Source organism: Schistocerca piceifrons, chromosome 2, assembly GCF_021461385.2.
Source record: "Schistocerca piceifrons isolate TAMUIC-IGC-003096 chromosome 2, iqSchPice1.1, whole genome shotgun sequence".
NCBI lineage: Eukaryota > Metazoa > Arthropoda > Insecta > Orthoptera > Acrididae > Schistocerca > Schistocerca piceifrons.
The window spans coordinates 99536385-99824742 of NC_060139.1; the positions used below are offsets into that span (position 1 = coordinate 99536385).

At 41.7% G+C, this 288358-nt stretch overlaps 2 protein-coding genes across 4 annotated transcripts; one reads left to right on the forward strand and one right to left on the reverse strand.

The window, feature by feature from the left end:
• Positions 1 to 53797: 53797 nt before the first annotated feature.
• LOC124774092 (ubiquitin-like modifier-activating enzyme ATG7) lies at positions 53798 to 161090 on the forward strand. The gene is made up of 13 exons (XM_047249454.1): positions 53798 to 54233; positions 54342 to 54537; positions 54727 to 54840; positions 66380 to 66633; positions 76392 to 76619; positions 80487 to 80631; positions 85708 to 85866; positions 94473 to 94661; positions 105290 to 105433; positions 139257 to 139372; positions 150436 to 150604; positions 160476 to 160595; positions 160906 to 161090. The coding sequence occupies exons 1-13, from the start codon at positions 54031 to 54033 to the stop codon at positions 160939 to 160941; spliced, it is 2073 nt and encodes a 690-aa protein (XP_047105410.1). The 5' UTR covers positions 53798 to 54030; the 3' UTR covers positions 160942 to 161090.
• A 672-nt stretch (positions 161091 to 161762) lies between these two features.
• On the reverse strand, positions 161763 to 186404 carry LOC124774066 (nitric oxide-associated protein 1). 3 transcript variants are annotated; one of them, XR_007015066.1, is made up of 3 exons: positions 184097 to 186404; positions 173638 to 173747; positions 161763 to 162323 (listed from the first exon to the last, which is right to left on the reverse strand). XR_007015066.1 is itself a non-coding variant. In XM_047249453.1 (2 exons), the coding sequence occupies exon 1, from the start codon at positions 186318 to 186320 to the stop codon at positions 184122 to 184124; it is 2199 nt and encodes a 732-aa protein (XP_047105409.1). In that variant the 5' UTR covers positions 186321 to 186404; the 3' UTR covers positions 177988 to 178271; positions 184097 to 184121. The 3 variants fall into 3 exon arrangements, 1 of the variants encoding a protein (XP_047105409.1); XR_007015072.1 differs by having other exon boundaries at positions 173634 to 173747; XM_047249453.1 differs by lacking the exons at positions 161763 to 162323; positions 173638 to 173747 and adding an exon at positions 177988 to 178271.
• Positions 186405 to 288358: the final 101954 nt, after the last annotated feature.

Here is a 288358-nt window from a genome sequence, read left to right on the forward strand (position 1 = left end):
AGAAGGTGCTTAAAACATCAATGTAGGCCTGTGCTGTGATGGAGCCACGCAAAAGTATAAGGGGTGCAAGCCCCTCCTTGAAAAACACGATCACACCATACCACCGCCTGTTGGCACTACACACGCTGGCAGATGATGTTCACCGAGCATTCGCCATACTCATACCCTGCCATCGGATCGCCACAGTGTGTACCGTGATTCGTCACTCCACACAACGTTTTCCCACTGTTCAGTCGTTCAATGTTTACGCTCCTTACACCAAGCGAGGCGTCGTTTGGCATTTACTGGCGTGATGTGTGGCTTATGAGCAGCCACTCAACCATGAAATCCAATTTTTCTCACCTCCCGCTTGACTGTCATAGTACTTGCAGTGGGTCCTGATGCAGTTTGGAATTCCTGTATGATGGTCTGGCTAGATGTCTGCCTATTACACATTACAACCCTCTTCAACTATCGGCGGTCTCTGTCAGTCAACAGACGAGGTCGGCCTACACGTTTTGGTACTGTACATGTCCCTTCACGTTTCCACTTCACTATCACACTGGAACCAGTGGACATAGGGATGTTTAGGAGTGTGGAAATCTGGCGTACAGACGTATGACACAAGTGACACCCAATCACCTGACCACGTTCGAAGTTCAACCACGCCTAGAGGGTCAATACCGCAGTTAGATCGCGTCCGCATTGTTACTTTGTCCCAGGAAGAGCTCTCAACAAGCGAAGTGTTCAGGCGTCTCGGAGTGAACCAAAGCGATGTTGTTCGGACATGGATGAGATACAGAGCGACAGGAACTGTCGATTACATGCCTCGCTCAGGTCGCCCAAGGACTAATACTACAGTGGATGACCGCTACCTACGGATCATGGCTCGGAGGGACCCTGACAGCAACGCCATCATGTTAAATAATGCTTTTCGTGCAGCAACAGGAAGTCGTGTTACGACTCAAACTGTGCGGAATAGGCTGCATGATGCGCAACTTCACTCCCGACGTCCATGGCGAGGTTCATCTTTGCAACCACGACACCATGCAGCGCGGTAGAAATGGGCCCAACAACATGCCGAATGGCATGTGCATCACGTGCTTTTGGCCTTCAACCACATAATCGTCCGAGACGTGTTTGGAGGCAACCCGGTCAGGCTGAATGCCTAAGACACACTATTCAGCGAGTGCAGCAAGGTGGAGGATGCCTGATGTTTTGAGGTGGCATTATGTGGGGTCGACGTACGCCGCTGGTGGTCATGGAAGGCGCCGCAACGGCTGTACGATACGTGAATACTATCCTCCGACCGATAGTGCAGCCATATCGGCAGCATATTGGCGAGGCATTCGTCTTCATGGACGACGATTAACGCCCCCATCGTGCACATCTTGTGAATGACATCCTTTAGGATAACGACAACGCTCGACTAAAGTGGCCAGCATGTTCTCCAGACATGAACCCTATCGAATATGCCTGGGACAGATTGAAAAAGGCTATTTATGGACGACGTGACCCACCAACCACTCTGAGGGATCTACGCCGAATCGTCGTAGAGGAGTGGGACAATCTGGACCAACAGTGCCTTGATGAACTTGTGGATAGGCTGCCACAGTGAATATAGGCATGCCTCAATGCAAGAGGACGTGCTACTGGGTATTAGAGGTACCGGTGTGTACAGCAATCTAGACCACCGCCTCTGAAGGTCTCGCTGTATGGAAGTACAACATGCAATGTGCGGTTTTCATGATCAATAAAAATGCGGAAATGATGTTTTCCTTGATCTGTATTCCAGTTTTCTGTACAGGTTCCGAAACTCTCGGAACCGAGGTGATGTAAAACTTTTTTTGATGTGTGTATTTTAAACATCACGAATAATGACACATTGAACATTAAAATAAAAGTACATAACCTGAAGCAGTTCAAAACCCCAATAATTTAAAATATGCAATCAAATCTCAACTTTATGAGAATAACCAAATTGAGGCTATTATGTTTTCATACGAGCTACACGCTCCTCAAATCGCCTGACCACGCACAGGAACAGGACACAACAACAGCAGCAGGCTGAACCAAGTCCAACATAGAAGCAGCAAGACACAAACATGCGCAGGAATGAACCAGTCACAATTATCACACTGGGGAGCAAGACCAGTCTTTATGAATGCCGCTTGGTTTCGGCACCAAAGCAATGAACTAAAAGTAGCTCACTGGGCACCCAAAGGCACTGTGTGGTGACAAACGGTGGAAAAGCTTGATACCGCAAGGAGACGTGTGGATGACTATGACACAACGCCTGCACCTCACCCTGGTCGGCCAAAGGAATAACGTGTCCACTCCCCTTTCCGGTGCACGTCCCTTTTGTCCAGAAGATGCTCAGCCAGACAAACTTGGAAGTCACATGCGAGGTGGAACAAACAGCCAGCCTGTTGCCCCTGCACTGTCCGTGCTACTTCACTCACGGCCTCTCTTACAAAACGACCTCATTGCCACTCGCGGCAAACATTCCCACCCCCTCCACGCCAAAGATCGTGTTCTAGGAGACGTAGTGTGAGCTATCGAATGTGCAATAGTTCAGTTGTGGCTGTTTGGAGTCTCATTAATAAAAGCAAGGACCAATGATGCGATTCTTGAGAAGTTGTTGACAGGCCAAGATGTTTGTTTACCCACTTTTCTCAACCAGCGTGGATTTCCGACTGACCAGTAGTGCATATTGTGAGGACTGATTTGTCCATGGTCTATAAACGATTCTTCATCCATAAGTAAAATCTTGCATAGAAATGCCAACCTACTTTGTTGTTTTAATTAGACACCACACAGATAACGGTGACCGAGTTCGAAAGTCATTTCCATAAACTGGTTTCTAAGCAAATAGTGGAAAGGATTATATGCGTTGGAATTCAGTTCAGCATTTGCAAGACACACTCACTGATTCCATTTGCACATTCAAGTTGCCTCATAATGATATTAGGATTATGTGTTACCAAAGCAAATATGTTGGTTGAATTTCTTTCATCTGTTACTGTTCTATTTCCTTGAATGGTGCAGGATGTGGGTGGAGACAGGTTTGACTTGCGGTTGTGCGAGCATTAATTTGTTTTAAATATATTTTTATAAACAATTGTACATCATAACATGGAGGTACTGCGACAAAGCCAATCCTGGTGCACTTTTGCTATGAAATTGATATGCTAATTAAATAAACTACTCAATGGCTATGAAATTGATATTCTAATTAAACTACCTTCCCTCTCCCCTCCCTTAACCTATTGTTCTGCTAATTGAATTATGACTCCCTGGGGGCTGATTTATGATCCCCTGGGAATAATTCCTCCTTCTGAGAAGCTCCATCCCTCCCCCCCCTCCTCCTCCTCCTCCTCCTCCTCCTCCTCCCATCACTCTGGGAAAAGGAACACTTCTTTTGTCACCCTCTCCCCAGCTCAGTTTGAGCCTCTTTTCGCCTTCCTGGAAAATGCCCCAGAACTCTCTCACCTCCCCATTTCCCTCCCCCTCTCCCATCCGCAAATTGGCGGCAAAAAGACTCAGTTTGTGCTGGAAAAGCAGGACCTCATGACATGAAATTCAAATTAGTGTCAATAACATATTCTTCAATTCAATCTACATATTCTTTATTTAATCAGTATGTGGGAGACAGGGCTCCTTCATTTCCACCCTTTTCCATCGCACTTCCTCCGGTCACGTGTATATATATATACAAGGTGTTACAAAAAGGTACGGCCAAACTTTCAGGAAACATTCCTCACACACAAATAAAGAAAAGATGTTACGTGGACATGTGTCCAGAAACGCTTAATTTCCATGTTAGAGCTCATTTTAGTTTCGTCAGTATGCACTGTACTTCCTCGATTCACCGCCAGTTGGCCCAATTGAAGGAAGGTAATGTTGACTTCGGTGCTTGTGTTGACACGCGACTCATTGCTCTACAGTACTAGCATCAAGCACATCAGTACGTAGCATCAACAGGTTAGTGTTCATCACGAACGTGGTTTTGCAGTCAGTGCAATGTTTACAAATGTGGAGTTGGCAGATGCCCATTTGATATATGGATTAGCACGGGGCAATAGCCGTGGCGCGGTACGTTTGTATCGAGACAGATTTCCAGAACGAAGGTGTCCCGACAGGAAGACGTTCGAAGCAATTGATCGGCGTCTTAGGGAGCACGGAACATTCCAGCCTATGACTCGCGACTGGGGAAGACCTAGAACGACGAGGACACCTGCAATGGACGAGGCAATTCTTCGTGCAGTTGACGATAACCCTAATGTCAGCGTCAGAGAAGTTGCTGCTGTACAAGGTAACGTCGACCACGTCACTGTATGGAGAGTGCTACGGGAGAACCAGTTGTTTGCGTACCATGTACAGCGTGTGCAGGCACTATCTGCAGCTGGTTGGCCTCCACGGGTAAACTTCTGCGAATGGTTCATCCAACAATGTGTCAATCCTCATTTCAGTGCAAATGTCCTCTTTACGGATGAGGCTTCATTCCAACGTGATCAAATTGTAAATTTTCACAATCAACATGTGTGGGCTGACGAGAATCAGCAATTGTGCAATGACGTCATCAACTCAGATTTTCTGTGAACGTTTGGGCAGGCATTGTTGGTGATGTCTTGATTGGGCCCCATGTTCTTCCACCTACGCTCAATGGAGCACGTTATCATGATTTCATATGGGATACTCTACCTGTGCTGCTAGAACATGTGCCTTTACAAGTACGACACACCATGTGGTTCATGCACGATGGAGCTCCTGCACATTTCAGTCAAAGTGTTCGTACGCTTCTCAACAACAGATTCGGTGACCGATGGATTGGTAGAGGCGGACCAATTCCATGACCTCCACGCTCTCCTGACCTCAACCCTCTTGACTTTCATTTATGGGGGCATTTGAAAGCTCTCGTCTACGCAACCCCGGTACCAATTGTAGAGACTCTTCGTGTTCGTATTGTGGACGGCTGTGATACAATACGCCATTCTCCAGGGCTGCATCAGCGCATCAGGGATTCCATGCGACGGAGGGTGGATGCATGTATCCTCGGTAACGGAGGACATTTTGAACATTTCCTGTAACAAAGTGTTTGAAGTCACGCTGGTACGTTCTGTTGCTGTGTGTTTCCATTCCATAATTAATGTGATTTGAAGAGAAGTAATAAAATGAGCTCAAACATGGAAAGTTAAGTATATATATATGCTTCAAAGTTTGAAGACCGACTGAGGTTGCTCGAAGCTGGCCTACGGCCACCACCATCTACCTCCTTCCATCCCCCCCCCCCCCCCCCCGCCCCGCTTTCCGCTGTCCCTCGCCCACAGTTTTTCCGATCGCGAGTGTATTTGTTCATGTTCATCCTGCTGTGTGTCCTAGTCCACAGAATCACACGACATTGGCAGGACTTCATTAAAACAATAACTGAAACAATCCTATAAACTGGTCTACACGTCGAAAAATACTTTGTGAATTGTCTGATCATAACTACAAACCGTGAAAGAAACTGTGAACTACACAAAGAGAAATTGTGAAGAAGACGAAAGCGCTTGTTCTTGGTGGGAAATAGTCCATTTGCACTACCCTACCAAATTAATTGTTTAACAATTTACAGGAGTCAATTACATCACTTAAAACAGTCACCACCACCTTGCGATGATTCTTCTTCGTAATAAAAGATATTTTCAACGTTTGAGAATCACACACATGCATTTCACGAAGCAATTAATTAAATTTCCGCTACAAATAGATCGTAACACTAAATGTATGTGAGGTCTTATATGCATTGACATTTGAGAACACAAGCACCCTCCTCCACCACAACGTTTCCACTTTACACTAAAAATATCTGACGAAAGAGCCTTCTGATCGCACAAACTCTTGACCTGAGAATGCCTCTAAATTGGCATGGATCTGCTTTAAAGGATGATAAAAAGGAGGTGGAATAATCGGTTGAGAAGGGTTGTAATAAGGTAGGTTTAATGGTAGACTGATGATCCATTCTAGAGAGAGGGGGATGTTGAGACAGGTCGTTTATCACACATTTAACCCTTTTTTCCGTCGTTCTCTCAGGCTGTGTCAGTTGTGTGGTACAACCTGTGTTCGACTTGTACACAACTGCATGTTCTACGTGTGACTTAGAGTGCTATCTACCTGCAAACCTTCTCATACCACTCTCAGCAGAGGACTTCCAATGCCTGTGTGATAAATGATGTCCACCAAACCGATGGTAAACCTATTTGGTACCCTCTTCTACATGAATGAAGATGTATGCAATGTACACCATTTTCCTACCACATCTTGGACATAAATCGAGTCTTTAACAACTGCAGCAGTTCTAAGTCAGTGATGTAATGCAAACCGTGTGTATACCTTTATTTGACAGATGTGGAAGAGACTGTGTTCTTTTCAGGGAGTTACTGCTGCGTGGCGTGTAACTTCACATGTCAAACATCGCTGCTATGTATTTGTCTATTTCCTCATAAGATCTCGTTGTTTCATGCATATTCCGTTGCTGATGATCATTTTACAGGACTGATGCGAGCATGTCATTTAAAGTTTCTCACCGTAGTTAGTGGGATAGAAAACTTGCAGGTGTTGGAAATATATTTCCTGCATTCCATGCGAATAGTATACCAGAAACCACACTCCTTTAACAGTATAGCATGTTTATGTGCAGAACCATGTAGCTTAGGAGTGTGTGCTTATGTTCTACAATCTTTTCTCTCTTTCCAGTACCTTCTTGATATGGAATCCAGACACTACAGCAATTGATAGCAGAACTGATAGCACAAGTGATTTATGTGAAATGTTTCAAACTCCTTCCATCTGGAGCTCCATAATGCATGAAGCATACGTTTCCTCTTCTTTTCAGTCGTCTGTTATATCACCACAACACTCTCAATGCATCAGGCTCATATTATACACCAATAAGGAGTGCTAAACTGCTCAGCATGCATGCGTCTAGGGAGATCACATGTAACTGGATAGGTGACGTGAGTAAGGTTGGTATGGAACGATCCTTGCACAATGTCAGTTGCAATATTGGAATGAGAATGCTGGTCAATATCACTAGCGTCAGTCGGTTGCACAAGTTTGGAACATATGTTATACTCTCTTCAAAAGCAAAATATCGCAGTGTATTGATCACGTGGCACCCAACTCATTCTGTTCCTTCATGAGACGTCGCATGTAGCGGGTATAGTACCCTCCTGCTTCTGGTCAGTTCCAAATTAAATTCGGTTGCACAAGTTTGGAACGTATGTTATACTCTCTTCAAAAGCAAAATATCACAGTGTATTGATCACGTGGCACTCAACTCATTCTGTTCCTTCATGAGACGTCGCATGTAGCGGGTATAGTACCCTCCTGCTTCTGGTCAGTTCCAAATTAAATTGGAGACAATGTTGCTGGGAGAGTTGGTTAACGACACCGGAAGTGTTAGGAGATGCTTAGAAAGAGAGCGAGACGATCTAAAGTTTTGTCAGGATCCTTAGCTGATAGGTTCAAAGGAGAGGAAGCCCATTTCGAAATAGAGGACAGATTGCTCCTATGAATATGATTCGTTTTTTGGGGGTGGTAATCATCAGAGGTGTTTGTGAGATCTTTCAGTCTTCGACTTTATACCATTCACATATGGGGGGATGGTGAGTCGTAATAAAATCTTATCGAATTTATTAAGCATTTCGGCTAAGGAACGTAGTTTTTTCACCTCCTCTATGCTACAGTCTATTTCCCACACTACAAAACAGTAGTGTCATGCGATGTAGGCAGCGTAACAAGGTTCACGATATGTCCACAGGTATGTAGCACTAGCGAAGTATTGGAGGTGGTGGTTTAGCAATGATGCAGAAATTGAGAACCAAGCTGTAATGTCATTGGCTGACGGCATCACGAGATTGGCGCGATGAGACGTTTCTTGATGTGTGAATTAGTCGAAAGCAGTGGTTTTCAACTCGAGTAATTGGGTAAAATGAGTTGAAATTACGGAAAAACCTAACAAAATTGCTAAATTGTGGAAAATACGCAAAATTGAGGAAAAATACGACAAAACGATTGTTACTGAGTTCCGATCTCAGCAGTTTGCTCATTCGTCATAGACAACAGCATCATAGAGCGAGTTCGTAGTTGTTCTCAATTGGACATTAAGAAATAATGAAGAAGGAGGTATGCGAGTTGTAGATTGCTATTTGGTGTAAAAACTACTGTGTTTTTTTTTCGACTTGTGAATAGATGGTGTGAAAGCCGCTGTTCTGTATTGGTACCCTAAGGGCCATTAAAATTGCCACACCACGAAGATGACGTGCTACAGACGCGAAATTTAACCGACAGGAAGAAGATGATGTGATATGCAAACGATTAGCTTTTCAGAGCATTCACACAAGGTTGGCGCCGGTGGCGACACCTACAACGCGATGGTGTACTCAACGACGAACCTGGGTGCACGAATGGCAAAACGTCATTTTTTCGGATGAATCCAGGTTCTGTTTACAGCATCATGATGGTCTCATCCGTGTTTGGAGACATTGCGGTGAACGCACATTGGAAGCGTGTATTCGTCATCGTCATACTGGCGTATCACCCGGCATGATGGTATGGGGTGCCATTGGTTACACGTCTCGGTCACCGCTTGTTCGCATTGACGGCACTATGAACAGTGGACGCTACATTTCAGATGTGTTACGACCCGTGGCTCTACCCTTCATTCGATCCCTGCGAAACCCTACATTTCAGCAGGATAATGCACGACCGTAGGTTGCTGGTCCTGTACGGGCCTTTCTGGATACAGAAAATGTTCGACTGCTGCCCTGGCCAGCACATTCTCCAGATCTCTCAACAATTGAAAACGTCTGGTCAGTGGTGGCCGAGCAACTGGCTCGTCACAATACGCCAGTTACTACTTTTGATGAACTGTGGTATCGTGTTGAAGCTGCATGGGCACCCGTATCTGTACACGCTATCCAAGCTCTGTTTGACTCAATGCTCAGGCGTATCAAGGCCGTTATTACTGCCAGAGGTGGTTGTTCTGGGTACTGATTTCTCAGGATCTATGCACCCAAACTGCGTGAAAATGTAATCACATGTCAGTTCTAGTATAATATATTTGTCCAATGAATACTCGTTTATCATCTGCATTTCTTCTAGGTGTAGCAATTTTAATGGCCATTAGTGTATTTTTTTAAGTCTTTTACTCACCATAGTGTGAGGAACTTGCAAGCTAAATGTGTGTTTAAGAACTGCTAGATGATGTTAAGAGTTTATTTTGCAGTCTATGCAGTGCAAGATTCAATGTTCTCATTTCAACAATCATTGTAGCAAGCATAAGTTCACACCACATGGTGACTTTACACCTATTTACCAGAAGATTTCATTGATTTTAGTATCATATCAGCTATTAGTCATGTTGGCGCCACAGTACTCATTTTAAAAACGTAAGACTACTCACTTGTCAGCCCCCGATAGCTGAGTGATAGCCAGCACGGTAGCTCAGCTTGTTCGGTCAGAGGGCTGCTCGCCCTCTGAAATAAAAAAACTGAGTAAAGGAATCAACGATCACCTTGAACGGATGTCTTGTGACGTTCGGCCAGACCAAACGCAACGAACAATACCGAACAAAATGAAGAAAAAAGAAGTGGTCAGCGCGACAGAATGTCAATCATAAGGGCCCGGGTTCGATTTCCGGTTGGGTAGGATATTTTCTCCGCTCAGGGACTGGGTGTTGCGTTGTCCTAATCATCACCATTTCATCCCCAGCGACGCGCAAGTCGCCGAAGGGGCGTCAAATCGAAAGGCTTGCACCAGGCGATCGGTCAACCCGGCAGGAGGCCATGGTCACACGACATTTACATTTTATTTTTCCTACTCCCTTTACACGATGTGAGATGATGTCTCTCAGAACAATATTCGTTGTAGCTAGCATAAGAATCATACCTGGAGAATACGCAAAAGTACTTCACGCAGAAAATAAGAGTTCGTGTTTATTCAGTGACTTTTTTAAACAAATGAGCTGACATTACAGCAGCTGAGCTGCAAAGAACGGCGACACTTTTGGCAGGCTGAGAAAATTAAGGGCTATCACGAGGATTTTTACCGAGAGACAACTAGCAGCAAAAGTTCCGTCTTTTGTTTTCTCGATAAATATGAGACAACTTTCTTCTGTGAGTTTTGTGTGCCTATGAATGGGTGGAGTGATATCTTTATAGATAGACAAAATTTACATTTAAATCTATATGCTTACTTCACAAACCACTGTACAGTGTGTGATGGAGGGTACCCTGTCTCACTTCTAATCCCAAAAAATGGTCAAATGGCTCTGAGCACTATGCGACTTTACTTCTGAGGTCATCAGTCGCCTAGAACTTAAAACTAATTAAACCTAACTAACCTAAAGACATCACATACATCCGTGCCCGAGGCAGGATTCGAACCTGCGACCGTAGCAGCCGCGTGGTTTCGGACTGAAGAGCCTAGAATCGCTCGGCCACCGCGGCCGGCGTTTCCTATTCCACTAGCAAATAGAGCGATGGCAAAAGACTATCTATACGCCTCCATATGAGCGCTAATTTCTCGTATCTTATCTTCCTGATCCCCATGCGAAATGTATGTTTGTAGTGGCAGTAGAGACCTTCTGCAGTCAGCTTCAAATATTGGTTCTCTAAATTTTCTCAACAGTGTCCCTCGAAAAGAACATCATCTTGCCTCCAGTGGTTCCCATCTGAACTACCTGGCGAGTGTAGTCCCACTGCAGGAAAAAAGGGATTCTCATGAACAGTTCAATTAATTAGTCAATCAATTTCATACCGATGGCGTGCCGGCAGGTGCCTGGGGGCGAGGGCTAGAGTACCACGGATACGATTCGTGAGCTGCAGCGGTAATCAGGTGTCTTTTTCGCTGCAGCGAGATCTTTTAACAAAATTTCGATCTCCCACCTACACATGAAGAGATGACCATCGTAATAAAATCAGCTATATTAGCAAACTTACAAAGTGATACGTAGTATAAACTTGATATTTGCGACGCCTCTGTACTGTGACTTTAAGGAACTTGATAGATGATGAGGCATTTGATTACTTTAAGAGAGTTCAAAAGTGAGGAGGCATCCTGTGACAGAGGAAGAACATGATTTTATCACTCCATCACAGGCCAAAAATGAGTTTAATATTCTAGTCCTGTGTTGCAAGACGTAACAGACCTTAAGCTGATGAGAACAGGTTCCTTTTTTTTTATTTGATGAGAGAATACGTACAGGAAACTTAGCCTATATCAGACTGTTGTACAGGATTTTCACAAGTAACGATATTTTAGCGATGTGAAAACGTGTGTATGCTTCGATTTCTTCTGTCTTCGAAAATATCTCGTACAAAAGGGAGGAATCTACATTTTGCGTGAGAAATTCGGAGGTGTATAGACAACTGGAGAAGAAATAAAAACTTTGAGGTTCGCCGATGACATTGTAATTCTGTCTGGAAGAGCAGTTGAACGGAATGGACAGTGTCTTGAAAGGAAGATATAAGATGAACATCAACAAAAGCAAAGCGAGGATAATGGAATGTAGTCGAATTAAGTCGGGTGGTGCTGAGGGAATTAGATTAGGAAATGAGACACTTAAAGTAGTAAAGGAGTTTTGCTATTTGGGGAGCAAAATAACTGATGATGGTCAAGTAGAGAGGATATAAAATGTAGACTGGCAATGGCAAGGAAAGCGTTTCTGAAGAAGAGAAATTTGTTAACATCGAGTATTGATTTAAATGTCAGGAAGTCGTTTCTGAAAGTATTTGTATGGGGTGTAGCCATGTATGGAAGTGAAACGTGGACGATAAATTATTTAGACAAGAAGAGAATAGAAGCTTTCGAAATGTGGTGCTACAGAAGAATGCTGAAGATTAGATGGGTAGATCACATAAATAATGAGGAGGTATTGAATAGAATTGGGGAGAAGAGAAGTTTGTGGCACAACTTGACTAGAAGAAGGGATCGGTTGGTAGGACATGTTCTGAGGCATCAAGGGATCACCAATTTAGTACTCGAGGGCAGGGTGGAGGGTAAAAATCGTAGAGGGAGACCAAGAGATGAATACACTAAGCAGATTCAGAAGGATGTAGGCTGCAGTAGGTACTGGGAGATGAAGAAGCTTGCACAGGATAGAGTAGCATGGAGAGCTGCATCAAACCAGTCTCAGGACTGAAGACCACAACAACAACAACATCGACAACTGCCCTTCTCGGATTGCGTAAAGCGGATTTTTGAAACTGGGGAGAGTCTCTGTCGGATTGGAATTGCAGTTAGAACTATACGTCCAAACCCCGCAACTGCCTGTCTCTCAGTGTGCCGCAGTCAGCAGCAGGAACAGTCATGGGAGGGGTGGGGGGGAGGGAGGGGGGGACCTTGGCCATCTGGAAGGCGCGGCTTAGCCTGCGACAATCGGTTAGTTACAAAGAATGCTCCAACCTGTCAGCTCTTGTCTGTAGCTGGGGGACAGGTCTTGGCAGCGCCGCTCTCTCGATTGCTGAATAGCGAAGTAACTGTTATGTTGGTTGACCAGCGACAGAAGCAGTCTTGTGTGTCGCATGAGAAGATTCAATATGGCGTGTGATTGCGTTGGACGATTATCCTCCCCCACGGCATCTACATCTACATCTACATGGTTACTCTGCAATTCACACTTAAGTGCCTGGCAGAGGATTTATCGAACCATTTTCATACTGCTTCTCTACCATTCCATCCTCGAATGGCGCGTGGGAAAGAGGAACACCTAAATCTTTCCGTTCGAGCTCTGATTTCTCTTATTTTATTATGATGATCATTTCTCCCTACGTAGGTGGGTGTCAACAAAATACACTCCTGGAAATGGAAAAAAGAACACATTGACACCGGTGTGTCAGACCCACCATACTTGCTCCGGACACTGCGAGAGGGCTGTACAAGCAATGATCACACGCACGGCACAGCGGACACACCAGGAACCGCGGTGTTGGCCGTCGAATGGCGCTAGCTGCGCAGCATTTGTGCACCGCCGCCGTCAGTGTCAGCCAGTTTGCCGTGGCATACGGAGCTCCATCGCAGTCTTTAACACTGGTAGCATGCCGCGACAGCGTGGACGTGAACCGTATGTGCAGTTGACGGACTTTGAGCGAGGGCGTATAGTGGGCATGCGGGAGGCCGGGTGGACGTACCGCCGAATTGCTCAACACGTGGGGCGTGAGGTCTCCACAGTACATCGATGTTGTCGCCAGTGGTCGGCGGAAGGTGCACGTGCCCGTCGACCTGGGACCGGACCGCAGCGACACACGGATGCACGCCAAGACCGTAGGATCCTACCCAGTGCCGTAGGGGACCGCACCGCCACTTCCCAGCAAATTAGGGACACTGTTGCTCCTGGGGTATCGGCGAGGACCATTCGCAACCGTCTCCATGAAGCTGGGCTACGGTCCCGCACACCGTTAGGCCGTCTTCCGCTCACGCCCCAACATCGTGCAGCCCGCCTCCAGTGGTGTTGCGACAGGCGTGAATGGAGGGGCGAATGGAGACGTGTCGTCTTCAGCGATGAGAGTCGCTTCTGCCTTGGTGCCAATGATGGTCGTATGCGTGTTTGGCGCCGTGCAGGTGAGCGCCACAATCAGGACTGCATACGACCGAGGCACACAGGGCCAACACCCGGCATCATGGTGTGGGGAGCGATCTCCTACACTGGCCGTACACCACTGGTGATCGTTGAGGGGACACTGAATAGTGCACGGTACATCCAAACCGTCATCGAACCCATCGTTCTACCATTCCTAGACCGGCAAGGGAGCTTGCTGTTCCAACAGGACAATGCACGTCCGCATGTATCCCGTGCCACCCAACGTGCTCTAGAAGGTGTAAGTCAACTACCCTGGCCAGCAAGATCTCCGGATCTGTCCCCCATTGAGCATGTTTGGGACTGGATGAAGCGTCGCCTCACGCAGTCTGCACGTCCAGCACAAACGCTGGTCCAACTGAGGCGCCAGTTGGAAATGGCATGGCAAGCCGTTCCACAGGACTACATTCAGCATCTCTACGATCGTCTCCATGGGAGAATAGCAGCCTGCATTGCTGCGAAAGGTGGATATACACTGTACTAGTGCCGACATTGTGCATGCTCTGTTGCCTGTGTCTATGTGCCTGTGGTTCTGTCAGTGTGATCATGTGATGTATCTGACCCCAGGAATGTGTCAATAAAGTTTCCCCTTCCTGGGACAATGAATTCACGGTGTTCTTATTTCAATTTCCAGGAGTGTATTTATGCATTCGGAAGAGAAAGTTGGTGATTGAAATTTCGTAAACATATCTCGCCGCAAAGAAAACCGCCTTTGTTTCAGTGACTGCCACCCCAGCTCTCGTATCATATCAGTGACACTCTCACCCCTATTGGGCGATAACACGAAACGAGCTGCCCTTCTTTGCACTTTTTCGACGTCCTTCGTCAATCCTACCTGATAAGGATTCCATACCACGCAGCAATATTCCAGCAGAGGACGGACAAGTGTAATGTAGGCTGTCTCTTTAGTGGGTTTGTCGCATCTTCTAAGCGTTCTGCCAACAAAACGGTCTTTGTTTCGCCTTCCCCACAATATTATCTATGGGGTCTTTCCAATTTAAGTTGCTTGTAATTGTAATTCCTAGGTATTTAGTCGAATTGACAGTCCTTACATTTGAGCGATTTATCGTATACCCAAAATTTATCGGATTTCTTTTAGTACCCATATGGATGACCTCACACTTTTCTTTGTTTAGTGCTAATTGCCACTTTTCACACAATACATAAATTCTCTCTAGATCGTTTTGTAATTGGAATTGATCGTCTGATGATTTTACCAGACGGTAAATTACAGCGTCATCTGCAAACAATGGAAGGGGGGCTGCTCAGATTATCACCTAGATCATTTATCTAAATCAGGAACAGCAGAGGGCCTTTGACATATCCTTGCGGAAAGCCAGATATCACTTCTGTTCTACTCGATGATTTACCGTCTATCACTACAAACTATGACCTCTCTCAGAGGAAATCACGAATCCAGTCACACAACTGAGACGATACTCGATATGCACCCAATTTGATTAATAGTCGCTTGTGAGGAACGGTATCAAAAGCCTTCTGGAAATCTAGGAATGTGGAATCGATCTGACATCCCTTGTCGACAGCACTCATTACTTCATGTTGCACAAGAACGATATTTTTTGAATCCGTGTTGGTTATGTATCAATAAGTCATTTTGTTCAAGGTGATTCATTATGTTCTAGTACAGTATATGCTCCAAAATTCTACTGCAAATTGCGGTCAGTGATATGGGTCTGTAATTCAATGCGTTACTCCTATTTCCCTTCTTGAATATTGGTGTGACCTGTGCTACTTTCCAGTCTTTACGAACGGACCCTTCGTCAAGTGAGCGGTTGTATACGATTGCTAAGAAAGGCGCTATTGTGTCTGCATCCTCTGAGAGGTATACCATCTGGACCAGAAGACTTGCCTTTCTTAAGTGATTTGAGTTGTTTCGCAATACCTAAGATATCTACTTTCATGTCACTCATGCTAACAGCTGTTCTGGTTTCGAATTCTGGAATATTTACTTCGTCTTCTTTCGCGAAGGAATTACGGAAAACTGTATTTAGTAACTCCGCTTTAGTGGCACTATCGTCGGCAACATTTCCATCGCTATCGCGCAGCGACGATATTGACTGTTTTTTGCCACTGGTGTACTTTACATACGACCAGAATCTCTACCATATTTTGAGACAATATTTCATTGTGGAAACAATTAAAAGCATCTCGCATTGACGTCCGCACTAAATTTCGAGCTTTTATGAAACTTAGCCAGTCTTAGAGATTTTGCGTTCTTCTGAATTTGGCATGCTTTTTTCGTTGCTTCTGCAACAGTGTTCTGACGTGTTTTGTGTACCATAGTGGAACAGTCACGTCTCTTATTAACTTATGCGGTATGAGTGTATGTATTGCTGTCGATCTTTGAGCCATATCCGGTCTACACTCAAAAAAAAAAAAAAATGTTCCAATGTGTGTGAAATCTTATGGGACTTAACTGCTAAGGTCATCAGTCCCTAAGCTGACACACTACTTAACGTAAAGTACCCTAAGGAGAAACACACACACCCATACCCGAGGGAGGACTCGAACCTCCACCGGGACCAGCCGCACAGTCCATGACTGCAGCGCCCCCTATCATCGGCAACATTTCCATCGCTATCGCGCAGCGACGGTATTGACTGTTTTTTGCCACTGGTGTACTTTACATACGACCAGAATCTCTACCATATTTTGAGACAATATTTCGTTGTGGAAACTATTAAAAGCATCTCGCATTGATGTCCGCACTAAATTTCGAGCTTTTATGAAACTTAGCCAGTCTTAGAGATTTTGCGTTCTTCTGAATTTGGCATGCTTTTTTCGTTGCTTCTGCGACAGTGTTCTGACGTGTTTTGTGTACCATAGTGGAACAGTCACGTCTCTTACTAACTTATGCGATATGAGTGTATGTATTGCTGTCGATCTTTGAGCCATATCCGGTCTACACTAAAAAAAAAAAAAATGTTCCGATTTGTGTGAAATCTAATGGGACTTAACTGCTAAGGTCATCAGTCCCTAAGCTGACACACTACTTAACGTAAATTACCCTAAGGAGAAACACACACACCCATACCCGAGGGAGGACTCGAACCTCCGTCGGGACCAGCCGCACAGTCCATGACTGCAGCGCCCCCTATCATCGGCAACATTTCCATCGCTATCGCGCAGCGACGGTATTGACTGTTTTTTGCCACTGGTGTACTTTACATACGACCAGAATCTCTACCATATTTTGAGACAATATTTCATTGTGGAAACTATTAAAAGCATCTCGCATTGATGTCCGCACTAAATTTCGAGCTTTTATGAAACTTAGCCAGTCTTAGAGATTTTGCGTTCTTCTGAATTTGGCATGCTTTTTTCGTTGCTTCTGCGACAGTGTTCTGACGTGTTTTGTGTACCATAGTGGAACAGTCACGTCTCTTACTAACTTATGCGATATGAGTGTATGTATTGCTGTCGATCTTTGAGCCATATCCGGTCTACGCTAAAAAAAAAAAAAAATGTTCCAACGTGTGTGAAATCTAATGGGACTTAACTGCTAAGGTCATCAGTCCCTAAGCTGACACACTACTTAACGTAAATTACCCTAAGGAGAAACACACACACCCATACCCGAGGGAGGACTCGAACCTCCGCCGGCACCAGCTGCACAGTCCATGACTGCAGGGCCCCCTAGACCGCTCGGCTAATCCCGCGCTGCGTCTACACTCACATAATTAGCTTGGAAGGAATGGAGACTCTCTCTCAGGAGGGCATCAAGCGAATTTTTATCTGCTGTTTTAAATAGATAAATATATTTTGCGTTTATTTTTAGTGGTTTTGGTTGATATGGTTTTGAGCCTCGCTACAATGACCTGGTGTTCACTAATCCCTGTATCCGTCATGACGCTCTCTATTAGATCAGTATTATTTGTGGTTAAGAGGTCAAGTGTGTTTTCGCAACTATTTACAATTCGTATGAGCTCATGAAGTAATTGTTCAACGTAATTCTCAGAGAAAGAAAATTGAACGGTTTACTCCTTGGTGCTCACAGTGACAGTCTCACCGGCCTCTGGGCGTCTGGTACCTTTGGAAATGAGCGTGCAACTGCTGGGGTGGCCGATGCGTGTACGCAGCTCTCCCGAACGGCGTGGCCGCATCTACCCGGTAGTCGGCGGACGCCGCGCTCTCCGCAGATGGCAGGTGTACACGATCGGAAGGTTGTTCCGCTAGATATTTTTAGTGTAAGGTGGAATCATTATGGTGGAGTAGCAAACTTGCGTTCTCAAACGTCGGTAGATACGAGCCTCAGATATACCGGGTGATCAAAAAGTCAGTATAAATTTGAAAACTGAATAAATCGCGGAATAATGTAGATAGAAAGGTACAAATTGACACACATGCTTGGAATGACATGGGGTTTTATTAGAACCAAAAAAGTACAAAAGTTCAAAAAATGTCCGACAGATGGCACTTCATCTAATCTGAATAGCAATAATTAGCATAACAAAGTAAGACAAAGCAAAGATGATGTTCTTTACAGGAAATGCTCAATATGTCCACCATCATTCCTCAACAATAGCTGTAGTCGAGGAATAATGTTGTGAACAGCACTGTAAAGCATTTCCGGAGTTATGGTGAGGCATTGGCGTCGAATGTTGTCTTTCAGCATCCCTAGAGATGTCGGTCGATCACAATACACTTGCGACTTCAGGTAACCTCAAAGCCAATAATCGCACGGACTGAGGTCAGGGGACCTGGGAGGCCAAGCATGACGAAAGTGGCGGCTGAGCACACGATCATCACCAAACGACGCGCTCAAGAGATATTTCACGCGTCTAGCAATATGGGGTGGAGCGCCATCCTGCATAAACATCGTACGTTCCAGCAAGTGTTTATCAGCCAGGCTGGGGATGATGCAATTTTGTAACATATTGGCGTACGTCTCACCCGTCACGGTAGCAGTTACAAAACCAGAATCACGCATTTCCTCGAAGAAAAAAGGCCCGAAAACGGTAGATGTGGTAAATCCAACCCATACCGTGGCTTTATCGTCGTGCAATGGAGTTTCCACGACAGTTCTAGGATTTTCAGTAGTTCTGCAGTTGTGGGCTTTGACAGACCCTCGGAGCGTGAAATGAGCTTCGTCGGTCCACAACACGTTGCTCAACCAATCGTCATCTTCCGCCATCTTTTGAAACACCCACACCGCAAATGCCCTCCGCTTCACTAAATCGCCAGGTAACACTTCAAGATGCCGATGGATTTTGTACAGATAGCATCGGAGGGTACGCCTAAGTGCCAACCGAACAGTAGTGTATGGAATGCCGGTGCGACGTGCGACTGCACGAGCGCTGACTTCCCCGTACATAGACGAACCCGCTACAGTCTCCATTTCTTCCTGACCTGTCTCAGCAGCATTACGCCTTGTGCTCGGTCAGCCACTATGGGGTCTAGCGTCTAAACATACCGTGGCTTCAAACTTCGAAATCATTCTCACCACAGCTGCATTTGTCAACGGACCTTTACCCGTTTGAATCCCCTTCCTACGGTGATAGGACCGTAACGCTGAACTAGCACATTCTCCATTCTGATAATACAGCGCCTTTTCAGGTAACGTCAACATGCTGCGACTGCTGGCGCATCTGATTCTCTCTCTCATTACAGCACCTTTTATACACGATTGTCATGCGCAGTCACTGACGTTTTGCTGTCCAGCGCCATTTTGTGAACTTTGTTTTTTTTCTGTTCTAATAAAAACCCATGTCATTCCAAGCATGTGTGTCAATTTTTACCTCTCTATCTACATTATTCCGTGGTTTATTAAGTTTTCAAATTTATACTGACTTTTTGATCACCCAGTATTTAGCGCTACGATCTATTTGCGTCGGAAATTTAATTACTTGATTTGCTAAATGTATGTGTGTGATTCTCAAGCGGCGAAAATATCTTTCATTACGAAGAAGAATCGTCGTAATGTGGTGGTGAGTGTTTTAAGCTATCTACACTGAAGCGCCGAAGAAACTGGTATAGGCATATGTATTCAAATACAGAGATATATCAACAGGCAGAATACGGAGCTGCGGTCGGCAATGGCTGTATAAGACATCAAGTATCTGGCGCAGCTACAATGGCTGGTGATCAAGATTTAAGTGAGTTTGAGCGTGGTGTTAAAGCCGGCGGGCGAGCGATGGAACACAGCATCTCCGAGGTAGCGATGAAGTGGGGATTTTCCCGTACGACCATTTCAGTAGCGTACCGTGAATATCAGGAATTCGGTAAAACATCAAATCTCCGACATCGCTGCGGCCGAGAAAACATCCTGTAAGAATGGGACCAAGGACGACTGAACAGAATCGTTCAACGTGACAGAAGTGCAACCTTCCCGCAAACTGCTGCAGATTTCATTGATGGGCCATCAACAAGTGCCAGTGTGCGAACCACTTAACTAAACATAATCCATATGGGTTTTCGGAGCCTAAGGCCCACTCATGTACCTTTGATGACCGTACAACACAAAGCTTTAGGCCTCGCCTGGACCCGTCAACACCGACATTGGACTGTTGATGACTGGAAACATGTTGCCTGGTCTAGTATCAAATTGTATCGAGCGGATGGACGTGTATGAGTATGGAGACAACCTCATGAATCCATGGACCCTGCATGTCATCAGGAGAGTGTTCAAGCTGGTGGAGGCTCTATAATGGTGTGGGACTTGTGCAGTTGGAGTGATATGGGACCCGTGATACGTTGCGATACGACTCTGGCAGGTGACACGTATATAACCATCCTGTCTGATTAGCTGCATCCATTCATGTCCATTGCCGGCCGGAGTGGCCGTGCGGTTCTAGGCGCTACAGTCTGGAACCGAGCGACCGCTACGGTCGCAGGTTCGAATCCTGCCTCGGGCATGGATGTGTGTGATGTCCTTAGGTTAGTTAGGTTTAATTAGTTCTAAGTTCTAGGCGACTGATGATCTCAGAAGTCAAGTCGCATAGTGCTCAGAGCCATTTGAACCATTTTAACAACCCACATGTCCAGAATTGCTACAGAGTGACTCCAGGAACACTCTGCTGAGTTTAAACACTTCCGCTTGCCACCACACTCCCCATACATGAACATTATTGACCATATCTGGGATGCCTTGCTACTTGCGGTTCAGGATAGATCTCCACTCCCTTGTACTCTTACGGATTTACGGACAATACTGAAGGAACCTTCGTGTCAATTCCCTCCAGCACTACTTCAGACATTAGTCGAGTCCATGGCACGTCGTGTTGCGGCACTTCTGCGTGCTCGCGGGGACCCTACAACGATATTAGACAGGTCTACCAGTTTCTTTGGCTCTTCAGTGTATTTGACTTCTGCAGATAGTTTAACAATTAATTTGATACGGTGGTGCAAATGGACTGCATCCCGCCAAGAACAAGTGGTTTCTTCTTCTTCGAAATTTTGCTGTGTGTAGTTCAAAGTTTCTTTCGCTGTATGCAGTTATGATTACACAATTTACAAAGTGTTTTTCGATGTGCAGACAGTTTATAGGTTTCAGTTATCGTTTTAACAATATCCTGCCAATTTTGAGTGGTGTTGTCGACTAGAATACACAGCAGGATGAACATATTTGTACATAGCCGATCGGAAAAACTGCGCGCAGGGGCCGGCGGAAAGGGGGGGGGGGGGCGCGTGATGGCGGCTGTCGCACAGTTTCGAGCACCCACTACTGGCGATATTGTTGACTAGAGCAGTCGGTCTCCAGTCTTCGATACAAACATATACACAGACACGACTGGAAAAAGTGGGGTGGCAGGCGGCAGACACTGGGTACAGGGACGTGAACTCTGCCAAAGTAGGGAAGCCGTATCTCCCACAAACTAATTAAATAAAGAATATGCAAATTAAATTGATAAATATATTATTGACATTCATTAATCAACCCCAGGGGGGTCATGAATCAATTCGCCGAACAATAGGTTAAGGGAGGGGAAGAGAAGGAATGGTTTTTTGGTCAAATTACTTAATTAGCAAATCAATTTGAAATCGAAAGTGCTCCGGATCGGCTTTGTTCCAATGTTTACATAAGCACATACACTTGTAACTCTTGCACTTGATCGCAAAAATATCTTTAAACTAATAATAGTAAATAATATTTCGTCTGTAATCAGACACATTAAATATTCTTATTTAAAATAGGCACAGTAAAATAATAACATAAGAAACTTATTCTAAACAGATCCACGTATTTCTTAGAGAATAATCTAAATCAGTCTAGGGCCCCAGCAAACGAAAATTAGTATTAGTCGGCAATAACTTTACAACTTCGAATATTTTCTTCATGAATCACAAGGAAATCACTTGAAAAAGATTAGGAGATACAGGAAGGTTTCAGTTACATTACATCATGGTCAGGCAGAGATTCCGAAATCAGATATTGGATTGTAAGGTGTACCCAGGAGCAGACCACGATTTGGTAACGATAAAGAGTAGTCTGAAGTTTAAGAGACTAGTCAGGAAGAATCAATGTGCATAGAATGGGACACGGAAGTACTAAGGAATGAAGAAATACGCTTGAGGTTCTCTGAGGCTGTAGATACTGCGATAAGAAATAGCTCAGTAGGCACTACAGTTGAAAAGGAATGGACATCTCTAGAAAGGGACTCACAGGAGTTGAAAAGAAAAATATAGGTACAAAGTAGGTAACTGCGAAGGGACCATGGGTAACAGAAAAAATGAAAGATGTTCATGGAAATTCAAGAACACAGAAATACAAGTCACTTACAAATGAAATAAATCAGAAGTGCAGGAAGCTAGGGTGAAATGGCTGCATGAAAAAGAAAAGACTCTCAGAAAATCGAAAAAGAAAAGATTGTCAGAAGGACTGACAGAGCATTCATAAAAGTCAAAACAGCCTTCGGTGAAATTATAAGCAAGGGTGGTAACATTAAGAGTACAATGGGAATTTCAGTGTTAAAAGCAGAGGAGAGGGAGGATATGTGGAAAAAGTACATTGAAACCTCTATGAGGGGAAGACTTGTCTGATGACGTGATAGAAGAAGAAACAGGAGTCAATATACGAGAGACAGGGGATCTAGTATTAGATCATGATTTAAAACCGCTTTGGAAGACTTAAAATTAAATAAAGCAGCACGGGTACATAACATTCCACCAGAATTTCTAAAAATCATTTGGCAACGAAGCAACTACTCACGTTGGTGTGTAGAATGTACGAGTCTGGTAATACGCTATCTGACTTTCGGAATAACATCATCCACACAATTCCGAAAACTGCAAGAGCCGACAAGTGCGATAATTAGTAAACAATCAGTTTAATAGTTCCTGACAAGAATAATATGCAGAAGAGTGGAAAAGAAAGTTAAGGGTATATTAGATGACGGTCAGTTTGACTTTAGCAAAGATAAAGACACCAGAGAGACGGTTCTGATGTTGCAGCTGATAATGGAAGCAAGCCTAAGCATTCGACAATGTAAAATGGTGCAAGATGTTCGAAAGTCTGAGAGAAATAGGGGTAATCTATAGGGAGAGACAGATAATATCCAATATGTAGAAGAACCAAGAGGGAACAATAAGAGTGGAAGACTAAGAACGAAATACTCCTATCAGAAAGTGTATAAGACGGGGATGTAGTCTTTCGCCCCTGCTGTTCAATCTACACATCGAAGAAGTAATAGCGGAAATAAAAGAAAGGCTCATTAGTGGATTTAAAATTCAAGGTGAAAGGATATCAACGATAAGATTCACTGATTACATTGCTATCCTCAGTGAAACTGAAGAAGAGTTACAGGATCTGCTGAATATCATGAACACTCTAATGAATACAGAATATGGATTGAGAATAAATTTAAGAAAGACGAGAGTAATGAGAAGTATTATAAATGAGAACAGCGAGAAACTTAACATCATGATTGGTGGTCACAAAGTAGATGAAGTTAAGAAATTCTGCTACCTAGCCAGCAAAATAATCCAAGACAGACGGAGCTAGGATAACATAAAAAGTACACTATCACTGGCGAAAAGGGCATTCCTGGCGGAGGGAAGTCCACTAGCATCAAATATGGACCTTACTTTGAGGAAGAAATTTCTGGTAATGTGCGTTTGAAGCATTGCGTTGTGTGGTAGTGAAACATGGACAGTGGGAAAACCAGTACTGAAGAGAATCGAAGCATTTGAGATTTGATGTTACAGAAAAATGTTGAAAATTAGGTAGACTGATAATATAAGGAATTAGGAGGTTCTCTGCAGTATCGATGAGGAAAGGAGCAGATGGAAAACACTGACAAGCAGAAGGGACAGGGTGGTAGAACATCCATTAACACATCAGTGAATAACTTACATGATACTAGAGGGAGCTGTAGAGGGTAAAAACTGTAGAGGAAGACAGAAATGGAAATACATCCAACAAATAACTGAGGACATAGGTTGCAAGTGCTACTCTGAGATGAAGAGGTTGGCACAGGAGAGGAATTCATGGCAGGCTGCACCAAATCAGTCATAGGACTGATGACTCAAAAACAAAAAAAATTACAAATGGGCACGTAGGATGACACTGAATAACTCAAACAAGCAACTGCCTCTGAAATATCTTACCTCTACTACCAGCGACCTTCACCCTCTATGCTAACTGTCAGGGGTACTTTGGCTCCTGCTGCATCCTGCAATTTCAGCCTCCATAGGTCTACTCCTTTGTATACCTTGAATCCATTCAAGTCAAGATCTTCCTCTGTGCCTTCTGTTACCTGGTCTGTTTGCAAATATATTCTTGGTATTCATTCTTTTCCTATTCTCATTAAGTGTACAAACCAGGAAAAATGCTGTGCTCTACTTTATCCAATATGGTATGTTTCGTGTGTAATATTTCGTATATCTTCATTTGTTGTATGTCCCAACAGGAGGTCCTCTATGCTCGTCTTAGAAATTCTTCAGCTTTGATCTTCTTGCAGCTCTTCTCCCTACTCCATCCACAGACGGTAATTGCCTCAATAATGGCTTTATGTGTGTTAAGTTTTGTTTTCAATCTGATTTTTGTGGAACATAAAATGTTCAGTTCTGATTTTGTTCTCCTTCCAGAGCTCAGTCTGTTTCTCAAGTCATCTTCACTTGTTCCAGTTTTATTGATTATACTCCCTAGGTATTTATATATTTCACAGTTACTAACACCCCCCTGCGGATTCAGGGGTAAGAATAGGCCCGCAGTATTCCTGCCTGTTGTAAGAGGCGACTAAAAAGGAGTCTTACACGTTTCGGCCTTTGTGTGATGGTCCCCTCTCAGGTTTGACCTCCATATTTCAAAATTATTCCGAAGAGCGAGCCGATTTGGGAAGGGCACCTTACTTGGTGCATTGTGTCCATCGTGCGTTGAGACCTTTCGCCAGCTTCTTCGTCGTTGCATTGCAGTCCTGTCCGCTCTCCATCTCTTGGGCACTGATTCGTTCCTAGGTGCACTTTCCGCCGTGCAATGTGCAGTGTCGCTTTCTGCAGTACGAGGACCATGGACTACTTGTCACCTAATATCCAGCATGGTAGCCAGTCTGTTGTGGTGGGGCCGCCATGCACCCTGTTAGTTGTAGCCCCCTGACAACACAGGGATCGCTCTACTGCTTTCTGCAGTACGAGGACCATGGACTACTTGTCACCTAATATCCAGCATGGTAGCCAGTCTGTTGTGGTGGGGCCGCCATGCACCCTGTTAGTTGTAGCCCCCTGACAACACAGGGATCGCTTTACTGATGCCTGTGCCGTTAACTCCCCACGTATGCCAAGGAGTAGATGCCCATCTCTCTGGGGCATCAGGACTCCTGGCAATGGCCATCCTGACAGGTGGCCCTTCCTGTGGCTGGGTGGAGCCCATGGGGAGGGCCCTTGGTCAGAGGGGGTGGCATCAGGGTGGATGACACGCAATGAAGCGTGGCACATCTTCTCTTGCTGGTGGTCAACCACCAGCAGTCTCTAAGTGTTCAAGGGCTCACTTTAATGTTAACATGTATGACTCCTAAATCGTTCCCGTCTCTGGCCACACCATGGGAGGAACGAAAGCCTATGAATGACAGTGAAACGTATTCGTCCCGGTATCTAGTGTGTACCAGAGCTGATGGGGAATCCTTTGTGTCTATGAAGCCTCAGTTCTTTGTAGAGCATTTAGAGGAGAAGTTCGGGGAGGTGGAGGGCTTTCGTCCGGCGCGTCCACCATCGCGTCTGAGGGATAATCAGGTTGCTACCAGTGCCTTCATATCCGTCCCCCAATGCGGTGCTTCAAGTGTTGCAAGTTCGGCCATATGTCTTCCTGCTGTGCTTCCAGCCTCATACGTGGCGATTGTGGTCGTCAGTCCCATCCTGATACTCCATGTGCCCCGCCAGCTGCGGAGAGCACCATCCCCCTTGCTCACCGGACTGTAAGATTCTACAGAAGGAAAGGAAAATAATGGAATACAAGTCCCTGGACCGACTGACCTACACTGAGGCCAAATGGAAATATGAATGGCTTCATCCTGTGCACATGATATCTTATGCTACCACCGTCACTACTGTTACAGCTCCATCAGCTGCACCACATACGGTCAGCTCTCAGAGCCGAAGGACCATACCTGCCCCCTTGATGATGGGGGGGGGGGGGGCACTACCATCCTTGTTGCTCCCACACCACCTGCCTCGGGAGCAGCACCCCCCCCCCCAACCACTGGGAACACCAGTCCCCACTTCTAAGCTGGAGAAGCGTAAGTCTTCTTCGGCTTCTCTCGCTAGCAAGGGATCCCTTGGGTCACTCCCTTCCCAGGCTTCTACCAGTGGCACAGCAGGCACCCGCTAGTGGCTGAAGAAGCCACAGGTCGCTGGTTGTAGAGCTTCACGATCCTCTTCAGTCCCAGAGACTGAATCAAAGAAGCCCTCCCAGCAAGGGCAACCAAAGTAACAGCATGAGAAATCGAAATTCAAGACCCCTAAGGCCAAGGAACCTGCCGTGGCACCCACTCCATCGCTACCTACAAGCTCTGCATCTGAGGATGAGGTGCAGATTCTGGCGTCCGCTGAGGACCTAGATCCAGCTGGTCCCTCAGACATGATGGATATCCCTCCTGTCAGTACTCAACCGGTGGCAGTAGGTGACCCAGTGGCGTAATTTGCCTCCTTGGTCCCTTCACGCCTTTCTGAGCCATGGACAGTGTCATCCTCCAGTGGAACTGCAGCGGTTTTTTCCACCATCTTGCTGGGCTCCGACAGCTTCTCAGCTTTCACTCTTTCCTCTGCATTGCTCTTCAGGAAACTTGGTTTCTGGCGATGCGAACCCCCGCCCTCCGTGGCTACCGGGGTTATTATAGGAACCAGGCAGCTTATGAGAGTGTATTAGGTGGCGTCTGCATCTATGTCCTTCACTCCCTTTACAAAGGGTCTGTCCCTCTACAAACACCTTTAAAGGCTGTCGCTGTTCGGGTGTGGATGCCTCAGGCTGTTACTGTCTGCAGTCTCTACCTCCCACTGGATGGTGATGTCCCACAGCATGTCCTGGCTGCGCTGATAGCCCAATTGCAACCACCTTTTCTGTTACTGGGCTACTTCAACGCCTATAACCCTCTTTTAAATACTGGTGCTTTCACACACTTCAGTGTGGCGCATGGCACGTACTCAGCCATCGACCTTTCGATCTGCAGCCCTGGCCTATTACCATATATCCAATGGAGTGTGCATGATGACTTGTGCAGTAGTGACAACTTTCCAGTCTTTCTGTCATTACCACAGCGTCACTCTTCTGGGCGCCCCTGCAGCTGGGCTATGAATAAGGCTGACTGGAACTTGTTCACCCCCATTGCCACTATTGAGCGTTTTTCCAATGACGCCATTGATGTGGTGGTTCAATCGGTCACCACCGGCATCGCTACTGCTGTAGCATTTGCCATTCCGTGTTCGTCCGGGTCCCCTTGGCGGAGGACTGTGCCTTGGTGGTCGCCCAAGATCACTGACACGATTAAAGATCGCAGGCAGGCACTCCAGCGTCACAAGCGACATCCCTCATTGGAACACCTCATTGCCTTTAAACGGCTCCATGCGCGAGCCCACTGTCTCATTCGCCATCGCAAGCAGGAGTGCTGGGAAAGATATGTCTCCACCATTGACCTCCGTACCTCTCCATCACAGGTTTGGGCCAAGATTAGGCACCTCTATGGCTATTGGACCCCTGTCAGTGTACCTGCGTTTTCACTGAATGGAGCAGTCTGTACTGACTCCAACACAATTGCAAACCGCTTACCAGAGCATTTTGCTCAGAGTGCTGCTTCTGCAAACTACCCACTGGCCTTCGGCTCCCTGAAAGAGCGATTGGAACATCGGAGCCTTTCATTTCACATGCGCCACCCTGAATTGTACAATGTTCCGTTCAGTGAGTGGGAATTCCAAAGTGCCCTCGCCACTTGCCCTGATATGGATCATGGGCCAGATCGCATCCACTGTCAGATGCTCAAACACCTCTAGGTGTACTGCCAGCGACGCCTCCTCGACCTTTACAACTGTATCTGAGTTGAGGGTGAGTTCCCATCGCAATGGCGGGAAAGCGTCGTAATCCCCATGTTGAAACCTGGCAAGAACCCACTGGAGATGGACAGCTACCGCCCCATTAGCCTCACCAACGTTCTTTGCAAGTTGCACGAATCCATGGTGAGCCAGAGATTGAGTTGGCTACTTGAGTCTCAGGGCCTTCTGGCTCCATCTCAGGGTGGGTTCCGTAAGGGCCGCTCTGCCACTGATAATCTTGTGTGCCTAGAGTCTGCCATCCATACGGCCTTTGCCGGCCGTCAGCATCTGGTCGCCATCTTTCTTGACATGCGGAAGGCATATGATACAACATGGCAACATCACATCCTCTCTACACTTCATGGTTGGGGTCTTTGGGGTCCGCTCCCGATTTTCATACAAAATTTTCTGTCGCTTCATTCCTTCTGTGTGCAAGCTGCAGCCTGCAATAGTTCCTCCCGAGTTCAGGAGAATGGGGTAGCACAAGGATCTGTCTTAAGTGTCTGCCTCTTTTTGACTGCAATTAATGGGCTCGCTGCGGCAGTGGGAACGTCTGTCTCATCTTTCTTATATGCTGACGATTTCTGCCTATACTATAGATCCACTGGCATTGCAGCTGCTGAACGGCAACTGCAGGGCGCTATCCACAAGGTGCAGTCTTGGGCTGTAGCGCATGGCTTCCAGTTTTCGGCTGCCAAGACCTGCGTTATGCATTTCTGCCAGCGACGCACTGTTCATCCTGAGCCATGGCTTTATCTTGACGGCGAACCTCTTGCTGTGGTGGAGATACATCGGTTTTTGGGACTGGTTTTTGATACCTGGTTGACTTGGCTCCCTCATATTCGGCACCTTAAACAGACATATTGGCGGCATCTTAACGCTCTTCATTGCTTGAGTCACACCAGCTGAGATGCCGATTGGTCTACCCTCCTACGGCTCTACCAGGTACCAGGCGTTAATTCAGTCCCATCTAGATTATGGGAGCCTGGATTACGGTTCAGCATCCCCTTCCACATTGCGGTTGCTGGACCCCATCCTTCACAGTGGGATCTAACTTGCCACTGGAGCTTTCCGGACAAGCCCTGTCAACAGCATACTTGTGGAGGCAGGTGTCCCTCCACTGCGGTTCCGGCGCCAACGATTACTGGCCGCTTATGCTACACATGTTTGTAGCTTGCCCGGGCATCCCAATTATCGTCTCCTGTTCCCTCAGTCTGTCATCCATCTTCCAGAATGGCGGCCCCGGTCGGGTTGTACGATCACAGTTCGCATCAGAGCTCTTCTCTCTGGGCTTGAGGTTTTCCTTCTTCCACCTCTTTTCCAGGCCCCTCTGCGTACACCCCCGTGGTGTGTGCCCCACTCGATTTGGCACAGGGCCCAAAGGACTCTGTCCCTTCTGAGGCCCTCCACCGCCACTTTCTTTCAATCCTTTCCGCGTTTCAAGACTCTGACGTTGTCTATACTGACGGTTCGATGGTTGCTGGTCATGTCGGTTATGCTCTCACTCTAGGGGATCATTATGAACAACACTCATTGCCGGCTGGCTGCAGCGTTTTCACTGCTGAGCTGGTCGCCATCTCTCGCGCCCTAAAGTATATCCACTCGTGCTCAGGTGGGTCTTTTATTATCTGTAGTGACTCCCTGAGCAGTTTACGAGCTATCAACCTGTGATCCTCTCACTCTCACCTGGCGATGGCTATCCAGGAGTCCCTTCATACTCTTGCCCGTTGCAGAAGCTCTGTGGTCTTTGTGTGGACTCCGGGTGATGTCAGCATCCCAGGAAATGAACGTGTTGACTTGCTGGCCAAACAGGCTATCAGTGCACCAGCCTTGGCGATTGGCCTTTCGGAGAGTGACCTCAGGTCAGTTTTGTGGCAGAAGGTACTTCACACCTGGGGTGAAGAATGGCGCACCCTTCCTTTACCCAATAAACTTCGGGCCATCAAGGACGCTACTGGTACGTGGCGCTCCTCCTTACGGGTCTCTCGCAAGGATCTGTTGTTCTCTGCCAGCTGCACATTGGCCGCACCCACATGACGCACAGCTATTTATTGCGCCGTGAGGACCCACCTCTATGTCGCTGTGGGTCAGCTTTGACAGTGGTACTCATTTTGTTGGCCTGCCCCTTTTAATTGTGCTCAGGAAGACGTTTGCGATGCCTGATATGCTGCCTGCACTTTTAACACATGGCACTGCCATGGCAGGCTTAGTTTTGCGTTTTATTCGGGCAGGGGGCTTTTGTCACTTGATCTAATTGTTTGTCCTTTTTTTTGTTACGTCTGGCCTTTGGCCTACGATTTTAGACTGGGTTTTTTAGTGTGTTTCTTAGTGGTTGGCTTTTCCTTTTTTGGTCTCTATGGTTGGCCAACCACTGTCACCCTGTGTAGTTTTAATTCCTTTTGTCTGGTCTCTGTCTGAGTCGTTTTTGTTCAGTGTCGTCTCTTGTGATCTCCATCGCATGTTTTTATTCTTTGTGGGTGTTTAAAGTTCGTGGAAAAAGGGACCGATGGCCCTAGCAGTTTGGTCCCTTCAATCCCACATACCAACCAACCAGTTACTAACAGCTACAGTGTCTGATATTTCAATATCTACTGATTGCGTTCCCATGGTTAAATGTTCTGTCTTCTTGATGTTCATCTTCAGTACCATTTGTTGTTTTCTTCTGTTAATTTTGTTACCATATACGAGATATCTTCTTCATCAATAGCAAACAACACTTGGTCATGTGCGAATAAAGTGGGCTACTCACAGTGGCCTTCTAACTGACTTTCTGTTTTACTACTTTTACTTCTCCAGTTCTCCGAGGTGATTTGTAGATATATGTATATTGAAAGATGTTGGAGGTAAACAACGACCTTGTCTCAATCGTTTGTTTATCTTAAACAATTTATGAATGACAGATCCAGTCATTTTTCCGTGCACATCTTTATATAAGTTACATATACACTGTCCAAAAAAATTAGTGGATCAGGTGAGATATCATACACAATAGACATGTGGTAAGGTGATTTATTCAGATATCGGTTACAATTGTAATTTGTGTGTGATACAGTACAATATTTTGCTGTCTCAACTCTTTACTTGAGGCTTACATGGCGTTTAAGTAGAGTGGAGCACCATGGGGCTACCATAATAGTGAAACACTCATTCTCATCGCCCTCTAATATGGTGTGTGATCATCTCGGATGGCCAGTACAGTTGCGCACCTGCATGGCATGGACTGTATGAGGTTATCAATAAGTTCTTGAGGGATATTTGGTCATTCTCCAACGAGTGCAGTATCCAGCTCTTCAACCGTTGTAGAAAGTGCTGGTCTGGCTGCAGTGCATCTGCCAAGTGCATCCCAGACAGGCTCAATCGGGTTAAGTCCAGTGAACAAGCTGACCACTCCATTCGTTCAGTTACCTCAGCTTGAAGCATGTTGTCCACCAGTGCAGCCCTGTGTGGATGAGCGTTAACGTCCACCAGAAGGAACCCATCTCCTATGGCACCAACGTAGGGCACAACTAAAGGTCGAAGGATCTCCATACCTCTCAGCAGTCAAAGCGCCATTCTGAACGGCATGGAGATCCATACGTCCGCCAATAGTGACTCCTGCCCACACGATTCGTCCACCACCATGATATGGTGATGTTTCCTGCAAATAAGCAGGATTGTTCCGAGTTCCATTTCTTTCCAGATGAGGGAACGACGATTGTCCAGCTGAACATAAAATCTTGACTCATCTGTGAATAGCAACCGGCGCCATTCGTTATGACTCCAATCCTAATGTTCCTTCGCCCAGTTTCTGCAGGCTAAACAGTGTCGTGGTTTTAATGGGACACACAGTATAGGCCTCTGTGCATAGAGGCCACATTCCAGAAGGCGATTTCGGACTGTTTGTGTTGATATTGCACATCCTGTTGCTGCCTGGAGGATGCGTTGCAGCTGAGTTGCATTCAGCCTACTGCCTCGACTGGCTGTTAATCGGAGATAACTGTCATCTCTTGCTGATGTTACTCATGGACAACCTTGGCCTTGACTTCTTTTAACGGTTCCTGGTGTCTAAAGTCGCGTCCAGATCCTGGAAATTACACTTTGGGACACTTCAATAGCTGCAGTCAACTCCCTCTGTGTCTGTCCCCTTCCAACCATCCTATGGCTGTCCATGCCATAGCTTCGAGTAAGTCACATTGACGTTGCATTGCATTACCTGCTCACTACACTATCTGAACCCAGCTGCTTGTGTAATTCGTTTGGTAAACACAACTCAACACCAACCCTCTCTGCAGAAAATTTCCGCTATTACCACTATCTCAGTGACCATAATGTTGTCTCCACTCCATAGAACTGACAGAAAGGCGTCGAACCATTTTAGTTCATTCTGCCGATGACAATATTTCAGAATCTAGATACCTCAACTGATCCTCTAATTTTTTTTGACCAGTGTACTTATTATGTGTAACATATCAATGCTATAAAGTTTTCATGCTTCAGACAGCTTGGCTAGTGGGACACTGTTACGAGTCGTCGCCATTGTTGACTGGTGGCCAATGCTAAATACGAGGGTCACTCCAAAAGAAATGCACACTATTTTTTTTAAATCCAACTTTTATTCTACATGTTTGAAAGTTTTACAGTGTGTAGATTCATTCTTTAGGAACAATATTTCCATTTCTCCACATAATTTCCATCCATCTCAACTGCCTTACGCTGTTTTGGAACCAGCGTCTGTATACCCGCACGGTAAAATTCTGGACCAACCTGTTGGAGCCATTGTTTGGCAGCGTGCACAAAGGAGTCATCATCTTCAAACCTTGTTTCACGAAGAGAGTCTTTCAGTTTCCCAAAGAGATGATAGTCACATGGAGCCAGGTCAGGACTGTGAGGCGGGTGTTTCAGTGTTGTCCACCCGAGTTTTGTGATCGCTTCCATGGTTTTTTGACGGACATGTGGCCGTGCATTGTCGTGCAACAGCAAAACATCCTGCTTTTGCCAATGTGGTCGAACACGACTCAGTCGAGCTTGCAGTTTCTTCAGTGTCGTCACATATGCATCAGAATTTATGGTGGTTCCACTTGGTATGATGTCCACAAGCAAGAGTCCTTCGTAATCGAAAACACCGTAACCATAACTTTTCCAGCAGAAGGTGTCGTTTTGAATTTTTTTTTCTTGGGTGAATTTGCATGATGCCACTCCATTGATTGCATCTTCGTCTCTGGTGAAAAATTCACAATTCTTCCAAGAAATTCATCTCCACAATTCTTGTACTGTTCCAAAAGTTCGCTGCATACCGTTTTTCTTGTTTCCTTGTGAGCCACTGTTCTGGGAACCCAACTGGCACAAACCTTTTTTAACGCCAACACTTTCAGTATTTTGCAAACACTTCCTTCCCCTATCCCAACATAGCGTGACAATTCGTTCACTGTGATGTATCTGTCAACAGTCACCAATTCGTTAACTCTCTGCACATTGTCTGGAGTGTGTGCAGTATGAGGCCTTCTGCTGCGAGGACAATCCTCAAAATTGCCATGCCCACTTTCATCACATAACCCGCTTGCCCACCAATTAACTGTACTGCGATCGACAGCAGCATCTCTATACACCTTTTTCAACCTCTTGTGGATGTTTCCCACTGTCTCGTTTTCACAGCACAGGAATTCTATGACAGTAAGTTGTTTCTGACGAACGTCAAGTGTAGCAGCCATCTTGAAGACATGCAGTGACGGCGCCACTCATGGGAACAGGTTGAACTAAGTTTGAAAACAAGTGGGAAGGATGTATCTACATACTGTAAAACTTTCACACATGCAGAATAAAAACTGTATTTTTACAAAAATAGTGTGCATTTCATTTGGAGTGACCCTTGTAGAAACATATAAATCATAGCAGGTTTGTAAGAAACGTCGATAAGGTGTTGGTACATTGGTCTGGATCTGCAAAGAGTAAAATAATTAGAAGTCTTTGGCAAAAATGGTTGTACAGGATTCTTCTTGGCTGCATATATATAATTATAAACAGATAGCTATTGAGACCTTAGACTTAAGGGGGGAGGCACCGCCATAAATGGTAAAATACCGGTGGTTACAGGTGTTGGAGCAGCACCTTTTTTAGGCTAGGTAAGATAGAGAGATTTCAAGTTCTACGAGGAGTCAGGATTGAAACAAATCTTCAGTTTAGGAAAGAAATTAAACAGCACAATTCTAGCACATTGGATCACCAATCACAGCCGTCAATTATAAATTTTCACCAATCACAAGAAATTTTGTCTCCACCAAGTTGTGTCTCAGTCCTAGGTTATTGCATTGATGAATTAAAGTCACCCAACCCAGTTGACATAATCTGCCTCTCTGAACACCATGTGACCACTGGTATAGGAACTAGGCCTAAGCACAATGAGAAACTCAGACAGGAGAGTACTACAAATGTTAGAATAAGCAAAGGTTCTCATAAAAGTATAATTAAAAATAATGTAAGTATATTTCATCAAAATATTGGGAGTTTAAAGAATAAAATAGATGAGCTTTTGGTTTGTTTAGAAGATTTAGAAGCTGAGGATGAAATAGATATACTATACCTGTCTGAGCATCACATTGTTACTGATATGGATAAGGTAAATGTAAGTGGATATAAGCTCTCTGCACATGTTATTAGAGAAAATATGGAGGAAGGAGGAGTTGCCATATATGTCAAAAGTTATCATTGTGCAAAAAATATAGAAACAAAAAAGTTTTGTGTAGAGAAACATATAGAAGCATGTGCCTGTGAGCTTAAATTAAATAAAGGCACATTTATAATTGTAACTGTATATAGGTCCCCATCAGGAAATTTTCATCTATTTCTGAAAAATTTGGACTCCTTGTTGTGCTATCTGTCAGACATGGGGAAGCAAATCATTATTTGTGGGGACTTCAATGTAGATTCTCTGAAAGAGGGTAATAGGAAAAGGACCTTGGAGTATTACTCGGTTCTTTCAATTTGACATTCGTTATAGATTTTCCTACTTGGGTGGTAAACGATAGCAGCTCACTGATAGATAACTTCTTTATAGACCAAGATAGGTTTAACCAGATAAATGCTCAGCCTGTTGAGAATGGTCTTTCTGATCATGGTGCACAGCTAGATACAATATATGACATAGCTCCGTTCAGCAGTACTAAACAGTCCTCCAAAGTAGTACGTTCAGTCAACGATTTAATAATTGCAAATTTCAGGGAAAGCCTACACCAGTTAGACTGGGATGAGGTGTACCATGAACCTGATGCCAATTTAAAATATAATTTATTTCATGACACTTTTGTAAATGCATTTTAAAACTGCTTCCTCAAGAAAATAGTTAAATATACTCGTAAGAAACCATGTAACAAACCATGGCTTACTAAGGGAATAAAAATATCTTGTAACCGGAAAGGGAAATGTTTCTGACAGCAACAAAGAGTAGTGGCCCAGAAACTATCAAACATTATAAAAACTAGTGTGCTATATTAAGAAAAGTTATTAAAAAATCCAGAAGTATGTGTATCATGTCTGAAATCAGCAACTCTGATAATAAAATTAAAACAATTTGGAATATTATTAAAAGAGAAACAGGTCAACCAAGAGCACATGAAGATAGTTTTACCATCAAATTGAATGAAAACTTTACGAACAAAAAGTCAGAAGCTGAAAATATTTTTAATAATCATTTTCTAAATGTTGTGGATATAATGGGATCCAGGTGTTCATTAGAAGATGCTAGGCTGTTAATGGAAGAGGCCATACCTATGCAATTTGATACAATTGAAAGCTCACCCACTTCTCCCTCTGAAATTAGGAAAATAATAAACTTGCTTAAAAGCAAAAACTCACATGGAATTGATGGCATTTCCAGCAAAAAAATTCTAAAAGCTTGTTTTCAACAGATAAGTAAGATTCTCAGCCACCTGTGTAATAGCTCTCTGGAACAGGGCATTTTCCCTGATAGACTGAAATATGCTATTGTTATACCTTTGCATAAAAAAGGGGATAGATCTGATGTCAACAATTACCATCCAATCTCCCTTCTAACAGCTTTATCCAAAATTTTTGAGAAAGTAATGTATTCAAGAGTAGCTTCACATATCTGTAAAAATGAAGTACTAACAAAATGTCAGTTTGGTTTCCAGAAAGGTTTTTCAACAGAAAATGCCATATATGCTTTCACCAATCAAATTTTGAATGATCTGAATAACCGAACACCACCCATTGGGATTTTTTGTGATCTCTCAAAGGCTTTTGATTGTGTAAATCATGAAATTCTGCTAGACAAGCTCAAGTATTGTGGCATGAGTGAGACAGTGCATAAATGGTTTAATTCATACCTGACTGGAAGAGTGCAGAAAGTTGAAATAAGCAATTCTCACAATATGCAAAGATTAGCACATTCCTCAAGCTGAGGAACTATCAAGAATGGGGTTCCACAAGGGTCAGTCTTGGGTCCTTTGTTGTTCATAATATATATTAATGACTTGCCATTCTATATTCATAAAGAGGCAAAGTTAGTTCTCTTTGCTGGTGATACAAGTACAGTAATCACACCTGACAAACAAGAATTAACTGATGAAATTGTAAATAATGTCTTTCAGAAAATTACCAAGTGGTTCCTTGTAAATGGACTCTCATTGAATTTTGATAAGACACAGTACATACAGTTCCGTACAGTAAATGGTATGACGCCATTAATAAATATAGACCTTAATCAGAAGCATATAGCTAAAGTAGAATATTCAAAATTTTTAGGTGTGTCCATTGATGAGAGATTAAATTGGAAGAAACACATTGATGATCTGCTGAAACGTTTGAGTTCAGCTACTTATGCAATAAGGGTCATTGCAAATTTTGGTGATTAACATCTTAGTAAATTAGCTTACTACGCCTATTTTCTCTCATTGCTTGGATATGGCATCATATTTTGGGGTAATTTATCACTGAGGAATAAAGTATTTATTGCACAAAAGCGTGTAATCAGAATAATAGCTGGAGTCCACCCAAGATCATCCTGCAGACATTTATGTAAGGATGTAGGGATATTCACAGTAGCTTCTCAGTATATATTCTCTCTTATGCAATTTGTTATTAACAACCAAACTCAATTCAAAAGTAATAGCAGAGTGCATAACTACAATACTAGGAGAAAGGATGATCTTCACCATTCAAGATCTAACTTTGGCACAGAAAGGGGTGAATTATACTGCCACTAAAGTCTTTGGTCACTTACCAAATAGTATCAAAAGTCTGACAGATAACCAACAAGTATTTAAGAAGAAATTAAAAGAATTTCTGAATGACAACTCCTTCTACTCCACAGAGGAATTTATAGATATAAATTTTAAAAAAGGAAAAAAAAATTATTTAAAAAATTTAAAAAACAACAAAAATAAAAAGTTGTTATATTAACTTAATTATGTTGTTAAATTAATTATGTCATGTATTGGAAAATTTGACTCGTTCCACATCGTTACGAAATATCGTATTCATGATCCATGGAACTAGTATTAATCCATTCTAATCTAATCTCTAATCTTAGGCCATACGTTACTAAGTGCCTTGTTAGAGGTTGCTTCCTATCAGCTGAAGGCTGTGCTAATTTACTACTGGACGTTCCGAGCAAGAGTGGACAAGAGCTCACTAGAAACTTGATACAAGCTGTGGAGCAGGGATAGCAGCGCTGGTCGCGACTCGCGGGTCCAATGGTACTTATACAGACCGCGGTCGATAATTGCAACCCCTAACAAGTGTGGTATCTAACGTTGATACCAAACTTCCGACTGCATCTATATTTGGTGCTAACAAATTTCTCTTTCAAGAACCGTTGCCAGTCTCTATTCTATATCCTCTCTACTTGAGTCATCATCAGTTATTTTGCTGCCCACATAACAAAACTCGTTTACTACTTTCAGTCTCATTTCCTAATCTTTCCCTTAGCATCACCTGATTTAATTCGACTACATTCCGTTATCCATGTTTCGCTTTTGTTGGCATTCATCTTATATCCTCCTTTTGACACACTGTTCATTCTGTTCAACTACTCCTCTAAGACCAGCAGAATTACAGTGTCATTAGCAAAACTAAAAGTGTTTATTTCTTCTCCATGAACATTAGTTCCTATTCCAGATTTTTCTTTTGTTTCCTTTACTACTTGCTCATTGTACAAATTGAATAACATCAGCAATAGGCTACGACCCTGTCTCACTCCCGTGTCAACCCCTTCTTCACTTTAATGCCACTCAACTCTTATAAGTGCTGTTTGGCTTCTGCACAAGTTGTAAATAGTCTTTAGCTTCCTGTATTTTATCCCTGCCACCTTCTGAATTTCGAAGCCAACATTGGCAAAAGCTTTCTCCAAGTCTACAAACGCTGTAAACGTAAGTTTGCCTTTTCTTACCCTATCATCGAAGATAATTCGTAAGGTCGGTATAGCCTCATTTCTCCAGAATCTAAACTGATCTTCCCCAAGGTCGGCTTCCAGCAGTTTTCCATTCTTCTGTGAAGAATTCATGTTAGTATTTTGCAACCATGATTTATTAAACTGGTAGTTCGGTAATGTTTACACCTGTCAGCACCTGCTTTCTTTGGAATTGGAATTATTGTACCTTCTTGAAATTTAAGGGCATTTCCCCCATTTCACACATTGTCCTCACCAGATGGAAGAGTTCGGTCATGGCTGGCTCCTCCAATGGTATCAGTAGTTCTCATAGAATGTCATCTACTCCCAGGGTCTTGTTTCAACGTAGATCTTTCAGAGCTCTGTCACATTCTTCTCACAGCATCATATCTCCCATTTCACCTTCATCTACATCCTTTTCCATCTCTACAATATTGTCTTTAAATTCATCTCCCTTGCAAAACCTTCTATATACCTACTCCACCTTTCAGCTTTCCCTTCTTTACTTAGAAGTGGTTTTCCATCTGAGCTCTTGATTTTCATACAGTTGCTCCCCTTTTCTCCAAACGCCTCTTTATTTTTCCCCATGTGTGGTATCTATCTTTTCCCTGGCAATATATACTTCTAACTCCCTGCATTTATCCTCTAGCCATTTTGCACTTCCTGTCATTCTCAGTATTTAAATGTTCGTGTTCCTTTTTGCCTACTTCACTTGGTGCATTTTTATATTTTCTCTTTTCATCAGTTAAATGCCATATCTCTTGTGATATCCAAAGGTTTCTTAAAGGCCTTGTCTTTTTACCTATTTGGTTCTCTGCTGCCTTCACTATTTCATCTCTCAAATCTACTCATTCATCTTCTTCTCTATTCCTTTCGCCTGTTCTAGTCAATTGTTGCCTAATGCCCCTCTGAAACTCTCAAAAACCTCTGGTTCTTTCAACTTATCCATTTGTCATCTCCTTAATTTCAGTTTGTTCAATTTTAATCTACATTTTCTAACCAATAAATTGTAGTCAGAGTCTCCGCATGGCACTCAGAATGTCTTACAGTTCATAATCAAGTTCCAAACTCTCTCTCTCTTGCCATTAAATAATCAATCTGAAGCCTTCTGGTGTCTCCAGATCACTTCTGTGTATACAAGCTCTTGTATGATTCTTAAACCAAGAGTTAGTGATGATTAAATTGTGCTCTGTGCTAAATTCTGCCAGGCAGCTCCCTATTTTACTCCTTTCTTCCAGCCTATATTCACCTACTATTTTTCCCTCTCTTCCTTTTCCTACTGGCAAACTCATAGCCCCCATCACAGTTAAATTTTGTCTCTCCTTTAACTATCTGAATAATTTATTTTATGTTATACACTTTTTCAATCTCTTCATCATCTGCAGAGCTAGTTGACATACACTCTTGGAAATTGAAATAAGAACACCGTGAATTCATTGTCCCAGGAAGGGGAAACTTTATTGACACATTCCTGGGGTCAGATACATCACATGATCACACTGACAGAACCACAGGCACATAGACACAGGCAACAGAGCATGCACAATGTCGGCACTAGTACAGTGTATATCCACCTTTCGCAGCAATGCAGGCTGCTATTCTCCCATGGAGACGATCGTAGAGATGCTGGATGCAGTCCTGTGGAACGGCTTGCCATGCCATTTCCACCTCGCGCCTCAGTTGGACCAGCGTTCGTGCTGGACGTGCAGACCGCGTGAGACGACGCTTCATCCAGTCCCAAACATGCTCAATGGGGGACAGATCCGGAGATCTTGCTGGCCAGGGTAGTTGACTTACACCTTCTAGAGCACGTTGGGTGGCACGGGATACATGCGGACGTGCATTGTCCTGTTGGAACAGCAAGTTCCCTTGCCGGTCTAGGAATGGTAGAACGATGGGTTCGATGACGGTTTGGATGTACCGTGCACTATTCAGTGTCCCCTCGACGATCACCAGTGGTGTACGGCCAGTGTAGGAGATCGCTCCCCACACCATGATGCCGGGTGTTGGCCCTGTGTGCCTCGGTCGTATGCAGTCCTGATTGTGGCGCTCACCTGCACGGCGCCAAACACGCATACGACCATCATTGGCACCAAGGCAGAAGCGACTCTCATCGCTGAAGACGTCACGTCTCCATTCGTCCCTCCATTCACGCCTGTCGCGACACCACTGGAGGCGGGCTGCACGATGTTGGGGCGTGAGCGGAAGACGGCCTAACGGTGTGCGGGACCGTAGCCCAGCTTCATGGAGACGGTTGCGAATGGTCCTCGCCGATACCCCAGGAGCAACAGTGTCCCTAATTTGCTGGGAAGTGGCGGTGCGGTCCCCTACGGCACTGCGTAGGATCCTACAGTCTTGGCGTGCATCCGTGCGTCGCTGCGTTCCGGTCCCAGGTCGACGGGCACGTGCACCTTCCGCCGACCACTGGCGACAACATCGATGTACTGTGGAGACCTCACGCCCCACGTGTTGAGCAATTCGGCGGTACGTCCACCCGGCCTCCCGCATGCCCACTATACGCCCTCGCTCAAAGTCCGTCAACTGCACATACGGTTCACGTCCACGCTGTCGCGGCATGCTACCAGTGTTAAAGACTGCGATGGAGCTCCGTATGCCACGGCAAACTGGCTGACACTGACGGCGGCGGTGCACAAATGCTGCGCAGCTAGCGCCATTCGATGGCCAACACCGCGGTTCCTGGTGTGTCCGCTGTGCCGTGCGTGTGATCATTGCTTGTACAGCCCTCTCGCAGTGTCCGGAGCAAGTATGGTGGGTCTGACACACCGGTGTCAATGTGTTCTTTTTTCCATTTCCAGGAGTGTATAAACTTGTATTACTGTGATACAATAAAGCCTGTTTTGCAGCCAAGATTTTTGTATCTCCACAGAACAATATGTTTCATTGTGCAGCGCTATAGAGCACACTATGTAAGGCCAGTGCTGGACAGATACCCCATACCTCATGTAACAGACTTCATTAATATAACACGTGAACGCCGAGATATTTACCGTCATTGATTGTGAGAAAGAGTACTCACAGATACTGCTCACCCCAGAAGATGTGAAAGAAACAGCCATCATTACCCTGTTTGGTCTGTTTGAGTATCAATACATCCCTTACAGTTCAAAGAACACAGTGTAAACCTGACAACTGTTCATTCAGTGCTTTAGTAGGACCTGTACTTACCAGCACTCAGTACCAGTAGTTATAGGGTTGACCATATAGAGTACCAGAAGTACTAATACCTGCAACTCTATGGCAATACCAGTCCTACAATTCTTTAAAAATTCTATGAATTTTCTGAGTTGGTCAGTTAACAGAAAATAATCTCATATGCTATATCTAATAATGAGTGAGACATTAATATTAAAGACAGATATTATCGTTTGCAGTACATTACAAAGGACTACAAAGAAAAATGTGCTTCAGCAATGACATTAACCATCATCGACCGCTTATACCAAACCAAGTTAAATGTTAATCAGTAATAGTCAATACAATACCTCAATGTTTAGCTTTCAGACAAAGATCTAATCTATGTTTTATCTTAAAGAGACCCATTATGTCTAGAGTTTGTTTACATTTGAAAGAGAATCTCTATTCCAGTAGCATTTGGTACGGTGACTTATTAGGAACCAGTAGTTATGTATCTGGGCATCAAATAAGAAGCAAATGAGTTTACTAAAGAGATTAAAACAAAATAAATGTGCCGAAACCGGTGAAGGTGAAAATAATATTGCAAATATTTTGAATAAAGATAGTGACAGTGCTGAAAGTGCAGCGAAAAGGCCCATTTCAGTGGAGAGTGTAGTAGGTGCCTCTGAAAGCTCTTCAAGAAACTGTTTAACATGGTCATTCAATGACACTACTCTTTTGCCTCACTGTTGTATCTCAGATCAATGGGGTTATTTTAATGCTGAGAATCCATGAATAATTATTAATAAATATAACTTAGGATGTAAGATATGTTCAGAAGTAAATTTTATTCCTAACAAGCCGCAGGGACTTCATATTTCACTGTGTAACTTAGCAAATATCTTAGTTACAGCACTGTGAACCAGTTTTTGTGCTAAAAACAAGACAATGTGGAATAACGAATGTCTTTTTTTGCTGGTATTGTAATTATTTACATCATTGTTCCTTCTGAAGTGCAATTAATGTTTTACAACAATCTTCATAAGGGAATAAATGTACTGTGAAGCAGTAGTTAGAATGTCCAACTTCCTAAACAGATGTCTACAAGATGATCTTGGATGAGCACACATATTATTCTTACAGAGTGCTTTTGAGCAATCAAGACTTTCTTTTTTAAAGATGGGTTCCCACAGAACGTTATTCCAAGTGACATCTCTGAATGAAAATATGCAAAATATGTCTACTTGCTGATTTCTCTGTCCCCAAGATTTGCAATGTGACTGAACTAAGTTGTTTTAGGAGTTTCAAAGTGTGCTTTTTCCACTTTAAATTCTCATCAATATGGACACCTAAGGATTTTGAGGTGTCAACAGTATTTATTATTTCTTCACAATGTGTTATGCTTGTCATTGGTTTAGTAAACCCTGTCATCTGCAAAAACAACTAATTCTGCATGTTGTATACCAACAACCAATGAAATTCAGTTTAAGAGAAGCCTAAAGGATTTATTGGTGGCCAACTCCATCTACTCCATTGATGAATTTCTCAGTAGAACCAACTGATTTCTGTGTGTGTATATATATATATATAAAGTACAATATAACTTCTGTGCAATTTCAGTGCAGTAATGTATTCATTGTAAATAAGTGTGTGTGTGTGTGTGTGTGTGTGTGTGTGTGTGTGTGTGTGTGTGTGTGTGTGTGTGTGTGTTAAAAAGTGTTAAAAAGTGTTAAAAAGTCAACAACTGCGTTTGAGGAAAAATATTCGTGAACATAAATTAAGTAAATCATACATATTTGCATCCGAAATGGTAGAATTAACGAAAAAGCAATAGTTAGAACCAGGAGCTATAAAAATGCAACAAGAAGAAGATAAAACTACTGCTCGTGTTTTTTGTACAGCTTAAAAAATTGCAAAATATCAAAGACGTTATAGTGATATGACAGTTGATGTAGATATCCACTCTCTTTAACAGGCTCGATATGAAGTGAATAAATAATATAAATTTCTCTTGCACTAATATCGTATCTCATATCGCTAAAAGACTGCGTGAAAGGATCATGAAATGTGCTGTAAAAAACAAATAGAAAATAAATGTATTAATAGAGGAACCTACCACACTATAGATATGGTTGAACTATACAGTGGAACAGCTTCTAGTGTTACTACTGCTCTTTTAAAAAAAATTCAGCTTCTTTGGAATGAGTAAGGAATATTGAAAAGAATGTGTTATATGTTTTTTTATGTGATGGTGCCTAAACAATGATGAACATAAACAATGGTGTAGGGGCACAACTTAAAAATTTGTATTGTATACTGGCATTTTAGCAACCACTGACTGGCTCCATCATAGAAGTCCATGGAATAAATTACATTCCGATGTTTGTAGAAAACCTGTATGTGCTAAACAATCAGTTTCCTAAGAACCAAAGGGAACTAAACCCCTGTGTCAAAGCTTAAGGGCAGTGAATGTTGCATATTGGTGAAATTTTTGCAGTTCCATGGTTTTCATTGTGAAAAAGATCTCTACAAGCTGTATAGATGAACTTACATATTGTTTGACACATTCAGAAAACAATTTGGAATAATTTATTGGAAAGCTTTGACAGTTTATATTCGTATTTCTACAAGGCTGTGAATGAAGTTTCAAGACATCAGAAAGAAAGAGGCAAATATTCTGGTTTACAGAAATATTTTGTAGGTGCTGAGTTTGTATAAAATGTTGGAACAATTTGGATGCATTGATAGAATAGGTGACCTACATGTGAGCTTCAAAAGATGGAAATGAGACTCCTAACAGCAGACAAACTGATATAAAGAAGTGTTAGAGTATTTCAGTCATTACAGCAAAATCCTGGTCATTATGTCAACGTAGATAACAGTATGACTAAATTAAGAGAATTCAGATCTGTGCCTCTGTCAGGAGCCAATAAAAAGCAAATCATTCATGTGGGAAAGTTTTACAGGACTCTTCCTGCCAATTTAGAATCAGTATTGTTAACTACTCAGTACTCTTACACTGGAATGTCTCAGGGTTTGCAAAATAGTAGTAGTTATTATCTCCTCTGTCATGTAACTGTGTTAAGTACATGTGAATGGATCAAGAACTTAGATAAAATGTGTGGAGAAGAAAATAGAGTTAATTTCTGCAAACAGTCTCAGACAACAGGAAAATTATAATAGCTTTCGGGAAGTACAAGGTATATAGAAATATTGAAAGGAAGCCTTTTGATCAACTGCCACTGCTTTGTGCTTCAGACACTATTGCTATATCAACAGTTGAGTTTTGAATGCTCATTTATCTCCATGAGTGAGAGTATAGCCCCTTCAATAAGTGCTCTTTTGGTGGATCGTATGTCTAATTTGATGTACGTCAATTTAAATGGACCTCCTCTTTCTGACTTCAACCTACTACCATATGCGAAATCCTGGCTTACAACTAGGGGGCCATCAGCAGAGGAAGCCCCTGCTGTAAAATAAAAATGACACCAGAGTAACATCTCTTCAAGCCTGTCTGGAAAATTTTGAAGGATTAAGTGAGTACCAGAAATTGTATTTTTCCAACTAAAGCCCTGGATTCTTAAACCAAGTTCTTCGTATTCTGTTATTTAGATGACATCCTAGTGTTCACCATCTCACTGTAACAACACAGATTACATTTCAGGCAGCTCTTTCAATTACAAAGGTAACACAAGACAGTCTTAAATAAAGACAAATGTTTAGGCAGAGAGAATGTGGACATCCTTGGTTTCAGAATGTCAGCAGCAGGCATCCTGCCATCTCACCAGAGAGAGTGTTTAGCAATCAAAATATACCAGTTCTGCATACCTACAAGGGACTAAAACTCTTTTTGGGAATGCTAAACTAGTACCATCAGCACATGCCCATAGTCACAGCACTAAAAGTGATGTGTCGGCAGAAGTGCCGACACAGTGTGTCTTGAGGAGACCGAAATGCACGCTATAAGCTCACGCAGGATGGCGTGAGGTCTGAAACAGGATACATAATGAATGCTATAAAGAAAAGTACATAGCTTCTGGAATACTTAACTTTAATCCATCATTTGTATACAGCGTTCTTGATGATACAAGTGAGACTCTCTCTAGAAATGGTTAATGGCGCCTTGCTAGGTCGTAGCCATGGACTTAGCTGAAGGCTATTCTAACTATCTCTCGGCAAATGAGAGAAAGGCTTCGTCAGTGTAGTCGCTAACAAAGTCGTCCGTACAACTGGGGCGAGTGCTAGTACGTCTCTCGAGACCTGCCGTGTGGTGGCGCTCGGTCTGCGATCACTGACAGTGGCGACACGCGGGTCCGACATGTACTAATGGACCGCGGCCGATTTAAAGCTACCACCTAGCAAGTGTGGTGTCTGGCGGTGACACCACAAAAAGCACCGCTGACAGACATCTTAAAATGTAAGTAATCTGAAAGACAAAAAGTGAAGTAACCACAGGATCAGTTAGATGTGTTCCATAAACTCAAGGACTACCCAGCTCATGCTGTGCTTCTTACACATCCTTATCATGACACACCAATACTATTAATGGTAGACGCCAGCATTGCAGCAGCATGTCAGAGGAACAACGCAACCATTGGCACTCTTTTTAACAGCTGCTCATTCAACCACAGCAAACGTGGAGTGCAAAACATAGGAAACTGTACACAATCTACATACAGTACCCATTTCAGAGGCTCAGTAGAAGGAAATCGTTTCATAGTCTACACTTATTGCACTCTATTAACAGCGTTTTTTGCTGTGGACCACGGCTAGCCAAGGAACTGTCAGTAGTATACATCTTGCAGTTCACCATCAACATAACTCACATCAGTGGTAAACACAACAATGTAGTGAACTTCTTCTCGCACTGCTGCGCTAAGGTGCAGGCTATTCCAGGAAAATAAATTGCAGAGTGACAACAGGCAGACAGCAGGCTGCAACAACTACTTGTGCAGCAAAATTCCGCACTCAACCTAACGCAGTTTTACATGCCTCTAACTACAACCAATGTTGTGGTGTAACATGGCCCACAACATGCAGTTCCCATGTACACCACAAGAGTTTTGACATCAGATATTTGTGGCCTTCCATAACATAGAGCATCTGATGTCAAGGCATCAGTCAAGTTGGTCACCTAGAAGGTTATTTGGCCACGCATAAAGAACGATTGCTGTCAATGTGTATAATCCTATGAGATCTGTCAGCAGAACAAGATTGCCAGTCACAGCTTGGCGCCATTAGGTGCAATGCATGTGTATGTGGATTTGGTAAGACTGTTCCCATCACAGATATGGAAGCAGAACTGTTGGAAGAGCCCTGATTTCGAACTGGATCACAAGATTTAAGGATATCCCTAACAACTGATGGTGGGAGACAGTTCAAGTCTCAGTGTTCCACGAGTTCCTGCATCAATGTGATTGCAACCATATCAGAAGCACCAACTAAGTTCCACAGAGTCTTAAAAGCAGCTTTAATATCCAACAATGGCCAGTGAGCAGAATCAAAATCACTAGTGCTGTTAGGTCTAAGAACAGTGGTTAAAAATGACCAGAACTGCTCCACAGTACAGATGGTGCATGGAGAACAATTATGACTCTGCTGATCTCATCCCTACCAAACCACAGCATGTTCCAACAACAGGAGCCATGGTATAGTCAGCCAATGGATAATGTCAAATCTAACCAAAAGAATGTAGAAAGCTGTACTTAGTAATTCAACCAGTGTAGTCTGGGAACATTCTGACTGGAGAGGATAAATGTAAGGGGTTCCCCAAGGCTCAGTCTTAGGTATATTATTGTTCCTTATATAAGATTAGATTAGATTTACTTTCATTCCAATTGATCCATAGTGAGTAGGTCATCCAGGATGTGGAACATGTTGGAAAAACAACAATACATGACAGATATTTACAACTCAAACAAATAAGCTAATGTACCATTCCACAGGTCCCAAGTGGAATGATTGTCATTTTTTAATGAACACTATATGAAAGAATCATTTTACAAATACAAATGCACTGAATTTAAAATAAAAAAGGTTTTTTATTTATTTATAATGTAATAAACGTGTAATACAACTACTATAATACTTATTTACAATGAACACATTACTGCACTGAAATTGTGCAGAAGTTATATTGTACTTATATATATATATATATATATATATATATATATATATATATATATATATATATATATATATATATATACAGAAATCAATTGGTTCTACTGAGAAATTCATCAATGGAGTAGATGGAGTTGGCCACCAATAAATCCTTTAGGCTTCTCTTAAACTGAATTTCATTGGTTGTTGGTATACAACATGCAGAATTAGTTGTTTTTGCAGATGACCGGGTTTACTAAACCAATGACAAGCATAACACATTGTGAGGAATAATAAATATTGTTGACACCTCAAAATCCTTAGGTGCCCATATTGATGAGAATTTAAAGTGGAAAAAGCACACTTTGAAACTCCTAAAACAACTTAGTTCAGTCACATTGCAAATCTTGGGGACAGAGAAATCAGCAAGTAGACATATTTTGCATATTTTCATTCAGAGATGTCACTTGGAATAACGTTCTGTGGGAACCCATCTTTAAAAAAGAAAGTCTTCATTGCTCAAAAGCACTCTGTAAGAATAATGTGTGTGCTCATCCAAGATCATCTTGTAGACATCTGTTTAGGAAGTTGGACATTCTAACTACTGCTTCACAGTACATTTATTCCCTTATGAACATTGTTGTAAAAAATTAATTGCACTTCAGAAGGAACAATGATGTAAATAATTACAATACCAGCAAAAAAAGACATTCGTTATTCCACATTGTCTTGCTTTTAGCACAAAAACTTGTTCACACTGCTGCAACTAAAATTTTTGCTAACTTACACGGTGACATAAAATAACTGACAGACAGTAAAGTAAAATTTGAAAACAAACTGAAAAGGTTTTGCTTTGACAACTCCTTTTTATTTATTTTATTTTATGTATTTATTTAGCATGTGTGTCATCATACAAACGATATTGCACTTGTCATACATAGAAATTAACAATATAGAATATACAAAATGAAATTGTCTACAATTGGATTTGTCATACACAGAAATTAAAATATAGAATGTACAAAATGAAATTGTCTATAATAAATGACAGCAAACTTACAGTTTCTTTCCACATACATGGTTTATAGTAATTTGTTTCTCAGTAATAGTATATAACTAGTACTATAGATGGTAAAGTATAATAAAGGCTGAAACAATCGAAGATGGAAAATTTTGGTGGTTAGTAAGTAAAGTCATTTTCTTGTTCTTCAAGATATTCATTTATTGAGTAGCAACATTTATTAATTAAAAATTTTCTAAGTTCCAATTTCAAATTTGTATTGTCCTTTAAATCTTTAATGTACTGAGGCAGTGCATTATAGAGCTTAATGCCCATGTGGCTTACATCCTTCTGAGTTCGTGTTCTTCTTACTTGTTCTATGTGGAGACCATTCTTGTTCCTTGTGTTATAGTTGTGACAGTGTGCATTTCTGTGGAGATTGCTTAGATTAGCTTTGGTTAAGTGTACATATTTAAGTATATATAGACTGATGGCAGAGTAAGTATTCCTAACTTTTTGAAAACAGATCTGCAGTGAGCTTGTGTCGGACTGTGGGTAATTATTCGAACAGCCCATTTTGTAAAATAAAAATGTCTTTCAAATTAGATTTTGAGCTGACCCAGAACACTATTCCAAATGAGGCAACATAATGAAAGTATCCGAAGTACGCCATTGATGCCTTCTAGGGTGCAAACATTTGCAATAACTATCAGTGCAAAGCAGGCTGAGTTAAGTCTGTGTGTAAGAAATTTTTCATGGTGTTTCCAATTCATAGCTTCATCTATATGCATTCCTAACACTTTTCCAAAATGCACTCTCTCTATTAGTCTGTCATCCAGTTCTAGATTAATGCCTACATCCTGAATCATTTTACCAAACTGTATGTAATTTGTTTTCTTTGCATTGAGTGTGAGGAGTGTGTTCAGGTTGGTTGCACCAATAATCACACCCCTTTAGCAGTAGTTCATTTATTAACCTTAACATATACAAGGATCACAAAGAACTAAACATGGCGGAACAGCCAAAGATAATGCTTAGAGTCCAAAGGTGAATGCATATCGATGTTGGTGTCGATTTCATCGGCGCCACAAGTGTAAGTTTATTTGCACTGAACCAAGTCTCAATACTTCTTAGGATTTTGTCAGTAGTTGACTGTAACGAGTTTTTAAAGTCGCTCACTATCAGAATTGTGTCATCTCATATAGCACAATTTTGGCTGTACCATATTGTAACGGTAAATGATTGACGTATATGAGAATGAGTAGCAGCCCTAAGATGCTGCCCCAGGGTGTTCCTAAAGGAACTATTTTTGCTTCTGAAACTAACCTTATTTTTTTATTTGAATTTACAGTTTTGAGCTCTACAATCTGAGATCTGTTTTTGAGATATGACTCAAACCACATTTTACCTCTTCCTCTAATACCTACTGCTTCCAGCTTATCAAGGAGGATTTCATGGCAGACCGCATCGAAAGCTTTAGATAAATCTAAATTGATTTCTACTACACTTTTGTTTTTCTCCGAATTTTTAATTATTTCTTGAGTGTAGTCTATGACTGCAGTTTCTGTGCTTCGTTTTGCACGAAAACCATGTTGATTACTATTCCAAAATTTATTATTGTCTAGGTAACTAGTGACTCTCAATTTCGTCAATTACCCAATTGGAGGAAGCAGGAAGAAGTGATATGGGGCGGTAGTTTTCTATTTTATGTCTGTCTCCATTTTTAAATAGTGGCCTCACTTTTGAGATCTTCAGTCGCTGAGGAAACACACATTCACTAAAGGATAAATTTGCAATACGTGCTAAAGGTTTTGCAATCTGCACTGCAGTCCTTATTATGATTGAAACTGGTACTTCATCAACACCCACTGCCATTTTTGGTTTTAAGCTTCTAATCACTCTAATTACTTCCTGTTCATTTGTTGAAGGAATATTCATGCTGCAGACAACCCTTGGAGCATGTGTTATTTTTTGTTTTGTGAAGTTTACGTTTAGTGAATGTGATACATTTAAAAAATAGTTATTAATATGGTTTACCATTTCCTTCTTTTCTATATTGCAATTTTCACTGCTTTTGAGTATTATTTCTTCCTCTTCTCCCAAGGTAGTAGTTTCATTCCTCACAATGTCCCAGCTAGTTTGTGGTTTGTTGTCTGAGTTACTGATTAAATTGGCATTATATAGCAACTTTGCCTTTGCTATTGCCTTTTAGTATATTTTCTGTATGTTTTTAGATATTCTACAAACTGTGTATCTGAGCAACTTTTAATTTCTTGGTTCAGTCTTTTCATGGTTACACTGGAAATCCTGATGCCTGTAGTTATCCAAGGTTTGTGTGCTTTTTGTTCTGAAGACTCGGACCTCACCAACTTCTTAGGGAAACACATTTCAAATTGTGACATGAATATCGAAGAAAACGTATTATATGCCTTGTTTTCACTTCATTCTGATCTCACATCTGTCCAGCTTTCATTGGTTGGACATTAAACAAGATGTGTGCAGTTTTCTTTAGAAAAAATTCTTTTATAAGTGTGGCAATATGTTTTTTTTTCACATGCATTTTGGAAACAGTAAGCACAAGAGCATTGTGATCAGATAAACCAAGGTCAGTGTTATTTACCTCCATTTCAGTGGAATCTATGTTTGAGAATATATTATCTGTGAGGGTCTGTGATGTGTGTGTTATTCGGGTAGGACCTATTACATGGGATAACATGTTAAAACTCTGTAAAATATTCAGAAATTTATCTTTAACCATATTATTGCACATAAGATTTATGTTAAAATCCCCACAAAGAAGCACAGTAGCGTTTTCATTTTACCCAATGTTTAACATAATTTCTAGTTTTGAAAAAAATTTATCTACATCTCCATTTACATCTATCATTTTCCTTTGCTTACCATACAACTCAATAGCAGCTGCTTCAAAATGCTTTTCTGTACTTAACTTTTCAATATCACGTCTCCTTTTGAATTTTGTCCCTGTTTTTATATAAATACAGTCACCACCACCTCTGGCATTTTCCCTACAGTAAGAGCTAGCTAGTCTAAAAGGGTGTATAATGATGTTGTTTAATTCATATTGCTGACACCAATGCTTCAAAAGACACAAGCACTCAATGTTAAACTCATATAAAGCAACTTCTAGTTCAAGGTATTTATTTCATAGGGACTGAATATTTAGATTCATAACTTGAAAAGAATTTGATGGGAGCCTAGATTTAGTTACACTTACAGTTTATTTTATCGAACTGGCCATAGAGAAGTTGGTTGTCTGCACATTTGTAGAAAGTTCTATACTTCAACTTTTCCGTTCTGGGGTAGAAAAAATCCTGGTACATTCTTGAAGGTCATTTTGACCTTAAGCTCATGTTTCCATTCTTTGGTGTGTCGGTTGTCATTGTAGGCTGCAATGGTCTTGTTTTTCCGTTATTCTTGCAACTACTTGGAATGTGGAGTGTTTCCTTGGATTATTGATCTCGCTTTCAGACTTCTGTGTGCTTGTTCCAGCAGGATTGAGCTGTACTGCATTTGTTATTACATTGGTTCTTGAAGCTGTTGGAGTGCATAATTTGTTTTGGACTAGTCCTTTAGGCACAGCTTTCATAGTTACAGAAGGTGCCGTGGTTGTTACCATATTAGAGTACTGTGTTGGGTCTTCTGCTTCTATTTGTAATACAATAGGATCATCATCTTTCTTGTCAATAAATTTTCAGATGAGCTTTTTAATTTGTGTACAGACATATTGTTTTCCCATATTATTCAAATGTATACCATGTCTGGTATAATGCACTCTTTCTAAGCCATCAAGTTTTAAAAACAATGTATTTGGGAAGGCTTTGGTAATCTTTTCAAGTTTTCTGTCCGTGACTTCAATTTCCTTGTTTACACACAAACTTGGAACTAGGCCTAGATCTTTTCTGAATGGTATGCTTGATAACACTACATTTAGATTTTTTAAATTATTCAGGGCCCTTCTGGCTGATCTGATAGCTTCTCTGTCGTTGTTTTGGTAGACATCATTTGCACCACCAAATATTAAAAAAAAAGTCCTTTTTAGTTAGTGGGCCTGCTAGTGTTTTTCAGTCCTGTGTGACTTCATTCATTGAAGCACCCAGCTGTTGCATTAGCTTCTACTCCATACAAGAATTTCTTCTATTACTGTAAAGTGTAAACGGTAGTCAGTAGGAATTACTAAGTCACGTCTATATGTTAAAAAGAAGAAAAAGAAGAAGAGGAAGCTTATAAACGTTCAGCATGTAGCCAAATTTAAAAATTAATTTCCGATGTGAATGCAAAATGACTTGCTCCACATCATTACGATTGATCGTGCAAAATGATCCATGGAACATGAAACTAAATACCAGAGGCGACTATAGAGTCAGCAGTTACAAAGAAAGATGGCACAAGTATGTTCCATGACAACGCAGAATCGAGGAGCTAAAACGAACTTCGTACACAAGACCAGACAACGACGCAATTCTGGCCGAGAAATGAGAGCTTACGGCTTGCTTTAAGACCGCCCTACACTGGACCCAAGTGTGTTCAAAAGAGAGACGTGTACACCTTGATAACAGAACGGAACGCCAAAGAAGTGACGGTTCAGTCACTGACACAAATAAGAGTCGAATACGCCCACCAGATTGGAGGGTGCACGCCGCTCTCCCCCTCACATGCCCTCAGACTCTGAAAACCAGGAAGAAGCTCGAGCCATTCCACCGAATCAATTAAGACTGTAGATACCATCACCGCTGCAAAGCGGAGAAGCCTGTGTCACGTAATGTACAAAAGGAAAGTGCAATAAATGTGTAATGTGCAAACTACTCTTGAATCATTCAGTGTAGAGTCATAGCTCACCAAGCAAACAAAATCTTAGAAGTATTAAAACGCAACGTTAGTTATAAAAAAATAATTAATTACAAGACTGAAGAAAACAATGAACTCAGTACCATTGTTGACTTCTAAATTTTGATGGCTTAAAAGTATTAAAAAAAATAGATGTATTGACTAAAATGTACACATAACGTGATAGAATCGACAGTTGGCATCGACTTCTGTCAATTTGTTTCGAGTCGACAGTAAAGATTTCGATTGTATTTGGAAACAAATGTCACGTGCACAGTGCTGTGTTGTTTCGTAATTTTTAATTAAAAAAACATTATGGTGCTTGACGAAAATGATATGACACTGGTCGGGCCATGAAGTACTTAATAAATGATGTTCACTGTATTCGCTTAATGTGCTCGCCAGTGTATGCGTAGAGTGTCCACATAATTCTTGCCAGAAAATCAATCTGCTCGCGTTGTTTAAAACGTCAAAAGTATCACAAGCGTCATGAGTCAGGAAAAAGACCGAGATGTTTTGTTGTATGCACCTTTCGAGTCATTCGTACATACAACGTTTTGGCACAAACTCTCGCAAATTAAACTTGAAATAGACAAACTGAAAGAAGAAGCCAGACCAGTATGGGGTTGTTATACTTGTACCACACCTCCCGCAATGTGTTCTGTCCATGTTGATTTTAGTTCGTATAATCAGTGAGTAATGTACATATAAACATTCCTTCCACCATTAAAGTAAGCCAATCGTCATATACAATATTTACCTAGATAACGACTGTTAACAATGTACATTTCGTTGTACAGAGACTTTCAAGATCAACCACTTGCATTACCGATGCATGGGACTATTATAAATAAGAACACATTAGAGTCATTCAAGGAATATAACAAAGTGCAGCTTTTAGATGAATATGGACAAAACTTATTGTCTTCAATAAGGACAGCAGAAGCTTTGAAAAATCCGTCTCTGCTTTCCAGGTTTATCTTGCTGACATACGCTGTAAGTGTTATAATCAGAATTTCTGCAAAAAAAAGTGTTTTTCATGGAAGAATATTTTCCGTCATTTTCATTGCGTTAACTAATAAGTTGTGACTTTCCATCAGTTTCAAGGAAACAATATCTAATTCTATTGATTTTTTTTCTGAATAACAGTTATTTCAGGAGTACTAATCATCACATCTTTTGCAGGATTTAAAAAAATACCACTTCTATTACTGGTTTGCATTCCCAGCCATAAACTTGCCATCCATTAAACTGTTTCGACCGCCAAGAAAACTGAACACATTATTTAGTGGAGATCAGGTAAGTATATAGTGTGTGTAATTTTTAGCAGAGTATGTGCTGTAGTGTTCATTAATGGTAACCTTGAACTGAGACTTGAACCTGGATACTTGCTTTTCATGGGGTCTTTAAAATTGACAAGTCCTTAAAGCTGAACTGTAAGGGCACTGGTGTTTGTCAACATAAAAGTGATTGCTGCTCATATGCTCAATATTATGTTATTGAATCAAATTAAATATCAGTGTAAATATCATTTGCTTGAAGTCAGGAGCAGCAAAGTGTTAACAGTAATCCTTGTAAATGAACCCTACCACAGTATTACCCTCTGCAGTGAACAATATTTCTGTAATATATAGTAAATTTGAAGTCATACCTGCCCACTGCAACATCTGACATGACCCTTTCTTGCACTCAGGCTGTCAAATCCTGTTGCCACTATTGGTAAAGATATGTCAAATAAGTTGTAAATTATTTTGGTAATGTTGTATCATCTGGTCAGCTGATAACATAATATTTTGGTGCCCTTTGTGTTCTACACCAGCTGTATTGTGAATTCCAGGAGAGAAATATAAGGCAGTAACTTACTGTACAAAATATTCGCAAGTATAGGCCTACTGTCTTACAGATAAAAGCTATGTATTGGAGCCCCCTTGCATTTTCCAATGTGGCGGACATATATATTAGGTTTCACTACCGGTCAGTCTGTTACAACAACCAGATTTTCTACTTTCACATTCGCTGACTTCCCCAGCTCACAACCACCCTAACATAGATCTTGGGCTACACTACAAATCAGTCTGTCACCACAAATAAGATTTCAGGGGGAGTCCAACACAAAAAATGGTGTGTCTGGTGATTGACTTTATTTATCAGAAATGTTGTGACATGTGCTAGGGGTGTGGGACACATTCATAGGTGCATGTGTTTGTGGATACCAGTGAATAAAGAATTTTATGTTCGAAATTTGACTCTGTAAGTTACTAGTATTTCTTTCACTGTTTTAACCAGCCATACCCCCTGAAAACATTAGCCTATAATGACGGCATATGGCAACATCTCTGTGTCCTCCACCCTCCTCTCTGCAAGATGAAAACACACACATTTTAAGTTGTGTAAACTAGTCTATATGTGATAAAACCTGGTCATCGAAATCCTTATGTGATACTCTATATTTAGGCTTTTCATTGTTTATCTAAATCACTTAAAGTGACTGCAACTTTGTTTGTTTGAAAATATTCACATAGAAACTAGCATGGTGAGCGAGAATGAGGAAGAGTAGCAACTGTGACCATTAAAGAACAAAAGCTAACTGAAACAAATAGATTTGCATGACCAGTAAATTAGAGAAAGGAACAGTAGCATCGTATCTCAAGGAAGAATTTCAACCATTTAGTTGTGGACAGAAGTGGGTAGAAGAACTATGGATCAGATTTAGCGAAATGGTTGACTTAATGCTATATAGATATGTAAATAGTAAAAACAGTTCCTGGTGAGAGGGATGCTCAACAGTATACAGTCTGTGTAAGGACACAACATTTACTATACATTGGCTAAAAACCGAAGCATAGGGCTATAGTTTCAGATAAGCTAACTGAAACAAGTTTGGTTGTCAAGAGGGCAATGAACAACAAAGCCACAGTGGCTGCCATAGCTCAGTCTTATCGAAACACCCATCCCAAAATGGAAAGAAATAGTGGTTGTCTGTAAGGACTTTTAGTATCACCAAAGTTATTGTTCTGACACTTAAGAATGACACTGGAATTGAGTATAACAAACCAAAAGCATGAATGCCGAAGTCCATTTTCAAGTGTTTCTGTACAAAGGAGGACCCAGGATACTGCTCCAGTTTAATTCTCTCGTCATTGCCAAAATATATAGATATTAGTTTCAGAAGAATTGTGGAATGACTGAAGTTACCAAAACTGAAAAAGGACCTAATGGGTAAAGCTATACAAGATTTACAGATGAGTTAGCCCATCTTTTAACCATAATATGCTACAGATCCCTCAAACAAAAAACTGTGCCCAGTAGTTGGAAGAAAGCTTAGGTATCATGTGTATTACAGTATTCTGCTTTAAATGTTTTAAATATATATTATATGTATATATTTTTTAAATATATGTTCAAATTTGATGCTGTTGTGAAAGTCTGAATAGTTGTAATTTAAAATTTTGTCTCGGGCCATGCCAGAGTAGCTTGCTGGACCATATTACCATTACAGTTGCGCCTATGCTGGAATGTGATAATTTTTGCCAATTTTTTAACCTTCTATGAAGGAAAACAGCATACTTCTTCTCTTAAGAAGTGCGTATATTGAATCTCAGTGTACAATCACTTATTGTGCAACTTCTAACAACAGGGAAACATTACTCATATGTACAATCTGAGTTTGTATATTTGACTAATGACTTTTTTACAGTTCTCTAGAACTCTTCTGTTCTGCCGTGACATCATTCAACATTGTCATGCACATGTGTTTTCTCGATGGTGCACTGCACTGCTCTGGAGTGGGATGCCGACTCATGGAGATTACACACCCTGTGCATTTACTGCAACTCATGGTAACAGTGTGATTGCTGTCCTGGCTTGGAGACAAGCAGCATCCATGCTTATAAGTGTTACGTCTAAAACAGATGACAGAAACCCACAAACAGTTTTCCATCCATAACTATTAAACTAATACATGGTTACAGCTATCATGACCACAATTTCATTACACTTCACTTTGCCTGAGTGACATGATACACCATCAACATTTGTCTTCAAATAACAGCCATGGTCTCCAACCATGTCATCATATGACAAAATTACAGTACCTGTTGCTGCAATGAGAGATGGGAATACACTAATCATGTCCTTTATCAGAACAGGTAGCAGAAAGACAGATTAGCTGAGCATCTTGCAGAAAGTTTAATCTGGGCCATGAGCATTCAACACAGTATCACACTGTCTGTCTTTATAGTTGAGAGGTGTGTGCATCTGCTTGCTGTGTGGTGGCTTCAGATTCAATTCCTAGTACTGCCATGGATATTTTTCTTTGATGAAAGTGTGGTAACAGGGTACACTCAACCTCGTGAGGCTAGTTGAGGTATTACTGGTTTCTGTCCTGGCTGGTAGAGTGGTGAGATGACACTATGCCCATCCGTACCATATCCAGATGGCATCATGTGTACAGCGAAGGTGATGCAATGGCCAGTTAGTATTGTGTGGCTAACTGAGTGTTTCAGACATCCCCCAAGAAGTTTGTTGGGGTACTTGCTGTTTGTGTTGTATTTTAATGATCTGATCTACAATATTAATAGTAACCTTAGACATTTTGCAGACGATGCAGTTAGCTGTAATGAAGCACTGTATGGAAAAAGCTGCACAAATATTCATTGAGATCTTGATAAGATTTGTAAATGGTGCAATGATTGGTTGTGTGCTTTATACTAGAGATGTAAAATTTTGCACTTCATGAAACACAAAATTGTAGTTTTCTGTGACTGCGATATCAGTGAGTCACTATTAGAATCAGTCAACTCATACAATCTTGTTGTAGCTATTTATCAGAATATGAAATAGAATAATCACATACTCTCAGTCCTGTCCTAAGCAAGTATCAGACATCTGCTCAGTAATTGGATACTAGGAATATTCAGTCAGCCTCTAAAAGAGATTTCATACAAGATACTCATGCAGCCCATCATGTTGCTTAAGTTGTGAGACCAATACCAAATAGGCCTAATAGGGAGTATTGGATGTATACAAAGGAGGGCAGCACTAATGGTCAACTTGTATGACCCATAGGATAGTGTCATGGAAATGCTGTAACATGTGAACTGGCAGCTGCTTGAAGATAGATGCAAACTATTACACAAAAGCCCATTTCAAAAATTTGAAGTAAGTAGTCTAGCAGTATAGTACTGCTCCCCACATTTGGCTCTTGTAAGTACCCCATTACAGCCTTAGACTAATTATGGTGTGCACAGAGGACTTCACCCAATCTTTCTTCCTGAGCTATATACACTCCTGGAAATGGAAAAAAGAACACATTGACACCGGTGTGTCAGACCCACCATACTTGCTCCGGACACTGCGAGAGGGCTGTACAAGCAATGATCACACGCACGGCACAGCGGACACACCAGGAACCGCGGTGTTGGCCGTCGAATGGCGCTAGCTGCGCAGCATTTGTGCACCGCCGCCGTCAGTGTCAGCCAGTTTGCCGTGGCATACGGAGCTCCATCGCAGTCTTTAACACTGGTAGCATGCCGTGACAGCGTGGACGTGAACCGTATGTGCAGTTGACGGACTTTGAGCAAGGGCGTATAGTGGGCATGCGGGAGGCCGGGTGGACGTACCGCCGAATTGCTCAACACGTGGGGCGTGAGGTCTCCACAGTACATCAATGTTGTCGCCAGTGGTCGGCGGAAGGTGCATGTGCCCGTCGACCTGGGACCGGACCGCAGCGACGCACGGATGCACGCCAAGACCGTAGGATCCTACGCAGTGCCGTAGGGGACCGCACCGCCACTTCCCAGCAAATTAGGGACACTGTTGCTCCTGGGGTATCGGCGAGGACCATTCGCAACCGTCTCCATGAAGCTGGGCTACGGTCCCGCACACCGTTAGGCCATCTTCCGCTCACGCCCCAACATCGTGCAGCCCGCCTCCAGTGGTGTCGCGACAGGCGTGAATGGAGGGACGAATGGAGACGTGTCGTCTTCAGCAATAAGAGTCTCTTCTGCCTTGGTGCCAATGATGGTCGTATGCGTGTTTGGCGCCGTGCAGGTGAGCGCCACAATCAGGACTGCATACGACCGAGGCACACAGGGCCAACACCCGGCATCATGGTGTGGGGAGCGATCTCCTACACTGGCCGTACACCACTGGTGATCGTCGAGGGGACACTGAATAGTGCACGGTACATCCAAACCGTCATCGAACCCATCGTTCTACCATTCCTAGACCGGCAAGGGAACTTGCTGTTCCAACAGGACAATGCACGTCCGCATGTATCCCGTGCCACCCAACGTGCTCTAGAAGGTGTAAGTCAACTACCCTTGCCAGCAAGATCTCCGGATCTGTCCCCCATTGAGCATGTTTGGGACTGGATGAAGCGTCGTCTCACGCGGTCTGCACGTCCAGCACGAACGCTGGTCCAACTGAGGCGCGAGGTGGAAATGGCATGGCAAGCCATTCCACAGGACTACATCCAGCATCTCTACGATCGTCTCCATGGGAGAATAGCAGCCTGCATTGCTGCGAAAGGTGGATATACACAGTACTAGTGCCGACATTGTGCATGCTCTGTTGCCTGTGTCTATGTGCCTGTGGTTCTGTCAGTGTGATCATGTGATGTATCTGACCCCAGGAATGTGTCAATAAAGTTTCCCCTTCCTGGGACAATGAATTCACGGTGTTCTTATTTCAATTTCCAGGAGTGTATGTGAATGGAACAGATAGAAACCTTAATAAATAGTACAATGGGGGAAGGGGGCGGGGGGTTACCTTTTGTGATTCACTTCCCAGTGGTTAGCAGAATATGAGTGTAGATGAGAGTAGGAGATGGCCAGTTTTTTGCCAGAATATGTACTCTCTACACTTCTTCATTCTCCATCACGTCGTTAAATTTTCACAAGATTTCAGTAGAGTACTTCTGAAGCATTGTTGATTGGTAACACAATGTTATGTGGTTGATGACTTCATCCTTCTGTTGCCATGCTGTTAGTTGTGACATCAGTGGTGCTTAGTCCATAACCATATGAAGCAATTCTCTGCATGTCCATCTTTTTAGAGGTGGTTGTGGGACTCAGCTGTTCACTACAGGATGTCAGTTCCAACACCTTTCAGCCGTCTAATTTACAAACTGTTATTTTATTTGGCTACCAGTTATGGTGATTTGCTATGCCATCTTCAGGCCCCTGATTGATTTATAGGAAGATTCCAACCTCGTTTCCAGTCAAAATGGGGTCCAGTCTTCAGATACTGGTATCTGCAGGTTTCTGCTTGCTAGAGCAATCCCTTCAGCTATCATCTGCCGACTCTTCCTACACATCGGTCAGGGGCCTGAAGATACACATTGGTGAGGTACCTGAAGATGGCATAGTAAATCGCCAAAATTGGTAGCTGAACAAAATAACAGCTTCAAAATTAGATGGCTGAAAGGTTTTTGATTTGGCATGCTGTATGAAGCAATATTTGGTGCTTTGGAACTCCTGCTTCAACTTTGAAATTGCCATGTCCTAAACTGAACGCAGCTATAAGCCACCATGTTAGTTGTGTGTGTTTTCATTAGGCACTCAATCACAGCTTTTATTTTACTAGCCCAGAGATTTGGTGGCAGGCCCATTCTTGACTAAAATTCTGTGCAGATTTTCTAACGCATCTTTCATCATAGGTGATTTCGTGAAAGAATTTAGGTGTCAACAGTTTCGGTATACCCAGTTTTGTTGCTCTATAATGTGCACTGTCTGCCTAAGGTAATAGCGCCCACTCACAAGGATTCTTCTATGCCCTTAACATTCTTAGTCCTACAACACTTTTCAAGGGCATTATGGGTTATCGCATAACCCCCCCCCCCCTTTCTCTCTCTCTCTCTCTCTCTCTCTCTCTCTCTCTCTCTCTCTCTCTCTCTCTCTCTCTCTCTGGAAACCTCAATACTGATTTAATGTTGTCTCTCTTCAACAACACAAAATTCTTTTTCTGTTCCTTGGAGGCCACCTGCTTGCGTATCCATCCTCAAATATGATCTGAAGTGTCTGTCATTGGCTGTAGGCTTTGTGAAGATGTTTAATAAATGGTACTTTTTGTGCCAGAATTTCTTTACTTAAGGTTGAAGTATCACATATTAACATTCATAAACACATACAGGAAGCACGAAGTGGTGAACGCAGTAACAGTCACTGCAACACTAGATGCATGTTCAGGAGATAATGCCGATGTTACTCCTAACACACAGGAACTGATGTCAACGAGTCTAAATACTTTCCAAGAAAAATTAGGCCCATAATTTAAGTCACGGACATCTTCTGCTTAGCAAGACAATGATTGTGAACACAATTTTACAGGGACGAGAGCAAGCAGTATCAGATTTACCAGTCAGGTACTGCTTAACAGTGGCTGAGAAGTGAGCTGTTGAAAGGTATAGCTGGCACAGCTGAAAACTCAGCATGATTTTATTGATTCTTATTGCTGCAAGGTTATGCGTTAATATGTTTGGTCCATCTATGTTTCCACAGATTGGTGTTATTACATTCTGGGTACATTAATCACAACACGAGCAATGGGAGGAAGTGTACCAGGCAGTTACAATGAATGAGAAATTCTGTTCATTCCTGGATTTATTTCTCAAACATTTTGAAGCCTGCTTCCCCCAAAGAAAGATTAAAATATCAACCTGTTGTGGGAGGAAAGCATGGATAACAGCTGGTATCAAAATATCATGTGCTAAAAAGAAAGACTTAGGTGTAGAACATAGGGCTAGAACAAACCTAGCAGTGAAACTACAATACAAAAAATACAGTGAAATTCTAATGTGGGTAATCAAGAAGGCTAAACAAATGCGTTTTGACTAAAAATTTAGCAAGTTAAACAACAAAGTAAAAACCATATGGAACATCATAAAAAGTGAGACAAATAAGAACATAAAATCTGAACTAGCAGGGACTCCATAGTCCTCTGGTTGTGTTTCAGACAAGAATAACCAAAAAGTTGCAGCCTCGATTTTAATAACTTTTTTCTCACTATAGCTGGAAGTGCAGGGAACCATAATAAACAGTCTCCCATAGAAGCCATAGACCTACTAAATCACATTCAAATCACACCAAATGTAGCACTTCATTTCGAAAGGACAGCTCCTAAAGAAATTGAAAAAAAAAAATTACTTAAAAGCCCTGGATCTTCCAGATATGATGGAATATCAAATTGTATTTTAAAATCATGTGCAGACTTAAACAGTCACATATTATACTATTCAGTCAATGAAAACTGAGACATTTCCCGAGAAACTAAAACATGCAGTAGTGACGCCCATCCACAAAAGTGGGGCAATGAATGTACTATCCAGTTATTGGCCCATCTCTTTGCTGCCAGTGTTCTCAAAGGTGTTCGAAAGAATAGTTTATGATAGGATTTGTGGCCACATGACACAAAATGGCTTACTGACATCTACAAAGTTCGACTTTAATAAGGGATTCTCCACAGAGAGAACAATATTTAGCCTAACAGATGAAATTCAACGTGAATTAAGACTCAGAAAGTATCCAATTGGGATCTCTTGTGACCTATCTAAAGCCTTTGACTGTGTAGATCAGAACATGTTGCTAAAAAAATCTTCCACACTATGGCATCAAAGACAAACTTTTGACATGGCTAGAATCTTATCTACACAACAGGCAGCAAAGCGTTATCTTAATAGGGGCTAGTCTAACAGTTAACTCAAACTGGGAAATTTATGAGGTGTGATTGGAAAGTGGGGAATACGGTGGTTGTGGAAGGGCACGAATTTTGAATTTGGTCAGAAATTCAATGATGGAGAAGGCACGATGAGCCAGAGCATTGTCATGGTGTAGCACCCAACTCCTGTCTTTCCACAATGCAGACATTTTCTTCCACACCTTTTCATGCAAATGCTCAAGGACACATTTGTAGTATTCCTGGTTAATTGTCTATCATCCAGGGGTAAATTCATGCTGCACAATACCGGTAGAATCGAAAAAAGTCATAAACATTGTCTTCACCTTCGACAGACTTTGCCGTGCTTTTTTTGGTCTTGGTGAACCTGGGGTCTTCCACTGCAAAGACTATACTTTGGTTTCAGGATCATATTCAAATACTCACTATTTGTCACCTGTAATTATCCTATTAACAAATCTGGGTCATTTTTAGTCCGATTAAACAGTTCTTGGCACACTTCAAGTTGGTATTGTCTCTGGTCACTTGACAACACTTTTTGAATGAATTTGCGGACACTCGACGCATGTTCAGATCTTCAGTTAAAAATTGACTGAACTACATAGAAACTTAAATTAAGTTCATCATCCATCTCCCTAATTGTAAATCTATGATCAGAGCACACTAAGTCACGAACTTTCACATTTTCATTTGTTTTTGAGGTGGAAGGATGGCCGGACAGTGGTTCATCTTCAAATGATTCACAACCATTTTTATGTCTGTTGAACCAGACAAAAACATTTGACTGACTCATAAAATTATATCCAAAGGTTGTTTTTAATAGTTGGTAAGTCTCAGAAGCTGATTTCTCGGTTTTAAACAAAATTTCACACAAACTCGTTGGTCCCTTTTTACATCCATTTTCACACAGACAGAATGCGGCAACAAGCCCTAACACACACACACTCAACCAGCTGCCTCAATGAACTGAATAAAGGAAACACAGTTTCCTGTCAGAGGACGTTCAAGGACAAGGCAATGACTCACTCCCCCCCCCCCCCCCCCCCCCCCCTTTCCGTGTACCTGCCCGCCAAACCAGTAAGCAGTAGCGGATCCATTCTTAAAACTTTTCAATCACACCTCATAAAATATGGAGTTCCCCAGGGCTCAGTCCTTGGGCCACTGACTTTTCTGATCTACATTAATGATCTACCAGTTACAATTAATGGCAGAGCAAAAATAGTCATGTTTGCGGATGATACAATTATTCTGATCAAGGGTCCCAACTCCGCAATGCAGGATACAGCCCTCTCAGTCACTAACCAAGTACACAAATGGTTCATACCATATAGCCTAACCCTAAATTTTGAAAAACTAACATTATACCGTTTCAGACAGTAAATAAAAGACTTCAACTTCCTGAAATGGAGATCAACATCCAAAAAATTTATGAAACCATTCATACACAATTCATAGGCATCCAGATAGACACATAGCTTGGATGGAAAGAGCAAGTTGATCAGCTGGTCAAAAAACTTAGCACAGCATGGTTTTCCCTCAGAACTATTTCTCACATTGTTGGCAGAGAAATATTGCTCTTGTCATAGTTTGTATATTTCTGTTGTGTTCTGTCCTATGGTATTATCTTCTGGGGAAATGCTACAGGAGTTGAAAAAGTGTTCAAACAGCAAAAACAAGCAGTGAGGTTAATATGTGGGTTCTCTAACAGAACATCCTGCAGTGGTCTCTCTCTAAGACTCTCAGAATATTTACTTTTACAGATCAATATGTATAATCAATGCCTAACATGTCTTCTTCATGGTAAGCAGCACATTGTTGATACTTCTACCTGGGGTTTCCATTGTTTGATATACTCACTGATGTTTGTAGCCAGCAACAAGGAATTATTCTGGGGGGGGGGGGGGGGGGGGGGACTTGTGACATTCACAAGAATAACACAAGATTGGGGAAAAATTTCAACCAAGTCTCTGCAACTCTCACTAAAGCCCATAGGGGAGCAACTAAGCTTCCCATCAGTATAAAAAAGGAAATTAATAGCATACAGATATTCCAAGGGAAACTAAAAACATTCCTCAGAGAACAAACTTATCATAAAATGAATTAATTCGTAGTGGAATAAAACAACCTTTTGAGTCAAAATAGGGAAAACCACTTAGATTAAATAACGAAAAAACATTCGTAAAATAAAATCTTTATTTAAATTATGAAGACAAAATTGAACAAAGGAAAATCCAGGATGGAATGTAACAAAATTGTGTATTTCTGCCGTAAATTATAATGATAAAATGTAAATTTATTTATGTCATAGGTTAAAATGTGCACACTTTAACTTATACCAGTGAAATGCAGGTTGTAATATTGTCCGCAAACAATCATTCATAGAAAATAACTACTTGTATCAAACAGTGGAAAATCCGAGATGGAATGTGACAGTATTATGAAAAGGATAGTTGCTTCTCACCATGTAGCAGAGATGCTAAGTCACAGATAAGCACAACAAAAAGACTGTCATAAATTGAGCTTTTGGCCAACAAGACAAAACACACACATGCACAGACGTACACACATATAGTGTGTGTGTTGTCTATTTTCGACAAAGGCCTTGTTCGTCAAAAGCTCACTCTCAGACAGTCTTTTTGTTGTGCCTGTCTGCAATTCAGCATCTCCCATATATGTAAGCAAATATCCTTTTCATAATGTAAGTATTTGTGTAATATATAAATTGCTCACATAATTTTCTATTATTTCATTTGACTTGTCCTATGTTACTTGTACACCATTTGTAGAATATGTAATCAACATGATCAAGTAAGAAATCAAATCAGACCAATCAAGAAAACTGAACTTTTTTAGGAAACCTGTTAATTAGTAGCTTCATCATTAAGTGATCCTCTCCATAATCGAAAAAAATTCTGAGTCATCTATTTTTTGTAGCTAACAACTAATCAATTGAAACAATGTCAACTTTTTGTGTAAAGAACTCTGTGCATCTTGACAGTGGTCAGAATTTTACCTCTGATAAGAAAATTTATGCTGTCAAAAAAGCAAGTACTCAGTGTCATTCCAGGTGACTTCCTCTCCAAGATGGTTTTACCACATATTTACGTATGCTCATATGAGCATTAAGAACATGAACTTATATGTACATTGCTTATCTCATTAGATGCAGCAACTTCTGGATGCCTATACAAATATTAAAGACTGGAAACAACGTCCATTTTTCTTAGTACAAGTACAAAGTGGTAAAGTTTCCATACTTCCGCTATGTGACATTGATTTACTGAAACAAGAATGTCATATAGAAAATGAAAATAATATAACAAATGGATTGTATCTTGGGTTTGCTGATCCATCAGTATTACCTGCTAATCCTGGATGGCCATTACGGAACCTACTGGCGCTTGTCATCTACCACTGGTATGTTGTCTAGGAGTTTGCCTGAATTGTAATTTGTGATTTTTCTCTCACTGCATTTATCTCTTAAAGTACAATAGTAATGGAAACAAAGTTTGGTCTTCATTCTTGATTATATTGTGTTAAAAATCTTTTAATTCTTTAAAGTTGAAATTTTTCTGTGGCTGACTGATGTCATATATTGAGTACAAGACTTCTCAGTAAACAGTAACTTCATAATAAAGCAGTATTAATTTCAGGCAGTGAAATACTACTGGTTTCTTTTTCACTTACTATTTTGTTCAATTTCCATCATCAGTGTTTATTGACGTCTTTTAAGTAATGCTTATTTCTAATCCATCTAATGCATTGTGACAAAATGAAATTGTCCACCAAGAAATAGTAGTAATTTCATTGACCTCGGCTCTTTGCAAATTAAGGAACAGGTATAAACTGACATCTGTAATAATACAAAGAATGAGTTGTTTATGAACATATCTGTGTTTGTGTCACAGACCAGTTCATAGTTTCAATATACATCATTACAAATCAATATTTGGCAAGTAATATATTTAAAAAATTGTGACCACTTTGTGAATTTCAAGAGCTGAGTCATCGATGTTGTAGCATAAGAAATAGAATTTTTTGAGTGCATGCAAATTATTTATATAATTTAATTTTTTTAAAAACTGTGATTTAAAAACCTTAATCATTTTATATTTTTAATTTATATTTGTACATACTCTTCTGAACTCCTCAGAAACTCTACTGCTTATCATAAAGGATAAAATGTTATGCCAGGAAAGACTTGACTACAACCGTTGTATTGTTTATAACTGAAGCTAGTAATGTGGTAAAGCACTGATCCTGTCTGTGACAGAACACCACATTTGAAGAAATAAATTCAGATTTAATTCATCTTCTGGGACACAGTTGCAACCTCTCAACATTTTTCACTTTGCTGACTTCTCTTCCAGAGAGTGAAAGTTTTCATTTCAGAACAGACCCATACGCTACGATCTTTTCTCCACAGGGGTGAAATTTATATATAGAAAAGAACTGTCTCTAGGGTTTCCAAGTCAAGGAGAGAAACAGAGTACCAAGTGTTCTCTTCCCCCCAGGTGGCCCACAGTCCCTTTTGTGGGTACGTGTCTAGCGTGCACGGGGCCCCAAGCTATTGCAGCCTTCTTCCTTTTTCCAGACTGCATTACCATCTCTGTTCCTCTCCTGCTTTGTCCTTGAACCTTTGTTCCTGCCCCCTCCCTTCCCTCTTGGTGGACTTCTTTATATTGAAACATTTTCCATTCAGTGTGAGCCATTTGGGGATGAACTCCCAACCTAGTTTCCATGGTGCAGGCTCCTCTCCCCCTCCCTTTTCCCCTTGCACCCTGGTCCCCTTCCTGCTAGGCCACCAGCAAGGTGCCAGTTCGTGTGGTGGGGCTGTTAAGTATCCACTTGGCTGAGCCCCCTGACAACACAGGGATCACACTGCTAGTACCTGAGCTGTTAACACCATGTGTGTGCCAAGGAGTCAATGCTCATCACTTTGGGGCATCAGAACTCCCGGCAATGGCCGCCGTGCCAGACGACCCTTGCTGTGGCTGGGTGGCGCCAACAGGGTGAGCCCCTGGTCAGAGTGGGTGGTACTAGGGCGGACACCTTGCACATGAAGCGACAAAAGTGTCAACATCCTGGCCATTCTGTGGCCATCTCTCAGAGTGATAGAAGACATGACACTCCTTCTTCTGATCCTTCGGCCTTCCACTCCCTGGCCACCCCCTGGGAAGAGGGTCAAGCTCGCCAGCTTGGGTTGAAACTTGGTACCTGGTTTGTACCAGGACAGATGGTGAAAGTTTTGCCATGACCAAGCCTTTGTTTTTCATGTAGACGATTGAAGATAAGTGTGGCGAAGTGGAATCCTTGAGTAAAATGCGGTCCAGTTCTTTGCTCGTAAAGACCTCTTTTGCTGCCCATTCTGAAGCCCTGCATGCTTGTGACCATCTCGGGGACATCGCAGTCTCTGTCGCACCCCACCAATCCTTGAACTCAGTACAGGGCATCATTTTCCACAAGGATCTTCTTCTCCGAACTGACAAGGAGCTCTGTGCAAACCTCGAGCGGTGAGGAGTTCGATTTATCCGCCGTGTACAACGAGGCCCTAAAAATAATCGCACCAATACAGGTGCCTTTATCCTGGCTTTCAAGGGGAATATGCTCGCAGAGAAGGTCGAAGTGATGGTGTATCGTTGTGATATAAAAACTTACATTCCACCACTGATGTGATGCTTTAAATGCTTACGGTTTGGACACGTCTTGCCGCTGCACCCATGATCCCCTCTGCAGTGACTGTGGGCGCCCCTCCCCTCCATGAGGAGAGTGGCCGTGCTCCCCGAAAGAACAGCGGATTCAAGAATATAAGACCTTAGATCAACTTACCTGCACTGAGGCTTGTTGAAAGTATGACCAGCTCCATCCCGTGCCTATAACTTCTACTTTTGCTTCAGTTATGTCCATCCCCCTCCTACCCCCTCCTCTTCCCAGCCCCACCCCATTTGTACTGCACCTTCCTCCTCACCCTCCTGCTCCCACTCCCCTTCCCCCTCCCCATCAGTGCCCACACCCACCACTTCGAGTGCTGCTGCCCCACTGGAGAAGTGCTCCCCGTCTTCGGCAGCCGCTGGTGCTGGAGCTCACTCCCGGGACTCCTCTTCCTGGTACCCCCCTGAAAGGCGACCTGCAGCTCCACATCAGCCGCGTGGTCCGCGGCCGGTGGGTGCCATGATTGCTAGGTGTAATTTCATGCTCGACCTTGCTGCAGTCTGCCCTTCTCTTCCTCCACAAGAGAAGAAGCAGAAACACAAGAACAAGAGCAAGGCCCCTCTGGTACCCCATGAGGTGGCACCCTCCCCTCCTCCAGCCAATGAACCAACAGAGTCTGACCCCAACTATATGGACATTACCCCATCCTTATCGGTGATGGATGGCGACTCAGTGGAGTGACCAGCTCTGGTCTGTTCGCTTCCCATTTGGATTCCAGCTTGAGAATCCTCCAGTGGAATTGTAATGGATAATTGTCTCCTCCCAGAGTTGCAGCCCCTTCTTTCCTCCTACTCTGCTGCTTGCATTGCTCTCCAGGAGACCCATTTTGTCAATTCTTACTCACCCACCCTTCATGGGTTCCACACTTTCTGTCGTAACCGAATCGGCCCCGTTGTGGGCTTCTGGTGGTGTTTGCACCTTGGTCCACAAGGACATTGTTAGTAAATGGGTTCCCCTCCATACCACTCAGGAAGCAATAACTGTCAGGGTCCATCTGGCCACTCCAATCACAATCTGTAATCTCTACCTCCCGCCTGACAGGCCGCCCTTTATCCCTTGCCCTAACCACCCTTCTTCAACAACTCCCTTCTCCCTTCCTGCTTCTAGGGGACTTTAATGCCAGCAACCCTCTTTGGGGTGGTTACACGACTACTGCCCTGGGCAGGACAGTTGAAGCTGTTCTGGCAGGGCTTGACCTCTGTCTACTAAACACCAATGCTCCCACACACTTTAGTGTGGCACACAGCACTTTCTCTGCCATTGACCTCTCCAACTGCAGTCCCGGCCTTCTTCCCTCCATTCAGTGAGGTGTCCACGATGACTTACGTGACAGCGATCATTACCCGATTGTTTCGACCTTCCTTCAGTGTATCTCGCTCCATCACCCTCCCAGGTGGGCGTTCTCTAAAGCTGATAGGGGTGCCTTCTCCTCTGCTACCATCCCCCCTTTTACTACCACCAGCAGTATTGATGAATCTACACAGACTTTGACTGCCGCCATTCTTTCCGCAGCTGTTTCAGCCATCCCTTCTTCCTCAGGTTACCCCCGTCAGAAGGTGGTCCCTTGGTGGACTGTGGAAATTGCTGTGGCCATAAAAGACCGCTGCCATGCTCATCAACACTTCAAGTGGCACCCTTATACTGCTCTCCTTCTAGTCTTTAAACAACTCCGCACCTGGGCGCATTAATCAAATTTCAGAAACTGATTTGCTGAGAACAATATGTGGCTGCCATAGGACCACACACCTCCTCTTCACAAGTCTGGGCAAAACTCAGGCGAATTTTTGGCCCTCGTCCTCCTACCGGCATTGCAGGAATTTCTGTGCATGGTGTTGTCCTTACCCATCCAGACTTTGTCGCAGAGCATTTCACTCAATACTTTGCCCAAGCCTCTGCATCTACTCAGTATCTGCCCAAATTCCTCCTCCTGAAAGAGTGCTCAGAATGATTGCCTTTGTCTTTTGTTTCTCGCTGCTTAGAGCCCCACTTAGCGAGTGGGAATTCACCAGCGCCCTCACCCTTTGTCCTGACATGGCTCCTGGACCGGATTAGATGCATAACCAAATGCTCCAACACTTATCAGTGGCTGGCCACCATCGTATACTGACCCTTTTCAACCGTCTGTGGAGTGAGGGGGTATTTCCTACACTGTTATTCTGGTGTTGAATCCTGGGAAGCCATCTCTTCAGTTGGATAGCTACTGTCCAATTAACCTTACCAATACCCTCTGCAAGCTCCTTGAATGCCTGGTGAGTCAGTGGCTTGAATCCCACAACCTTTTATCATTGACTCAAGGTGGTTTTCACTGTGGCCACTCTATGGTGAATAACTTGGTCCACCTGGAGTCTGATATCTGGTCAGCTTTTGCCCATCGGCACACATTGCAGTCTTCTTTGACCTTCATAAAGCCTATAACACCACCTGGCGCCACCAGATCCTCACCACCCTTCACGAATGGGGCCTTCGTGGCACTCTGCCCATTTTTATCCGTAACTTTCTTTCTTGTCACTCTTTCCGGGTCCAAATTGGTTCCACCTACAGCACTTCCCATCTGCAAGAAAATGGGGTTCCACAGGGTTCCTTGCTGAGCGTCCCTCTATTTCTTGTAGCCATTAATGGACTGGTGGTGGCTGCTGGGCTGACAGTGTCCCCCTTTTTGTATGCTGACGATTTTTGTATCTACACTCATGCTCATAAATTAAGGATAATTGTAGAATGTGGTGCCACACAACATGGCACTACACAAAACTGGTGCTAATAGCACAAGCACATAGGGAACACAGACGGTACAGATCTTTAAGTGCACAGTATTGGTTATATGTCGAGAAAACCATCCCAAAACACATGCTGCAAAATGCCGCTGTTTCCTGCGCATGTACCCTGACATCAGTATGGGATATGATCACCATGCACACGTACACAGGCCGCACAACGGGTTGGCATACTCTGGATCAGGTGGTTGAGCAGCTTCTTGGATATAGCCTCCCATTCTTGCACCAGTGCCTGTCGGAGCTCCTGAAGTGTCACAGGGGTTTGAATACGTGCAGCGATACGTCGACTGAGAGCATCCCAGACGTGCTCGATGGGGTTTAGGTCTGGAGAACAGGCAGGCCATTCCATTCGCCTGGTATCTTCTGTTTCGAGGCTCTCATCCACGATGGCAGCTCAGTGTGGCCGTGCATTATCATCCATCAGGAGGAAGGTGGGAGCCACTCACCCCTGAAAAGGCAGACATACTGGTGCAAAATGATGTCCCTATACACCTGACCTGTTACAGTTCTTCTGTCAAAGACATGCAGGGGTGTACATGCACCAATCATAATCCCACCCCACACCATCAAACGACGACCTCCATACAGGTCCCTTTCAAGGACATTAAGAGGTTGGTATCTGGTTCCCGGTTCACACCAAATGAAAACCCAGTGAGAATCACTATTCAGACTATACCTGGACTCATCTGTGAACATAACCTGGGACCACTGTTCCAATGACCATATACTGTGCTCTTGACACCAGGCACTACTGGCTCTCCTGTGACCAGGGATCAGTGGAATGCACCTTACAGGTCTCCAGGCAAATAAACTATGTCTTCTCAGTCATCTGTAGGCTGTGTGTCTGCAGACAATTGTTCCAGTGGCTGCAGTAAGGTCCTGAGCAAGGCTACCTGCCGTACTCCGTGGCCGTCTGCGGGCACTAATGGTGAGATATCGGTCTTCTTGTGGTATTGTACACTGTGGACGTCCTGGACAATTTCCTGCCTGCTGGAATCATTGCCATAATCTTGAGATCACACTTTGTGGCACACGGAGGACCTGTACTACGACCTGCTGTGTTTGACCAGCCTCCAGTCGCCCTAGTATACTACCCCTCATAACGCCATCAATATGTGTGTTCTTTGAGCCGTTTTCAACACACAATCACCATTAGCACGTCTGAAAACATCTGCACACTTACTCGCTGCACCATACTTTGACATGCACCAACACACCTCTGCGTATGTGGACTGCTGCCAGCGCCACTGTGCGATGACTGCAGGTCAAATGCACCACATGGTCATACCCTGAGGTGATTTAAACCCGCAAACCACCAACCAGACCATTGTTTCACCATGTATCATCATTATTCTTAATTTATGAGCATGAGTGTACGTTGCTTCCTCCGTCATGGGAACTGCAGAATGCCGTCTACAGGGGGCAATCTACCTCTCGCAATCTTGGGCTCTCTCCCATGGTTTTCAGTTTTCGGTGGCCAAGTTGCGTGTCGTGCATTTCTGCTGTTGCCGTACAGTCCATCCCCATCTGGACCTGTTCCTCGATGGCCAGTCCCTCGAGGTGGTGGACGGCCAGTGCTTCTTGGGTCTGGTCTTCGATTTCCAGTTGACATGGCTCCCTCATCTTCGCCATCTGAAGAGGACATGCTGGTTACATCTCAATGTTCTTAGATGTCTGTGCAATACCACCTGGTGTGCAAACTGCTCTATTCTACTGTAATTGTACAAAGCACTGGTCCAGTCTCATTTAGACTACAGGAGTCATGTCTATGGTTCTGCGTCACCTTTGACATTCCAGATACTAGACCCCATCCGCCACCGTGGGGTATGACTTAAATATGGTCTCCTTTATCCAGACGCGGAGATCAACCTCCCACGGCAGCGGCCACAATGTGGGCTTACCATGGCTGCCCGCATTCAGTTGCTCTTTTCTGAGCTCCAGCACTTGCCTGTACCGCCTCTTTTCTCCACTCACACACATACCCCTCTGTGGTGCATCTCTCGGCCACAGCTCTGTCTTGATCTCTCCATGAATTCAAAGGATTCTGTCCCTCCGGAGGCCCTTCACCACCATTTCTACTGTCTCCTCAGTTCATTCCAGGGTTCAGAAGTGATTTATGCTGATGGCTCCATGGTTGCTGGTCACACTGGTTATGCTTACACCTATGCGAGACACAAGGAACTTCGTTCCTTGCCAGATGGCTGCAGTGTTTTTACTGCAGAATTGAGAGCCATCTTGCACGCACTGGACCGTATCCGCTTCTGCTCAGGACTGTCCTTCGCTATCTGTAGTGACTCCTTGAGTAGTTTGCAAACTATCGCCCAGTGCTTCCCTCGCCATCTGTTGGTCATAGCTATCCAGGACTCCCTTTCTCTTCTTGATCAACATGGATACTCAGTGGTTTTCACTTGGACCCCAGGCCATGTTGGGATCCATGGCTACTAACTTGCTGTTGGCATTCCGGAAATAGATCTTCACTTGGCATTACGTCATCAGGTTTTGGGACTTTGGAATGCAGAATGGTACACTTTTTCTTCTCTGAACAAGCTCAGGATGATAAAGGATTCTACAGCTATGTGGCGGTCCTCCTTACCGGCCTCTCGTAAGGCCTCTGTCGTCCTTTGCTGGCTCTGCATCAGCCATGCTTGGCTGACTCACAGCTATCTCCTCCGTTGTGAGGACTCCCCTCTCTGTCGTTGTGGATTGATGTTGACTGTGGTTCACCTCTTAATGGACTGTCCCAACTTAACTGTCATGTGACAGAATTCTGGCTTTCCTGACTCGCAACCCCTGGTGTTGGCTGACAATGCCTCAGCGGCTGATCTCATTTTACAGGTTTTTTTTTTAATTGCTTTATTTAAGGGTGGAACCTTCAACCTTATTGGTGTGTGGAGGGGATGGCAGGCTGTCTTGCTCCCCCCTTCGCCCCGACTGGACTGGCTTTGATTGGGCTTGGTGGTTCACCCCAGCCATCTGTCTTCCCACTCCTCTGCTTATGGAGTCTGTTTTATCTTGAGTGTCTACCTTGTCTACCTGTGCTTCTTTCTTCATGCTGCTGTCATTCATTGCTTTCTTTCCCTCCTTTCTTCTTCTGCCTTCTTCCTTCCCACTCTGTCAATAGTTTGCAATTTTATGGCCATTGTATTTCCCTCTTATAGTGTGAGGTTTTATCGGTTTTAGTTATCCCAAGGTCGGAGGGACTGATGACCACATAGTTTGATCCCTTCTCCAACCCAACCAGCCAACCAAATGTTCTCTTGGTCACTATTTAAGGCGTGCCCAGATAGTGTGGTTGTTACAAGATTTCCCAATAAATCCCAGGGATTCAGAGATCCTCTGAGATACATTGCCTGGCACTAGTGGTTACTTTCAGTGAACCCTCAATCTAACCTGGAAAAATACCATTTTGTAATTTCCTGCACATATAACATGTAGGATACCTATCTGTGAAATGTTCAAATACATTATGAATAATTAAGGAAACAAAAATGAGTAACATTGTGTTAAAATGTAATAGCAGGATGTGTATCAAATTTGCAGTGGAAATTTATTTGACTGAAATACTGTTGTAACCTAAGGTCATGATGAACTATGCTGCCATTACTTTATGTGACTTGCTGCAAATAAACAGCAGCTATACAAGGTGGAAGTTGTTCAGTAACAAACTGACCGGTCACTACAAGTATCTGGAGTCGTGCTCTCTGCAGCATTTCCCATGGATGCAGAAGAGTGCATATAGGAGTCACAGTTGTCCCACAGCCTGTGGGTCCTGTTGTATACTACATACTTTGTCAGCGCACATCATCTAATGTATGTAGAGAGCATCATGCTGTTGCTGTCAAATCTAAGACCTGCCGTAACAGTGTGTCTCAATCATGTGACTGGGAGTCGTGTTACATGTTGAGAAAATCTGATTCACTAAGTAACAACGAAAATAATCAGTTTTTGACAATATAATGTAACTGGATAGATAAAAAAATCTACTCAACAAGTGGGAATGGAAGAACACACATATATATTTAAAAAAAAAAAAAAAAAAAAAAAAAAGTTTTTAAGTATGCAAGCTTTTGAAGCCAGTGGCTCCTCCTTCCGCCAGAATGGAAAGGAAGAAGGGTGAAGGAAAAGGACTGGATAGGTTTAGGGAAAAGGGTAGAGTTCAGAAAAGCCACGAGAACTCCATGTCGGGGGAGACTTACCGGACACTAAGTCTCCTCTGATCCATGATTCTGGGTGACTTTTCCAAACTCTACTCCTTTCCCTAAACCACTCCAGTCCTTTTCCTTCAACCCTCTTCCTTCCCTTCAACTCTTCTGCTGGAAGAAGGAGCCACTGGCTTTGCAAGCGTGCATACTTAAAACCTTTTTTTGTATGTGTGTTCTTCTGCCACCACTTGGTGAGTAGATTTTTTACCTACCTAGTTACATTATAAATCATTAAGTAAACTATCGAAAAACACTGAAGGGAGCTGTACTGATAAATTTTTCCAGTGTTTCACTCTACTTGCGTACCATTCTATAGTCTGCTTTTGCATGTTTATGAGGGCCCATTTCACAAAAGTAAGATTCTTACTTTTCTTCGTTCACACTTCAGCTTTAGCATGCTATCTTTTCACATGATGAAATAATCCTAAACATATATTAAGTTATAATTTCTCATTACATAATGTGTGTAATACATATTATTTCTTTTTAGTAAAGAGATTTTAGGTAAACCACTTCAGTTAATAGCTCTACGCCTACAAAAATGTGGAGATGGTCAAAGTTGGTCTGCATTCTCCAGTCTTGTACTAAATATTGAACTACCTACTGAAGATAATGCGCCACCAAAGATAACTCCATCATGGATTGGTTGGCAACGCAATGAAAAAGGAAAATTTGGTCCTCGACTTGCCAAACTCAGTGCTTCTATGGATCCTGCCAAGTGAGTTCCTCAAAGAGTTTTTTTTTCCAAAAAACACGGAACTTCTTGAGACTGTAAATGTAAATTATTAAATCAGAAAACATAACAGTTACTAAGAAACTGAGTTATATGTGTGTATATTGTGTTATCTGGTTGTGCTGTTACAGAATTGTCCTAGAGAAACTCAAATATGATGGTATTGGAGAGCTCACTGGTGTCTAGTTTTCATCCTATCTAACTAAAACGACAGTGTGTTACCTTACAGAACTCAGTGTACACAATGAAACAGCATCTTCAGAATGGGGAATAATCACTACAGGTGTAGCATGGGGATTGATACTGGGTCCACTCTTGTTCTTGTTATGTATAAATTACCTCCCATAATATCTGCTAGATTTCCCACTTTATGTGAGCAGTCACCTTAACCAATTCTGCTGTCTGAGTATGCTTCCAGGACTGGCCCAAGTTTCCTTATCACCATGTGTCCACATCCAGCACTTGCACAGTAGCTGTTATTCGCACACAGTTGCTGTGATTCCCACACTGGAGGAGACTTACTTGTTATTGTTGTGGCTTTGCCTAGTCATTTAAATACTGTTTGTAGTGTCTGTATTTGGCAGTCTAGTATGCATTGTCTGCTGTGCACTGCTGCGATCTACAGCTGAGTGAAGTACAAGAAACGTATGAAACTGCAAATACAATGAGACTTCAACTGTACATTTCATTCGTGAGACAGAAAAATTTGTGCCAAACTGGGACTTGAACCTGGATTTTCCACTCCAGAACTGACCCAAACCTCTTTATGTCACCAGGTGTCCACATCCAGCACTTCCACAATACTATTTACTTGCCCAGGGAAAGGCCACGACAGTCATGAGTAAGTCTCTTCCTGTGTGAGAATAATAGCAGTTGACACATTGGACAATCTGCATTGATGCACCAGTAGATATGACAACTTCATTCACTGTGGAGTCATGGGCTCACTCAAACACAATATCTCCTTTCTGCCATTCTATCACATCTCCATGTTGATCAATCCTTCTAAGTTGATTACCGTATTTACTCGAATCTAAGCCGCACTCGAATCTAAGCCGCACCTGAAAAATGAGACTCGAAATCAAGAAAAAAAAAGTTTCCCAAATCTAAGCTGCACCTGAAATTTGAGACTCGAAATTCAAGGGGAGAGAAAAGTTTTAGGCCACACCTACAAATCGAAACAAAAATGGTCCATTGTAATATGAGACACAATTTAGGTCGAATGAATGATGATACAGCTACAGTAGGTTCGAGTCGTAAGCTTAGCAGTTAAGCTTTACTGGGTAGCCATTGCTATGCGTCACGCACTCCGTCCGTATTTATACAGGTACCTTTCCTTTTTCACGTCTGGTTTGAATTGATTGCTTATTTTGCTTTGATCTGGTAAGTGCCGTTCTCTTTGTTATAGGTGTTTACGTCACTCTAAGCTGAAAATGCATTACTGTACTGTGTCATGAATTGTTTGTCGCATTCTAATATGAGTGTATACGGCCTGTCCCCACTCGTGGCATGGCTTGTTTTCGTGCGCGCTACCGCCACTTACAATAAAAAAAGAGAGAAATCATTTCATTAGCAAAACAACGGCAAGAGACTGCTGTTTGTTGTTACTTACACTGCTTCTTTCTTTGATAATGATCAACAAGAACTAAATAATAGACTGCTTTTGATGGGAGACATTCTGAACGAGAGTTTAGCGAAAAATTTTCTCCGTTTGAAAATCTTTGCAGACGCCTCTTCAGTACATTACATTCTGCACAGAAATTAGAGTCATCTTAGATTTAAGAATCTAATTAATTGCCGTGCTTCATTTCTGACTGTATCACTATTAGGCATAAGAATAATACGAATATAAACATGACATGATATGTATATTCTTCTGCGTTTGCTGTTGTCTCACCCAAGTTTCGTAGTTTATTAGGCAGGCAGGATTTAAATGAGATAGCAGCAAACATGAAAGAATACACGGCAAAATGTTTATATTCGTATTATTCTTATGGCAAAGAGAATACTGTATGTGATTCACAATTCATAAAAGTTCCTATTAGCAACCATCTCTTCTCACAGGTAGGACAAAATTCAGAACGTGGGGTTGGCCATATTGACAAACATCCCAAACAGTTTTGCCAGTCGGATTTTCGTAGTACATTGAAATGCTGCTACATTCGAAGATGAACAATACGGAATTTGTATTTATTTCGTTGGATAATGTATAAAATGCAGTGGTCGAAACTCGGGGCGGAGAAGAAGGCTCGTGTTCCACCCTTATTTTTTTAATTTATTTACTGACGCGGAGGTTTTGGCGCTAGTATTTATCTTTGTGCCTGCAAAGCATGCCTATGCAGCGCTACCTATATTCGATGGCAGAAGTCACTTGTGGCGGCACCTACCAACATTTTTCAGAACTTCCGCTTACTTTGCACTCGATTCTAAGCCGCAGGCGGTTTTTTGGATTACAAAAACCAGAAAAAAAGTGTGGCTTAGATTCGAGTAAATACGGTACATACAACCAGCTAGCACATTCACACCACATGACTGCCACAACTGGGGTGACCAGTGGAGGGTCACCATTTCTACACCATCAACATCCCTTTGAAGTGAGCAGTGTACTGCTTTAAGAGGATGACTAATATTTTGTCTGGTGAACTTAGGTGTGATGGTCCTTAGATCAGATAGTCATTACATTTAGAAGATATCCTCATTGCCCATGTGCTGTTACCAAATCTAGTACTTCCTTATCCAGTCTTCAGTGTACCATATACATATTTTTTGTAATCCTCTGCATTTAATTTCTTAAAGTATTGTTGTTACATAGAATATGACAGTTGCTTTGGATCCTTGTTTCTAAATGTCAGTACTAGCTTCGCCCTTCTGTTGTTCCTAGTGAAGGGAATTACATGAGTTCTGCTACAATATTTTCTTTTTATCCTGCCTCATCTGCTTGCAATGATTTTTATTCTACAACTAATGTTTGCAACATTGCCAGTGGCTTAGCAATAACTGTAAAGGCTGCTCTTCAGTCCATTGGAAAATAAATGCCACATTTATTAGCTTGACCTTCACATCATTCCATCTCCGACCATGACAGCTGTCAGGTAGCATGGCTGGTGACTTACTTTTCTGGAGTAGACCAAATGTTCAGTATTATGGGTTTGGTAGGACCACTGCCTTGCAGCCATAGAAAGGATTTAAATGGCACCATTTTCAGCCTCCTTTGGCGGGATGTTCAACAGTTCAGAATGGTTTTTGGTTGGAAAGACATTCAGTTTGAAAAGTAAACAATTTGAGCAACTTGTGTCTGCAATCAGTGTTATTTAAACAAGTTCAGTATTAGATCTACATAATTTACCATTTGAGCTATCCTTGCTCTGTACTCACTTTTTGTGTTACACCTAATAACCAAACACTAAATTTAAATATTTTCAAATTATGTGCATAATATTCATATAATGCAAACCGTGTGGGTAAAGGTCTTGCAATTGATGTACCAGAATCTGTGCCATGGGGAGCCATTGGTATATGAGAGAGGCAGATCAGTCTCAGTGTGAGCTAGTAAATGTAATTGGAGTGTCCTTAAGAGTTATTTCATGTCTGCGTACTTGCTGTCAAACAGTTAGAAATATAAAAAAACTCCAGTACGGAATCATTCATAAGAAGCAACTCTGAGGGGTGTGGACTTCCTCAAGGAGCATAATAACAACTTATTTTCCAGCTTTGTGTGTCTTTTGATCTTTCATTTCCATTTTAGCTGCAAACTGAAGGAATTTTTTTCTGTATAGTACATGTTTGTCATTTCTTCTTATTCAGTTTCAGTACTCATTATTAATTAATGAAGTTATTAACCCTTTTACACAGGCTTGCTGAAACATCTGTACAGCTGAACTTAAAACTGATGAAGTGGCGACTTGTGCCAAATCTGGATCTTGATGTGGTGCGACAAACTCGCTGCCTCCTCCTTGGAGCTGGAACATTGGGCTGTGCCGTTGCGCGTACTCTTCTTGTTAGTTCAGTGAATTCCATCCTACCTACCTAATTTCTTATATATATCTTGTTAGCAGATAAGTAATTTGCTTTGTTGTAATATTTGGAAAAATATTAATGGTTTTCATCACATGAAGGTATGAGCAGTATGTATTTATCAGTTGCTAACATGAAAACATTCATACCTAGAGTGGCGTAAACACAAATGCAAATGTTAAATCAGATGCAACAACTGGCAAATCCCACATTAAGAAGAAAACATGACACAGATAATGGGTCAAGATAAAGAAAATTTATTCTAGTGATGTATCAAAGGAAAAGTTATCACTTTTTCTCCCAATCCTCAAAACTTAAAGAGAATATTCTTTTCCTATTCCCGTCTGTCAGCCTTGATCTGGTAGTTTTCTTTTACACGAGTGTGGTTGTTTTCCTGGAGTTTCATATGTTTATCTTCTGTACTTACTTCTGTATGCCACAATATATAATATATTAACTTCCATAATGTTTATATGCTAATATACACTGCTTGACAGCTGCTAAGGAACAGAGAAATTTTTGTGCAGTGTACCACGTCAGCATTGGTACCACCTATTTTCTATCTTCCTCCTTCTGTAAGGATAGAGTTCATGGTCTACACCACACAATGGCATGACGAGGTCACACGCTCCCGCACGCGCTAGATGGTGCAGTGATGAATGGAGCTGGCAGCGACAGCCCTCCTTCTGTAAGGATAGAGTGCGTGGTCAACACCACACAATGGCATGACGAGGTCGCACGCGCTAGATGGTGCAGTGACGAATGGAGCTGGGAGCGACAGCCAGGATAGAGGTGGACATTTATGATGTGACAGCAAACTTGGGTGGATTGTGGACTATGTGGTGTGCCCATATTGCTGGTCACTGGAATTACGTGCCCAAGCTGTCTGTCAACTCTGGTGGTTTGGCAGAACAGCTCCAAGAACTGTGTGTGACTTTTGTACTCGGAGGCATGCATTAGTCCTGGATGAATTGGTATCATTAACCCAGTGGGGCAATCTATCCCCCTTCAGACTTGTAATAGGTGAATGCAGGTCATAGTAGGAAAGTAAGACACATTAAAAGTTGTGTAACTTCCGTGAGACATGACTGGTGCAGACATTTTGTGATTGTGCGAGGTACTTACCCTTTTGTCGCCACACAGAGAGTAATGTAAGATATGTTTTGTCTTTTAAACCTCAGGGTGCTGTTTTAGTGTATGCTCATTCTACAAAGTGTAATTCATGAAGTACTCAAGGTAACGATGTATTTAACGGAATCATTTTAATGCACCCATGTTATTTCCCTATCGAGGATTCTTGAAGGCGGTGCATTTCAAAGTGTTGGTTGTAATGTATGACTATTTGGCTAAGACTGATTAGCTAAATACTTGATGTGATGATTTTCCTAAATTAGCCTTTCTAATGCATTGATGTTAATTATTAGTTTTCCACTTTGAGAATTCGTTAAATCCATTTCTCATGTTTATGAGATTAATGGTGATATGGAATGAGTAATTTTATGGCCTGTTGGCTAGTTTCTTATTAATGTCAGTTAATGATTAATTTTGTGCTGAATGTGGGTTTTTTTCCCAAATATTTGTGCATTACTGAGAAAGCTTTTGATCGATATGTTGAAAGATCATTTAGATCTGCTATATCAGTGGTTATTAACTTCTGTGTTTTTATGGTGGCACGGGTATTGATCCATCAGTCTGTTCGAGTCTAGTCTCTATTTACAAAATATCATATTTTATTGCTGTTTTCTTAAGATTGTCTCGACATTGCTTATATTAATAAATGTATTTCAAAATTGTATCCCAACTCACACTCAATCAGTTGCTCCATGCCTTTACATCTACCTTCCCATTTATAATTAAAAATGGTACAGATTACACCATATGGGAAAGCAGGATAACAGATATAAATAACATTCATGTCTGACACAGGTCAGACTCTCAGTGAAGAATATGCCCTCCTCAGGCACTAATGCACATTCTGCACTTGTTAGTCATGCTGGGCTACCAAACTGTTGCGGAGTCTTGGGGGATACTGTCCCACTTCTCTCTCAAGGCTGCTTTCAGTTCTTGCATGGGTAAGGGAAGGGTGTTCATTGAGAAACACGTCTGCCAAGAGCATCCCAGGTATGCTCTGAAGAGTTTAGGTTTGGGAAGTGTCCAGGCTCCCCCATACATTCAATACCATTACTTTCCAGTGTATCCGAATCTCAACAGTCCTGTGTGGGCAGGCATTGCCATCCATAAACAGATGAACGTGATCCAGAATATTCTCCCTGCAACACCACTGTACTGTAACAGTACCTCATGCAAAGATATACAGCCGTGTTTGGCCATCATGCACAGTGCCTGCTCACACAATAATGCCTAGGCCATACGGATGATGTCCGTGAACATTGTTTGGTATTTAACATGTTCCCTTCTCTCTCCACAGTAATTGCTGCCCCAAATCACTTGCCACTGTGAAGTGGAATCATTAAAGAACACCACTCTGGGCCACTGTTGCTGACCACAACCAACATGCTCCGTACACCAACGAACTCTTTCTCAATGATGTCGTGGTTGAAGTGGGATGCACTTTACAGGCTCCTGGGCATATAAACCATCCTGACATAATCATAGCAGAATGATTCTGACAGACAGTTGTACTGGTAGTGGTTGCAATGTGTCCAGCGATCTGCCTAGGCATGAGCTGTCTGATCCTTTTCGTCTTTTACTATCACAATCCTCTTGTGGTGCGGTGGTCCAGATGTGACTACTGACATGCTTTTGTATAGCATTTCCACCTTCAGTGGCCCTTTTTTTTTTTTTTTTTTTTTTTTTTTTTTTTTTTTAATTGTGTGATGACACTTTTGGAAACACCCAGTTATTGTGGCTGTAGTAGTAACACTTTAACTGACTTCAAACCATCAGACTGCTCATCCACAATCGTAAGCACTCAGATGGTGTTTTGCAGACATGTTGTGACACCACACAGAATGTCTCACTAATCGGTTCCACAACAATCATCAAACACCTTGCTGCATGAATTGTCAAATGCGTACAGAACGTTTGTGCACAAGCTTTAGTGCAGTTAACACATCTCGCCCTCTACATTTCATTTTACTATCATTGATTGGGTGTTCCGTAGCTATTGTCTGCGGTTACATAGCAATTGGCAGTTGTTCCTTAGAAGTTGTCAAGCAGTGTTCTAATGATGTACCTTCATTGTAAACATATACACGCCATTATAAACTTAGTGATCAAAAGACGCGGGAAGGTTCATCCCAGCTGAAAATGAGCCATGTATGATGTCTGAATGTTGTGGTTGGATGATGCTTAAAGTGTGAGTATAGGCATGATATGTGAGCCATCTGTTACAGACATGCATGCTGTAATCATGGCTCCACATCACGTGTTTACCCAGTTTGAACATGGGGTTGTGATAATGCAAGAGGCATGGGGCACAGCATATAGGAGAATACACAAGAGTTCAGTTTTCCAAGTGAAACTTTGTCTGGAGTGGATTGTCAGTATTGTTGAGACAGTATTTCCACATGCAAAAAACCACTACACAGGATAACCACAAGTGTCTGAAGGATGGACACCATGTCACCTCTGCATATCTTTAAAGGACAATGTCAGATCACTGCCATTTTGAATGAGGTGCATCATGCTTCCAGAATCCATTTCTAACAAGACAATATAGAGACAAATGCACCACATAGGCTTCAGCTGTCAGCAACTGATTCATGTCACAGTGCTTTCCCATGTCTTTTGCTCACTCAGTGTGCAGAAAGGCCAGTGGCCCTATTACAAAAGAAAAAAATAAGAGAGAGCGTTACATTGTTGCATTTCAGCCATAATGCATATAAATTCATACTATTTATCAACTTAATATAATTCAGATAAATGTAAACCACTACAGCACAATAGTTATCAGGCAATCAGAAGATATCCTGTTCAGAATTTCAAAGAGAGAAAATAAAATTAGGATTCAATATAAATAATATCTCTTATCTATAAACTCTTCCCCCAACATTCATTAAAATACGTGCTTGTCTGTTTTTCATTGTTTTATATTTTAGCTTGCTATTGCATGTTTCCTTGGATATGTTTCACTTTCTGCAGAATTAATCTTTTAGTTATCTGCAACTCCTTTTTTTCTTTTCCCCATTGCATCAACAGTCAACTATATTGTCTGCTAGTCAGTGAGAGGATTTAGTATTCCTTTGTTTCTCACACTGTTTTTATAGTCTGTTTTTCTTTGAAGAATCTATGATTTTGTTCCCATTATAGATACTGGAGATACCATTTGTGTTTCAGTATTTGCTCATGGGTGGACAAAGTATCATCCTTTTTTCCCTATTCACATCTAGTGTCTAATTACATTCAGAAAGAACTGATAGTGGTTGGTGCCTAATAACTACACTTTACAATTTTTTTATGTTTTTGTTTAGTATGAATTGTTCTTGTTATCTTCCTGTGACAATTATTTTGCTTTCTGTTCAGTCTTGGTGTGTTAATTTCAGCTAAAGAGCTCTTAATTAATGTTTGTACAAACTACAGAATTTCTGAAACTTTGGGAAGTAATGCAATTGCTGAAAGTCATAAAGATTAACATTGTCACTATGTTTATCACATTGCTTGGATATGAAGTGTTTCTGCAGAACATTTGCTAACAATTCTTGATGAATCCTAGTTGTAATTAATATATCATTTTCAAGAAGAATATAGGTAATCTGATCTCTCAGATTTTCTTGACGTGATTAAGATGTACTTCCAGGTGTTCAGTCAAGTCTGTATTTCTGTTTTTGCAAATATATTAATGACTGACACAGTTGTTTTCTCCAGGTACTGTGAGTTATGCTATAATGTGTATTCATTGCCTGTATTCCGACGGCCTGGTTGGAGTATAGGCAATGAGTACACACAATAGTGTAATTCATCACACCTGAAGAAGACAACTGGGTCGTTGGACAAAGTATTGTGCAGAAATGGAAATCAAAACTCAATTGAACACTTGGAAGTACGCCATTAATACCTGTAATGTTTGATCTCTAGCTTTTTTGTATTTTCTTTACAGGCATGGGGAGTGCACACCATAACATTTGTAGACAGTGGCACTGTTTCTTTTTCAAATCCAGTTAGGCAGTCACTGTACAAATATGAAGACTGTTTGCATGGGGGCCATCCTAAGGCTGTTGCAGCAGCTGAATCTTTGAAAACTATTTTTCCTGGAGTTGTAAGTAATTAAAGTTAAGAGTTTTATCAGTCTGAAAATTCAAATGAGAAAACTGGTGTATTATAAGGAGGCAAATGGCTGGTCAGTAGTTATCTTCATGGGCCAAAAATTTTTGGTAACATAAACAAAAACAAGAGTATAAAATACTAATTGTAGCTTTAGGAACTTCATTTTCCTCCAGAGAGGAAAGAGAAATTGGTCAGGGAAGGTTGGAAAGAGGGATTACTCACTCAGACCATAGATTAGGTAGGATCCATTTGTTGAGTGGATGAAGGGAGACAAATGTTAAGGAGCAGGCATCAGAGAGTAGGTCTAATACAGCCAGCATCAGTTTGGAGATGACAGAACAGACAAGAGTGAAGTAAAAAATTTAATATTTGTCATCCCTATAAGAAAAAACAGGACTGTGCATTGAACACATGATAGTTGGTAAACAAATCATGAAGATTCATGTGTTGCACTGTCTTGGACACTTTAGAATGTATCAGTGGTGTGGTTGGGGTAAATGGAGTGAAGTGGGTACATCGGACAGATTTTACAGTGGGAACCATTGTAGTTGTCGAAATGACAGCCTTGGAATCTCATATGTTTCATGAGTATGTTACAGAGGTTAGGAGGCCGGCAGAATATGACAGTGGTGGTATAAGGAGGAAATTAGTGATGGATGATCTGATTTCAGGGCCTGATTTGAGAAAGTCATATTCTTGGTGATGTAACGTATCGGGGCATTCAGATCCTGGGTGAAAGTAAGAGCCATATTTGTCAGAGGAAGAGACTGCCAGGAGATTTGTTTGTAGGAAATATCTGAGTCTGTGAGCACACGCAATATAATTGACCTTCAAACTAACCATAAAATTAAGCAAAATGTCTCTCACTAGGTGAGGAAGCTACTCATACCATTGGTTAAATACTTCAAAAGTTGATGTCCATCTACCTCACCCCTCGCTCAAAACTACCATCCACAACTAGTATGCACTGGAACTCGGTACATACAGATAAAACAGCAGTAAAGTAGATTAGAAATAACGACCTGTTTATTCGGGATACAGGTACAGGAATAAATAACATTATCAAGCAACTGTACAATCTGTGTGGGTACAGGGAGACAGCATTTAGCAAGTAATCACCTAGGGCAGGGGCGGGCAGGAATCCTGCACGTGTGCGGTGCACTTGCACGCGTGCAGTTAACAGGTGTTCTGCGTGCACACAGGGGCAAGCTGGCAACCCGCTTATCTCCCCTCCACACCATACCGTCTGTCCACTCCTTTCTCTGTAATGTGTTTTGTCTCCTAGCTTGCTTTATTGAATGAAGGAATAATGTTATTAGGAGTGCTTGAAAGAAATCATGGTTTGAAAGAGTACTTATTACCTACGATACGTTTTATTTAATTATCACTGGTGGAGTTTACAATACGTATAATATCTGGAACAAAATTTCTACATTCAGACAAACGCAAACAGTTACGCAAACTTTCATCACTGATGTTTGCTCTTAACCGAGACGTATTAATTCTGCCAATGGTTTTCCAGCTCTCGCTATATTAAGCGCAATCTTATGACTTGCACATACCGCTGGGCTATCACTGTTGTGCTGAAAAATTGAAAACAGTGCTCCATAAAATGTTAAATCAGTTACATGAGAGACATGACGAAAGAAAGTCGCAGATCTCACTGGACAACAGCAACTATGACAGATTCCTCTCCTGTGGTCTAAGGCGCTGCAGTCGTGGACTGTGCGGCTGGTCCCGGCTGAGGTTCGAGTCCTGCCCTTAAACTCAGTCAGTTTCCCCATCCGCTCAGAATCTGACAATAAATTGTACTCGTCCTTGTGAAATTTATTATAATAGCCTTCAATACTAAACTTCCACTGACCAGGGAGAATATTGCCAGATATTAAAAACTTCGAATTTTCACGTTTTTGCACAAAGAAAAAATGATTCTCCCACTCCTTTTTAAAAGATAGCAAATCTCCACTTCTCCGTTTCCTTGTTTCACTCTGCATTTTCCGGTACTTCAAATATAACGTTCACTATGTAGTGGTCGCTTCGCATCAACGTCCGCAACTTAGCCAGGCACTACACTGCCGCAACCTGCCGGCTGTCGCCACAGCCCCGGTCGACGACTGCACGCGAGCAGCACACGTGCAGCGCTGTGCGCTCATGAGCCGCGTGCAACGTTTGCCCGCCCCTGACCTAGGGAGTTTTTTGAGTCATCAGTCTTTTGACTGGTTTGACATGACTCCACAATTTCCTCTCATGTGCCGACCTCTTCACCTCAGAGTAGAATTTAGTAACATACTTCCTCACTTATTTACTGGATGTATTCTAGTCTCTGTTTTCCTCTACAGTTAACATCTACAGCTTCCTTGTAGTCCAGGCACCCATGGCCTAGGGGGAGCATCATTGATTGGTAATAAAAAAAGTCCTCAGTCCTGCATTCAAACCCTGGCACTGCTTACATTTTGAATAAAAAATATCTGTAATGGTAGCCAAAGAGTTCAGGCATAAGAAGTCACCCTCATTCAGCCAATGGCCTTGTTAGAGAGGGAAGAGGAGCGGATAAAGGTTCAGGGCACTCTCTTGCCCTTGAGATGGGAATAAACAACAATGACCAATGGCATAAGGACGCAAAGGCAGTGGAAACCACAGTGTTAAAGACACACAATGTGTATCCATGGGACATAGGTCCTATGTAATTGAAAAAGTGTCATGATTATCTCCCTATTCAAAAAAGATTGCAGTATATCTCCCCCACCTCCACCTTTGGATCTCTAGAAGGGCACATCCAAGGGAGGAATGACCATGAGAAAAAGAGTGAATAACCAACGAAAAGATAACATTCTATGAGTCATAGTGTGGAATGTCAGAAGTGTAAACATGGTAGGGAAAATTTGAAAAGGGAAATGCTGAGTATCAATCTAGATATTGTGGGGGTCAGCAACGTAAAATGGAAAGAAGACAAAGATTTCTGGTCAGAAGATTGTGGAGTAATAGAAGAAGCAGCAGCAGCAGAAAATGGAATTATGGGAGTAGAATTCATTATGAACAGGAAGGTAGAGCAGAGAGTGAATTACTGTGAACAGTGCAGTGGTAAGGTTGTTCTCATCAGAATCGACAGCAAACCAACACCGACAACAATACTTCACGTTTATGTGCTGAAGTCACAAGCTGAAGATAAAGAGATAGAGAAAGCATGTGATGATATTGAATAGATAGTTCAGTACATAAAGGGAGGTGAAAATCAAATAGTCATGGGGCACTGGAATGTGGTTGTAGGGGAAGGAGTAGAACAAAGGCCTACGACAGAATGTGGGCTAGTTACTAGGAATGAGAAACAAGAAAGACTAGTTGAGTTCTGCAATAAATTTCAGCTAGTAGTACTGAATACTCTGTTCAAGAATTATATAGGAGGAAGTATAAATGGAGAAGGCCAGGAAATGTCGCAAGATTTCAGTTAAATTACATCAAGGTCAGCAGAGATCCCGAAATCGGATTCTGGATTGTAAGGTGTAGGCATGAGGAAACATAGACTCGCAACACAAGTTAGTAATGATGAAGAGTAGGCTGAAGTGTAAGAGACTAGTCAAGAAGACTCAATGCACAAAGAAATGGGATGCAGAAGTACTATGAAATGAAGAGAGATGGTTTAAGATCTCTGAGGCTATAGATACTGCGATAAGGAATAGCTCAGTAGGCAGTTCATTTGAAGAGGAATGGATATCTCTAAAAAGAACAATCACAGAAGTTGGAAAGAAAACATACATACAAAGAAGGCAATTGTGAAGAAACCATGGGTAACAGAAGAAATACTTCAGTTGATCAATGAAAGAAGGAAGTGCAAAAATGTGTAGGGAAATTCAAGAATACAGAAATACAGGTCACTCAGGAATGAAATAAATAGGAAGTGCGAGGATGCTAAGACAAAATGACTGCATGGAAAATATGGAGAAATTGAAAAAGAAATGATTGATGGAAGGACAGACTGAGAATATAGAAAAGTGAAGACAATCTTTGGTGAAATTAAAAGCAAGGATGGTAACATTAAGAGTACAATGGGAATTCCATTGTTAAGAGCAGAGGAGAGAGCTGATAGGTGGAAAGAGTACATTGAAGTCCTCTATGAGGAGGAAAACTTATCTGATGACATGGTAGAAGAAGAAGAAGAAGAAGAAACAGGAGTCAATATTGAAGATATACGGAATCCGATATTAGAATCAGAATTTAAAAGAGTTTTGGAACTGGAAGACTTATGATCAAATAAGGCAGAGGTTATAGGTAACTTTCCAATAGAGTTTCTAAAATCACTGTGGGAAGTGGCAGCAAAATGACTATTCTCATTGGCAAAATACCATATGACATTCGTAAAAAACATCATCACACAAGTCTGAAGATAGCAAGAAATGCCATGTACAAAAATTATTGCACAATTAGCTTAACAGCTCATTCATCCAAGTTTCTGACAAGAGTAATATACAGAAAAATGGAAAAGAAAACCAAGGATGTTTTATATGATGATCAGTTTGGTTTTAGGAAAGGTAAAGGAAGTCGTTTCTGAAAGTATTTGTATGGAGTGTAGCCATGTATGGAAGTGAAACATGGACAATAACTAGTGTGGACAAGAAGAGAATAGAAGCTTTTGAAATGTGGTGCTACAGAAGAATGCTGAAGATAAGGTGGGTAGATCACGCAACTAATGAGGAGGTATTGAATAGGATTGGGGAGAAGAGAAGTTTGTGGCACAACTTGACTAGAAGAAGGGATCGGTTGGTAGGACATGTTTTGAGGCATCAAGGGATCACAAATTTAGCATTGGAGGGCAGCGTGGAGGGTAAAAATCATAGAGGGAGACCAAGAGATGAATACACTAAGCAGATTCAGAAGGATGTAGGTTGCAGTAGGTACTGGGAGATGAAGAAGCTTGCACAGGATAGAGTAGCATGGAGAGCTGCATCAAACCAGTCTCAGGACTGAAGACCACAACAACAACAAAGGCACCAGAGAGGCAATTCTGATGTTGCAGTTGGAAGGGGAAGCAAGACTAAAGGAAAACCATGACAGGTTCATAGGATTTGTTGACCTGGAGAAACCAGTCAACTGTGTCAAATGGTGCAAGATGTTCAAAATTCTGAGAAAAAAATATGGGGGTATGTCAGAGGGAAAGATGGATAATATGCAATATGTACAAGAGCCATGAGAGAACAATAAGAGTGGAAGAGCAAGAACAAAGTGCTTGGATTAAAAAGGGTGCAAGACAGAGATGTGGTCTCCTGCCACCATTGTTCAGTCTATATATATCAAAGAAGCAATGATGGAAATAAAAGAAAGGTTCAAGAGTGGAATTAAAATTCAATTTGAAGGGATATCTGTGGTAAGATTCACTGACAACATTGCTATCCTCAGTGAAAGTGAAGAAGAATTACAGGATCTGCTGAATGGAATGAACAGTCTAATGTGTACAGAATATATATTAAGAGTAGACCAAAGAAAGACAAAAATAAGAAGGAGTAGCAGAAATGAGAACAGCGGGAAACTTAACATCGAGATTGATGGTAATGAAGTTAAGGAATTCTGCTACCTAGGCAGCAGAATAACACGTGATTGATGGAGCAAGCAGACTAGCACTGGCAAAAAGGCCATTCCTGGGCAAGAGAAGTCTACAAGTAGCAAACATAGGCCTTAATTTGATGATGAAATTTCTGTGACTGTACATCTGGAACACAGTATTGTATGGTAGTGAAGCATGGACTGTGGGAAAACCAGAAAATAAGAGAATCGGAGCATTTGATATGTGGTGCTTCAGAAAAATGCTGAAAATTAGGTGGGTTGATAAGGTACAGAAGAGGATATTCTCCACAGAATCAACACAGAAAGGCATATAGGGAAAACACTGATAAGAAAAAGGGGAAAGATCATAGGACATCTGTTAAGACATCATGGAATAACTTACATGACACTTGAGGAAGCTTATTTTTATTTTATTTTATTTGTGAGCCATCTGTCTTCTGAATTGTTTGATGCAGCAAGCCATGAATTTCTCCCCTGTACCATCCTCTTCACCTCACAGTAGCACTTGCAACCTATGTTCTCAATTATTTGCTGGATGTGTTGCTATCTCTGTCTTCCTCCACAGTTTTTACACTCCACAGCTCCCTGAAGTACCATGGAAGTTATTCCATGATGTCTTAATAAATGTCCTACACTGCTGGCACTTCTTCTTGTCAGTGCCATCTATGTATTCCTTTCCTCAGTGATTCTGTGGGGTACCTCCTCATTCCTTATCTTATCAGTCCACCTAATTTTCAACATTCTTCTATAGGACTATATCTCAAATGCATTGATTCTTCTTTTTTCCAGTATTCCCACAGCCCACATTTCACTGCCATATAATGCTGTACTCCAAACATACATTCTCAGAAATTTCTTCCTCAAATTGAGGCCTATGTTTGATACCAGTAGACTTCTCTTGACCGGGAATGGCCTTTCTGTCAGTCTGCCGCCTCTGTCTTGCATCCTCTTTACTCTGAGTGCTTTGTTCTTGGATTTCCACCCTTATTGTTTCCTCTTGGCTCTTTTACATTTTGCATATTATCCATCTCTCCCTATGGCACACCCCTATATTTTTTTGTCAGAATTTTGAACATTTTCCACCATTGGACATTGTCGATTGTTTTCTCCAGGTCGACAAATTCTGTGAACATGTGATTTTTCTTTAGTCTTGCTTCCATTACCAGCCACAACATCAGAATTGTCACACTGGTGCCTTTACCTTTCCTAAAGCCAAACTGATCATCATCTAACACATCCTCAGGTTTTCTTTTAGAGTATTCTGTATATTACTCTTGTCAGCAACTTGAATGCATGAGCTATTAAGCTGATTGTGTAATAATTTTCACACTTGGTGGCTCTTGCTATCTTCAGAATTGTGTGGATGATGTTTTTCCAAAAGTCAGATGGTATTTCGCCAATGTGAATAGTCATTGTGTTGCCACTTCCCCCAGTGATTTTAGGAATTCTGATGGAATGTTATCTATAACTTCTACCTCATTTTATCATAAGTCTTCCAAAGCTCTTTCAAATTCTGATTCTAATACTGGATTCCATATCTCTTCTATATTGATTCCTGTTTCTTCTTCTTCTATCATGTAATGAGATGAGTTTTCCCTCTCATAGAGGACACCAATGTACCCTTTCCACCTATCAGCTCTCTCTTCTGCACTTAACAGTGGAACTGTTACGTCATCAAAAATACATGTTGAACCATGTTTAAATTCGTTGAATCTACATCTAACTGTTGACACTGATAGCAAAGCACCACTATAAATGAAATACATTTTCATATTTATCTAATCACGAGTGGTTTCATTCAAAAGCGAAAAGTGAATTGTCAAACAATAGAGCACTTTTTTTTCATTTTTGGCAAGAACCATAAAGCACATCTTAATGAAATGGCTGCCAAATTCAAACTAATGTACAAATCAGTGTCATTTTTATTTTAATAACAGCACATAGTGGCATCACTACCAACAACACTATTTTCGATATGGAAATGTAGTCAAAGAAGTTTTGCTAACATGACACCTTGCAAAAGCTGACTGGGGATGTACTGTGACAGATTATGTACCCATCCTACACACACTCATTTCACTGTTGAGGAAAGCACAGTGTCATGTGTCCACAGTTGAATGAATGGCCTAAAATTAGAGACCATAAGCTACAGGTAGCCAATGACCTAGCTGAGGTGTACTGTTTTTGTCATCCAGCTGAGATGAAATACTTGTAACACTATTTTTTAATATAAGACTGCTCTTTGATGCATTGATCACTTCTCTGGTGAGAGGTCCCACAGTTGTCTGGTGCTTATTGTGTGACTGGATATGATATAAAATGAAACATTTTGTGTAATGTCCAGACCTCTTCTTAGGTTGCTAGAGAGGAAATTTAAGTGTATTGTCAAATTGGATGTCTTTCTTGTTTTATATCTGTAAGGGATGAGCCTTAAAATTCTTTCCGAGTTCTCTCTTCAGCCTCTGTTTTGGTTATCCAATCTAATTGCAACAGAATATTTTAAAACAAAAGATATGTTCATGCTCAAGTTTGTCTGTTAGTGAATGTGTGAAATGGGAGAGATTGAATATGATTCTAGTTAAAATTATACCTCACCAGTTTTAGCATTTTAGATGGTTTAGAAATACTCATCTGAAATTATTTTTATAAGAGCACTTATTATTACACGGCTAGTCTTTCAAACATGTAAGTACATGCATGTGTGACATGATCATCATTGTAATCTGTATAGTTATGTTTTCTTTAACCTATTGCAGTTAACAAAATTTGAAAATATTTGAAAGCAAACCATCTGAATGCCTCCATGTTCAATACGTGTATGAGAGACTGAGACATGTTCCACTGTTTAAAAGAAAAATCTGTGAGCTCCTGCGAATTACAGACACAGATTATTTTGTGTGCAAATATAGACCATATAATGATAAAAACAGGCATTCTATCCTCACTGAAGTGGAATAATATTGAAATGTCAAAAGATTTCAAAAACCATATACATCTTTATCTACTTTCAGCTGCCTGCTGAAACTCTCTGAACATTTGCAGAATGCGTCTGGCTATCAGTTACATATGCCGATGCCAGGACACACTGTTGGGGAAGTCATGCTTCCTGAGGTCCAAAAAGCTGTTCTGAAACTGGAGCAGCTGATAGAGAACCACGATGTGATATTTCTTCTGACAGATTCAAGAGAAAGTCGTTGGCTACCAACAGTTATTGCGACCAGTAAGGAAAAGGTAAACATTATTTTCATAATAGCAAGCTATGTTATCCTTATCAATTGTAATTACTCATTATTATTATTATTATTATTATTATTATTATTATTATCTTCACTTTCTCAGACGTTAAGTCCAGTTGAAAATGGAGTGACGCGGACCTTGATCAAGCGTCACTTCCTTTTAACTGTACGGTATGTGTTATATTGCATTTAGGAACTTTCGGGTAATTGAACATGTATCAATAATTACGGATTTATGTAGTTGTATATATATGTTTGGATGTAGCTGTATTGCATTGATGTACTGGTGGATATTGTGTGGTATGACTCCTGTAGTTGATAGTATAATTGGTATGATGTCAACTTTATCCTGATGCCACATGTCTTTGACTTCCTCAGCCAGTTGGATGTATTTTTCAATTTTTTCTCCTGTTTTCTTTTGTATATTTGTTGTATTGGGTATGGATATTTCGATTAGTTGTGTTAATTTCTTCTTTTTATTGGTGAGTATGATGTCAGGTTTGTTATGTGGCGTTGTTTTATCTGTTATAATGGTTCTGTTCCAGTATAATTTGTATTCATCATTCTCCAGTATATTTTGTGGTGTATACTTGTATGTAGGAACGTGTTGTTTTAAAAGTTTATGTTGTAAGGCAAGCTGTTGATGTATTATTTTTGCGACATTGTCATGTCTTCTGGGGTATTCTGTATTTGCTAGTATTGTACATCCGCTTGTGATGTGATCTACTGTTTCTATTTGTTGTTTACAAAGTCTGCATTTATCCGTTGTGGTATTGGGATCTTTAATAATATGCTTGCTGTAATACCTGGTGTTTATTGTTTGATCCTGTATTGCAATCATGAATCCTTCTATCTCACTGTATATATTGCCTTTTCTTAGCCATGTGTTGGATGCGTCTTGATCGATGTGTGGCTGTGTTAGATGATACGGGTGCTTGCCATGAAGTGTTTTCTTTTTCCAATTTACTTTCTTCGTATCTGTTGATGTTATGTGATCTAAAGGGCTGTAGAAGTGGTTATGAAATTGCAGTGGTGTAGCCGATGTATTTATATGAGTGATTGCCTTGTGTATTTTGCTTGTTTCTGCTCGTTCTAGAAAGAATTTTCTTAAATTGTCTACCTGTCCATAATGTAGGTTTTTTTATGTCGATAAATCCCCTTCCTCCTTCCTTTCTGCTTAATGTGAATCTTTCTGTTGCTGAATGTATGTGATGTATTCTATATTTGTGGCATTGTGATCGTGTAAGTGTATTGAGTGCTTCTAGGTCTGTGTTACTCCATTTCACTACTCCAAATGAGTAGGTCAATATTGGTATGGCATAAGTATTTATAGCTTTTGTCTTGTTTCTTGCTGTCAATTCTGTTTTCAGTATTTTTGTTAGTCTTTGTCTATATTTTTCTTTTAGTTCTTCTTTAATATTTGTATTATCTATTCCTATTTTTTGTCTGTATCCTAGATATTTATAGGCATCCATTTTTTCCATCGCTTCTATGCAGTCGCTGTGGTTATCCAATATGTAATCTTCTTGTTTAGTGTGTTTTCCCTTGACTATGCTATTTTTCTTACATTTGTCTGTTCCAAAAGCCATACTTATATCATTGCTGAATCCTTCTGTTATCTTTAGTAATTGGTTGAGTTGTTGATTTGTTGCTGCCAGTAGTTTTAGATCATCCATGTATAGCAAATGTGTGATTTTGTGTCGGTATGTTCCAGTAATATTGTATCCATAATTTGTATTATTTAGCATGTTGGATAGTGGGTTCAGAGCAAGGCAGAACCAGAAAGGACTTAATGAGTCTCCTTGGTATATTCCACGCTTAATCTGTATTGGCTGTGATGTGATATTATTTGAATTTGTTTGGATATTAAGTGTGGTTTTCCAATTTTTCATTACTATGTTTAGGAACTGTATCAATTTACGATCTACTTTGTATATTTCCAATATTTGTAGTAACCATGAGTGGGGTACACTATCAAAAGCTTTTTGGTAATCAATGTATGCGTAGTGTAGCGACCTTTGTTTAGTTTTAGCTTGATATGTCACCTCTGTATCTATTATCAGTTGCTCTTTACATCCTCGTGCTCCTTTGCAACAGCCTTTTTGCTCTTCATTTATAATTTTGTTCTGTGTTGTATGTGTCATTAATTTCTGTTTAATGACTGAAGTTAATATTTTGTATATTGTTGGTAGGCATGTTATGGGGAGATATTTAGCTGGGTTCGCTGTGTCTGCTTGATCTTTAGGTTTCAGATATGTTATTCCGTGTGTAAGTGTATCAGGGAATGTGTAAGGGTCTGCAATGTAACTGTTAAATAATTTAGTTAGATGTGAATGTGTTGAGGTGAACTTCTTTAACCAGAAATTTGCTATTTTATCATTTCCAGGGACTTTCCAATTGTGAGTAGAATTAATTGCTTGGGTGACTTCATGTTGCAAAATTATCACTTCAGGCATTTGTGGTATCATCTTGTATGTGTCTGTTTCTGCTTGTATCCATCGTGCATGCCTGTTATGTTGTACCGGGTTTGACCATATGTTGCTCCAGAAGTGTTCCATGTCTGTTATGTTTGGTGGATTGTCTATTTTAATGTGTGTGTTATCTATTGTCTGGTAAAATTTCTTTTGGCTTGTGTTGAATGTTTGGTTTTGTTTCCTTCTATTTTCACTTTTTTTGTATCTTCTGAGTCGTTTGGCTAATGCTTGTAATTTCTGCTTCTTTTCGTCTAATTGCTCTGTCGCTTCTTGTTGTGAGATTTTACCTAACCTTTTTCGTTTTTTTTCCGAGATTTCATTTCTTATAAATTGTGTTAGCTGTCCGATGTCTTTTCTCAGTTTTTCTATTTTGATCTGTAGCCTGTGTTGCCATGCTGGTTTTGTGGGTTTCTTCTGTGTGTTGGTTGGTTCTGATCTCTGCCTAGTGTGTATATTTAGTGTAGTGAGTGCTCCTATATAAACCAGTAGTTGTAACTCTTCCATAGTTGTGTTTTCATTTATTTTGTTGTGTATGATTGTGTTGATAGTTTTTATTGTTGTTTCGACTTGTGGGTTATTTGGTGGTCTATGCAAGAATGGTCTAATGTCTGTATTTGTGTCTTTGTATTCTATATATGTTAGCTGAAATTTTTCTTCTATATCTAACATCTGTGTCACTTCGTGTTCTATTTGTGCTTGTTCTGGTGGCTGTCTTAAGATTTCGTTTTCCTCTGATTGTTTAATTTGTGCGTGGTGTTCTTTGTTTGTTTGCTCTGGGATGTTTGAGTCCATTACTGTATTTTCTTCTTCTTCTGATTGCACATTATTTTGTTCCAGTATTTGTTGTACTTGTTGTTTGATGTTTTCTAATTCTGACTGGGGTATCCTGTTATTTTTTATTATTACACGGATCTGATCAGCTAGTCGTTGTTCTGTTAAAAATTTTAATTCTGGGTATCTGGTAATAAATGTTGTGTATACTTGTGATCTGTATCCAGTTGTGTTGGTTCCTAGGTTTGTTGCTTGGTAATAACAGAACATGAGGTGTCGATTAACTTCATCTGACCATCTCATCCTCTGTCTTTGTTTTCCTTCTAGGGTGGTTGCAGGAAGCATATCCTGCAAAACACCTCTATTTGGATTTAAATCATTTTCCAGTTGGCTAGCAGTGTCGTTACCATTGTGGGCGGGCATAAGGTTCAAGCGTCGTCCCCGACCATGACGGCGCTTGTCCGAGGCTTCTTTAGTTCTGTCCTGAACCAACTAATCACACTAAAAGGGGGGTTAGCCCTATTAGTGGTTTGTTCTTTTCGTCGCCTTTATTATTATTATTATTATTATTATTATTATTATTACTATTACTATTATTATTTATTTTATGGCCTTCATTGGACCACTCTAGTCAAAAATACAAAGTTCTAAACAAGTTGTTACACAGGGATACAATTTGGTTCAACAATAACTTAATATGATATTTAGGTAATATAATTATTAGAGTCTATTCTTATATGAAAGGTGTTTTGCTCTTCTGTCTGCCCAATATTTCTTCATTCTTTCAGATATTTTCTTTCTTTCTTCATCTGAGACCACTCTTCCTGTACTCCTTTTATTGATTTTCATTTGTAGTCTGGTTTGCGGGTCTTGCAGTATTCTGGTTTTCTCTGTCTTGTTTTTTAGGTCATCTACTGTAATTTGAAGTTCTTTTATATCTTCCTTAATTTCTGTGATCCATTTAATGTCCTCTTGCTATTCCACAATTTTTGTATTATTTTTTTACTAATTCTGTTTTCTGGAGTTCTCATCAGATGTCCAAAGAATGAGATGCGTTTCTTCCTGATTGTGCTCATGACTGGTTCTATTTTCTTGTATACTGTTTCATTTGATGCTATTCTCCAATGTCCATTTATTTTATACTGTTTATTTATACATGTCCTAATTATTCTTCTTTCTATTTTTAGTATTCTGTCAATTTCTGCTGTATTAGTTGTTCTGAAGATAGTTTCAGCTGCATACATTATTTCTGGTTGTGTAACTGTTTTATGGTGTTTTAATTTTGCATCTATAGATAGTCTTTTTTGTTGTATGTAGTTTTGGTAATGTAATTTGTGTAGTTCAGTTTTTTTATTCTATTCTGCCATGATGGCTTCTCATTTAGATTGTATGTTATTATTTTGCCTAAATATTTAAATTTATCAACAATTTTGATTTCCTGTTCTCTTATTGTAATTTTGTTTGCAAGTGGTGGATCAGTTAGCATAATCTCCGTTTCTTCAAATGATATTCTAAGGCCTACTTTCTCTGCTATTTCTTGTAGTGATTTCACTTGTTGCCTGGCTTCTTGAATGGTGTTGGCTGGGAGAGCAAGATCCTCAGCAAATCCCAAGCAGTTTAAGCTAATGTCATCTTTTGCACTTCCAATTCTTATCCTCTTTGGATTGTCCTTGTACCATTCTCTCATTATGTATTCCAGTGTGCAGTTGAACAGTAATGGTGATAGGCAGTCGCCTTGTCTTAAGCCTGTTTTTATGAGGAATGGTTCCGAAATTTCTCCTCTAAACTTCACTTTTGATTTGGTGTTGGTTAGAGTGAGTTGTATTATTTTAATTAGTTTTGGATGGAGTCCTAGATTTCTTAAAATTTTTGATACTGAAGATCTGTGGAGACAGTCATATGCCTTCTTAAAATCTACAAATGTTATTGCCAGAGGTTTGTTCCATTTCTTGTAGTATGCCATAATCAATTTTAAACTAATTATCTGCTCTGCACAGCTTCTCCGTGGTCTGAAACCTCTCTGATATTCCCCTAACTCATGTTCTAATTGCTCCTTGATTCTGTCATATAGGATCTTGGATAGAATTTTGTATGCAATCTAGGAGAGAGATTCCTCTGTAGTTGTCTGGGTTGCTCTTATCTCCCTTTTTGTGTAGTGGGTGGATGATAGCTGTGGTCGAATGTTCGGGAAATCGTTCTGTTACCCAAATTTTTGTTAGATCTTCTCCACATGCCTTATAATTTTTTTGTTCTTTAAGAATTTTTTCCACTTCTTGGAAAGTTGGAGGGTCTAGTTTGTTAGGTTTGGTTTTTATTGGGGTATTTATGTTGATTTGTAAGAGTTCTTTGGGTTCCTCGCAATTCAGAAGTTTGTTAAATGCTTTTGCCATGATTTCTACATTTTCCTTGTTACTGTGTGTCATTCTTCCATCTTCATCTTTCAGTATTAGTGTAGGGGCCTCATATTGTTGTAGTTGTTTCCCAAAGATTTTATAGTAGTTCCTGGAGTTGGTTTTATGATAATTACCTTCTATAGAGTTTATAATATCTTTATGAAATCCTCTCTTGATTCTTCTAATATTTTGAGTGAAATTTTTTCTTTCATTTTTTAGGTTGATGGCATTTTCTTCAGTTTTGTGTGTTTGAAACTTTAACCATGCTTGGTGTCTATTATCTTCATGGAATTTGTCACATTCTGATGTCCACCACGCATGTTTCCTTCATGGGTTCAAGGGAGCTAGATTCTCTGCTTCTTTTTTAAGATTAGGCACTAATTGTTCTAGATCATCTGTTAATTTGATGGTTTGTGCTATTTGTTGGTACCTATTATTTTTAATTAGCTGATGTGGGTCAAACCTCCTTTTTATTTTATTAGTTTTTCCGGTCCTCTTCTTTAACGGAGTGAATTTGATTTTAATTTTAACCATATAATGGTCTGAGCCTGTCTCTACTCCTCTCATTACTTTAACATTGTGGATCTCCTTATGAAAATTTTTGTCCGTATAGATGTGGTCTAGCTGCCACTCGCCCTTCCTCCAGTCTGGATGTTTCCATGTTTTAAGTTTACTTGGCTTCCTCTTAAAGTACGTTGATTTAGATATACAGTTGTGTTCTCTGCAGAGTTCTACAAGTCTTTGACCGTTTTTGTTCGTAAATTTATGTGGACTCCATTTTCCAATTATATCTTTATATTTCCTTTCTTTTCCCAACTGAGCATTGAAATCTCCCAATAAGATTTTTACATTCTTTTTATTTACTCTGTTCACAGTTTGTTCTAGAAGGTCCCAAAATTTATTTTCCTCTTCCTTTGTTTTTGTTAGACAATTTTTTTTTTTCATTTGTTGGGGCATGAGCATTTAATATTGTATAGGTTTTATTCATTATTTTAAAGCTTAGAGTTGCAATTCTTGGTGATACTGCTTGGAAATCCGTTACTGAATCCATTATTTTTATGTTTACTAAGAACCCTGTTCCAAACTGGGGACATTGTTTCATTGACCTTGGTCCTGGTTTCCCATTATAAATTCTGTATCCTTGTGATTCAAATGGGTCCTCTGTGGTGTTCCTCGTTTCTTGGATCCCTGTTATTAAAATTTTTTGTTTATTTAGTTAATCTGTGAGCTCCTTGAGTTTTCCGGTCTGAAGTAGTGAGTTTATGTTGTGTGTTGCTATATAATTTATTTCCTCATGTTTAATCTTCTTTTTGTGTTTTAGTGTGCATTTGGATGGTTGCAAACACTTCGATTCGTTGCTGTCTTCTAGTTGACTACCCACTGAATCCGATGTAGCCTTTTTCTCCCTTTTTGAGCAGGACGGTGGAATTTTTTTCCTAAAAGACCTTTCCATTTTTGACTTTCGAAGGTTGTCAACTTTAGTTGGAGCAAGATCCGATTTACAACTACAGTTGTTAACCGCAGAGGGTGTGTTTGGTCCGCGAGAGCTATTTTATTTCACTCGAGTCCGCCAGTAAACCGGTGAGGACTTCCCTATCCGCCACCTGGGATGCGCCACGTAGGAGTATCACCTCTCCTCCTACTATGACAGCATAGTAGGTTCGTGGTGTAATTACTCTATTAAAGGTTACAACAAATATATAGCAGTTAGTTAGAAAACAATTTGTTCACTAATTATTATTTGGTGAAAAAACATTTCGAGTTTCCAGGGTGCTGTTTGAGCCTCTACCACTTCCTTCTGCCCATTATAATCTGTCATGGAGAACATTATCCATTGCCCTTCCTTTGGCAGCGAGGTCATCCATGATCATGTCCATCCAACTGGTTCTGGATCTTCCTACAGGAAGATATCCTTCCACTTTTCTTTCCAAATTTATTCAGGCTGTTCTTGTACCACCGTAGTCTTGATGTCCTTAGTAGGTCTAAAAGGGAGTCTTGATTCCATCTTTCTTTCTTGCCTCCTCATTCCTTAACTTATTCATCATGGTCTGCCATAAAGTGGATCCAAGGAATCTCACTTCTGATGCCTGGAGTGTCAATGACTGTCTCTTTGTGAGGGTGCCTGCTTCAAAACCATAGGTCAGTATTAGTAAGAAGTAGCTGCTGAATATAACTGATTCCAGTGGTGAGTACCATAATATTATATAAAATTACAAAGCTTCAAGACAGATCAAAACTGTGTGCTACTTTGAAGCTTGGTACTTTAACCTTGTCTTACACAGGCAATCATCATACTGCCTGTGTTGCCCAGGCACAAGCTATGGTGTGCCCTCATGTTTTTTTTAATCTACCCACACTATCCTGCAGAGTGAAAGATCTAATTCAGGAATAATTTGTAGAGTGCAATTAAGACATTGCCCTGCAGTATCCCTTGTTCCAGGAGTGAAAGCAGGCTTCCATCAAGTTTGTAAAGTAGGAACAGGTAATGGCGGAACTGAAGCTGTGAGGGTAAGTCATGAGTTGTGCACTGATAGCTCACTTGGTAGGACCATTGCCTGGAAAGACAAAGGTTCCAGTATCAAGTCCTAGTCCAGTACATAGTTTTTAATGTCAAAAACAAGTTTAAAAACAGTGCACATCCCACTGCAGAGAGAAAGATTCATTCTGAAAATAACATTACGCTTTTTCATAAGAATGCCTCCAATAGAATGTGTGTTATTTCAGGGAAATTTCCCCCTGAAAGCTGCATCACCAAGAACATTTATTACAATGTGAAAGTCACTTCTAAGAAATGATATCCTGCTCTAAATAGAAAATTTTACAAAATTTACACTCCAGTCGCATTTTGCACAGTATAAGTTAACGATCGTTGACTTGAAGTTTCTTTAACAAAGCTACGGTTTACGTAATTATGGCCTTTAGGTTGATGTACTTTATCCATCAGGGTAGTGAATCATATTAAAGCGTCTGCTTCCAGAACACAGAGAACTGCACTGGCTCCAGATGAAATCCGCTTTGTGGATAAACAACAGGAGTGGTGTGCTGGCCAGCCTGGATGTGGTTATTAGGTGGTTTTCTATATCCACCCAGGTAAATACTGACCTGGTTCCCTCATCACACCTCAGGCACATAATGCATGAGCACTTTGGAAAACATTGTCACATTTAATCACTAGTTTCAGATAGAGAGGGTACACAGATTCATCGCTTGGGTGTCCTGGCAGTAGCTTTAAAATGCCTTTGGGAGCAGTGACTCCATCATAATAATAACCTATACACTGATATGGTTTGTGCTTCATGAAAATTGGAGAATTACCATACCAGTCCCAACTCTGCACTGGCTGTATAAAGAGTCCTGGAAAGATAGAGAGGGAGGCTGATGTATTTTGAATACAAAAGAATTTGATAGGTTTCCAAATTAATCTTTCTGTTATCAGTGGTCTATACACAGACCCTTGCCTTCACAGGCAGTGCTCGTATTGAGTGATTTGTCAAGTACATCTCTACATCTACATCTACTCCGCAAGCCATGTGACAGTGTGAATTTCAGTGACAACTGTGTTTGATGACAATGCTGATGGACACTACTGAAGGCTCAGAACTAAAACCAAACTGATGTGACTTAGCATTTAGTAAGGTTTTATTCATCAGGTTCACTGTGTAAAATTGTGTACAGTAAAATGAGATATAAACTTGCCAACTTTAATATATAAAAAATGTATATCCATTTTGCAGAGGTTAAAGGTTTATGAACTGTGGTGAAGAGTAGTGGAAAATGTTGCACCATAAAACAAACTTCAGAAACAAAATACCATGTAAGTTAAATGGAAGATGTGCAACAGCTGTATGAAAAGGGGTTATACACTAAAAGTTTGACATAAATATTTCACATTTTTTGTCAACCCTGAAATGATGCTCCACAATGTCAGTCACAATTCTCTCTTTCACCTGTACCACTGAACACTGCAGTAGATAATAAAGCTTAAATGATTAAGTTGTGAAGTACATTATGTGATTGTCCATTACAATTTTTGTTTCTTTTGTCACAAATTATAATTCCAAGTACTTGTTTTGACTGTTAATCAGTCTTCTTCAAATCTCAAAAGGATAGAAGAGCAAAATTCCTGCTTGTAGTCTGTTATAAATACATGGGTCAAAGAGAAGGGAATGATCCCAATCATTTGTTCGATTTCATGTGAAGCAATATTCACACAAACTCAGTGCTGGCTGTTCACTATAGTTTACCTGCTGACTTCAGCACATTAAAAAATCATCTTTCAAATGACACGTCAGATTAGATACAATATTTCATTCCTTAAACTAGTGTTTTTACTTATGTTTACATGCCTAACATGTTTCTAAGGTACTTGGTTGAATACTAGCTGACATAAACATGGACAGCACTGAGCAGAATAACTGTAGTTCATTGTTACAGATTAAGTTTCTATGATATGCTTGTCTTTAATTAATGTACATCTTGATTCATCCAGTCTCTGAAGGTTGTCAGTCTTGATGGGATTTACGGTACATAATGACTGAATGAATGAATGAACGAATTCATAGCCATGCGGAGTGGCCACGCAGTTTGAGGTGCCATGTCACACATTGCGCGGCCCCTCCTGCTGGAGGTTTGAATCCTCCCTCGGACATAGGTTTTTGTGTGTTGTTGTTAGCATACGTTAATTTAAGTAGTGTGTAAGTCTAGGGACCGATGACCTCAGCAGTTTGGTCCCTTAGTATTTCACACACATTTGAACATTTAAATTTTGAGCGAATTCATATCCTGTGTCCAGAGAAAAAATTCAGATTAAAACTTTTAAAAACCAGAATTTAACAATACAATCAAACAATTTCATAATATTGTTGAATTCAACAGTACAAATTGATATCTGTCAATGCAAGTAAAATAATTTGTGATGATGATTTATTTTTGAAATTCTATGAACATTTAATTTCTATGTTATTAATTTTATTTGTATCTTTCAGTTAGTGATGACAGCTGCTTTGGGCTTTGATACATTTGTCGTCATAAGACACGGGATGCGCAATCAGAAGAAGGATGTAGCTGTTGCACCAGATGGTCCTCAGCTTGGATGCTACTTCTGCAGTGATGTGCTAGCACCTGGGAATGTTAGTATCAATTTAAATACTTGAACATTTAATTTTGCTTGATAAGATACTTTATTTATCATTTAATCTAATTTTTACTGTTGTGTATTCCTTCTGGTTTACAGTATCATTACCACTTGGAGAAACAAATGTTTGATGCAGTTTTAAAGGGTGCTATTTCATTTATTCCTTAGCAACATCCTAATTAATGTAACCAGTTTTCTCAAATGCTGTGCAGAAAACTGGAGGGGGGGGGGGGTGGTAACTATATCTGCCAGTAAACTCCAGGTATACCGAACAAGGTGGCGCAGTGGTTAGACACTGGACTCACATTGAGGAGGACGACGGTTCAATGCCACGTCCGGCCATCCTGATTTAGGCTTTCCGTGATTTCCCTAAATCGCTCCAAGCAAATGCCGGGATGGTTCCTTTCAAAGGGCACGGCCGACTTCCTTCCCTGTCCTTCCCTAATCTGATGAGACCGATGACCTCGCTGTCTGGTCTCCTTCCCCAAACAACCCAACCCCAACTCCAGATATACAATCCACTATCCTCTACCACAAATAGAACTGATAAGAAATAGCCACACAATCTTATGGCAAAATGGAAATCCATCATTGTCAGCCGTTTGACATCCACCATTGCTAGATAAAGGTGCTCTCTAGATGTATTCTTGCATTATGTGGTTTTCAGGAATTCATACCCAATTTGTTTCTACCTTCCTTTCTAATGTCAGCTACCCATCTTCTGTAGATCATCATTTCATTTTTTTCCTGTGTTTTGAATTCAGCACAGAATGACCTTGGTACATTCTATATCCATTCATCTGGCTACATCTACCTCCATTTCATTTCCATTAAAGTCATAATTACATCTACACATCTGGCTAATACTTAGCTCCAGAATGTGAAATTCCATCACTGCCAATAGACTCATTTAAATGTGAGAGTACCAATCATAGTTTCTGGAAATATCAGTTCCTTATGCTGAGATGAAAGAGGGATGGTTCGGAAAGATTAGAAAAGAGTGACAGGTAACTCAGACCACAGGATAAGAGGGAGCCAATTGCTTTCAGGACAAGTGCAAACCCCTCCGTCTGATTCCTGGTCGATATTTTTTTCTCTCTCTTAGTAATTCTTAACATTCATGTCTCCATTGTTCAGTAATGCTCCAGTTTTTTTAGTTATGTTTGCAGTGAAAGTATGTGTATCGCTGCCATAAGTCAAAACTGGTAATACCCATTGATTGTAAATTTTCTTTTTCATGTATATTGGGAAGTTAGTTTTCACTCTTGTTTTTTATGTCTTTTTCCTGTCAATCCGGTCATTGTCTTCAGCATCCTCAAATATATCAGCTGCTTTTGTGGCTGCATTATTAATTTTGTAAAAATGAGAAGTCTGCAGTTCCTTAGATTTATCACTCACTCAGCACACTTTCATAGGTCGGGGAATATCTGCCTCTGGACTCCTACAACATACCTCTTGCAAGAATCCTTTCTTACCTCACCTGTGGCATGTTATGCACCAATGGGGACACATGCTGTGAGTATGGTGAGGGAAACAATATTTACAGCTATGCATCAGAGCTGCTGCTGACACAGCCCATCACATTAGATGGGGTTGTTTATGAGGTCATCTGGCTTGTGGAGCAGTGAGGGGGACTGTCGAAGATGATGTGATGTTTGCGTGACCAGTGCCCGCCAGGGGGCATGCTGCACCATAACATACCTGATTAGTGTGCCCACATAAATGTTTGCACAAACTTTTAAAACTTGGGCTTTTAAAACTAGTGCTTCATGCTCATCCTCAGTCCTGCAGACTGAGCCAGTGAAGCCCTCCCAGCCAGGGAAACCCAAGGAGCAGTGAGAGAAATCCAAAGAGAAGACGCCTAAGACCAAGGAAATTGTGGTGGAACCCACACCACCATTATCTACAAGCTCTGCGTCTGAGGATGGGGTGGAGATTCTGGCGTCCACTGAGGACCTAGATCTCGCCAGAACCTCAGACACAATGGATATAGACTGCTCAGGCAAAAAGTCGGTGGCAGCAGGTGACTCTGAGGCCTCATTGAATGTTCCATGCCTTCCCAGTCTCACAATAACGTCATCCTCCAGTGGAATTGCGGCATTTTTCCACCGCCTGGCTGAGCTACGACAACTGTTAAGCCTTACACCTGCTATCAGCATTGCCCTCCAGGAAACCTGGTTCCCGGCAATGCTGACCCCTGCCCTCCATGGCTATAAGGGATATTAAAGGAACCATGTGACTATAATTGAGTGTTGGGTGGAGTTTGCGTTTATGTCCTAAACTCAGTCTGTAGTGACACTGTGCCCCTTCAAACCCCTCTTGAAGCTGTGGCTGTCAGAATAAGGATGACACAGGAAATAACTGTCTGCAATGTATATCTTCCTCCAAATGGTGCAGTACCCCTGAATATATTAGCTGCACTGATTGATCGAGTCCCTAAACCTTTCCTACTTCTGGGAGATTTTAACACCCATAACCCTTTGTGGGGTGGCACCGTGCTTACTGGGCGAGGCAGAGATGTCGAAACTTTACTGTCTCAGTTCGACCTCTGCCTCTTAAATACTGGGGCCACCACTCATTTCAGTGTGACTCATGGTAATTACTTGGCCATTGATTTATCAATTTGCAGCCCTCTATCCACTGGAGAGCACATGACAGCCTGTGTGTTAGTGACCATTTCCCCATCTTCCTGTCACTGCCCCGGCGTCAGGCCCATGGATGCCTGCCCAGATGGGCTATAAACAAGGCGGACTGGGAAACTTTCACCTCTGCTGTCACTGTTGAATCTCCCCCACATGGTAACATCGATGTCATGGTTGAGCAGGTGACTACCACAATTGTTTCTGCAGCAGAAAACACGATCCCTCACTTTTTAGGGTGCCCGTGGCATAAGACAGTCCCTTGGTGGTCTCACCAGAAGTCGCTGAAGCAATTAAAGAACGTCAGTGAGCTCTACAGTGGCATAAGCGGCACCCTTACCTGGAGCACCTCATAGCATTTAAACGGCTCCGTGCCCGCATTCACCAGCTTATCAAACGACGGAAGCAGGAAAGTTGGGAGAGATACTTCTCAACCATTGTGTGCCATACATCACCTTCCCAAGTCTGGGCAAAGATCAAACGTCTTTTTGGGTACTAAACCCCAACAGGTGTTCCCGGTGTTGCCATAAATGGCGTGTTATCTACCAATGCAAACGCGGTTGCCGAGAACTTTTCTGAGTGCTCGCTTGAGCCTGTTTGTTGGAGAATTACCCCCCAGCCTTTCGCACTCTCAAACAGCGGCTGGAACGGAAAGTCCTCTCATTCACTACATGCCACAGTGACCCCGTAACATGCCATTTACAGAGTGGGAGCTCCTCAGTGCCCTTGTACATTGCCCCAACACAGCTCCTGGGCCTGATCAGATCCACAGCCAGATGATTAAACATCTCTCATCTGACTACAAGCGACATATCCTCCTCACCTCCAACCAGATCTGGTGCAATGGCATCTTTCCATCGCAATGGCGTGAAAGCACCACCATTCCGGTGCTCAAACCCGGTAAAAATCCACTTTATGTCAATAGCTATCAGCACATCAGCCTTACCAACGTTCATTGTAAGCTGCTGAAACAACCTGGTGATGTCATATCCTTGCCACATTGTATGAGTGTGGTCTCTGGGGCCTGCTCCCGATTTTTATCCAAAACTTCCTGTCGCTCTGTGCTTTCCATGTCCAAGTTGCTGCCTCCCATAGTCCCATCCATATCCAGGAGAATGGAGTCCTGCAGGGCTCTGTATTGAGTGTCTCTCTATTTTTAGTGTCCATTAACAGTCTAGCACCAGCTATCGGGCCGTCCATCTCACCTTCTCTGTATGCAGACAACTTCTGCATTTTGTACTGCTGCTCCAGTAGTGGTGTTGCTGAGCTGCGCCTACAGGGAGCCATCCACAAGGTGCAGTCATGGGCTCTAGCCCATGGCTTCAAGTTTTCAGCTGCAAAGCCGTGCGTCATGCAGTTCTGTCGGCATCGTACCATTCATCCGGACCCAGAACTTTAACTTCATGACGATCCATTCACTATAGTGGAGATGTATTGATTCTTGGGACTGGTTTTTGACACTCGATTGACGTGGCTTCCTTATCTTCGTCAGCTTAAGAGGAAGTGCTGGCGGCACCTCAATGCCCTCTGTTACCCCAGCAACACCAGTTGGGGTGCAGATTGCTCTACGCTGCTGCAGCTCTACAGAACCCTTGTCCAATCCCGAATTGACTATGGGAGTGTGGTTTATAGTTTGGCAGCGCCCTCAGCATTGCATTTACTCGACCCTGTGCACCACTGCAGGGTTCGACTAGTGACAGGAGCTTTCAGAATGAGTCCGGTGACCAGCGTACTGGTGAAGGCTGGCATCCCTCCATTGCAAATCAGACATGCACAACTGCTTGCCAGTTATGCTGCACACATTCATAGTTCTTCTGAGCATCCGAATTACTGTCTCCTTTTCCCACCCGCGGTGGTCCATCTCTCGCATCAGCAGCACAGGTTGGAGCTAACAATTGCAGTTCGCATGCAGTCCCTTCTCTCCGAACTGGAGTCCTTCCCTTTACCACCTCTACTTGAGATCCATTCACGTATGTCTCCATGGTGTACGCCTCGGCTGCAGCTTCGTCTGGACCTTTTGCATGGCCCTAAGGACTCCGTTAACCCCGCTGCTCTCTGCTGTCACTTCCTCTCGATTCTTGATGTGTTCCGGGGCTCTGACATGGTTTACACCGACGGTCGATGGCTGATGGTCACATAGGCTTTGCGTATGTTCCTGGAAGACATATTGAACAGCACTCCTTGCCAGATAGCTGCAGTGTTTTCACTACAGAGCTGGCGGCCATATCTCGTGCTCTTGAGCACATCCGCTCATGCCCTGGCGCGTCATTTCTCCTGTGCACTGACTCGTTGAGCAGCCTACAAGCTATCGACCAGTGCTACCCTTGCCATCGTCTGGTAGTGTCCATCCAGAAGTCCATCTATGCTCTGGGATGGTCCCGTTGTTCAGTGGTGTTTGTGTGGACCCCAGGACACGTCGGAACCCAGGCAACTAACTTGCCGACAGGCTGGCCAAACAGGCGACGCGGTAACCACTTCTGGAGATGGGCATCTCCGAAGCTGGCCTGCGTTTTGTCTTATGCCGCAGGGTTTTTCAGGCTTTTGGAGACGGAATGGCATAACAGTATGCACAGCAAGCTGTGTGTCATTAAGGAGATAAAGAATGTGTGGAAGTCTTCCATGCGGTCCTCTCACGGGGAATCAGTTGTTCTCTGGCAGCTTCGTATTGGCCATACATGGCTAACACATGGTTACCTGCTTCACGACAAGGACCCACCTCTGTGTCACTGTGACTCCCAAATGACAGTCATCCACCTCTTGCTGGACTGCCCATTTTTAGCCGCTCTTCAGCAGACTTTTAACTTTCCCAGTTCCCTACCTTCAGTGTTGGGCAACAATACCTCAACAGCAGCTTTAGTTTTACATTTTATCTGTGAGAATGGGTTTTATACTTCTATGTAGGTTTTAGCACATGTCATTTGTCCCTCTGTGTCCTCCACCCTAGTGCTTTTAGGGTAGAAGTTTTAATGTGTTGCAGAGTGGCTGGCTTTTCCTTTTTATTCTCGTGGTCAGCCAGCCCCTTTATCTGCTTTCTTGTTTTACTCTCTTCTGTTTCTAGCATCTCTCAGTTGTTTTCTTGTCCTCTTGTGTTACTTTTGGTGTTTGTTGCCTTTCCTCCGTTCTTGTGGTTTTTCCTTTCTTTCCATTTTGTGTTATATGTCTCGTCCATTTTATTCTCACACTTGTGGCATTGTTTTATTAGGAACAAGGGACCGATGACCTCGTAGTTTGGTCCCTTGCTCCCTCTTTTAAACCAACCAATTCCTCCTTTCAATCAAATTGTGTCACACATTTCTTCCCCCCCCCCCCCCCCCTCCCAATTTAATTCAGTATCACCTCATTAGTTATTCAACCTACCCATCTAATTTTCAGCTTTCTGTTGTAGCACCATATTTCAAAAGCTTTATATTTTCTTCTTGTCTGAACTGCTTATTATTGTAAATACCAAAAGTCTTCCACAATGTTTCGTGTCTCATTTCCTAGTGTCCATGGTGTCATGTGATGTAATTTCACTACAATCCATGCTTTACTTTTGTTGATTTTTGTGTGGGGGAAGAGGTGGGGGCGGGGGGCAATGCTGCCCATACCTATGGGCCGTGGCCCCTCCTAGCTCTCAGAGAAATGAAAGAATGTAGTGTATTCAGGTGTTATCCCAGGTCTAGTCCCCACTTACAAACTGTTGTATGGACACCCTTGGAGAGAGAGAGAGAGAGAGAGAGAGAGAGAGAGAGAGAGAGAGAGAGAGAGAGAGGGGGGGGGGATGTTCATAAGGACAGGAGCCACCCCTAGCCAGCCACATCAGCAAGGAATCACATTCCCGTATATGTCATCCAAGCTCAGTTCAACTCGATGCCCAGCCAGATTAGAGCAGTTGTTGTGGTAGATGTAAAGCTCTGGGTACTAAATTTTACATACTGCATTCTACCAAATAACTTTCAAATTTCATTACGTATTCTTCCTAGTGTACTGTATATACACAGTAAGTAAAATTTCATTATTTGCTTCATTTGTGGTGTTGCAACTTTAATGGCCATAAATATGGGTATGGTTTAAAGATAGAACAGGACATTTCACAGATTGGATAGGCACCTAATACCAATTTGGGAGTGATGGGAAGGCCTGTGGATTAGAAGTTCCTCCTTTCCAGGCATGGTAATAAGAAGTCATTGCCCTGGTCAGTCATTTGCTCCAATCCATTGTGACGGGCTGGGTGCTTCTTTGTAGTTGGTTCATGGGGGTAGTTGAAGGGTTATGGGCCTGTATGGATATGGCTTAGAAGATCTGCTCGTTTGCTAGGTTTGGAGGGTAGTGCCTGCCTGTGAAGTCCTTAGTAAGAATTTCAGCATACTGGGCCAGTGTTCATCATAGGAGATTTGCTGTCTCAGTGGCCCAACTATACGTGAGATACAAGGGTGAGTCAAATGAAAACCTTAAATTTGTAATAACAAATCAAAATTTCACACTGTTATCCTGTAAGTTCGTAAGCGTGCTACAAACAGCGTGCAGAACGGCCTGTAGGTGGCAGCATAGTGCAGATGCACACATACCGTCGCAGTATCAGTATAAAGATGGCCGCCCCACTTGCAACTTGCACCAGGGAAGAACAGCGTTCTGTTATTAGGTTTTTGCGTAGTGAAGGTGTGAAACCTATTGAAATTCATCGACGAATGAAGGTTCAGTACAGTGATGCATGTTTGTCACAGCAGCAAGTCTACGAATGGAGTAGGAAGTTCGCAAATGGTGTGACTTGTGGAAGATGCTCCTCGTCCAGGTCAGGCACAATGAGTTGTGACTCCACAGAATGTTGCAGCAGTTGAAGCCATAGTGAAGGAAAACTGCTGAGTGACACTGAGTGACATTACAGATTAGTCATGGGTCAGCACACCACATTGTGCATGATGTGTTCCAGTTTCACAAAGTGTCTGCAAGATGGGTGCCACGGCAACTGACTCCTGAAATGAGAGAACGATGTGTTGCTGCTTGTGAAGAACTTCTTTGGCACTTTGAATGAGAAGGGCGTGGCTTCCTTGCAAGAATCGTTACTGGGGACGAAACCTGGGTTCACTTGCACCAACCGGAAATGAAGAGAGCGAGCAAGGAATGGCGCCATTCCTCATCACCAAAACCAAAGGAGTTTCGAACAGAACCATCAGCTGGGAAGGTTATGCTGACTCTCTTTTGGGATGAAAAAGGCAACATTTTGGAGCATTACATGCCTAGAGGGACCACTGTCACCAGTGAATCATACACATATCTCCTAAAAAATCATCTGCGGCCTGCAATCAAATCAAAGCGACGTGGATTGCTGTCAGCAGGTGTCCTTTTGCAACATGACAATGCAAGGCCCCACACTGCCCATACAACAGTTGCAACAATCGTAGACTGCATTTTGAGTGTCTTCTTCATCCACCATACTCACCAGACCTTGCCCCAAGTGATTTCCATGTGTTTGGACCACTCAAAGACGAAATGGGAGGAAAAAAGTTCCATTCTGATGAAGAGGTATGCCATGCGGTGCATGAGTGGTTGCACGGACTGCCAAAAGAATTTTTTTCTAAAGGAATTTATGCACTTTGTCACTTTGTAAGTGCTGGAGGACTTGTACCACTGAGCGTGGGGGAGATTGTGTAGAAAAGTGGTGCAGCTTTGTACCACTTCTGCACAATAAATAATATTTAAAAAAATATTTAAAGTTTTCATTTGACTCACACGCGTACTTTGTACTGTGAGAGGAATGGTACCTATCAAAAAGAAGGTACTATTAATAGTTGGTGTGCTTAATTTGGACAGAGAAGGATAGGGTGAGGAACAATCTGTGTCTGTTTGCTGATGATGTTATAGTATATAGGAAAGTATTGTTGTTGCGTGACTGTAGAAAGGTACAGGATGACTTGGACAGAATTTCTATTTGGTACACTGAATGGCAGCATGCTGTCAGTGTAAAAAGCTCGGAGTTAATGAGTAGGAAATATAATATTGTAGTGTTCAAACACAGTATTAGTGGTGTGCAGCTTGACAAAGACAATTTTATTAAATATATAGGCATAGCAGTGCAAAGCGATATGAAATGGATAAAGCACATAAGAGTAGTAATAAGGAAGGTGAATGGTTGACTTTGGTTTATTGGGAGAGTTTAGGAAAGTGTAGTTCAATTACAAAGGAAACCGCATATAGAACTGCTGTGCAACCCACTGCTTAAGCATTTGGGATGTCCACCAGGTCAGATTAAAGAGGAGGAGGAGGAGGAGATTAGTGTTTAACGTCCCATTGACAATGAGGTCATTAGAGATGGAGCACAAGCTTGGATTAGGGAAGGATGGGGAAGGAAACCAGCCATGCCCTTTCAAAGGAACCATCCCAGCATTTGCCTGAAACGATTTAGGGAAATCACGGAAAACCTAAATCAGGATGGCCAGAGATGGGGTTGAGCCCTCATGCTCCCGAATGCGAATCCAGTGTGCTAACCACTGCACCACCTTGCTCAGTCAGATTAAAGAAAGACATTGAAGCAATGCAGAGGTGTGCCACTATATTTGTTACCAGTACAGTTGATCAACACAAGAGTGTTGCAGTGATGTTACATGAACTCAAATGGGAATCCCTAGAAGGAAGACACTGTTCTATTCATGAAACACGATTTGAGAATATTTAAAGAATAGACATTTGCAGCTGACTACAATACTATCATATTGTCGCCAATGTACATTTCGTGTAAGGAACACGAAGACAACATAAGAGAAATTGGGTCTCATGCGGAAGGATATAGACCAGGGTCGGCCAGAAATTCTGCACGCGTGTGGTGCTCCTGCACATGTGCAACTTCCGGGTCACAGCGTGCACGCCGCAGCTGTCAGCGTTCATGTAGTGCATGTTTCTACCCACAGATGTCGCTTTATCCAGTTGCTGGGAGAGACTGTACCGGCGCATTCTAGTGCTCTTTCCACAGCTTGCATGCCAACCATGGGAAGGTATTTAGCGTATTAAACATTTAAAATACTGTCACAGTCTACTCATTGAGACGTCTACTTTTATGTTAACAGTTTAACCCAGTAAGACAAGTAATACAGTTAACAACCGTGGGTTTTTATTAAAGCAGCTTGACTGACGGCACGTAAATACGCGTAATGTTTTTGATCTAGTATTTAAGAAAGAGAGCACTTAGCAACTTCCAACGAACCTTATTCATGATTTCAAATAACATTAAACTAATGCAAGGTTTCCTATAACTAATTCTTGGTGCCCTCAGTTACACTCACATAATTTCTGTCTCACTGACATCTGAACAGAATGATAACCGCAGACCTCTCGATGATCACCTGTTTTTTCAATACGATTATTGCTCATTTTTCATCAGTTCCGTCTGAAATGTGCATAATAACCGACAATTAGATGAATGTTATGTTTTATCGACTTCAGCTGGGCGTAGCCCTTCACACATTTTTTTTAAAAAAAAAAAAAAAAAAAAAAAAAAAAAAACCACCCTAAATGTAAGTATACATTGGAACAATCAGTTTAATGACCAACTTTCCTGATAATAATGTAACATGGAGCAGAACGAGGCAATAATGCACAGTTAGTAAACAATAATTTTTAATTATGAAAGGAATAAATCCAAACACGTATATCACTGGTCATGAGAAATGATAATCGAGTTGATGTGTCTCATCCATTTTCTTAAGGACATTTAATTTTGCTTGCCGTTCTTCACTGTTGAGTACACTACATTCGTCTTTGTGATATGTATTGTAGTGTCTTTCAATTGAAAACTTATGCTGGCCGCCTATTATTCGGCGGCATAGCAAACACTGTGAGTTTTCATCAACGGCTACAAAAAAGAATTGCAGTTCCCAGTCGTTTTTAAACGACTGAGAACATAGATCTTCCGTCCTTTGCTTTTTCACAGTACCTGCCATTTCTCAGTACTTCTCTGTTAAGTTTACGGTTACCAGGGCTAAATGAGACTTGGTATGTTGCGCTCTTGCTTGTACCACATAAACAGGCAAGTGGAGCCGCCGCCATTCATTTAGGACACATGTCTAATAACAGATGTCGCTGTCGCACACGTGCGCACATGTGCAGCACTTCCGCACGTCTGCACACTGTGCAGCGTTTGGCTGGCCCTGATATAGACAGTTGTTTTACCCTCACTCCAGTTGTGAGTGGAATAGGAAAGAAAATGACTCGTTGTGGTACATGATACCCTCCACCATACACCATATGGTGGCTTGCAGAAAATGTGTGTAGATGTAGATGTCGAATGAAGATGATTGGGGATCAGATGTTGAGGCTGTGGATGACTGAGGATAGAGTTTCATGGCCCTGCATCCAGACTATAGAGTGATCGCCAATGAATCTGGACCAGGCTAAAGGTTAAGATTCTTGGGTGACTTGCAAGGTTTCTCCAGGATGACATATGAACAAGATAGAGCTATGAAGTTACTATGTGAGTGCCCATGGCCAACAAGTGCTGAGACTGTTTCCATGGGAACATGTAACCAGCTGCAATGGAGTGTCCAGTTTTATGGATTTTCTGGGGCTGTATGTGAGAGATGAGGAGGAGTAAGATTAAGTTTGATGAGGAAGGAGACGCATTTGAGGGAGAGCTTCTGAGATGGAACTATGAATTTGGGTAGTGACTGGAAATTATCCTGGATTTCTGGGATGGGACCATTGCTGCAGGGATTGTGTATGGAACACTCAGGCAGTTGGTGGATACCTTCTGTCACTTACTGTGGGTAATCAAAACAGTGGTGTAGCCTTTCTTCTTAGGGAGATGATCAACTCAAGATTTGCTTAATAGTTGTGAGTAGCTGTTCATTCCTCTGTAAAAATGTTTTTGTTCATGGCAAGTGACCTTGGAAAGGACGGTAAGGCCATGTTGAAGGTAAGGAATTCCTGGAAGGTAACCATGGGATCAGAGTGTGGTTGATGATGGTTGGGTGGAGGTTTGAAGTGAGAGAGGCATGGTTCAGTGTTAGCTTTTGGCTTGGTTTGGTCAGAGAGGGGAAGCTAAGTTGATCTTTGAGCAGTCCAGCTTGACTGAATTTGTGCATGATGCTGAAGTACTTTGTAAAGGGCTGAAGTTTCAGTCAGAGTGAGGTTCTTGTTGTATAGGATGTACAATGTGACAACAGTGTTCTCTGTTTGTTTGGTTCTGGGTTTTGTGAAATGTTTGAGAGGGGATTTTGGGGAATGTGGCAGACATACAGATGGAAAAAGTGTGCAAGGCAGTGTCTGGTTGGTAGGAGGAGTTTTGAGAAGGAGTGGATTTGGGAGGGGGGGGGGCATTATTGGGCTTAGAACAGGTGCCATTGGGCAGGTGTAGGAAGACAGTAAATTAAAATACATTTGGCTATGATGCATGGAGTACAGCCTCTGTCAGCATTTGCATTCATTTTTCTCTCTGCGTAGGGACTTACCATCCTGAATGGAGCCTTTTCCATCTATCTGAATACAGTGCCTCTGATCCATCACTGGTAGCCAAACTTTCCACATAAATGGCACATATTGCTGCCTTCCTTTTACATCTCAACCATCTCCATCCCCCCCCCCCCCCCCCTCCCAATGAGGCTCAATAGTGCACTGTGTTGAGCCAAACTGCACCATGCTGATAATGTCTGGAACAATAAGGTCTGTGTCTAACTGTTACTCCCTCTGTTTATTCACATTCACCCTCCTACAAACTCCTCTCTTTTCAGAGAAGTCAGTAAAATAATGACTAAGCCTTTACTCCCAGGTCACCAAATCTTCAAATGTGTATAAATCGACAGAGTACTCTACAGAACCCTTTTATACTTGAAATCAAAGAAACTACTTATTAACAACTGTAATATTAATGAAGTGTGGAAAAACCATGGGGAAAGTCTTCACCAATATATGTGGACACGCTTCCCTTTATCACAGAAAAACCCCAAGGCTTCAGCTTGCACAGAAAGAAAAGTACAGCCTCAACAGGATAATAACAACCCAAAGCAGATGTGTGGACTCATTATATCAGTGGTTTCACTAGAATGTGAATCTGGAGCCAACAGACAAACCATCCATCATGTACACCAGAAAATCCTTTATGATCTTACTCTGAACAGTGGTCGATCTTCTTCACTGTGACCCAACATGCAAACAAATACATAAAAAAATCCGAGTGTTTATTTTGTTTTATAACTGTTTTTGTCTTGTGTATGTAATCAGTTGTGACATGCTGTGCCATATGCTAAATAAGTCACTACACTATTCTCACAGCCAGTTTCCATCCGCATCCTTCCCCAATCTTAGCTTGTGTTTCATCTCTAATTTCTTTGAAACTTCCTGCTTTTCCTTCCATAATCCTACCAACTCCAAAATCACCACCTCATTCCTTATACATCGAACTTTATCCTTACTCATAACTACTTCTCTTTCAAAGGGAAATTTAGCATTTCCGTGGGCTCCCACACAGCATCCTGACCTACTGACCTGTGTTTGGGGCGTTAAGATGATACCTTCTTAGCTACCCAAGAACATAAACATTTTAACAAGTTCAGATTCATTGATGATATCTTCATGTCTGAATCCAGGGCCAAGACACTGTGTCTTAATTCATCAACAGCCTCAACACATTCTCTCCTATCTTCTTCACCTGATTCTCCTCAGCCCAACACGCTGCCTTTTTCAGATGGCTCTGTAGAAGCCTTAGTCTCTGTCAAGCTCTCCAACTATCATTTTGATAGCTGCCATCTCTTTCACACTTTCACACTAAAAAATCTGTCCCATATAGTGTAGTCATCTGTGTATACCACATCTTCAGTTATGAGCAATCCCATGGCCGATTGCTGAAGGAGTTCATAAGAGGTTCACCCACAGGCTCTGTCCTTCAGACATTGTCCACAAACATACGCCCCATGTTATATTTATATGTATCCCTCATCCTTCAACTACATTCACAAACCAACTGCAAACAAGCAACCCACCCCCCACCCCCTCAAATCTCTGTCCACTATCGCGCTGGATTAGAGCAATGTAACCAGTGCCTTTGCAAAGTTAACCAACAGCCATCATTATACCTGGAGATGAACATCTGACCCACAACTCTTCCTATCACTCCCAAAGTAACATTTGTTGCTATCTTTACATCAACCTACAGTGCTAGCCTTTACAATTGCAACACTAGGAAGGAATTAAATATCAAAATTTTACTTTCTGTGAATGTACAGTATAGTAGAAATACGAGGGTTTCCCAGTAAATAATGCCCCATATTTTTTTTTCTCCAGAAGTATTTATTCCACAACAATCAAATTTACATATGTGAAAGACTGATGTTTTGTCTACTTGCTTTATTTTTCCACATAATCTCCTTCAAGTTCGACGGCCTTTTTCCAGCGAGACACAAGAGCGTGTATTCCCTGCCGGTAAAAATCTGTACTCTGCCTACGGAGCCAGGTTGTCACTTTGTGAATCACTTCTTCGTCATCGGCAAAACGTCTTCCACGAATGAAATTCTTCATTGGCCCAAACAAGTGAAAGTCTGAAGGAGCCAAATCGGGGCTGTAGGGTGGATGGGGTAACACTATCCAACCCACTTTCGCGATGTGTTCACAAGTCCTCAAACTTGTGTGAGGACGAGCGTTACCATGCTGAATCAAAACATCCTGTGGGTTAACATGACGCCCAAGGCGCCGGAAGCGCTGCTTAAGTTTGTCTAATGTTTTGACATAAGCCTCTGTCGAGTCGTAATGCGTCGATCCCGTCGAATGAGAATATCAGCCCGCTGCAACATGTCAGGCATGACAGCCGTGGGAGGCCTTCCCGACCGCAGCAAATCTCGGAGCTCAGCAGCACCGCCCTCTGATGCTTTCACCCTCTGTGCCCAGCGACCAACAGTACTCCTATCGACTGCAGATGTTCCGTAGACTTTGCACAAGCGTTTATGAATATTGTCCACGGTTTCTTCCTCTGCTACGAGAAATTCAATCACTGCACGTTGTTTATGACGGATGTCACCTGCAGACGCCATTTTAGAACATTCCTACACCACCGCTCTCTGTCGGAGGAAATTGAAACTTTGCGTACACACGCGGGAAACTTCAAATAACTCGCACCTAAAGTGTCACATTTCTAATATTTTTTATTTCGGAGAAAAAAAATATGGGGCATTATTTACTGGGCAACCCTCGTAATACATGACTTAATTTGTAGTTGATTTGGTGCTATGCAGACTGTGGAATTTAGTAGTCATTAACCCAGCAGATATTGAATCATACTAACTTGGATTTTGGCAAAAGCCTTACTAGGACTTTACAGGGTAAGGTTATATTTAGTTCAAGATTTCATAATTAGTTTTAAAATGAATATACTATCCTGGTGAAGGAGAGCTGCTTTCTTAGTAACAGTTGATGAGATATGATTAGCTGTTATATGAAATCAATTTGCTTGTTTGCATATAGTTTATATTTTTAAAAATGTGAATGATATCTTCTACTGTTACTCCATCACATTTGAAATAAGGATAATCCTGAAAATGGATTTCAGTGAAGATGGGAGGTGAATGATCCATGATTAAATCTCATGCGAATTGTGGAACTTGGAAATTTTTTATACCTTAATTGTCTTGAACCAAAGCTTCAGGGGAATGTTTGACTGTGTTTGTCCATAATATTTCCCTTCTCAACATATCAATAACTGATATTTGTCTTCTTATTGGTTCTTATTTTGCTATACAGTATGAACATTATTTAAAATGACAAACTCTGGGAGGTTGCATGGGGCACTAAAACAGACATTTTTCTCTAGTGCTGTAATTACCTGTTAGCATTTTTTAATCTGGTAGAGGGTGTAATCACTCTCAGCACTCGTGCAATTGTGCTTAACATGGGGATGAATCAGATGAAATTAAGAAATGTCCTTCACGAGCCATTGTTAATCCATTTGACTTAACAGCTTGTCCGCAACCTGGTACCATGTGATTAGCCATTCAGAGCACAGTTTTTTACAGTCGTTCCTGGAGCAGTGTCAAATGCACCCTACACTTCCGTCCCCTGTGCTGTTTACAGATGATGCAATGTTCAGGCATGATGGCATCTTCAATATCCACAATTCACGTCTTGTGAACGAAGTTAATGCACATGGCATATTTATTGATGCTCATAAAGCGCAGTTCTATGTGAATATGTGGGCAGATGTTGGAGACTGTTTAAGTGGGCTATATCTCCTACCTAGACCATTAAAGGACATGCATTATTACCACTCCCTCACTGGAGCATTGCCATAGTTAATGAATGAAGTGCCATTCACTACAAGACAGTGCATGTGGTTCCAGCATGATGAGACACTGGCACATTTTAAACACCCTGTGCATTGATTCTTGAATCAACAGTTTCCAGAATAGTGGATTGGCAGTGGTGGTCCTGTACCACAGCCTACTCTATTCGCTGATTTGATCCCTCTGGACTTTTTTGTGTGAGGAGAGATATGCAGACTAGTTCACAAAACCCCTGTCAAATCACAGAAGGATCTGGTTGTCCAGATAGTAGCGGCAGCCGTAGGTATTAAGGACACTCCTGTAGCTTTTGACCATGTTAGACAGAACGTGTCTCACCAGTGTAACCTCTGTTTACAAGTCAATGGAAGCATTTTTGAGCTTCATCTGTAGCTGAAGTAATTGTGTTAATGGTGATGTCTCTTGGTAATAAAGAATTGTTTGTGTCTCTTTTTGTCCTCAGAGGAAAACACATTAGAAAAGGTGTTTTCATTGTCCCATGCTTTTTAGCTTGATTGATTTTCATCCAGTGAAAACTACTACTACCAGTTTAAAAAATCCTCACAGAAAAATAACCCCCCACAGGGGGCTCACCACACTTTGGCGGGTTCATCCTTGGCTACCACGGGACCCCAGCCTTTGCAGCATCTTTTCCCTTCTGTGCTGTATGTCTCTACTCCTGTTATTCCTTTTCCCCTCCCTTGGGGAATATGACTGGGGTGTTTTTAGGAATGTGTTCCGCATTTTCTGTACCTGACGCGAGAACTGTTTCACCACTGTTTTTTGTTCACCTTCTCCTATCCTTCTTCTGCTTTGGCGTTTGATGCGCTCCTTTTTCTTCTTCCTCCTTATGGGCTCCTGAAGGCTGGCCCATGCATCTGATGCATAACAGTTGACTGGGTAATGTGTAATTCCCAACCCCGGGTTGACAGATAGGGTTCGCATGTACCCCCTGGTACAGGCCGGGCCCAGGGTGGGGTGATTGCCTGAGCTGCTACCTGCCCAAATTGCCGATTGGTCCCTATGTCAGGCATTTGGGAGGTGTAACCTGAATTTTGAACAATCACCTAAGACGGGTGAGTCCCCCTCAGAGGGTGGGCCCCTAGTTGGAAGGAGCATGCCATCAGAGATGGTGCCAACAATGGGGGATTTTCTCGCAATGCGCCAATCATCATCTTCATAGCCCACGTCCACCAAACATAAATGGAATGAACATCCTGATTCAGAGACCCTTCCAGCTGCACCACGGTTCCTCATGGTTTCACTTACTGGAGACAGTCAGTCCTTTGTAACAGTAAATCCATTTCTTATTCAGAAAAGTGTTGGTGCAATTGCCGGCCCTGTGAAATCCTGCTCTCGTTTATGCAATGGCACTTTGCTTTTGGAGACTACTTCTGATTCTCAAGCACAACAAATGCATGCCACTTCACTTCTCCACAGCTATCCTGTTCAAGTTGAGGCCCATAGAACTCTGAGTTCTTCCCATGGTGTTATTTACACTAGACTACTCAATGGTCTCACTGAGGCAGAAATCCAAATGTACCTCTCTGATCAGTGTCTCACTGCCGTCCATCAGGTGATGAAAAAGTGCCCACATGCACTCTTTTTCTCACCTTTGATAGAGTGGTGCTTCGTCCAAGATCAAAGCAAACTATGGTTATCACATTCTGACTGTACATTCCGAACCCAGTGCGCTGCTACCAGTGTCATTTCAACCACAGTTGAATGTCTTGTTGACACCCAGCCAAATGTATATCCAGTGGTAAGGAGGCACACTAGGGCAATTGTCCACCTCCTTCTCTCCACTGTATCAACTGCAATGGTGACCATGCTACCTCCTCTCTGTCCCATGTATCTCAATGAGTGGGCTGTCCAGGAGATCCAGGTACTGGAAAAAGTGCCCAGGAGATCTGGTAAAGGAAAAAGTATCTTACCCGGTCACTCACAAGTTATTGGCTAGTCGCAGACCCTGTGTTCTATCATCTGGCACTTACAGTACTGTCCTTGCTACATCCCGCTCCGTGAAGGACATGGCCACGCAGACATGCGACCTCAGATTCAGCACTGCGGTTGAGAAATCGCCCAGTGTCATGGGAGCATCGCCATCTCCTCATCCAGCTGTGCCACAAACCACCAAACATTCGCCTTGCAAGGTGAAGTCACCTGCTACACAACTGGCAGGATGGTATGGATAGAAGGAATATTCTCACATAGACTCCCTATGGCCCTCCAGACAGCAAACATCTGAGTCTTCCTCTTCCAACTGGAAAGGCCCAAGAAGTCAAACAAAGATAATGGTCTTCTCCTTCACCAACTTGGACATCCTCTTCAATGGTGTTGCCACGTGATACCCTCACACGGCCAACCTGCGTATTGCCAGTGTGCATCACCAACCATTTTTCTGCCCTGGACTCCGCAGAACGACAGAGGGAGAAAGCCAGTGCCTCTTTAGATCCCTTGGAGCAGGATTCTCCACCCTTTGCTCCCTGTAGCCATGAGTCTTCGAAGATTGGCACTCAGCAGCCGCCGAAGTGACATCCCTTCATTTTTTCCCTCCTCCCCTATCCTCATTATGACTCTCCTCCAATGGAACATTTGTGGCCTTCAATCTAACAGAGTATTTTTCAGCTGCTCTTAGAATCACAGCGTCAGTGTCCTCATGACCACTTTGAGCTCTCACATTTCTTCCCAGTCCGTTTTGACCTCACTGAGGATGGCATTCCATCTCCAGGGGAGTCATGCTGTTCATATGGGATGATGATCATAGTCAACCCATCTCCGTGACTACCTGTCTTCAAGCTGTTGCACTTCGCCTTTTCCTTCCTTTCGTGACCTTTTCCCTCTGTACAGTTTACATCCCACCATCATTTGATGTCAGCAGGGCAGACTTCCTCCAGCTCATTAGGCAGCTACCTCACCCCTTTCTGCTGCTCGGTAGCTTTAATTCGCAAAATCCCCTTTGGGGTTCCCACACAACCTGTCCAAGAGGTGCCCTCTTGGCTGACTTCCTCAATCAAGGCAGGAGCATCCACATTCCTTTCAGATTCCACGCACACCTATTCCCATTTGGACCTCTCCTTCTGCACTACCCAGCTTGCCCATCGTCTCGAGTGGTCCGTTCTCTCTGGCGCATACTCAAGCAACCATTTCCCCTGTGCTGTCCATTTGCTGACTCGTACCCCATCTACGTGCCACCCAAATGTCAGATTACTAAGGCCGACTGGAGGCTTTACTCCTCCCTGGTGACCTTCAGTGAACAACATTTCCCCAGTCGTGATTGCTGGGTAGAATATCTTACAAACATTATCCTTACCAATGCAGAATGTTCCATTCCTCACACTTCCTCTTCATCACACCGTGTCTCAGTCCCTTGGTGGACTATGGCATGCCATGATGCAATTCACACTTGGAGACGTGCTCTTCCTGTTTTTAACCATTGTCGTTCAATGACAAACTGCACTCATTATAAATAGTTGCCTGTACAGTGTCATTGTGTTCTTAGGGACGGCAAGAAAGCTAGCTGGATTTCATTCACTAGTTCTTTTAACAGTTCCGCTCAATGTTCATCATGTGGGCCAACCTCCAACAGCTCTCTGAGAACAAGATCTAGTCCCCAATTTCCGGCCTGACAGTAGCAGACAATGTCATCATGGACCGTATTGCTATCTCCAACACCTTGGGCTGCCATTTTGCGGAAATTTAGATCTCTTCCCACTATCACACTGCCTTCCTCCATTGGAAACAAGTGAAGGAGGCTCAGGCGATAGCCTTCTCTTCTCCGAATCATGAGTGCTACAGTGCAGCCTTTACTATGAGGGTGTTAGATAATGCTCTCATATCATCCCAATCCTTCACTCCAGGGCCAGACAATGTTCACATTCAGATGTTGCACCTTGCCCTTGTGGGCAAGCACTTTCTGCTTCATATGTACAACTGCATTTGGGCCTGGTAAGGACAAACGCCTTCCTTCTAGCTATTGTCCCATTTCTCCTACCAGCTGTGTTTGTAAGGTGATGGAATATATAATTCATGCCCAGCTGGTATGGTGGCTCGAGTCTCGCAATTTACTAACCACTGCACAGTGTGGATTTCACATGCACCATTCTGTAGTTGACCATTTCGTCACTTCTCCACCCATGTCATGAATAGTTTTCTGCAGAAATCCCAGACTGTGGCCGTGTTTTTCAATTTGGAGAAAGCCTGCAACACCTGCTGGAGGACCGGTATCCTACTTATTCTATACATGTGGGGCTTCCACGGCTACATGTCCCGTTCCTGATCAGGAATTTTTAAAAGACTGAGTTTTCAAGGTACGTGTGGGTTCTGCCTTGTTGAACACCTTTATCCAGAAAAATGGTGTACCTCAGGGTTCCATCTTGAGTGTCATCCTTTTAGCTATTTCCATTAACCCTATAATGCTCTATCTCCCACGGGGCATCTCCGGCTCCCTTTTCATTGACGATTTTGCCACCTATTGCAGTTCTCCATGAACTTGTCTCATTGAGTGGCGTCTTTAGCAATGTCTCGATCATCTTTACTCATGGAGCATCAACAATGGCTTTCATTTTTCCACTGACAAAACCGTTTGTATGAATTTGTGGCAGTGCAACTAGTTTCTTCCAATGTCTTTACATCTTGGGCCTGTTTGCTCTTCTGTTCATCAAAACTATGAAATTCCTGGGGCTCATGCTCAATAGGAAACATTCTTGGTCCTCCTGTGTGTCTTACCTGGCAGTACACGAGTGGCGTCTTTAGCAATGTCTCGATCATCTTTACTCATGGAGCATCAACAATGGCTTTCATTTTTCCACTGACAAAACCGTTTGTATGAATTTGTGGCAGTGCAACTAGTTTCTTCCAATGTCTTTACTCTTGGGCCTGTTTGCTCTTCTGTTCATCAAAACTATGAAATTCCTGGGGCTCATGCTCAATAGGAAACATTCTTGGTCCTCCTGTGTGTCTTACCTGGCAGTACACTATATGTGGTCCCTCAGTGTCCGTGTCCTCATTGGTACTACCTGAGGAGTAGATTGAACCACCCTCATCTGCTTGTACTGATCCCTTGTCTGTTCAAAACTAGACTATGGGTGTTTCATTTATGCATCTGCACATCCACCCCTCTTATGCCATCTCAGTACTATCCCCATCGTGGTATCTGTTTGGCCACTGGCGCCTTTTACACTAGCCCAGTTGAGAGTCTGAAGACAGAAGCTGCCAAACTACCGCTGTCCTACTGCCGTGACTTTCTCCTCAGCAGATATATGCATGTCATTTGTCTGCCATGTGTGGCCACCTATCCTATGCCTCCTTCTTCGATGACTCCTTTGATCACAAGTATGGGGTGCATCCTGGAGTTCACTTTCGGCTCTTGCTCCAGCAGCTTAACTTCACACTACCTGCAACTGTCCCAGTGGGTGTAAAGTCTTCACCACCTTGGCTTCGTGCAGCAGCCCGTGTTCACCTTGAGCTTCATTTGCTTCCTAAGGACACTACACCAACTTTGCTCTATCGCCTTCATTTTCATTACCTTCACACACAACTCAGCGATAGTACGTTTTGTGTACACTGATAGCTCTCAGACTGACTTTGGTGTGCCTTTGTCATTGGCACCAACATTTTTGGGTATTGGCTTCCAGAACACTGCTCAATATTTACAGCAGAGCTCTTTGTCCTGTATCAGACCACACAGTACATCTGGCGACACAGACTTCTCAGTTGCATCATCTGCTCCAACTCTCTCAGTGCCCTTCAAAGCCTCTGTATGCTTTGCAAAGAGTCCAGGAAAGCTGTCACTTGCTCACTCTTGATGGAGCCATTGTGATGTTTATGTGGGTTCCTGGTCACGTTGGTCTGACAGGAAACGAGGCTGCTGACACTTCTACCAAAGCTGCAGTCCTCATACCTCAGCCTGCTAGTTCTTACATTCCCTCTGATGATCTCTGTGTTGCCTTCTGTCAGCAGGTGGAGGAGGAGGAGATTAGTGTTTATCGTCCCGTCGACAACGAGGTCATGAGAGACGGAGCGCAAGCTCGGGTGAGGGAAGGATGGGGAAGGAAATCGGCCGTGCCCTTTCAAAGGAACCATCCCGGCATTTGCCTGACGCGATTTAGGGAAATCATGGAAAACCTAAATCAGGATGGCCGGAGACGGGATTGAGCCGTCGTCCTCCCGAATGCGAGTCCAGTGTGCTAACCACTGCGCCACCTCGCTCGGTCTGTCAGCAGGTGGTGTCACTTTGGCATCACCACTGGTTCTCCCTTCATGGGAACAAGCTCCAGGTTATTAAGCCACTCCCAGCAGCTTGGACCACATCCTCTTGGCCCTCTCACTGTGAGGAGATCATTTTAGCCAATTTGCATATCGGGCATTGTCTTTTTAGCCATTGCCATTTGTTAAGTGGTGCTCCCCACCACTTTGTACTCATTGTCCACAACATCTGACAGTCTACCATTTCTTGATAGAATATCCTTTTTTTAACCACTTATGTCCTCATTTGTGTTTGCCGTCTGAGTTATTGGCCATTTTGGCAAACAACACGCGGGCTGTTGACCGCGTTCTACTTTTTATCTGTCATAGCAATATGGTAAAGGCCATTTAATTTTTAGTTCAGGACCTCCGTTTATCTATGGTGTGTTGCTTAGACCTTTCTCCACATCCCTGTTTTTAGCAGTCTTCTCTTCCGTCTATTGGGATTAACATGTAGTTGTTTTTAACTCTTCTCTTCGTCTTCGTGTTCTACAGTCCTGCCATGGACGCGTATGACCGTAGTTGTTTTTGTACCCTAAAACAAAACAAAACAAATGACAGAAAAATAAAAATTAGAGAAAAATATTTGTTTCAGTGTCCTGTGCAACTTCCCAGAGTTTGTCCACTGAAATAATTTTTCATCCTATGTAGCATAGTCTGTAGGCCCGATGGCAGTAAGAAGATGGTTCTAAATGTGCTGTTTTGAGCAGAAGTCTTCACTAAGTCATCAACTATTTTATTATATTTAATGATCCCCTTGACCCATGTCAATTATACCTTCTTCCCAAGATTACTATTTTTCTTGTGGCTTTCATTGTGTCCATTACCTGTGGATTAATCTTCCTGAGAAGAGCTTTGTCTGCATATCTTGAAGCGAGTGTCTACAATCCATTTAAATCAAAATGTACTGATACAAGTATGTCTTTCTATGCTGCTTCAGCTCATAGTTAGCATTGGACAGTTTGGTAAGTGATGGCGTGGCAGTATGTTGGCGACCCATGACCAAAGGTTTTTCAGTGGGTGAGAGATCTGGAGAATGTGCTGACCAGGGCAACAGTTGAATCGATGTAGGTCTGGAGAATGTGCTGACCAATCAATGTAGATCAGGGCAGCACAAGGATAATGCAGTCTTGCAATATTATCTTGAAAGATAATGTCACAGGAACCTTGAAGATAGGGCATAGCCAGCAACATTAACACACCATAAATGTAATGATTGCTGTCGAAATTATTGATTATGCAAACCAGACGTGATAGAGTTCATGTCCCCAGTGGCATTCTCCATCATCACACCAGGTGATGAGCTCATATGATGACAATGAATGCAGTCAAGCTATGTTTGTGCTCCTGAAAGGCTTCACCCACAAATATGTCCATCGTGGTGCTGTATCCAGAACCAAGACTTGTCTAAAAAGATGATGTGATGTCACTTCTATGTTCTGTAGTGTCATGGAGCACACCACTGTCAGTATATATATCTTTTCTGCCACATCAAACAAAGCTTTGACAGTGGTCACTGCACTGATAGTTCGTAGAGTACTCCAGATGTCATCACACTGACTGTGTGGATACTTGTCTTGCTGCAAACAGTCTTAACTGAAGGTATGCAATGTGGCTGTACAGACCTGCATGGTGGAGTGAACAATATGTGTATTCTCTCAGGCTCTAATCATGTGGGGGCCATTGAAGTCCATCATGGCACTGAGTAAGACTATCCTGAACCCATCAGTTCCATGGTAGTTGATAGGATCCAGAGCAACATGAACAGCAGTACCACAGTCCCATAAACTGCAGTCTTGATAGAGCACAATCATGCTGTTGCCAAATTCCACCCTGTGCCAATTGACATTTCTCTTTGTCACAGAAAATTTAACACAATCTTCTCACAAACAACCAGCATTCAACTGTGATTCATGAATGAGAAACCAACTTCATAATCCTTCCTTTACTACCGAATGTAGAAAGCATTACTCCTACCTACTTTCTGTGGTTGCACTGAAATGCATTTTCAATCAATTACTTCATGTTGTGCAAATTTGACATGTGTTGTATGCTGCCTTTATGATATTTCAATTTCATGCGCCAGCAGTGTACCACCAGCCCCTTGCCGAATGAGTTATATGCTGGGGTGTCAAAAGTCATGGGATAGCAATAAGCACATATACAGATGACAATACTGTCACGTACACAAGGTATAAAAGGGCAGCGAATTGACAGTTGACATTTGCGTTTAAGTGATTCTTGTGAAAAGGTTTCCGACATGGTTATGGTCACCCAATGGGAATTAACAGAGCACAGATTCTTTCAGCTGAAGTACAGTGGCCAACTTTAATGTGGTAACTAAGATCATTGGGTTTATGGATTCTGGGAAGCATGGAAAATGCGGGTGTGCAGAGGTCATTAAGGAGATGAAGATGGATTCATGGGAGAGGTTCTGGGACGGGTTTAAGGATTCAAATTAGGACTTGAAGTTTTTTTTGGACTTCTGGCATGGGATCACTGTGACAGTCGCCAGATGCTTTCTGTAAGGTGACAGCTGTGATTCATCACAACGCCTGTGGAGCCTTTGTCTTCTGTAACAGTCATTAAATCAAGGTGTGTCTTGAAGTTGTGATGGCTGTTTTTCCTTCCATTGAGAATGACCTTGGGAAGGAGGGTGAGCCGAATTTGGAGTTAATGAATACCTGTATGGTAACCATCATGTGGTTAGATGGGAGAGAGGAGATTCACAGTTGGATGGTGATACGAACTGGTACAGGCACGATTTAATGTTGGGATTAGGATAGTGTCCAGAATTAACACAACTTGAATTAAAGTTGTGAAAAACCATTTGTAGGTCAGATTGCAATCAATCACTTGGCAGAAATGGTGCCAGAAACCACTGAAGTATAACTAATAGTAGGTGGGCTTCACTATATTGAGATTCCAAGCAGGTCCAGGTGTCATGAACAAATAATATGATCAGTCCAAAAAATATCCATATATAAACAGTTAACTGCAAAGTTGTCGCCAGTCCTTTGGTCAGTCATGTAGAGAAACAACAGTTTTCAGACAAAAGTGAGAATTGACCTGAAACCACATGGTCTTAAATTGGCCAGCTGATGGGCCCATGTAACCTGTAGGCCAGAGATGTGATTCGATGTAGCACACCACACCATTAGACATAGGTGTAAAGAAGTGTACTGATAGTATGGCATCATCCTCCAATACGTCCGGCAGAATTGGAAATGGAAGTGTGAGAGATTGTGATTGAATACTCTCATATGCAAAAGTGTGCTGGCCTTTATGGAAATGCTTTCGCTTGCCAGAATCTTTGTAATGACAGCTTTCAGTACTCTCATGTGTGCTGTAATACAGGTCAATGATGCCAAAAATATACCATTAGTGTTTTCAGACACTTGCTTCATAATAATTGCTTATTCTGTTTTAATAATTGTGCACACACACACACAGCATGTTACTAGCTACATTTACAATAACTTCCAAGCAGCTGCATCACTTCGAAACTTCACATCTCAGTATTCAACACACAAATGTGCAGACACTTTATCTCATTTACGTGGAAACCAATTCACTTTTTTCTCACCTGAAGGGCATATAAACTCCGACATAATGAACAGTAAATTAAATATTCAAAAGTATAATTGATTTGTTCTTGGTAAATGGTCTGTCACTTAACTTAAAAAAGAACACAGCTTGTTCAATTCAGTGCTGCGCTAAAAATATCTTCATCAGTAACAATACATAATGGGGGAGAGCAAATACTGGCACATAAAACTGATTGTTCAGAATTCCTGAGTGTAGATATTGAAGAGAACATGAATTAAAAATCTCATATCAAGCTGCTGTGAAGGATGTGGCACATTCATTGCTCAGAAATTTCCTGTAAGGATAATATATGCTGTCCACCCTTAAGCTACATGCAAGCAACTGTTAAAAAAAATAGATGTGTAAACAGTAGCCTAACAATACATGTACACTCTTGTGAAATGTGTTGTGAAGAATCAGGCATTTTTTGAAAATAGTAATAGTAGTCATAAATATACCACTAGGGACAAAAATAGCCTCTACTATCCACAATCCACAACTTATCCTTGTCTTCATACAGAAAGGAGCAAAGTATTCATCCATAAAAATATTTGACTACCTCCCTTGAGGAGTAAAGGTGCTGGCAGATGCTGAAAGTCTTAAAAACAAATTGAAATCAGTTCCCTTGGCAACAAATCATAATCCATATCTGAATCTCTAATTAGTATGTATGTGTGTGGATTACTGATATCAAATTATGTTGTAGATCAAGGTTAAAACAAAAACTAGTTATGTAAATGGCCAGCACGTAGCCATGCTTTCACAGAGAATTATTTTTTTTACTTGTGAACTAACTGACATGTTCCACATCATGAGGAGCTGTCATTGGGATAAAAGAATTCTAACATAAATACCAAAACTAATCCATAATGAAGTACTGGCCAGCCAATACCTTCGCTGCGCAGTGCCATTGGTACTGTTACCGACGACTGTGCCGCTAAAGCGGAGTTATTGAACGCAGTTTTCCAAAATTCCTTCACCAGGGAAGACGAATGGAATATTCCAGAATCTGAAACACGAACAGCTGCTAGCATGAGTTTCTTAGAAGTAGATACCTTAGGGGTTGCGAAGCAACTCAAATCGCTTGATATGGGCAAGTCTTCAGATCCAGATTGTATACCGATTTCCTTTCAGATTATGCTGATACAATAGCTCCCTACTTAGCAATCATATACAACCGCTCGCTCACCGATAGATCTGTACCTACAGATTGGAAAATTGCGCAGGTTGCACCAGTGTTTAAGAAGGGTAGTAGGAGTAATCCATCGAACTACAGACCTATATCATTGACGTCGGTTTGCAGTAGGGTTTTGGAACATATACTGTATTCAAACATTATGAATCACCTCGAAGGGAACGATCTATTGATACGTAATCAGCAAGGTTTCAGAAAACATCGTTCTTGGTGCAACGCAGCTAGCTCTTTATTCGCACGAAGTAATGGCCGCTATCGACAGGGGATCTCAAGTTGATTCCGTATTTCTAGATTTCCGGAAAGCTTTTGACACCGTTCCTCACAAGTGACTTTTAATCAAGCTGCGGGCCTATGGGGTACCGTCTCAGTTGTGCGACTGGATTCGTGATTTCCTGTCAGGAAGGTCACAGTTCGAAGTAATAGACGGCAAATCATCGAGTAAAACTGAAGTGATATCAGGTGTTCCCCAGGGAAGCGTCCTGGGACCTCTGCTGTTCCTGATCTGTATAAATGACCTGGGTGACAATCTGAGCAGTTCTCTTAGATCGTTCGCAGATGATGCTGTAATTTACCGTCTAGTAATGTCATCCAAAGACCAGTATCAGTTGCAAAGCGATTTAGAAAAGATTGCTGTATGGTGTGGCAGGTGGCAGTTGACGCTAAATAACGAAAAGTGTGAGGTGATCCACATGAGTTCCAAAAGAAATCTGTTGGAATTCGATTACTCGATAAATAGTACAATTCTCAGGGCTGTCAATTCAACTGAGTACCTGGGTGTTAAAATTACGAACAACTTCAGTTGGAAAGACCACATAGGTAATATTGTGGGGAAGGCGAGCCAAAGGTTGCGTTTCATTGGCGGGACACTTAGAAGATGCAACAAGTCCACTAAAGAGGCAGCTTACACTACAGTTGTTTGTCCTCTGTTAGAATACTGTTGCGCGGTGTGGGATCCTTATCAGGTGGGATTGACGGAGGACATCGAAAGGGTGCAAAAAAGGACAGCTTGTTTAGTATTATCATGTAATAGGGGAGAGAGTGTGGCAGATATGATACGCGAATTGTGATGGAAGTATTAAAGCAAAGACGTTTTTCGTCGTGGCGAGATCTATTTACGAAATTTCAGTCACCAACTTTCTCTTCCGAATGCAAAAATATTTTGTTGAGCCCAACCTACATAGGTAGGAATGATCATCAAAATAAAATAAGAGAAATCAGAGCTTGAACAGAAAGGTTTAGGTGTTCGTTTTTCCCGGGCGCTGTTCGGGAGTGGAATGGTAGAGCTACTAGGGTAGCAGAGTACGTGTGACGTGCACACGGGGGTTTTTTAGGTTAGAGGGACCCCCCCTTGGGCGAAACGATAAAATACCTGACGGCTTACCAGAGAGGACATTATCATCGTTGATAAAGAACGTCCGTCCTCAGAGACCAAAAACAGGAAAAGTTAACGTAATATTGGTAAACTGCAGGAGTATCCAGGGCAAGGTTCCTGAATTAGTATCTCTTATTGAAGGAAATAGTGCGCATATAGTATTAGGAACGGAAAGTTGGTTAAAACCGGAAGTGAACAGTAACGAAATCCTAGACACAGAATGGAATATATACCGCAAGGATAGGATAAACGCCAATGGTGGAGGAGTATTTATAGCAGTAAAGAATTCAATAATATCCAGTGAAGTTATTAGCGAATGCGAATGTGAAATAGTCTGGGTTAAGTTAAGTATCAAAGGTGGGTCAGATATGATAGTCGGATGCTTCTATAGACCACCTGCATCAGCAACCGTAGTAGTTGAGCGCCTCAGAGAGAACCTGCAGAACGTCGTGAAGAAGTTTCATGATCATACTATTGTAATAGGGGGAGACTTCAATCTACCAGGTATAGAATGGGATAGTCACACAGTCAGAACTGGAGCCAGGGACAGAGACTCTTGTGACATTATCCTGACTGCCTTGTCCGAGAATTACTTCGAGCAGATAGTTAGAGAACCAACTCGTGAAGCTAACGTTTTAGACCTCATAGCAACAAATAGACCGGAACTTTTCGACTCCGTGAATGTAGAAGAGGGTATCAGTGATCATAAGTCAGTGGTTGCATCAATGACTACAAGTGTAATAAGAAATGCCAAGAAAGGAAGGAAAATATATTTGCTTAACAAGAGTGATAGGGCACAAATCGCAGAATATCTGAGTGACCACCATCAAACGTTCATTTCTGAGGAAGAGGATGTGGAACAAAAATGGAAAAAATTCAGAAACATCGTCCAGTACGCCTTAGATAAGTTCGTACCAACTAAGGTCCAAAGCGAGGGGAAAGATCCACCGTGGTATAACAATCATGTACGAAAGGTACTACGGAAACAAAGAAAGCTTCATCATAGGTTTAAGAGTAGTCGAATCATAGCTGATAAGGAAAAGCTGAACGAAGCGAAAAAGAGCGTAAAGAGAGCAATGAGAGAAGCATTCTACAAATTCGAACATAAAACATTGGCAAACAATCTAAACAAGAACCCTAAAAAGTTTTGGTCATATGTAAAATCGGTAAGCGGATCTAAATCCCCTATTCAGTCACTCGTTGACCACGATGGCACCGAAACAGAGGACGACCGAAGAAAGGCAGAAATACTGAATTCAGTGTTCCGAAACTGTTTCACTGCGGAAAATCATAACACGGTCCCTGACTTCAGCCGTCGCACGGACGCCAAAATGGAAAATATTGAAATAAACGATATCGGAATTGAAAAACAACTGCTATCACTTAGTAGCGGAAAAGCATCCGGACCAGACGAGATACCCTTAAGATTCTACAGTGATTATGCTAAAGAACTTGCCCCCTTTCTATCAGCAATTTATCGTAGATCGCTGGAAGAACGTAAAGTACCTAGCGACTGGAAGAAAGCGCAGGTCGTTCCCATTTTCAAGAAGGGTCATAAATCAGATGCGAATAATTATAGGCCTATTTCGCTTACGTCAATCTGTTGTAGAATAATGGAACATGTTTTGTGTTCTCGTATTATGACGTTCTTAGATAATACAAATCTCCTTCATCATAACCAACATGGATTCCGCAAACAGAGATCATGTGAAACTCAGCTCGCCCTATTTGCCCAAGAAATTCACAGTGCCGTAGACACTGGCGAGCAGATTGATGCCGTATTCCTGGACTTCAGGAAGGCATTTGATACGGTTCCGCACTTACGTTTAGTGAAAAAAATACGAGCTTACGGAATATCGGACCAGGTTTGTGATTGGATTCAGGATTTCCTAGAAGAAAGAACACAACATGTCATTCTTAACGGTTCAAAATCTGCAGATGTAGAGGTAATTTCAGGAGTACCGCAGGGAAGCGTGATAGGACCTTTATTGTTTACAATATACATAAATGACTTAGTTGACAACATCGGTAGCTCCGTGAGGCTATTTGCAGATGACACGGTTGTCTACAAGAAAGTAGCAACATCAGAAGACTCGTACGTACTCCAGGAGGACCTGCAGAGGATTAATGCATGGTGCGACAGCTGGCAGCTTTCCCTAAACGTAGATAAATGTAATATAATGCGCATACATAGGGGCAGAAATCCGTTCCAGTACGATTATGCCATAGGTGGTAAATCATTGGAAGCGGTAACGACCGTAAAATACTTAGGAGTTACTATCCGGAGCGATCTGAAGTGGAATGATCACATAAAACAAATAGTGGGAAAAGCAGGCGCCAGGTTGAGATTCATAGGAAGAATTCTAAGAAAATGTGACTCATCGACGAAAGAAGTAGCTTACAAAACGCTTGTTCGTCCGATTCTTGAGTATTGCTCATCAGTATGGGACCCTTACCAGGTTGGATTAATAGAAGAGATAGACATGATCCAGCGAAAAGCAGCGCGATTCGTCATGGGGACATTTAGTCAGTGCGGGAGCGTTACGGAGATGCTGAACAAGCTCCAGTGGCGGACACTTCAAGAAAGGCGTTACGCAATACGGAGAGGTTTATTATCGAAATTACGAGAGAGCACATTCCGGGAAGAGATGGGCAACATATTACTACCGCCCACATATATCTCGCGTAATGATCACAACGAAAAGATCCGAGAAATTAGAGCAAATACAGAGACTTACAAGCAGTCGTTCTTCCCACGCACAATTCGTGAATGGAACAGGGAAGGGGGGATCAGATAGTGGTACAATAAGTACCCTCCGCCACACACCGCAAGGTGGCTTGCGGAGTATAGATGTAGATGTAGATGTAGATTGTGGTTCGATGAACCCTCTGCCAAGCACTTAAATGTGAATTGCAGAGTAGTCATGTAGATGTAGATGTAGACTGTCCTAAAACATTGCAGTCTGAAGTTAGGGGCCAAATGTCCTGAAAGTGTCTTCCAAAGTTTCAAGAACCAGTACTAAGCAAGAAATTAACAATTATATTACAACTTTTTTTTTTTTGTATAATTCCCTTCATCATCTGCAACTCAGTTCTGAGTGTGCATAACTCCTTCCTGCATAGAGTGAGCATTTCAACTCAGCTTATGGATGTCTTTCTGAGGACTGAAAGACTGGTTCTGATATTAACATGCACCCATACAAATTCCACTAAGTGGTTGGAAGAAAGTGGGAGTGTGATTGATGGAGCTTTCTTGCTTGTCACCTGAACAGCGGTGGGTGTAGTGTTCCTCCACAGTAACCAATCTGCAGCATGTTCTTCCCAAGATGTATATCAGTCTTCGTGATGTGTTTCAGCTTGTGCTTAAGATGGGTTCCATGAGGTCTTCTGCCAGAACAGAGTTCACCAGAGAGGATTTGGTGGGAAGCTTGGTATTGCTCATGTGGTGATCATGGCCTAACATCTCAGTTGATGAGTGATGATGATTTCCTCAGTGCTGTTTAGATTCATTTTCTTGAGAATGACTTTGTTGGTCACATAGTTCTCCCATGTAATGTTTAAGATGTATCTCATTTTTAGCTGATGGACGCTCTCAAGTTTTTTGATAACACAGCAGTAGTGTCCAACTTTCACAGTGTTATAGGAATGTGGGAATGACAACAAATCTGTGCACCATGAGTTTGGTATGCAACTTTGGTCTTTATTCTCTGACTGAACATTAACCATCTGAAAGCTGTGTGGGCAGCCCCAATTCTTTCAACAACATCCTGTTTGCAGGTACACCTTTTAGACAAGTTGCTTCCAAGATTTGAAAAGCGATCAGCCTAATCCAGTGTTGTGTTTAAGATGGAGATATTGATCTCAGGAAGAATTAATCCTGGGCAGGTTGTGCAAGTACCTTTATTTTTTTTTTTTTTTTTTTTTTTTTTAAAAAAAATTGATGGTAAGACTAAAATAATTTTACGCAGATTTAAAGCAGTTGAGTTACTGTTGTAACTCTGCAGGTGTTAGAACAGAGGATGCAGTGTCGTCAGCATTCTGTAGTTCTGTCATCCACGTAACCTGGATCCTGGGTATGACTTTATGAATGAAGTATTGCCATACTGAAGAGATGCCCATCAAAATGAAACTTAATCCCTATGCCTTGGTTGTTTGCAGATGGTTCATGTGCACAGAAGTCATGTACAGTGCAAAGATTGTTGGAACAAGCACACAGCCTTGTACTGAACCCTGAGTAATTGGGAATGAACCCAATGCAGAGGTACAGTAAAGAACATACCAAAATGAAGAACCTGATACAATCCCCCAGGACATCCAGAGCGTCTCAGTACTTCCCACATGGCAAATCTAGGTACTGAATCAAAGACTTTTCCTAGGTCATGAAAACTAAATATTGAGGTCTGTGTTGCTGTTTGCATTTCCCTGGAGTTGTGTAACACAGGATATCATATCTGTTGTGCCGCTGGAGGTTTGGAAACTGCATTGAGGTTCAGGCAGAACCCTGTCTGAAATAATTTGGAGTCAATTTCCAGAAAAGATTTGTCTTTTGCGTTTCTATCAAGTTGCTGGAGGCATCATCATGTCATTGTTTTTGTTCAGGAGTCAGTGTGTCAAGAATAAACTTTGTATGCATTTCTCTCTTCTTCAAAACATTCTGGAAAACGTGTTGAACACTTGATTTAGAGATACTTCTCCACTGTGATTTATGACACAACAGCATCAACACGCTACAGTCGTACGTCCACCACTTAACGCTGCCTGCTCACAACTAATTGGTTGAATGCATATTTGTTATTTACAGCTGTTAGCCCAAGCTGCTACCATAGTTACTGTGCTGCCATCGTCTGTACACCAGGAATAAAATCAAATAATAGAAAGTCCAAGTTGGAGTATCAACAACCTTATGAAAAGGCTAGATTGCTACTCACCGTAAAGATGACACATTGAGGTGCAGACAGCCACGATGAATAGACAGTTACACATCTGAGCTTTAGGCCAAAACCTTCTTCAGAATGGAAAACACATACACACAAAACAACTCTCTCTGGCCGCTCTAGCCACAGTGCAAACATGTCACATCGAACAGAAACAGAAATCCAGAGTGGGGTGGGATAGCAGAGTACAGGTGGGAGGAAAGGTGTCAGTGCCGCCTGCTGGAGTGTATAGGGACTAGATGATGGCAGGACAAAGTTGCCACCAGGTGCAGCATCGGAAGGATGTGCAAGGCGGTGGAGGGGAGTGGGGGGGGGGGGGGGGGGTGGCGGGGGTGGCAGGGATGGGAAACAGAAAAGAAGAGGAACAGAGAAGGAGAAAAGGTCGGTGGTTGTATTGGCAGAGAGCGGTGCACAGTGAGGGTCAGGGACATGAATCGGCATGAGATGATAGGACAGAGGGGGAAAAACTAATGCAATGTTTTCCTCTTGTTTCAGTACTTATGTCATTTAGTCTCCTGTGTCAAATGCTATATTTTTAACTTACCTTTGTTAGATGAATTTTTGCTGGACAATGATTTATGCGACCCTGATCCACTTTTCAAATTATGACAGTCACAGGTAGATCGAACTTTGGATCAGCAGTGCACTGTGACGAGGCCAGGAGTCTCAGCAGTTGCAGCAGCATTGGCTGCCGAGCTACTGGTGTCAGTCTTGCAACATCCACTAAGGTAAGGCATCAGAACACTTCACAATTTACTCAGCTAGGTGGAACAATGATCAGAATATTGAATTCACATTCTGGAGGACTGGGATTTGAATCCCTCGCCCTCCCTCCAGAATGTACCTTGGTTTCCTTAAATCACATTAAACAAATCACCAATTGGTATCTAATGACCTCAGTGTTGACTTATCATTAAATCATACTCATTTTATGCTTACTTGTGATTATTCATTTTGTCCTTACTTCTATTTGGTATAAGAGAAGATGAACATCAAGGTATATTATTTAATGACTTTCAGCAGAGTGTAGCAATATATTTTGCCAGAAGAATTATTTTTGTGTCTTATATATGTATTTGTATACACCCTTGGAAAAAGGCTTGCTTATCATTTGTAAACACATTTAGTACGTACAGTGCAGTAAATTTTATATGGTGTAAAATTTACATGGTAAATAGTTTGTAGCTTATACATGCAGTTTAGCTATTAAAATGCAAACTTTTCCCACTCATTCTGATCTAACCTGTACCATAGGTGTTGTTGTATCCAACATGTACACATTCCGATGTAAATTAAATATATATGTTTTTGCAAGTATACAGGTATGATTCTGCGATTGTTTTTGTAGTTGGGGGAAGGGGGTGGGGGAGGGGAAGTGTAGGATATATGATATTAAAATTTAGTTGAAACATTACTGACACAGTAGAGCTGTGTGCTAACCAAGACATGGATGCAGACAGAGATTGCCTTTTGCAGATATCACTACATATTATAAATTGAAGTCCTTCACCATATTTTTCATCTGCCTATAAATGTTAGTATCAAGAACTACTGTAAACATTTTAGGCATTTTGATATGGTTCTCAATGATAAGACAGATTTGTCAGAGAGATTTGTGTATATAATTTATTAATAATTTCACACCATTTGGCTAAACTATGGTACAGTTCTCGCTGATAGATAGACCGATTCGTGAAGAAGGTTTGTGTATCTAATTTATTATTGCTATGCCAGACTAGTCATCTGGCCGAAAGTATTTACACTAGGTGTAAATTGAGACATGTATAGCACAGTGCAGGGCAACATGCATTTTTGTAACTTAATAGGTTCAAGTGAGACCGCGCAATTTGGGATGTAACACAGTTGTGCCACAACTCACGCCTGTGCCAAGCCATGCGGCATTGTGGTAGTGGCACAGTTTCTTGGCTGCGTGCCATACTAGCACCGTGGGAGAGATGAACTGGGCAGTGGGAAAGCAGTCCTCCTATATGCTCCCTTCGATACCGCGCATATGGGTGGTTGTGTTAGCTTTCAGAAAAATATTGACTTGTTACTGTGCTTATTGCCATAGAGTAGTGTTTCGTTTTTCCATTTAAGCTCTCGATCTTTATTCATTAGTACATTATGTTTTCCATTTATTTATATCTGTTTAGTTTTGCTTTTTATTTTGTTATTGTTTTTATTTTGTCAAGAACAATCCACAGTTCAGTCACTCATAAACCTTTAGTCACTGAGATTATATCTTATGCCTCCACAGTGTCTTCAGATCGCAAGAAGGGACAGATGATTCATTGTGAGGTTAGTTAAATAGTAAGGAGTATTATAAAATTGTGTGATCAAGAAGCAAGGTGGGACATTTTAAATATTATACTCAGTGAAACTAGATTGTCTACGTGCTGTATATTATGCTAGCGTAATACAAAAATTTGAAAAGTGGGAATTTCTACGAGTGTATACCCTTTGTGCTCCTGGTAAAAAGCGTCCAAGATCTGAGGTAGCATCCAAGAGCTGAAGTACGTATTAAGTTTCACTGTGATAACTTTTTGTACTGTGTGTATGCAGACATCACATTGTCACTGTAAGTTAGAAACAGTCAAGAAACCCCAGTGAATTAGAATGTTGTAATTGGTGCAAAGTGATGAGCAAAATCATATTAGTGCTTGTATACATAGTATTAGAGTCAATAAACTAATTATACAACAGGCTGAACAAATGGAGAACATGCTCGGTATTATTCCAAAAGTATCAGTATCCTGGAAGAGTCTGGTGATTTGGTACTACATTTAATTTTCTGAAATGTATTGCTGACTAAGGCAGCTCTACATCCATGACAATGTTTTTCGAACAACGTGAACTCTTTCCCTGACAAGGCACACCTGGCTAGCTTCCACATTCCTTCCACATGCATTATCTCACCTGCTTACAGTGCACTAACCATCTTGTGGTGGATCAGGTATTTACTTTTCTCAATAATAACTCTTTTATCATGAATGACATTGTCAGTTTGGCAAGCTGTAGGCCTCGAGGGCACGCTCATCATTATTTTCATATTTGTCAGATGAAGAACAGGAAGAAAATCCTTTGGTAAGTTTCCATTCCAGTCATTCTCTGTTAAAAACATGATGTGTTATGGGAATTCTGCCAAAACTCCTACAGAACAGGTGATTTATTTTTCTGTGAATTGTTGATCTTTTCTCATTTTAGAAGCATCATTTATGAGTAACAGCTACATTTTTCTTTTTGACAGGTTTAATTGTGCTTCTTTTGCCAAAACACAGTATAGTTTGCAAAGGCGCATCTTGCAGTAGCTATTGCAACAGAATCCTGAAACAGTACCTCATTAAATAAGCACCTGACAGCCAGGGATGTCAATAACCTACAGAAAACATCATTGTGTCAGTTTGCAGTAACATAAGGAAACAAAATTTACTGTTTATTTTCATACTAGGAAATTCTGTTTTCACTTGCTGTCAATGACTCATAAAAAATTACAGTAAGGAATTAAAAATAAAATAAAGTAAAAGCTATAGCTTCAGCTATATCAATGTAGATAAGAAATTTCCATGCATTAACCATTTGGCAAAACACTCTCCACCTCGCATGCTATCTTTTGCCAAAATATTGTTTTGATATCTCGACTAGTGCAGGAGTTACGAGGGATGCTACAAATACTTCATTCTTGTGTGTGCACGATTGGAAGTGAATGGCGACATATGATACATTTTCTGAAGATTGGAGACAGATACAGCCCTCCTCCTAAGTCTAAAGAAAAATTCAATATGTTAGTCTAAATTTCATTTGCAGCAACATATTGTGTAATATGCACCAAACACAAAATCTTAGTGAAAATCAACTTTTTTTTACTGAATAGTTTCCATGAAATTGTTTGACAAAGATTGCAGGGTGCCTGCCTCATTTCTGTCAGAGCAATGCATCACCAACAGGTGCAGGCAAAGAATGCCTGTGCATCTCGATATACGAAGGACCTGCACAACACGCAGAACTTGGGTGTCACACTGTTATGCCGTGTCACTTCACATGTGCCATACATGTCTCAGTTTGCGCGTAGCCTTAGTGCTACCCATGTGAAGCTGAAGCGTGTTACTATTATGAAATAAAATATCTGGTTGTATGTCCTAGTTCAGTACATAGTTTTAATACTCATGCTCTTCCACAGTGATTTTTATTTAGGATATCTTGGGAACATTTAGCAGGTGTTTAACAAATGTAATTTTTGCAACATGGGTGTTCCTCAATAGTTTGTACATTATTACAGTATGAAATAAAATTAAGATACTGGACATTCTCTCTTTGATTCAAGCATGATTCCTGTTTCTGATGAAACTTACTTATGTAAAATACGTTTTTTCTCAAAATTTACAGTACTATAAATAGTTCTATTCTGTGAATGTGTAAATTTTTTAATTTTGCAATAGCAGAGCACATTGATGAAAAAGTTTGCTATAGGGAAATGCTTGTTCATTTTGCATTTACAATGAAAGTGACGCTGCAGCTATGCTGTTCAGGTGGTGAATATCTTTTATTTGTCACAGCTTTATTTTAGTATAATATATTAGCTGCTAAAGAAATACAAAATATGTAAATTTTGTTCAGATTTAAGACCTGTTCCTCATTAAATATAGTACCAGACTATTTGTAACATATTGAAAAGAGAAGTAATACATTTCATATAATAGAAAATTTTCAACACAATCAGGATGTCGGTCTGAGCTTCAGTGCAGAAATTCAAAGTGTGTCAGCTTCACCACTTGCCCACCACATGAACTTGCCAGCTTATTATAGTTATGTTGACTGAAGCCCACAACTTTTTGATTTATTTATACACTGTAGAGAGATAAGCTAAAAGCCAAAATAACTGTCAAGATTTCTTCACTGGAGACTGTATCTGTGAAATTTCATCTATTCAGTGCCTCACAATTATCTACCTCTGCTTGTAAAACTATTATTAGCCACAGTTGATATGGTTTTCCCCTGTTCTAATTGTAATTTACTTGTTGTTGATATAAACATTGCATCCATTGTGTCTATGAATTTTCTGGTGCTGTTGCAGAATCAGGGTAAAGGTAACTGTCACCATGTAGGTATATGTTAGTTTGTTAGAGAAGAGTAGAGTAGAGTCGACTAGAGTTTTATTGGTCCTGGTAATCATATAGTACACAAATAGTACAGTCTGATGCAAGGAAAGTCAATGTATAACAAAATATAATATTACATTTGATTAATGTCATTATTTCTACCTTAAATGATCACTGAGTTACATTACACAGAGCAAATATTGTACAAAAAAAAGTAGATATTTTAAAGCAGAAAGAGAATTTATTGTACTGGCAGATTAATATTTGTATTACAGTAACATTTACATGGTAAATCATTAAAGTTCTAGTAACATTTATATGATACATCACTAAGGCAAAGGCACAAATCGTTAGTGAACTTTCTGAAGGAACTCATGGAGGCTGTAGAAGCAGTGATGAGTCAAATATGCCATAGCATTGACTTGAAATTTGCCAGGTCTTTTATTGATTTAATTTGTGGGGAAGTTTCTTATAAATAAGTTTCCCATAATACAGGGTTCCTTTTTTATTCAGAGTGGTGTTGGTGGGCTCTAGATGAAAGTCTCCTCTTTGCTTGGTGTTATGGGAGTGGATATTTTCATTTTTCTGGAAGGGAGTGGGATTTTCCATTGAATATTTTTTCACAAATACAGTTATCTCATACACATATATACATGGAAGTGGGAGGATTTCTAGCTTTTTAAAGAGTGGTCTACAGGTTTTGTTCCATTTTACACCTTCCATTACTCTTATAATTCTTTTTTGTAGCCTAAAGAGCTTTTGGCTAAGAGAAAATTAAACCCAGAAAATAATTCCATGTTTCAGTTGTGAGTGTGTATAGGCATAATACACAGTTTTCAGAGAATCTTTGTTGCAGCATTCCTCTAATATTCTCATTAAGTAGCATGTAGTGCTTAATTTCTTACGAACTTTTTCAATATGTGTCCCCCATTCAAGATTATCTTGGAGCCATATTCCTAAGAACTTAATGTTGTCTACATTCTAAAGGTCTTATATCTAAAAACAAAGATGATGTAACTTACCAAATGAAAGCGTTGGTATGTTGATAGAGACACTAACAAACACACAAAATTCAAGCTTTCGCAACCCATGGTTGCTTCATCAGGAAAGAGAGGAGGAGAGGGAAAGACGAAAGGATGTGGGTTTTAAGAGAGAGGGTAAGGAGTCATTCCAATCCCGGGAGCGGAAAGACTTACCTTAGGGGGAAAAAGGGACAGGTATACACTCGCGCGCGCACACACACACACATATCCATCTGCACATATACAGACACAAGCAGACATATGTAAAGGCAAAGAGTTTGGGCAGAGATGTCAGTCGGGGCGGAAGTACAGAGGCAAAGACGTTGTTGAATGACAGGTGAGGTATGAGCGGCAGCAACTTGAAATTAGCGGAGGTTGAGGCCTGGTGGGTAACGGGAAGAGAGGATATATTGAAGGGCAAGTTCCCACCTCCAGAGTTCTGATAGGTTGGTGTTAGTGGGAAGTATCCAGATAACACAGACAGTGTAACACTGTGCCAGTTGATCGGCCTTCCCTGGACCATGTTGTGCTGTGGATACTATTTTGTGCTCTTCCAGAAAAACTACTACTCTTCTTTGAAAAAAATTTCCTATGGTTTTTGAGAATACAGATAGTAGAGCAATGGGCCTTTAGTTGGCCACTTCATCCTAGTTCGAATAGTGGTTTGAACTTATCTGTTTTTAGGCACGATGGCAAAATTCTGGTTTGAAAGGAATTATTTTAAAGGTGAGCTAATGGTACACTAATGAGATCTCCACATTTTTTAATAAGGCTGCCTGGGATGCCATCTATTCCAGTGGAATGATTCACTTTTAAAGTTCAAATAACTGATAGGACTTCTTTCTGGGTTGTTGGAAAGAGAAACAGTGAAGTGGGATTTATGTTGGTATTCACAGATGATACTGGGCAATTTGTATTGCAAGGTTTGATTTCAGCGATTAATTGCTCACTTATATTGGTAGAATAAGTATTGAACACATTTGCTATTTCTTTAGGATCATTAATTTCTTTGCCATGACAATTCAGTTTAATATTGGAATTTAGAGGAGAAACATTGTCAGTTTGCTGTTTCAATACACTCCACACAGCTTTCATTTTGTTATTGGCATTATTTATATAGCAGTCATTTGCCATTACTTTAGCTTCTTTGATCACTTTTTTAAGTATCATTTTACAATTGTTGAAATATGCAAGAAATTCATTGGATACTATGGAAGACTTGGCGATCTCATATAATCTTCGTTTTTCTGCACGACTTTTTTATACCTGTTGTCAACCAGCAATTTTTTCTGTTAAGCCTACTACATTTGATTTTCTGGTTTGTTTTTAGCTGTAAATGACATGTTAAAATCATATGTAAATATATCCATAAATATGTTGAACTTCTCATCTGTGCTTTCATATCCGTACATTTCAGTCCATGTTTCCTTCTTTAGTAAATTCTTAAAGTATTCAATGTTTTGAGGGCTGAAGGTTCTTCCTATTTTTATTGTTTCTGATTGTTTAATTAAGTTCAGCACCGAAGATATTTCAAGAATCTGATCATAGTGGTCACTGAAACCTGTGTTGAAGTTTCTAGCTGCATATTCATGGCTTTCCTTGTTTATCAGTATCATATCAATAGTGGTGCTGGATACACCTGTAACTCTGGTAGGGGAATTTATAATTGGGAGCAGGTTGTATGTTGCACAAATAGCCATTAGATCATCTCTATCTTTTGAAACTTTGTTAAAGTTAATGTTAAAGTCTCCACATATTATAACTGTTTTGTTTAGGTCCCTTATACTGTCAAGACTACCTTCAAGTTGGTTAAAGGATATTTTTATGTTTGAGTTTGGACTTCTGTACAGGCAGATGATGATTGTTTTTATTTAGGTTAGTTCTACAACAAAGATTTCAAAATCGCCTTCTTTTCCTAAATTTCCGAGAGATTTTAGGCAGCAATAGCTGTTACTGTCTTTCACAAATATACATGTTCCTCCATGTGTAGATATTTTTCTACAGAAACGAGATGTCATAACATAACCCTGTATACTTGTGATTGCTAACATCTCATCAGTTAGACAACGTTCACTGAAACACATTACAGATACTTCTTTTAATTGATCTGACAGTAAAACTTCTTGCTCATTAATTTTGTTTCACAATGACTGCACATTGTGATGGACAATTATAAATTTGGGGTTTCTGCTTGGCATATCTGATTCATCACTTACTTTTATTTGTCTCTCCCTTCCTTTTGTTTTAATCTGAAGAACACTTCCGGGATGAACTATGGAGGTGCTGTCTGTATCTGTGGCCAGTAAAAATCCTCACTTCTTGATGGTGGTTGTCTTGCTCTAGCAAGTTGTGTCCCCTCACTGTTGTTGGGAGGATATATAAAGGAAGCTAATAGATTGTTCTATTCCTTAGAAGTCTTTCTTTAATTATTTCACTAACATGATCACAAACAAACCTTTTCCCTTCATAGTTCAAATGCATTCCATGCTTTGTGTGCAGATTTCAATGCAGCTTGTTTATATCAAGTACATTGCACTTAGTGTATTGAGAGCAAACTTTCCTTATTTTAATGTTTGTTTTCCGAATTTCTTTGTTTACACACGAACTATAAATTAGATCGTGCTTATGAGGCAGAGTGGCAACTACTGTGTTTCTGCATTTGTTAGCTTGTAGAAAATTCTGCAGTGTTTTCATGCAAACCTCTGCTTCATTTTTTGCCACATTGCTTGAACCCATTATACAGAGAATAAAGTCATTTTCCATTTCTTCTGAGAGTTAGTGTCTACAACATTTTGACATCCCGCTCCTGGTTTCACTACACTAGTCACAGCTGTCGTGATTTTTCTCATGGAGCATGCTGGATAGATTTCTGCCATGACTGTCTGTTAGTAATAGTACATTATACTTCTTCCGTGATGGTCTGTGTTTGTTGTTTACATTTCTTGCAAAAACACTATTCATTTTCAGTTCACTAATTTTTGCAAGTTCACGATCATTTGGAGTCGTTATCACAGTCACTTGTTTGCAAAATGTGACAGTTTTAACAGAATTTGTTGATCTTTTTGCAGTTGGAAAACTATCTTTATATGACACTTTTATCCTCTCAGACGATTTATTACTTTTGACTTGCATCACTTCACTTGGTGTTGGCTTCGATCGTAGATCCCGATTTTTCTTTCTTGAGTGAATCAATATCGCTTCTTAAAGCACCGAGTGCAAATTGTAAGCTTACAATTCATTCTTTTAGCATTGTTATTTCAGTGTTACAATTCTTATAAACTCCTTTTTTAACCGCATAACTATAACTATTTTTCAAGTTAGAATCACACACTTCTACTCTCACAGCCATCTTGTCTGTTAGACAGGAATACTTCCCCTATATGAGACAACTTGTGATATAATTCAACTAAGTGAATGTAACAATTTGTTCCAAAGTACAAAGGGCAACTAAAACAAGTTGGAAGATTAGTGTGCTCAGTAAAGTAGAAAAAGGCAGGTAGTAGTGTTGTATCCCAAAGAGGAATTCAAGACATTCACATCTGTGCAGGGTCATGTAGAAAACTGTGGCTCAAATTCACAACAATAGTTGACCAAGCATTAGGTAAATATGTACCTAGCATAAGAGTTCACGTTGGTGGGAGGGAACCTCCATAATATACAGTCCCTGTGAACAAACTGCAAGAGAAACTGTATTGCAGTGAAAGACTGCATAGGGCTACAAAAAGAGTTATACCTAATGAACCACTTTTGGCTGTCATAAGGACAGTGCTTGAAGCTTTCAGTGACTATCATAAAATCATCTCTAATAAAATGAAAATAAATTATAGTCGTGTGTAAAGAGTGTCAAGGGCGCCAAAGTTAGTGTCATTTTTCAGGGCTGGCACACAAACTGAAGCTGAGAGTAACAAAGCAAAATCAGAAGTTCTGAACTCCCTTTTCAAATGTTTCTTTACAAGGGAGGCTCCATGAGTATTGCCCTAATTTAATACTGTCACCACTGTAAAGGTGAGAGATGTAGATAATGATGTCAGTAGTGTTGACAAATATCAGAGACCCTACAGTTGTTCAAGACCACAGAACCCAATGGAATCCCTACCAGATTCTATATAGAATTTTCCATTGAGTTAGCCACTGTTTCTAACTGTAATATGTCTTACACCCATCACTTGAGATGCTATAAACAATAGTTGCAAGAAATCATAGGTCACATCAGTCTACAAGATGGGTAGCAGAAGTGAACCAGAAAACTACCATCCAGTATCTTTGACATCCATGTGTTGTAGAATTGTAGAACATATTCTGAGCTCAAACGTATGGAGGTTTTTCAAAAAGAATTATCTCCCTCATGTCAACCAGCAAGGACTCCAAAAACATCTGTCAGAATACACATGAGGGATGGTAAAATGTTCCTTGTGGGAGCATTCAGGGATGAGGTGGAGAGACAGTAGGGCAGCTAAGTGCTGTCGGGAGGTTAGACGGAGGGCCGGGAGGCCTCCTCCTTATCCCCACCACCCAGTTGCCTCTCCCATTGTGTGCTGCTCCTCACAGTCTGGCTTCAGCAGCCAGAGACAGTGATCATGCATAGGTGTGTATGTGTGTGTGTGTGTGTGTGTGTGTGTGTGTGTGTGTGTGTGTGTGTGTTGTCTATTTATAACAAAGGCGCTGTTGGCCAAAAGCTCACTTTCTGACTGTCATTTTGTTACACCTCTCTGTGACTCAGCATCTCCACTATATGGTGAGTAGCAACTATCCTTTTTGTATTACCATTACATTCAGCCCTGGATTTTCCATTGTTTGAAATGCAAAACTGTTTGACAAAATGCTAAAATGTATCATGTGGCCACAATATCAATGTGAGGCAACTGTAATCAGCCAATTCATGCAAATACCTGGGTGAAACAGTTTGTGCAGATTTTAAATTATTTTATCACTTAGGCTTAGCCATAGATAAAGTAAGTAGCAGACTTCAAGTGCATTGATGGAATGCTGGGAAATTGCAGTCAGTATAAAGAGAAGATAAAACTCTTTTGTGATTTATCATAGAATCTTGGGCAATGCACTTACAAAATAGAACTATCAGAGGATACTACGTATTCAAAGAAGAGGCAGCAGAGAGTATCATGGTAAACATCAACTACCAGACACTCAAAGATGATGCCAGGCTTCCCACAAATGTCTACTTGTAAATGTCCAAGGACGATGATTAATTGAGGGCTCTAGGAATATATTCTGTGTATTGACACCATAGGGATTCGAAAGACAAGATTATATTAATTACAGTGCACACTGTGGCATTTAAGCTGCCATTCTTCCCACACACTATAAGTGATTGGAAGAGGATGAAACCCTAGTGCGTGTAACTGTGAGAAGTACTATCTCCCATGCACTTCGCGGTGACCTGTAGTGTATGGAAGTACATGTAGATAATGAAAGGTACTTGCTATCATTGGAAAACTGAAATAGTATTGGTACTGTCATGTAAGTACTTATAGTGAATATATTGTGGTTGGTTTCTATTGTGTGACACCAGTGTATCAACATTGAAAGAATCCAGGAGATCCATATCTGTTACAGATAACCCATTGTGATGTGAAAAACATCCACTCAGAGGAAGGACACAATAAATGTATTATTTGCCTCATGATCTGCAACTGAATCTGCTTTGTTTTACAGAGGGCATGCCCCAGCAGAGGGTGTGTTGGACTCAAATAAGACGCTGTCTTATGACAGTCAGTGTCCACTGGGCATTGTCCCTCATTCAATAAGAGGTTTCTTATCATCATATGAACAATTGATATGCGTCAGCCATGCATTCCAGAGCTGCACAGCTTGTTCCAAAATGGTGAGCCTTTCTCTCTACTGTATTCTGTTCATACAAATATATGTGCACTTCCAATAAAAATTTGCATGAAAAAATATAACTTTCAGAAAGCTTATTTCTTGTAAAATGTGCATGTGATACACTGTCGCTACGGGTATGTAAATACTGTAAGCTTCTCATTAGAACAAAAACAGACATTTGCAGGTAGTGAGAAAACTTCTACTATGTGCTTCTAAAGTGCATGTAATATGGTAAAATAGGCAGATTCTCACAACGCCTGCCATGAATCTCTAGAATGAAAATTAATTCCATTGTTTATTTCTACAGACTATTTAGTAGAGTAAAATAGCTAGTATGTCATTAAATGTCATTGTTCATTAAGGAGTTGTTAGCCTACAACATTTATAAGTTTTTTATCCTGATGAGGTAGCAGTGTGTCATGAAGTGTAACAGTCAGTGCTCGCCCATGTAGTTGATGCACCAGTTGCACCCATTTTAAATCTACTTTTTCTGGCACCCTTTATAGCACATAAAGTTCATTAGGAAAATTTCGTACATCAAACGCAACACTGAAAACTAAACTTAGCAATTCATACAGGTAGGAATTAAAGAAGATTGTTTTGTGCAGTAAGAAAATCAGTGCCACAAATGTAATTTCTGACCTCAATATGCATATATAGAACATGGCTCCAATTATCACAGAGTGACAGGAGCTACAAACACAAAATACTCATAGTGGATTTGCTATTGCCAAAATATAAATTGGGCACATACAAAGGAGGGGGGCTTCAGTGGTGCAAAGAGCATGATATCAGCATTACTGAGCAGTGGAAATGTGTAGTAATTCCACTGCAGGAGGCTTTTGGAAAGAAGCTGGATGCTTGTGAGTGAGATTAACATGAATTTATTTCAAACAATGGAGTGTATAGAAAGATCACATGGATACAGTACACAATCATTCACAGCAAGCTTAGGACAGCTCGAGTGAGAAAAGATATTTGTCCCTGTGGTAGGTCTAAATAAACTCATTTCCAAAGAGTTTTGCTTCTGTTATATTTTGCATCATTGATGATGAGGTCCCCCAGAGCTGCCCACAGACTGTCTGACTGCCTGTGTTTGCCTGCCTGCAGCAATTCGTTGATAGTGGTTTTGATCACTTTTAGCATTTCTGATGCCAACCAGTTTGCTTTATGGTAGACTGGTGGGCTAGCATGGTGTTGATTTTGTCCATTGTGTCACGTCTAATGCTTCGCTGTTTATACATTGCATACATTGCATTGAGAATATAGGTTCACACACACACACACACACACACACACACACACACACACACGCACAGTGGATGCATGCATACTCGCAGAAAACTTCTACAGACATGTATTTGTTGCGATTCATGTGGGGTAGGATTCACCAACTGTCCGCATGTGCAGTCTGGCAACACTTCAGTGGGTGCTCTTCCTGCTTTAAGTGCCTGTTTTGTGGCATCCAAGTCACCTCACAAATGTGCCCAAGCTTCCAATGCAAAATTATCATTGGGTAGCCTGAGACTCTCCTTTTCTGTTCTTCATAACTCTTTGTCACCACTTATATTTGGACTCCAAAGCCCCATGGTTGTTAAGTAGTTGTTGGGTAAGATTTGAAGGAGGTTGTACTGAAGTTTCCCCTCTGACACTTCATGTGACTATGCTGGCAGACTGCCAGGTACTGAGTCTCCACTGCTAGTTTGTGTGGGGGATCGATAGTGATATATCAGGGGAGAAGTGAAATCAATGGACGAAATTCGTGCCCAAAATCAGTTCATGACAATAAACTGCTATGTAAATTTCTTATGCAAACCAAGGACAACAGTGTGTGTCATGGTTTCAAATAGCCTGATAAAAGTGGCGTTTTGCGGCATGCAGTTAGATGTCATATGTTCCATTTGTGGCATTTCCCCAGGAATGTTGCTCACTTCAGAGCCAGTGTCTACAAGGAACTATTGATTTGTTGAGATATATAGCACATATACTGTAACACCACCACTTTTAGATGGGGCAGAATTAGTTTGGCCCACTTGCTTGAGCTATAGGCAGCTTTGTTGTGCATCATGATCCAGGGCATCTACTGCAGACTGCAGTTTGCGTTTAGGTAATTGCATGGCATGGAGCAGCTGCATGCCTGGTTGCTGAAACATGAGTGAAGCCAACACAGTCACAGCCATGCCGCTTCACTGCCATGAGGTATGTTATTGTTGGTCACAGGTGTGGAAGTTATGGCCAGCCAGTGATCACTGCTCTTGGAGTCGTCGTTCGTGACATCAGTCTTGTCAGTGTACATAATGTCTCAAGTTTCAGTGTCTCCTCATGGCTGCAGCCAGCATGTTGTGCCAGAACTTTGGTGGTGGTGTTTATTGTTACATCGCACTTGAGTATTGCTGTTGCTGTGGGATTCCGAAAAGTCTGTCAGCCAGAAAAAATTTGCTTTCCCTCATATCATATTTGTGTACAATTATCATTGACTGTATCTGAGGCAGTACTTTAATTAACCAGTGTGTGCTATGTAACATGGCAGTCAGGTTGATCAATTCATAAGATATCTCCACATCTGGGAGAGTGTCCTTGCATGACACAGATGGAAAACCAAGAGGCTTCTTCTGATGTGGCTCAACTGGCTGGGCCCCACAATCGATTATGAATGAATTTGTCTGGATCATTCCCGAAACAGATTGACCAGTAAAATAACATGAAGCCTTGTCACGCAGACATGAAATAGTTGCCCAAATGCTGTCTTGTTGATGTGAAGCAAGATTTTCATCATCACCAAAAGCACAAAGGCGTTCAAAATGCATTGAAATTGTTTGTGCACATGTTGAGCATAGTTGCCGTCAATGGTAAGATACAGAAGAATCTCATTTTCATGTTTTACATCTGATCCAAGTGGAAGAGAATATCGTGTGAGTCACTCTTAGTGTCACCATTCCATATGAATTGTCTGAAAAGATATCAAAGCTAACACTCCATTTTAAAGTACACTTGTTATGTCAAGATAAAGGCTGCTGCTTGTTGTGGGGTCAAGACTGTCGAAATTGCAATGCAGGAGGCTTGCAGAATGAAGCTGGTTGCTAGTGAGTGAGGTTAACACTTGTTTATTACTAGCAATGGAACAAACAGAAAGGTCATTTGCTTACAATACAATCATTCACAATGAACTGAGGATGGCTCAAGTGACAAAGATATCCCTCCCTTTGTGAGGGCTAAGTAACATCGCTGTCTGAGAGTTTTAGCTGGGTGATACTTCATGTCACCAGTGGTGTGGTCTCCATCACAGGTAGTGTGGTCTGACAAGTGTAATTTTACATTATTATCTACCACAGGATGTACTGTATTGTCCCAAAAAAAGCTGCCAACTTAACCCAAATTTCCCTCTCGAAAATTTAGGCTTCAGCTTGTATCCACTACTTTGTCTTTTTACATACACTTTCTGTAAAAGTGTTATGCTCATGTGCAGCTGTACAATTAGTGCATTTAATGGAAACTGCTGGCAAGGCATTCTGCTACACAACAATGCAAACTTTTGCCAGTATTTTATTGGCTTTAACATTATGTAGGTCTATTGATATAGTTTTGTTAGTTTATAATTCAGTTTCAGGTGGATACTGGTAAGAAAAACAGATTTATGCCGATATGAATGACCATTTACAGTGCAAAGCATCATCAAGCCAAGGAATTTGATGTACTTATGATGCAAGCTTCAAACTACAGTTGTTCGTTATGCCAAAACCACAACCAACAGAGAAGCCAGAAGAAAGTATGGCCTGGACAAATGTAATGTGCAACATTATGTTGCTTCAGAAAAAAAATGGAAGAAAGCAGTTTCCACAAGAAAATCATTCAGGGCACCAAAATGTGGCATATATCTGGAACTAGAAGCTAAGGTTCTTTCCTATGTGCAATGTAAGAGGAAAGATGGGATGCCTATCTCTTGAGATATAATCTAACTGAAGGCCCTGGATATTGCAAGAGTCTTAAACAAGCCACAAGAAGACTTGTGTGTGAGTACTGGTTGGTGTCATTGGTTTATGCAGAAAAATGGCCTTGCTCTCCTGTGAAATACTACTCTAGCACAGAGAATCCTGGCAGATTTCGTGGAGAAACCAGTTAACTTCCATTGGTATGTCATCCAGTTGCTGAAAGTGTGAATCATGCTCTGTTCATCAGAGTGGCAATGCTGATGAAGTACCATTATTTTTTGACATGCCAAACAGTATGACTGTAGACATGAAACAAGCATAAACTATCTCATTTATGAGGAACTGCGAATGAAAAATAGAATAAGTGTGATATTAGCTACTACTGCCGATGGGAGGAAGTTACCTCTTTATGTCATTCTGAAGATAAAAACAATGTGGAAAGAAATCTTTCCTAAGGACTTAATGATTCACTGCCGAGGAGAGGGTGGGATGCCAGTGCAACTGATTGTTGACTGGCTGTCTGCTGTTTGGAGTCACAGACCTGGCACACAGCTTGCTAAGAGAGTGATACTAGTTTTTGGATGCTTTTAAGGGACATCTAACTGCTGAAGTACAAAATAAACTTGCTGCATAAGAGACAGATCGTTTCATAATACCCAGAGGAATACCTTCAAAACTACAGGTTCTAGATCTGGACAAGGGCAAGTCATTCAAGGACAGTCTATGAAAAATGTTTTCAGTTTGGCTCGTGGAAGAAGACCATCCCTTTCACCACCTGGTAAGAAGAAGAAGCCATCAGTCACCCTTCTGTGCCAGCGGATTCTTGCTTCTTGGTCCTCCATATTCTCAGGGTCTGTCATAAAGGGGTTCAAGAAATACTGTATACTGAATGCATTGGATGTCAGCAAGTGCAAAATGCTGTGGGAAGAGAATAAGAAAACGATGGGAATGAGAATGATGAAGCAAATACTGGCACTGGTTGTGATGTGAGTGAATAGAACAAAGTATGGTACCAGTATGTTAGGTGCCAATGTTCCGTGTCATATGTTAGAACAAATGTTTACAGCACATACTTCATGTAACTACAACTAAATTTCTGGCAATTTTTCTTTTCTGTCAATTTGTGGCTCATTTTATAGAAAAAGATTTTTTTTTTTAAATTTCTTCTTCATAATTCAAGGGTGTAGCTTACAAGTAGTGGCAACTTATTATCGGGCCAATATGGTAACTACATGTAGGAAACACAGGGAGAAGGATACAATTCAGCCGGTGTTCTGCCAACTTTGAAGCATGGTGGAGTTTCTGGAATGATTTGGGCACTAATAATATGTTTTTTGTCACAGCTGTTGTTTCCAGCATGGCATCACATCTGCAGCATGACAGTTGAAAATACCTTAAAAATGGTTAGATGTGAAAGAGATGTGGAACCTATTGACTGAGACTACATTGTTGTGGCACATTGGCATAACTGCTGCATAGTTTCCAAAGCAGTTTTTATTGTACATAGAGCAACTAAAAGTTTTTAATGTGTCTGGAGCCATACCTACTGCAGTGTTTCGCATAGACTTTGTATGAAGTATGGCAGAAGATCCATATGGCAAACAATATGGTCAAGATAACCTACATATGTTAGTTGGTGTGGGATATGAGGAAACTAGGAACCACAGATAGATCTGACGTCTTAATCATTTTCTAGCAGTATTTATAGCTCAAGAGAGGAGCTGGCAAGGCATGCTATATTGCCGAAAGACAATCAATAAGACAGATGAATATGCTGCCCACCAAAACTTGATTCTACTCCCACTAGTTACAGTCTTACAGTAATAGTTTGACTAGTTGTTCTGGCATTTCTCTCCAGGCATGCCAACACTCATTTATCATATAAAACTGGCAATTTGATTTATGGGAGAAGGGTACTCACTGCCAATCAGCAGCAGTACAGTTCGGATATTATTGGGGATATTAAAGTACAGTATTTGCTCTTAGTGAACTGACATTAATATGGCTGCACACTGTTTCCATCTACAACAGGATTCCCATAGCAACTCCCTGGTTTATTTGAACAGAGATATGTTTCGTTGTATCAAGTCATTTGGCCATAACATGCCATTGTATGATGAGTGTTCAAAATAAAAGGTACTTATCCAAAAGCAATCACCAGACGGCTGAGCACAATTATTCCGCTGTTTCATAAGCTGAAGGATTCCCTGTTCCTAGAACTCCTGTGGCTGTGATAGGAGCCAGTCCTCCATTGTGTCCTTCAGTTTGCTGTCCGAGTTGAAGCGGTTCCTTTTGAGATATTTTTTCATGGACCAAAGCACATGGAAGTCACTAGGTTATATGTCCGGACTGTAGGGCGGATACTCAAGCTGCTCCCACTTGGAACTTGGCCATTAAAGTTTGTGTGAAGTTGGAGACATGTGGACACACGTTATCATGAAGAAGGATCACTCCCACTGTGGGCAGCCCACACCATTTGCTCTTGACAAACTTGTGTAGGCTACGGAGGATTTGGCAGTGCATGCCACATTAATGGTTTTTCTGTGTTCAAGGAATTCTGTGAGTATCTGACCTGGGATGCTGAAAAAGACAGTGGGCATCACCTTGCCTGCTTTGGGCACAGCTTTGAATTTTTTAGGGGGAGGTGGTGACACATTTCGCATTCCTAGATGTCACAGTACTTTATCCCAAAGCAACATAATCAAATTTCAACTGGTTTTGTTGTTATACAATTTTGTACCTTTTCATTTGAACATTCCTTACAATTCACATTCACCTCTTTCTACAACAGTAAATAGAGCTCTGCAATTTCTACAAAAGGTTCACAATGCTGTCATTAGCATACTCGCATATACGTGAAAAATCTACAAACTTCATATTTTCAAAAATCTAGCTTCCTTGGTCTCGAAGACTATGATCGCCTGTTTTCCCAGTGTGGATGCAGGACTTCTGTTGTCAAGGAGAGCATTGAGTATAGAGTTTCAGGCAGTCTGTCAGTACTCATAGATACTTACTTTGTATCTGGAAATAATGTGATGTACATTGTGAATTATGCACTTCACTCTTAACATCTAGGAGGTAGTCATTATAAGGTGACTCGACAGCACACGTACAGCTGCTTAGGATAAGGATCTCTTCATTATGAAACACTGCAGAGTGAACAGTTCCATTTAGATGACATGGACTTGGAGAATAATTCCTCTCCAAGGCATCTGACTCACCTGTGTGGGTACTCTGCAGGTTCATTTTAAGTAACTGGCGTCCTTAATCACACATTTACTTCATGGAGCTATGAATTGGCTTTCTGAAGTACTAGATCACTTGGCAGTTTTGTGAACACTACAATGCTCCCTTAACAGACAAGGAACTTACTATCTTACATGTATAGTGCACTCACATAGTACTTTTTATCTTTTTGCACAAACCTTATGTACAGGTGCTCCAAGGAAAAATGATGCTTCAGATTACAAGAGTGCTTTTTGATGCACCCTCAAGGGAGAAAGGCTTTGTTTTTATTCATTAGCATTTTCTAAGCATTGCATATGTAATGAGTTTCATTAATTAATGAAGATAACATTCATATGTACAGTCACAGTTAGCTTTATTTTCAATAATGCATGATTCAATGTAAAATTATTTGTGACTGAGGGCGGCATTTGTACATACACACACGCATCAAAAAAAGTTTTGCATCACCCCAATTCCCAGAACTCCTGAAGATAGATGTTGACTGTGGATATTGTATTACAGACACAGTCCCTTTGACTGTTCAGAGATGTCACTAAACCCATCCAGCGATGTAAACAACCATGCATGAGCAGCACCTATTAGACGGAGAGGGTCCAACAGCCGATCAGTTCCAGTCATTCCAGCAGGAAGGAGGTACATGGCTCGTGTTGTCTGTAGTTCAACCATGCCTAGACGGTCAATATCATGGTTCGATCATGTATGCATTGTTACTTTGTGCCAGGAAGGGCTCTCAACAAGGGAAGTGTACAGGCGTCTCGGAGTGAACCAAAGCGGTGTTGTTCGAACATGGAGGAGATACAGAGAGACAGGAACTGCCGATGACATGCCTCGCTCAGGCCGCCCAAGGGCTACTACTACAGTGGATGACCGCTACCTATGAATTATGGCTCAGAGGAACCCTGACAGCAACGCCACCATGTTGAATAATGCTTTTCGTGCAACCACAGGATGTCATGTTATGACTCAAACTGTGCGCAATAGGCTGCATGATGTGCAACTTTACTCTCGATGTCCATGGCGAGGTCCATCTTTGCAACCATGCAGAGATGGTACAGATGGGCCCAACAACATGCCAAATGGACCGCTCAGGATTGGCATCATGTTCTCTTCACCAGTGAGTGTCACATATGCCTTCAACCAGACAATCATCAGAGACGTGTTTGGAGGCAACCCGGTCAGGCTGAATGCCTTAGACACACTGTCCAGCGAGTGCAGCATGGTGGAGGTTGCCTTCTGTTTTGGTGTGGCATTATGTGGGCCGAGGTATGCTGCTGGTGGTCATGGAAGGTGCCGTAACAGCTGTACAATACGTGAATGCCATCCTTCGACCAATAGTGCAACCATATCAGCAGCATATTGGCAAGGCATTCATTTTCATGGACAACAATTCACGCCCCCATCGTGCACATCTCGTAAATGACTTTCTTCAGGATAATGACATGCTCGACTATAGAGTGGCCAGCATGTCCTCCAGGCATGAACCCTATCAAACATGCCTGGGATAGACTGAAAAGGGCTGTTTGTGGATGCCGTGACCCACCAACCACTCCGAGGGATCTACGCCTAATCTCTGTTGAGGGGTGGGACAATCTGGACCAACGGTGCCTTGATGAAGTTGTGGATAGTATGCCACAATGAATACAGGCATGCGTAAATGCAAGACGACGTGCTACTGGGTATTAGAGGTACCGGTGTAAACAGCAATCTGGACCACCACCTATGAAGATCTCGCTGTATGGTGGTACAACATGCAATTTGTGGTTTTCATGAGCAATAAAAAGGGTGGAAATGATGTTTATGTTGATCTCTATTCCAATTTTTTGTACAGGTTCCGGAACTCTCGGAACCGAGGTGATGCAAAAGTTTTTTTGATGTGTCTACATTCATTAAAATTACAATCTTGTGTGTTTTAGATGTAATTGATCAACTTAAGTAGTCCTGCTATTACTTTGTAAGTAGCAGCATTAAGATAGGCCTGGAATTTCTGCTCTAAACCTACCTACTCTAGCATGTCTAAAATAAATTGTTTCAGTGGATCTGATGTTACTGAATATTTCCATCTAGTATTGCATGTTGTTTGCTTCAGAAGACTGCAATGAATGTATTTACCTTAATTATTTTATGTCAATTTCACCTTTTAAGACCCAATGTCATCCAAATCTGAATTTGTGTATTACTATTTTGTGTAGCTCATAATCTGGTGCAATCATGTTTGTTCATTGGTCTTAAACGTAACTATTGAGTTTAGTTAACTGTGATACACATGCTTACATTCTAATGTCATGTTTTCTTCTCATAACGTATGCCTGAAAAATCTCATTTTCTCTTGCCTGTCAGCATAATATAGATTGAACAATCGAGGAAACATAATCAAATGTATGTTAGATCCCAGAGCTCTTACTGAGCAGGTCCATTCTTTGGATTCTGAAGAGAGGCAACACTTATGAAACATAGGATGGTATTCTATGTATATCATCTGGTTTCTCCTCCACTGTCATACCACATTCAGGTGTAGCCTGTTGTTAAGATGAATATGGAAATCTTTTCTTAGAAACAACTATCTTGTATAGCCATGTGTGTGTGTGTGTGTGTGTGTGTGTGTGTGTGTGTGTGTGTGTGTTTTACATTCTCTCTCTGACATTTTCACCCAGTACCTTCTGCAATAGTTTCTGATCATTTCCTATGCAATTTTAGGTGATTCAAGAATATCAGCAGCAAGGATTTGCTTTCTTGATGGCAGCTTTTAACAATCCTCATCATCTGGAAGATCTCACAGGCCTCACAGAAATACACCAAAAGAGTGAAGATGCAGAGGTAATGATATTTTCCCCTTGTATTTTAAGTTAGTTGATTATCAGCCATGTACTGACTGACATACTAATTTTTGAGGGTATAAAAGATAAAGAGTTCACTGTAATTTTCAGTGTCATGGGCTAGATTTTACATTTGAATACACAAAAGTTCTACATTTTATTTCCTACAGTTTTTATGAATTTTTGTATTACTTTTGTCATAGAGAAAATATTAAAAAAATTATGCTTTGATTAATGTTCTAGTGTAATGTCACACTTACTCCACAACATATGGCAATAAAGACTGACATCCTACTTGCTTTCTGTTTCAGGTGTGGGAGCTCAGTGACACGAGTGATACAGAATAAGAGATAGCATATGTTTCATGCTCTGATGCATGTAATTAAAATACATTGCTATATTTCATTTTCAGACTGCTGCTTTACCTCGGTTTGATGCTCAGTAAAAAGTTTGCTAGTCTTATTCACAATAAACATGCCGCAAATTTTGGACTTTATATTATATAATTTGTTTACAAAGTTTCCTTTTAGATTTCCTGTCAACCATCACACATTCTGTGAAAACTGTTAGTACTATTGCAGCCATACTTTTTGCATCTCTTGTACAAAGATGTTTATACCAAAAAAGCTTGCTACTCTGTTGGCAGAGGTGTATATATTTGTGTGTGTGTGTGTGTGTGTGTGTGTGTGTGTGTGTCAAGTTTAGTCAGGTATATTTGTTTAATGTTTCACATCATTCTCTACTTTTTGTTCATTCATTACTGTATCATTATACACTTCCTTTAGTTGATGGTAAATTTTTGCAGGGTTCACTTCCCAGCATTCCAACAGCAAATAACATCTCTGACAGACAGCCAGTTGTATCTCTCAGTTCATGTTAAACAATCACAAGAACATCTTGTTCTGACTGACACTCACAGAATGCTGAGATTAGTTTTTGAGGAAAGCATTCAACCATAAACGGATGCCAGATATTCATCTGCACAGTGAGAATACGTGATAGGGGTACTATTGCATTTCAAGGTTTTGTAATATGCTAGTATTAAAACAATAATGGAAAATCCTTGTTGGAATATAAAAATTCATTTGAGTAAAGACAAGCACTCATCATGATAATGTGTTGAGTGTTCGATAAGCACATAAATTAGAAATTCAACAACGTAGTTCAGGTTCTGAATTTTCGTTCTCATTTTAATGCTGTGACACTGGGTCTTTATTTTACACAATCTGTCTAAGGATCTGCATTTATCAGTCTTTTGTACAATTGGAGTGCAAATTCAAAAGTTGAACTTCTTGTTTATCTGCCTATATAATGCACAAGGCTTCCAAATTGTCTGCTGTGTAAAGTCTTTACATTGTACTGACATTCCGTTTGCAGTCACACACATTTTTCTCAAAATCTGAGACAGTGGTAGGATATAGACATATTCTTAGCTTTGTGTACTAGACAGATGCAAAGTGATATATTAATTTTGAACAGTGTGTCCTAGTAAATTCATGTACTACGTTAAGAGTATGTCTCTTTTTGTAGGATTGCATTTCCCAGCTTGTTTTTAACTGTAACTTCTGAAAATAATACATTTTCAACATTTCTTTTCATGTGAAATGTATGCTTTTATTATAAAAAATATGTTCAAGAGTTTACTGTATGTAATATACACAAACACACACTACTTCATACAATATGAAGCACTTTTGATGTCACAGTTCCTTTGTGCTGCACAAAGCACCTGAAAAGAAAAGGCATTTGTAACATTAATTAGGTAGTTACAAAATTAAGCAATAATGTACAGATGTTCAGGACATCACAATGCATACTGGTTTGGATACAATATAGCCAGTGTGAAGAAGGATGCGGGAGCGGAGAAGGGGGGGGGGGTGTCCCACAGCTGTTGCCACACCTGCATCCACTGCCAAATGCCTCAACCTTGCCATGCTTCCTCATACTCTTTTACTCCTCTTCTCTCCATTGTTTTTTGGATACTCCTTAACCACACTTTCTGTGGTCTTCCTCTTCTTCTCCTTCCCGGTGGTTGCCATGAAAGTATTCTCTTGGGGTCATCTGTCTCCATTCATTCTTCCTTACATGCTCTACCATGCTTGCTGTCTTTCTTCTTTTCTATCCACAATATTACGAGTGTGGTTTGAAAAGTTCTCGGAATCACCACGAGAGGTCAGCGCTAGCGCAAAGAGTTGTTCGCTAGCGCAACGAGTTGTTCATGTGATAATCATTGGACTGTTGCCTGTAAACACGTGCCATGTCAGTGCTCTTGGAAGAGAGCTGTGGCAATGTCATGGCTTGGTTGTTGTTCCTGCGTAGTGATTAGCAAAGATGGAAAAAATCGAGATTTGAGCAGTGATTAAGTACTTCATAAAGAAAGGTTACAAAGCAAAGGACATTCAAGCCAATTTTCAGAATACACTGAGGGACTCTGCTCCTTCATATTCAACTGTTGCCATGTGGACAAATGAATTTAAATTTGGTTGGGAGAGCTTAGATGCTGATCCATGCAGTGGTTGGCTAAGATGTGTCACTTCTCCAGAAATCATTGCAGAAGTGCACAAAATGGTCATGGCGGCTCTGCTTGCCAGATGTCATCTTAAAGGATACATAAAATTTTACCTGAAGAATTAGAAATGAAAAAATTATCTGCAAGGTGGGTGTGCCAACTCTTGATGCTGGATCAAAAACACATGACAATGGACATATCAGAACAATGTCTAGCCCGTTTCGGGAGAAACGAACAAGATTTTTTGCGCCAGAGACAAAACAACAGTCAAAGCAGTGGAAACATGCTGATTCTCCACCACCAAATAAAGCAAAGACAATTTCTTTGGTGGGAACATGGCATCAGTGTTGTGGGATGCGAAGGGGATTGTGTTTGTAGATTAAATCCCCACTGGGCAAATAATTACTGGAGAATACTATGCTAACCTCCTGGACAAATTGCAACAAAAGATACACAAAAAAGGCCAGGTTTAGCAAGGAAGAAAGTCATCTTCCATTAAGACAGTGTGCGCCCGCACACATGTGCCGTCGCCTTGGCAAAATTACACGAACTAAGATATGAATTGTTGCCACACCTGCCTTATTCACCTGATATGACTCTGTCAGACTTCGATCTCTTACCGAAACTGAAAATTTTTCTTGGTAGGTGAAGATTCACTTCAAATGAAGAAGTGATAGCCGGAGTTGACAACTATTTTGCAGGTCTGGAGAAAACTCATTTTCGAAATGGGATCTAGGAACTGGAAAATCGTTGGACCAAGTGCATTAACCTACAAGGAGACTACATTGAGAAATAAAAAAGTTTCAGTGATGTAAGTACTTTTTTTTCCAATTCCATTCTGAGAACTTTTCAAACCACCCTCATATAATGAGTCTGCATCCTTTCTCTTATTTTCTCATTTCTTATGTGGCCATGTCAGGAAATTCTACATGCTCTTCTGAAGTGGTCGATTTCTAAGTCTCTTTTTACTTCTTTCTGTGAGTTACCAGCACTCACTCTCATAGCTTGTTATTGGTTCTATGATGGATTTGTATAAATGCATTTGTATGAAGAAGAGCCCATAATAGGACACCAATGAGGAAGAAAACTGCAATGGGTTCAAATGGCTCTGAGCACTATGGGACTCAACTGCTGAGGTCATTAGTCCCCTAGAACTTAGAACTAGTTAAACCTAACTAACCTAAGGACATCACAAACATCCATGCCCGAGGCAGGATTCGAACCTGCGACCGTAGCGGTCTTGCGGTTCCAGACTGCAGTGCCTTTAACCGCACGGCCACTTCGGCCGGCCAAAACTGCAATCATCCACACTTTTTGAATGGATGATTTATTTAAGTGTGACTGGTTGCAGTTTTCTCCCTCAGTGACATTGCTGAAAACGGATGTGGTGTTCTTAAGCCACCATGGATCTACTCTACATCAATACTCCAAAAGCCACCTGACAGTGTGTCATGGAAAGTACTTCTGGTATCACTGACCGACCTCCTCCCCACCCCTTCCCTGTTGCACTCGTGAATGAAATATGCCACTCCTCATTGGATCTTCCCTCTATCTTCTATCAGTCCCACTTGGTAAGAGTCCCAGATTGATGACCAATACTCAAGAATCGGTTGACCAAGTGCCTTGTAAACCACTTCTTTGGTGGATAAATTACATTTTCTTAAGATTCTTCCTACGAATCTGTCTTGCATCTGCTTTTCCTACAGTTTGTTTTACGTGCCCTTCCACTTCATATCAGCTCGACAGATATTCCTAGATATTTTACAGTGGTTACTGTGCCCAGCTATTTGTCATCAATAGTGCAGGTCTAAGTACTGGATTTCTTTTCCTATGTATGTGCAATATGTTATATTTATTTACATTCAGGGTCAACTGCCAGAGCCTGCACCATTCATCAAACCACCGTAGGTCTTTCTGCAGATTGTTGCTAACTTCTGGCATTGTTACCACTTTACAAACAACCACATCATCTGTGAACAGCCTGAATGACACATTCTACTAGATCACATTTATACACACTGTAAACAGAAACTGTCCTTTCATGCTTGCTTGGGGTACCTCTGAAAGTATCTTTACATCTGTCGATTTTGTTCTGTTAAGAGCGACATGTTGAGTTCTATCTGTAAGGAAGTCTTGAATCAACTCAAAAATCTGGTTTGATGTTTGGTAAGCTCATATTATTTCCACTAAATGGCAGTGCAGGACAGTGTCAAATGCCTTTCTGTAAGTTGAGCAACATGCCATCAAACCGACCGTGAGTGCCAGTGTCCACTGTGCCTTGAATCTCATGGTGGAATAGAGCAAGCTGAGTTCTGTAAGATCTCTGTCTGCGGAATCCATTTTGAATTTCACAGAGGAGATTTCCATCCTCCAAAAGTCATAATACTTTACATGGACATAAAATATGTTCCATTGTTCTAAACTGATAAACATCAATGATACAGGCCAGTAATTATGTGCATCTGCCCTACAACTCTACTTGAAAATAGGACTGACCTGCACTTTTTTCCCCGTGGCTAGTATCTTTTGTTGCTCCAACAACCTATGATAAACTTCTGCTAGAAGGGGAGAAAGTGGCATCTTACAGGTAACTCATCTTGTCCAGGTGCCTTTGCACTACAAAGTGGATTTAGTTGTTTTTCCATTCCTTGATCAGTTATTTCAGTGTCTGCCATTTCAGAAAGTTCATATGATAATTGAAATGAAGGATCGTGTTATGATCATCTGCTGTGAAACGGTTTCTGAACAGAAAATTCAGTATTTCAGCCTTCTCTCTACCATTTTCCAGTTCAGTGCCACTATGGGGACTGAGTGACCGAGTAGACGATTTTGAACCACTTAAAGATTTTATGTAAGACCATAACCTCTTAGGGTTTTTGTCAAATCAGTTAACAAAATTTTACTTTCAAAGTTATTGAATGCTTCTTTGATTCCTCCTCCTTACACTCATTCTCAAGGACAAAATAATCAAGAAATATGCTGGACATATTTGCCTGTAAAACTCCAAAGTTCTTAATACTTGGAAGAGACCTTGGACTAGGAGTGGATTAAAAATGACAGGTATAAGCATGTATCATACATCATCAAAATCAATTAAAGTAATACAGCTTCCTACTGGTCATATGCTTTATACTACAAAATGGACAATAAGTAAAACATCCTCTCCTTTCCACATTTTACACATGAAAGACACTGAAACACCATTAAAACTGTAACTAGTACAGTATTCTCAGTGTAACCCGACATTTAGTAAAAGGAGTGCTGAAAACCTAAGTATGCAATCCCCATGGAGTAATTACAAGAGAGGAATGGTGTAGTTGGAACAAATCTGCCTCGAATAATCACACTGGAAAGATGTTGTCTAGAAATGCAGCTGCACATCTTAGGAAACCAATCTTGGACCTAAAATCTTCCCATGCTGTGGTACATTTGGTTTGCCAACCTCTGCCACACATTAGGTTACTTTCATCCTGCACTTATCCAGATACATTGCGAAATAGGTCCCAAAATATTTCTTTCATAACGCATGTACCTTGACTCAGGATCTCTCCATTTTCAGTCCCCTCCCATCCCACTCCCTCAAACCTAGCATAAGTTTACTTAAGTTAAATGTACTTTAGTAAGTCAGATTCTTAAGCACTTTAACAACCCATCTGTTAAAATCCTATAATCTTTATGGAGGTCATCATTCCTTTGCTTACAAGGGAACCTCCCCATCGCACCCCCCTCAGACTCAGCTACAAGTTTGCACAGTGGACAGGCCTTGAAAAACTGAACACAGATCAATCGAGAAAACAGGAAGAACCCGTATGGAACTATGAAAAAAACAAGCAAAATATACAAACTGAGCAGTCCACGCGCAAGATAGGCAACATCAAGGATAATCGGAGCTCAGGAGCGCCGTGGTCCCGTGGTTAGCGTGAGCAGCCGCGGAACAAGAGGTCCCGGGTTCAAGTCTTCCCTCGAGTGAAAAGTCTACTTTCTTTATTTTCGCAAAGTTATGATCTGTCCGTTCGTTCATTGACGTCTCTGTTCCCTGTAATAAGTTTAGTGTCTGTGTTTTGTGACCGCACCGCAAAACCATGCGATTAGTAGACGAAAGGACGTGCCTCTCCAATGGGAACCGAAAACATTTGATCGCAAAGTCATAGGTCAACCGATTCCTCCACAGGAAAACATGTCTGATATATTCTATACGACACTGGTGACGGCATGTGCGTCACATGACAGGAATATGTTGTCAACCCACCTAACTTGTACACTTGATGAATGGGTAAAAAGATTCCTCTAACTTGCCCGATTTAGGTTTTCTTGTGGATGTGATAATCACTCCCAAAAAAGTGATGAAAATATAAGAGTTTGTGACATAAACTGCAACAAATGAATGCAACAGTTTCACAGTCGCACAGTTTTCCCTGTGCTCTGTCAAAACATATGTTTTTAACGTTTTCAAATTTTTCCGTGTGTAGACCGTCAAATCCTGCATATGTCCAAGCAAATCTGAACATGTCTTGGAATTTTGGAGAGCGAAGTTGATTGTGTGTGTGTGCCTGAACTTTGATAATTGGCACACGATCACGTAAACAAAACTACTCTGTGTACCTGTGCTGCTTCGCAAAATCATAGAATCTTTTCACAAAGTATTTCACTTGCCGAAAACCAAACAAATATAACAGTTGAACAAGAGGTGTACAACCTGCAAGAATAGTAATCACGTCTACTCCCACACTATGGCGCAGTTACCTCGCATCGGACGGACAGATAATAGTTGTCTGAGAATAAAAAATTAAACTTTTCACTCGAGGGTAGACCCGAACCACGGACCCCTCATGCCGCAGCCGCCCACGCCAACCACGGGATCACAGCGCTCCGAGCTCAAACCATCCCTGATGTTGCCCATCCTGCGCACGGACCACTCAGCCCGTATACCCCGCTTATTCTTTTCACAGTTCCACACAACTTCTTCCTGTCCTCCCGATTGATCCGCGTTCAGTGCCCCAAGGCCCATGCACTGTGCCAACCTACAACTAAATCTGAGGGGGGTGCGATGGGGAGATTCCCTTGTTAGAATGGTTTTGAAGAAAAATATTTCTCAGAATGATGAGCTGCATTTTTCACTGAATTTATGAGGGATATTCAAAAAATAACCTCCAACTGGCTATTAAAAATAATCAAATGCTTGTGCTTCATGATGCCTGCGTGGTTTAAGAAAGAAACTTTTAAGGTCATGTTGTATCAGTCAGGTCTGTCACATTCAATAGTGTGTAACTAGCAGGTAACTGAAATGGATGGTTTTATTACCTCTCATGGCAGTTGATACATAAGTATTGTTATTTGCTTCCCGCAAGCCAGAGGAGCCAATGCCACCAAGGCAAATTGACAATTGTGTGCTATGTATTGGGATGGGATTATGAGTGATTTGTGCAGAAAATTCAAGGCTAGTCGCACTGATGAACATGTCGAAAGTGATTGAGGAAGACATTCAGACTGATGAAATTGTGCAACATGCTGACAAATTGCGTGTGCAAGAAATCCATGTACAATTTCCGAACTTTCTGAATATGCCCTGCAGATATGAAGAACAACCCTCTTTAACATTTGTGAGATACCATTTTCTTCTGATCACAATCTCTGTCTATTTCCCTTTCACCTCCTCCCATCCTGTCCCAAATCATTATGTCGAACCGCTTTATGGCGACATATATTCTATACGTTTATGTTAATACACTGGTAGACAGGAAAAGGAATATATTTTGATTCTCAAGCCAGGCATAGTGTTGCATGTATAACTGGTAGAATATTGTATAGTGTCACATTGGGAGATTTTTAATGCAAGGTAGAAGACAACGCCTGAAGAAGGAAGACATCTGTTTTTGTTTGGTACGTTGAAAAGTGCCAGTGCCATGTAGGACTAGCTCTGACTGTTTCTATGAGTAGCCCTATGCAACCTGAAGTATTAGAGAAGTAGTGGGATTATCAGATTCTTTCTTGACTAAGCTCCATGCCGATCACTATATATGTTTTGATTAAATAAGTGTTACTGTGATCAATAATAAAGTTTTCTGATTCAGTAGATAAAAAAGGTTGTGATGATCGCTACCACTATGGTTTCCATGTCGGTAACTGGTTCCAATTTTGCCAATATTCAAGAAATATATACATCGAACAACAACACTGAAATACACAGTCAGGTGCAAAAGAAATTTTATCGATAAAAAAAGAAATGGAGGGCTGTTTGTATGTTCTTGTGGTTAAATAACAAATGTATTTTTCTGCAGCATCTGTGTGTCAGAGATAATGCACAGGCAGCTAGCAGCACATTAAAAGAATTATCACCACTTATAACATGATTACACATTCTCTTTTGAAGATAAAAATTAAAATGTATTGACGATTAAATATAGAATTCAGAGTTCATGAAAGTTTTAATGAGAACACATTACACTCGGCAAACCTCATAATATAAAAGTCATTGTATCAAAGAGCAATTAAGACTTGAGGGTTCCTCTGAAGCCATAATATTGATACGATTACATTATAATAGTCTCACAAAACATATCACGTACCACTATTTTCCAATAAACAGGACCAAAATCATTAATAGCCAGTGTGACATATTTGACATTTGTCATCACTGCTACTTTATGTAGTCAGAAATAAGAAAAGAAAATTATGGTACCTGATATGTTGTCACAGAGATGTTAGGTTACCATAGGTTTTGTGCATGATGGGTACCGAAATGTTCACAAAACTGAAAGAATGGGCTTGACATTCCTTCAGTGCTACCATGAAGAGGATGAGGAACTTCTGAACAGAACTGTGATGAGTGCAGTATGTGAACTCTGAAACTAAGTAACAGTCCAAACAGTGAATGCACACTTATTCTTCCAATAAGTTCAAAGAATTCTAGTAATGTCAAACCACAAAATGATGGTTACACTGTTTTGGGATCACAAAAGAAATTTGGCAATACATTTCATGAGAGTAAGACAAGAGAATGCCGTGACATGGCGGATGTAGTGAGAGATTTGTGAAACTCCGAAAGTCAATCCCAAACCAATAACACATGATGATTAGCAAAGGCATCACTGATCTTCACAACAGTACACAACCCCATACTGTGAGTTACACAAAGTAAAAACTTATGACGTTTTTGCTGGGAGGTTTTTCAACATTTTCCCTATACTCTGGAATTGGCACAAGCAACTTTTGTCACTTCCCCTACAGGAAGACCTGGCTGGCTACTCTGCACTTACAACTGATGATGAGCACAAGGATGCTGTCAGTAACTGGCTGAAGCATCAAGTGAGACCATTCTTTGGTGAAGGGATAAAGAAGCCGGTGTCACGGAACAACAAATGCTTGGATAAATAATGACAACATTTTTTTATAGCCAATCGGATGAGTTTAAGAATAGCCACTGTATTTAAAAGTATGGTAAGATTAAATAAATAGTCTATAAACAAGCACTGTTGTGTGTTGTACAAAGTGCTTTGGAAGTAATAACATGTACTTTTAGAATATTTAAACCTAAAAGATGATTATCGAACAGAAAAATTAAAACTGCAGCTGACCACTTCTTACCACAAGTTTTGAGCACTTCACCAGGTGTGTGTGTGTGTGTGTGTTTGAGGTTTACGGGCGCTAAACAGCGGGGTCATCAGCGCGCAAACGCATAAAAACAGGAACACATGCAGTGAAGGGACTAAGACGAACAGCGAACAAGGGGAACAGCTAAAAGACACAGACCTAACGCAGTTCCAAATCCTCACATACCGAGGCAAAGCAAGAGGAGAAGGAGTGCACTAAAAAAGGAAAGGAAACACAAGGAAGGGAGGACAGAAACCGAAGGGAAACAAGGAGGTATTCGTGACTGGCGGACCTCTTACCTAAAATCTGGGTGAACCAGTCATCCAGCAGCACATTAAAACCCTCTCCCTAAAATCCGTGGCAACAAATTGGACAGGACACAAAACCGTAAAACCTTAACCACAGACGTTGCGTCATCTTTCAAAATAGAGGGCAAATCCGGTGGCAAAGAAACCACCGCCCTCTGGTCAGAGAATAAAAGACAGTCAAGTAAAATGTGGCGGACAGTAATCTGGACGCCACAAGCACTGCAGATTGGGGGATCCTCCCGCCGGAGTAAAAAACCATGTGTGAAGGGTCTGTGCCCGATGCGGAGGCGAGTGAGGAGAACCTCATCCCGCCTGCATGACGGGTAGGACGTACGCCATATGGCCACGTGGTGGCCTTGACCAGACGCAGCTTATTTTCACCGACTGCCAGCCACTCCTCTTCCCACTGACACATAACGCGAAAACGCAGGAGGGAGGTAACAGCATGGAGGGGGACGGCACATTCAACAACCTGAGGGAGGGAACATGCATCTTTGGCAGCCACATCCGCCAGTTCGTTTCCCCTAATACCCACGTGCCCCGGCACCCAGCAGAAGGAAACCACCTTCCCCTGCCGCTGCAGGTGGAGTAGGGCATCATGGATGTTCTAGACGACCGTATCCGCTGGGTACAAGTGTTGCATGGTCTGAAGGGCACTCAAGGAGTCAGAACAGATGAGGAACTTACGACTGGGAACACATCTCATCTGCTCCAATGCCCGCAAGATCGCAAACAATTCGGCATCAAAGATGGTAAACGCCGCAGGAAGCCGTAACTTGACGAGTCGATCAGGGAAAACAACAGCACAACCAACAGAGTCCCCCTGTTTAGAGCCATCCGTAAATACTGGTACATGGTCGGGATGCTGGTTTAAAATATCATAAAATAAGGAGGTACACTTCACCAGGATGAGTCCTGTAAAACTTCATAGTTGTAGCAGAATTTGCTCATTTTTGCCATGTGTGGGTTATTGTGTGAAGCAGTTCAAGCTGTTCTTTTTCTCTATCACAGAATTTCGAAATGTTCAACCTAATTTTACATGCAATGCCAACCTCTGTGAAGGACCAAGTGTGATTTGGCGCCCATTTCTAAATTAAATAAAAGATATGAGGATTGGAACTTTAATAGTGGCAACTATTTATTTACAGCTTGTACAAAATAGATAAGTGTTTCAGAGTTTTATTGACCTTCAAACTAGTCACCAGCATTGTGTATAATCCATTGCCAGCAATGTGGAAGTCGTAGGATACTCTTAGCAGTGACAGTTGTGTTGACAGTTCGAGCGGCGCGGTCTACTGCCCGACAAATTTGTAGCAGTTCTGAAGCGAATGCCGTTAAGTGTTTCCTTCAGTTTAGAAATCGAGTTGAACTTACGAGGGCTTTAAGTCAGGGAAGTGCAATGGGTGGTATAGCAATTAGCAGCCCCATCAGTCAAACAAATCAGTAACAGCTTGCACTGTATGTGCTTGAGGTCAGGTCCTGCAGAAAGTGTCATCACTTCTGTCTCTATGCTGTTCATTTTTGGAACACAACCTACGACCAGCTTAGAGAAGGAAGCGATGACACTTTCTGCAGGACCTGACTATCATTTTGCAGGACAATGCTCGAGCATGTATAGTGCAAGCTGTTACTGATTTGTTTGACTGATGGGGCTGCTACGTGCTAGACCACCTACTGCACTCCTCTGATTTGAGCCCTCGTGAGTTCAACTCAGTTTCTGAACTGAAGGAAACACTTCACGGCATTCGCTTCAGAATTGCTACAAATTCGTCATACAACAGAACACGCTGCTCGAACTGTCAACACAACTGGCACTGCTAAGAGTATCCTACGACTTCCACAACACTGGCAATGGGTTATACACAATGCTGGTGATTACTTTGAAGGTCAGTAAAACTTTGAAACATGTATCTATTTTGTAGAAGCTGTAAATAAATAGTTGCCACTATTAAAGTTTCAACCCTCATATTTTGTCAATAATTGAGTTTGGTGGGATTGTGGCTTTGTAAAAATACAGGTTAATTCTTACAAAATGTAAAAAACAGCAATCAGCCACTGTTAATAAAGCTGCTGCTTAAGAACAAATAATGATATTACTCATTTCAAATCAATGGGTTGATTGTCAGATGGCTATTTATGTTCACCTTATGCTGTACATGCGACTTCGGCTGTTTTTCATTACGGTGTTGGTCCCGTTGAAAAATCCTGCATCAGTTTATGGCATAAAGTATAAAATGACACATCGCCTTCTGTCACCATGAAAAGTGGCCAACATCTCGTGTACAGCATAAGGCAAATGTAGTTTTAAACACAAAAAGTCATCTGAAGATGACCTGTTGCTGTTTTTACTTTTTTGTAAGAGCTAACCTGTAAAATAATATACTAACCACGGAAATGGACAGTGGGATAACCATTGCATCCAAATGGCTACTACAATGCTATCTGCTAATGAGACTGGCAACAGCTATAAACAATTCAGTACCTGCCTGAAGTCATCAGACGTCTGCCGCCTCCTCCACTCCCAACAGTCCCCACAAGAAGTGAGAAGTTATTATCTCTGCACTGTTCTTTCACAGATATAACACATGAAGAGAGAAAGGAAGAAACATCTGACTAACTTAATTGTTTTTACCTACATGCAGAAACTGCTTCACTCTGTATGCTGTGCTGCCTTCAGCCATACGATGTAAGGCAAACATGTTTTGATCAATCTGAATCATTTCTTTAGTTGGTTCGAACAAGACAACTGAAAAAGAACACTACATATTAGAAATAAACAATATCACTGACCTACAATGTCACAAATATAGTAATGTAACATTAGTCATGAGAACATGACATACATCAATGGCCATTTCAGATTTGACACCACTGATACAAATTGTTTTAAAGTTGTCTCTTCAAATCATTATCAAAATTGTTAATTGTTTCAGAGCAAATGAATATCATTATTCTGTTTCCAACTAGATGAGAGAGAGATCGATAAAGGATTCATGCCAGAGGTGGCAAAGTTCTGAATCTTGCTTATGTGCCTGTCAATGCCTCTACCATTCAGTGAATTGTTACTTTTACTCCTAACTCAATTACATTTTACCAGAAATTTCCAGTACCATATAGATCTATTGTAAGATTGTGAACTGCTGCTCCAGTAAAAGTTATTATTAATTACATACATACACTAGCTGGACACCCGGCATTGTCTGAGTGTGTATTATTTCAATCTTCTATTAGTCCAGCGTATGCTTCTCCCTCTCTCTGTGTCCATCTCCTCCATCCCCCTCTCTCTCCATCCACTTCTTTCACCCTCTCCCACTCCCTGTCCATATGCTCCTGCTCCGCTCTGCCCACCTGCTCCTCCCTCCTCTCACGGTCCATCTCCTCCTCTCTCTGCCCATCTCCTCCTCTTTCCTTTCTTTGCCATTCCCAACTGTCCCTCCTGTCTCTCTCTCCATCTCCCCCTCTTCCCTTTCTCTGACCATTCCTCCTACCTGTCTTCCAGGACAACTACTCCTCCAACCTATCTGTGTCCATCCCCTCCTTCTCCCCCCCCCCCCTTATCTGCCCAGCTCCTCCTTCCCTCTTCTCTCTCTAATAATCACCCTCACCCATACGTGCAGTTGCTGGTTCTTACCTCCACAATATTTCTTTCAGATAGTAAGTAATATGTGTACGTAATTTGGCTGAAATCAATCAAGGGATTTATGAGGAGGTTTCTACCCTAGGCTTTGCCTGCGTGAGAACTTTCCCATATATGTAACATATTTCATGCATATTTTTACACATCTTTCACCTTATTTGTATCAAAATCACAATCCAGCTTTGTTATCATGCAGCTCAATGTTCATGGTCCGTATCTCCACAACTATGTATCTTAAAATGATCCAATTTTGCACAGGTATAAATGGATACTGTCTGTGAAAGGTATTACGAACAGAGTTAGTAGCAAAGAAGTAATAAATTAAAACATTACGCATAATGCGGCAGTTTTCATGCGTCTCAATATCTGACATCATATCTCCTGGACAATATGTCATACGATGATATATTTTCATAGCTACATCCAGTGGAATATATGGATACTTTCTGCAAAATTTGTTGCGAACAACAGTATGCGTGATGCAGCAGTTTTTGACACATCCTAGCATTTATGATGTCGTATCTCCTGATGTATGTCATACAATGATATAATTTTGCTGGTACATTCAATGGTATACATGAATACCATACTGCATGAACATCAAAAATGTAGTAAGCAATAAACTTCATTCCTTTCATTAATTTGAGTTGGGGGGGGGGGGGGGGTGCCAGTAAGAAAAAGTTTTATGTAAAATTACATGTAAAATTTGTTGCAAATCAGTAAGTTCTCTCATCCTCAAATATTGAACAAATACAGTCTGGCTACTCATGCACCATGAGCTACCCTACTTTTCAGATAAGGTTCATGCGACCACCCACTTTAAGTGGGAAATCTGAGTTGGAGTACTGGCCAGGCACAAATTTTCACCTGTTACCATTGATTGATTTCAATGCCCAAATGCAGCTAACACCATTAAAGGCTTTGCGTGATCATTTATTATGTTACATTATACAGATCCCCACTGGGCAACAAGCACTGATTTGAAATTCGTTATGGACAGAGGAATTTTTTTGTACGGTATTCAAATATCAATTTTGCCATTGTGCCGAGCATTTCAAAAACTGATGGGGGCATAAACTCCAAAGTAAGAATGGTTGGCAAAAAGCTGTCACAAGTTGTCACAAAATCTAAATTCAGAAGCTTGGAAGATGAATCTCTTGAATCTAGACACCAAGGTATACAAGAGAGCTACGCACAGCTGTTCAAGAGAACAGTAGGATCTGTTTGGCATTTAATGACCCATTGAACCACCACCTAATTAAAATTAAGTTACTTTGGAATGTGCAAGACTTAAAACCAGCAAACTAACAATTGGGATATTGTAATGCAAGAACCATTTAAACTTACAACAAATATCATTTGGGCAGTTTGTCAACTCAATGCAGAAAAGTAACATTTTCAAACTGATCATATCAGATTTCTTTCAAATTTGGTGCATCCAATGATCCAGATAAGAGATGAAAATCTACCAATTTCCAAAGGTATACGAGCATTGTGAAGAATGTTACATGTCTGCAAAGTTTGGAGATTGGGTGAAATTTACATGTTTGCCTCAACATACACTCCTGGAAATGGAAAAAAGAACACATTGACATCGGTGTGTCAGACCCACCATACTTGCTCCGGACACTGCGAGAGGGCTGTACAAGCAATGATCACACGCACAGCACAGCGGGCACACCAGGAACCGCGGTGTTGGCCGTCGAATGGCACTAGCTGTGCAGCATTTGTGCACCGCCGCCGTCAGTGTCAGCCAGTTTGCCGTGGCATACGGAGCTCCATCGCAGTCTTTAACACTGGTAGCATGCCGCGACAGCGTGGACGTGAACCGTATGTGCAGTTGACGGACTTTGAGCGAGGGCGTATAGTGGGCATGCGGGAGGCCGGGTGGACGTACCGCCGAATTGCTCAACACGTGGGGCGTGAGGTCTCCACAGTACATCGATGTTGTCGCCAGTGGTTGGCGGAAGGTGCACGTGCCCGTTGACCTGGGACCGGACCGCAGCGACGCACGGATGCACGCCAAGACCGTAGGATCCTACGCAGTGCCGTAGGGGACCGCACCGCCACTTCCCAGCAAATTAGGGACACTGTTGCTGCTGGGGTATCGGCGAGGACCATTCGCAACCGTCTCCATGAAGCTGGGCTACGGTCCCGCACACCGTTAGGCCGTCTTCCGCTCACGCCCCAACATCGTGCAGCCCGCCTCCAGTGGTGTCGCGACAGGTGTGAATGGAGGGACGAATGGAGACGTGTCATCTTCAGCGATGAGAGTCGCTTCTGCCTTGGTGCCAATGATGGTCGTATGCGTGTTTGGCGCCGTGCAGGTGAGCGCCACAATCAGGACTGCATACGACCGAGGCACACAGGGCCAACACCCGGCATCATGGTGTGGGGAGCGATCTCCTACACTGGCCGTACACCACTGGTGATCGTCGAGGGGACACTGAATAGTGCACGGTACATCCAAACCGTCATCGAACCCATCGTTCTACCATTCCTAGACCGGCAAGGGAACTTGCTGTTCCAACAGGACAATGCACGTCCGCATGTATCCCGTGCCACCCAACGTGCTCTAGAAGGTGTAAGTCAACTACCGTGGCCAGCAAGATCTCTGGATCTGTCCCCCATTGAGCATGTTTGGGACTGGATGAAGCGTCGTCTCACGCGGTCTGCACGTCCAGCACGAACGCTGGTCCAACTGAGGCGCCAGGTGGAAATGGCATGGCAAGCCGTTCCACAGGACTACATCCAGCATCTCTACGATCGTCTCCATGGGAGAATAGCAGCCTGCATTGCTGCGAAAGGTGGATGTACACTGTGCTAGTGCCGACATTGTGCATGCAATGTTGCCTGTGTCTATGTGCCTGTGGTTCTGTCAGTGTGATCATGTGATGTATCTGACCCCAGGAATGTGTCAATAAAGTTTCCCCTTCCTGGGACAATGAATTCACGGTGTTCTTATTTCAATTTCCAGGAGTGTACATGACTATAATTCTGTATGTAATTCAGACACAGCAATGCAGCTTGTATCTTTGAAAAGCTACAGAGTAGAGCTTTACATTGACATGCAACACGGTTGGTTTCTAGGAATTTTTACATTCAGCATCATTGATCTTAAACTTTGACCTTTGTCTTTTTAAAAACGTCTCCAATATGCTGCTATAAACATGGTATGTATCAAGATGGCACACTAATTGATCATGCCCAAAAGTTTATTTTTTCAACATCAGTACACTATCAAAATGCATAAGGTAGCACATAAATATGGAATACAAATTATTAAAAAATATAATTCATAAGTAATGTACAGAAATATAGTTTATATAATTTTAGTGGTATTATTAATCATTTACAGTATAGCTTCACTGGAAAGGGAATAAAAAGTGGTTACATCTTATTTCACAAGTCTCTAATAATTACATTGTTAATGTTAACCAGGTCTGATGCAGGGAACGAGTATGACCTCCCAGTTTGTGTCACTGGAGCCATTCTTGTAGGAATATCACATCTCCTGATAACACAAGTGTCTCGTATTGTAGGAAACATAAGTGAAGGAGATGGTCTGTACTTCATCTGTTTCTTCATAATTTTGTAAGACGTAAGCAACTCACCAATCAATGGCACTCATACCTGCAACAAATCCATGTGTCTCTTAACAGCAGTTCTTTCCAAATAGCAATCACTGACTCTCCAATGCCCATTAAAGAATCCAGTGATTACATCTGGAAATGTGTGTTTGAAATACACATATAATTCTTTAAGATTGTGCAATCCTAGCTGCTTCGGCTTATGTGCTCTAATTTGAGTTTCTTCCTTGCGTCACAAGGCTCACATTATAATCACGGTAAAAATCATGTAGTTCAATGGTTTTTTAAGGGCATGTCTTACCTGTCTTTGGATTTTTTGTCACTGATATACCATGTTCTGCTGCTAACTCCTTGCTCTTCACACTATGGAATCTGAAGCGGAAAATTCTTTCATGTTTCTCATCATACGCCAGCTCTTCGAAAGTACTGTCAAAATTTGTATTTTGTCACACACACATACTGTATTGTGAAACCTGTCTTTCTGCTGGACTGTGGTTCCTCTTTCTCAATTTTTTTTCACACTCTTCTTTTTCCAGTTGTCATGTACCGGGTGATCAAAAAGTCAGTATAAATTTGAAAACTGAATAAATCACAGAATAATGTAGATAGAGGTACAAATTGACACACATGCTTGGAATGACATGGGGTTTTATTAGAACCAAAAAAATACAAAAGTTCAAAAAAATGTCTGACATATGGCACTTCATCTGATCAGAATAGCAATAATTAGCGTAACAAAGTAAGACAAAGCAAAGATGATGTTCTTTACAGGAAATGCTCAATATGTCCACCACCATAGCTGTAGTCAAGGAATAATGTTGTGAACAGCACTGTAAAGCATGCCCGGAGTTATGGTGAGGCATTTGCGTCGGATGTTGTCTTTCAGCATCCCTAGAGATGTCGGTCAATCACGATACACTTGCGACTTCAGATAACCCCAAAGCCAATAACCGCACGGACTGAGGTCTGGGGATCTGGGAGGCCAAGCATTACGAAAGTGGCGGCTGAACACACGATCATCACCAAACGATGCGCGCAAGAGATCTTTCACGCATCTAGCAATATGGGGTGGAGCGCCATCCTGCATAAACATCGTACGTTCCAGCAGGTGTTTATCAGCCAGGCTGGGGATGATGCGATTCTGTAACATATTGGCGTACCTCTCACCCGGCCCAGTAGCAGTTACAAAACCAGAATCACGCATTTCCTCGAAGAAAAAAGGCCCAATAACGGTAGATGTGGTAAATCCAACCCATACCGTGACTTTCTCATCATGCAATGGAGTTTCCATGACAGTTCTAGGATTTGCGGTAGCCCAGATTCTGCAGTTGTGGGCATTGACAGACCCTCGGAGCATGAAATGATCTTCGTCGGTCCACAACACGTTACTCAACCAATCGTCATCTTCCGCCATCTTTTGAAACGCCCACACCACAAATGCCCCCCACTTCACTAAATCGTCAGGTAACAGTTCATGATGCCAATGGATTTTGTACAGATAGCATCAGAGGCTATGCCTAAGTGCCAACCAAACAGTAGTGTATGGAATGGCGGTGCGACGTGCAACTGCATGAGCACTGACTTCCCCATCCATAGATGAACCCGCTACAGTCTCCATTTCTTCCTGAACTGTCTCAGCAGCATTACGCCTTGTGCTCAGTCGGCCACTATGGGGTCTATGTCCAAACAACCCGTGGCTTCGAACTTCGAAATCATTCTCGCCACAGCTGCATTTGTCAACAGACCTTTACCCATTCGAATCCCCTTCCTGGATAGGATCATAACACTGAACTAGCACATTCCCCATTCTGATAATACAGCTTCACTAAAAGCGCCTTTTCAGGTAATGTCAACATGCTGGGACTGCTGGCGCATCTGATTCTCTCTCTCATTACGGCTCCTTTTATACACGTTGTCATGCGCAGTCACTGACATTCTGCTGTTCAGTGCCATCTGTCGGACATTTTTTGAACTTTTGTATTTATTTGGTTCTAATAAGACCCCATGTCATTCTAAGCATGTGTGTCAATTTTTACCTCTCTATCTACATTATTCTGTGGTTTATTAAGTTTGCAAATTTATACTGACTTTTTGATCACCTGGTATATAAGCTCCAACACTAAGGCAACATTTTTCAGTTTTTGCTTTTGGTGATATTTCTCATGCTGAGGTCGATTTTTCTTCAAGGGATATTCACCTGGCTAGTATTTAAAGAATCCAGTGCCAGATCCGATGCTATTTCATCTGCACTTAATGTCATCTCTCAAAATACCTAGCACAGCTAAGGCAACACCCACAGGAATTGACAGGTTTTGTGATATTTGCTGCAAATTTCCCACCTGGCAATATATCAGGAGACTTGTTTACCATCCACTCCTGAACATTCCTCAAATTCTTCTGTACCCTTGCATCATTATGTTCTTCTTTAAATGAAGTACAATACAATTTTGGCTTGAAATCCATTTTTTACAAACTATAACTAAATATAGTACTACTTCCCAGCACATGTATACTGTAGTTTGAGTAAACAATCCACTCCCATGAAACAAGCTAATGACAACAGGTTGAAATGAAAGTACCTCTGATTGGCTCTTCACAGAAGGAAATTTTCACCAATTTGTTAGCATAATAGTGAGTGCTACTGTCTGCTGTACTGGAAAAAAAGGAAACAGTTAGCTGTGTGTGTGTGTGTGTGTGTGTGTGTGTGTGTGTGTGTGTGTGTGTGTGTGTGCGTGTGTTTTTTTAAAAGTGGGGTGTTTTGATATATTCATGGTCAAGGTCAATGACCCTAAATGTGGCGAGTCTTAGAAACTCACCATATCGCATATCAGTGTAAAGCTCTACTCACTCATTTTTTAATTATACAAGTTTTGTTGCTGTATCTGGAGTAGAACCAGAATTATAGTTATTTATGTTGAGACAGACACATGAAGATTTCACAATTCACACATTTTGCAGACCTGTACCTTACTTCACAACTGTCATTTGCAAATTTGTAGTTTTCCATTTCTTATCTGGATTACTGAATGCACCAAATTTAAAAGAAATCTGAGTGGGCTGGATTCAGTAATGTGTCAAACTGAAATGTAACTATACATTCAGTTAATCCTGAATACTATACACATCAAAAAAAGTTTTGCAACATCCCGGTTCCCAGAACTCCTGAAGACAGATGTTGACTGTGGATATTGTATCACAGTTACAGTCCCTTTGAAAGCTCAGAGAGGTCACTAAACCTGCCAAAAGACGTGAACAATCGTGAATGAGCAGTGCCTATTAGACGGAGGGGGTCCAACAGCCTATCAGTTCCCGTCATTCCACCAGGAAGGAGGTACACGGCTCATGTTGTCTCCAGTTCAACCATGCCTAGACGGTCAGTACCGCGGTTTGATCATGTTCGCATTGTTACATTGTGCCAGGAAGGGCTCACAACAAGGGAATTGTCCAGACGTCTCAGAGTGAACCAAAGCGATGTTGTTCTGACATGGAGGAGATACAGAGGGACAGGAACTGCTGATGACATGCCTCGCTCAGGCCGCCCAAGGGCTGCTTCTGCAGTGGATGACCGTCACATAAGGATTATGGCTCAGAGGAGCCCTGACAGCAACGCCACCATGTTGAATAATGCTTTTCATGCAGCCACAGGATGTCGTGTTATGACTCAAACTGTGCACAATAGGCTGCATGATGCAGAACTTCACTCCCGACATCCATGGCAAGGTCCATCTTTGCAACCATGACACCATGTAGCATGGTAAAGATGGGCCCAAAACCATGTGAAATTAACCACTCACGATTGGCATCATGTTCTCTTCACCAATGAGTGTCACATATGCCTTCAATCAGACAATCGTAGGAGACGTGTTTGGAGGCAACCTGGTCAGACACACTGTCTAGCGAACGCAGCAAGGTGGAGGTTGCCTGCTGTTTTGGGGTGGCATTATGTGGGGCTGGTGGTCATGGAAGGTGTCGTAATGGCTGCACAATATGTGAATCCCATCCTCCGACTGATAGTGCACCTATAGCGGCAGCATATTGGTGAGGCGCCCATCTTCATGGACGACATTTCGCGCCCCTATCATGCACATCTTGTGGCAAGCATGTTCTCCAGACATGAACCCTATCAAACATGCCTGGGATAGATTGATAAGGGCTGTTTATGGACAATGTGACCCACCAATCACTCTGAGGGATCTATGCCGAATCGCTATTGAGAAGTGTGACAGTCTGGACCAACAGTGCCTTGATGAACTTGTGGATAGTATGCCATGATGAATACAGGCATACATCAATGCAAGAGGACATGCTACTGGGTATTAGAGGTACCTCTGAAGGTCTCGCTGTATGGTGGTACAACATGCAATTTGTAGTTTTCATGAGCAACAAAAACAGCAGAAATGATGTTTATGTTGATCTCTATTCCAATTTTCTGTACAGGTTCTGGAACTCTCAGAAACGAAGTGATGCAAAACTTTTTTTTGATATGTGAATTTTGATAAATCCGTAATGCTACAGTTTATCTTACATCCAGAACAGCTTATAAGCCATTTGGGAAGTAGTCAAGAGATGTCAGCAGTATTCATTCTGTGAATGAAATTGGGTAATGGGGTCTTGCCATGATACCTATCAGAAAGAGCAATGCCTGATGTCAACACAAGTCCCAGTCTGGCAAAGTTTTGATGTCAAAAATTTGGTGAAAGGTACCTTGTGGACCTCCTTGCATTTTTCGTAGTTTATGCATGATACACATATGCAATATGCTTCAAAATACTTGGAGACAGGTTCATTGCCTAATATAGGTCTTTTGAATTTACTTCGCAAATTTTTGGTTTTATGATTAACGGTGAGTTGCTTGTGGTGCAACGTAAACATTGAGGCACATGAAAGGTCAATTTGTAACCACAACCTTTATTTGAGATTCACATTTGTTGGCTTTGAGAACTTACAAACAAATTGTCACCTTCCAACCCAACACAGAACACGGGCTACACGACAGATCAGTCTGTCACCATAACCAAGATTTCAAGAGGTGGCTGAAATACCACAATGTTAACAAGAATTTTCATAATAGCATACAGTATGTTCAATTTAAAATATCAAGCATTTGAATATCTACACATACATTTATCATATTAGCAATCTTGGAAGGGTCAACTGAACCTACCAGTATCAGATGACTCCTCCTTCTTGTCAGGTAACAATGCTGTGGTGTATGAAGTTATGCATGCACAAACAGTAAGAGAACAGAACACTGACAATACCTGTGTTGTGTCCACATTATTTTTTGGAATGTAGGTTGCTGTGACAGGCTTACCTGCAGCAAAGCTAGAAGTCTAGTTTATGTTGGAAGGTGAGGATTTAAGGGAATAGGAAATCTTAGTTGTGGCGACATACCGATCTGTAGTGTAGCCCAAGGCCAAGGTTCTGTTGAAAATTTACAATTTTGGTGTGAATTAGTGAAGCACTGCAGTAGTGAAGACTTCAGTTAATCCCACTGGTAAAATATAATGAATCTGACCTGAATGGTTACTGAGGTATTCTAGTTCAGTCAAAAATTTATCATTTTGTTGGTCCTAAAATGTTATTCACACTGCCACTTATGTTTCAGTTCTACTGTCTATTTCACTAGAAATTCAGAATGGTATCTGTTAAGAACAATGTTGTTTCAAAACAAAAAGTTTCATTGTAAAATCTGCCAATTAAATCTTTAAATGCTTGTTTTAAATTAAGACATTTCTCTAGAGCAAAAGCGGCAAGTTATACCAGAAGAAAACTACTGGTGAGCTATAATTTAACTTTATTCTTAATAATTACTGATAAGCTAAATATAATTCATTTTTGATATATTAATATTTGTATTAGATGTACCTGAGCAGCTTGCATCATGTCAAAATTAATTTTTGACATAAACAGCACGCCCCATTCTGTATGCTGGAGTTTTGCGTATTCTGGCACCACGCAGGTTAACAGAATACCGCAATAAGGCAGGCTGACGCACATATATTCCTCTTGCATCTGGAGTCCATGCTTGCAATTTGCATACATGATCCTTAGGAGGAGTGACAGCAATCCATCCAGCAGATGACAACACAATATCAGCGCAGCTTTCTTGTGAACTGATACCCACAACAGAAATGCTCTTTGGAGTAGTTGCAAGTTGTGGCCACTGTGATAATCTTTTGTCTCCACCACATGGTACAACAAACAGTGAAGAGCCCAGCAGCGACGAATATACAGTGTCTGCAATGTCCGTTTGGCATATAGTGACAGGCAGACAATCTGATGCAAATACTGTGAACCTAACAGATTTGTTTCCATCAACATAGTCTAGTCTTCCTAGACCAGCAATAAACAAAGTTCTTTGGGGTTTTAAGCAAAATGAGCGAGGGATCAACATCTTCTTTGGCAATGTCAAAATAAGTTCTTCTGTAGTAAGCAAATTCAGGATCTGGTCGGGTTGAACCGTTCCTGGCGTATCAAAACACCATCTGCTTTCACTAAATTCAGGATCTTCTGGATTTATACCTGACTGTTGGATAGTGAGTGATTTACTAACAGAAAATGGATCGTTCACTTCAGGTTGTTCTTCATTTTGAAATGTCCTTCCAATGTGACCCACAAGTGTGGCGTACTGAACATCATTCATACGTTTCAACTGAAAATGTCGGAGTTTATCTTCTGCTTGTTTCCGTTCTCTCTCAGCCAAAAGACGTTTAGTGCGCATATATAGCCTCCACCCAGACGGGCGAAGTATAGGAAACTTGAGCAAATTCATTGTTGTTCCCGGCCAAGGGGATGTAGTAGCTCTCTCAATAAGGTCCACTGCCTTCACTTTGCAGAAATCGGATTGCAAAAGAGCATTAAACAGGCTAGACTTTCCAACATTGGTACAACCTACCAGATATACATCACCTTTGTAGTGCCACATATTTTGTAACCTTGTAATAAGTTCCTCAATCCCATATCCAGTGCGAGCACTTATCAGCTCTACATGTTTTATGTTTGCAGCAGACAAGCCAGTCTGATCAAGACTTTTAATGATACATTTCTTGACATGATCAAGAAAACCACCGCAGTCCTGTGGCAGTAAATCAATCTTATTCCCAACAACCACCACTGGTCGTTTTCTGCCAATTATATCGAGTACTTGTGGCCAAATGCTACACGGAAAATCAGTGAGATCTACCATCAAAAGAACAAGTGCAAGTTTGTTCCTGATTTCGGATAAAAGTTTCGGATACTCAGTGGCAGGTACTGTGACACTAAGAACAGTGTTGTAATACCTAATGAAATGACATCGTTGGCACAGGGTCCCACTAATGCTACTTTCATTCAGACGAAGAAATATCTCACTTGGTAGATAGCCAGGTATTGCAGTGTCCCGACAGTGTAATAAAGCACCACATCCCCCACATGGGGTATTACTCACAGGAATATTTGTGTCAGGTGTACCATAGTTAAGTTCCCAGGGTGGTTCTATATCATCACCATCATAACACTCATAATCATTCATCCAGCTTTTTATATAATGCTCACTGGTCTGTTCTTTTGGAACAGGTTCTGTAGTAAACTCAGACACCATTATTTTTCCAGTACCATTTTCACCAGAATTATTCCGAGAAGAATGGAGACTACTACTGCCAAATTCACTGTAAGTCCTGTACGGAAAGTCCACTTTTTCATCTTTGAACACCGCTTCTGGCTGTTCTTCCGTCTCGCTATCTGCAATCTCTTCTACGTACTTTAATGCGACAGGGCTGCAGTGATATGATTCACCGCGGTTCAACGTTTTTCTTTTCTTCTTGAAGCCTGCCAATCTATTTTCCCATTCTAATCGGTGCAGAATAGAATTGTATATAATTTTAGACCTAATTTCGCCTAAAACAAAATTCTCTCTATTATCGTTTCTGATGATTTTTTCATAATTTAAGTTATGTTGCGAATGTGTAAAATGATAAAGTCTTTTGGTACTTGCAGACGAACATCGAATCACCAAATCTCTTAGGCAGGTTCCGAATGTTAGTATACCGAATTCATGTGACACGGGTGGTATGCGCAGTCTACCCACATGCACAAGTCGCAGAGTTCGCATTCTGGTACTATAGTACACTATACAAACACATAACCATAAAACCAACGCACTCACTCAAGTTTCTATCGTTTTGTTTACAAACATTTTGAAATTTTAAACCATAGATATGCTTTGTGATCCTAGATGACTATCGAAACCACAGTCGTAACAGTCGCGACGACATAACAAGAGTGACACTTCACGTCGATTTTGTTACTACTGCGCGAGCAGCTTGCCAATTGGCCAGTAAGTAAAAATGTTGAGTTTGGCGCGATCGTGAAAGCGAATAGTAGTTGTGTATTTTGGTTTTTCAAACGGGAGCGTCTGCAGCGCAATAAATTGCAACAACAACAAGAAGAAGACGTCACATCTGTCCTTTTAGGTTTCCTAAGGACCCTGAGAGGTGTATACCATCATGTTACTATACTGTGTCGTTAGGACTGGCTTGCAAACTATATGTGTATTAATGATTAATGTTTCGTTTTAAGAGCAGAAAATGGGTAGTGAATAGAAGAAGATCTTATGAAAAAAATACCCTCTTTACGTTTATAGTAATGCCAAGTTTTGTTCATGAATGCGGACAATAATAAACCCATGCGGAATGTTTGACATCCTAAATCAGCCACGTCAACCGACAATGAAGAAGAAACTGCCACAAAGGTTCGACAATCCGTTGAAAGCTGTAAAACCGTCCTATGACACAGAAGCAGCCACTTCAACTCTTCATACATCAGTGCCGAATTCATCTGAATCGTCACCATAGACCTACTTTGGCGATGGAATGGTTAGGTTAAGTGCAGTTATTTGTGTCTTGCAAATGCGTGCGGAGTGTCAGAATGTGCAGATCGCCAGACTTCGCGAAAAACTATTACAGGACAAGGAAAGTGTCTATCATTTTAAGTACAGACGGCAACAGAAACTGTATGAGAAGGATCAAACGAAGGACGACCAGCAAATTTCGAAGACTATGAGATCCTGATATTTTAAAACAGTTGCCATTTATTCGTTGTTAAGCAAAATTGGCATACTATAGAAAGAGAAACGTGCTGCAAGATGGAAAGACGAAAATAAGCTGTTTGCTCTAAATTTGTCACATTACAGCACTCTGGTATACGGATTTTGTCAGAATGTTTCATGCTTCCATCAGTGCGTACATTACAAAGGTATATGGAAGGCATACAAATAAAATGTGGGATAAGTGACAATATATTCCACCTTTTAAAGCACAAGGTATATAGCATTTCTCCGATACTGAAAACTAGTGAACTAGTGGACGAAATGTCTCTAATGGCAAATTTAATATAAAGCAGCTGTCTGAAAGTGTTATTGGCTTTGAGGACGTGGAGTTTACACGCATAGCATATTTGTCCCACTATTTGGCAGTTGCTTGTTCCACTTAGAATAATATAAAGATGAAAGTTGTACTTGTGGCAGCAAGCGACAAAGACCAAAACACAGTAGGCCTACCAAACGGCAAATGGGTCGTCGATACCTTTTGCACATAGAGGCGGATGTCAGTGCTTCTTACGTGTGAATCTGTCTGTTCATACTCTTTGGATATAAACATGGTAAGCTGCAGTTCTATCCAATGTCACAAGTGTTTCTTCATGACTGTGTTGTAGCTTGTCACTGGATTCATGATTTTTTTATCTCTACTTGCTCTTAGTTTAGAACCATCTATGTCTTCTGATATTACACAAGATCTTGTAGGCAAAAAATAAATCAAATACTTCGTAAATCACGCAACAAAGGGATACAAAACAAACATTATGCATCCGACGTTCTCTTTTCTCGCTGCTTGGAACGCTAGTGTCACTCCAGCTGTCGAATGGTGACAACTATTACAGCAGTGAGTGCCGCGACAATTCATTGTGCTATAGACACTCCCGTTTGTAAAAACCATTGTAGAAACCGAAATACACAACTACTTTTCGCTTTCACGATCGCACCGAACTCAACATTTTTACTTACTGCCTACTTGACGAACTGCTGGTGCAGTAGGCAATAAAATCGGCGCGAAATGTCGCGACTGTTATGTTAGACTGTAATCGAAACTATCTATGGATGAAGCAGAGCATTTGTAAAAGAAACCAGACTCCAAAAGAGCGATGCGGTTGCAGTAGTTCATTGTGGCGTGCAAGGACACGGATCGAACATTACGTATTTATTGGGGGATATATACGGTATTTGTCTGTCGTAATTGCTGTCTACACTTTACAGTTTATGTGAAGAAAACTAACGAAGATAGCATTTAAATGCATAAATAAAGTCGATAAAGTAACCAATCAATTTGTTTGCATGGGGCACCCAAAAGCGGATTTTGTAAGCCAATTTCACAATACCGTTTCTATTTGATCATGTAAACACGCCTGTATCGGTTCTGGAAATCCGTTTTTAGCTGCCGGTTTTCCTCTTCCACAATCGAATTTTGCTCCCATGTAAAGGCACAATCGTTTTTGAAACTTACTTAGACTGTCAGGTTATGGCTTGATTTCAAAATATTCGCCTAATATGGACAGTGTGACTTATTGTTATTATGTTGGGCTGAGCGTGGAAGTGTCTACCTCTAATAATTAAGTGAAAAGAAATAGCAACTGTGCTGGCTAAATCAGAAACTAGAATAGCTGTTTCCCAGGCGCCATATTCAACTGGGCTAGCAAATCGGTGTCAGACCTTAACATGTAAACACGATTGCGGAAAACGACCTCCGAAGATCTGTTTTCGTATCTAAGAAGAAGTGTCGCATGTAAACGTAATGAATGTTACCTTTCATAGGTACAATGATACATTTAGATGTTTTGTATGTTAATGCACTTGTCTGATAAAAATGTAACAACATGATAATGATTGTGCATTTAATCGAGTGTTCTCTGTTTCATAACCACAGCTTTTAGAAAAATGGTTAAATGGCGTCAAGAGGCAAGGTTTTCGACTGACAAAAAACCATTTTCTATTTTCAGAACAATCTGAGGAAAGTTGTTTCCTTGCGAACTATGCAAACTGCAAGAGACTGAAAGATAGTGTAGTTCCATCTATCTTTCGTATCTATAAACATATACAGCAGAATATAAATTATAATCGTAAACCATAGGCCCTATCATATTTTGTTTTGACTATCGAACTTTAAAGACACTACGATACAAACAAAAGCAGATTTCGGGCGTAATTCTACCACCATAGTGGCCGCTATTCAATTTGTCCGCTGTTCACCGTAGGCCATTTACGGGATTTTGGGGCCTTGGGTCGAAGTTAGAGTGAGAATATATTGCCTCTAACGCAGTGATCTCTGCTGTAATATCACGACTAAAGTTCACTTGCAAGCACCTCGCGTTCTTCACCGGCCCAGACATATCCCATTCAAAAGTGTCATGGATACTACACATACGATTCATAAGCATTTTTGTAATTTGTATTCCATATGTAGAACAAGAGCTTTTAAAGCTCTGAAGAGATATACGCAAGGGCATTACCCTTCTTTGCAACAACACTTACAGTTCACATTTCGACATTTTTTATTATTGGCTAGAAGAGATGGCCAAAGATATTTCTTAAATTTTTCCTGCACGTTGTTGTACTGTTTTGTCTGTGTTGTAATAAATTATGCTGTGGCAGCGTTGTGATATGGCTTCCTAGAAAGTGTACCCAAAGACCTGACAGTTGGCACAATAGCGATTTATCAATGTTTGCAATATTTCGTACCGACGAACTTCCTTCAGTTTTACTTTCTGGTATGCTCATTCCTAGGGGAAACTAAAATATTAATCGCTTATAACTACTCGCACGTCATAATTGAGGTAGATTGAAAGTCGATGGAACAGAATGTGAAAATGTGCCACAATGCAAAGCAAATCGTAGTATTCACACATGCCGAGCGAAACGATAGTCAGCATCAAGGTTTCTTGGCAAGAAAGTTTTGTCGTTGATGTTTGTGGATAGAAGAGTCACATCGTCTGTTATCATTGGAAGTTGCTTCGCATCCACTAACTCTATAGTGGTAGAGTTCGTGCTTCTGTGTTTTCTCTACAGTAAGTAGTAGAGTTCGCGCTTCTGTATTTTCGCAGACTTTATTTTATTGTTTGCTTTGTTTTCGTAGTACGCTGCAAAGCCTCCATGAGCACTTCAAAATTTTTCCTCAGAAAGTCAATTCACACTGGCCGTCAAATCGTGTCACATCAAAACATTCCACAGTGCATTTCGAATGGCAGCATTCACGCAGGCCGTTAGCGAACCGTCACGTCACTTCACGTCACGTCCATCTGTCTCGCGAAGAAAGTTTTGACGGTGTTGTCGTCTGTTAACTTAATCTATTTTCACCGTTCTCGATCATTTAATAGTAGTGGACGTCGTGCCTTTACGTCTTAATTTTTATTTTACACTGATCAGCCAGAACATTAAGACCACCTACCTAAAAGTCGACACGTCCACATTTGGCACGAGTAGCAGCGGCGACGCGCCGTGTCGTGGAAGAAATGCGGCCTTGGTAGGTCGCTGGAGGGAGTTGGCACCACATCATATTTTCATACGCTTATGTCGTATGGTATTATTTTTTGGGGTAATTCTTCTGATTCAAAAAGGGTATTTTTGGCTCAAAAACGGGCTGTTCGAGCTATATGTGGTGTAACTTCGAGAGCCTCTTGTCGACCCCTATTCAAAAATCCGGGAATTCCGACATTGTCCTCACAGTATATATTTTCTTTAATGTCGTTTGTTGTTAGCAATATTAGCCTATTCCCAAGAGTTAGCAGCTTTCACTCAGTTAATACTAGGCAGAAATCAAATCTGCATGTAGAATGCACTTCCTTGACTCTTGTGCAGAAAGGAGTGCAGTATTCTGCTGCATCTATTTTCAATAAGCTACCACAAGAACTCAAAAATCTTAGAAGTAGCCCAAGCTCTTTTAAGTCTAAACTGAAGAGTTTCCTCATGGCTCACTCCTTCTATTCTGTCGAGGAGCTCCTGGAAGAGCTAAAAAATTAAGCAAATTGAAGTGTTACATTGCTGATTTTCTTCATTTAAACTTACGACTTGTCACCTGAATATGTTTTTTTATATTTCATTTTATCTGTTTCTAATATCGTGTTATAATTTCATGTATTGACTCGTTCCATGACCATGGAGACTTCTCCTTAATTTGGTCCACGGAACAATAAATAAATAAATCTGTACACAGAAGTCACCAAATGCCCATAAATTCTGTGGAGGGAGGTGATGAGTTCTGACACCACGTTCATTCACATCCAAAATATGTTCGATCAGGTACACATCTGGTGAATTGGGGCCAGCATATCAATTGGAACTAGTCAGAGTGTTCCTCCAAGTGCTCTATCACACTAATGCCCTAATGACATGATGCATTACCTTCCAGAAAAATACCACTACCGTGGGAAACAATCACCATAAAGGAGTGTACGTGGTCTGCAACTAGCTTACGATACTCCGTGGCATCATGGTACCTTGCACAAGCCCAACTGGAGCCAATGATGTCCACGTGAATGTTCTACAGAGCATAATGGACCTGCTGCCAGCTTGTCTCCATCTCGCAGTACACATGTCAATGAGCTGTTCCCCTGGTAGACGACGGATTCGCGCTCTCCCATCAGCATGATAGAGACAATATCAGGATTCATCAGACGATGCAATGCTCTCCCACTGCACGAGTGTTCAGTGCTGATGCTCACGTGTCCAGGTCAGTCATTGTTGCCTATGTCTTGGTGCTAATATTGGCACATGCATAGGTGGCCAGCTGCAGAGGCCCTTTGTTAGGAGTGTTTGGTACAGTGTTTGTTCGGACACACTAGTAGTGTGCCCAATATTAAAGTTTGATGTAAGTACCATCACAGTTCGCTGCCTGTCCCAGTTCACTGCCTGTCCTGTTTTACTGATCTTTCTAGTCTACAACATCTGTCATCTGTAATGAGGCGTGGCCACCCAGATGTGGTTTCCCCTTAGTTTCGCCATGTGTTGAAGAAACTGATCATTGCACCCCTCAAACACCCAAAAAGTCATGCAGTTTCCGAAATGCTTGTGCCAAGCCTCTGGGCCATTACAACCTGCCCTCGGTCAAACTCAAATAGATTGCACACCTTCCCCATTCTCCACATGGACAGCACATTCACTGATAAGACATGCTCTGTTGATGTTTCTGACTAGCGGTCTTTCCTCTCTTGGTGTCGCTGTTATCGCCTGGACGGGTTTATATCGATAGTAGGTCATTGGTCATTATGTTCTGGCTGACCAATGTGTTATTATGCTTTGTTTTCGTGGCAAAATTCAAATTTTCCATTATATTTCCTCCATCGAGTGTTCTTCCACAAGTGAGGACAGATATCTGAGAGTGAAAAATTATTTAAGTTTCACAATAACAGAACTGCTGCCTATGCTGTATATAATTAAGAACATCAGTTGAAGAAGCAATTTTCATTAAATAACATTTCACGTGAAAATGTCAGCTCTAATGAAATACAGTTGTTTATGACATTATTAGTTATGTAAGAAAATAAACATAATGAATAAGGTTAACAGGCTTTATTTATTCTCTTATAAATATTTTTTGTGATGTGTGTATTTTTACATATTTTCGTATCAAACAACTGACGATATTTTGAAATGTTGTTTTACTTTGCAGCACATTACCACACAATACAGATCAACACCATAACTTTATGAAGTTTGCCATAGCTATTAATAAACTTTATCATTGTTAGTTCCTCAATTGCTATACTATACTTCAACTTTTTGCATCACAAATGGTAACTTGTAGCCTTGCTTTCACTGTTTGGACTGTGTTAAGCGAATGGATGTGACTTGATGTGATGGGCAATGTGAATACACCCTGATATGATGGTGCACAACGTGGTGGTGGATGGAGCTGTGACACGATGTGATGACCAGTGTGAACTGGCATTAAGAGCTCTTGCACAAAAGACGCCACACATTTAAAAGCGAAAAATTGACCAGGTTCTGGTAGGACTCGCGCGCTGAGTGTTCCATACAAATTGAATTTTGAATACAGACAGTTCATCCGTCCTGGAAACTGAGGAGCTCGATGATTTTTACCTTTTATGGACACTGATACTGGCAATATATTGGTCCCAGGGATTCCAAGGCTTTCGATAGCGTTTTAATTTCAAGTTTGAAATCGGATGACAAATGAAAAAAGAACTATTTTTTTTGCTATCTTTTCCTGTACTTGTACTGTGAAACCCTTCTTCTTCGAACACTCATGATTCTATGTCAAGGGGAAGTTCTATGTAGGTTTTAATGAGTGAGTTTGCTAGTACAAAATATATCTGACATAAATGGTCATACCTTTTGACTGAAATGACATAGAATATTAACAATTTTTACACCACCAAAGGATTACAGACCTCTAAATGTGACAAAAATGAATCTACCCATTCCTGAGAAAAAGGGATCTTAACGGATGGAGAGACAGACAAACAGATGGATAACAAAGACAAAAAATCTTTTCGTTTGATATAATCACAAATTAATGACTTCAGATTTTCTCTATTACTTGAACTGTGAAACCTTTCTTCTTGCCGAATTTCATGATCCTAGACCTGTGGAATGTATCCTATAGGTTATGATAAGTGTCAAAATATGTGACAGAAGTGGCCATATCTTCTGAGGCCATATCTTCTGATTGCACTGAGTTAAAATCTAACGTTTATTATACCGCCAACGGAGCATAGACCTTAACATGTGACATAAATTTCAACTTGATACGTATAAGGGGTCTTAACAGACATACAGATAAACAGACAGTCTGATAACATCTACATTTACATTTACATGGATTTTCTCCAAATCATGTCTAAGTGCTTGGCAGAGGGTTCATCGAAGCACCTTCAAAATTTATTTTATTTCACTCTCGAACATTGTGTGGAAAAAACGAAAACATACATCTTTCCATGTGAGTTCCGATTTCCCTTATTTTATTATGATGATGGTTTCTCCCTATGTAGGTCAGCGTCAACAAAATATTTTCGCATTTGGAGGAGAAAGTTGGTGATAGAAATTTCGTGAGACAGTCCTACCGCAACGAAAAACGACTATTTTAATGATGTCCTCCCTAAATCCTGTACCATGTCTGTGACTCCCCTATTTCTTCACAATACAAAACGTGCTGCCCTTCTTTGAATTTTCTCCATGTGCTCCATTAATCCTAACTGGTAAGGATCCTACACTGTGCAGCAGTGACAGCAACATCTGAAGATGTCGAGCAGCTGAAATGACGAAAAATTGTGAGATTTACACAGTACTATCTGGCAGCAAACCTGAGAAGTGGATTTGCAACAGACCCATTGGGAAACCCTGGAAAGTCAATATAGAATCAATTTGAAACCCTTTGTCAACAGCACTCAAGACTTCGTGTGACTAAAGAGCTAGTTGTGTTTCACAAGAACGATGTTTTCTAAATCCATTTTGATTCTATGTCAATAGACCATTCTCTTCAAGGTAATTCATATTGCTCGAACACAATATATATTTCAAAATCCTGCTGCATACCGATGTTAATGATATGGCCATGTAATTTAGTGGATTACTGCTATTGCCTTTCTTGAATACTGGTGTGACCTGTGTAACTTTTCAATCTTTGGGTATGGATCTTTTCGTGAGCGATCGGTTACATATGATTTTTAAGTATGGAGCTATTGTATCAGAGTACGCTGAAAGGAGCCTAAGTCTGGACTAGAAGACTTGCTTTTATGAAGTGATTTAAGCTGCTTCACTACTCTGAGGATATCTACATCCAAGTTACTCAAGTTGGAAGCTGTTCTTGATTCGAATTCTGGAATACTTACTTTGTTCTCTTTGGTGAAGGAACTTCAGTAAGCTGTGTTTATTAACTCTGTTTTAGCAGCAGTGTCATCGATTATTGCCGCTAGCATACTTTACATTACGACAAGAATATATTTGGATTTTCTGCCACGTTTCGAGACAAAGTTTCGTTGTGAAAACTATTATAAGCATCTTGCATTGAAGTTCATGCTAAATTTCGAAGTTCTGTAAAAGATCGCCAATCTTCAGGGTATTGCGTTCGTTTAAAATTGGCATACTTTTTTTGTAGTTCCTGCAACAGTGTTCTGACCTATTTTGTGCACCATGGGGGATCAGTTTCATCGTTTCTTAATTTATTTGGCATAAATCGCTCAACTGCTGTCGATACTATTTCTTTGAATTCAAGCTACATCCGTTCTACTCTTAAATTGTCCATTTGGAAGGAGTGGAGATTGTCTCTCAGGATGACGTCAAGCGAATTTTTATCTGCCTTTTTTCATAGATATATTTTTCATTTATTTTTGGTGGATTTGGGAGTTACGGTTTTCAGTCTCACTACGACAACCCTGAGTTGACTAATACCTATATCCGTTTTGATGCTCGTTATTACCTCAGGATTATTTGTTGCTAAGAGATCAAGTGTGTTTTCACAACTGTTTACTATTCGAGTATGCTCATGAGCTAACTGTTTGAAATAATTTTCAGAAAATGCATTTAGTACAGTTTTGAATGATGTTTCATGCATACCTCCGAATTTAAACATGTATTTTCGCCAACACATCGAAGGTAAATTGAAGTCACCACCAACTATAATTGTATGAGTTGGGTTCATGTTTGAAATTAATCTCAAGTTTTCTTTGAAGCTTTCAGCAATCATATCATCTGAGTTTCAAGGTCAGTAAAAGGATTCAATTATTATACCCCTCTGGTTGCCATGAATGACCTTTATCCATACTAATTCACAGTGACTATCTGTTTCAGTTTCGCTACAAGACAATCTACTCCTAACAGCAGCAAACGTTGGGTTGTCTTTATCATCATCATCTCATCCCCATCGACACGCAGGTCGCCGAAGTGGCGTCAACTAAAACGACTTGCCCCAGGCGACCTGTCTACCTGACCAGAGGCCCTAGCCACACAACATTTCATTTCAGCAGCAAACACGCTACCTCTATTTAGCCTAAATTTTCTGAACACCATTAGGTCTTTTGCAAAAATTTCGGCTGAACTTATCTCCAGGTTTAGCCAGCTTTCAGTGTCCGTAACGATTTGAACATCAGCGCTTTCTATTAGAGCTTGGAGCTCTAGTAGTTTCCCAACACAGCTAAGACAATTTACAACTTTTATACCGATGGTTGCTAGATCTGTGTTCGATCTGCACCTTTTGAGACTGAAGCCCTTTCTGTATTTACTCAAGACCATCTAACATAAAAAACCGCCCAGTCTACATATGCGTCCCCTGTTACCCTTATTGCCACCCCCTGCATGTAATGGACTGCTGACCTATTTAGTGGAGCCAAAAACTCCACTTCGCTATGGCGCAAGTAGAGGAATCTGTAGCCTACACCATCGCAGAACTATCTGAGCCTTCGATTCAGATCCCTCCACTCAGCTCTATACCAGAGGTCCGCAATCAGTCCTGTAGACTATGCTGCAAATGGTGAGCTCTGCTTTCATCTCACAAACAAGACTGACAGCCGTTACCACTCCTGATTGCCACTCGAAACCAGAGAGAATATTTCTTCTGATCCAAAGCTACACACTTCATTTGTACCAGCATGAGCCACCACCTGCAGTTGTCTGCACCCTGAGCTTTTCATGGTAATCAGAAGGACCTGTTATACACCTGGAATGACTCCACCCAGTATGCACACAGAGTGCACACTGTCTTTCTTGTTCTCCTTGGCATCCATGTTTCCAAGCAGCCCCATAATGCACCTAACATTGGAGCTTTCAGCTACCAATATTTCCACCCTCTATGACTGCCACAGTCTTGCAGTCTGAGAGGTTTTCCTGAAATAGGACAAGTTACTGCATCTGGCTGGGGGACCTTTCTCTCAGACTAACTGGGGAGACCTTATATTCGGCCCCCTCGGAAATCTTTCGCAGCCTCTCACACCCTGAGGCGACTTCCCAATCGACCACAGGTAAGGGGTCTACCTCACTGCAAGCAGTACCTGGACTGGCTGCTGGTGCTGGCCAATCAGCGGACCAGCGGACTCGCGGGTCGTGCTAGATGTCCATTGGGTCCCCATGGCTCGTCCACAGTAGTGATTCCTATTCACTGCAGCCTCAAGCTGTGTAACTGAAGCCAACATAGCCTGAGGCTGAGACAGAAGTGTCACAAACTCAGCTCGCATCCACACACAGCAATCACAATCCCTATCCATACTAAAGACGATAGAAAACTACACTACATAAACAAACGACTGTCACCACACACTACTAGGCTCTACTGTACACACTGACGATAATGCAAGAACTGTGTTTTATAAATTTGATTAACAAGCAGAGATTCAGAAACAAACTACCAAAGCGCACATGTGAAACTAAACAATTTGCTTCCAGATCTTGTAACATGTCACAAAATCGGCTACTTTCTGACACAAACTAAAAGCGATAACTTTGTCTATTAAGTATTACATTAACATTCAGAAAATTCAAAATTAAACTACCAAAGCACACAGATAAAGCGGTATAATTTGCTCCTGATTAAGAACTCGTAAAATGTCAGAAAATCTGTTGTTTTCACGTTGCCGCTTGTGTCTCGACCGGCTGATGCTGCCTGCCTGCCTGATTGACTGTCTAACGTCAACGAGCGAACACTAGCTTGTAAAACAAACGAATAAACGACCACCGACACACACTACGCAATTTTACTTTAGGCGCAAACTACAACGCAAGAACTGTGTTGAATAAAATAGATTAACACGCAGAGATTCGAAAACTAGACTATCAAAGCACATAGATGAGACTAAATAATTCACTCCTGGTACGAAACTCGTAAAATGTGCCAAAATCGGCTACTTTCCCACACAAACGAAAACACGAGAACTGTCTCTATTAAATATTAAATTAACACGCAGAAATTCAAGAACTAAACGACCAAAGCACAGAGATGAAATTATATAGTTCGCTTCTGGCTAGGAACTCGTAAAATGTCACAAAATCGGTTACTTCCCTGTTGCTGCTGCTTGTATTTCGGCTGTCTGCTGCTGCCTGACTGCAACAAATGAAAAAAAATCGTGTAATATAAACACAAATTCACAATATTCGGATTTTTTTCCTTTAGTTGTAGTGCGAAACCTTGCTTCTTGCCCAGTTTCATGATTCTCGATCATCGATAAGTACCCTGTAGGTTTTTATGAGCGAGTTTGCGAGCATCAAAACATGTGTCATAAATGACCACGTCTTTTAACTGCGCTGACTTAGAAATTTCCATTTTTACGTCTGCAAAGGACTGTGGACCTTCAAATGTGACATACATTTCAATGGGTTATGTCTACCCATTCCCGAGAAAAACGGTTTTGAACAGTCAGATAGACAGACAAAGAGAGAGACAACAAAGTGATTCATAAGGGTTCCGTTTTTCCCGATTGAGGTGCGTAACTCTACAAATGTTTTAGGCTTTACAATTCCTGGACAATGAAAAAGCCTACAGTGAACCTGAATAACGACATAAATTGATGAAACAATTTTCATTCAGTGACCTTGGCTAAGACTGATCCACACCAGATGTCAGCAGAATGGAACAGACTGTCAGGTAAAGAAACCATCAAATGGTGGAGGTACAGCCAAGTGTACAGTAGGCTATGGTGGAGGATATGAGGAATGTGACGTATTCCAACCTGAACTCCGGTTGTAGCTTGCTCAATTTAATCACTTGTCTAGACAGAACATCAGCACAACATAAATTCCCTTAGCTAGTACCAAAAGGTGAAAGTGAGCTTATAAGATACTATCCATGATAAAAAATCAAAGTATTGTACCGGAATTAAGGAGATAATAACGATCAAGTTTATTAATGGCCAAAGCAAATATCATAACGGATATTCATGGTAACTTTTGTGTCGTTTTACTTTATAAATTATCTGATTTTTCCTGTGTAGCAAATAACATGAGATCAACAGTATTTTTTACCTGCAATACAGATGACTTTTTCACTTAAGAAAAGGTTATTTAATGAAAATTGCTTCATCAGTTTACATTCTTATTTATTCATAAGGTAAGAATTCATTCTGCCCAGTTATTCTAAAACATAAATAACTTCATACTTTCAGATATCTTGCCATTTGTGTGAAAGTATTCTCATAAAAAATATTTGAGTCGTCATGGAACGTTTTGAATATGTCACGAAAATAAAAAACGATTATGAAATAAAGACTAACAATTAATAAAAGCCTAAAATCCATTATTATAACACGAGTCAGTGCACAGAAAATAACAATTTTGTAAGGGATCCTCACTCCGTCATTCAAATACGAGCATAAGCCGAGGATTGGCCAATAATCGACAGTCAAGCACAGAGTGTGCCCAGTGGGTGCTATTGTTGTCAGATACTGTTTGAACAGGAGAGAGAGTGGGAGGAGGCAATATCGAATGGGCTGAAGATGTGTCCCAGTCAGAATGGGTTGAATGATACTCAATTGTGACAAGTGTTTTTAACAAGAAGTAATCATAAATACGGAGTGCCGAAATTACGTGTTGCATCGTTTGGTCAACGAAATGCAGTGATGATAACGTGTGCAAATTGTTACAACAGTGTATGATGATGTTTCAAAATATTTGACCTGTGATGAACTTAAATGTGAATAGAAATGTATGACAATGATAATGACTGCCTTTAAATGTCTTTAAAGTGAACATATCGCTTTGTTTTGCACAAACCTTTCATGACGTTCATTAATCTAAAACCCCTGTTCTTTGCAAGTAGCATTACTGAGTAACCAAAATCCGACTGAAACACTCCCATAGTGGTCAAACCTGACAGTACTTATCCCTTAGGTCATAGTCATTTAAACAAAATGGTTACGCCATTACGTTATTAGACCGCTAACAATACCATAATTTAATCTGGGGGTGTTTCATCTTGGCTACTGCACCTGGGACTTGTTCTTCAAGTTGAACAATAGTGCATTTTAAACTGTGGAGACTGTGATAAAATGTAATTCTGGAAGTCAAAAATCGCTGGAAGGAAGAATATAATTTTGACTATACAGTGCAATAATATCTTGTATATCATGAACAAACTTGTTTTCATCACATCAAACAACAGATGCAGTGTTAAAGAACAGTGTCATAAAGTGTCAATGTGAAAATCTGCATGTAAGACAGTGAAATTCAAGTGCTAAAGTAAGACACATGTGGACATTATTCCGACGAAACCGGTCAAATATTCATGACGAACTTACCAGAGAAATGTTTTTTTGTGATTTTGTTTCCAGATTAGATATTTAAATGGTTAAAATCGGTTGAGTTTACACAGCCCTATAAACTATAATGTGTATGCTAGTTCTCACAATGGTAGCGTAACTGTTAAGCGACGTCACACATGGGAGTGTGAGGCCCATGAGAAATATGGGCCCTGCAATGAACTCATGAGGTCACACTAGTTGCTTTGCCCCACATACATTGCGAACACTCGTTTCTGTCTGGGGCCTATGGGAAATCAGTATATCAAGGAAATGGTATCCATTAAAAGTCTTAATGTTATTTGTTATCAAGAACTTGCATGCATTTAAATGTACATTATTAAATTCATCGGACATACTAACTCTTTCCCCGCCAGAGATGGTCGCTGGAACTTATAAGACCCATAGTGTCAAGTGCTGTGAATCATACCACATAGCATATACATCTCGTTAGTCCCGGGCGAGCAGGAAAGCTGAGCCAAAGAATAATGTGGTGATTTTACAGGCTGCTAGACCTGATGAAGGATTTTGGACATCGTGAACAATTACTTCAGCTTGTGTGATACTAGGGACTTCAAGTGGCAAAACTGGGAACAGCAAGCGGCAGCCTCAAAATCTAGTGGTGAAACTCCACATTAATACAGCAATAGCGTCACCTTGCAGCCGATCTGCAAACTGCCACAACCACATCACCACCAAGTGGCTAAGCACTGAACAAATATGGCCAGTAGACTTCAACAGCGCTAGCATTCCGAGAGACTGGGCAGACTGCCTGTGTGACGCCGCCAGTGGAACACATGTGGTCAGCAAACTAACGTAAAACAGAGGCATGCCCAAATCAGAGGGCAAAAAATCGAGACTTGTGTCAGGGGGTGAGTGAGGACGATCTGCTGACACTATTGCAATCATATTACGCAATCTTCAGAGCATGTAATTGGCTTAAAATAGTATTTTGCATTAATGCACAGATTTATAAACAGTGTTCTCAATATTTTCGAGATTTTGCTCTGAAGTACTGTATACTTAACTGTGCATGTTTACACAACTAAGCTATGATTGTAGCAAGCAACAGGAATTTTACAGGCGCTATTTATTTTGAATTACAGGTTCAGATGTATATTAATTTACAATGTATATCTTGTTTAAATGTTTTGTGCATAACTGTGAATGGTAATGTTGGTGTTTGAAGGCTGTACAGTCGTGATAGCTATTTAGTTAATTTGGGTGAATTTGAGTAACAAATAGCTACTCTGAGTGAATTTAAGTGGAACAATAATAGGTTACTTAATAAGCTGTTAATTAGGAAGAGCATTTAGGTTACCAAGGAGTTCTTTAACAGTACCTGCCAGTGGATTTTGAACAGTCAGGATGTCTTCTCAGCCAATGTAAAAGGTTGGGAATGAAGTATCTGGAAAATAGAGGTCGTGCAGGAGATAAAGATGATTCAGGAATCAGTGATTGTGCATTGTCAGTCGATGGCCCTTTAGGTCACTCAATGAGTTACCCTCAGACACCAGTAAAACCAGCAAAACCAGCAAAAGATAAGCTAGAGACTTAATCACCTACATATCCAAAGAAAACTTATGAATATCTCAAAACACGAGAGAGTATAATGGAAATATTACAAGAAAATTCGAGAACATTACAAGAAAGTGAGAAAATATCCCAGGAAACTAAAGGGAGTACAGTAAAGATGTTACAAGAAAAGTGGAAGGAATGCAAGGAACATGTCTCCCATCTTTATCGGTTTTGAAGGTGTAGCTTCCTCTTTATATCGCTTTGTAAGGACCAGCTTACAACAGAATAAGTACGAGATGAACTGCGCCATCTCGAAGCCACAAACGGTTGTTGTTCCCAACTCCTTGTGCACAAATACCTTCCATTTAGCATGTCTGTTTAGGTTGGTTCGTTGTATGTTCCTCATTCGATTTCTGAGACATTGTACATACTGCACACAAAACTGTGGTTCCATTTGCTGTGTGGAATATAGGAAGATTAATTCCCCTGGAACCCGCAACTGTTAGCTGTGAACTAACTGTCTTGTAGAACATTGAATATCCTCCTTCATTGCTTTGCTTATTCCCAGTAAGATGAAAGGTAGAGCTTCTGTCCACTCTGACTGACTACACATTAGCAATATCTTGACTGTGCGATGGCAATATTCCACCATGCCATTACTGGTAGGATCTTTGCTTGTCATGTGCAGATGGGTGCAGCCACATAATGACATGAGCTCTTTGAATAGCTGACTCTCGAATTGCCTTTCACCATTTGTGGAAATATCATGTAAGTCACTGAACCTTGGGAACCATGTGTGTACCTTTTGTTTCGTCACCGACTCTGCTGATATTTCGGTAAGTATTGCAACTTCTGGCCTCGCTATAAAACGATTGATGATCGTTAACAAATGCCATTGGCCTATGGAGCTCTGCAGTGGGCTGACAGTGTCCATGCAGAGATACAAAAATGTGCCCGTCGGAAATTGAGCAGTCGGTGTGGACACATGCCTTCCAATCTTGTTTTTCTGACATTCTGCATATGTGTGTGCTCACGTCCAACAATCTCTTTGCATACCAGGCCACACCACTTTGAAAGCGACCATCTTAGCTTTGGCTCGCATGCCTGGAGCGTTAGATTGTGCAGCGCTTCGAAAACTTGCTGGCGATATGGTTCTTGAGTATAAGAGTCGTAATTGATCTCTTACCAAGTGACACCAAATTCCTGCTGAGACCTTTGGAAATGGGGCTCATTTGAGTCATAATCCTGTCTATCCTTTCTGGAGGAGACTGGGTAGAAAAGGATCAACATGCTGCTCTGCCACAATTCCTTCACAGATAATCAATGACCACATTCTCCTTTCCTGCTGTGTGCCACGCTTCCTTTGTGAACTGAGTTAGAAATTCTGTGTGCCTGTACTGATGCAGTGACTTAAGCTCCATGCATCACTGGAAAATAGCAACCAGGGGCTTGTAGTCTGTGAAGACTATAAAATGTCTCACCTCTATGGCCGCGCGAAAAAGTAGGACTCCCAGGTACATTGCAAGCAGTTCACAGTCTTTGGAGCTCCATTTCTGTTGTTGTTGCGTCAAATTCGTAGAGGAAAATGCCAGTGGCTGCCACTTCCCGTCTTCCTTTAGTTGCAACACTGCGCCTATTGCTGTCTGGCTTGCCTCTACCATAACGGCTACAGGAATCTTCTGGCTACCTGTAGTATTCTTTCTGGTTAGCAACGTTGTGAGTGGTTCCTGGGCTACTGCTAGCCCAGGCCGATGGCGTCTATAATAATTTAGCATGTCCAAAAATGTGTGAAGACCTTTTTATGTAATGGGAAGAGGCATTTGCTGCACTGCTCTGAGCCATTCAGGTAATGGTGTCAAATCTGCCACTAACACTAAGTATCCCAGGAAACGAACTCCACTCTTTCCCATGGCATACTTCATTTCACTAATAATGGTGCCATAAGGTTGCAGATGGTGGTCTGTGTGCTGATCCACTGAAGAAGAGAATATTAGAATATCATCCATGTAACAAAACACAAATAGCAACTCCCATAGCACCTCGTGCATGAACCTCTGGCAAGTCTGTGCAATGTTCTTGAGACCAAATAGTATAAAATGGTATTCGAAAAGTCCGAAGAGTGTGGTCACTGCTGTTTTTTTAATATCCCCCGGAGCCATCAGAATTTTAGAATGCATTTTCACACAGTCTCACACTAAATATTGTAGCATCACTCATATTATCGTTGAAGTCCTTCATGTTAGGAATGGGGTGCCAATCCAGAATTGTCCATGCATTGAGAGCTCTACTATCGCTACATATCCTCCAGGATTTATCTTTGTTGGGAACCATGTGAACTGGTGATGCCCATGCATTGTTATGTCTAATTACAATACTTGCTTTTAGAAGCCAGTCGAACTCTACCTGTGTTGCAAGCAGCTTCTCTTGAGCCAGTGATCGCAGACAACAGGGGACAGGCTGCCTTTGAGTCGTATGGATGTGATGCTGTGTGTGATGCTCGCAGTCCTAATGGCACTTGCGGGTTCCATAACTTCTGGGAAATCGTGCAGTAAATTGTGAAACGGACTGTCCATGGATAGTGCTGTAATGTCACGTATGATAACCGAACTATAGCGCTATTCGGACTTCTTCTTGCATGGAGCACCCATGTATTCCCCGTGTCGTTGCAGACACAGAACTGCAGCATTGAATCCTAATACAAATGGCGTGGAAGAGGTACCGGACATCGTTGTGAGATAAGCCACGAGCAACTCACACTCTATGAAACCTGACTCAGAAGGCATTGTAGACAATATTTCTCCTGTATGAACTGGGACCAATCGACAATTGACTAAATCCCATATGAGGTGGTAACTGTACAGAAAATCCGCACCTATGATAAGAATAGGCACATTTGCAACTATGAAAGTCTGCGACAGACGAAAATTTTTGTTCAGTTGTAATTCCAATCGTCTCTCGCCATTTGTCAAAATTCTCGAATTGTTGGCTGCTGTCAGAAATTTCTCCCCCCAACATATTCTTGCACAAATAATCGTTGCAAACTATTGCTTGACGTCAAGGGTGTGTTTGTACTTACACATATTTTGTACTATTCTGGACGCTTAAGTCATTGCTGTGTTCGCGCTCTTTAACGCCTGTCTTTGCAGTTTAGGCTTCTGCAGGGTTGAGTGCAATGGTGCGCAAGGTTCTTAAAACGTTTGTGACCAGGATCATTGTCCCATTGATGGTTGTGGTCTAGTATTCTTGCACTTCTTCCGGCTGTGACTACGTATCTGTTGTTTATGGGTAGCTACTTGTCTGCCACAGTGTATCATGTCAGCGTGCATGGTAAGTGTGAAACCTTCGTATTGGTTACAGAGTTCATACTTGTCTCATCTGTTTCCATATCTACTTCAGTCCTCTCCTGTCACTTATCGTTCATTGTTGCACACACAGAAGCCTGTCCTAAAGTGTTTGCGACAGTATCTGCTGTCTTAGTTAGCTAAGTCCTGTAAGGGGGTATTTGTATGTGCTGCTATGACGTTACGGATGTTGGCCGAAGTTTTAGTAACCATAGCACCCAGAAGGATTGTTCAGGAAGAATATCCGTTTCCGCCAAAGTGCAAAGGGCTCTGAGTGTCTGTGACACGTTCCTGTCCGCATATGGTGTTGTGCAATAATTTTTCGTAAACGTAGCTCTGGTGAGGAGGTAACCATTGTATAAGTGCATCCTTATCTGTTGTCCCAAGGCATCCTTAATTTTTTCTGTAACTTCCAAACTCAAGTGTGCAATCACTATATTGAATTTATCACTGTTTGCGAACACTTTGCATTGCTCAAAAATACACTCGGATGTGTGAACCAAAGCTGTGGTCTCATGATCCACAACGACAAAAGCTTAACATTCCCTCTCCAGACGTTTGCAATCCTCTCTTGAACATTATTCTCTATAGTTGTTGACGGCAGGTTAACTGTCGAGCATCCTGAGTCAATGAAAAACCCTGACCATTTTAATTCTCGCTGCCGATATTTTGATCGGCGAATCTATTTCTTCTGGCAACATATGTTTCTCCATTTCTTTTTTTATGGGGTCGCCACTTTGGGAGCTTACCATATATATTTGTTGTGGAAGGGTTACTTCAAATAGCTATTTATATCTATCTTGTAAACACTCACAACAAAGAACAAAACATAAGAGCAAAATAAAAGTTGCTTTTCTGACAGCAACAGGGATAATCCTTTTACTTTCCAAAGGGAACACTGTTCATTTGTTGTGGTGCATCATCTGACTGATGTTGCCACAAAGAAATGAAGAGCGATTCCGACGAGAGAGTGGGCAAACTGCACCAGAGCATGGACCAGCTCTGCAAAGATATGGGCAAAATGGAAGAGGAGGTAGCAGGAAAAGCTGAGGAAGATATTAGCAGAGTTAAAACTGAATTAGAAGGAAAGATCTATGAAGTAGAGACACATCATAACCAATAGATTAAAGAATTAACTTAGATGCAACAACAATGTATATTGCTATTAATGGACTGATTGTAAATTTAAAGAATGCAGTAGCAATACAGAGGCATGAAGACAATCAGAGAGTCATGGCAGAGATGAAACATTTACAGGAAAGGAAACACCAACTGGAGAAAAAAGCTTAAGAGATTGATAGGAGGATCAGCAGTACAACGTTGACAGAGGAGGAAGGTATTGTTGCTGTGTTAGTGAACAATGACAATGGACACACTCAAGTTAAAATGGGGCAGAAGTATACACCATAGGGGACATTACTCCCAGCGACCTTTACTAAGTGGTTAAGAGGAGTTTTTCCAGCACATTTCATAGCAGTGTATAATAAACAGAAGTCAAAGTTCTCACATAGAAAGTTAAGGAAAAAGATGAGATTCATGGTTACATTCAATTTGAAAAGGTATTTCTGAATAAGTGCTAGTCAAACAGATATATCAAGATACAACAACTGAATATTTACAGAATTTTAAATTTCTTAATATATGTAGGGGTAACACAGACAACACAGTAGAATTAAAAAAGGTGTAAGGAACCAGCAACTCTTTTGCTCATATACCAATTGACAAATGGTATGTGCCCATTAATGATCAAGGTCTATAATCTGTTAGATGAAATGGGTGATTTGAGTGTGTTGTTAAAAAGGCTAATATACTTCTCTAGAATATAAAGAACTTAAGATTTAGAAATCATTGGCTTGAATTATAGCAACTGCTGATTCTAGGACTAGTAAAAGTATTTGTCCAATAATTGATAAAGAGATTAAATTTATTTGTGTTAAAGGTCCTGCATTTCCTAAAAATGTTAGCAGTAGGTGTTGAGCGATTATATCTGTGGCTAATCATACCACTAATGTTCCTGGTCGAAAAACATTTCTAATGCTTTCAATTAAAACCATAAATAATATTAGTGTGAGTGGAATACCTTAAGGTACAAGGTGTGCAAACATGTCATTGTCATGATGAATTCATCCAAATAATGTAAAACTTAATCACATATGTAAGGTAATTGCAAATGTTAATGCTAGAGGTCATGTTCCAGAGAAAATATATGGATATAATTTCATAGAATTATTTATTAGCATGGTAATAAAAATTGAGATGAAGATGAATATTGTTCCATTAAACGATTTTGGTCCTAACAAGGTCTTGAACTCATTGTGTAAGGTTGGATTTAATTTATTGAAGATAATATTGATCTGTGATGGTGTAAGCCAGATTAGTGATGGGATTAATAGTAGTCCTAGGAATGTTCTAATTCAATTTAGTGATAAATTAAAGATGTTAGGAAGATAAGAAGAAACGGTTATAATCAGTCTAAAAGGGGATTTTGAAGAAATGCTGGTCAAAAAGTTATCAAGATGCAATAATTAAATATTTACTGAACTGCAAATTTCTTTACATACACTCCTGGAAATGGAAAAAAGAACACATTGACACCGGTGTGTCAGACCCACCATACTTGCTCCGGACACTGCGAGAGGGCTGTACAAGCAATGATCACACGCACGGCACAGCGGACACACCAGGAACCGCGGTGTTGGCCGTCGAATGGCGCTAGCTGCGCAGCATTTGTGCACCGCCGCCGTCAGTGTCAGCCAGTTTGCCGTGGCATATGGAGCTCCATCGCAGTCTTTAACACTGGTAGCATGCCGCGACAGCGTGGACGTGAACCGTATGTGCAGTTGACGGACTTTGAGCGAGGGCGTATAGTGGGCATGCGGGAGGCCGGGTGGACGTACCGCCGAATTGCTCAACACGTGGGGCGTGAGGTCTCCACAGTACATCGATGTTGTCGCCAGTGGTCGGCGGAAGGTGCACGTGCCCGTCGACCTGGGACCGGACCGCAGCGACGCACGGATGCACGCCAAGACCGTAGGATCCTACGCAGTGCCGTAGGGGACCGCACCGCCACTTCCCAGCAAATTAGGGACACTGTTGCTCCTGGGGTATCGGCGAGGACCATTCGCAACCGTCTCCATGAAGCTGGGCTATGGTCCCGCACACCGTTAGGCCGTCTTCCGCTCACGCCCCAACATCGTGCAGCCCGCCTCCAGTGGTGTCACGACAGGCGTGAATGGAGGGACGAATGGAGACGTGTCGTCTTCAGCGATGAGAGTCGCTTCTGCCTTGGTGCCAATGATGGTCGTATGCGTGTTTGGCGCCGTGCAGGTGAGCGCCACAATCAGGACTGCATACGACCGAGGCACACAGGGCCAACACCCGGCATCATGGTGTGGGGAGCGATCTCCTACACTGGCCGTACACCACTGGTGATCGTCGAGGGTACACTGAATAGTGCACGGTACATCCAAACCGTCATCGAACCCATCGTTCTACCATTCCTAGACCGGCAAGGGAACTTGCTGTTCGAACAGGACAATGCACGTCTGCATGTACCCCGTGCCACTCAACGTGCTCTAGAAGGTGTAAGTCAACTACCCTGGCCAGCAAGATCTCCGGATCTGTCCCCCATTGAGCATGTTTGGGACTGGATGAAGCGTCGTCTCACGCGGTCTGCACGTCCAGCACGAACGCTGGTCCAACTGAGGCGCCAGGTGGAAATGGCATGGCAAGCCGTTCCACAGGACTACATCCAGCATCTCTACGATCGTCTCCATGGGAGAATAGCAGCCTGCATTGCTGCGAAAGGTGGATATACACTGTACTAGTGCCGACATTGTGCATGCTCTGTTGCCTGTGTCTATGTGCCTGTGGTTCTGTCAGTGTGATCGTGTGATGTATCTGACCCCAGGAATGTGTCAATAAAGTTTCCCCTTCCTGGGACAATGAATTCACGGTGTTCTTATTTCAATTTCCAGGAGTGTATTTAGGGGCAACCCTGACAACAGAGCAGAATAAAAAAAGGTGTAATGAACCAGCAACTCTTTTGGTGGTATACCAATAGATGAATGGTATATTCCTGGCTGGGAGAGATTTTACTTTGTGTTTCAATTTCTCTCCCATCTTTCCTACCCCTATTTTTAGAAAACTGTAGAAATTTTATATATATTAAGTAGTGGTTGTCAAGGATTTTGTCAAGGATTTTCAATTATAACAGTGTAGTAAGACCTGTGGTATATTCGTCATAAAAATATGAAGTCAGTTTTAAAGTAATAATTGAGATATCAGAAAGACGTAATTTGTGTAACTCTTCAAAGTGGGCAGTAGAGATATATTATTGTCAAAAGAATAGTGATGAATGCCATACCTGAAAGGAAATACCTGTTTAAATTCTGAGTGAAGCTAATTCTCATCAGTAAATAATTCTGTGTAATCATCTAGAATTAATTCATAGGTCATGAAACAGCAGAGGAACTATAAGGAGTTGGAGTTCCAGAAGAGCTGATCGTAGTGATAAATAGAAAAAGGTGTAAAACGACGTAGACAGGGCTATTAAAAAGTTGTAAATTACGTTTTAAATCATGAGCTAAATGTTGAATTTTTGTTTTTCTCCAGTAAGCAACAACAATGCCCCAGCACACAGTTCAAGAAAGGGTGGAAGTGGTTCTTATCTGTACTGCAGGCAAGAGTCTATGGGAAGCTGCCAAGGAATATCACAGACAGCATATAGATCAACCACCCCTATATCACATAACCATTTGCCATTTAGTGGAGTGGTTAAAGGCAACAGGCTGTATCCATGACAAATGGCAGTCTGGGAGGTCCAATACAGCAACAGATCATGCAATTAGTCCAACACAGTTGACATGAAAAGTGGCTCAAGAATGTGGCATCAATCAAGCATCCATGTCCATGGTACTATCTAGCAATCATTGACATCCATATCACATGCATTTTGTCCAGGAACTTCATGCAGATGACACAGGTAGACAGGTGGAGTTCTGTGAGTGGTTTACAGGAAGACAAAATCACCAGCCACACCCCTAGGCTTATATTCTTTTCAGCAGTATAGCCTGTTACCATGTGAACAGAACAGTGAATAGACACAACACTTTTTATTGGGCAATCAAGAACCCATACATTGCTATAGATGCTCATCATCAGACTGACACAGTGTTCAAAACATGGTGTGGCATACAGAGGGATGTTCTCATGAGTCCTGTATTCCTTAACAACTAGCTCACTGATGAACTCTATAGAGAGTGTCTTCAGATGACACACTCGCCATGTTTAAATAATCTATTCTTAGCAAAATGTCGGGAGCTTTTCTTTCAGAAAGACAGAGCATCATTGCATTTAGAATAAATGACTTGCGAATTGCTGAATGAAATTTTACCCGAGAGTTGGATAGGTCGAAGGGGGTCCTCTGGAATGGCCGCCTAGGTCGCCAAACTTTACAACACTTAACTTTTTCCTCAAGGGCTTTCTGAAATCTGTAGCATACACAAACAGGCCCCAAACACTACAGGAACTGCAGAGGAGCCTGTACAGCAATAACCCTATGGTATTACATAAAGTATACAAGAGTTATGTGAACTGTATTCAGAAGTGTTATCAACAGGACGACAATAAATTTGAACAATACTTGCAGTAGTGTCCAAGCTTTGCAGATGCATAGCATGGCAGTTCAAGTCAATAATTATTTTTTTTCAGAGTGCCACTTCAAGAGTTTGCTACTGCGATTGTCAGTTTTGTTGTTAAGTCATAAATGGTATATAGATATAGTAATGATTTCTGTGTGTTTGCTTCAGTTTGCCATTTTGACAGTCATTTTGTTTTGTTAAATTTGTGATTTCAAACATGCCAGTAAAGTACTCAACTGTAAACTTGAATGATGAATGTTATGTTAGAAAAATGAAGCTCATGATTTCTAACTATGTATTTCCAAGAATTTTGCCCTGTATCGTTTTTTCAGTATCAGCACAAACAACAAAATGGTCCTATGTTGGACAACGTTTGAGTCACCCTGGAGATGAGGAGATACTTGTTTAGATAAATGCTGTAGAATATGAGGCTAATTGATGTAATGAGGTAGATGACATATGGAGAGATTAAAAAGTATGGAGGAATATTAATGTAATTATTGAGGTGAAAAAGGAGGATTAATAGATGTTGAAGGAGTATATATTTGAGGTGAAGATGATATTGAGTAGAGAGAGATATGTGTAATGGAGGTTTATGTGAGTTAAAGAAATACTTTAAGCACTAATATTTTATTTACATACAAGGTGTTATCTTTGTATCTACATGGGTTTATATGTAAGTCATGATGAAAAGAGTATGTTGACAACAGTAAAGTATTACTGATAGATGGCAAAAAAATAATCATATAATGATCTAGTTAACTGTCAAGGTTGACAATGCATATACTGGGACTGAACTTCAAAAGTAAAGTTCTAATGAATAATGAGTACCAATATTTCATATTTCGAACCATATGTTGACTGAACAAGAAAGTACTGCACCAATCCTATTTACAATAATAATAACTACATAACCAAAATAAGTACCCTATGGTAAACTCAAATAGCCATCCTGCGCCAGCATATTAACTATATTTGTGATAATTATAAATCGAGAGAATTCTAACTCTTGAAATATTCTGTGATAACTGAGACATACAGACAAATAAATTAAGTAGAGTCAATTGTGTATAATCAATTGTGAGGGACATTTATCTGAAAGGAAAGAGATATTGCCAAATTCTTTGGGCTTAAGTTATGTAAGACATTTTTGGAGCGTTAATATTTAATAAAGAGTAAAGACTGTCAGTTAGTTCTACAATGTGATATACTGGAATTATGTTTTGTTTAATGTATGTTTGTTTCTCACAGTCCACACTAACTACTGAAAGGAAAGATTAGTCATGGAACAAAATTTGGGAAAATATTTACCATTTGTCATTAAGATATACTCAATTTCTGCATGATATTTTTGTAGAGGCAGGTCTCTATCAGAGTCAAAGGGAATTTATGCATGATACATTATATTTTTTATTGTTTGCTCTTGGATGTAATGTTCTCTATATTCCGTTTTTGTAATCTTTATCAACTTCTTCTATCTTCTTTTTCACTTTTGTCTCCAAAGAGGTCTTTTATGATGGAATGTAAGGGACCCGTGGTCCCTTAATCAAAGATAAGCATATTTTACTCTCCCAGGTCGAGGATAGGCCAACAACGAATAGTCGAGCGCTGTGTGTGCACCATGAGTGATACTGCTGTCAGATGCAGCTGAGCAAGAGAGAGAAATAGAGAGAGAGAGACGTTGCTGTAATGGTGTAGTGGGAGGAGGCAAAATTGTGACAATGAGAGTGTCCCCATTCTCATGACTGATCCCTAGAAAAAAGAATTATACTGCATTGTGACAAGTGTTTTTACCAAGAAGAGATTATACACTGAAAGAACGTTATGATCACCAACTTACTATTGATATAAACTTGCCTAGGTGATAGCAGCGTCACTTGGTGAGGAATGGCAGCTACTCAGACACACGAATGGTGTATGTAGTATCAGTGAGTGTGCTATCTGTGTGTTGAATGGGTAAGGTGTGCAATCTAGCTGAGTTTGACAGAAGGCAGATTGTGATGGCCCAGGGTCTCATTGCAAGCATTTCTGAAACTGCACGACTTACTGGGTGTTCGAGGAGTGCTGTGGTCAATGTCTTCAACACAAGGCAAAACCAGGGTGAAACCACGTCCAGACATCTTGGTGTTGGGTGGCCACTCCTCATTATAGATGGCGGACATTGTAGGCTGGGAAAACTTATAAAGTAGGACAGACAGCGAACTGTGGCGGAACTAACATCAGACTTTAATGCTGGACAGAGTGCAAGTGTGTCTGAAAACACAGTATATTGAACACTCTTAATGATGAGCCTCTGTAGCTGACAATCCATTTATATGCCAATGTTAACACCATGACATTGGCAACTATGACTGAAAGGGGCATGTGATCATCAGCATTGGATGTTGGCGCAGTGGAAGGACGTTGCACGGTCTGATGAATTCCGATACCTTCTTCACCATACTGATGGGAGGGCACGAACCCGTCGTCTCCGAGGGGCACAGTTTCTTGACACATGTACTGTGGGAAGGAGACAAGCTGGCAGCCACTCACGATGCTCTGTGGAACATTCACATGGGCATCCATGGGTCCAGTGGAGTTCGTGCAAAGCACCACGATGGCTAAGGAGTATCATACACTGGTTGCAACCACATACAACCCTTCATGACGGTCATGTTTCCCAAGGGAAGTGGCATTATTCAGCAAGATAGTGCGTCATGTCACAGGGCCGGGAGTGTGATGGAGTGGTTCGACGAATACAGCAGCGAGTTTCACTCGATGTACTGGCCCTCCAACTCGCCAGATATGAACCTGATCGAATGTGGCGTCAGAGCTCTTCGGCCCTCCCTGGAATTTATAGGAATTAGGTGATTTGAATGTGCAGTTGTTGTGTCAACTCCCTCCAGCGACCTACCAAGGTCTCATTGCCTTCATGCTATGACGTGTCGCTGCTGTTATCCGTACCAAATGTGGACATACTGGCTGTTAGCTAGGTGGTCATAATGTTCAGGCTGATCAGTGTAAACACTGAGTGCCGAAATTAAGCATTCGTATGTACCATGCCAGCCAATGGATTGCAGTGATGATAACACATGCAGATTGCTACAACAGGATATGACAATATTTCAATATATTTTACCTGTGCCGAGCTTAAACGTGAATAAGAAAATGTACGAGAATGATAGTGACTGTCTGCAACTCTGTTTAAAGTGTAAATACATCTTTTGTGATTAATGCAAAAATCTCTATTCTTGATTTAGCATTACTGAGCCCCCAAAATCCGACTGAGAGAACTCACATACTGGTCAGACCGGTTAGCAGTTATCCATTACATCACAGTCATTTAAATAAAAAGATTAGGCTGCTACATTACTAACAATACCATGAATTTAATGGGGGGATTTCAATTTCCAGTGTTAGTCTATGAAGACTATGTCATTGAAAAACTTCTTCCTGAAAAGCCTCAGGTGTAGTCGCTGATTCTGTGCTGTTGATGGCCTATGCAAATGCCACCATTCTAAATGTACTGTGAATGTTTTGATATAACGTTTCCTTCTATTAGTGTGAATTGCCTTATACTGGTCAGTTCCATTGAAGGACAAGTATGGTTGTTTTGACATTTTTTTAATACTTAGAAAGAAAATGAAAAATGGTAGAGTAAAAAAGATTCCATGTATTGCTTTCCAAATATTAACTGACTTGTTTGTATGTTTATATTTTTTTTTCCAAATAAAGGTCACTGTTTCAGAATCTTTAGATGACAGTTTGCATATTGTTTCACTTCTCAGCAATATCAATGTTATTCCTTAATTCTGAAATTATAATCTGATCGTTCGGTATCACTAACCTCAATGTGATCTCACGTTGACATCGGTTGTATGATGTCGCCTACCATCTTGCAGAGTTGATGAGAATCAACCTTCCCCACCATAAATAACGTAACAGGGAATATTTGTTTCTATTAATTATATGGAGTATACACTCCACTGTTGACAATATTATCACTGTAGGTAACCATTTAAACTTTATTTGGCCTTAAATGGTAGCTAGCCATTGTAATTTTCGTCTTCAAATAGTTTTCGGTTTTTTTGTTACAAGATGAAGAGGTGGTTGGCAAATGTTCTCCAAGGAGTAGTGCTATAGAACTTCACTCCTTTGCTTCTGACTCATCAGCTACCTATTTTGCTAAAGATGATTATGTGAGGAATGATATTAGCATACCAATTACATATTTTTTAAAATTTTTTACATATTTTGCAGCTGTGAAGTTGATAGTATTCAGTTCACAGGAAGTCTGAATAAAAATGCCACCAGTCACTATTTTGAATTGTGTTCTATTAAATTAAACGATGCATTTAGAGCTCTTGGATCCATCATCAGGAGCAAATCGTCTAATACACATTTACAATAGTTCTTGAATAAGATACAATCCACCTTCCTGTTAAGAGAAAGTGACGTGTTAGGTTACATTTTTTGTGAATCAAGTGCAAAAAAATATTTGATGAACAGTCGGAAAAAAATTGAAAAACTTACTCAGCAGACAAGGAAGAATATTTTTAACCTTTTGAGATCAGCATACACACCACGTTACTCAAGCACACATTTGTTTACACATTTTAAATACGCTTTGCAGACGTAGTTTAACATGATGTGATCAAAGCTAAAATTTATCACATTGTGTCAAGTCATGGTCAGCGATCTGAGTACTGAGAGAAGTTTGACGCATTCTAGGAATACATTCAAAATAAGTCTTTAAAATTACTAAAATAATTATGCCTAGTGTAACACCTTCAAGGAACAAACTTAAAATAATTGTTTAAAATTAGTAAAATAAATATGACTAGCGAAATCTGTCTGTTAATTTAACATAGATTCAGATGATTTAATGCCCATCCACACTGGCAGTCCTGTCACATCAAAACTTTTGGCAATGCATTTCAAATGGCAGCATCCACACTGGCTGTCCCATCTCATCAATTCATGTCACAGCTGCATCTAGGTTTCTCAGGAAGAAATTTCGACAAGTGATATCATCTGTCCATTGTTGATCAAGTGACCCTAACCTCATTTCCTCCTGATACAGGGCCATTCACACATCTCCATATTCGTTTCGTTGTGGTTTTCGTGGTTGATATCAGTTGTTTGTCGTTCGTTATAAATTGTTTCATTTCATTATTCCTTTTGTAGAAATTTATGATCAACGATGAAAGATTAACTGAAGCAGTGAGGCAGCAGTCTGAATTATATGACAGACTAAGTACTTGCTCTCTACTACATTTATAAAGTGGATTTTTATATACAGCAGTACTGTATTTAATATTTTACAATGAAATGGATTACAATATCCCTGCAACTTGACATGAAAAAATTACTGTGAGTAGAATCAGATTGATCAGTTGGTGGAATTTATTCGTATGTTGTCAGGCATTTGCAGTGTTTCATAAAGAAATGAACTACAACCTTCATACACTGCTAGTTGTTTGTTTAAATATGTGTTTGTGGCAGGGTTATTTATTGTTAAGTATCTCTCTGGATTGTGTATAAAACAGTTTTATGTGGTTTTGCCAGCTAACCCCAGCACAAATAAGGCACTTGAACTATTTGAAAGTCCAATACAAGATGTAAAGAATAGCAATAAATCTTGAATGGAAAGTTATTGAGGGAGATTATTGCACAAACATTGGCACTGTGCTAGTAATTAAACCTAACTTTAAGCAAACCAGTTTTTCACAGGATGTGACGGTAACTTGTAACACTGTGTTTTTCCCTTTGGTAATTTTGGATGAAATTTACTGTACAAACGAAAAAAATTGGTCCTTCGACTTTCTAAAATATTTATAAACTGCAGATACCTCTTAGTCGAGTTTCTTGCAGTGTCTGAAATTCCTCTCTTCTACCATTTAATGATATTTTTCGCACCCAAACTCTTTTTTCAACTTGTTTCGCACTTTTGTCTCCCTTCTCTAAAATACAAGTTTTTCCTGCAAGTTGGAAACCGTTTGAATTCGATAAATGTCATTTTCGTATAAATGTAGACTCCAACATCGATGTACATAAGCTACCACATTGTGTATCGGCATTTCAGGCGTAAAAACAGTTGAAAATCATCTTGCAAAAATCGCAGTTCCCACGAAAAAAGCTGAGGACACCATGCAAGTTGAGTTCACATGACATGACTTGACTTGATGTGTCGTGATGTGACGGTCAGTATGAATACACATTGACATGATGGTGCCGAGATGTGACAGGGCCATGGCAGCCAGGTGAATCGGAGTTTAAAGTCTTACTATTGGTTTCCATCCTATTGATAGTATGGTACATTTCTAGCATATCCTGTGCAATAACTGATTTTTCAAAGTGTTTGAATCTGGAAACACTCATGCGTTCTTGGAAACAGGTTTCGAAATTTCTATCTGTTTTCCATTCATAGTAAGCAGGATAATTTTGACATGATACTTTATACACTTCAATGCCGTTGAACTTTTTGTTATGTTTTTGTGTTGTGGAGTAATAATTACTTTAACAAAACACGATATAAATTGTGAGTGAAGGGTTTTTATTCAATTGTCCTATGTATACCAGTTATAATTCGTTCCCTACACCCATAAGTCATATTACTGTAGTAATATAACACTGATTTTAAAGACACACTCAGAAAAATGCGTGGAAGTAATCGGAATTTGTGGCAGAAGCCAAGGGGATTTAATGTAAGCACTAGAAATAAGAAAGTGATGATGTTACATATCTGTATATTAATAGGTAAAAGAAGAAAAATTCTAGAGACATGGCGTCACAACGACACTGTCATTTCTCTTACACAAAAGCAATACTGTGGCAGCAAGAGGCACAATGGAAAAAAAATAGCAAGCAAGCATTTGAAACCATTTCGAGAAAATCATGTAACTTGACAATACAAAGAGGAACTGGTTGACATTAAAATAAATATTCTAATGGACCAGTTTCCTAGACTATTACAACAGCTTCGTATAGAAGACTATTTAGCTTATGGATGTGGATATAATACAATATTTTACTACAATTTTTAACAAAATGAAGATGTGTGCCTACCTAACAACGAATCTTGTGTAAGTAAACGGTGATATTATTGTAAGCAATGATAACACTGCTTAACGTGGATAGGCTGCAGTTGTAGAATACATAACAGATTTGTATGTCAAATCACAAATGTAGGAGTGAACGAAGTTATCGGTAACTATCTCGTCAGTTTCATAAAGTTACCTAAGACACATCTAGCAAAAACACTTATATCTCCCCCGGCTAAAGAACATAGTATTATCAGAATACTAGCATCAGACTACAAACTAAGTTTTGTAGCTATGGAATGGATATACATGTTTGACTCAGTGAAGGACTGTATAACAGCGTTAAATCAAGAACAAGAGAACTAACTATGTTCTGTCTGCCTAAGGCTTTAATCAGTTGCCAGTAAACTATACAGAGGTTGTTAATGCAGACTCCAACAAGGGCGACATAAGTGTTATTCAGAGATGTTATACTAAAGCTGGAGAAATACACTTTTCTCAAACCAGGGCAATGTTCGTCACAAGCCCATAAATACAGATATTACTAAAGTAGGATTGGCTCCTACAAACACTGCTATTCTACAAGTCTTAAGAGCAAGACCCAGTGTGTTGAACAAACTTGAACCATTCCCTATTAACCAGTGTAAAAGTGCGCCAGCAGCAAATTATGTTGTCTTAAACCAGTCCATTGTTCTTTTACTATTGTGAGCCTGTACCTACTCATTCATTATTGCTTCATCTAACACAGTGATAAGTTGTGTCACCATTCATCCAAGTGAGCAGCAGTAATATAAAATAAACAGCGACCTAGATGAGAAAAAATTTACGATCTGTGCAAGAAAAGCCCCATGATTCTGAGCTAGCAGTACAATCCCACAATGTGGTAGTCGCCTGCAAAATAATCAGTAACGGAATATGCAACTGGTTGGTATCTGATGCAACTGTGCCGTTTAATGCCTCGAGTGGGTCATTTCTCTGCAGTAACACTTATACATGGCAGCAGAGTTACATAATGAAAGTTTATTTTATTATATTTTAATTAAACAGTGGTTTAGCTCATATGTAGTATAAGTTCATTTTATCGTTGTTGTTGTTGTTGTGGTCCTCAGTCCTGAGACTGGTTTGATGCAGCTCTCCATGCTACTCTATCCTGTGCAAGCTTCTTCATCTCCCAGTACCTACTGCAACCTACATCCTTCTGAATCTGCTTAGTGTATTCATTCTTGGTCTCCCTCTACGATTTTTACCCTCCATGCTGCCCTCCAATGCTAAATTTGTGATCCCTTGATGCATCAAAACATGCCCTACCAACCGATCCCCTCTTCTAGTCAAGTTGTGCCACAAACCTCTCTTCTCCCCAATCCTATTCAATACCTCCTCATTAGTTACGTGATCTACCCACCTTATCTTCAGCATTCTTCTGTAGCACCACATTTCGAAAGCTTCTATTCTCTTCTTGTCCAAACTAGTTATCGTCCATGTTTCACTTCCATACATGGCTACACTCCATACAAATACTTTCAGAAACGATTTCCTGACACTTAAATCTATACTCGATGTTAACAAATTTCTCTTCTTCAGAAACGATTTCCTTGCCATTGCCAGTCTACATTATATATCCTCTCTACTTCCACCATCATCAGTTATTTTACTCCCTAAATAGCAAAACTCCTTTACTACTTTAAGTGTCTCATTTCCTAATCTAATTCCCTCAGCATTTAATTTGACTACATTCCATTATCCTCGTTTTGCTTTTGTTGATGTTCATCTTATATCCTCCTTTCAAGACACTGTCCATTCCGTTCAACGGCTCTTCCAAGTCCTTTGCTGTCTCTGACAGAATTACAATGTCATCGGCAAACCTCAAAGTTTTTACTTCTTCTCCATGAATTTTAATACCTACTCCGAATTTTTCTTTTGTTTCCTTTACTGCTTGCTCAATATACAGATTGAATAACATTGGGCAGAGGCTACAACCCTGTCACACTCCTTTCCCAACCACTGCTTCCCTTTCATGCCCCTCGACTCTTATAACTGCCATCTGATTTCTGTACAAATTGTAAATAGCCTTTCGCTCCCTGTATTCTATACCTGCCACCTTCAGAATTTGAAAGAGAGTATTCCAGTTAAAATTGTCAAAATGCTAGAAACGTAGGTTTGCCTTTTCTTAATCTTTCTTCTAAGATAAGTCGTAAGGTTAGTATTGCCTCACGTGTTCCAACATTTCTACGGAATCCAAACTGATCTTCCCCAAGGTCCGCTTCTACCAGTTTTTCCATTCGTCTGTAAAGAATTCGCGTTAGTATTTTGCAGCTGTGACTTATTAAACTGATAGTTCGGTAATTTTCACATCTGTCAACACCTGCTTTCTTTGGGATTGGAATTATTATATTCTTCTTGAAGTCTGAGGGTATTTCGCCTGTCTCATACATCTTGCTCACCAGATGGTAGAGTTTTGTCATGACTGGCTCTCCCAAGGCCATCAGTAGTTCTAATGGAATGTTGTCTACTCCCGGGGCCTTGTTTCGACTCAGGTCTTTCAGTGCTCTGTCAAACTCTTCACGCAGTATCTTATCTCCCATTTCGTCTTCATCTACATCCTCTTCCATTTCCATAATATTATCCTCAAGTACATCGCCCTTGTATAAACCCTCTATATACTCCTTCCACCTATCTGCCTTCCCTTCTTTGCTTAGAACTGGGTTGCCATCTGAGCTCTTGATATTCATACAAGTGGTTCTCTTCTCTCCAAAGGTCTCACTAATTTTCCTGTAGGCAGTATCTATCTTACCCCTAGTGAGACAAGCCTCTACATCCTTACATTTGTCCTCCAGCCATCCCTGCTTAGCCATTTTGCACTTCCTGTCGATCTCATTTTTGAGACGTTTGTATTCCTTTTTGCCTGCTTCATTTACTGCATTTTTATATTTTCTCCTTTCATCAATTAAATTCAATTATTCTTCTGTTACCCAAGGATTTCTACTAGCCCTCGTCTTTTTACCTATTTGATCCTCTGCTGCCTTTACTACTTCATCCCTCAAAGCTACCCATTCTTCTTCTACTGTATTTCTTTCCCCCATTCCTGTCAATTGTTCCCTTATGCTCTCCCTGAAACTGTCTACAACCTCTGGTTCTTTCAGTTTATCCAGGTCCCATCTCCTTAGATTCCCACCTTTTCGCAGTTTCTTCAGTTTCAATCTGCAGTTCATAACCAATAGATTGTGGTCAGAATCCACATCTGCCCCTGGAAATGTCTTACACTTTAAAACCTGGTTCCTAAATCTCTGTCTTACCATTATATAATCTATCTGATACCTTTTAGTATCGCCAGGATTCTTCCAGGTATATAACCTTCTTTTATGATTCTTGAACCAAGTGTTAGCTATGATTAAGTTATGCTCTGTGCAAAATTCTACAAGGCGGCTTCCTCTTTCATTTCTTAGCCCCAATCCATATTCTGCTACTATGTTTCCTTCTCTCCCTTTTCCTACTGACGAATTCCAGTCACCCATGACTATTAAATTTTCGTCTCCCTTCACTACCTGAATAATTTCTTTTATCTCGTCATACATTTCATCAATTTCTTCATGTTCTGCAGAGCTAGTTGGCATATAAACTTGTACTACTGTAGTAGGCATGGGCTTCGTGTCTATCTTGGCCACAATAATGCGTTCACTACGCTGTTTGTAGTAGCTAACCCACACTCCTATTTTTTTTATTCATTATTAAACCTACTCCTGCATTGCCCCTATTTGATTTTGTATTTATAACCCTGTAATCACCTGACCAAAAGTCTTGTTCCTCCTGCCACCGAACTTCACTAATTCCCACTATATCTAACTTTAACTTATCCATTTCCCTTTTACAATTTTCTAACCTACCTGCCCGATTAAGGGATCTGACATTCCACGCTCCGATCTGTAGAACGCCAGTTTTCTTTCTCCTGATAACGACGTCCTCTTGAGTAGTCCCCGCCCAGAGATCCGTATGGGGGACTATTTTACCTCCGGAATATTTTACCCAAGAGGACGCCATCATCATTTAATCATACAGTAAAGCTTCATGTCCTCGGGAAAAATTACGGCTGTAGTTTCCCCTTGCTTTCAGCCGTTCGCAGTACCAGCACAGCAAGGCCATTTTGGTTAATGTTAGAAGGCCAAATCAGTCAATCATCCAGACTGTTGCCCCTGCAACTACTGAATAGGCTGCTGCCCCTCTTCAGGAACCACATGTTTGTCTGGCCTCTCAACAGATACCCCTCTGTTGTGGTTGCACCTACGGTACGGCCATCTGTATCGCTGAGGCACGCAAGCCTTTTTTTGTCGTTATATAATTAAATTAAGATTAAGCTATGATTTTTCTCATACATCTTTACCTAGGTAACATAAAAGAACAACTATTCTTTACGTGAGCACAAAGTACGCTGCGTGCCTGCTCTTGTTACGAAAATTGACGCACCCACTTGAGAACTAAAGATTTTGAATATAAAACACATATATAAAACTACTGTAATATACCAACACACATTTGTTTTCATTTACTTTGGGCATGGGAGACATGGAAGATAAGAGGCAGTTTACATATTCTCCATAGCTTACATTGCATTAGGGACACATGATCACATATCTTACAATAAAGTTAACAAAATGCCAACTGCTCCAGTGCAGTGATTGGGCAAGCTCCTGTGGATACCCTGGCAGTCTGTAGACATTCACATAATATCCAAATAAATAAAACTGCATCCCAACATTAGAATAAAATGTCGACCAACCTCACTACCCTGGTATATACAGGGACTGTAGCACAATAAATGTTTAAATAAAACGATGTGACATAGACATTTAGGACTGTATAATTTTCCTGCAGGCAGTATCTATCTTACCCCTAGTGATATACGCCTCTACATCCTTACATTTGTCCTCTAGCCATCCGTGCTTAGCCATTTTGCACTTCCTGTCGATCTCATTTTTGATACATTTTTATTGCTTTTTGACTGCTTCATTTACTGCATTTTTATATTTTCTCCTTTCATCAATTAAATTCAATATTTCTTCTGTTACCCAAGCATTTCTACTAGCCCTCGTCTTTTTACCTACTTGGTCCTCTGCTGCCTTCACTATTTCATATCTCGAAGCTACCCATTCTTCTTATATTGTATTTCTTTCTGTCATTCTTGTTAATGGTTCCCTAATGCTCTCCCTGAAACTCTCTAAAACCCCTGGTTCTGTCAGTTTATCCAGGTCCCATCTCTCATCTTTTTGCAGGGTCTTCAGTTTTAATCTACAGTTCATAACCAATAGATTGTGATCAGAGACCACATCTGCCCCTGGAAATGTCGTACAATTTAAAACCTGGTTCCTATCTGACACCTTCCAGTATCTCCAGGCTCTTCCATGTACACAACTTTCTTTCATGATTCTTGAGCAAAGTGTTAGCTATACCCCAATTCCATATTTACCTACTGCATTTCCTTCTCTTCCTTTTCCTACTATCGAATTCCATTCACCCATGACTATTAAATTTTCGTCTCCCTTCACTATCTGAATAATTTCTTTTGTCTCATCATACAGTTCATCAATTTCTTCATCATTTGCAGAGCTAGTTGGCATATAAACTTGTACTACTGTGTTAGGCGTGGGCTTCGTGTCTGTCTTGGCCACAATAATGCTTTCACTATGCTGTTTGTAGTGGCTTACCCGTCCTCCTATTTTTTTATTCATTATTAAACATACTCCTGCATCACCCCTATTTGATTTTGTATTTATAACCCTGTATTCACCTGATCAGAAATCTTGTTCCTCCTGCCACTGAACTTCACAAATTCCCACTATATCTAACTTTAACCTATCCATTTCCCTTTTTAAATTTTCTGTTCTACCTACCCAATTAAGGGATCTAACACTCCACGGTCCGGCCCATAGAATGCCAGTTTTCTTTCTCCTGATAATGTCCTCCTGAGTAGTCCCCACCCAGAGATCCAAATGGGGTACTGTTTTACCTCCGGGATATTTTATCCAAGAGGACGCCATCATCATTTAACCATACAGTAAAGCTGCATGCCCTCGGGAAAAATTACAGCTGTACTTTCTCCTTGCTTTCAGCTGTTCGCAGTACCAGCACTGCAAGGGCGTTTTGGTTAGTGTTACAAGGCCAGCTCAGTCAATCTTCCAGACTGTTGCCCCTGCAACTACTGAAAAGGCTGCTGCCCCTCTCCAGGAACCATACGTTTGTCTGGCCTCTCAACAGATAACCCTCTGTTGGGTTGCACCTACGGTACGGCTATCTGTATCACTGCGGCGCGCAAGCCTCCCACCAACAGCAAGGTTCATGGCTCATGGGGGGATACAATACCTAGGAGCAACCATTCGAAGTGATCTAAAGTGAGGTGACTACGTAAAAGAAAAGCAAGTGCTGGGCTGAGAGAAACTGTAAGGAAATGTAATTCATCCATGAAAGAGGTGGTTTACAAAATCACTACTAGCGATAAAATAACGTTAGGTGATTGGTTGTGACTGACCTGCAAAGCAGCTGCATCAACATAAATTATCTGGTCGATAGTATCGGAAGCTCCATGGCAGGTCAGTGTACCCAACTCGAAAACTTGTGCCAGAAAAGCTTGGAAAAATAAAGCCTATTTTTCGCAAAAAGCTATTATGTTAGTTTAGAGAAACTGCATTCAGCGACGATGATATCATTGTATATCTGATGTAGCGATCATGGGAATAAAAGAGAGATTAGGGCACGTAAAGAGGTATGTAGATGATCACTTTTTCCACCATCAGTATGTGAGAGATAATCGAGAGCACTGTTACTGTATGACCAATGCCGTCGTGTCCTATATAGTGGCTTGCACAGTACGTGTTTTTTAGATTGTGTACATAGAAGAAGAAATACAGTGTTCTTCTATTTCACTATCGGTAGAAACAGTAGCAGCCGTATAATACCTAGAAGAAACCGCCTGGACTGATTTGAAGTGGAATAGCGCATAAAAAAAGGCAGATGCCTGACAGAGAGAAATCTTAAGATGAATTTACATACACCAGCAACACGACGGTGCTGCGACCGGCCTAAGATTCTACGACTTCGTTGAAGTATTGTTGTAGGAATTTAATGGGCATTGTTCACCATCACTCGTGGCGTGACTGTATCAGTGCAAATTGTACTATCACTGACGCCCCACCACTACCACCACATTGCTTGTGGCTGATATTTTCTCAATTCGTGGCTGTGGCGCTGTCAGATTTTTGAGTTTGATAACAAAGGCAGAGGCCCAACCTCAAAACAGAAGTATTCAGTGAATATTTCTGTTGCTGTGCTCCCTGCTTGCGAATGCAGATTTTGTTATGTGTGACCCTCATTATTGAAAACCATTTGCTGTGTGGCATAATTATTCGTATCACTATCTTACTTTCTAATAAAATTATGCAGTAAGCAAGTGATCGTGATTATACTTTGAAGCGGTTTAAGTATGTGCACTATAAAGTCTAAATTTTTGAGAAAATATATCAAAACTGTTTTCTAATGTCCCTCTGGCACGACTCAATGGAAGTTGAAGTTATGCTTATGATCGTTCAGATTATCCCCTGGATATGGTCGCATTAATACGTTTTTAGAGAAAATGCTTGGAACTCGAGTATCAGTGTTTCGAGGGTAGATTTTGCTAATATATTCAAAGAGCCCTGTCGAAGAGCTTCACCTAAATTTTCATTGGAAAAAATTCCCCCATCACTTTCCTTTCCTTATGCCCTAACATCAGTAGTAACAAAGTTACATCAGTCATCTGCGAAAGTCAACAAAATTGTGGAGAATGTCTTTTTGTAATCAAAGAATAGTGATTCATTGTTCCAAGGAACCTGAACAGTAATGTGTTCCCATCCCTAAGGCGTTGCAGTCGTGGACTATGTAGCTGGTCCCGGTGTAGGTTTGAGTCCTCCCTCGGGCATGGGTGTATAGGATAATTTAGGTTAAGTGGTGTGTAAGCTTAGGGACTAATGACCTTAGCAGTTAAGTCCCATAAGATGTCACACACATTTGAACATTTGTTCCCATCCAAATTCCCATACGGTTAGGGAAATTCCACATTTCATAAAAATCCTTTGCAATGCTCCTCCACACTTTTTCTGTTGGAGTAGGCACAAATTCGTCCATCATATTGTCTGTAACTATCTTGCAGGTTTCTCGTATGACCCTGTGAACTGTATTATGCCTCATGTGATACAAAAATTAGATCATGTAACGCTTTTTCAGATGAACTTCCAACTTGCTCAGTAGTAAGTTGGATAAATTTTCTGTAATTTCTGTTATATTCATAAAACTTTGCTCCATCATTGATCCGTCCACTGTACAGAGTGGCAGACTGCCCTTCTGTTTGTTTGTGACAGGCCTCATGGACCTACTTCGCATTTTCACTTTTTTTCCTCTTATTTATCCAAAATCACAGCACACAGCAAGAGATCATTGGCCCAGAACTTCGCCATCCAGGATGCTCAAGTGTACTACCACACACTGGAGGAATAGGTATCCCTGTGTCCCTGTGACATCATGGGCAAATCATGGTACTGTCACATCACTGGTGTGTTTGAATCCATCTTGAAGGAAATGCAACCCATACACAAAATAAGATGCTTACAAATCACTTGTTCAACAGATTTTTGATTATTGCTAGTCAGTCTGGAATCCATGCCAAACTGGATTAATAAAAGAGAGAGAGAAAATCCAATAAAGAGTGACACTAACTCAGTTGTGTAGTTACTGCAAGACGACAAAGTCCGGTGGTACACACCGCAAGAGAGGCTTTGGCATCATGGAGAGCATTTACTGTCAAGAATCTGAGAGAGTATGTCCTGTGCAATGTGTATAAAATATTGCTTCCTACCGTACATCGTAGAAAACTTACAACAGCTCTGTATTGTGTCTTATCATCTTGCGGAAGATACTGTTGTATGAGGTAATGTAGATCTTTGTACCAAGACATGTATAATTAAAGATGCTGCTGCAAGTCTTATTTGATCATTGCTCTGGAGAAGTATTAATCTGCCTTTCTTTATATTCTATTCCTTAAAACTTTTCTCCTCTAGACTACAGTGTACCTATCCCATAGGTGGCACAGGGTACTTGTTACCCCAAAACTCCACACAACACGTTGGCAGCCATAATATCTGGGTAGCTATGTCACCAAGCGCACTTAAGAACTGTAGGAGGGTGCTGTATAAGGTGGATCGAACTGGGAAACTGGAACGTTTTTGTTAATGGCACGGATATAGGGAAAGGCTGCACCATGTAGCAATACTCTGATGTAAGAACCTATACAATACACAAATGACAAGAGAATGTACTCTTAATGGATTGGATGGCGTCTGTGTATTTGGTATTTAGCTGATATGGGTGGATTAGTGGTGTTCTCCACCTCACTTTGCTGGAGTATTGGCTATTCTTTGTGTTCTAACTTCTCTCTTAATGTATTTCACTTAAAATTTTGTCGCAATGAGTGGATGCTTAAAATCATTTTTTTCATTACAGCAAACAAACTGAAGCTTTCCCTCGACATTGGGCGCCATATTAACGCTATGATGAGCAATATTTGTTTGAGTCTACTCCAAGTAAAAACTGCAAAAAACGAAATTGATAATATCTACTGAAACACCACAAAAAATGTGCCTGACAACTCTTAGGAGGGGCAGCCTGCATCTCTGATTGCTAAATAGTGTTAGCATTATGGTATTTAATTGAGGGAAAGCCATGTACTATAATTGGAACATCTGTTCTGATAGACGGGTTAAATTATATATATGATGCTGAACAGGTTGAGTTCGTAGTTACGTAGCACTTGCAGCACACCATTTAACACAGTTGATGTATTTTGTTTATGGGTATATGTATTAAGTTAATAACTTGAATCTCCCACCTGAGTATTAACATAATTTTGACTAACCACACATATATGTATATACAGAGTTAGTCAAAATTACGTTAACACTGAAATGGAAATAAAATGTAGAGGGCAGAAACAGTTTATTGAAATGTACCATAAAAAGTATTGTATAGTATTTTGTTGTTGTACGGCTGATCACTATAACTTCTTCAATTTCTTCTGTTTCTAGTTGACAATGGTTGAACATGACTCACCCAAAACGAATGTTTTGTGTGATGTGACTTCCGCAGGAGTAATCAGATTCTACTTTTTTGATACACAACAGTAATGTTTGACCTCTGTTTACAGATGTTGCAGCAGTACTGCGGAACTATCACTAGAAATCAGCTATGCAGGGTATTTCCAACAAGATGGCACCCTACCACACTGGGCCCGTACTGTTGGAGACTATCTCCATGCAACGTTTCCATGTCGATGGATTGGTCGTGATGGATCATTGTGCTGACCTCCAAAATCTCCTGATATAACACAACGTGCTTTCTTGTTATTGGGCGTAGTAAAGGAGCAAGTTTATAGATGGAAACTTCGCGACGTCAGTGACCTAATGAACCATATATGGGATGTGATATCATCCATTCCCAATGGAATGTGTATGGGGTTTAAATGCTGCTGTTAACCGTGGAAATAAAAGAAATAAAAGAAATTATAAAAGAAATTATTCAGATAGTGAAAGGCGACGAAAATTTAATAGTCATCGGTGACTGGAATTCGGTAGTAGGAAAAGAGAGAGATGGAAACATAGTAGGTGAATATGGATTGGGGCTAAGAAATGAAAGAGGAAGCCGCCTGATAGAATTTTGCACAGAGCACAACTTAATCGTAGCTAACACTTGGTTCAGGAATCATAAAAGAAGGTTGTATACATGGAAGAAGCCTGGAGATACTGACAGGTTTCAGATAGATTATATAATGGTAAGACAGAGATTTAGGAACCAGGTTTTAAATTGTAAAACATTTCCAGGGGCAGATGTGGACTCTGATCACAATCTATTAGTTATGAACTGTAGATTAAAACTGAAGAAACTGCAAAAAGATGCGAATTTAAGGAGATGGGACCTGGATAAACTGACTAAACCAGAGGTTGTACAGAGTTTCAGGGAGAGCGTAAGGGAACAATTGACAGGAATGGGGGAAAGAAATACAGTAGAAGAAGAATGGGTAGCTTTGAGAGATGAAGTAGTGAAGGCAGCAGAGGTAAAAAAAACGAGGGCTAGTAGAAATCCTTGGGTAACAGAAGAAATATTGAATTTAATTGATGAAAGGGGAAAATATAAAAATGCAGTAAATGAAGCAGGCAAAAAGGAACACAAACGTCACAAAAATGAGATCGACAGGAAGTGCAAAATGGCTAAGCAGGGATAGCTAGAGGACAAATGTAAGGATGTAGAGGCTTATCTCACTAGGGGTAAGATAGATACTGCCTACAGGAAAATTAAAGAGTCCTTTGGAGAAAAGAGAACCACTTGTACGAACATCAAGAGCTCAGATGGAAACCTAGTTCTAAGGAAAGAAGGGAAAGCAGAAAGGTGGAAGGAGTATATAGAGGGTCTATACAAGGGCGATGTACTTGAGGACAATATTATGGAAATGGAAGAGTATGTAGATGAAGATGAAATTGGAGATACGATACTGCGTGAAGAGTTTGACAGAGCACTGAAAGATCTGAGTCGAAACAAGGCCCCAGGAGTAGACAACATTCCATTAGAACTACTGACGGCCTTGGGAGAGCCGGTCCTGACAAAACTCGACCATCTGGTGAGCAAGATGTATGAGACAGGCGAAATTCCCTCAGACTCCAGGAAGAATATAATAATTCCAATTCCAAAGAAAGCAGGTGCTGACAGATGTGAAAATTACCGAACAATCAGTTTAATAAGTCACGGATGCAAAATACTAGCACGAATTCTTTACAGACGAATGGAAAAGCTGGTAGAAGCTGATCTCGGGGATGATCAGTTTGGATTCCGTAGAAATATTGGAACACGTGAGGCAATACTGACCCTACGACTTATCTTAGAAGCTAGATTAAGGAAAGGCAAACCTACGTTTCTAGCATTTGTAGACTTAGAGAAAGCTTTTGACAATGTTGGATGGACTACTCTCTTTCAAATTCTAAAGGTGGCAGGGGTAAAATACAGGGAGCGAAAGGCTAATTACAATTTGTACAGAAACCAGATGGCAGTTATAAGAGTCGAGGGGCATGAAAGGGAAGCAGTGGTTGGGAAGGGAGTGAGACAGGGTTGTAGCCTCTGCCCGATGTTATTCAATCTGTATATTGAGCAAGCAGTGAAGGAAACAAAAGAAAAATTCGGAGTAGGTATTAAAATCCACGGAGAAGAAATAAAAACTTTGAGGTTCGCCGATGACATTGTAATTCTGTCAGAGACAGCAAAGGACTTGGAAGAGCAGTTTAACGGAACGGACAGTGTCTTGAAAGGAGGGTATAAGATGGACATCAACAAAAGCAAAACGAGGATAATTGAATGTAGTCGAATTAAGTCGGGTGGTGCTGAGGGAATTAGATCAGGAAATGAGACAGTTAAAGTAGTAAAGGAGTTTTGCTATTTGGGGAGCAAAATAACTGATGATGGTCGAAGTAGAGAGGATATCAAATGTAGACTGGCAATGGCAAGGGAAGCGTTTCTGAAGAAGAGAAATTTGTTAACATCGAGTATAGATTTAAGTATCAGGAAGTCGTTTCTGAGAGTATTTGTATGGAGTGTAGCCTTGTATGGAAGTGAAACATGGACGATAAATAGTTTGGATAAGAAGAGAACAGAAGCTCTTGAAATGTGGTGCTACAGAAGAATGCTGAAGATTAGATGGGTAGATCACATAACTAATAAGGAGGTATTGAATAGGATTGGGGAGAAGAGACGTTTGTGGCACAAGTTGACTATAAGAAGGGACCGGTTGGTAGGACATGTTCTGAGGCATCAAGGGATCACCAATTGAGTACTGGAGGGCAGCGTGGAGGGTAAAAATCGTAGAGGGAGACCAAGAGATGAATACACTAAGCAGATTCAGAAGGATGTAGCCTGCAATAGGTACTGGGAGATGAAGAAGCTTGCACAGGATAGAGTAGCATGGAGAGCTGCATCAAACCAGTCTCAGAACTGAAGACCACAACAACAACAACAACAACAATCGTGGATTGTTATGTATTGAAAGTGATGACGAAGAGTACAGAAAGAGAGAGAGAGGGAGAGAACAGAGATCAATCATTTATCACAATTAAGTATGTGGTTGTTGAAGTCACTATGTGGCTACCATACCTGGAGCTGTGTACTGTTAAAGTCTGTGACCCCCATATGTCTAGAGTCTATACGAATAGAAATAGTATGTCCGGATGTTAGGATTCCTGGAAGTACCCCCAATGAATAAGATATAAGATTATTAAACTATGTAAGGTGTCCACAGCAGTGGCTCTTGGCACATACTTTCATCTGTGCAGAGTGCTTGCCACTGTAGAGACAAGTAGGATGTGGTTGTACAGTGAGTCGATTATCTACAGGTCTCCAGAGGCCTGCTGCTGTTGCAGCTGTTCCTGTTCTTAATTTGTAATTACATCTCACGAAAAAATATTTATTTTGTTACTTGTTATCCCATTTCAAACTTGAAATTGAAACAATCAGCAGTTCTGCATCCAGGCTGAGTGGATCGCAATGGTAAAAGTCAACTATCAGGTAAGGAATTATTTTATTGCTAGTCTGCGAATTTTCTTTTCGCGTACAACTTGAAACGTCATACCTACGAGCAGCAGTCACTCCTGGGTATCTGACACCGAAATGTGTCGCATGAGCAGAATGTTTAACTTTTACCGATGCGGCGGCGCAGTCAGCCTGAATGGCGAACTCCTGATTATTCTAACAATGGTCGCCTGCCTCCTGTACAACTTCATGTCGCATCTTATGTTACTGAAATTGAAACATTCTCGAAAACCTTGGAATCCCCGGGACGAATATCTTGCCAGCATCAATGTCGATAACAGGCAAAGTGGTTAAGATTCTCGATTCCAGGAATGGATGAACTGTCTGTATACATAAGTATGTGTGGAGCCCTCAGTGCGCGGATCCTGTTCGCACCTGGCCATTTTTTTCAAATCTGGATTGTAATTTTCACAGCCAGCAGTCCTTTACAATTATCAGAAAGGGCTTTCTCATCTATAGACATAATCATACAACATCGCAGAATACCCATGTACGTTTGTCTTTATATTGCGAATTAGGAAAGAAGAAACTGGTCTCTGTCACAATTAGATTTTTCTTAACGGATCGATTTTTATCGCCGAGGTCACACAGTATCGAAGCCACATTGTAGCCAGATTCTGTTAGGCTATATACCAGATCAGAATTTAACTCGTCCGCTGTTCTCTATGTATCAAAAATACAGTAAACTGACTAGTATCATACTGGAGAGCTACACGTAGCATAACGAGAAAGAGTGTATCCTATGACAAGATCTTCGATGGAATCTCTCTACGTTCACGTCATGGTTGGAGACTACACATAAACATTCAAATTCTAGCAGCACTGATACATGGACTTTCATTCATTGTAAAACGTCAGCAAGCGCACAAGGACTAGCATCTGAAAGAGATTGATATCCAGTGTTGATACTCCTGGAGGTAGGAAAGCAGCCTTTTTTCCCTTAAAACCAAATAGCTCTTTCTGCGTGGAACACGAGGTTTTAGAACACAGCTGATGTCTTCTCTTTGTTACTACATTCGTTTGTTTATGAGTGACAGATAGTTAATCTATGTTCTTGACAATAAATTTCAACCACTTCGCCTTGTACTTTTTTTTTGTACTTGTCCAATTTTTTCCATTTCTGGGCTCAACATGCCACAGTTAGTTTCACACAGTCTCTTCTATAGTTCTGTTTTGTACGCTCAGCTATCAGTTCACTGTTTTCGAATTCCGATTTTTTCCCACCTTTCACAGAACTGCTAATTCAAAATGCCACATTCTTCAGTATATGTTGTCTAGTCTCTATTTTTTTAGGCGTCAAATTATCAAGGCGTCGACGTGCACTTTCTTTGTCCGCATTGTCTGTAACTTGACTGCTCGACTCCGATCACAGCTGTTACATTCGAAACTGTTGATATGAACTGCTGTTACCACGAACAATGGGGAAACTTCCTTGTAATCGTATATTTACACTCGACCCCTCGTCTGCCTTACCTCCTCGTCTTAGATTAAGCAGTTCTCCTCGCAGGTCTAGAACATAGCCATCGGGCGTGAAATGTAACGAACACACTGAATAATAAGTCGATGAAGCAATCTTTCTAGTGAAACGCTGTAATGCAAATATTCTGCAACATCCTTCCAAATGTCTTTTGTGTTACATATCCCACTACAGGTAGCTACAATCTCAGCTTGTAAATACACCTGTGTACCTGTTTGGGTTTCATGAACTAGTGAGTTCCGATATCAGGAGTGTTGTGGTCAGGTGACCTAATTGGCGTGGGAACAGAATCCTTTATTCCACCGTCGCGCAAATGTAGAACTGAAACAATGGACGTCCGCACAAAACCGATCAGTACGTCGGCATGCAGCAACCACTTATATTCACAGATTATACTTACAGAACATCTGTTGATGATTCATAGCTTCTTGGGTCATTTGAAAGGCAGGGCTATCTCCTGGATGATAAGTCAAGGCTTTGAGCGGATTTCCAAATAAGGCAAACAGTCCGCTGTGGTGTCCATATCTCCTAAAGCTGGCTTCGCAGACCACACGTTTCTGTTTCACATTAAACTCTGCACGCTTCGACAAGAACATCCAGCAAATTACGTACAGCGTTTCTGGTTTTTAGCCAGTTCGTTTTGGTATGCACATTAAATTGTCTAAATATTCCCGCTACATCCTTAGGTATTGCGTAAACAATCTTAGAAGTTTCGGAGCGCTTGTTGTTGTTTCTGTACGCGCAATCCATACATAAATAAAAATCAATAGTTTTGCATTCAGGCTGACTGGGTATATCCATGGAACGATTACTGCACGTGGGTATGATGTTTCAAGTTGTATGTGAAACAAACATCCTCATACTAGTCTGCGAATGTCTCTTTCACAAACAACCTGAAATGCCATATCTAGCTGCAGTAATCGCTCCTGGATATCTAATGACGAATAATTTCCGAAACCGGACATACGAGCAATAGACTCACTCCTTGCCTGCTGTTTGACTTTTACCACTGCGGCCCAGTCAGCCTGAATGCAGAGCAGCTGATTATTGTATTAATGGTCGCCTGCCTCCTACACGAATTTATGTCACATTTATATTACTGAAATTAAAACATTCACGAATATCTTGGACTCCCTGAGTCTGATATCTTGCCAGTATCAATGTCGATAACAGGCAAAAATGCTCAAGATTCTCGATTCTCAGAACTGATGAACTAGTTATACACATAATTAAGTTTGTGCGTAACCATCAGTGGGCGAGTACTTCTCGCGTCTGACTTTTTTTTTTTCGTCTCAATCTGCTTCATCCATCCAACTTGGTAAGTGTCCCAGACCGAGAGGTAATACGTAAGAATTGGTCGAACGACAGATTTGCAAGCAGCCTGACTTACCCAACCTTAGGATTCTTCCGATAAATCTGAGCTTGTATACCGCCTACCTAGCTAGTTTTCTGTGGTCATTCCACCTCAACTCACATCGGAAAGATACTTCCAGATTTTTGACGGTTGTGACTGTTTCCAGCGACTGACCACCGTTTCTGTGATCAGGTCTTTCCACTCATTCACCTGCATTACTTTCGTGTTTGTGGGTCATACAGGGTGCTCCATTGATCGTGATCAGGCCAAATATCTCACGAAATAAGCGTCAACGAAAAAACTACAAAGAACTAAACTTGTCTAGCTTGAAGAGGGGAACCAGATGCCGCTATGGTTGGCCCGCTAGATGGCGCTGCCATAGGTCAAAGGGATATCAACTGCGTTTTTTTAAAATGGGAACCCCCATTTTTATCACATATTCGTGTAGTACGTAAAGAAATATGAATGTTTTAGTTTTACCACTTTTCTCGCTTTGTGATAGATGGCGTTGTAATAGCCACAAACATATGGCTCACAATTTTAGACGAACAGTTGGTAAAAGGTAGGTTTTTTTCAATTAAAATACAGAACGTAGGTACGATTGAACATTTTATTTCGGTTGTTTCAATGCGATACACGTACCTTTGTGAACTTATCATTTCTGAGAACGCATGCTGTTACAGCGTGATTACCTGTAAATACCACATTAATGCAATAAATGCTCCAAGTGCTGTCCGTCAACCTCAATGCATTTGCCAATACGTGTAACGACATTCCTCTCCACAGCGAGTAGTTCGCCTTCCGTAATGTTCGCACATGCATTAACAATGCGCTGACGCATGTTAACAGGCGTTGTCGGTGGATCACGATAGCAAATATCCTTCAACTTTCCCCACAGAAAGAAATCCGGGGTCGTTAGATTCGGTGAACGTGCGGGCCATGGTATGGTGCTTCGACGACCAATCCACCTGTCATGAAATATGCTATTCAATATCGCTTCAACGGCACGCAAGTTATGTAACGGACATCATTCATGTTGGAAGTACATCGCCATTCTGTCAAGCAGTGAAACATCTTGTAGTAACATCGATAGAACATTACGTAGGAAATCAGCATACATTGCACAATTGAGATTGCCATCGATGAAATGCGGGCCAATTATCCTTCGTCCCATAATGCCGCACCATACATTAACCCGCCAAGGTCGCTGATGTTCCACTTGTCGCAGCCATCGTGGATTTTTCGTTGCCCAATAGTGCATATTACGCCGGTTTAAGTTACAATGGCTCTGAGCACTATGGGACTTGGCATCTGAGGTCATCAGTCCCCTAGAACTTAGAACTACTTAAACCTAGCTAACCTAAGGACATCACACATATCCATGCCCGAGGCAGGATTCGAACCTGCGACCGTAGCGGTCGCGCGGTTCCAGGCTGTAGCGCCTAGAACCGCTCGGCCACCCCGGCCGGCAGAATGCATGGAGAAAATCTGTCATCGTCCCGTAATTTCTCTTGTGCCCAGTGGCAGAACTTTACACGACGTTCGAAGTCGTCGCCATGCAATTCCTGGTGCATAGAAATGTGGTACGGGTGCAATCGATGTTGATGTAGGATTCTCAACACCGACATTTTTGAGATTCCCGATTCTCGCGCAGTTTTTCTGCTACTGATGTGCGAATTAGCCGCGACAGCAGCTAAAACACCTACGTAGGTATCAACATTTGTTGCAGGTCGTGGTAAATGTGGTCCAACTAAAACATTGATATTCCTTTACGTATTACAACGAATATGTAATAAAAAATGAGCGGGCCAACCATAGCGCCATCTGGTTCCCCCCTTCAAGCTAGACGAGTTTCGTTCTTTGTAGTTTTTCGTTTGATGCTTATTTCGTGAGATATTTGGCCCGGTCATTATCAATGGACCACCCTATATATATATATATATATGTGTGTGTGTGTGTGTGTGTGTGTGTGTGTGTGTGTGTGTGTGCGTGTGTGTTTTAGGTGCTGGCTGTGAACTTTTGCCTGTGGAGTGATCTGCCTGGTCATTCAAGTAATTCACAAACATTAAAGGACCTAACAATCTTCCTTGAGCTATGCTAGGTTCTTCTGATGACGCCTCCCCATTAGGAACAACGTATTGGTATTTTTATAGCTAGGAAATATTTAAGCCACTCTCATCCTGTTCCGATATTCCGGAAAGTACGTGTTTTATTTATTACGTGACGCTGCAAAACTGTATCGAAGGCTTTCAGAAAGTCAAAAAACATGGCATCAAGCTGCGCGTCGCTTTATAAAGCCTTCTGGGTCTCCTGAATGGACAGAAAAAGCTCTTCCACTTGAGTGGTGCAGGTGGAATCGGGGAGGGAAAACTTGTGCAGAGTGACACTTCTGGGAAGAGACATTTCTACGTGGCCAGGGGCTCTTGCTGGGATAAGCGGCTTTTCGCAGGCATTATACGGGCACACTAAGAATTTGTTGCCTCTTTAATAGTGGTGCACAGCGTGCTGTAGTCAACGACACATATTACGAGCAAATACTTTCAATATATGCTGAAACGTCGAAAAAATGCGACCAGTCACTTGTTTATGATAAGTTATTTTGCCTTTGCCAGTTTCATGCTGGTTGCTCATCTTCTGACGACGTCTAGGTTAGGTTGGAATGTGACAGTTTGGTTGCGAGGTGCCAGGGCTAACGAATGTGAAAGCGACAAACCTGGATGTGGATTGATTTGTGCCTCACGCCCAGGTCTTGGTTAGGTTGGAGCGTGTCAGATTGATTGTGAAAGCAAAAAACTATCTGAAGTGTCTCGGGCTCCGCAGACATGTCAGCACATTCAATCTCCGCACAATTGTCACTCCGGACAACTGTCACAATGTTTGCGGAATCCATTTTGGTGCCTACAGATCAGGTTTTCGAGTTCTAAAACAGTTTTCATACACGAGCATTAGTGACGTCACTAGTGGCGTCAGTTGAGGTCTACAGTTCCGCTTATCTGTCCTCAGACCCTTCTCGAATACCATCTGCAGCTTTTTTCTAACTGAGTGAGACGATCCATCTTTACAGCGACTTACAGCAGACCGCTGCTAGAAGACGGGCGTTATCTTCCACATGTTCAATGTACCGAGTATCCTATCATGCCCCACAAATTTTTCCCTGTCGGTCGTCTTTAGTCACATTTTTTCTACTCCGTAATCACTTATTAGAATATAGTTTCATTTTTGCGTCCGTGTGATGGTATGAAATAAGAAATGTATTGTTATATCCTTCCAAAAAGCAATTTTGGAAGATAACATGGTGTAACTTCCTGGCAGATTAAAACTGTGTGCCCGGCCAAGACTCGAACTCGGGACCTTTGCCTTCTGCGGGCAAGTGCTCTACCATCAGACCTACCGAAGCACGACTCACGTCCGCTCCTCACAGCTTCACTTCTGCCAGTATCTCGTCTCCTACCTTCCAAACTTTGTGTGCATTGGACGGGAGTCGTGCTTCGGTAGCTCAGATGGTACAGCACTTGCCCACGAAAGGCAAAGGTCCCGAGTTCGAGTCTCAGTCGGGCACACAGTTTTAATGTGCCAGGAAGTTTCATATCAGCGCACACTCCGCTGCAGAGTGAAAATCTCATTCTGAAAACATCCCATGTCTAAGCCATGTCTCTGCAGTATCCTCTCTTTCAGGAGTGCTAGTTCTGCAAGGTTCGCAGGAGAGCTTCTGTAAAGTTTGGAAGGTAGGAGACGAGATAACTGGCAGAAGTAAAGCTGTGAGGAGCGGACGTGAGTCGTGCTTCGGTAGCTTAGATGGTAGATCACCTACCCGCGAAAGGCAAAGGTCCCGAGTTCGAGTCTCTGTCGGGCACACAGTTTTAATCTGCTAGGAAGTTTCAGCATAGTGTATACACTATGTTATCATTCTTAGAAGTAAACCAAACGTGGCTTCCTCTCATCTCGTTCACGAAATTTAAATCAGAAGCGAGCTGCAGACAACATTAGATGTCCCGCTCCTGCAATGTGTTTCCGGACGAGTACGCAAATTATTTACAGAAAATGAAAAAAGACGACTTATCTTAGAAGATTAGTTGAAGAGGGGCAAACCTATGTTATTAAGTTTTATATGGAGGACGTTGAAAAATGGGCGTTGCAGACTGCCAGCAGAAGATCAGTCAGGTGATACTGCTACTTCGAGGATTCTTTCGTAGTATGGACACACGATGCAGAGGAATTGGATGCCTTTCTGATACATCTCAACAGCACCGAACGGAAAATGGAATTTACTACGGAGACGGATAATAATGGACAAGTGTATTTCTTGGATGTGTTTGTTATCAAGCGAGGGGACGGATGTTGGGCCATAGAGTATACAGAAAAGCCACGCATATTGAAGGTTACCTGCGCGAAGGTTCTAACCACCACCCAAGACACAAAAAGAGGTACGATTAAAACTTTGGTAGACAAGGCGCACAAAATTTGTGAACCGGCTTGTTTACAAGATGAGCTTGAACATCTACGGTCGACATTGAAGAAGAATATTTATTCTAACAAGGAGAGAGATCGGGCACTTCGACCGAGGGAGGGAATCAGGATCGACGACGAACGACGGCCGCCCAAAGTGAAAGTTTTCCTTCCGTTCATCAGTACGATTACAGGCTGCATTGGGAGAGTGTTGAGCAAGTATGGGTGGAAACTGCACTACTGGCCATTAAAATTGATACACCACGAAGATGACGTGCTACAGACGCGAGATTTAACCGACAGGAAGATGATGCTGTGATATGCAAATGATTAGCTTTTCAGAGCATTCACACAAGGTTGGCGGCGGTGGCGACACCTACAACGTGCTGACATGAGGAAAGTTTCCAACCGAGTTATCATACACAAACAGCAGTTGACCGGCGTTGCCTGGTGAAACGTTGTTGTGATGCCTCGTGTAAGGAGGAGGAATGCGTACCATCTCGTTTCCGACTTTGATAAACGTCGGATTGTAGCCTATCGCGATTGCGGTATATCGTATCGCGACATTGCTGCTCGCGTTGGTCGAGATCCAATGACTGTTAGCAGAATATGGAATCGGTTGGTTCAGGAGGGTAATATGGAACGTCGTGCTGGATCCCAACGGCCTCGTATCGCTAGCAGTCGAGATGACAGGCATCTTATTCGCATGGCTGTAACGGATCGCGCAGCCACGTCTCGATCCCTGAGTCAACAGATGGGGACATTTCAAGACAACCATCTGCACGACCAGTTCGACGACGTTTGCGGTAGCATGGACTATCAGCTCGGAGACCATGGTTGCGGTTACCATTGACGCTGCATCACAGACAAGAGCGCCTGCGATGGTGTACTCAGCGACGAACCTGGGTGCACGAATGGCAAAACGTCACTTTTTCGGACGAATCCAGGTTCTGTTTACAGCACCATGATGGTCGCATCCGTGTTTGGCGACATCGCGGTGAACACACATTGGAAGCGTGTATTCGTCATCGCCATACTGGCATATCACCCAGCGTGATGGTATGGGGTGCCATTGGTTACACGTCTCGGTCACCTCTTGTTCGCATTAACGGCACTTTGAACAGTGGATGTTACATTTTAGATGTGTTACCACCCGTGGCTCTACCCTTCATTCGATTCCTGCGAAACCCTACCTTTCAGCAGGATAATGCACGACCGCATGTTGCAGGTCCTGTACGGGCCTTTCTGGATACAGAAAATTTTCGACTGCTGCCCTGGCCAGCACATTCTCCAGATCTCTCACCAATTGAAAACGTCTGGTCAATGGTGGCCGAGCAACTGGCTCGTCACAATACGCCAGTCACTACTCTTGATGAACTGTGGTATCGTGTTGAAGCTGCATGGGCAGCTGTACCTGTACACATCATCCAAGCTCTGTTTGACTCAATGCCCAGGCGTATCAAGGCCGTTATTACGGCCAGAGGTGGTTGTTCTGGGTACTGATTTCTCAGGATCTACGCACCCGAATTGTATGAAAATGTAATCACATGTCCGTTCTAGTATAATATATTTGTCCAATGAATACCCGTTTATCATCTGCATTTCTTCTTGGTGTAGCAATTTTAATGGCCAGTAGTGTACGTTCAGACCCATTAGGAAGATGAAAGAATGTTTAAGATCAGCAAAAGATATACAGCATGCTTTGGCTACACCGGGTGTATTCCTTGAAGTTTTGGACTGGTTGATATTGGCACCACAAAAAGATGTGTCAACAGTCGTTTGGTTGAACACAAGAGGAATTGCCACCTGGGGCGTACTGTTGAGTCGGTCGTAGCGGAACGTCTTTACCAAGAGGGTGATCATCAAATAAAATTCACTGGAACGAATGTCACACAGAAAATATCGCATTGTCACGCGCGTATGAGATTTAGAAACTCAGTAATAATTTAAACAGAAATGAGTAAGATGTCAAATTAGATCAAACTTGGATGTCAACACAGCAACTGAAACGAACTAGGGAAAAGTTAAATTTCATGGCACAACTTGATTCAAAGACGACATCACTGGATAAGTCACATCCTGAGACAGCACTGAATAATAAGTATTAAATTGGAGGGAAGTGTGAGTGGTTAAAAACTGTAGAACGAGTTTTAGGCATGTATACAGTAAGCAGGTTGAAAAATATGTAGGTTGCAGTAGTTATTCAGATATGAAGAGGCTTGCTCAGGATAGACTAGCAGTGTAGAGGTGTGTAAGTGACTTGTCCTCTACAGGGAGGTGGATGAGTCGTTCTTCTAAGAAGTGGTGTTGCAGCAAGGTGGTGTACAGGAACCAGACTGACGTTTTCTGATAAACTAAGAAGGTAACAATGTCACATGTTTATCCAATACAGGGATGGACATTGATCCTGGGATGTGTCAAGAATGACGATCGATTACTTTCAGTCGAAAAAGCTGGCATTACCGGAGAAAATCCCGTAGCCGACATCACGTGATGGAGTGTGGTGACCTCTGCACTGCCCATATACTCGGCGATCCTTCGAGTTCTGGTTGCAGTTGGCCGCTTTACCTTCGAAGATGTCTCCCGCAGTCGGAGACGAAATGTTAGGAGAAAGTTTTAGCCCGGAAGTTTTAAGTGATGTCTAGGTTAACAGAATTTGTATATTTACAGAATCCTTTTCACATCATTAACTGGAGGACAGTCTTTGGAAGTTTGAAGATAACAGGGATGAAATGCAGGGAGTGAAACACATTTTCACTTGTAGAGAAGCCGGACTGCAGTCGTAAGACTCGAAAGACATGAAAAGGAAGCAGTGGTTGAGAAAGAAATGAGACAGTGTTGAACCCTATCCCTGACGTTATTCAATGTGTAAATTGAGCAAGCAGTAACGGAAACAAGGAGTAATTAGGCTCTGAGCACTATGGGACTTAACATCTATGGTCATCAGTCCCCTAGAACTTAGAACTACTTAAACCCAACTAACCTAAGGGCATCACACAACACCCAGTCACCACGAGGCAGCGAAAATCCCTGACCCCGCCGGGAATCGAACCCGGGAACCCGGGCGTGGGAAGCGAGAACGCTGCCGCACGACCACGAGCTGCGGACAAGGAGTAATTAGGAAAAGGTATTACAGCCCAGGGAGAAGAAATACAAGCTTTATAAATTTTGCCGAGGACACTGTTATTGTCAGAGATGGCAATGGACTGGGAAGAGCAGTTGAACGAAATGAATAGTGTCTTGAATGTGATGCTGTAGGAATTAGCAAATAAGACGCTAAAAGTAGTAGATGAGTTTTGCTATTGGGGCAGCAAAATAACTGATGATGCACGAAGTACAGAGGACATAAAATGCAGACTGGCAATAGCAATAAAAGCGTTTCTGAAAAACTGGAATTTATTAACATCTGACATAAATTTTAAGTGCTAGGAAGTCTTTTCTAACGGTATTTGTCTGATTTGTCTGAAATGTAGCCTTGCTCAGAAGTGAAACACGAACAATCAGCAGTCCAGACAATGGAAGGGAATAGAAGCTTTTGAAATGCGGTCCCAGAAGGTTGTTGAAAATTAAACTGAAACGCAGCAACCCTCTTCTTTGGGCATCTTTAAGTATACAAGTGTAGGGGAGTTGAATTAGCTGAACGGAATACATAGTATCGCAATGATGGGATGGGATGAGTTCACTTCCTCTTCTTAATTTTCTTATAATCTGACTTGCTGCTGGGCACTTCCAACCGCTTTCTGAGCTTGCTTTCGAAACGAGGAGTGCTGTGAACGTGAGACTGGCGTCACACTGCGAGGCCCGGTGAAGTGAACAGCCCTTTTCAGAAACAGGGAAGAATGGCAGATGGGGCGACTACGTCCTGCCCAAGGGATGAAAGTCACTTAGGCGGATGGAGCGCTGGAGGATAAGCCATTGCCCATTTATAATGTTCAGTGGGTGGCCGGTATAAAAAGGCCATTGCTGCATAAAATGGAAATCGACCGGTGGGCGATAGGCACTAGGAGCTTGTGAAATGACGCACGCTATGTGATCAAAAGTATCCGGAAACCTGGCTGAAAATGGCTTACAAGTTGGTGGCGCCCTCCATCGGTAATGCAGGCATTCAGTATGGTGTTGGCCCACCCTTAGCCTTGATGACAGCATCCGCTCTCGCAGGCATACGTTCAATCAGGTGCTGGAGGGTTTCTTGGGGAATGGCAGCCCATTCTTCACGGAGTGCTGCACCGAGGAGAGGTATCGATGTCGGTCGGTGAGGCCTGGCACGAAGTCGCCGTTCCAAAACATCCCATAGGTGTTCTGTAGGTTTCAGGTCAGGACTCTGTGCAGGCCAGTCCATTACACGGATGTCGTGTAACCACTCTGCCACAGGCCGTGCATTATGTACAGGTGCTCGATCGTGTTGAAAGATGCAATCGCCATCCCCGAATTGCTCTTCAACAGTGGGAAGCAAGAAGGTACTTAAAACATCCATGCAGGCCTGTGCTGTGATAGTGTCACGCAAAACAACAAGGGGTGCAAACCCGCTCGATGAAAAATACGACCACACCATAACACCACCGCCTCCGAATTTTACTGTCGCCACTTCACACGATGGCAGATGATGTTCACCGGGCATTCGCCATACTCATACCCTGCCATCGGATCGCCACAGTGTGTACCGTGATTCGTCACTCCACACAACGTGTTTCCACTGTTCAATCGTCCAACGTTTATGCTCCTTGCACCAAGCGAGACGTCGTCTGGCATTTACCGGCGTGATGTGTGGCTTATGAGCAGCCGCTCGACCATGAAATCAAAGTTTTCTCACCTCCCGCCTAACTGTCATAGTACTTGCAGTGGATACTCTTGCTGTGTGGAATTCCTGTGTGATGGTCTGGATAGATGTGTGCCTATTACACGTTACGACCCTCTTTAACTGTCGGCGGTCTCTGTCAGTCAACAGACGAGGTCGGCCTGTACGCTTCTGTGCTGTACGTGTCCCTTCACGTTTCCGCTTCACTATCACATTGGAAACAGTGGACCTAGGGACGTTTAGGAGTGTGGAAATCTCGCGTAGCGCATGTGACACAAGTGACACCCAATCACCTGACCACGTTCGAAGTTTGTGAGTTCTGCGGAGCACCCCATTCTGCTCTCTCACGATGTCTTATGACTACTGAAGTTGCTGATATGGAGTACCTGGCAGTAGGTGGCAGCACAATGCACCTAATATGAAAAACCTATGTTTTTTAGGGTGTCCGGATGCTTTTGATCACATAATGTACTTGGGGAGATAAACATCTGCTAGCATTCCTACAAAACTCAAAAACAGCTCTGGCCTACAGAATAAGCACCGATTGGCTGTTAGTTGTGGTATCGTGTGGATGTAGCACACGGCACAAAGTTTTTTTTAGAAAAGAAGCGAATAAATACGATTCATTGGCTTGTTGGTGGTTCGGCATTTGTGGGCATGAAATATTTCATATGAAACAGTTACAACATTGCCTGGCACTGGCAACTTTTTAGAGGATTGGTCGATGCACAGTGTTGGTAGGAAGACAGCAAGAACCATCGTTTTCAGAGACGCCAAAAGGAGTCAGTGGGACAACGATGCCAAAGGGAAGCGATGGGGAGGCGTGGACGAGGAGTATCGTGTCTGGGAAACGGAAGAGAGGACGTGTTCGAGAGACGTGGAGGCTAGATTGTAATGGCACTTTCACGTTGTGTGGTCGTTGTGTCTCCTCTCTGCTCATAGTTACAAGATTATGGTTAGCATCGCTTACAGCTCCGACGTACTAGGAAAATCGAGAGTATTGTAATTCAGTTGCAAGATAGCTGCCACTCTCTCAGTTCTCTAGGGTCCGCCCCGGGTAGCTGAGTGGTCGGCGCGACGGAATGTCAATCCTAAGGGCCCGGGTTCGATTCCCGCTTAGGGACTGGGTGTTGTGTTGTCTTAATCATCATCATTTCATCCGTATCGACGCGCAAATTGCCGAAGTGGCGTCAAATCGAAAGACTTACACCCGGCGAACGGTCTACCCGACGGGAGGCCCTAGTCACACGACATTTACATTTTAGTTCTGTAGGATCTTTGGGTGTCTGTCGGCCTCCTTAGCTGGATGGTAACGTGCTTGCTTCCCATGCAGCGGGCTCGGGTTCGATTACCGGCCGGGTTGGAGATTTTCTCCGCTCGTGGACTGGGTTTGTGTTGTCCTCATCATCATTTTATCCTTATTACCGGCATGCGAGTCGCCCAGTGTGGCATCGACTGCCATAAGACTCGCACTTGGCGGCCGAAGTTCCCTGGACGGGCCTCCTGGCCAGCAATACCATACGCTCATTTCATTTCGTTTTGGGTGTCTGTGATCATCATAGTCAGGCTACTGTGACGATTTCACAGAATTAGATCCGAGATTTGATGCAACTCCATCCCTTTCAGCAAATTTTCCAATTCAGAGCGTTAGTTTGCAATACGTATAGCAGAGAACATCTTTGAAACGTTCTTGTCATCAAAACTGTGTTTTGCTGCATTAATATCCATAGGTTTTCTGATAATAAGCCATAGTATTATTTAAATCTTGGGTTCATTATCATAACCTGTTCCTTTAAATAATTGTATTGTATCAATTCCCCACCTTCAGATTCTTTTCTAGGGCCAATCAATTAAAGCGTTAGTAAATCTGTTGGGCACAATAAATTTAGTCCTGGGTCTCAAGGGTGTAACTGATTTTCGATTAATCTCAGAGTCAGATAGATCTCACATTTTTCCCTTGCATGTGGCGTTTTGCAACATGTGTAGATCGAGTAACTGATGAGGAGGTACTGAAACGAATAAGGGAAAAGTTAAATTTCAAGGCACAACTTGATTCAAAGACATCTTGTGACAGTACTGAGTAGTGGGTTTGAAATTGGAGGGAAGTATGAGTGGTTAAAATTGTAGAACGAGATCTAGGCTTGTATACAGTAAGCAGGTTTAAAAATATGCAGTAGTTATTCATAGCTGAAGAGGATTGCTCAGGATAGACTAGCAATGTAGAGGTGTGTAGGCGACGTCCTTTACACGGAGATGGATGGGTCGGTCTTCTAATTGTTGAGGCGGTGTTGCAGCAAGGTAGTTGGCAGGAACCATGTGGATGTCTTCTAATAAACTAAGAGGGTAACAATATCATACATTTATTCGTTAGTATACGGGGATGGACGTTGGCCCTGGTATGTGTCAAGGGCGCCTGGTGCCCCCACAGGATGAACTGCTGTCAGTCTAGTACACCCACATGACGTAAATAGGCAGCAAGTAGAGTACCCCTGCACAATACAGCTGGACAGACAGGCACGAACTAGAGATCCCCGAGACATTACCTGCAGCTGGTTGAAGTGTCATCCAAACTTAGAGATAGCAGGAAGGCCAACAGTTTAGTAGAAACAGCATCTAGCTGTGACAGCTACATGACCTATTTCAGGATGATGACTGGCGCAGACTTCCTCTCGTAGCTGGCTCCTGGTGGTGACTGATACTGACAGGCTAACATGGGCAGTACTCGGGCAGACGTGGCCCAGCACAGTTTTTTCAGGCTAGCACTCGTTGTCACGTAGGAGAGAGAGGTGCGCAGTGCATGAGTGTGCTCTATTTTAACCCTGTCATCGTTACTCCAGACTGGCTTCATACTTCGTTGTTTCAGCAGAGCTCATCTCCGTCAGTTGTGGTGTGACCTAGATATGTGGTAACTTTGCAAACAGTATGGCCTGAAGTGATTCTTGTACATCTACATCTACATTTATACTCCGCAAGCCGCCCAATGGTGTGTGGTGGAGGGCACTTTACGTGCCACTGTCATTACCTCCCTTTCCTGTTCCAGTCGCGTATGGTTCGCGGGAAGAACGACTGCCGGAAAGTCTCCGTGCGCGCTCGAATCTCTCTAATTTTACATTCGTGATCTCCTCGGGAGGTATAAGTAGGGGGAACCAATATATTCGATACCTCATCCAGAAACGCACCCTCTCGAAACCTGGACAGCAAGCTACACCGCGATGCAGAGCGCCTCTCTTGCAGAGTCTGCCACTTGAGTTTGCTAAACATCTCCGTAACGTTATCACGCTTACCAAATAACCCTGTGACGAAACGCGCCGCTCTTCTTTGGATCTTCTCTATCTCCTCTGTCAACCCGACCTGGTACGGATCCCACACTGATGAGCAATACTCAAGTATAGTTCGAACGAGTGTTTTGTAAGCCACCTCCTTTGTTGGTGGACTACATTTTCTAAGGACTTTCCCAATGAATCTCAATCTGGCACCCGCCTTACCAACAATTACTTTTATATGATCATTCCACCTCAAATCGTTCCGCACGCATACTCCCAGATATTTTACAGAAGTAACTGCTACCAGTGTTTGTTCCGCTATCATATAATCATACAATAAAGGATCCTTCTTTCTATGTATTCGCAATACATTACATTTGTCTATGTTAAGGGTCAGTTGCCACTCCCTGCACCAAGTGCCTATCCGCTGCAGATCTTCCTGCATTTCGCTGCAATTTTCTAATGTTGCAACTTCCCTGTATACTACAGCATCATCCGCGAAAAGCCACATGGAACTTCCGACACTATCTACTAGGTCATTTATATATATTGTGAAAAGTAATGGTTCCATAACACTCCCCTGTGGCACGCCAGAGGTTACTTTAACTTCTGTAGACGTCTCTCCATTGAGAACAACATGCTGTGTTCTGTTTGCTAAAAACTCTTCAATCCAGCCACACATCTGGTCTGATATTCCGTAGGCTCTTACTTTGCTTATCAGGCGACAGTGCGGAACTGTATCGAACGCCTTCCGGAAGTCAAGGAAAATAGTATCTACCTGGCAGCCTGTATCTAATATTTTCTGGGTCTCATGAACAAATAAAGCGGGTTGGGTCTCACACGATCGCTGTTTCCGGAATCCATGTTGATTCCTACAGAGTAGATTCTAGGTTTCCAGAAATGACATGATACGCGAGAAAAAAACATGTTCTAAAATTCTACAACAGATCGATGTCAGAGATATAGATCTATAGTTTTGCGCATCTGCTCTACTACCCTTCTTGAAGACTGGGACTACCTGTGCTCTTTTCCAATCATTTGGAACCTTCCGTTCCTCTAGAGACTTGCGGTACACGGCTGTTAGAAGGGGGGAAAGTTCTTTCGCGTACTCTGTGTAGAATTGAATTGGTATCCCGTCGGGTCCAGTGGACTTTCCTCTGTTAAGTGATTTCAGTTGCTTTTCTATTCCTTGGACACTTATTTCGATGTCAGCCAATTTTTCGTTTGAGCGAGGATTTAGAGAAGGAACTGCAGTGCGGTCTTCCTCTGTGAAACAGCTTTGGAAAAAGGTGTTTAGTATTTCAGCTTTACGCATGTAATCCTCTGTTTCAATGCCATCATCATCCCAGAGTGGCTGGATATGCTGTTTCGAGCCACTTACTGATTTAAAGTAAGACCAGAACTTCCTAGGATTTCCTGTCAAGTCGGTACATAGAATTTTACTTTCGAATTCAGTGAACGCTTCACGCATAGCCCTAAGCCTAACTTATAGTGTCAGCACTAGCCCTTCTTGCCAAAGAAAGCTTCAGTGTTCTGCTTACCCGTGATGATCCTTGCATCAAGTCGTGATGGTGTCGTTCATTACTTCAGCCAAGCCATGTACAGAGTCTGTGATGCAACACACCTACCCCTTTTGGAAGTTCCAGTTCACCGCATAGCAGATTGCAGACACCTCGGAAAATAGCTCCATTCAGGTTCCTAATAATAATTCAACTTAATATTTAATGTTAATCATTATTTACTAACGTTAACCCAACCGACACGGGTCTGGTGTGAAGAAAGCTTGGGTGGGTAGGCAGTTTTCCACTACAAATCGATACAGGCTTCACCAAGAAGAGTCAAGACTATGCATTTCGTTATTATCAGTTCTGAGCTACATGTTCTAACAAAGCTTGCGCTGTCTCTTGCGTGGTAACTCCTGTGCCTTTGTCTCAGACGTTGCGGAATCTCTATCCAAAAATCATAATACGACAACAAAACAAAAGTAATAACAACACAGGGAATCGTTACATTAAAACATTATTCCTAATTCTTTTTTTAGCTGCAGCTTCCAGTCACTGCTCTACATAGTCACCACTCCGACTTAGACATTTGTCGTAGCGTTGTACCAACTTTCCAATACCCTCCTCAAGGACGGCAGCCGCCTGTGCTTCCCGCCAATTCTCTACGCTCATCTATGGCTCGTTGTCTGTGCGAAAATGCTGTCTTCATAGCCAGTAGTTATGTGAGCAGAGATGAAACACAGAGAGAGCCAATTACGGGCTGTAGTGCGGGTGATCAAACACTTCCCATCGAAAACGCTGCAGGAGCATTTTCATTGCTCCTGCAGATTGCGACCGAGAATTGTCACAAAGTAGGAACCGTATGACAGTTCTGTAATGGGGGCTGCATAACATCAGGCAAAATCTCTCACCAGGACCTCATACTTGGCGGGAGACACTATTTTCTATGCATCTTTATGTGCTCACCATGCACTCAGAACTGAAAAAGAGCTAAATGATGTAACCGATAGGCATACTAGAGACACTGTCGAATACGTATATGCAAAGCTTTATTAGGTTTTACAGTGGTTTCCATTTCTTGACCAATCGGGACTTACTTTTCGAATATCCCTCGTAACATAGAACTGGGGCCAATTCCAAACATGGCACACTGTAGCCTAATGAGTTACACAGGTTGCATGCCAGTATAGCCCTCCCTCATATTACTGCAACATTGTGACAAGTCTACGCCCTTACCTGACCTGAAAGGTTTCACCTTCAGGTTCCTAAGGCGCTCATGTCGTTAGTCTATAAAACATGTGCACCAAAAGTGAGAAAAAATCAGTTATTACACTCATTCAATTGCATTTTTGAAGTTGCACATCGTCGCTGTCAACGTCATCTTCAGTCCAGGTGTAGAGACGGCAGAAACAACTTATTTCATCAAATGTAAAGGTCGGGGGTGCCTTTACCTCTGCAGGGGGAGGGGAGAAAGAGGTGGACGAGACATTTTTCTAATTGTCAGGACGGTGTCCAGCTCTCCACCCTGGGCATGGTAGTTGTGGTTAAGAAGCGGTTGGATGACTTCTGATAAAACAAGAGGGTAACAATATCACACGATTTTTCATCAGCGTACAACACTGTGTTGTCGCAGACAGTGGCCAAGGACGGACGTTGACTCTGGTGAGCATTGACGGTGCTAAGTTCAGCAAGCAGTCCCCACTGGTGTGGTTCGAATCCTGCCTCGGGCATGGATGTTTGTGATGTCCTTAGGTTAGTTAGGTTTAATTAGTTCTACGTTCTAGGCGACTGATGACCTCAGAAGTTAAGTCGTATAGTTCTCAGAGCCATTTTGAACCCACTGGTGTGGCCAGGCCGTGGCATAAGCAGGCTGTGGTAGCGCAGCGACCCAACGTCAGCAGTATGGCGGTGAGGAACCGCTGAGTCCAGAATTCGTCATCACAACATGAAGCTGTGGTGCCCTCCGGGAAGGATCCACACAGGCCGGCATCAATGCTCGACTTGGTCACAGATTGTGGAACTGAACTGTAGATCTCAGAGGAAGTGGCAGAGGATATCAGCGGGAAAGTGTGCCCACACAGTGTGATAGAGCGGCAGTGGAGTACGCCTGCACTAGATGAACGGGCGGCGGTAGAGTATACCCACCCAAGACACCTAGGCGGACTTATGTATGAAATGGCTCCCTCAGTTGTGGGACGTGCAGTTGGTGGAAGTCAGCCAGCAGGTGGCCTTCTAGCTCGAAGATTCCAGTTCCCCTCCCAGCGGCATTCAGACTTAGAAGCAGCAGCCAGTCCTGCAGTTTAACGGAGACAACTTCTAGCTGTGACAGCTAGGTAATACATTTCAGGATGGTGACTGCCATAGATTTCCTCTTGTAGCTGGCTGGTACTGACTAGTCAAAATGGGTAGTATTTGTGAGGCTAACTACAGCCGTAATTTTTCCCGAGGGCATGCAGCTTTACTGTATGATGAAATGATGATGGCGTCCTCTTGGGTAAAATATTCCGGATGTAAAATAGTCCCCCAATCGGATCTCCGGGCGGCGACTACTCAAGAGGACGTCGTTATCAGTAGAAATAAAACTGGCGTTCTACGGATCGGAGGGTGGAATGTCAGATCCCTTAATCGGGCAGGTGGGCTAGAAAATTTAAAAAGGGAAATGGATATGTTAAAGTTAGATATAGTGGGAATTAGTGATTCTGAAGGTGGCAGGGGTAAAATACAAGGAGCGAAAGGCTATTTACAATTTGTACAGAAAGCAGATCGCAGTTATAAGAGTCGAGGGACATAAAAGGGAAGCAGTGATTGGGAAGGGAGTGAGACAGGGTTGTAGCCTCTCCCCGATGCTATTCAATCTGTACATTGAGCAAGCAGTAAAGGAAACAACAGAAAAATTCGGAGTAGGTATTAAAATCCATGGAGAAGAAATAAAAACTTTGAGGTTCGCCGATGACATTGTAATTCTGTCAGAGACAGCAAAGGACTTGGAAGAGCAGCTGAACGGAATGGACAGTGTCTTGAAAGGAGGATATAAGATGAACATCAACAAAAGCAACACGAGGATAATGGAATGTAGTCGAATTAAGTCGGGTGATGCTGAGGGAATTAGATTAGGTATTGGGACACTTAAAGTAGTAAAGGAGTTTTGCTATTTGTGGAGCAAAATAACTGATGATGGTAGAAGTAGAGAGGATATCAAATGTAGACTGGCAATGGCAAGGAAAGCGTTTCTGAAGAAGAGAAATTTGTTAACATCGAGTATAGATTTAAGTATCAGGAAGTCGTTTCTGAGAGTATTTGTATGGAGTGTAGCCATGTATGGAAGTGAAACATGGACGATAAATAGTTTGGACAAGAAGAGAACAGAAACTTTTGAAATGTGGTGCTACAGAAGATAGCTGAAGATTAGATGGGTAGATCACATAACTAATAAGGAGGTATTGAATAGGATTGGGGAGAAGACACGTTTGTGGCACAACTTGACTAGAAGAAGGGACCGGTTGGTAGGACATGTTCTGAGCCATCAAGGGATCACCAGTTTAGTATTGGAGGGCAGCGTGGAGGGTAAAAATCGTAGAGGGAGACCAAGAGATGAATACACTAGGCAGATTCAGAAGGATGTAGGTTGCAGTAGGTACTGGGAGATGAAGAAGCTTGCACAGGATAGAGTAGCATGGAGAGCTGCATCAAACCAGTCTCAGGACTGAAGACCACAACAACAACAGCATTCCTTGTGATGTAGGACCGAGGGGAGGGGGGGAGGGAGCCCTTTGCCTGGGCTAGACGTTGTTGTAACCCCAGTCTGCGCTACTCCAGCCTGGCTTCATACTTCCGCTGTGTGCAATACTCAGTTCTGTAGGTGGTCACACGACTTACATACATGGTAACTTCTGTACAGTATGGTGGGGCAGTGACTCATGCAGCGTCTGCTGTGTCCTGCTTCCCTGCTGCTTCCTGCATCAAACATCTTTCGTTACTCGTTACAGCGCGGCTGTGATCCAACAGCGTGGAGAGCTGCATCAAACCATTCTTCAGACTGAAAGCCCTAACGACGCCAACAACGTTTATACTGCTGGTTTTCGGTTTCATTTGTTTCTTTTGCGTGGGATACTACGAATCTGCTCAGGGGAGCCTTTGGCAGAAGTACAATGAATTAGTTCACAGTACCTCCAATTTTTTATTTGCATACTTTTGTGTATTGCATTCTAGTTAGCTTTTTGCAAGAACATTTTCTCTGTATTCTACTGATTCAGGAAAAAATAATTTTTTTCTATAATTCAAGGTTAAAGCATCTGCTCGTTCTGGCTTTAAACTTTGCTCCATGTGCCGCTCCTATATTGCTCTTCTATTTCATATGTTAGTGCATTACTTGTTTAGATAATCTCATATTCCAGTCATGTAAATATATTGACGAAATGGGAAATGTTACACCGTATACGCCTTGATCGAATGCTACCAAACTGATATTCCAGCATTTCCATGCCTGTATGTTGATTAAAATTTCCTATTTATGTGAATTTTGCTTCAGGATTTTCAGTACTTTCATAGCAACCACCGTTCAGAAATATTCATAAACTGACACAACACGCTGAAAGTTAATTGTGTGTCTATTGACTTTCCCCCTGAGCAGCACTCGACAGGTTTAAGCTCAATGTTTATCAAAACAACTTAACACAACAGATGCATAGGGAGGGAACCAGCAGCGAAGGGAAGTAACTGTTTAGAAGTGTTTGGAACACAGTATGACCGATAAATAACCAAGTGGGATTCTCATTTAATTAATGACTAAATCAATGCTATTTCAGAAGATAAATATGTTCAGGATTGCTTTATTAGGTGGCGTCAGGTGACTGAAATTACTAGCGTGAACAATGCGATGGTAATTCTCGTTTAAAGATACAATTTATTATGTCACTCATAGGAGGACAAGACATTCAGAGCATATTTAACGCACTGAGGGCGCTTAACATCTATACCTAAGCGATATCGTAACTTACTATGCACTCGATTGGGAGGAAAACATGATGCTATCGGGTCTATGGTGGTTCTCATGCGTAACTTCCATACTCATACCACCTATATCATTGTTAACAACTACCATTACTAATAATTATGCACACAACAAGGTTACTTGGCCGGCCGCGGTGGTCTCGCGGTTCTAGGCGCGCAGTCCGGAACTGCGCGACTGCTACGGTCGCAGTTTCGAATCCTGCCTCGGGCATGGATGTGTGTGATGTCCTTAGGTTAGTTAGGTTTAAGTAGTTGTAAGTTCTAGGGGACTGATGACCACAGCTGTTAAGTCCCATAGTGCTCAGAGCCGTTACTTGGGTCAGAATAGATTTGGCAGGAATAATAAGTATGTAATCACAAGATTTCATAAAGGGTCAGGTCAAGGACACACAGTACATATATATCAACTGTAAATCCTAACAAAGCTTCACAAGTTTAGCCTGTCATGAAATTTTTCAAGATCGATCATCACTCATCAATCGTGCAGCCAACGCCATGTGGGTGATTGGAAATCAATGGCGAAGTCATGTACTCACCATGTTTGATCATTCTTGGATTATTAACAAAATAGCACACAAATCACTCACAAAACTTCATATGAAATTCCTCAAGAACGATCATCGCTTATTGATTGTGCACTCAACAGCGTGTGGATGATTGGAATTCAATGGCAAAACTATGTACTTATCATATTGGATCGTTCTTAGATTATTAGCAAAACTGCACACGCATCACGCAAATTCTACCCTAAGCTAACTTAGGAAGCAGACAGTCCTTTCTCCACGCAGTTGTGCTCTCGTGTGAGCAAGGAGACAAGTACCAAGCAAGAAATAAAAAAATAAAAACCAAATAATTTTACACACAAGAATACTTAAGTACCTCACACTCTCCACACAACTATAAATCTAACAAAAGCTGAAACAGCTGTATGATACTGTCTACTCTTTTTTAGATTGGTTGCAACCACATGGCTGTCTGGTTGACAATGGGCGAAGCCCATATCACAAAGAAAAAACATTAAAGAATCTGCAAAAAAAAGTTAGATGGCCTTGGGCAAGTACAGAAAGGGCAACAGCCTCAACGGGTGCGGGGCAAAGTCAGGACATGCGGGGACCAAGCAGCAATCGGTATTGTAATTGTCAACTGTCGACGCTGCGTTGGTAAAGTACCGGAACTTCAAGCGCTGATAGAAAGCACCGAAGCTGAAATCGTTATAGGTACAGAAAGCTGGCTTAAGCCAGAGATAAATTCTGCCGAAATTTTTACAAAGGTACAGACGGTGTTTAGAAAGGATAGATTGCATGCAACCGGTGGTGGAGTGTTCGTCGCTGGTAGTAGTAGTAGTTTATCCTGTAGTGAAGTAGAAGTGGATAGTTCCTGTGAATTATTATGGGTGGAGGTTACACTCAGCAACCGAGCTAGGTTAATAATTGGCTCCTTTTGCCGACCTCCCGACTCAGCAGCATTAGTGGCAGAACAACTGAGAGAAAATTTGGAATACATTTCACATAAATTTTCTCATCATGTTATAGTCTTAGGTGGAGATTTCAATTTACCAGATATAGACTGGGACACTCATATGTTTAGGACGGGTGGTAGGGACAGAGCATCGAGTGACATTATACTGAGTGCACTATCCGAAAACTACCTCGAGCAATTAAACACAGAACCGACTCGTGGAGATAACATCTTGGACCTACTGATAACAAACAGACCCGAACTTTTCGACTCTTTAAGTGCAGAACAGGGAATCAGTGATGATAAGGCCGTTGCAGCATCCCTGAATATGGAAGTTAATAGGAATATAAAAAAAGGGAGGAAGGTTTATCTGTTTAGCAAGAGTAATAGAAGGCAGATTTCAGACTACCTAACAGATCAAAACGAAAATTTCTGTTCCGACACTGACAATGTTGAGTGTTTATGGAAAAAGTTCAAGACAATCGTAAAATGCGTTTTAGACAGGTACGTGCCGAGTAAAACTGTGAGGGACGGGAAAAACCCACCGTGGTACAACAACAAAGTTAGGAAACTACTGCGAAAGCAAAGAGAGCTTCACTCCAAGTTTAAGCGCAGCCAAAACTTCTCAGACAAACAGAAGCTAAACGATGTCAAAGTTAGCGAAAGGAGGGCTATGCGTGAAGCGTTCAGTGAATTCGAAAGTAAAATTCTATGTACCGACTTGACAGAAAATCCTAGGAAGTTCTGGTCTTACGTTAAATCAGTAAGTGGCTCGAAACAGCATATCCAGACACTCCGGGATGATGATGGCATTGAAACAGAGGATGACACGCGTAAAGCTGAAATACTAAACACTTTTTTCCAAAGCTGTTTCACAGAGGAAGACCGCACTGCAGTTCCTTCTCTAAATCCTCGCACAAACGAAAAAATGACTGATATCGAAATAAGTGTCCAAGGAATAGAAAAGCAACTGGAATCACTCAACAGAGGAAAGTCCACTGGACCTGACGGGATACCAATTAGATTCTACACAGAGTACGCGAAAGATCTTGCCCCCCTTCTAACAGCCGTGTACCGCAAGTCTCTAGAGGAACGGAGGGTTCCAAATGATTGGAAAAGAGCACAGGTAGTCCCAGTCTTCAAGAAGGGTCGTCGAGCAGATGCGCAAAACTAAAGACCTATATCTCTGACGTCGATCTGTTGTAGAATTTTAGAACATGTTTTTTGCTCGAGTATCATGTCGTTTTTGGAAACCCAGAATCTACTATGTAGGAATCAACATGGATTCCAGAAACAGCGATCGTGTGAGACCCAACTCGCTTTATTTGTTCATGAGACCCAGAAAATATTAGATACAGGCTCCCTGGTAGATGCTATTTTTCTTGACTTCCGGAAGGCGTTCGATACAGTTCCGCACTGTCGCCTGATAAACAAAGTAAGAGCCTACGGAATATCAGACCAGCCGTGTGGCTGGATTGAAGAGTTTTTAGCAAACAGAACACAGCATGTTGTTATCAACGGAGAGACGTCTACAGACGTTAAAGTAACCTCTGGCGTGCCACAGGGGAGTGTTATGGGACCATTGCTTTTCACAATATATATAAATGACCTAGTAGATAGTGTCGGAAGTTCCATGCGGCTTTTCGCGGATGATGCTGTAGTATACAGAGAAGTTGCAGCATTAGAAAATTGTAGCGAAATGCAGGAAGATCTGCAGCGGATAGGCACTTGGTGCAGGGAGTGGCAACTGTCCCTTAACATAGACAAATGTAATGTATTGCGAATACACAGAAAGAAGGATCCTTTATTGTATGATTATATGATAGCGGAACAAACACTGGTAGCAGTTACTTCTGTAAAATATCTGGGAGTATGCGTGCGGAACGATTTGAAGTGGAATGATCATATAAAATTAATTGTTGGTAAGGCGGGTACCAGGTTGAGATTCATTGGGAGAGTGCTTAGAAAATGTAGTCCATCAACAAAGGAGGTGGCTTACAAAACACTCGTTCGAACTATACTTGAGTATTGTTCATCAGTGTGGGATCGTACCAGATCGGGTTGACGGAGGAGATAGAGAAGATCCAAAGAAGAGCGGCGCGGTTCGTCACAGTGTTATTTGGTAACCGTGATATCGTTACGGAGATGTTTAATAAACTCAAGTGGCAGACTCTGCAAGAGAGGCGCTCTGCATCGCGGTGTAGCTTGCTCGCCAGGTTTCGAGAGGGTGCGTTTCTGGATGAGGTATCGAATATATTGCTTCCCCCTACTTATACCTCCCGAGGAGATCACGAATGTAAAATTAGAGAGATTAGAGCGCGCACGGAGGCTGTCAGACAGTCGTTCTTCCCGCGAACCATACGCGACTGGAACAGGAAAGGGAGGTAATGACAGTGGCACGTAAAGTGCCCTCCGCCACACACCGTTGGGTGGCCTGCGGAGTATAAATGTAGGTGTAGATGTACAATAAACTAGAAAAAAGTTAACGAAACGAATAAACTAGAGCTCACTCTGATATTAAGTTGTCAAACATTAAATCTACTGAAGGCAGCACTTGATTAACTTCAGTCCGGCGGATTTAATTGTGCAGAATGGCCTCGACAGGAACGTAAGTCCTAACCACTGAATTTACTTGGAAAATAATAACACTAGGTACACGTGACACTAGTATTTGTATTTGCGTAGTACTTGTGCATTTGTTGTTGTCATTCACTGAGCTGATGTCAGATTGAATAAAGCTGCTTAGACGTATCCCCATTTTAAAACGCGACACGCTGCGGACGTGCGCTTGTACTTGAGGCGCGACGCTAGCTTCACCGGAATTTTTCAGGAACTGTTGGCTATGTTCACCTCCAGATTAACTTTGACTTGGTAAGAGACATGTGTAGACTGTGGCATTCATCCTGCAAACATTTACAGAGCATGTGTTGCCACTCAATGTTTACTATTACACTGTCAGTGTAGGTATGTTTGTACTCAAATAATTAATTTCTGTTACTTTTGTATGCACTATTCACTGACAACTGTGTAGTATTTTTGTAGCTTCAGTAGGCCAGGTCTGAAAATTAATCTGTAAGGTTCGAAACTAGTCTCCTATTAAACACTGCATCTGTTGATACAACCATTATAAACGCTTTAAGGAATTTAAGTAAAGTTGCTGTTCTCTGTTAACCAAATGCTAAAACTGAAGAAATGAAAGTTTAAAATCTGAAGTTTGGCCTTGAGTGAAAATTTAGTTGCTACAGAGAGACACATTGAAGATGGACGTAAACTATCCCGCGAAAGTCTACTAACAAAGTTTCAAGAACCGGCTTTAAATGATGACTCTAGGAATATACTACAGCCCCTACGTATTGCTCACATAGGGATCATGAGGATAAATTAGAATAATTACAGCACGCGCAGAGGCTTTCAAAAAATCATTCTTTTCGCTCTCCATACGTGGACGAAACAGGAACAAACCCTGATAACTGGTACAATTAGTCGTATCCTCTGCCATGCACTTCACGGTGGTTTGCAGAGTGTAGATGTAGATGTATTTTCTGGAATTTGTATAAGCCTTTCCTTTGAATAATAAAATTAAATTTCTTTTATTCTAAAATCTAGTTGTTATTTTTTGCTTCCGTTTTAAAGAATACGAATGTTATTGAAACTACAATACTGTTTTTTAACATTACTTTTGTAGGAGATTACCTCTTTTCTTGATTCCATCTTCAGCAGTCGAGCTTTCGTCAAATCTAACTCTCAAGTGTTTTAATTTTTTCTGAGGTCTCTTCAACTTCTAATTACCGAGCACTGACTGTACCTAAATCTGGGTGTCTTACATAGAATTTGAACTCTGTGGAATGCAAGTCCACCAGCCATCTCACTGCCCCTGGGGGTGATGCAATGCAATCAGTCTCGCTCTGCATTACTAACGCCTCTGTACTTTCTTGCTCTTTTGGATCGATAAGGTATCTCTTCTGAGTCTTAGTTGTGTAGTTGACACCCGTCAGAAATCATAAAATAATTTCGACTGGCAAAAGTCCGAGAAACAAAAATCGATCCAAAGAATGGATTTCAAATACCTTCAACACTTAAAATTTTTGAGGATTTGTGCTCAAAATTTGTCTCTCCGCAAATTTCTACGACTGCTAGTTCGCCCATACGTTAAGCGGCCTCTAGACGGTAAATATTTCTATACAATAATATTGTGCAAGCAGAAGAAAAAAGAAAGTTTGCTGATAAATTAGTGTAAAGAAGCGTTACAAAATCGTGATCACCAATAAAACTCATCTCCTCGAAATGACACAATGGTGGTTCCACTATTTGGTCGGCGTCTGTGCTACTTTTCTTTGAGTCTCTTGTTCGTTGAGCTTCCTTTTTGAAACTGTTCTTGAATTTTTTTTTTTTTTTTTGAATAGGATCTTCACTCTCAGCTGAAGAGTTCCGCTCTCTGTATTGCGTACGCAACAACTCGGAAGAAACACGGTTTTCCAATTGTTATTCTCATTTCCCCGTACCTTCTAGAAAGGCAGAAGTAATTTGTATATTTCAATGCATTCTAATGTAAATCACCGTTCTTCTTGCTCTGAACTCATTTTAAGAAGATAAACGCGGCAGCGAACACAAATTAGCTCTGAGACCTGTAGTTCAACGAAGCACGTGAGCGACTGGGAAGGATATTGTCAATATTTACCACAGATGCAGTCTTTCCTCATTGAGTTTTCGAAATTCCCCTACAGCAAACAAACAAATTTTCAAAATTGAAGCCATTGCGGCAACTTTTCCCCAAATATCTTAAACCTACCAATTCCCTTAAATTATTATTTGTTATCAGTGTTGACAGCTTGAAGAGGTGGAATTATGCGTCAGCATACATAAACAAAAAATTAATCTGTAAATAAAAAACAATAATTTGACCACAGAAATAAAATCTCTGCTGTAGGGGCGCCATCTTTGTTTTCGTCATACCTTATTCATTGTTCTGTTGATTTACCTTTAGTGAACAACCTGTACCCCACTTCGCAAATCGACACGCCCATCATCATCCACTACATACTTCCATCCATTACGCTACTGCGAACACATCCTAAGTATTTGAAACAGCATATATTCATAGGACATATGTGATAATATAAAACCCGTCAAATACAGACTTCAACGAAAGCGACGAAATCCAATATGGCGTCTCCTCGGAATTCGATACTACCACGAAACTCAATAGACATCCCAAACGGTCGAGACTGGGCATGTACACTTCATAGTGACGTCAAGGAGAGGTATCGCCGCAGTGAGTCGATTGATTTGAAGAGGCAGTGACATCTAGTGAACACCTAGAAAAATAAATATATGGTGTTTGAGCTAAAATATCCAAAATGACATCAGGCAGATAAAATACTTCCCCAATTATTTGTTGGTAAGGCGGGTGCCAAGTTGAGATTCATTGGGAGAGTCCTTAGAAAATTTAGTCCACCAACAAAGGAGGTGGCTTACAAAACACTCGTTCGACCTATACTTGAGTATTGCTCATCAGTGTGGGATCCGTACCAGGTCGGGTTGACAGAGGAGGCAGAGAAGATCCAAAGAAGAGCGGCACGTTTCGACACAGGGTTATTTGGTAAGCGTGATAGCGTTATGGAGATGTTTAGCAAACTCAAGTGGCAGACTCTGCAAGAGAGGCGCTCTGCATCGCGGTGTAGCTTGCTGTCCAGGTTTCGAGAGGGTGCGTTTCTGGATGAGGTATCGAATATATTGCTTCCCCCTACTTGTACCTCCCGAGGAGATCACGAGTGTAAAATTAGAGAGATTCGAGCGCGTACGGAGGCTTTCCGGCAGTCGTTCTTCCCACAAACCATACGCGGCTGTAACAGGAAAGGGAGGTAATGACAGTGACACGTAAAGTGCCCTCCGCCACACACCGTTGGGTGGCTTACGGAGTATAAATGTAGGTGTAGATGTAGATGTACCGAAGTTTCCTTCCCCAGTAATTTCCCCATGGTTTCGGTTTCCCCAAAAGCTCCCACAGAAAAATATTTTGCCTCAAAACTGCGAAAAAAACCGCAATCTGGATCGCTGCTCAGACAATACAACATTTTTCAGACAGCGCAATATATTTCAAAAGTTTTTAATGTGCTGAATATTATTGCACAGCCTATCAGCCACACCAACACAAGTTCAGTATCACTAAACATCCGCAGATATCGAGCAATAATATTGCAAGTGCGAAGGCCGTTTTTTTAGTTCTGGTCCTGAATTTGCATTTGCCAACATTTATTGTTTAGCAATAATAATAACTTGAGCGAATTTTCAAACACGTCCGTGAGTGATAACAGACTTGAGAGACGTAACCACATAAAATGAATAAGACAGCTTTACGCAGGACGCGAATGCACGCTCTAGAGATATACACTGAAAAAGGAGAGTGTATCTGCGCCGCTGCTTCCCGCTTGCATGGCACACGCCACGTTGCCTCCGCGTCAGCTTCCCGCTGCAAGCCGAGCGTGGGCGCGTTCCATTTAGCTTGGCAGAGATAGCGCCGCGGATGCCTTCTTATCGCACGCGCGCAGTCAGAGGAAGCCAGCTGCTGCGTCACTGCAGACCTCTGCTATTCAGACTCAGCTGCAGGCGGTTGCTGTGACCACTGCCCTGTACAAAACAGAAACCCCACCGCCTACGCCTTTAGGCAATTAACCTGTATCGCTACTTAAATGCCCAATGGAGACTGTGAACTATAATTTGTTGCGCAAGAATTTTTTTTTATTAATGCTAAATTATGGCCCTGCTGACTTCAAAAGGGTGGTGGAATAGTGACACTGTAATTTAATTTTGTGACCACGTCAGATACGAATGTAATGAAAGCCAAAGTAGCCATAAGTTCTATTATTTCCTGTAAATTTTCACACAAAACGAGTGCAGAAGCTGCACTGGAGTATAACACGAACATGTTTAATAACTATTCACTGAGAAATTATCACAAGGACATGAAACAGTTACAAGTAACTATGGTTGGCGGAGATTCAAGACAAGGAGCCGACAGGTAGCTTACTACGTTATTAGCGCACTGATCCGTTTCCGCGATCTGACGATAGTGATTGCCAAAATCTTATATCGTAAAATTCAGCATGCTAGAATGGCGTCTTCCTCCTACTCACCAACAATCTAATGTTTATATACTAAGATGGTATCTGTTCTTTCGGACATGCAGCTCGTTAGAATGAAATTACAATGAAATGAACACCCTTACCTGCTTACAGGCGTTGACATACGTCAGCGGGGACAGATAAAAATGTGTGCCACGACCGGGACTCGAACGCGGGATCTCCTGCATCCATCTGACCCACCGAGGATATATAGGACAGTGCGACTGCAGGGATTATATAGTTAAGGCTCACCGACCACTTCTGTGCGAATGCACACACAGTGCCCGAACTCTTACGGGAATCGGCAACGCGCCGCGAGTAATGAGTATAATGGGCAGGGGCACTACGAATGTAGTGCGGGACAATTCGTTGGGAATGTGGGTTTCGCGGGAGGCGTGCCAGAGATAAATCCCTGCAGTCGCACTTCGCACTATCCTCTATGTCCTCGGTGACTCAGATGGATAGAGCGTCTGCCATGAAAGCAGAAGATCTCGGCTTCGAGTCCCGGTCGGGGCACACATTTTCATCTGTCCCCGTTGACGTATGTCAACGCCTGTAAGCAGCTAAGGGTATTCATTTCATTGTAATCTAATGTTTACTGAGTATATTACGACCTTTATACGCCCAAGCCAATTGTAATTCTTTTTAACAGCGTCGTGTTGTCCGCTAGTGCTACTGTCGAAGGTTACTGTGTCGGACAACGGCTGTGAATCTCGAAAAGCTACCTAAGGCAAACTTTACATCACGCTCTAATTTGAGCTACAAAGTGAAATGACTACTTCTCACACCGAATTCTACGAGCAGAATTCATAGTAATTCTCCCACTAGCAGTGGAAGAAGTGCCTTCTTAGTTTCTCCTGTCTTCCCTCGTAACATTCGCCCCTTCTTCGAGAGCCAATCCTAGCTTCTCAAGAACAGTAATCCAGTGACAAGTCTCCACTTTCCTGGGCCGTCCTCCCGCTTCTCAATAATTTTCCAAAACTGTGGTGTCACCGCCAGACACCACACTTGCTAGGTGGTAGCTTTAAATCGGCCGCGGTCCGGTAGTATACGTCGGACCCGCGTTTCGCCACTGTCAGTAATTGCAGACCGAGCGCCACCACACGGTAGGTCTAGAGAGACGTACTAGCACTCGCTCCAGTTGTACAGCCGACGTAGCTAGCAACAGACACTGACGAAGACTCTCTCATTTGCCGAGAAGATAGTTAGCATAGCCTTCAGCTAAGTCCATTGCTACGACCTAGCAAGGCGCCGTATTCAATTGCTACAATACGTCTGTATCATCAAGAGCGATGTTCTACAATTATGAATTAAAGTTAAGTATTCCAGAAGCTACGTACTTTTCTTTATAGCATTCATTACGTATCCTGTTTCAGACCTCACGCCAGCCTGCGTGAGCTTGTAGCGTGCATTTCGGTCTCCTCAAACAACACGGTGTCGGCACTTCTGCCGACACTTCAAAAACTACTACGTCAGACCAGGCTGACCAACGAAATTCCCACATTCTCGCGCACAGAGTCTTACAGTTAAAGAAAGGAATGTGTTTCGGCTCTGTCCTGTCGTTGCTTCAAAAGAGCGCGTTAACTAGTTGTTTCCTACAACCACCGAAAGATTTACATGCGCTTTATATATATAAGGGCACAGCCACAGGAATTTGTGGGACGAGAAAGTTGCACTCTCATAGAATACTTCCACCTTGCCTGCCTCAAAAGAGCGCGTTGACTAGTTGTTTCCTACAACCACCGAAAGATTTCTATGCACTTTATATATATAAGGGCACAGCCACAGGTATTTGTGGGACGAGAAAGTTGCACTCTCATAGAATACTTCCACCTTGCCTGCCAAGACCATAGAGCCACAAATACCTGTTGCTTTCAAAGAGCCACGATAGTGTCCACCGGTATATTGCTCTCCTGTCGACAGACTGGCTCCGTCTTCTCTGCATTCTCCGCCTTAGGCTCATTGTTGCCCGCCCTCCCGGACCTTTTACTGTACTTTACCACGCCCTCACCGCCAGCCCAGGTAAACTTAATTTTGAAGAAATAAAAACGCCTATAAGTACTTCATCTATTACCAATCACTATTGGATAATCTTTAACAAAAAAATGGTTCAAATGGCTCTGAGCACTATGGGACTTAACATCTTAGGTCATCAGTCCCCTAGAACTTAGAACTACTTAAACCTAACTAACCTAAGGACGTCACACACATCCGTGCCCGAGGCAGGATTCATACCTGCGACCGTAGCGGCCGCGCGGTTCCGGACTGAGCGCCTAGACTTTAACAAAAATAAACAAATAAGCTACTGGGTCTACAACTTCGCTTCCGCCGTTTTCCCTCGAAGTTCGGGGCTTTATTGTGAAAAACTTACAAAAAAATTATGATTCATAGTATTGCCCATCGCTGGCCACTACATTCTGCCATCTTTCGGGTAGCATACGAATCCCGTGGTAGAAGAACTGGGCGTCTTTTGTGGGGATCCATGAATCGACTCAAATTTGCATTTGTTCACATGATCGGAAGTGCTGGTCAGCCAGACTGTATGCCACTGATCGAAAAAGGTGTTAGTCAGAGAGAGAAACGTATGGAGAATACGGCGGGACGGATAGGACTTCTTATTTCAACGTTTCCATGTATATTTTGACGGGTTTTGCGACATGGGGTCGAGCACTGACCTGCTGCAAAATCACCCTTACGTGTCTATCGCTGTATTATGGCCGTTTGTATTTCAGTGCTGGGCTGGAACGCATCAAATGGTTTCGATAATGAGGTCTTGTGACTGCCTTCGTCTGTTTCAGTAGCTACGAAAACGTTCTGTCTGCCACCGCCATGCTGGTCTTCGACATCAAAATCACCGTTATTAAGGCATTGAAAGCATTTTCTGCACGTTCTTCCACTAATAGTTCCCCCACCTTTGGTCTTACCAGCATTTTAAGAGCCACAGCCGCAGATTTCTTCATGTTAAAGCAGGAAATTAAAACTTGCCGCAAATGGCGAGAAATAGGTACGTAAGCTGACATACTTACCGAGAATAACCTTATGATGCAATCACAAATCGTCTAATATTTTTATGGTATTATATTTACAGGTGCCTAAGCTCATTGTATTACACCTATGACCAACCACCTGAACCCCACTTGCAGCTACTGCCGTCTATTGCAAAGTTGTAGACCTAATGTTTTCAAAGCAAAGTAATTCGAACTACATATCACTACATATAAATTGCATCTCAAATATCGATAATGTGAAAGTCCACGAAACCGTCGGTTACGCCATCTTTCAAATGTATCAAGAATAAATGCGGGATAAGTGCCGAGTCATGCATATGCAGGGTGTCTCAGAATGAACTGTGAGTTTTGCCGCAATGAATACGTCTACAATTTCTAGTTTAAAAGTCGCATTTACGTGCCACTACGAGACATCACACTCAGGCAAGTACCGTCTACAGCAAATTGGCACAGGAAACATTCTATGGCCTTTTTTTTAGGGTTCCATGCCTCACTTGGTAAAAATGGAAACCTTATACGGTTGCTTTGTTGCCATCTGTCTGTCCGCTGTTAAAACCATTCTTCTGAGAAAGAGGTCGACGTATCACGTTGAAATTTATGTCATATACTGAGGTGTAGAGTCCCTTGGCGGTGTAAAAAATTGAAGCTTCTAAGTCAATGCAGTAAATAGTTACGGCCATTTATGTTACACATTTTAATAATCGCGAACTCACTCATCAAAACCTATAGGATACTTCCCGTTGGCCTAGAATCATGAAATTTGGCAAATAGCAGGATTTCACGTAATACCAAAGGAAAAAAGGGAAACTGTAAATTTGTAATTATAACACACGAAAAAAAATTTTATCATTTGTTATTAGACTGTCTGTCCATCCGTCTGTCGAGACCCCCTTTTCTCAGGAACGGTTAGACGTAACAAGTAGAAATTTATGCTGCATACTTAGGCCTAAGGTCGCTTGGCGGTGTAGTAAACGTTAGCTTCTAAGTCAATGCCGTCAAAGAGTACGCCATTTATGTCACATTTTGATTGTTAGAAACTCTCTCATCAAAACCCATAGGGTAGTTCCATTTGATCTACAGTGATAAAATTTGGCAGGAAGTAAGGTTTCACAGTACAAGTAAAGGAAAAAATCCGAATATGGTTAATTTGTAACTGCATCACATGAAAAAAATTTCTTTTCTCATTTGTTATCCGACGTCAAACTTGAAATTAGAACAGTGAGTAGCTCTGCAGCCAGGCCGACTGGTTGGCAATGGTAAAAGTCAAATATCAGTCAGGCAAGGAATGACTTTATTGCTAGTCCGCGAATGTTTGTTTCACATACAACATGAAACGCCGTATCTATGTGCAACAATCACTCCTTGATATCTGATGATGGATACATTCCGAAACGAATCATATGAGCTATAAAGTCACTCCTTGCCCGATGTTTGACTTTTACCATTGCGACTCAGTCAGCCTGGACCGGAGGACTACTGATTATGATAATAATGGTCGCCTGCCTCCTGCATGACTTTATGTCACTGAAATTAAAACATTCTCGAACTTCTGAGACTCCCTAGGACCGGAATCTTGCCACTATCAATGTCGATAACAAGCCAAAATGGTAGAGATTCTCTATTACCCGAATAGAAATGTCTATATAAATTTTTTACGGAACCCTCAGTGCCAGACTCCTACTTGCTCCTGGCCTATTTTTTATACTCATCGTGCACTGTTGATGTAGGAAAGCTGTTTGGACCTACAACTAAGATCCTTCGTCTTCTCCCCTGCGTTCGTCCCGTCTAACACGGGTTCCACTTTTCTGGGATTTGGCAGATTTTATTTTAATATTTAATTTTTTGGCCGGACGCCTCTTGCCCCTTCCCTTCTGGCGCCAAAGTCGTCAAGGCAACCTGGGGGGGGGGGGGGGGAAGTAATTGTGCTCCATCCGTCTGTGAATCGTGTAAATGATGCGTTAAACTTTCTTCCATATTATGTTACTAATCATCTGAATACTTTAATTCCTATTGGTACAGCATTAATTATTATTGTAATGACAAGTATGCTTGTGGGCATTACCGTACTTTAGCTATTCGTGTATCGTACTCTCGGAGGAAATTGATTAAAACATTAAAACATTTGCATAAACAGGCGTTGAAATATTATAGAATGGAAGAGGATGTACTGTAGATGAAGGTGAGATGGGGGATATGATACTGCGAGCAAAATTTGACAAAGCACTGACAGACCTGTCTAAACAAGGCCCTGGGAGTAGACGATATTCCATCTCAACCGCTGATAGGCTTGGGAGCGCCAGCCATGACAAACGCTTGCTATATGATGTGCAAGAAGTATGAGACATGCGAAAAACCTTCAGACTTCAAAAAGAATGTAATAATTCCAATTCGAAAGAAAGCAGGTGCTGACATGTGTGAATATTATCGAAGTATCGGTTTAATAAATCATGGTTGCAAAATAGTAACAGGAATTTTTTTCGGAAGAATGAGAAAATTAGTAGAAGCCAACCTCGCGGAATCACTTTGGATTCCGGAGAAATGTAGGAAGACGTGAGACATTACAGCGATAATGGAATGTAGTCGAATTAAATAAGGTGATGCGGAGGGAATTACACTCCTGGAAATGGAAAAAAGAACACATTGACACCGGTGTGTCAGACCCACCATACTTGCTCCGGACACTGCGAGAGGGCTGTACAAGCAATGATCACACGCACGGCACAGCGGACACACCAGGAACCGCGGTGTTGGCCGTCGAATGGCGCTAGCTGCGCAGCATTTGTGCACCGCCGCCGTCAGTGTCAGCCAGTTTGCCGTGGCATACGGAGCTCCATCGCAGTCTTTAACACTGGTAGCATGCCGCGACAGCGTGGACGTGAACCGTATGTGCAGTTGACGGACTTTGAGCGAGGGCGTATAGTGGGCATGCGGGAGGCCGGGTGGACGTACCGCCGAATTGCTCAACACGTGGGGCGTGAGGTCTCCACAGTACATCGATGTTGTCGCCAGTGGTCGGCGGAAGGTGCACGTGCCCGTCGACCTGGAACCGGACCGCAGCGACGCACGGATGCACGCCAAGACCGTAGGATCCTACGCAGTGCCGTAGGGGACCGCACCGCCACTTCCCAGCAAATTAGGGACACTGTTGCTCCTGGGGTATCGGCGAGGACCATTCGCAACCGTCTCCATGAAGCTGGGCTACGGTCCCGCACACCGTTAGGCCGTCTTCCGCTCACGCCCCAACATCGTGCAGCCCGCCTCCAGTGGTGTCGCGACAGGCGTGAATGGAGGGACGAATGGAGACGTGTCGTCTTCAGCGATGAGAGTCGCTTCTGCCTTGGTGCCAATGATGGTCGTATGCGTGTTTGGCGCCGTGCAGGTGAGCGCCACAATCAGGACTGCATACGACCGAGGCACACAGGGCCAACACCCGGCATCATGGTGTGGGGAGCGATCTCCTACACTGGCCGTACACCACTGGTGATCGTCGAGGGGACACTGAATAGTGCACGGTACATCCAAACCGTCATCGAACCCATCGTTCTACCATTCCTAGACCGGCAAGGGAACTTGCTGTTCCAACAGGACAATGCACGTCCGCATGTATCCCGTGCCACCCAACGTGCTCTAGAAGGTGTAAGTCAACTACCCTGGTCAGCAAGATCTCCGGATCTGTCCCCCATTGAGCATGTTTGGGACTGGATGAAGCGTCGTCTCACGCGGTCTGCACGTCCAGCACGAACGCTGGTCCAACTGGGGCGCCAGGTGGAAATGGCACGGCAAGCCGTTCCACAGGACTACATCCAGCATCTCTACGATCGTCTCCATGGGAGACTAGCAGCCTGCATTGCTGCGAAAGGTGGATATACACTGTACTAGTGCCGACATTGTGCATGCTCTGTTGCCTGTGTCTATGTGCCTGTGGTTCTGTCAGTGTGATCATGTGATGTATCTGACCCCAGGAATGTGTCAATAAAGTTTCCCCTTCCTGGGACAATGAATTCATGGTGTTCTTATTTCAATTTCCAGGAGTGTAGATTCGAAAACGAGATACTCAAGGTAGCAGATGAGCTTTGTTATTTGTGCAGCATAATAACTTATGACGCCGAGGTAAAGACAATATAAAATGTAGACTGGTAATGGCAAGAAAAGCGTTTCTGAAAAAAAATTGTTACCATCGAATATAGATTTAAGTGTTAGGAAGTCTTTTCTGAAACTACTTATATGAAATGTAGTCATGTATAAAACTGAAAAAGGGCGATAAATAATATAGACAAAAAGAGAATAGAAGCTTGTGGTGCCACAGCAGAATGCTGAAGACTGGATGGGTAAATCACTTGAGTAGTGGAGGAGGTAATGAACAGAATTGGGAAGAAATGAAATTTGTGGCATAACCTGACTAGAAGATGGAATTGGTTGATGGAACACATTCTGATATATCAAGGAATCACGTATTGTGTGTGTGGGGGGGGGGGGGGGGGGGGGAGGAGGGGAGGTAACAACTGTTGAGAGAGACCAAGAGACGAATCCAGCAAGCAGATTCAGAAGGATGCAAGTAGCAGTAGCTATTCAGAGTTGCAGAGACTTGCACAAGATAGGGTATCATGGAGAGTTGCATCACGCTAGTCTTCGGACTGAAGACGACAACAAAAAAGAAGTGTCAAAGATCGCGAGGTGGCGAAGTGTAGTAGTATAATTTTTCATCGATACCGTGAGGCAAAGCAATGTCAGTATCCTAAAACATGACGATAGTTTCATTTTCGCGCACAGAGTGTTTAATTTCAGTCTAAATTTCCGTTTCCCAGTGCACCACGATGCTAATGTCTAGATGAACATGATCCAGAAAATAATGTTACGGGGTCAGGGATTTTCTCTGCCTCGTGATGACTGGGTGTTGTGTGATGTCCTTAGGTTAGTTAGGTTTAAGTAGTTCTAAGTTCTAGGGGACTGATGACCATAGATGTTAAGTCCCATAGTGCTCAGAGCCATTTGAACCATTTGAAATAATGTTACTGTGAATATCTTAGATTGCAGTGGCTAGAAAACTAATTAACGGTACAACAAATCGTATCAAATTTATAAACTGACTGGTTTCATATCACACCTATATAAATCACTCCTTATTTTCTGTGAAACCTAAAGCTGCTTCCATAGCGGTAGCGCTGGGTCGCGCAAAACCGTGGAAAGGGATTTGGCTTAACGTGGAGCGTTCGGTGTGGACGTCAAACAGCTCCGGTCTGCAACAACGAACAAATTCCGCCCAGTGTCGGTACATCAAAGGAAATAGTTCGTGCGCGGCTCTCTTTGGACAGCGTTTCCTGTTTACCATTGTTATTGAAGCGGGCGCTTGCACAATGGAAATTGCTGCGCACCTACGAACACATTTTTTTTTTTTATTCTCTTGATCGGACAGCGTTTTGAATAGAATTACCTGTATCCGATGTGCAGTAACCACAATCAGATTCTATAACAGAAGTAAACGAATATAGATTACTAGGTACTACATGACGAGATTGAAAACAAATGACAGAAGTGCTGCTCTGCGCTACGCGCTTGTCCACGTGATACTCGCACCAGATCACTCACAGGGAACTGACAGCGAACATGGAGTGTGTGGGGAGCAGGACTGTGCGAATGGCCTGACACTCGAGAGAATGTAATAGAAATAGAGCAAAATTTCAGCCGACAGATACTCGAACAGGGACGCCATTTATCTCTATAGCAAATTTTAGGAGCCAGCTTTCAGGATTAAATCTACGAATAGTAGCCTAGGAAATCAGGTTTCCAGGTCCAAAAATAGGAAAACCGGACTCGGCGTTTTATTTAGTTGGACATTTTTGCCCTGAAGTTGGATAACGTATTTTAAATAAAAATAGTCAGTTGGGCGTTTTCAGTTGTTTATTAATAACCGATTGCTGTCAGTTTCTTTTGCGAGGTCAACCTTAAACGCTCTTAAACAAAACAAAACAAAACAGTCAGTAAACACGCTTATAATTTGGTAGCTCTGATAGCAACTTCGTGCTCAGTTTTCTTAATTGCTCAGTTGTCCTGCTAAAAATGTTCATTAAACAAAATAAACAGTTATCCGTTCTTCTGGGGTGGAATACGAAAAAATATTTTATAACATCTGTCATTTCAATAACATTTATAATACACTCCTGGAAATTGAAATAAGAACATCGTGAATTCATTGTCCCAGGAAGGGGAAACCTTATTGACACATTCCTGGGGGCAGATACATCACATGATCACACTGACAGAACCACAGGTACATAGACACAGGCAACAGAGCATGCACAATGTCGGCACTAGTACAGTGTATATCCACCTTTCGCAGCAATGCAGGCTGCTATTCTCCCATGGAGACGATCGTAGAGATGCTGGATGTAGTCCTGTGGAACGGCTTGCCATGCCATTTCCACCTGGCGCCTCAGTTGGACCAGCGTTCGTGCTGGACGTGCAGACCGAGTGAGACGACGCTTCATCCAGTCCCAAACATGCTCAATGGGGGACAGATCCGGAGATCTTGCTGGCCAGGGTAGTTGACTTACACCTTCTAGAGCACGTTGGGTGGCACGGGATACATGCGGACGTGCATTGTCCTGTTGGAACAGCAAGTTCCCTTGCCGGTCTAGGAATGGTAGAACGATGGGTTCGATGACGGTTTGGATGTACCGTGCACTATTCAGTGTCCCCTCGACGATCACCAGTGGTGTACGGCCAGTGTAGGAGATCGCTCCCCACACCATGATGTCGGGTGTTGGCCCTGTGTGCCTCGGTCGTATGCAGTCCTGATTGTGGCGCTCACCTGCACGGCGCCAAACACGCATACGACCATCATTGGCACCAAGGCAGAAGCGACTCTCATCGCTGAAGACGACACGTCTCCATTCGTCCCTCCATTCACGCCTGTCGCGACACCACTGGAGGCGGGCTGCACGATGTTGGGGCGTGAGCGGAAGACGGCCTAACGGTGTGCGGGACCGTAGCCCAGCTTCATGGAGACGGTTGCGAATGGTCCTCGCCGATACCCCAGGAGCAACAGTGTCCCTAATTTGCTGGGAAGTGGCGGTGCGGTCCCCTACGGCACTGCGTAGGATCCTACGGTCTTGGTGTGCATCCGTGCGTCGCTGCGGTCCGGTCCCAGGTCGACGGGCACGTGCACCTTCCGCCGACCACTGGCGACAACATCGATGTACTGTGGAGACCTCACGCCCCACGCCCTCGCTCAAAGTCCGTCAACTGCACATACGGTTCACGTCCACGCTGTCGCGGCATGCTACCAGTGTTAAAGACTGCGATGGAGCTCCGTATGCCACGGCAAACTGGCTGACACTGACGGCGGCGGTGCACAAATGCTGCGCAGCTAGCGCCATTCGACGGCCAACACCGCGGTTCCTGGTGTGTCCGCTGTGCCGTGCGTGTGATCATTGCTTGTACAGCCCTCTCGCAGTGTCCGGAGCAAGTATGGTGGGTCTGACACACCGGTGTCAATGTGTTCTTTTTTCCATTTCCAGGAGGGTATGTAGTTAAGTATTCATATTTCTCGTTCGAACTCATTTCATCCGCACTGTTATTTTTCTTTAACAGAATAATTTTAAGTTACACAACAACAACAACATCTTTGTGATTGTGTCGGTTGGCACTTTATTGCCTTTCGTTGTCTGCAGGACTTTTACGGAAAATTGGAAATTTGCGGTCTATGAAATTTTTGGTCTATGGGACCAAACTGCTGAGGTCATCGGTCCCTAAGCTTACACACTACTTAATCTAACTTACGCTAAGGACAACACACACATACCCATGCCCTCCGTGCTGTGCGAACCGTGAAAGCCACCCGAGACCGCGCGCCGACGTTTCTGAAAGGTCACGGTTTCGACGTTGGCATTGTGGCCTAAAATTGCAAAGTAGAATTTTACCAGTTTCAATAATTTTGAGTAAAATTCTTTATTAGGCAGTAATTTGAAACAGTGGCGTAAATAACGGACCTGCAGTGCACGAGAGGGGCCGGCAGGGTGGGGAGCATATTTTGGGGGACTCCAAACTGACTTTAATGATCTATTTAAAAACGTGTGCTTATACTCCGTTTAGCCGTGGAAACACTTTAATGAGATATCAAGTTGTGTTCAGCTGTGCGCGGCGTTTGATTAGTGTTATTTACAGCACCTTACCTCAATATCGTCCGATCGTCGTCAAAATCCTTATATCAATTTCCGGGAGTCTCATGAGTATATTTTAAAACTGCGGCCTATAGCACGGTAACCATTCACTCACATGACGAGGCATTAGCCTTTTGTAAGATCGTCCGATGACCGTCCAAATCTTACAGTAAATTCAGAGTGTCTCATAAGCGTATTTTCATATTCGAGCCTGTAGTGTGCCATCCACTCACGTTCGTGACGAGGCATTTGGCTACCTTAAGATCGTCAGGTGGCCGACAAACTATTATAGCAAATTCCACGTCTATCACCATCTTCAGAGTTTTATATCAATACAATCAAAATTGTTGCCTGCACTGCGGCAGCCGCTCAAGTTCGTGGCAAGGCGTTTGGCTACTAGATCGCCGACTAAAACTGCTCTCAAGAATAAAAAATGTACTAGTGCGTTTGCAGGTTTATACAGGGTGGTCCACGGATAGTGACCGGGCCAAATATCTCACGAAATAAGCGTCAAACGAAAAAACTACAAAGAACGAAACTTGTCTAGTTTGAAGGGGGAAACCAGATGGCGCTATGGTTGGCCCGCTAGATGGCGCTGCCATAGGTCAAACGGATATCAACTGTGTTTTTTTTAAAAGTAGGAATCCCCATTTTTCATTACATATTCGTGTAGTACGTAAAGAAATATGAATGTTTTAGCTGGACCACATTTTTCGCTTTGTGATAGATGGCGCTGTAATAGTCACAAACGTATAAATACGTGGTATCACGTAACATTTCGCCAGTGCGGACGGTATTTGCTTCGTGATACATTACCCGTGTTAAAATGGACCGTTTACCAATTGCGGAAAAGGTCGATATGTTGTTGATGTATGGCTATTGTGATCAAAATTCCCAACGGGCGTGTGCTTTGTATGCTGCTCGGTATCCTGGACGACATCATCCAAGTGTCCGGACCGTTCGCCGGTTAGTTGTTATCTAAGGAAACAGGAAGTGTTCAGCCACATGTGAAAGGTCAACCACGACCTGCAACAAATGATGATGCCCAAGTAGGTGTTTTAGCTGCTGTCGCGGCTAATCCGCACATCAGTAGCAGACAAATTGCACGAGAATCGGTAATCTCGAAAACGTTGGTGTTGAGAATGCTACATCAACATAGATGGCACCCGTACCATATTTCTATGTACCCGGAATTGCATGGCGACGACTTTGAACGTCGTGTACAGTTCTGCCACTGGGCACAAGAGAAATTACGGGACGATGTCAGATTTTTTGCACGCTTTCTATTTAGCGACGAAGCGTCGTTCACCAACAGCGGTAACGTAAATCGGCATAATATGCACTATTGGGCAATGGAAAATCCATGGTGGCTGCGGCAAGTGGAACATCAGCGACCTTGGCGGGTTAATGTATGGTGCGGCATTGTGGGAGGAAGGATAATTGTCCCCCATTTTATCGACGGCAATCTAAATGGTGCAGTGTATGCTGATTTCCTACGTAATGTTCTACCGATGTTACTACAAGATGTTTCACTGCATAACAGAATGGCGATGTACTTCCAACATGATGGATGTCCGCCACATAGCTCGCGTGCGGTTGAAGCGGTATTGAATAGCATATTTCATGATGGGTGGATTGGTCGTCGAAGCACCATACCATGGCCCGGACGTTAACCGGATCTGACGTCCCCGGATTTCTTTCTGTGAGGAAAGTTGAAGGATATTTGCTACCGTGATCCACCGACAACGCCTGACAACATGCGTCAGCGCATTGTCAGTGCATGTGCGAACATCACGGAAGGCAAACTACTCGCTGTTGATAGGAATGTCGTTACACGTATTGCCAAATGCATTGAGGTTGACGGACATCATTTTGAGCATTTACTGCAGTAATATGGTATTTACAGGTAATCACGCTGTAAGAGCATGCGTTCTCAGCAATGATAAGTTCACAAAGGTACACATATCACATTGGAACAATCGAGCTAAAATGTTCAAACGTACCTACGTTCTGTATTTTAATTTAAAAAACCTACCTGTTACCAACTGTTCGTCTAAAATTGTGAGCTGTATGTTTGTGACTATTACAGCACCATCTATCACGAAGCGAAAAAAGTGGTCCAACTAAAACAGTCATATTTCTTTACGTACTACACGAATATGTAATAAAAAATGGGGGTTCCTGATTTAAAAAAACGCAGTTGATATCCGTTTGACCTATGGCAGCGCCATCTAGCGGGCCAACCATAGCGCCATCTGGTTTCCCCCTTCAATCTAGACAAGTTTAGTTTTTTGTAGTTTCTTCGTTTGACGCTTATTTCGTGAGATATTTGGCCCGGTCACGATCAGTGGACCATCCTGTATAATGTTGTGTGTGTAGCTTCTAAGAAGAAAATTGCAATAGGTGGGACATATTGTTTGACATCATATATTTGCATGCCAGGCAATTTAAAAAGTGTTTTCAGTTTGATCGCCGGTTTCAAATTAGAAACTAAACGCCAGTCAAATCGGTTTGCAAACCACGCAAATGCTAACGAAAGAAATGAACGCTGTTAGAATTTTCCTAAAACTCGGTTTGGATATCGTGTCTTAAGAAAAGTTAACAAGCCGAGCAGACGTTAATTTACATTTTACTGCCAAGTCTGTCAGAATGAGCTTATAGTCGTCTTGGCTTATGAAACGGGCTATGTCGAGATGAAGGGGTTGAGTGGTGAGCGGCGTTGAGTTAACGGTTTGTTTAGCGCTAGTTCAGAGCTCACTGCCTCACTCGCACCGACCGCAGACCGAGTTACAGTGTCAGATGTCTATACCTTCAGCAACACACGCGAACTAAACGTCACTGACTGACTTTGAAAGTGCAACAACTTTTGATGAGATGTTTCATTTGATCTAAGTTCGTGAAGTGCTTGATAAATGTTATTAGTTACATTACTTTTGTAGTGTGTGCCAGATTGGGAGCCGGCCGGAGTGGCCGAGCGGTTCTAGGCGCTACAGTCTGGAACCGCGCGATCGCTACGGTCGCAGGTTCGAATCCTGCCTCGGGCATGGATGTGTGTGATGTCCTTAGGTTAGTTAGGTTTAAGTATTTCTAAGTTCTAGGGGACTGATGACCTCAGAAGTGAAGTCCCATAGTGCTCAGAGCCATTTGAACCAGACTGGGAAATTTTTGATTCGCCTGTAGATGAGGAAGTGCAAAAAATGTTCAGATACTTACAAATATGAAGAATATATAAGCATAAATCACATAAAGCATGAATCACATAAAAAGGCATACTAGTGAATCCTGTAGACTCGAGGTAGACAATTATACTTCGGCATCTAAGAGTACCGGTAGTCGTTCCTCGAACGCGACATCGCTGTCAGCGCCGTCTTTTTCATCTGTTGATATTGACCCTTCAACAAAACGATTCAGGCAAACTCGTTTGATCGTCTCACGAAACATTATGCAGACTCGGGAGATGATGTGCTGGTTCATATGATATTTAATGATTACCAAACATTGCAAACTGTCGAGTATGAAGGTTTCCACGAATACACCAAAAAAATTAAATGCTGCTGATTCCACAGCTTACAAGAACAAATGCAAAAGGTTGAAAATATTGATTTAAATAAACATCTGATATTTGGACTTCAGAAAGTAGCAAATGATTTATTAGTGTGGCCGCCCATTTTATAGAAGAAATAAAATTGCTGTCAATTTTGATTTCTACTTCGGAAATACAGCTGGAAACATAGGAAATGTTATTCGACATGTATTGGAAGACTGGCAGACAAGTTGAAAAATAGTGACTGTAGCTGCAGACACTGCAGCTTCAACGGTAAAGCCCATTAGTGTAATTTTTTTAAACGAAATCATTTCTGTATCGCTCATGCTCTCAATCTTGCAGCCAAAGGCTGTATAGAAATAAGACAGGCTAAATTTACGATACAGCACATCGAGTAATAATAGTAATAATAAGCAACTAGCTGTGAAACTTGATTTTCTAAAATTGTAGGATAGTGAAAAAAATTTTACAAACGTGCAACAACAAATTATGAAACAACTAAAACGTTGCTGGAAATAATATTACAACCAGCATCTAAAGACAGCAATAATGGTTTACTCAGAGTTGACACACGCCCATCTACAACGTCAGAACTGATGAAGGCAATGAAGCCGTAATAAGCTTATATACTAAAATAAAACATCAAGCAGCATACTGTTTTCCAATTCTCTGCATAATAATAATCAGTTATTGCAAGTATTAAGTAAATGCCGAGCCATTGTTTCATTTTAAACATAGCTCAAAATCTTCGTGTGCCTTGGTCACCATGCGGAAGCAAATGAATCTGGACGTAATCAAACTAAAGCAAGATGTTCACACTCGCTGGAACAGTACATTTTACATGCTCGATTGCCTACTAAAGCTCTGCCACTTTACAAACACAGAAATCACACCCAGCAAATCTTGATTCGCTAGAGTGGTTATTGGTAGAAGACATCATGGCTCGCTTACGTCCATTTGACAAGGTAACTGCAATTTTATCGGGGCAAAAATATCCGTCATTATCATCTGTTATAACACTTGTATTCAGTCTACAAAATGCCATAAATATGTAGCAAAATCCCAGTGACAGAGACAGGCAAATACTTACCAAAGGTAAGAGGAGGACACCCATAACATTCCAGGTCTTGAATGGCACCAAACTTGTAGATTCAAAGCATCCATGAGATCTTCTCCATTCCCTTCACCTTGATGATGGTATCCATGTGGTCGAATAATCAAAGTGACGTTACCATATCTTTATACGGTATGCAAGGATAATCCCAGTCAATTCCTATGCCGCTAACGTTAAATTAACGAATTTTGTGACCCATAATCTTGGAAAATTTTTAAGACACCAACTTACAGTTTTCCATAATCATTGAATGCGCCTTTCTAGATAAACTTAACTAGAATTATTACTAAAATTGTATTGTGGGGCATGTTCTTCTGATCGCTCTAAGCTTGTTGATACCAGTGCCTGCCAATTTTAAGTGTATATTACAGCACTGAGGATTTTGCGGATAATAAAACAAAAAAATACGACCAATGCTGTTTCTCCTTCCAATTGTATCCTGGAATGTGCAAATCGGCTGGCAGTTTGTCTAGAATACCACCTCCTTCTGTAATACGTGTTATGCTGCTGCGCTGGTTGTGTTCTGTGTACCCCATTATATAGCAAATCATCAGCGTCAATGCAGCTGTTTTGTGTCGTGGGGCCGGCCGTGGTGGCCGAGCGGTTCTAGGCGCTGCAGTCCGGAACCGCGGGACTGCTACGGTCGCAGGTTCGAATCCTGCCTTGGGCATGGAAGTGTGTGATGTCCTTAGGTTAGTTAGGTTTTAGTAGTTCTAAGTTCTAGGGGACTGATGACCTAAAATGTTAAGTCCCATAGTGCTCAGAGCCATTTGAACCAACCATTTTTGTGTCGTGGGAAAACCGAGCCATTTAACTAGTGTTCCATTCCCTCGACGTCTTATGACGCGGTCTATGAGAAAAACGTGTGGTTCTGAGCTCTTCTGCATTTCCTCGGTGTAAAATCATCCCGAAATTTCAGTGCCATTGCTATCCTTTAAGATCTAAGTACTGGGATTTCTTCTCTACACTTTGGAAACTGCCAATATCTCACTCAACCAGTTTGGGATGTATGGCTTCTCAAATGCCGTCTTGTGTTTTAAGATATGCGCCAACACCTGCTTTAAATTTCTGTTTACGTGGATGCAGCATTTTAATACAATTGTACACCGTATCTGTGAGTCCATTATCACGAACTTCGATTGGTCTCATTTTTATTGTGCTCTGTTTGCCTCGATTATGCTGCGCATTTATTTCGGGGAGGATATATGTCCATTTGTATGAGCAGCGAAGATTAAAATCCATCAAAATTTGTGCTTTTATTGTTCTATTCAGACGTTCCACGATACTCGCCTTCAGGTGGGTAAATATTGAGTAGAGATGTAACCCATACCGCTGCATCACAGTCTTGAAATACCAATTATAAAACCCTCCACCGTGATCGGTTTGGAGGTTGTCGGGGCATCGATTCGTCCTTGTCTGCAACAAACGCTCAAACACATTCTCGACATTTCTGCCCGTTTTTGTTTTTACAGGTGATGCCCACGCAAATTTGGTGTATGTATCAGTAACCATTAAAATATATTTGAATCCATTATTCTCATGTGAATATTCTCTCACATCTATAAGATCAGCCTGCCATATGCCATTCAAACCTTTAATCATAACATGCCTACAAGGGTATGTTTTTCGTGTTGGTTTGTGCAGTTCTCGAACTACTGTCTCCATACTTATTCGATCACACCTCTCTCTTAGCTCTGACGTCATTGAGACAACCTCATTCGAATGAGCCGTATTGCCTGCAGCAGCTGTTGCCATGAGCAGTTGTAGTCGAGCTGTTATCTCATTGGGTTCATCGTAGTATGAGGGCACTGACTGCTGACTCTTTTATGCTGAATTTCAATACCATCACCACTGCTATAACGAACGTCTAATAACAATGGTTTTATAATGATTCTGTATTTCGCACTGCACTTGTTTCCTGCTTTCCTGTGTACACCGGTCAATTGTTACATTTCACCATACAACTCCAGATCTTTGGGGGGAAACTTTACTGTTTTGAGTGTTTGAGGAAAATGAGATTCCGTAGACCTGGTTTGCTTTGAAATTCCCTATCCCTTATCTGTAATAATTTTTCATTTAAACTTATTGGCTGTATGCCCAACGTGTATGGTTTCTCGCCACTGACGCCGAATATTTTGTCTATTGCTGTGATGGTTAATGAATCCGACAATAGCATCATCATCATCGTTGTGTAATTTCGCAAAGAGTCCATCGAGAGATCCAGTAACTGGTTTAAACGTTTCTCGCAGTGTCTGCTACCGATCCAAAAATCCTACCCTCAGCAACCGTAATTTCTCTCGAGTCGCCGTCCGTGCAGCAATGACATCATGCTTAGTTGGCATCTTGCTATATACTAAGCGGAGTGTCTCACAGGATGCACCTTACACAATCACTCAATCTTTACAGTTAAGTCATGTAGTTTCTTTTGATTTCCTTTAACTTTTACAGCTAAGTCGTCTACTTACTTTCTCCGAATGATGTCGGTGTGCACCTTCCTTAATTGTAGCATTTCATTCATTGATCAGTCTCAGAAGGGTCCGGGCATACGTCTACAGCTCCGTAACTTGACTTTGGAAGGACTCAAATTTTCCATCTATGTACAGACGCATTCCCTATCTGTGCACACCTATCTCTCACGCTGATTGCCTGACGTATGTGCGAATTTGTCCATGGTGTGATGTATACTGACATACTCATCGCTTTTTTCATAGTTATGTATACAGAAACTCCTGGAATTTCGTCTATAACTACCTTCAGTTTTCTTGTTTTATCAATAACAAGAAACCCGCACCGTGTGTGATTCCAGCAATGGGCACATATCTTTACAAAATCCCTCGGTTTTCCTCAGTGCCTCACTTAATAAACCACTGTTTCAGAATTCTCTCGCAAGTCTCTGCACACTCCGCTGTGTTTTGGCAAAAGAAGCAAATTTCAATATGGCAACAAGAGAAGTGTGTAGGTTTTACTCCAAATTCGTCACTCATGACATTTCCCTAAAAGTTACAAATGCTTAACAAACCAGGCAAAAATAAATCGCTGAATTTTTGGTGGAATCCTTTTTAGATGCAAACCAAAACAGCAGTGATACATCTTGAATGATCCCATGCAAGTGTGGGCGTGTATAGGTTCCACTTAATATTTATAAAAAAAGATGTGTGCTCGGATTTGAAATTTGCTGGCAGATTAAAACTGTGCGATGGAATGGGACTCGAAACTGGGAACTTCGCCTTTTGTGAGCACCTGCTCTATCGACTTTTCCGACTGATCTGTCTAAGCATGACTCACTAACCTCCCTCAAAGCTATACTTCCGACAGTATTTTATGTCTTACGTTCCAACTCAGTTCAAACGGTAGAGTGCTTGTTTGTGGAAAGCGGAAGTTCCAGGTTCAAGTTCCCGTGTGGCACACAGTTTTAATCTGCCAGGTAGTTCCAAATGTGATATATCGGTTGTGATCTACATCTACATCTAGGGGCGGATCCAGGATCTCGGTCAGGGGGGGGGCAAATTTTTTGGTACCTGCCTTCCAAAAAATTAATTCCAAATAAAACCATTAATACTCTATAATCGCACACACACACACACACACACACACATATATATATATATATATATATATATATATATATATATATATATATATAATTCTGTTTTTAGTTTAATTGTGTATCGCTATGTGTTAAGTGTGTTTAATGAAATAACTTACTGTATTACCTAAAAAATATTCTTCAAATACGACACGTGCACTTGAAAAACTCTGTGTTTGTCTGCTAATGTAAAATAATCTATAAAAATGCTAATGTTCATTTGTTTCCATTCTTAAATCTTCGAAATTAATTCACCAATTGCTTTCATTTGACAGAATGTTGCCATCGAATTCGCGCATGTGTTTATACGCAGCAATGACGATACGACTGCGAAAAGTTATAATAGGATATTTGACTGTGCTCAGGAAATCATCTTATATTGTTAATTACGTCATTTTATGCTCATAATAAGCTGTTTTTCCTCATGAATGTAAATATTAATAATAAGAAATTTATTTATTTCTTCTTGTAAAAAAAAAAAGAAATAAAATAAAAATGCAAAGGTATAAATAAAATGAAATTTAATATTAAATATGTATATTCAAAATACTGCTCTTAAAAATTAAATTGTAATCTCCTTCTAAGCCCACCTTTTTAAAATCTTGTAATTACTTTTTCTACATCTACAGGAATCAGGTAATGAATATGCGTAAGTGCAAGACCAAGGAGGCGGTTTTCATTCATCGATGTTCTTAAATAAGTTTTCACGCGCCGCAACGACGAAAACGATCTTTCAGCAGATGCAATTGTCACTGGAAGCGTTGCCAGGACCAATAAGAGCTTACGTATTAGAGGATATGCATCCTTATCACATCTAGCTAATATGTCAAGGGCGATGGTTGGAAGCTCTTTTTGTCGTTTCTTTTCTTGATTCCATTTCTCTCGCCACAACATCATTTCATCCCATAACATAAGAGAAGCAATGCCTTCGTCCACGTCAAGCAACGAACCGAAGCGGTTGGTGAGGGACTCTGCAATGTTTTCAGTTTCACCTGCAGAGATCTTCACAATACTTTCTGGACTGGAAACAGAAAAGTTGAACACACCCAAAGTTTCAGCAGAGAATCTTTCTCGTAAATCAGTTATAATGAAGTCCAGTAGGGGAGCATAGACTGTTACTCTGTAATATTCTTCTGCCGAATTTGTTTGAGGGTTGTCACGATAAACTTGGCGTCGACCGTGGCGAGGTATGCGAGGGATATTGAGCTCGATGCCGGTGGCCACCCAAAGTGTTCGCACGCTGTCAGTTTCTTAACAGTCAAACCGCACCTCAACACAACCTTCTTGACTTCAGCGGTTCGCAGTAGTTTCTAATATATGATACTTTTTTCTATCAAATCACGCTTCTAGGCCTACTACAGTGGTGACTTACATTATCGCTATCGTGTTTCAATGAATTTGAGAAGCAAAAAATGCGAAGCCTACGATTTTTTTACGTTGGTGTTTTACGTCCTATTGACAATGTGGTCATTTGAGACAGCTTAGTGCTAACTTATTGTAGCTTAATCTACAGACATCACTAACACCGATACCCAAGGGGGAACACGAACACAGTCTTCGGGTACCCGCGGCTCATGACAACGCCTAAAGCTGTTCCGCTACAGCGGCCGAGTACCATTGGGTTTTCAGAGTCCTGTGAAATACTTATGAACTGGTGGCGAAATATATATTATCATTAAAATCATGTGGGAGGAAAGCAGGTGGGGGATGATGGCATTGCCCGCAGCTCGTGGTCGTGCAGTAGCGTTCTCGCTTCCCACGCCCGGGTTCCCGGGTTCGATTCCCGGCGGGGTCATGTGTTTTCTCTGCCTCGTGATGGCTGGGTGTTGTGTGATGTCCTTAGGTTAGTTAGGTTTAAGTAGTTCTAAGTTCTAGGGGACTGATGACCATAGATGTTAAGTCCCATAGTGCTCAGAGCCATTTTTTGATGATGGCATTATAGGATTCAGAAACAGGACGTAAACAATAAAAATTCATGAACTAGCAACAGGAGCTCATTTTTTCTTTAAATACAGTTATGACAGTTTAGCAAGCTCGAGAGCAGATTCTTGCTTCTACTCCGGCAGTTTCCTTGGCTATTTGCAAACACCAGTTCGTTTCTTCAAGATTTGACTTCCGAAATAAGCAAACAGTTTAGAACAAAGCCACAGCTCTAAGTTCAAACACTGTTATGAAATTCATGCTTTTTTCAGATTGCGGCAGAAGCATACGCTTAGTACCTCAGAATAAATTATATTGATGAGGAAAACGCATCTTCCTCAGTCTTTGGCAGAGTTGTCCTCTGCACTCTGGAGAAAGAGAAATGAATTTGAGTTTTCTAGATTTCAGTATCTGTTTGAATCTGCTGACCGCACCATTTGTATTCTTACTGGACAAAATAAAAAATAAAATGGGAGAATGGATTGTGAATGAATCCACAGACGTTATTTTCGTGTACATTATTACGTTTGGCTAATTAATGTTTATTCACATTCCGCATCAAAAGTGAGAAGAAAGCCAAAACGGGGGAGAAGCGTTCATCCAGATCGAAACGTGCAATTTGCAACTAATGAGAATATTTTCAAGTATTCCTTCGGTGCTCATTGCCTAATTATCAACACCATCTCTTTGCAAATTGCCACTAGAAACAAAATCTTACATGCGCACTGCAGGGAAAGTGCTAAAAAAGGGACACACATCGCTCATGCCTCAGCGAATATTATCATTTTATTCGCAAGTATAGTTGTTTCTTCTGTAGTTTATTCGCTAAATGGAAGAGGCTTCAAGGTCTCTTTTTGAATTGTTACATAAAACTGCGTGCCATTGTTTACATCTTCGACTTCAAGTAAAACGTACTAGATAGGCCGACGTAATCGGCCCCTAAAGCAGTCGGAAAACAAGATCGGTCAAGCACCAGAGGGGGGGGGGGCAATTGCCCCCATTGCCCCCCCCCCCCCTTGGATCCGCCCCTGTCTACTATATCTACATCTACATCTATGCGTACAAGGATACTGAACAAATCGCACTGAAGTGCCTGGCAGAGGGTTCTTCGAACCACCTTCATAATGACTCTCCATTGTTCTACTCTCGAAAAACATGCGGAAAAAACGAACACCCGTATCTTTCCGTGCGAGCTCTGATTTCCCTTATTTTATTACGATGATCGTTTCTCCATACATAGGTCAGCGTCAACAAAATATTTTCGTAGTCGGAAGGGGAAGTTGGTGACCGAAAGTTCGTGAGAAGATCCAACCGCAACGAAAAACACCTTTGTTTTAATTATGTACACCCCAAATTCCGTATCATATCCGTGACTTTCTCTCCTCTGTTTCTCGATACTACAAAACGTGTTGCCCTTCTTTGAACATTCTCAGTGTACTCCGTTAATTGATAATGATCCCACACTGCACAACAGCATTCCATAACAGGACGGACAAGCATAGTGTAGACAGTCTCTTAAGCATTGTATCTTAATGTTCTGCCAATAAAACGCCGTCTTTGGTTCGCTTTCCCCACAATATTTTCTATGTGTTCTTTCCAATTTAAGTTGTTCGTAATTGTAATTCCTAGGTATTTAGTTGAATTTATTGTCTTTAGATTTGACTGATTTATCGTGTAACCGAAGTCTGACGGATTCCCTTTAGCACACATGTGGCTAACTTCTCACTTTTCTTTATTTAGGGTCAGTTGCCAATTTTTGCACCATATAGATATATTTTCTAAATCTTTTTGCGATTAGTTTTGATCTTCTGATGACTTTACTAGTGATAAACGACACCTTGCCTCTAAACAACCTAAGATGGCCGCTCAGATTGTCTCCTAAATCGTTGTTATAGATAAGGAACAGCAGAGGGCCTATAACACTACCTTGGGGAACACTAGAAATCACTTGTTTTACTCGATGACTTTCAGTCAATTACTACGAACTGTGACCTCTTCGATAGGAAATCACGAATCCAGTTTCACAACTGAGACAATATTCCATAAGCAAGAATTTGATTACAAGCCTTTTGTGAGGTACGGTGTAAAAACCTTTTGGAAATCTGGAAATACGAAATAATTTTGAAATCCTTTGTCGACAGCACTCAACACTTCGTGTGTTTCACAAGAACGATGTTTTCTAATTTCATGTTGACTGTGTATCAATGGACCATTCTCTTCGAGTTGATGTTTGAACACAATACATGTTCCAAAATCCTGCTGCATATAAACGTTAATGATATAGACCTTTGATTTAATGTATTACTCCTATTGCCTTTCTTGAATATTGGTGTGACTTGCACAACTTTCCAGTCTTTGTCGAGCGAGCGGTTGTATATGATAGTTAAGTACGGCGCAATTGTTCCAGCACACTCTGAAAGGAACGTGGTTGGTATACGGTCTGGACCGGAAGACTTGCTTTTATTAAGTGATTTAAGTTGCTTCACTACTCTGTTATTCATGTTGGCAGCTGTTCTTGATTCGAAATATGGAATGTTTACTTCATCTTCTTTGGTGATGGAATTTCGGAAGGCTACACTTACCTAACTCTGTTTTAGCAGTACTGTCATCGATTCTTGCCGCTAGCGTATGGGGCTTTTCTATTCCCAACCTAAAGTCCTCCAGCAAGTTGTAACACGCTTTTGCATCAGGTTATAAAACTCCATTCCGAATTCTAGGTAAGTACTCATTATCTAGACCTATATGTAAAGTTTTACTTTTAGTATAGTAGTAGCGAATTGTAGAGTTAACCTTTAATTCACTCTAGCTATGATCCACATATTCAATGAAGCGTAAAGCCTTGACACCCAAGTGTAAGGATCCCTATGTCGCTAAAGACACTGCTGCAAAGTGTTTATTATCAACTTAACACAATATGTTGACTACATTCTTCTGCAAAATAAGCTCTTTTCTTTGGTTTCAGCTACACTGTCACATACGATTATGGCACAGGACAGAAATGAGGGAAAGAGTGCTGGTGGCCCCTTATTAAGGTCATCAGAATCAGAGAGATTTCTATTACGGAACCCATACACTTGATCATTATTGTAGGGTTGGTCTCACGAGTGATTTGTAAAGAACCTCCTTTGTAGGCTGACTGCATCCGCCCGGTGTTCTACCAGTAAACCAAAGACTGTCACCTGCTTTATCTGACTCTGAGCACTTTGGGACTTAACTTCTGAGGTCATAAATCCCGTAGATCTTAGAACTACTTAAACCTAACTAACCTAAGAACATCACAAACATCCATGCCCGAGGCAGGATTCGAACCTGCGACCGTAGCGGCCGCGCCGTTCCACACCGAAGCGCGTAGAACCGATCGGCCACTCCGGCCGGCTCTGCTTTATCTACGACTGAGCCTATGTCATCGTTCCATTTCATAGCTGGGAATTCAAAGATTTGGCCGATTTCACCTGCGACTCTTTGTTAATGTAGTTTTTTTTCGGTTTGTGAAGCGAATAATTTTGCATTTATGAACATTTAAAGTAAGTTGCCAATCTTTACACCACTTTCAAATCTTATCAAGACCTGAGTGAATATCTGTGTAGCTTTTCTCAGACAGTACTTCTATATATATGTCTGCCTCCGTAGCTGAATGGTCAGTGTGGGTGACTGCCATGAGGAGGATCCCAATTCGTTTCCCGGTACTTCCATGGACTTTTCCTTGCTGGGAGGACTGATAGGGGGTGCACTCAGCCTCTTGAAGCCAATTGAGGAGCTGCTTGACGGATTAATAGTGGTTCCAAGGTCAATACATCCTACAGCGACCAGAAGAACGGTGTATTGAGCACATACCCCGCCATAATGCATCCAATAATACCATTGGCAGAGGATGATACAGAGATCGGTCGGGCGAGGAATTTCACCTTACTTCCTTACTGATAACTGTGACCGAGCGAGGTGGCGCAGTGGGTAGACACTGGACTCGCATTCGGGAGGACGACGGTTCAATCCCACGTCCGGCCATCCTGATTTAGGTTTTCCGTGATTTCCCTAAATCGCTCCAGGCAAATGCCGGGATGGTTCCTTTCAAAGGGCACGGCCGAGTTCCTGCCTGTCCTCCCATAATCCGATGAGACCTATGACCTCGCTGTCTGGTCTCCTTCCCCTACAACAACAACTGATAGCTGTGTCATTTGCGAAGAGACTGAGGTGACTGTTAACATTGCCTGCAAGATCATTAATATGAAGCATAAACAGCAAGTGTCCTACACACTAGTAGGGGGACAAAGACAGCATGAGGACGTTTTGTTAGTGTTGGTTACATCCAAGAGGGGCAAACCTACTGCTCTCTTTTGATTGACAGGACCTTAACCTATTCTTCTATCCCCAGGGGATAATCTGTCCTTCTGAGAAACCTCCCCCCCCCACCCCTTCCCCTCCTCCTTAAAAAACCTCAGGAAATGTCCATCCGTCCCCCCTCCCCCTCACTGATACAGGTACAGTTTCAGGCCTGAGTTATTCGATTACCCCCTCCCACTCTATCAATTTGATTGACTAATTAATTAAATTGATCAATTAATTAAGCCTCACCCCTTCTGGTAAATCCCCCAACCCTCCCCTAGAATCCCCCCTACCTGGAAAATGGCGGCTCTGTGCTGGAAAGGAAGGATCTCACAGGAAATTCAATTACACAGCAGAGGGCATATTGTTTATTTGTAAAAAAAATTCAATTTGTCAGGGTTGGATCTCTCTCGCTCATCATTCTCTGCTGTCTGGGAAGATGCAGGTCTTGTAAAATATATCAGAAAGCAGTAAACCGATTGCGTTTTTTAATTCCAATCACACAAGGAATACCATCATGAAACACTCATAACATGTAATTACTCAAAAATCTGTCGATCGTGAAGCACACACGGTCCACTGTCAACCGACCGCTGGCCCGCACAGTGAGGTGGTCACGC

What these genes read in the sequence shown, in the direction of transcription:
- LOC124774092 (XM_047249454.1), top strand. Translation starts at nt 54,031, where the DNA reads ATGAGTCAGGAAAAAGACCGAGATGTTTTGTTGTATGCACCTTTCGAG. An exon ending in GCTTCTATGGATCCTGCCAA is followed by an intron (nt 76,620 to 80,486) that starts GTGAGTTCCTCA and finishes CCTTTTACACAG; the next exon opens with GCTTGCTGAAACATCTGTAC. An exon ending in ATGTGCTAGCACCTGGGAAT is followed by an intron (nt 105,434 to 139,256) that starts GTTAGTATCAAT and finishes AAATTATGACAG; the next exon opens with TCACAGGTAGATCGAACTTT.
- LOC124774066 (XM_047249453.1), bottom strand. Translation starts at nt 186,320, where the DNA reads ATGCGAACTCTGCGACTTGTGCATGTGGGTAGACTGCGCATACCACCC.